General features: G+C 49.3%; 15 protein-coding genes, 3 long non-coding RNA genes and 2 other non-coding genes across 71 annotated transcripts in view; 11 read left to right on the forward strand and 9 right to left on the reverse strand.

Moving 5' to 3' along the window:
- Window positions 1-228: 228 nt before the first annotated feature.
- Gnl1 (G protein nucleolar 1) lies at window positions 229-9,214 on the reverse strand. The gene is made up of 12 exons (NM_212500.3): window positions 9,015-9,214; window positions 8,503-8,668; window positions 8,084-8,220; window positions 7,820-7,971; window positions 7,648-7,719; window positions 6,163-6,370; window positions 5,773-5,868; window positions 5,254-5,448; window positions 1,441-1,619; window positions 1,198-1,360; window positions 838-978; window positions 229-573 (listed from the first exon to the last, which is right to left on the reverse strand). The coding sequence occupies exons 1-12, from the start codon at window positions 9,085-9,087 to the stop codon at window positions 332-334; spliced, it is 1,824 nt and encodes a 607-aa protein (NP_997665.1). The 5' UTR covers window positions 9,088-9,214; the 3' UTR covers window positions 229-331.
- Window positions 9,215-9,966: 752 nt separating this feature from the next.
- On the forward strand, window positions 9,967-16,964 carry Prr3 (proline rich 3). Of its 5 annotated transcripts, none has more exons than NM_212544.2 (4): window positions 9,967-10,105; window positions 10,782-10,844; window positions 14,865-15,155; window positions 15,715-16,964. In NM_212544.2, exons 1-4 carry the CDS (start codon window positions 10,006-10,008, stop codon window positions 15,819-15,821), a joined length of 561 nt encoding a protein of 186 aa, NP_997709.1. In that variant the 5' UTR covers window positions 9,967-10,005; the 3' UTR covers window positions 15,822-16,964. The 5 variants fall into 5 exon arrangements, with proteins under 5 accessions (NP_997709.1, XP_006256005.1, XP_063135269.1 ...); XM_006255943.4 differs by having other exon boundaries at window positions 9,973-10,105; window positions 15,036-15,155; XM_063279198.1 differs by lacking the exon at window positions 9,967-10,105 and adding an exon at window positions 10,209-10,514 and having other exon boundaries at window positions 15,036-15,155.
- A 2,640-nt stretch (window positions 16,965-19,604) lies between these two features.
- On the forward strand, window positions 19,605-32,530 carry Abcf1 (ATP binding cassette subfamily F member 1). 2 transcript variants are annotated; one of them, NM_001109883.2, is made up of 24 exons: window positions 19,649-19,754; window positions 23,994-24,040; window positions 24,884-24,970; window positions 25,139-25,274; window positions 25,393-25,430; window positions 25,608-25,721; window positions 25,887-25,958; window positions 26,057-26,164; window positions 27,471-27,569; window positions 27,737-27,859; window positions 28,083-28,183; window positions 28,264-28,349; window positions 28,434-28,573; window positions 28,659-28,807; window positions 29,271-29,354; window positions 29,476-29,600; window positions 29,733-30,017; window positions 30,134-30,208; window positions 30,301-30,371; window positions 31,072-31,104; window positions 31,193-31,361; window positions 31,499-31,563; window positions 31,654-31,726; window positions 31,825-32,530. In NM_001109883.2, exons 1-24 carry the CDS (start codon window positions 19,682-19,684, stop codon window positions 31,989-31,991), a joined length of 2,520 nt encoding a protein of 839 aa, NP_001103353.1. In that variant the 5' UTR covers window positions 19,649-19,681; the 3' UTR covers window positions 31,992-32,530. The 2 variants fall into 2 exon arrangements, with proteins under 2 accessions (XP_017457272.1, NP_001103353.1); XM_017601783.3 differs by lacking the exon at window positions 23,994-24,040 and having other exon boundaries at window positions 19,605-19,754; window positions 31,825-32,527.
- On the forward strand, window positions 28,574-28,658 carry Mir877 (microRNA 877). The gene has a single exon (NR_032258.1). It is a non-coding gene; the product is annotated as a microRNA 877 (primary transcript).
- A 7,561-nt stretch (window positions 32,531-40,091) lies between the features above and the next one.
- On the reverse strand, window positions 40,092-54,708 carry Ppp1r10 (protein phosphatase 1, regulatory subunit 10). Of its 2 annotated transcripts, NM_022951.2 has the most exons (20): window positions 54,682-54,708; window positions 53,962-54,479; window positions 48,355-48,472; window positions 47,683-47,769; window positions 47,426-47,561; window positions 46,933-46,984; window positions 45,742-45,819; window positions 45,447-45,620; window positions 45,154-45,259; window positions 44,953-45,065; window positions 44,398-44,498; window positions 44,081-44,228; window positions 43,843-44,001; window positions 43,482-43,728; window positions 43,116-43,179; window positions 42,833-43,027; window positions 42,463-42,538; window positions 42,122-42,235; window positions 41,457-42,008; window positions 40,092-41,196 (listed from the first exon to the last, which is right to left on the reverse strand). In NM_022951.2, exons 3-20 carry the CDS (start codon window positions 48,459-48,461, stop codon window positions 41,087-41,089), a joined length of 2,619 nt encoding a protein of 872 aa, NP_075240.1. In that variant the 5' UTR covers window positions 48,462-48,472; window positions 53,962-54,479; window positions 54,682-54,708; the 3' UTR covers window positions 40,092-41,086. The 2 variants fall into 2 exon arrangements, with proteins under 2 accessions (NP_075240.1, XP_038954983.1); XM_039099055.2 differs by lacking the exons at window positions 53,962-54,479; window positions 54,682-54,708 and adding an exon at window positions 51,916-52,207.
- A 559-nt stretch (window positions 54,709-55,267) lies between these two features.
- On the forward strand, window positions 55,268-61,355 carry Mrps18b (mitochondrial ribosomal protein S18B). 2 transcript variants are annotated; one of them, NM_212534.2, is made up of 7 exons: window positions 55,296-55,398; window positions 56,579-56,684; window positions 56,779-56,876; window positions 56,983-57,051; window positions 58,975-59,041; window positions 60,164-60,223; window positions 60,795-61,355. In NM_212534.2, the coding sequence occupies exons 1-7, from the start codon at window positions 55,315-55,317 to the stop codon at window positions 61,082-61,084; spliced, it is 774 nt and encodes a 257-aa protein (NP_997699.2). In that variant the 5' UTR covers window positions 55,296-55,314; the 3' UTR covers window positions 61,085-61,355. The 2 variants fall into 2 exon arrangements, with proteins under 2 accessions (XP_038954404.1, NP_997699.2); XM_039098476.2 differs by lacking the exon at window positions 58,975-59,041 and having other exon boundaries at window positions 55,268-55,398; window positions 60,795-60,884.
- Window positions 61,356-61,688: 333 nt separating this feature from the next.
- On the forward strand, window positions 61,689-74,904 carry Atat1 (alpha tubulin acetyltransferase 1). 13 transcript variants are annotated; one of them, NM_212498.1, is made up of 13 exons: window positions 61,729-61,847; window positions 62,281-62,341; window positions 62,422-62,513; window positions 62,627-62,687; window positions 62,810-62,923; window positions 63,092-63,193; window positions 68,582-68,627; window positions 68,741-68,809; window positions 70,821-70,892; window positions 71,097-71,340; window positions 73,815-73,894; window positions 73,980-74,022; window positions 74,368-74,688. In NM_212498.1, exons 1-13 carry the CDS (start codon window positions 61,741-61,743, stop codon window positions 74,540-74,542), a joined length of 1,266 nt encoding a protein of 421 aa, NP_997663.1. In that variant the 5' UTR covers window positions 61,729-61,740; the 3' UTR covers window positions 74,543-74,688. The 13 variants fall into 13 exon arrangements, with proteins under 13 accessions (XP_063135276.1, XP_063135272.1, XP_063135273.1 ...); XM_063279202.1 differs by lacking the exons at window positions 73,815-73,894; window positions 74,368-74,688 and adding an exon at window positions 74,768-74,904 and having other exon boundaries at window positions 61,690-61,847; window positions 73,931-74,022; XM_063279203.1 differs by lacking the exons at window positions 73,980-74,022; window positions 74,368-74,688 and adding an exon at window positions 74,768-74,903 and having other exon boundaries at window positions 61,690-61,847.
- C20h6orf136 (similar to human chromosome 6 open reading frame 136) lies at window positions 74,857-79,046 on the forward strand. 5 transcript variants are annotated; one of them, XM_039098477.2, is made up of 6 exons: window positions 74,857-75,078; window positions 76,436-76,684; window positions 77,051-77,139; window positions 77,331-77,531; window positions 78,607-78,676; window positions 78,760-79,046. In XM_039098477.2, the coding sequence occupies exons 1-6, from the start codon at window positions 75,007-75,009 to the stop codon at window positions 78,871-78,873; spliced, it is 795 nt and encodes a 264-aa protein (XP_038954405.1). In that variant the 5' UTR covers window positions 74,857-75,006; the 3' UTR covers window positions 78,874-79,046. The 5 variants fall into 5 exon arrangements, with proteins under 5 accessions (XP_038954405.1, XP_038954407.1, XP_006255980.1 ...); XM_039098479.2 differs by having other exon boundaries at window positions 74,857-75,066; XM_006255918.4 differs by having other exon boundaries at window positions 74,934-75,066; window positions 76,295-76,684.
- A 47-nt stretch (window positions 79,047-79,093) lies between these two features.
- On the reverse strand, window positions 79,094-92,080 carry Dhx16 (DEAH-box helicase 16). Of its 7 annotated transcripts, NM_212496.2 has the most exons (20): window positions 91,700-92,041; window positions 90,106-90,347; window positions 89,835-90,000; window positions 89,567-89,623; window positions 88,806-89,060; window positions 88,495-88,698; window positions 88,219-88,413; window positions 87,527-87,637; window positions 87,302-87,417; window positions 85,873-86,083; window positions 85,600-85,698; window positions 85,341-85,493; window positions 83,924-84,064; window positions 83,607-83,769; window positions 83,394-83,512; window positions 83,182-83,249; window positions 82,031-82,193; window positions 81,791-81,952; window positions 80,510-80,683; window positions 79,094-79,309 (listed from the first exon to the last, which is right to left on the reverse strand). In NM_212496.2, exons 1-20 carry the CDS (start codon window positions 91,904-91,906, stop codon window positions 79,181-79,183), a joined length of 3,135 nt encoding a protein of 1,044 aa, NP_997661.1. In that variant the 5' UTR covers window positions 91,907-92,041; the 3' UTR covers window positions 79,094-79,180. The 7 variants fall into 7 exon arrangements, with proteins under 7 accessions (NP_997661.1, XP_038954412.1, XP_038954409.1 ...); XM_039098481.2 differs by lacking the exon at window positions 79,094-79,309 and having other exon boundaries at window positions 80,510-80,652; window positions 91,700-92,079; XM_039098480.2 differs by lacking the exons at window positions 79,094-79,309; window positions 80,510-80,683 and adding an exon at window positions 80,702-80,796 and having other exon boundaries at window positions 91,700-92,079.
- Window positions 92,081-94,659: 2,579 nt separating this feature from the next.
- On the reverse strand, window positions 94,660-104,619 carry Ppp1r18 (protein phosphatase 1, regulatory subunit 18). Its single transcript, NM_001126287.2, has 4 exons — window positions 104,575-104,619; window positions 102,005-103,575; window positions 96,476-96,683; window positions 94,660-95,467 (listed from the first exon to the last, which is right to left on the reverse strand). Exons 2-4 carry the CDS (start codon window positions 103,568-103,570, stop codon window positions 95,448-95,450), a joined length of 1,794 nt encoding a protein of 597 aa, NP_001119759.2. The 5' UTR covers window positions 103,571-103,575; window positions 104,575-104,619; the 3' UTR covers window positions 94,660-95,447.
- Mir6328 (microRNA 6328) lies at window positions 102,393-102,489 on the forward strand. Its single transcript, NR_106700.1, has one exon. It is a non-coding gene; the product is annotated as a microRNA 6328 (primary transcript).
- Window positions 104,620-105,415: 796 nt separating the features above from the next.
- Nrm (nurim) lies at window positions 105,416-110,015 on the reverse strand. 2 transcript variants are annotated; one of them, NM_212508.2, is made up of 4 exons: window positions 108,706-108,895; window positions 107,228-107,424; window positions 106,590-106,766; window positions 105,416-106,290 (listed from the first exon to the last, which is right to left on the reverse strand). In NM_212508.2, the coding sequence occupies exons 1-4, from the start codon at window positions 108,836-108,838 to the stop codon at window positions 106,009-106,011; spliced, it is 789 nt and encodes a 262-aa protein (NP_997673.1). In that variant the 5' UTR covers window positions 108,839-108,895; the 3' UTR covers window positions 105,416-106,008. The 2 variants fall into 2 exon arrangements, with proteins under 2 accessions (NP_997673.1, XP_038954728.1); XM_039098800.2 differs by lacking the exon at window positions 106,590-106,766 and having other exon boundaries at window positions 108,706-110,015.
- A 770-nt stretch (window positions 110,016-110,785) lies between these two features.
- On the reverse strand, window positions 110,786-127,250 carry Mdc1 (mediator of DNA damage checkpoint 1). Of its 4 annotated transcripts, none has more exons than XM_039098647.1 (17): window positions 126,749-126,987; window positions 124,463-124,600; window positions 123,456-123,836; window positions 123,299-123,374; window positions 121,352-122,673; window positions 121,175-121,240; window positions 120,947-121,036; window positions 119,760-119,987; window positions 119,131-119,174; window positions 117,836-118,364; window positions 116,888-117,058; window positions 116,687-116,781; window positions 116,486-116,608; window positions 116,212-116,394; window positions 115,823-115,948; window positions 115,598-115,708; window positions 110,786-112,787 (listed from the first exon to the last, which is right to left on the reverse strand). In XM_039098647.1, exons 1-17 carry the CDS (start codon window positions 126,765-126,767, stop codon window positions 112,629-112,631), a joined length of 3,861 nt encoding a protein of 1,286 aa, XP_038954575.1. In that variant the 5' UTR covers window positions 126,768-126,987; the 3' UTR covers window positions 110,786-112,628. The 4 variants fall into 4 exon arrangements, with proteins under 4 accessions (XP_038954575.1, XP_038954573.1, XP_038954571.1 ...); NM_001166275.1 differs by lacking the exon at window positions 126,749-126,987 and adding an exon at window positions 127,080-127,250 and having other exon boundaries at window positions 112,597-112,787; XM_039098645.2 differs by lacking the exon at window positions 126,749-126,987 and adding an exon at window positions 127,080-127,215 and having other exon boundaries at window positions 116,888-118,364.
- A 2,616-nt stretch (window positions 127,251-129,866) lies between these two features.
- On the forward strand, window positions 129,867-134,016 carry Tubb5 (tubulin, beta 5 class I). Its single transcript, NM_173102.2, has 4 exons — window positions 129,867-130,119; window positions 131,405-131,513; window positions 131,853-131,963; window positions 132,095-134,016. Exons 1-4 carry the CDS (start codon window positions 130,063-130,065, stop codon window positions 133,150-133,152), a joined length of 1,335 nt encoding a protein of 444 aa, NP_775125.1. The 5' UTR covers window positions 129,867-130,062; the 3' UTR covers window positions 133,153-134,016.
- Window positions 134,017-134,951: 935 nt separating this feature from the next.
- Flot1 (flotillin 1) lies at window positions 134,952-145,196 on the reverse strand. 4 transcript variants are annotated; one of them, NM_022701.2, is made up of 13 exons: window positions 144,897-145,061; window positions 144,544-144,594; window positions 144,223-144,298; window positions 144,042-144,132; window positions 143,703-143,846; window positions 143,451-143,570; window positions 142,882-142,977; window positions 142,516-142,668; window positions 137,906-138,087; window positions 137,766-137,811; window positions 137,204-137,341; window positions 136,891-137,055; window positions 134,952-135,224 (listed from the first exon to the last, which is right to left on the reverse strand). In NM_022701.2, the coding sequence occupies exons 2-13, from the start codon at window positions 144,584-144,586 to the stop codon at window positions 135,192-135,194; spliced, it is 1,287 nt and encodes a 428-aa protein (NP_073192.2). In that variant the 5' UTR covers window positions 144,587-144,594; window positions 144,897-145,061; the 3' UTR covers window positions 134,952-135,191. The 4 variants fall into 4 exon arrangements, with proteins under 4 accessions (NP_073192.2, XP_006256086.1, XP_063135569.1 ...); XM_006256024.5 differs by having other exon boundaries at window positions 134,954-135,224; window positions 144,544-144,600; window positions 144,897-145,196; XM_063279499.1 differs by lacking the exon at window positions 144,897-145,061 and having other exon boundaries at window positions 134,954-135,224; window positions 144,042-144,135; window positions 144,222-144,298; window positions 144,544-144,564.
- A 266-nt stretch (window positions 145,197-145,462) lies between these two features.
- Window positions 145,463-146,667, reverse strand: Ier3 (immediate early response 3). The gene is made up of 2 exons (NM_212505.2): window positions 146,426-146,667; window positions 145,463-146,318 (listed from the first exon to the last, which is right to left on the reverse strand). The coding sequence occupies exons 1-2, from the start codon at window positions 146,633-146,635 to the stop codon at window positions 146,046-146,048; spliced, it is 483 nt and encodes a 160-aa protein (NP_997670.1). The 5' UTR covers window positions 146,636-146,667; the 3' UTR covers window positions 145,463-146,045.
- A 23,763-nt stretch (window positions 146,668-170,430) lies between these two features.
- Window positions 170,431-189,178, forward strand: LOC102553505 (uncharacterized). Of its 4 annotated transcripts, none has more exons than XR_010060942.1 (4): window positions 170,431-170,983; window positions 171,139-179,577; window positions 185,413-185,562; window positions 189,037-189,178. It is a non-coding gene; the product is annotated as an uncharacterized LOC102553505 (long non-coding RNA). The 4 variants fall into 4 exon arrangements; XR_005497622.2 differs by lacking the exon at window positions 170,431-170,983 and adding an exon at window positions 179,932-180,010 and having other exon boundaries at window positions 178,170-179,577; XR_010060941.1 differs by lacking the exons at window positions 170,431-170,983; window positions 171,139-179,577 and adding an exon at window positions 179,599-180,010.
- A 37,098-nt stretch (window positions 189,179-226,276) lies between these two features.
- On the forward strand, window positions 226,277-243,065 carry LOC134483849 (uncharacterized). 2 transcript variants are annotated; one of them, XR_010060944.1, is made up of 3 exons: window positions 226,277-226,421; window positions 237,288-238,649; window positions 238,749-243,065. It is a non-coding gene; the product is annotated as an uncharacterized LOC134483849 (long non-coding RNA). The 2 variants fall into 2 exon arrangements; XR_010060943.1 differs by having other exon boundaries at window positions 237,288-243,065.
- Window positions 238,458-241,432, reverse strand: Cb707485 (hypothetical LOC100310783). The gene is made up of 3 exons (NR_029398.1): window positions 241,333-241,432; window positions 238,897-239,017; window positions 238,458-238,621 (listed from the first exon to the last, which is right to left on the reverse strand). It is a non-coding gene; the product is annotated as a hypothetical LOC100310783 (long non-coding RNA).
- A 16,493-nt stretch (window positions 243,066-259,558) lies between the features above and the next one.
- The window catches only part of Ddr1 (discoidin domain receptor tyrosine kinase 1), a 22,009-nt gene continuing 6,477 nt past the window's right edge, over window positions 259,559-275,090 (forward strand). For 2 of the 12 annotated variants that reach the window (XM_017601558.3, XM_063278982.1), the window contains exons 1-10: window positions 259,559-259,714; window positions 268,321-268,450; window positions 268,544-268,646; window positions 269,424-269,652; window positions 270,991-271,138; window positions 271,353-271,452; window positions 272,690-272,876; window positions 272,954-273,200; window positions 274,150-274,233; window positions 274,325-274,476. In XM_017601558.3, the coding sequence (XP_017457047.1) occupies window positions 268,363-268,450; window positions 268,544-268,646; window positions 269,424-269,652; window positions 270,991-271,138; window positions 271,353-271,452; window positions 272,690-272,876; window positions 272,954-273,200; window positions 274,150-274,233; window positions 274,325-274,476 (1,338 nt within the window). In that variant the 5' untranslated portion in view covers window positions 259,559-259,714; window positions 268,321-268,362. Of the gene's footprint in view, window positions 259,715-259,772; window positions 259,794-260,351; window positions 261,336-261,381; window positions 261,508-262,180; window positions 262,202-262,669; window positions 262,842-264,583; window positions 264,937-268,320; window positions 268,451-268,543; window positions 268,647-269,423; window positions 269,653-270,990; window positions 271,139-271,352; window positions 271,453-272,689; window positions 272,877-272,953; window positions 273,201-274,149; window positions 274,234-274,324; window positions 274,477-275,090 lie in introns of those variants that run through there. The other 10 variants (XM_039098462.2, XM_063278983.1, XM_017601556.3 and 7 more) reach the window with 10 other exon arrangements.

Raw genomic sequence — 275,090 nt, forward strand, 5'->3', positions numbered from 1 at the left:
GCCAAGCAACAGGGAACAGGACTCTTGAAGAACAGGAAAGGAGGGCTGATTGCAGGTGAGCCTGCTTTAGACTTCCTCTGTCCATGGGGATTCCTAAAGTGCTAAGTGAGAGAGTGGGCAGCAGTCTGAGAGCTCTGCTTCCCAGAGAATGAAGAAAAAAGGCAAAAAGCCTCCCCCAGCGGTCAGCCCCACCAACCGCTCTCACCTCAGGCCACCTGGGGACAAGGCTACAAAGCAGACAATCTTTATTCACAATCAGGGTGGCACAGGGAAGACACCTCCCGCTCAGCCCAGAATCAAAGCTCCCCAGGGCGTTTGGAACCCGGCAGGCTCAGCACTCACCCTCCCCTAGCAGGGCATATGGGTTTCGGGCTGCTAGGCAGGACCCAGTATCTGAAGTTGGGGTGTCTTCATCTCCTTCCCCCTCTTCATCTGCATCTCGGTCCTCCTCTCCTTCCTCCTCACAGGAGCTGCTCAGCTCCTCCTCTTCCTCCTCCTCTTCATCACCTGCCGGCCCCACCCTGCCCTGGGACAGCACCAGCTCTGCAGTCTCTGCGTGAGACTCCCAGGTGCCTGGGGAACAAACAAACGTCTGATCAAGAGCTGGAGTGCTCAAGTGCTGGCCCACACCCCTCACGGCCACCTATCTGCAGAGCCAACCAAGCTTCTCATGTGCGTCTTCAAGTCCCACAGCCACCTTGCTGAAGCCACAGCCACCCACATTTGCAGATAGTAAACTATCACCAGAACTGCCCAGAGTGACCCTCTGTCTGGCCTTGAGGTCTACCCCAAGGCTGGCCCCTCAGCAGGGACTGTGGAGAACACATGGGCTCTCACCTCTCTGTTCGCTATAGCCAGGAGGGTGGAAACACAGGCTGAGACGGCCATCCACTGCCAGGCGAAGGAGGCTGTTGGCTGCTCTGTACACATCGTTTCGAGCTGCCTTGGCCGTTTTATAGCCACGTTTCTCTGCCCAGGCTAAAGAGAAAAGAATAACAATAAGGGACGCCCGAATCCAGGCTCCAGTCCTGTCAGCCCCACACCCAGTCTTCCCAGTGTTCCAGACAGTCCAGGCAAGAGTTCTTGATGGTGGTAAAGAAACTTAGGGGCAAAACAGGCAACTCCTTCCTTGAGGCCAGACTCTGGGCGGAGGGGACAGAGTAGGCGAGAGACGGAAGGAGAAGCCAGGAAGCCCACCTTCGCAGACGTCCCAGGCACACCAGGGATGCTCGGCTGAAGGGTCCTCTGCCTCTGGGTGGCGCAGGTGCAGCAGGGCCTGCACCGGGATTCTGCAGGCCAGGTAGCCCACGGAAGTGTAGGGCTCCTGGATCTGGGCAATGGGGTAGATTCCAGCCAGAACCTGTAGAAACAGCACTCAGCACCTTGTGCAGGTCCACCCTCTGTCCTCCCCACCCTGCTCTAGCTCCCTCTACTACATACCTGCAGCTGTCTGGGCAGCAGAGAGGGGAAGATAAGGCCTGGACAGTCACAGAGCTTCACAGACGGGGTGAGAAAGTAAGTCTGAAAGTACCGGGTATGGCCTGGCGTTCTGGAGACACTCACCACCTTCCGCCCCACCAGCCCGTTGATCAGCGAGGACTTCCCCACATTGGGGAAACCTAGGAAGGCAATACAAGGAACTATGGGACAGCTCTTACCCTGGGCCAGAGGAGCTGAGTAGTGGTTGGGTCTGTCAGGAAAACAGCACTCAAGGAGCACCACAGCCGCCACACCAGACAGGCTCTGGTCATTCCCTGGCCTCTGCAGGGTCTGTTCCGCATTTTACAGGACAGAAACCTACCACCCACACTGGTCGCTATCTAGATGCCAGATCTGTACCTCATAATAACCATCCATCACCGACTGTCCAAAGAAAATGCCTGCTGGCTAACACCCCTCTTATGGCTATGCCACTTTCTTTCTGTCCGAGTACGACACCTGCACAGACCTCCTGTCCACTACTCAGGCCCTCAGAGCCTAAACTACTCACTGATGCACAGACCACACTGCTGCCTCACATCTCCTTGACCTGAGATGCATCCTCCAGGCTTACTTATCCCTTCATCCCAGTCAGTTCACCCTGACTCCAGTATGGTAACACTGTGGTGGTTGGAATGAGAATGGCCCCATAGCTGACATATTTGAATGCTTGCTCCTTAGCTGGTAGGAATGTTTTGGGATGGACTAGGGTAGTGGTTCTCAACCTTCCTAATGCTATGACCCTTTAATATAGTTCCTTATGTTGTGGTGACACCCTCCCCACAACCATAAAATTATTCTGTTGCTACTTCATAGCTGCACTTTTGCTACTGTTATGAAACATATTGTAATATCTCATATGCAGGATATCTGATGTGACCCCCCCAAAGGGGTCACGGCCCACAGGTTGAGAACCACTGGAATAGAAGGTATGGCCTTCTTGAAGAAGGTATGTACTAGGGTTAGGCTTTGAGGACCCAAAATTCCACACTAGACACCATCTCTGTATCTGTCTCTCTTATCTCTCTGTCCATCTGTCTGTCCCTCCCTTCCTCCCTCCCTCTTACTGTGCCTGCTGCCATGCTCCCCGCTATGATGGCCATGGAGTCTTCCTCGGGAACTGGAAACAAGCTCCTGATGAGGTACCTTCTTTTATAGGCTGCCTTAGTGGTGGTGTCTCTGCCTGATACTATGCAACACTCAGCCCTCTACCTTTCCTCTGATCTACCCCCAGGTGCAGGACCCAGCACTCTGGAAGTCCCAGACACTGCCCTTGAACTCCTAGTCCTGGCTTTCCTGCACCTCAGCCACCTGACAAAAGCCCAGCCCTCTGGCATGCAGCTGTTCACACAGCACCTGAGAGAAGATGCACAAGCTAGTCAAGTCCTTCCCAGCACACCAGGCTACCTCTTCTCCAGGGGTGGCAGAGGAGACAGCTCTCCTCAGACAAGCATATTTTTCTGCCATCAGAGTAAAACTCCTAGCCCAGTGTGATGACACATGGCTGTATTCCCAGCACTTCAAAGCAAAAGTTGAAGCAGAAGGAGAGCTCAGAGTTTGAGGACAGCCTAAACTGCATGGTGAAACTGTTTCAGAAACAACAGAAACCTCACACAAAACAAAAGCAAACCCACCACCCTGAAGACTTGGCTATGTGTGTCACCGTCTCCTGAGTTCACCTTGTGACTGAACACTCATAGTTTATTTATGTTTTATTATGTGCACTAGTGGTTTCACCTGCATGTGTCTGTGTGAGGTCAGATCCCCTGGAACTGAAGTCACAGATAGCTATGAGCTACCAGTGGTTGCTGGGACTTGAACCAAGGTCTTCCCTAAGAGCAGCCAGTGGTCTTAATCCCTGAGCCATCTCTCCAGTCCCAGTGACTAAAGACTTGACACAAATACACAGCAGCTTTGGAGATCCTAGTGCACTGGGCCAGACATGAGCACAGCACTTTCCTAGGAGGTGCACCTGCCCATCTCCTAATACAGAGCCTCATCCTAACTTGGTGAGTGCCCCTCCTGCTCCCTGGTCTCAAGACCCTCACGGGCATCCAGGCTAAGTCAGTGCCACCCTGCAACTTCTGCCTGCACTCCACCCAGTTGGAGCCATGCTGTTTATGGTGTCTTTTCTCTGCGTAGCTCTCTCCTCCTCTGGCTTCCAGAAGCTGTCAGCCCTACTTCATACGTGTGAGACTTCAGGCACTGTGTCCACTTCGCTTCCAGACTCTTCTTGGTTCCCATTCTCCTCCTTTGCCCAGACTAACTGCTGCTCTGCCTCAGCCCTCAGCTTTCTCTTCACTGACTTTGTCCTGTCCCATGGCGTTAAACACTCTGCATATTCCCCAGTGGCCCCTTAAACTGAAATCCCCACCTTCACATCATGTTTCTGTCCCAGCACTCCACACCTCCAACACCTCCCTCTGACAATTCTTGGGGTGGGGGGACTGGTTTTTCTTTTCTGAGATGGGTCACAACCTGTAGCCCAAGCTGGCCTAGAATTCACCACACAGTCCAGGCTAACCTCTCATAACCTTCAGGCCTTGGTCTCCCAAACTCTGGAAATACAGGGTGAGCACCATGCCCAATTCCTCTCAGCAGCTCTTGGCTGTCCTGTCTTCCCTTCCTGTCCATCTCCCACCACTCACTCCACTCATAAAGAACAGACTTCTAAATGAAACCAGATCCTGTCATTCCACTAAGATCCAAACTGCCAGAGCCAGAGGGGTGACTCGGGGTTAAGAGAAGTCTCAGGCCTTGCAGGACCCCAAGTCTGTTCCCAGGACCCACAGTGGCTTGCAACAGTCCACAACCCCAACTTCAGGGGATCTACTGCTCTCTCTGTCCTCGGCAGGAACCAGAGACATACATACATGCAGGGAAAACACACAGAAAAGAATCTAAAACAAAATAGAAGCCCACAAATATCTAAGATCCTAATTACTAAGGTCTCTTCTCACCTCTTGTACACAAGGTAAGGAAGGGTCTTAGACCTGGCGTCACAGTTGTCTCCTGTACTGCAGTGGTCCTCAACCTTCCTCGCACTGATACTGAGGCCCCAACCATACAATTGTTTTGTTGCTACTCTGTAAATGTAGTTTTGCTGCTATTATAAATTGTAGTGTAAGCCCCTAATGTAAAATGACACGTGACCCCTGTGAAAGGGTCATTGAACACCTCATAGTCCAATGAAGACCATTCTGGCCTTGAACTCACAGAGATTCTCCTGCCTCCGCTCCAAGTGCTGGCACTGAAAGTCAACACTACCACTGAGTTTGTGACAGTTCTTAACAAGATACTTCCTGACCACACTGGAAATGAAAAGGGCTCCAACCCAGAGGAAGCTGACACGTGCTGCTGTCCTGCTGAGACTTAAGGACCCCTGGACTAGGAACCAGTATCCACAACTGAGACCTGGGTATCTGTGGGTCAATCAGAGCCCTTGGCACTGCGGAAGTTTACAGTCGCTGCTGCCGCTACTGTCATGACTCGCCAGGCATTGAGGCTCTGCAGGCCACTGCTCACTCCATCAAGGACTGTGCATCAGCAACCTCACTCTCAAGTGACTCGACAGCTTACCGACTTGCAGAGTCGGCACAGCCAACGCGAGACAGAACTTAGCTGCCCTGCAGCAGGCACCCTTCTGTTCTCCAAGAACGACGACAAAGGCTGTTCTTTGAAGAGCCTAAGCCCAGACAGGCCTAGCCCCCTTCTCTACAGATAATGAAACACAGAGCCTGCGGCGGCCACTATGGCAGGCCGTTGTGTCCTTACCTACACAGCCGATGGTCACCACCCCATCCTTGTAGCGCTCCCTGGAGGGGCCCGTGGGCTCCATCGCTGAGTCAGTCTGCTGCTCTACCAGTACTGCTGGCCCGTCCTCCTCCTCCTCTTCCTCACCAGAGACATTACCCCACGAGGCCCCGGCCACGTCCCTAGCAATCTTCTCTCGCCAACTGCTCAAGTCCACTGTTTGAAGAAGAAAATGGGAGGGTTTCCCTCAGCCCCAGGCCATGGACCATTAATGCACAGCTGATGTCACCAGCATGCAAAAATCCCAGCGTGCCAATGTGTACTACAGCAGAACAGAGTTTCCCCGGCTTTCACAGGACCCCACTCTGGAGTCACAGGTCTCTCCATCAGAGCATCCAAGACACCCACTCCTGCCTCTCTCCTCCCCACCATCAGGGGGCAACTTAACCTACGACATTCCTAAGTATGTATACCACAGGGACATCCAGAAATGAGCCCTTGAGCTTCCCCTCCCAAAAGCCCCTTCCATGGACTACATACCTTTCCCCACAGTGATGGCTTCACAGGCTCTCAGCAACTGCTCTGGCCCCAGCGCCCGAGTCCATCCTCTGCCCCGTCTCCGACTCTTCTTCAAGACTGAGGTGAGAGGGTGAAGATGTGCCTCTCTTCTCTCTCCTGTGGCCCTCAGGCCCAAACCAGGTTCCCTTGCCAACCAATTCTCTGTCTCCCCTCTCTCTCTCTCCTTCTCTCCCTCCATCTCTCCCTCTCTCTTTCTCTCTCACACACACACACACCCCTCCTCTCTCTCTCCCTCTCTCTCCCCCACACACACACCACACACACACACACACACACACACACACACACACACACACACACACACATCCCACTGCTCATCTCACCCCGACACCCTCTCCACAGCTCACTCACCACTACCAGGCTCCTGTGGAGTCCGAGTGTCCCGAGGGAAAGAGGTGAACAGGACAATGTGGAGCTGGGGGTAGTGCTGGTGGAAATAATGCTTCCAGGCCACCACAAGAGCTGGCGGGGCCAGGTCCACCTTATTCAAGACCAGCACCAGAGCCAGCCCAAGTTCTCCGGTTACATACTCGTAAAGTGCTGGTGGGAAGTTCACAACCTGTGACAGAATTGGTAAGAGAACAAAGTGACAAGAAGCCACCCCAGAGTTTGCTGACCCCAGCTCCCCCTCACCAGGCACAGCTCTGGCTGAAATAGATTCTGTGGTGAAAATAGTAGCCCAGCCACACCGAGCAAGGAAGACAAAGCAGGTGTTAGTAATAACCTGGGCAAGTCTGAGGGGGCTTCCTGCAGGTCATGGTGAGAGAAACGAACGGGAAGTATGACAATACCTAGCACACTGAGGTGATGGCAGTCGGGAACAGGAATGGGGACTGGGTAAGAAGTAACACCTGCTTCTATGTGCCCACAACCCTGTAAGTCTAGACACATGCACCACTACATGCACAGGAGTGTGTGTCGGTGCATAGAAACATACACATGAACACTTGCAACTATATGTGCCCACGGCTGTGTAAGTACACAGGAACCCTTGTATGTGCAATTCAAATCTCCCCAACCTAAATGTCCCCCATAGACCTCCCTTTCTCCACTGGAGGACAAGTGAAATCAGGTGGTCAGGATTCACAGGGCTGTCTGGCAGCAGTCTACAAACCTTACCCACTAACCTAGTATCCCAGGTGGGGTCTGTGTCGATCATGTTGGGCTACAGAAGTGACAGACGAAAGGAAGGCACCTTTGGGCTGGGCCCAAGAAGCCCCCAGTTGACTCAGAACTCCCTGGAGCTCTGTACTGGGACTTTATATTGGTCTAGATCTGGTAGGCTGGGAAACGGGGTCAGCTGGCCAGCAGGGGAGTGGCAGGCTAGGATCAGAGATGAGTAAAATGCTCAGCTCCTCAGGCTGGGGGTGCAGCTCAGTGGTAAGAGCTCAGGCCTAGTACATGCAAGACGCAAGGCCCAGGGCTTCATCCTCGGCAGAGCAACAAAGCAAAAAGAGAAGGGAAAAGTAAATGACTTTCTGACTGAAGATTTTAGCAGGAGGTGTAAAAAGAAGAAAGAAAGGAGTCCAGCTGTAACCCCAGCACCAGGAAAGGATGGTACCAGGAGGATCCCTGGGGTTATTTGATGAGTAAGAGATCCCATCCCACCATACAAGGTGCCATCGCCTGAGGAACACATCCAAGGTTGACCTCTGTGGCTTCACAATTCCAAGCATACATTCTACAAGTGGAATGGCAAGAACTTGCAGATCTGGGCCTTGCACACCTCCCCCCCGCCCAAACAAACGTTTAAAGAGAGGACCCCTCTGTCTTCCGATTTCTGCCTTTCAACACTCCCACAGAATCTCTCCCTGCAAATCTTTCCAGGGTCCTCACCGGATGTCGGATGTCCGTAATGAGCAAGACGATGTCAGACATCTCTAACACACGCCACAGCTGCCTCCATGTCTGAAAAGATCAGAAGAGAGACTGCCTTCAGCCCTCCTCCTGCTGGAACCAGAACACTAAGATCACAGTGTGTCCACTCCAATCAACACGCTGCCATCACCTCCAAATTGTGCTCAAAGTAGCTGAGTTTCTCCGAAGTGTATGCCCCATGTATCTTCCCAAGGTATTCCTGGAAGCTCCGCTCCTCTTGGCTCATTAGTTGCTCCTTGGACATCTCATAACTCCAAGGAGGTCGCCGGGGGAAGTCCAGAACTGGGGAAAGACCGAACAAATGTGAGCACTTTTTTGGACCCCTCCTCGCCTCTCCTCTCTTCAGCCAGCGAGTTCCCCAAGCTGATGGCAAACACAAATAGCCCTCACTCACCTGAGCCAGGCTGATATACTTCCTGGATATCCAACTCCAGCATTTCAGCACTGACTGGCTGCAACACCTGCTCTCTGGCTGCTCTCTTTCTCCTCTCCACCTCTTCCCGGCTGTCCCGTTCAAAATGCAGCCGGTATCTAAGGGAAGAGGGACCGCGCATCTAGTGGAGTCCTGTCACAGGCTCCTTGTGCATCTCCTCTTCTGACTAGAAAACTTTGTAAAGCGTCCTTTCCTGGTTGTTCAGGTCTCCTTTAGCAAACTCTTGACAGCCCCTTTGGAAGGCAAGATTGTGGCCCATCCTGGAAGAACCACCTTCGCTTCCGGCCTCACTAGCTCCACTTCCAAGCCTTCAGCAGGAGCTTTCCCTAAGGCTGAGTGAGGGCAGGGAAACGTGGCCAGCGCCCTTCTCCTTTGCTCACCGGTTGGGGTCGTAGCCTCTGGGCCCCAGGCCCTGAGAAGGTTGCTGGTTGAGCCTGCGGATGTGATGGGTCACGGATTCCCCATCCGACGTGTCGGTCTGCTCCTCCCGCCGCTCCCGGCTCCCGCTGCGGCTGTTGGAACTGGAGCGAAGCCCATCTTGGAGCCCTGAGGGGAGGGGCCGGTGACGCCGGTGTAGACCGGTTCTTAGGGTACCTAAAGCCCCCCGAGCTGGTAGGACAAGCTCTTCTTCAGTCGCCCCAACTTCTGCAGAGGCTCCAACCACGCGCCCCAATCCCCTCCCCGATGGGCCTGGAGGTCGTCATAGCGCCCTGTAGCAGCAGCAGGATTTCCCATCCCCCACCCTCCTCCACCACCGCCTCGTCCCGCCTCTGCGGGAAACCCCCACCGTGGCAGCCCACGCGGGACCGCGAGAGCCCACTCACCCCCCGCCCGAGGTGCGGCGGCACAGCCCTCCTCCAGAGCTGCGCAGCGGCCCCGCCCCCTCCCTGACCTCGCTTCCGCTCCCGCTTGTCCTGCAGCTGCTTCTTCTTCTGCTTCACGCTGAAGGGCTTCTTCCTCGGCATGGCCCCGGAGCCCCGGTCCGCCCTCCGCCGAGCTCCCCGCCGCCGCAACTGACTCCCCCGGGCAGCCCCCGCCCGCGGCCCGGGGCCCTGGGGAGGCGGGGCCGCGGTGACGTCAGCGGCGGGCGGCGGGGAGCAGGGCGGCAGGGATGCAAGCGGCACGTGAGAGCCCGCGGCTTCGGGGTGCACGGTGCGGCGAGCTGGAGGCACGCGTGGGTGGCCCCGGCCGACTCCGTCACCGGCGCTACCAAGTGGCAGCCGCGGGAGGGGGGACGTGTGTCACTGCCGCCCGCCGCTCCCGCGAGCTGCCACTCACCTGGCGGGGGCCGGGCGTGGGGGCGAGGACACGCCCCACCGCGCCGCAGCCAGGGTGGGGAATGGCCCCCGGCCGGGGAACCGAGGCTGCGCGACTGCGCTGGCAGCTCCGTGGGCTGACCTGAGGCGACCGGACACAGTAAGAACGCCGAAGAGGCAGACTTACAGGCCACACGTGCGAGCGTGGGAGAGGAGAAAAAAAGCCAGCGGGACAAGGACTTTTGGAGAGAGGTCGGAGAGCACGCAGTTGTGGCTGTAGGTGTTGCCATAGTAACCGGGGGACCGGATGTGGCGATCTTAAGGTGCGACAGGCTTCACGCGTGCCGGGCAGAGGTCCGAAGCCTGTCCAGTGTCTCACTGCAGTGCGGTGGTGCTTTTCCACGTGGGGAGGAATTGCACAAGGGGAGCAGAGCTTTCCCTACGCGCGGCAGGGTGAGCGAGGCACCTTGCAGGAGCGAATCGCCAAAGCACATCCCCGACCTCCCGGAAGTGGCATGGCGGGAGCCTCGGTCACCGGGCCCACCGCTCACCCGGAAGCGGAAGGAAAGCTAGTGTGCCCCCTCCTCACTGCCCTCAAATCCTGCTGCAGCCATTGCCGCAGCCGCTATGCCGAAACGAAAGAAGCAGAACCAGCCGCAGCCGCCGCAGCATCTCGCACTGTCCGAGCGGGACGAGCCTGGAGACGAGGAGGACGAGCGCCCCATGGGTGAGGGGCAGGGCGTGCACACGCCTGTCAGCGGGCCGGGGGCTAGGCGAGAATGAAGTGCGGGGGAGGAGGCTCCAACGGAAGGAGGAAGAACGCACGCGTGGAGGTGGGGTGGGAGGGGAGGGCTCCTGGTAGAACCTGGATTGAGGACTTAGCTTGCTTGAACCCTCAACCTCAGTCTGGCTCCTAATCCTTTCTGGAGAAGGCAGGGGAGGTGGCGGCTAAACCTCTGGCTTGCGCAACCGCAGAATGGCGGGGGAGAGGGGCGGCAGCGATATTACAGATTGTGATGACCGGGAAGACAATTTGTGACCACACTTCCACTGGTTAGGTCAAAGTGCAGCCTTCTGTGAACTACTCCCCCGAGGGAAGGAGAGGAGAAAAAAACTATGATGGGCCAACAGTTAAGGTGAGGGATTGGGGTATGTGGAATCACTGGGCATGTTGTGGATGCAGCACTGTGAGGAAAGAGCTGTTAGAGACCTCTGTTACCCTCTGATGGAATCTCAAACAACTCTGCAGAGGGAAGGGCAGATGGACGGGGTGAGAGCTTGCGGCACTGCTGAATGGATTTATGACTTTACTGGGTAAAAACTGAGTGTTAAAGACCAAGTAAGGACGAGGCGATCAGTCCTTTGCACCGTTCTGACGACTGTGTTTTCATGTCTGCTCTTAGGACCACCCAGCCTTCTGGGCCCTCCCCCCATGGCTAACGGAAAGCCTGGTGATCCCAAGTCAGGTGAGGAGAAATTGGGCCGTGATTCGTGTTTTAAGCCCTGGAGAAGAGACGGAGGAAAATCAAAGACTTAAAAATCCAGGGATTGGGGTTGGGGATTTAGCTCAGTGGTAGAGTGCTTGCCTAGGAAGCGCAAGGCCCTGGGTTCGGTCCCCAGCTCCGAAAAAAAGAAAAAGGAAAGAAAAAAAAAAAATCCAGGGATTGTGTACCTAAGTGAGGAATCATATGTTAACCGTTTGGAAACAGTGTTGTCAAAATGTTACTTTCTTCCAGATTAACTCCTAGGTCTATCTCTAGTTTGTGTGTTTAGAAATAAACGATCAGGGTTGGGGATTAGCTCAGTGTAGGGCGCTTGCTAAGGCCCTGGGTTCGGTCCTCAACTCTGAAAAATAAAATAAACGATCTCTGTTTTAGAGGCTCTAAATGGAATACTACCAAGACCAAAACAAGAGGGCATAGCAAGATTTGGTAAAAAGCTGCAGTAGCTATGACATGGTGGTCTTCACAGAATATCAACATAAAGTTTTTTGGTTTTTTTTTTTGGGGGGGGGGGTTGGTTTTTTTTGTTTTTGTTTTTTTTGGTTCTTTTTTTTCCGGAGCTGGGGACCGAACCCAGGGCCTTGCGCTTGCTAGGCAAGCGCTCTACCACTGAGCTAAATCCCCAACCAAACATAAAGTTTTTAATACTTGAGAGACTGGTGGAAGATCAGGAGTTCCTGGCCAGCCTCACCTACATAGCAAATTTGAGACCAGCTAGCCTGGGCTACATGAGACCCTGTCTGAGAGGAATCAGAGGCCTCTAGACACATGAACATGGAATTCTGTGTAAAGGTGAAATCAAAGAAGTGGTTCTGAGTAAGCAGTGTTGTCTCAACTGGACATCCTTTGTGTAGAAGTAGGAACTTCATTAGAAATACTGATTTTGGGCTGGAGAGATGGCTCAGCGGTTAAGAGCACTGACTGCTCTTCCAGAGGTCCTGAGTTCAAATCCCAGCAACCACATGGTGGCTCACAACCATCTGTAATGAAATCTGATGACCTCTTCTGGTGTGTCTGAAGACAGCTACAGTGTACTTATATACAATAAATAAATAAACCTTTAAAAAAAAAAAAATACTGATTTTGGGGGTTGGGGATTTAGCTCAGTGGTTAGAGCGCTTGCCTAGGAAGCGCAAGGCCCTGGGTTCGGTCCCCAGCTCCGAAAAAGAACCAAAAAAAAAAACAAAAAAAAAAAAAAACTGATTTTTGTCATGGTAGTCATACCAGACAAACATGGGTTCTAAGCAGACTGTAAACATTCTTACAAAAAATAACGAGTCTCACAGCCTTAGACAGCATGGCACAGCCTAGCCATAGGGGCAGCAGGAAAGGTAAGAGTTCAGTGTTAGCCTGGCCTGTCTATGTAAGACACCCGTCTGTACTAGTAAAACTGGGAGGGGGGTGTGGTACTGGGGAGGTGGTCCAGTTGATTACTTACTTCAAAAGCATGTAAAAAACAGCTGGGCCCAACACCATGATAAGGCAGAGGTAGACAGACTAGGGCTTGCTGGCTAGTAAGTATGGCTGACTAAGAACATTCCAGGTCCAGTGAGACCCTGTCAGCCTCTGGCCTCTGTGGATACACACATGTATATTAGTTGTAAAGGCAGTATTTATAAGCGAATTACATCAAATATCTCCCTCTCCCTCTCCTCCCCCTCTCCCTCTCCTCTCGCCTCTCTCTCTGCCTCTACTACTCTCTTGACTCCCCTCCCCATGTCCTGAATAAACTCTATTCTATACTAAAAGAAAATTAAGACCAAGCACAGTAGCCTATGTCCACAATTTTGGAGGGTGAGGCAGGAGAATTATGGTATCATGAGGCTACATAGAGACCTATTTAAGAAAGCAAATAAGTCCAGCTCCACTTCTGGGTTTATAGTTACAAGAAATGAAAGCATAGTCTTTGGAGATTTGAGTTTTTGTTCGACTTTGTTGGGTTTTGGTTAATTTATTTATTTATTAGCAACAGGGCCTCGTTGTGTAGCCTTGGCTGTTGGGAACTCACGATACAGACCAGACCAGACTGGCATGCAGAGAGAATCTGCCTGCCTCTGCTTTCCAACTTCTTGGATTAGGCAACACCAGGCTTGTCTTTTTGGATTTGTTATGTAGCCCAGGGTGCCATCAATCTAACAAAATATATGCACTCAGTGGAATATTGTTTTGTCTTAAAAGGAAGAAAATGGCATTAGTGCCGCATCATGGGTGGGCCTGAGCACACTGTATTAAGAAAATGGGCACATGAGGGTAAACACATGAGCTGTCGGGAGTCAGACTCACAGAACAATCAGGGTGTGAGTTACTAGGGCTGTTAGAGATGTAAAGAAAGGGGTGGTTAGAGGTTTCTGTTTGGTCTCTGGTTTACAGTACAGGGCCCTGGGATTCTGTTTCCCAACAGTTACTTACAGTATTGAATCTTACACTTAATAGTTGAGGTGAGTCAGGCTGACAAGATGGCTCTACAGGTAAAAGTGCCTGCCCCCAAGCCTGACAACCTGACTTTAATCCTTGGCCCCAAGTAGTACAGGATCCAAACTCAACGACTTGTCTCTCTGTCACACATGCAGCACGATACCTGTACACACATCCCTAACACCCACATATGAGATCTAAAGTTTTAGAAATCTATTTCTTCAGGCTAAATATAAGTGGATTGCTGTTAGAGAGGACCCGAGGTTCATTTTCAGCGGCCCACGGTCTAGTGGAAGTAGGCAGCAGACAGGGCTAGTTCCAACACCCTTTTTTGGTCTGCAAGGACACCACACGCATGTGATATGTGAGCATACATATTCTTGTTTCTCACATACAACAAATGAACCGAATGAGAAAGGCTGACCCTTGGAATGCTTGGAAGCTGTAGCGCCCGCCACCTCTGAGGGGGCTGTATAAGTTGATACACCACTAAGATTAAAATTAAATTAAAAGTTAAGATTAAAATTGATTACACTGTTCTTACTGAGCAATTCCTCTGCCACATGTAGTCTGAACAGAAACTTATACTACACATAGAAATGTTCGTAGCGGGGCTGGGGATTTAGCTCAGTGGTAGAGCGCTTACCTAGGAAGCGCAAGGCCCTGGGTTCGGTCCCCAGCTGTGAAAAAAAGAAGCAAAAAAAAAAAAAAGAAATGTTCGTAGCATTGTTTATTGTGGCCACACACTTAATACCCACATGTCCATCCTCAGTAGAGCACATAAGTCCGTGTAATAGGATGCTATACTTTTTTTTTTTTTAAAGATTTATTCATTTATTATATATAAGTACACTGTAGCTGTCTTCAGATACACCAGAAGAGGGCATCAGATCTCTTTACAGATGGTTGTGAGCCACCATGTGGTTGCTGGGAATTGAACTCAGGACCTCTGGAAGAATAGTTGGGTGCTCTTAACCGCTGAGCCATCTCTCCAGCCTGGATACTATACTTTTAAATTTAAAAAATCATCTACTACTGGCCCAGACAAGTTGACTCTCATGATTATCAGAAGAGCCCAGAGTTAGAGCCAGGAAGATCCACAACCTGTCATGTTAGAAGTCAGGATGGTGGCAACTTTCCAGGAGAGGAAAGGCCATATAGAAGGATGGCTTTTCTGAGGCTGGAGATTTAGCTCAGTAATAAAGAGTAGTCAGTTGCCTAGTATATACAAGGTCCTAGGTTCAGTTCCCCACACCAGGGGCTAAAAAGCGCCAAGAAAGCGTATCTCTGTGTATGGGCAATAGAAACCCAGGGGAAGAGGTAGTAGTTGGTTTGCGTACTTAAAAGCGGTGTGTCAGGGGCTGGGGATTTAGCTCAGTGGTAGAGCGCTTACCTAGGAAGCACAAGGCCCTGGGTTCGGTCCCCAGCTCCGAAAAAAAGAACCAAAAAAAAAAAAAAAAAAAGCGGTGTGTCAGAGAGCTTTGCTGTATGTAGTGAGCAGGGGAGGGGCTTTTGTCAGGACTGAGGGGCTTCTGCCCAGCAATCACCTCCCTGTCTTTCTCTCTGTAGTTTTCCACAGGGGTCCTCCAGGATCAAGGGGACCAATGATTCCACCACTGCTGAGTCTCCCACCTCCTCCCCGGGGTAGAGGCCACATTCGGGGAGGCCTTGGTCCTCGGTCTAGCCCATACGGTCGTGGTTGGTGGGGTGTCAATACTGAACCTCCTTTTCCTGGGCCAGGCCATGGGGGTCCTTCTAGGGAAATCTTTTACCAAGAGCCAAGAAATCCAAGAAGGCTCAAAAGCTGGTCTCTTGTCAAGAACACCTACCCACCTAAGGACAGCCCCCCGATGATGGAAGGTAAGGCCCACTTTGTTATGTTTGTGCCGTGGCCTGTATACCAGCAGGCCTGGGAATCTTCTCCTTTAGGCTCTCACTGAGCAGCACTGAGAATTAATGCAGGGCCTTACCTGTATTGAGGAGTCCTCTAGCGCTGAACTACCAGCTTCTTAGCTGCCTCAAGAGGTACCAATAGCCCTGAACACTTTTCTTCCCTCAGAAAGACTGTCTTTCCAAAATACTTGGTGATCTGGGAGTCTTGCTCAGTGATTGAACAAGGTGTGCATCATGCCTGAGGCCCTGTGTTCTATCCCTAGCACCAAAAGTAGAAAGAAAAAGCCAAAATACTTGTAAACAGTATATGGTAGAAACCTTGGCTTTCTCTCTGCATTCTATACATTTTCTTTCTTAGGATTTTTAGGGCATCAAGTTGGAAGAGTTGTGTTTTATTAGGGGTGGGTGGACAAGTTGACCTCAAACTTGTGTCTTCTGTCTCGGCCTCTGAAGGCTGGGGCCATGGTGTGAGCCTCCTCACCCAGCTCTCAAAAGGTTTTAAGCTGCTGTTTTCCCTTATTCACAGACAAATCTGACCGCCCTGTCTGCCGACACTTTTCTAAGAAGGGCCACTGTCGATATGAAGACCATTGTGCCTTCTACCATCCAGGCGTCAACGGACCTCCTCTGTAAGACTGTGCCTTCCCACCCAGGCTGGAAGGAGCCCTCTGACCTAGTGGCCATGCATTCTCTGTGGCTCCATTATAGCTACTTGAAGGCTCTTCTGTCACCTTCAGGCAGTGGCACGTCCACCCCTTTCATCATCTCTCCCATTTGGGGTCCAGAGCTGTGACTGTCACTGGTGCACAGTACACACTGTCCTCTGATCCAGGCTGTAGAGACCTTCAGGACCCCATCTTGCTACCTTCCACTGCCTCCTGGATCTTCCCCTCTGCCAAATGACTGCTCCACAGGAAACCTTTGGTGCTGTTTCTTGTGCATTTGTCCACCTCTCCCTCAGTATTGCCCTCAGTTCCCAAGAACCCTGGAGCAGTCTCTTATCCTCTAGCTGCTTGTTTTAAGTCCTTTCACGTAAAACCCCAGTGTTTGCAGCTGCCAGGAAGTGCACTAGGTTTTCCGGCTTGAGGTTGAGTTTGAGTGACTGGTACAGACTTGCTCCCTAAACAGCCTCCACCTGCTTTTGGACGTCCTAGTTTCTGTCCGTAGCATGAGCCCCACCGCTAAGGCCTGTGGTCACTGTGCTTTGTGAAACTGTACGCCCCTTGTAGCCTTCCTCGGTGTCTGTGGCGTTTTTTGTGACTTCCCAACACTAGAGTAAGTTTTTCTGCCAAATCAAGTGAGGCTCTTGGTGCCCTCTAGAGTTCACCTACCTCCCAAAACGGGAGGATGTGAGACATCTTCAGACTGCCTCCCCGTCGTGCCCTCCTGTTCTGTGCCCTCTGGTATTCTGGGTCTGACACAGGCCAGTGATGTCTTGGAAAGCTTCCGACGGGCCTCCCAACACAGCTCCTGCCTGACCCGTTTTAGTTAGGCTGTCATTGTGAGGCCACCAGCCCTTTGATTTGACTTTGTGAATCTCCGCCTGTCTCTGGATGGAACCTGAACAGTACTGTCTGTCACCTCTCTGACCCTCTTACTTCCCTCACACTGGGTGTTTTCTGTGAAAACAGCAGTGAACATGTTGGGTTTTGAACAGGCCCTAAGGAAGTGGGTCAGGAGGTATGTGTGCAAGAGGAGAGAGAGCGCTAGAACTAAGAATGATTTTGTTTTCTTTTTAATTTTTTTTATATTAGTAATAAACACAGTGGAAACCGGTGTCTTCTCTCATTTCTCTGTTCCAGTCTTCTCTGCAGGTGCAGGGAAGCCTTCTCTGAGGCTTCTAGGGAGTCCATTCATTCCCTTAGTTCATCAGAAGCAAAGGTACACTCCGGAAGTGTTGCTGTGCGGAGAGCAGATCAGTGACACAGAGCTGAGGTCTGAAGGATGCACAGGAGGAGCAGTGAGGGGAGGAGTCTTGGCAGTGCCTGGCAACAGTGCCTGGAGCTGAGGTTTTTTGTATTTTTGTTTTCTGTCTGAACACAGAATCTGAAGAGTGGCTCACTTACCACTTATTTTGTGATATTTTTCCCTTGTAAATCAAAACGTGTAATTCACATGAACGCTGTAGGTGATATCTTTGTAATGACTTTGTCTCACTGTCAAAAGGTTGACCATGGGGCTGGGGATTTAGCTCAGTGGTAGAGCGCTTACCTAGGAAGTGCAAGGCCCTGGGTTCGGTCCCCAGCTCCGAAAAAAAGAACCAAAAAAAAAAAAAAAAAAAAAAAGGTTGACCATGGGGGACAGACTTAGAAATGGAGATTTCTAAAATACTTTTTTAGATTTATTTACTACTTTATGTTTGTAAATATTTTGCCTCCCTGTTTGTATGTGTAGAATGTGTGCCTGTTACCCATGGAGGTCAGAAGAATACATCAGAATCCCTGGGATTAGGGATACAGGTTGTTGTGAGCCACTGTGTGGGTGCTGGGAATTGAACCTGCGTTCTCTGTAAGAGTGACTTGTGCTCTTCTTACACACTGAGCCATGTCTCCAGCCCCAGAAACGGAGATTTTCTAAGACGACCCAGATAAGCTTCAACAGTAGCATAGGCTTGAGTATTGAAGTTGGAGAAAAGCGAATGTTTAGAAACAGTCAAAATGAAAGCATTTGGGGCCAGAGGGCTCTACTGTTAAAAAGTCATTTGCTCTGGAAGAGAACCTAAGTTTTGTACCCAGGACCCACAGCCACTTAGAGCAGCCTGTAACTCCAGTTCTTGGGGATTTGGAGCTCTCTTCTGTCCACTTGGGGCACCAGTCACATACCATTGCATATAAGCAAGCAAATGCGTAAAATTCATTTCATTTTAAAGACTCAAAAGATTGAGCTTGGAGGTACATCAACATCAGGACCCCAAGGGGCAGAGGTGCCAGCGAAAGAGGGAGGAGGAGCGGTGTACTAGGAAAAAAAAGTATGTGGAGAAATGGAGGGAAAGTGACCACCTATGTCAGATGTGCTAGGACACGGCTTGTGATCTGTTGATCCTGGAATGTGAATTGGGACAGAAGCATCATGGGAGCTAGGAATGTGCTTAGGATATTTGCCTAGTATGTGTGAAGCTGCCTTAGGTTCCACTCTTGGGCCATATAAATAAAACATGCATATTAACATGGTGTATGTAATCTCAAAATTCAGAAGGGAGACAAGAAAATAGGAAACTCAGTGTTACCTCTGGCCACTTAGAGGACTTGAGGCAAGACGAGACTACAAAAGGAAAAGAAAAGCATGACTGAGGGTGGGAGCTGACCTCCTGGTGAAAATGCCTCTTCCAAACTCCTATGCCTGTCATTCATTAGAGTTAAAAGCCAGCCATGTCTTGATTGAGGTTTAAAAAGCATATGCTTCTTGAGAGGCAGAGGCAGGTAGATCTCTGAATTCATGGCCAGCCTGGTCTACAGAATGGTTTCCAGGACAGCCAGGGCTACTCAGAGAAACCCTCCAGAAAAAATGCCTCCTCCTCCAGAAAAAAAAGTGGGGGAGATGTTTGTAAAAACTTACAACTGCTCACTGCTTACTGTTTTATGTGCAATTACAGTAGGTCAATTAACAGCAAAAATATCACACACCCAAAAAACTCCAGATTCCACTGCACAATAGCTTCTGGTTGTTGGGGTGGAGTTCCTTGGTTATATCTATCTGTACACCTGGGTATTAAGTGACATGTCAACCAAGGGCCAGTAAGATTACTTTTTCCTAAATCGACATGCTGTGGTGTCTTTAAGTACAGTTTACAGTATTAGTATTAGAAGAAGATTAGAAAGTAGTGGAGAATGATTGAAGATGTGTACTGTACTGTTCTAAATAAAGCGGCAGTCAGGCATCATAGTGCAGACCTGTAATCCCAGCTCTCCCAGAGGCAGAGGCAGAGGCGGCTGAATTCTAGGAGTTCCAGGCCAGCCCGGTCTACATTGAGAGTTTCAGGCCAGCCAAGGACTACACAGCGAGACCCTGGTTCAACGATAACAAAAAGGATTCAGAACAGGGTGTGGCTGACACACGCCTTTAAACTCAGCACTCCAGAGCCAAAGGCAAACGCATCTCTCAGCTGGAGGCCAACCTAGGCCACAGCGAGTTCCAGGCACCAGGTAGAGTGACACAATCAGATAAAAGATGTCTCAACTACTTCTGCCTACCTGGAAATTACATGTCATTCCTTGAGTGTCACCGCGTCGCAGCATCAGCTGCTCTGGCGTGGGGACCGTCATAACGCTCTACCCGCTCGGGGCAAGGAAGTGACGTCTCCAGCCACACCCCCAAGACAGCAGTACCGCCACGCCCCCTAACCCCAGGCGTCTGCGCACCAGATCCTCCGCGGGGCGGGACGGGGCGGGGTGGAGGGGGGGGTGTATATGGAGAGCCCGCCCATTGGCGGCCCCAAGCCGCCGGAAGCGGAAACAGCACCCGGCGCCTTCGGAGGACTCGTAACTGCCGCCGCGATGCCGAAGGGTCCCAAGCAGCAGCCGCCCGAGCCCGAGTGGATCGGGGACGGCGAAGGCACGAGCCCCGCGGGTGAGTGGGGAGGAGGCTGGAGCGGCCGGGCCGGCGGCGGACTCCATGGAGCGTGGGTCCTGCGCATGTGCGCCGGGGCAGAGGCCGCGTGCCCCGGGCCGTCCTAGAGCCCCGGGAGGCGGACCGGAGACGGGAAGAGCATATGGCACAGAAGGAGGGACGGCAGGACAGGAGCTAGAATTGTTAACTTCTTTCCTACCGGGGTGAGCGAACATGCCTCAAATCGTGTGGGGAGCTCCTAACTGCTCTTGCCTCCCGGAGAGAACCGCTCTTTCGTGGGCCCTAAAGAGAGACTCGGTCCCACTGGATTGCAGCAGGTGCTAGCTTTATGTTAAGGGCTAGGGGTCAGGGTTTACTTTAGTACTCGTGCGATGTGCTGTGGGCATGGAATAAAAGGACAAGAACTCTTAAGGTCACGTCAGTGGGGAGATAGTTTGGTTTGTTTTACTCGAGCATCCTTTTTAAAGACGGTCTCTCAGCCGAGCCTTGGGAGCACACGCCTTTGATCCCAGCACTTGAAAGCAGAGGAAGGCGGATCTCTTGTAGTCTGCCCGGTCTACAAGGTGTCGAGTTGTCTGACAGCCAGGGCTACACAGAGAAACCCTGCGTAGAAGAAGACAAGAAGAATACAGGATCACTCTACATAGACGTAGCTGTCTTGGAACTACTCAGTAGACGGTGCTACTCTCTAAGGCACAGAAATCTGCCTGCCTCTGCCTCCAAAGTTCTGGGATTAAAGGTGTGTGCCAGGATAGATTTAGGAACACCATTTACCAGGCTCTGGCAGTGACTTGTATAATGAAATAGTAAGGAAGTAAAAACTGAAGCATCGCTGACAATCAAGTGCCCGGGCCAGAACTAGAGACTGATTTGTTTGTTTTGGGGTTTTTTTGTGGTGGGTTCTCAATATGTAGCCTGACTAGTCTGGAACTCACTATGTAGGTCAGGCTGGCCTCGAACTCAAAGGGATCCATCTGCCTCTGCCAGTTTGAATGTTGGTGTTAGAGATGTGCACCGACATACCTAGCTGGATAAAAAAAAAATTTTTTTTTTTAGTATTTTTATTGTATGTGTATTGGTGCTTTGCCTTTGTACTGCATCCATGCAGTGCTTTTGGAAGCCAGAAAAGGACGTTGGGTATCCTGGAACTGCAGTTACAGAGGATTGTTAGCTAGGAGTGGAACCCAGATCCTCCAAAAGAGCAGCCAATGCTCTTAACTACTCAACCCTGAAAATATAGAAAAAAGAGAGTGTTAGTATTGGACAGTAAGGTGGAAAGCACTGTTGGCATGCCTTGTCAGAGGAGGGCATCTTCCCCTGAAGCTGGAGTTACAGCTGGTTGCAGACCACCACGTGAGTGCTCGGAATCAAGCCTGGGCCCTTTGAGAGAACAGCAGGTGCTCTAAAGTGCTGAGCCATCTCTCCAGCCTCTGTGTCGGCGTTTTCCTGAGAGAGGAGCACGCCTTGGAGCAAATGTGGACAGTAGACAACCCTGTAGTCAGTTCTCTTTCCAACTTTATGTGGCTCTGGGGATTGAACTTGAGTCCTGGGGCTTGAGCAACAAATGCCTTTACCTTCTGAGCCACCTTTCTAGCCCCAGTGTGTCTTGAAGGCTGAGTTGGAGGTTTGACAAGGACACATTGTTAACTTTCACTGGTGAGAGAAGAGACCTGTCCTAAAGACTTGAGTGTAGTTGAAGATAAGTTCTAGGGAGTGCAGACTGAGTTAGTTGTTTGTTTTTTAAGTGTTAAGTGACATCCAGACCAGATTGCTGGTCCTCCTGAGTGTTTAGGTTTTGCATGTATGTAGTAAGCGGCCTGAGGGATGGGTGCAAGTCTAAACATAACACACACACACTTTTGCTTCATGTATACCTTGTGAGCACAGTTTGGAGGCTTTCTGTTTTGTTTTAATACAAGGTCTAATGTACCCTAGGCTGGCTTTGAACTCAAGTACAGCTAGGGGATGGCCTCGAACGAGCCTAAGCCTTGAAGTGTTGGTATTACAGACTTGAGCCATAATGCCCAGCTCTGAAGTGTAGAATGACCTTGAATTGGCCCACATACTCGACATTGACTGTTTATTTTGAGACAAGGTTTTATTAAGCTGCCCAGGCAGGGCTCAAACTCAGTTCTCCCTCAGCCTCTGTGTTATTTAGATTACAAATACGGCCCCAGAGTGGTAAGCGTTTCTCTGACGTTCAGGACAGCTTCAGGAAAGTGCTAAAGGAGATTGGAAGAGGAGCAGAGAGCAGCACAGTAGCTCTGGTCCTGCTGACCCCGTAATGACACTGTCATACAACTGACGCCCAACTGACAGCCTCAGGGTCATGTGGATCAGTGCATCTGACAGAAGGAATTTAAGGAATGGAGGTATGAGGTCAGCCATGACAGACAGCTCAGGCCTTTAACTCTCTGAATTCAAAGCCAGCCTGATGTACGCAGTGAGCTGCACAGAGAAAACCTGCCCTGAAATTAAGCCAGACCTGTAATTCCAAGTATGCGAGGCTAAAGCAGGAGGGATTACAAGTTCAAGGCCAGCCTAGGCAACTTAGGGAGCCTGCCTCAAAAGGAAAGGAGGAGATAAAGGGCTGGGGGTTCATAAGGACTGTGTAGAATGTCCACAGGAGCTTGAGGGGAAAACACTGCCTGTGCCCTTTGTGGGCCCTACCTCCTGTCAGCTTTAGGACTGACTGTTGTGAAAAGCTTTTAACCTACTTACCTAGTGAGTACTAGGGTCAGGTTGAAAGGTTTTCTGGGTAAGGACAGACTGACGGCAGCAGAGGCTTATATGTCTGGGAGCTGCTCAAGGCCCTGGGAGTAGAGTCCACAGCCTAGGTTGGGGCATGAAGCAGGAAAAATGGGTAAGGATTGTGTTAGTCTATAAGACTATAATGTTGGGGGTGGGGATTTAGCTCAGTGGTAGAGCGCTTGCCTAGGAAGTGCAAGGCCCTGGGTTCGGTCCCCAGCTCCAAAAAAAAAAAAAAAAAAATGTTAAGATTGTTTTCATTATCTCCGGGGGTTTTTTGTTTGGTTTTGGTTTTTTGGCGTTTTTTTTTTTTTTTTTTGGTTTGCTTTGGTTTTGGTTTTTTCCAAAATAGATATTTAGTAAGAGACTATAGAACACAAGGAATTCTGGTCTAAGAATACTCCCAAGAGGATCCTAGTTCAATTCCTATAGCGAAACACTGTCTCTCTAGAACCCCCTTCCTCTCCACCCTTGGGTTCTGCTGTTGCCCCTCCCTTTGCCGCCAGCATAGGGACACTTTAATGCCCGCTAATTAGACTTTCCTCTGATGTCCTTACCCTTGCTCCACTCTAAATGGATGCACGACTTGAAGGTTTTAAGAGTTCATACCAGCAGACTTAACTGTCCCTTAACTGACTAAAAACCTTTCCCTACAACCTGACCATATCCCATTGGCCCACAGTGTCCCAGCTGTACCACAGTGGTTCCAGGTGAATGTTCTTTCTCACAGCTGGTCTGTAGAGAACACTAGCGCCCCCTGTTCCTACCGCTTCTTAGGCTTTACCAGATGCCACCTACAGGGACTGCATGGCACTAGGCTTGAGGCCAGCTTCTTCCTTCCCCACCAAAATGCCTTTTCTTCCCCTTGGAGAAGTTTGGGTTCTTTCTCTGAAAAGATCTGTCTTCCTACAAGCAGCGGAGGAAACCGCAGTCATTAGCTGTTTGCATCCCCACTGCAAGCACTTTCTGACACCTAGTGGCTGATTAATAAATAGGCATCTCTAGGGGCCAGAGAGGTGGCTCAGTGATACCCACATGGTGGCTTACCTGTCACTCCATTTAGACAAGATGGCAGGCACAGTACACATACACACATACAGACAAAGTACTCTCACTCTTGTAAAATAAGTACATCTAAAAAGTGTTTTAAATAAATAGGTGTTTGGAGCCAGGTGGTGGTGGTACATGTCTGCACTGGGAGGCGGAAATGGAGGTGGAGGCGGGGGCAGGCAGATCTCTGAGTTCTAGGCTATCCAGGTCTATCGAGCTAGTTCCAGGACAGCCAAGGCTACACAGTCTGAGATACCCAAAAAAAAAAAAAGGTAATGGGTGTGTAGGTGGACAGAGGGAAGAAGAAACAGTGATTCTGAAAGACCAGTTTGTGGTGGTTCAAAATAGCTTTCCTGGAAGAGCCAACTAAGCTCTGCAGGAAGCGCAGGCTGCTGGGCATTTGTACGAAGCTAATGTTATGATGTCTGTTTAACCTTCCAGACAAAGTAGTGAAGAAAGGCAAAAAAGACAAGAAGACCAAAAAGACGGTGAGAAATTGAGGGTTCAGGAAGAACAATGACCCTGGGTGTTCCCAGGCAGTGTGAATGGACATGGGAGACGGGAAGAGGGAGACCTTGCTAGAAGGGGGTGTGAGTCTGTCACTCGGGGTCAGGGGGCACATGGGCTTATACTGTGGCACTGGGTATCAAAGAATTAACAAAGTTAGAAATTTAAAGAGCAAAGCTGGAGAGATGGCTCAGCCGTTAAGAGCACTGACTGCTCTTCCTGAGATCCTGAGTTCAATTCCCAGCACCCACATGGTGGCTCACAACCATCTGTAATGGGACCCGATACCCTCACCCTCTTCTGGTGTGTCTGAAGTGACAGTGTATTCACATATATATATAAATAAATAAATAAATAAATAAATAAATAAATAAATGTTTTTTTAAAAAATTCCAAGAGCCAAGTTGTGGTGTGTACCTTTAATCTCAGCATTCACTCAGGAGGCAGGACAGGCATATCTGAGTTCTAGGTCAGCCAGGTCTACAGAGTAAGTTCTAGATCAGCCAGAGCTACACGGAGACCCTTTCTCAAGGGGGAAAAATTGAAAAGAGCAAAGACTGCTTTCATACAGTTCTGGAGGTTGAGAAGTATTCGTGGGCTCACAAGTGTGGAGGGGCAGACATTCTTATGTCATCCTGTATATGAACGTAAAAGCCAGTAGTTCATGGGAGCTTTTCCTATGGGCAGGAACCAGGCATGGAAAATTTAAAAACAAACAAACAAACAAAAACCCAAATAAAATGACCTGATGTTTTAAGAGAGGAAATGGGGCAAAGATGGCTGATAGCCTCTGAGCCCCTCACTTGCGCCTTACCCCTTTGTAGTTCTTTGAGGAACTGGCAGTGGAAGACAAGCAAGCCGGGGAAGAGGAGAAACTGCAGAAGGAGAAGGAGCAGCAGCAGCAGCAGCAGGTATCCCTGATGGGCCTCAAGTTCCAGGAATCATGGACCTCACAGCTCCTCTCAGCTGCCCTCAGCCCCTCACAGCTGCCCTCCGCCCCTCTCAGCCCCTCACAGCCGCCCTCAGCCCCTCTCAGCCACCCATAGCCCCTCTCAGCTTCTCTCATGCTATCGTTTCAGCAACAGAAGAAAAAGCGAGACACCAGGAAAGGTCGTCGGAAGAAGGATGTGGATGATGATGATGATGGTGATGAGAGAGTGCTCATGGAGCGCCTTAAGCAGCTGTCTGTGCCAGCCAGTGATGAGGAAGATGAGGGTAAGTGAACTGAGGGGCAAGGGCAGCTTCACTCCATGGTCGGTGGGGAGTGAGACCGAGCTGGCCAGTGGAGGAGCCAGGTGTCTTCTTGACCACTCCCCCTCCCCTGTCATTTCAGTACCTGTCCCCGTGCCCCGAGGACGGAAGAAGGCAAAGGTGAGCTATCAGAAGAGAAGCACAGGGGGTTGGGGATTTAGCTCAGTGGTAGAGCGCATTCAGTCCCCAGCTCTGAAAAAAAAAAGAAAGAAAGAAAAAGAAAAAAGAACAGAAGAGAAGCACAGACCCCCAAGGCAACCAGAGCCCCCCACTGACTTGTGCGACATTTTCCTGTAGGGCGGAAATGTTTTTGAAGCCCTGATTCAGGATGAAAGTGAGGAGGAAAAAGAAGAGGAGGAAGAAAAGCCTGTTCTCAAGCCTGCCAAGCCAGAGAAGAATCGCATCAATAAGGTAAGTGGTGGCTCTGCTGGTTGCGCCTCCTCGTGGGGATACCAGTTTCCCACTCACAAACCACCTCTCCTAAGTCTGTCCTGCTTATGCCGGAGAACTCATCTCTGAAGTCTTCTGCCACTTGGTGCTCTTCAGATTTAAACCCCCTGTCTGTGTGTCCTACAGGCCGTGGCTGAGGAGCCTCCTGGGCTCCGAAATAAAAAGGGAAAGGAGGAGAAATCGAAAGGGAAAGCCAAGGTGAGAGGGGGCGCTGCAGGTGGCAGGGGGCTGCAGGCTGTGCGCACAGCTCCTCTGGGAGCCAGCCCTTCATCCGGCCTGTCTTCTTGTTGTCTCAGAATAAACCGTCTGCTACAGACAGTGAAGGGGAAGATGATGAGGACATGACTAAAGAAAAGGAGCCTCCCAGGCCAGGGAAGGACAAAGACAAAAAGGGAGCTGAGCAGGTTTGTCACTGCCAAGGTAGGGTGGGGGCTCGCTGCTGACCAGAGCAAGAATCGCACACCCAGCATAGTGAGGACAAATGAAGGGCTGTCTGAGCCTGAAGCCAGCCTGATCTACCTACTAAGATAGATCCAGGACTGAGACCCTGCCTCAAGAAACGTACTACTGTAGTTTTAGCTTCCAGTGTCTGCCTGGTGTCTTACGCCTCTGCAGCACTGGGACAGTTTATCTCAGGAGCCACAGGAAGTCAGGGGTCCCGCAGGTCCCGCGGGTCCCGTTCGGTCCACTCACTGGAAGCCATGCCAGATGGAAGAGGCACCAAGCCAGATGGAAGAGGCACCAAGCCAGATGGAAGAGGCACCAAGCCAGATGGAAGAGGCACCAAGCCAGATGGAAGAGGCACCATGCCAGATGGAAGAGGCACCATGCCAGATGGAAGAGGCACCAAGCCAGATGGAAGAGGCACCAAGCCAGATGGAAGAGGCACCAAGCCAGATGGAAGAGGCACCATGCCAGATGGAAGAGGCAGGGCCTGGGGTTGATGGTGTCGGTGCTGGCTGTGCCAGTTCACTGGCACTGCGGTCTAGAACAGTCTTACCGTGTTTCTAGTCTTAAGAACGTACAGTCTTAAGTCTGTCCCTGTTGCTCAACACTTAAAGCATTTCTAGTCTTAGGTCTTGCCGACTAACTCAGGCTGGTGCACACTACACCATCTTTTTAGTTTGGTTTGCTTGGCGTGGCTTGGCGTGGCTTGGTTTGGTTTGGTTTGGTTTGGTTTGGATTTTTGCACATTAGTGACAGAAACTCATATGCTTCCCCTCAGTTACATCTACCGTCTTGGATGTTATAAGCTTTTCCTTTCGTTAGCTACTGCGTGTTTCACCCCAGTGGTTTCTGATGGCAGAGGTTGATTAAGGGCTACGTGCACACGACGAGATGGAGGCTTGGGATAAGCCATCTCCAGATTGGGTGGAGAAGACAGCTCCCTGCCCCAATGGATGCACAGCAGGAATCTGTCGTCGTCGTCGTCATTGTAGTTGTTGTTGTTGTTGTTCTGTGTTTGGTTTTGGTTTTGGTGTGGTTTTTCAAGACAAGATTTCTCATTCCAGCACTTGGACGTCAGAGGCAGGTGGATCTTTGTTAGTTTGAGACCAGCCTGGTCTACAAAGAGAAACATGGGGTGGAAGGTCGGGGACAAGAGCTTCTGTGTATTCCTGCCTGACTTGGAAGCCATTCTGTAGGCTTAAGAAGTCCTTAGTCCTTTTCTTGCTGCTGCTTTTGTTTGGTCATTGCCACTTGTTCTCACAGGGTTCAGAGGAAGAGAAAGAAGAGAAGGAGGGGGAGGTGAAGGCGAATGATCCCTATGCCCACCTTAGCAAAAAGGAAAAGAAAAAGCTGAAGAAACAGGTGAGCCATGGTTCTTGTGGGCTTTGTGGTTTGTAAGACCAGGCTATGAGAAGAGCTTTCAGGGCTGCTTGAAGTGGAGTAGTTGAAAGACAGAAGGACTTACATCCTTCAGTCATGACAATATGAAGCTACTATGTTGTAACATTGAATGTCCTTTCCCTCCTCAGATGGATTATGAACGCCAGGTGGAATCATTAAAGGCAGCTAATGCTGCAGAAAATGACTTCTCTGTGTCCCAGGCAGAGGTGTCTTCCCGCCAGGCAATGTTAGAAAATGCATCTGACATTAAGGTGAGGTCTAAGGGCCCTTGCCCCACTTAGCACTTCAGCAGAAGGCCTGTGAGGGATGAATGAGTAAAGAAAAGGTTCTGCCAGACCGAGCAAAGCCACAGTAGAGCCAATAGACACAGCAGGACCTGTGCTGCAGGGCACAGGGGGAAAGGGAAAACTTCTCATGTGCATGTGGGGTTTTTTCATGTGTTTGTCCTGTGTTCATCCATTCTGTTGGCTGCAGTTGGAAAAGTTCAGCATCTCGGCCCACGGCAAGGAGCTGTTTGTCAATGCTGACCTGTACATCGTGGCTGGCCGCCGCTATGGGCTGGTGGGGCCCAACGGGTAAGAAGATGGTACTGAGGGGAAGGAAGCAGGATGTGATGGCTCTGGGCGGCTGGGTTCTCATGGTTCTTGTTCTCCAGCAAGGGCAAGACCACACTTCTGAAGCACATTGCCAACCGTGCCCTGAGTATCCCCCCTAACATTGATGTGCTGCTGTGCGAGCAGGGTGAGGCTGGGAACTGATTGGGAAAGTGGGGAGGAGAATGGAGTAGCCACTGGCAGGACTGACATCTGCTTCCCCCTCCTGCAGAGGTGGTGGCTGATGAAACACCAGCCGTGCAAGCTGTTCTTCGTGCAGACACAAAGCGACTGAGGTTGCTAGAGGAGGAGAAACGGCTTCAGGGACAGCTGGAGCAGGGGGATGATACTGCCGCTGAGAAACTAGAAAAGGTAGAGGAGATGGCGCAGGGGACACAAGGTAGGCCTTGCGGGTCTGTGGGCCCTTGGACATGTGTCCTCTTCTCCCTCCTCCCAGGTATATGAGGAACTGCGAGCTACTGGGGCAGCAGCTGCAGAGGCCAAGGCACGGCGGATCCTGGCTGGCTTGGGCTTTGACCCTGAGATGCAGAATCGGCCCACACAGAAGTTCTCTGGGGGTTGGCGAATGCGTGTCTCCCTGGCCAGGTGGGCCTTGCCTCCAGTCTCCCAGCTTCTGACTTCCAATCCCTTTTTTCCCACTCTTCCAAGGCCTATGTAGTAAGCAGGTTTCAGGTCAGCCCTTTTTTTTTTTTTTTTTTTTTTTAATTTATTTATTTATATGAGTACTTTGTAGCTGTCTTCAGACACCAGAAGTGGGTATCAGACCCCATCACAGATGGTTGTGAGCCACCATGTGGTTGCTGGGATTTAAGCTCAGGACCTCTGGAGAGCAGTCGGTGCTTTTAACCGCTGAGCCATCTCCAGCCCCTTGAGGCCAACTTTAAACCTCCTTTGCTGAGTGCACTGTGAGGACTTGTGCCATTCTCCATCTTGACCCTATCTAGTAAACTCACTGAGTTCAAATCTCACCGAGCTCTGTCACCCAGAAGCCCTGGGCATGCTGAACAGGTGTCTCCCTTTCCTGACCTCACACTCCTCTCCTCCCTAGGGCACTGTTCATGGAACCCACACTGCTGATGCTGGACGAGCCTACCAATCACCTGGACCTCAATGCCGTCATCTGGCTCAATAAGTGCGCTCGCTGCCCATGGCCTCCATTCCACTCTTCCCCTGTTCCATGCTGTTACCTACTTCCTAGACTCCTCTTCTGCAGCCTCCCCATGTCACTCACACACACCCTCTTCCAACTGCAGCTACCTTCAGGGCTGGAGGAAGACACTGCTGATCGTCTCCCACGACCAGGGCTTTCTGGATGATGTCTGCACCGATATCATCCACCTGGACACTCAGCGGCTCCATTACTACAGGGGCAATTACAGTAAGCACGCTTCTCCCAGTGATGGAGCCCGAGTAGCCGGCCCTGGACATGGTGATGAGCTCTCTCTTCAACACCTCCATGAATGGCTTCTCTCTCTCCCCAACACCTCTGTCCCTGGTTGTTCCACCCCAGTGACCTTCAAGAAGATGTACCAGCAGAAGCAGAAGGAGCTGCTGAAGCAGTACGAGAAACAGGAGAAGAAGCTGAAGGAGCTGAAGGCTGGGGGCAAGTCCACCAAGCAAGCGGAAAAGCAAACAAAGGAAGTCCTGACTCGAAAACAGCAGAAATGCCGAAGGAAAAACCAGGATGAGGAGTCTCAGGATCCCCCTGAGCTTCTGAAGCGCCCCAGGGAGTACACTGTGCGATTCACCTTCCCAGACCCCCCACCTCTCAGCCCACCTGTCCTGGGGCTGCATGGTGAGTGGCCGCTTAGAGCCCTGAATACCCTCCACTCTGCCAAGCCTGCAGCCCTTTCCTGGGAGGCCACACATTTAGGGTGACTAGGAAAATTATAAATGGCTTGTTTTTCTCAGGTGTGACGTTTGGCTACGAGGGGCAGAAGCCACTCTTTAAGAACCTGGATTTCGGCATCGACATGGACTCCCGAAGTGAGTTGGTTGGCCATGGGTGACTTGGGATGTGGAGCATGAGTCTCAGGATTTAAGCTGTTCCTCTGACCACTGGTCCGGTCTCCTTCCAGTTTGCATTGTGGGTCCCAATGGTGTGGGGAAGAGCACACTACTCCTGTTGCTGACTGGCAAGCTGACACCGGTGAGTCCAGCATGGTGCCAGGGACAGTGTGTCCTTGTAGACTGATGAGAAGTGTGTAAGCTGGAGGGCACACGCAGAGATGGACTTCGGGGCTTTCTCAGGCGTCCACACTGTTTGCCAGCAGCATAGGGTGGAAGCTCTGCACCGCACACCTGGTGTAGACTTGTCCTTTGGGTTATAATTCACGCTGTGTCCTCAGGGCCCTGCTGAGTTACCCAGAGGGCCTCAGATTTGCTGTCCTCTTCACTTTCTTAGCTTCTTAAGTAGCTGAGATTTCAGGACTGTGCCACCCACCCAGCTTCATTTGCAGTAACTGTAAGGGAAACTGTTGTCCTCCATCCCCTTCCAGTCCCCTCCCCCTCAGTCCCCTCCCTCTTCAGGGTCCTCCATCCTCCTTCAGAGCCCCCAGTCCCTGAGTACCTATTTTTCCCTTTCTTTCACTTATGTATGCCCAACCCAGCCCTGATGTTTGTTTGTCTCTGAGAAACCCTGGTATTTGGTTCTCTTTGAAAACTTTGAGATTAGACCTAGTAGTGCCCACTCAATAAACTCTGCACAGGGGAGGCTGAGACAGGAGGATTGCTGTGAATTCAAAGCCAGCCTGAGCTGCAGAGTGAGGCTTTGTCCAAAAAAGAAAAGAGAAACTGAACTTTGGTGCCTCCCCCTCCCATCCTGCTCTCACCCTTGTTTTTCCTTGCAGACCAACGGGGAAATGAGGAAGAACCATCGGCTGGTAAGCTGGCCTTGGGAACTGGCGTGGAAGTCAGGCAGGAAGCAGGCAGGAGACTCTTGACTGACCGCCTCCCTGTGTTTTCGGGCAGAAAATCGGCTTCTTTAACCAGCAGTATGCAGAGCAGCTGCACATGGAGGAGACGCCCACCGAGTACCTGCAGCGGGGCTTCAACCTGCCCTATCAGGATGCCCGGAAGTGCTTGGGCCGCTTCGGCCTGGAGAGCCACGCCCACACCATCCAGATCTGCAAACTCTCGGGTACCGCCATTCTGGGGCTCTCTCTGGAAGCTGGAGGGAGTGCAGCGCAGATGGGGAGCCTGTGTCCCAAGTGCATCCATAGGGTTGCCCTTTTGCAGGCAGGGGCAGGCGTCTCAGTGTTGTTCCTTTTGTGGCAGGCGGGCAGAAAGCCCGAGTTGTGTTTGCGGAGCTGGCCTGTCGGGAGCCTGATGTCCTCATCTTGGTGAGTGGGCAGCCATAGAAGGGTTTGAGGGTTAGAGCTGTAAATGCAGCTGCTGCGGTGCTCTGCCATGGACCTCTTCCTTCTCCACAGGATGAACCAACCAATAACTTGGACATAGAGTCCATCGATGCCCTGGGAGAGGCCATCAACGAGTACAAGGGAGGTGAGTGCGCAGACAGAGCGGCAGCCAGAGTGTGCTGGGGCTCTCCTCCTCCACTCCTGACCCCCTTTCCTCATCTGTTCTTTCTTCTTCCTCCAAAGCTGTGATCGTTGTCAGCCATGATGCACGCCTCATCACAGAAACCAACTGCCAGTTGTGGGTCGTGGAGGAGCAGAGTGTCAGTCAAATTGATGGTGACTTTGATGACTACAAGCGAGAGGTGTTGGAGGCCCTGGGTGAAGTCATGGTCAACCGACCTCGGGATTGAGTTCTTCTGGAAGCCTGCTGTGACAAGCTCCTATGGCTGGAATCTAGGCCATCTCTTTATCCACCAAGAAGCCTGCTGTGTCTGCTGCCAGCTGCAGCCACATGGGCCAAGAAGGTGGCGTGTTGCCTTGATGTGTGTGAGAGCATCCTTCCATGTGAACTGTGTCCTTCTCACTGAAGGACTGTGTTCCCTTGAGGTAACTGAGCTGGCTTGCCCACACTGGCTTAGTCTCTATTCAGACAGGTGACCTTTGCTGTGGTGGGTTCCCCTCAGACCTAATTAAGGTGGCCTCTTGTCTCGAGACTTTTGCCACTCAGAACTGACCCTGGTCCCTCCTTTTGGAAGGGTACTACTGACTCGCTGACATAAACAGCCAGAACCTCAGGGCTGGAGGCAAGTGTCTGAGACCTGTACTGTCTCACCCAAGATCTGGTGCCTGTGATCCCTTGTCTCATGGGGACTTGAGGGCAGGAAAGGAAGCTCCTGAACTGAAGTCTCCTTTACAAGGGAGGAATAAAGGAGTGGGTGCTGATACATGTTCCTGTGTGGTGCTTCTTTGACTTTCGTGTCCCTCCTCTTCAGCCAGTGCTTGTCCTCCCTACCTCATGGTTGTGAAAGAGACCAGACCAGCCCTGTGAGTGAACCCTTTGACTCGTAAGACCTGCAGAGCATGCTGGAATAGTCACACGTAACTCCAGCACTCCAGGAAGTACAGGGGAGGACTTAAATGACTCTAGTGAGTTAAAAAGAGACCTTTGAAAATAGACAGAGCAGGGTTGGGGATTTAGCTCAGTGGTAGAGCGCTTGAAGTGCTTGCCTAGCAAGCGCAAGGCCCTGGGTTTGGTCCCCAGCTCCGAAAAAAAAAAAAAAAGAAAGAAAATAGAGCCCTTCTCCAGACCTGATATGGAGAGAAACACTTAGAGCTGAAGAGCTGATCAGTGCACAGCTGGTGGACTCGCTCATCCGCTCACTTAGATATGGGTGGAAATCACCCTCACAGAGGAAAAGCATGAAGATGGGACAGGAGACATCACCTAACATCCCTAGTTAAAACAGGGAGTCCTGAGGGGGACAGCATTGGTGGGCCCAGTGCTCTGTTACAGAACTGAGGTAATAGAACCAAAGGAGACAAGGGCAAGATGGGACAGACAGACAGATGGACAGAAACCGCTATGTGTGACTTGTTGAGGGGAAAGAATGGCATGTCATTTCAAAGGTGAATATGGATCCAGTTCGGGGAAATTATTTTCCATCCAAACTAAGTAACGTAGACAATGAAGCACAGATTCGTATCAGGAGAGTACAGTGAGCAGGCTCTTGAACATGCCCCCCTTTCTGAAGGGATTTGACAGCTGGTCACCATGGAGCACTGACCAGGTGGCTGTGCACCAATGTGTGTGCGACACTGCACCCTCTAAATGAGACAACGCAGAAATTTATGGAGTATTAGTTGGTGAATACCAAAAGCATGCCTGCGAAGCCTGGTGGATTGGGCCCAGCACTCCAAAGGCAGAGCCAGGCCGATCTCTGAGTTCAAAACCAACCTGGCCTACACATTGAGTTCCAAAACAGCTAAGGCTGCTCAGAGAAACCCTGTCTTAAAAAAAAACCTTAGACATGAAGAGTGTATGTGTGTGTGTCTAGTTGGACAGTCTAGCAAAGCCCAGCTGGCTTGGAACTCACTAAACACTTGAGGTTCTCCACCAGTCTGTTTCTCCCATGAACATACTATATTTGTAGAGTCACTACTAACATGTTCAACTGAACACAGACGGGATCTTGTCCCTCAAGAAAATAGTCATAACCTTTGATTTATGAGCTGAATTTTATTTAATGTTGATTTGAGACAGTCTTACTAAGTGAATCTGGCTACCCTGGGACTCCCTGTGTAAACCAGGCTGGCCTTCAACTCACAGATCTGCCTGGTTGCAGCAGCCCTGCCCCACTGCATTAGGATGCACAGCTATACAATTTAAACACCTGCAGCTAAGAAGTAACTTCCTTACAATGAGAATCATGGGAACCTTGTTTTTCGTAAAGTAGTCATCCTATAGTCCAGGCTAACCTCAGTAATTAGCTCCAGCCAGCCCATTGCACCACTTGAAGGTGGGCCTCAGAAGTGGCTCCAGGTGATTCACTCTTAAGGGTACATATTCTTAAAAATCAAAACTTTATGACCTAAAGGGATAGCACAGTGGTTAAGAGTCCTTGCTGCTCTTCCAGAGGATCTGCTTTCTCAGCATCTGTGCTGTGCAGCTCAGCACCTGCCTGTAGCTCCAGCTTTAGGGGGTCCAAGGGTAGGTACCAGCATTCACGCCTATAACTCCACGCGGATATACATAAATAAAAATACTTTGTCTGGGTCACTGTTCTACTGTGTAGTGACAGGTTTTTTTGTTTTTTTGTTTCTCTTTTTTTTTTTTTTTTTTTTTAAAACAGTTTCTTTTTTTTTTTTTTTTTTCGGAGCTGGGGACCGAACCCAGGGCCTTGCGCTTCCTAGGTAAGCGCTCTACCACTGAGCTAAATCCCCAGCCTGTTTCTCTTTTTTTGTTGTTTTGTTTGTTTGTTGTTTTGGAGTTCTTGGTTTCCTTAAAAAAACACAAATAGGGGGTGCTGGAGAGATAGCTCAATGGTTAAGAGCACTGACTGCTCTTCCAAAGGTCCTGAGTTCAAATCCCAGCAATCACATGTTGGCTCACATATATAATGAGATCTGATGCCCTCTTCTGGTGTGTTTGAAGACAGCTACAATGTACTTATATATAATAAATAAATCTTTAAAACACACACACACGGGCTGGGGATTTAGCTTAGTGGTAGAGCGCTTGCCTAGCAAGAGCAAGGCCCTGGGTTCGGTCCCCAGCTCCGAAAAACAGAAAAGTAAAACACACACACACACACACACACACAAAATAGGGCTGGAGAGATGGCTCAAAGTCTGCTCCTCCGGAGGTCCTGGGTTCAATTCCCAGCCACCACATGGTGGCTCCCAACCATCTATATGAGATCTGGTTCCCTCTTCTGGCCTGCAGGCAGAACACTAAAAAAAAATGAAAGTAAAATGTTTTCGTTTGAATCTCAGGTGTGGGGCTATGGGGCTGCTTTGCAGCAGCTGACTGTGATTTGCCTCGTACTCTTTTTTTTTTTTTTTTGGTTCTTTTTTTCGGAGCTGGGGACCGAACCCAGGGCCTTGCGCTTCCTAGGCAAGTGCTCTACCACTGAGCTAAATCCCCAGCCCTTGCCTCGTACTCTTAACAGGCGAGGGCATGATTTTGCCAACTGCAAGTAGTTTCTGCGATGGTATGACATTTGGAATTCTGGGAACTTTCCAGAGGGCGTATAAGTATGGGTTGTTGGTTGGTTGTCGAATAGTCGTATGCAAGGAAGAAACAACCAGAAGAAATTAAATATTCTGACGGCAAAGAGCAAACTTCTCCCAAGGAACTCAATGCCCCTAATCAGCAAGTAACTTAATGATAATATCACCCCCTCTCCAACTCCTGACTTTATTCAGGGGTCTCTCCTTTCCTCCCTATCCTAATGTTAGGGGGTCGAAAGGGTGGAAGGAAAACCCGCAGTAGCAAAAGACAGTTTATACAGTTTTAGGGAAGAGACACCATGACCTCAGCAACTCTTATAAAAGAAAGCATTTAACTGGGGCTGGCTTAAGAGTTTCAGAGTTTAGTTCATTTTGGCAGCAGGCGTGGTGAGCACAGTACTGGAGTTAAAAAAACTACACCTTAGTCCACAAGCAGCAGGAAAAGAGAAAGCCACTGGGCTTTTTTTTTTTTTTTTTTCTCGTAGCTGGGGACCAAACCCAAGGGCCTTGCGCTTGCTAGGCAAGCGCTCTACCACTGATCTAAATCCCCAGCCCCTGGCTTTTAAAACCCCAAAGTCCACTCCTGGTGACATACTCACTCCAATAAGGCCACACCCAAAAAACTTATGATCTTTTCAGATAGTTTTACTCCCTGGTGACTAAATTCAAATATATGAGCCTATGGGGACCATTCTTATTCAAGCCTCATCTTTAGAAACACACTTTTTCTTTCTTTCTTTCTTTTTTTTTTTTTTTTTTTTTTTTTTTTTGAGGCATGGTTTCTCTGTGTAGCCCTGTCTGTCTGTAACTCACTCTGTAGACCAGGCTGGCCTTGAACTCAGAGATCCTCCTGCCTCTCTCTGCCTCCAAGTGCTGGGCTTAAAGGCATTTGCTGCCATCACCACTTGGCCTAAAAACAAAAATGTGACTCAGTAGCACTGGAATATTTGTTACAAGGGCCAAGACTCAGTGGTGCTGATAGAGGAGTTTGTCCCCAGGCTCAGACTAGCAAGGGAAGACAGGCACTGCAGGCAGGCAAAAAGAAAAGGGGAAGGAGTCACCAGGAATGGGGATCTCAAAACTCTTGAGTAGGTTCAAAGTTGCAAAACAACCAACCAACTGGCAGGTTAGAGCATTCTAAGCAAGGCATGGCTGGTCTGGTAGGGGGCTTGAGCAGAGTCAAGGCACACAGGACTTCATGCTAGAGTTTTGGAGAGCCTGAATTGATCTAGTTTTCAATATATACATGTATATGTGTGTATATATATATTACATATGTATACACACACACACACATATAAATGTGTTTATTGGATGAGGGGTATACACATCCTGGTGTGTATACAGAAAAATCAGAGAACTTCCAAGAATCATTTCTCTCCTTCTGCCATGTGATCAATCTCAGGTCTCCGGGTCTGGCAGCAGTCACCTCTACCTCCTGAGCCCAACCTCACTGACCCTGGCTTTATTTTTATAATTGTTCTGGGTAAAGGGTGGGGATAGAGCTGGGACAGATCCCAGGAAGCTTTCTGTAAGGGAGAAGATGGAGATTCAGACATTTTCAAGTGAAAGGGGGTGGGGTAGGGGGGCAGGTGGAAGGCACTCACAGTGAGTGGGAACTCCTCAGAGCCTTGATACCTGAAAATATTTTTTTGGTCATGGTAAGGGGCGGGGGGTCAAAATGGGGTTTCTCTTTGTAGCCTTGGCTGTCTCAGAACTCATTCTGTAGACCAGTCTGACTTTATTGCTAGCTGTCCTGGGTAGAGACAGCAGACCTTGGTAATAACTTTTTTTCACTTCAGTTTAGGCTGGGTATGGTGGCCCACATCTTTAATCCCAGCACTTGGGAGGGGGCAGAGATAGGATCTCTGTAAGCTTGAGGCCAGGCTGTTCTACATAGTGGGCTCCAGAACAGCCAGGGTTACACAGAGAGATCCTGTCTTAGACAGACAGACGGATAACAAAAGCCACCCACATTATTTTCACTTTATTATGTATATGGGTATTTTACCTACATGCATGACTTGGCACCAATTGGGTGTCCACGGAGACCAGAAGAAGGTGGGTCCCCTGGAACTGGAGTTGGAGTTATAGACCATTGTGAGCCACTATGTGGGTGCTAGGGCTCAAACCCAGGTCCACTGGAAAAGCAGCAGCCAATGCCCTAGTTTGTTTGTTTGTTTGTTTGTTTGTTTGTTTGTTTAAACCTTGGATCATCCAGCTAGGGGCACGAAAGGCAGGCATATAGAATGAGGAGGCTTCAGAGTTGAAGGTGGAGTGGAGCATTTGGGTGAAGTTCCTAGGAAACCAGGATGTGGAGTCTTGGTTTTTGTAGCTGTGCTACAAAATTTAAGGGGGCTGGAGAGGCGGCTCAGCGGTTAAGAGCACTGACTGCTCTTCCAGAGATCCTGGGTTCAAATCCCAGCAACCACATGGCGGCTCACAAACCCCCCCACCCCTCCCCGTAATGGAATCCGATGCCCTCTTCTGGTGTGTCTGAAGACAGCGAGACAGTGAACTCATATACATAAAACAAATAACAAATCTTTAAAGAAGGGGTTTAATCAGATTACAGCCAGTCATGGTGAGGGGATCCAGGCATCTGGAGCTGGAGGCAGCTGGTCACATCATGTCTAACCAACCAACGAGGAATGAACGCAAGCTTGTGTTCAGCTGCGTTCATCTGGTCAGATAGTTCGTGCGTGCTTAGGGAATGCTGCCATCTGGTAGGTCAGCAGTCTTCCCATCTCAATAGAAGACAATCGCTCAGATACGCTCGTGGGGGCTCATCTCCCAGAGGTGGCTGACTGTTGCCATCAGTTCACACAGATGTGCCTCCTGTATCAGAAAGTCGTTGTACTGCTAGGCCCAGGGCAAAGTGAGACAAGTGGTGAGGAAGCACAGACAAGAGGAGGAGAAAGACAGGTTCTCGACTCGGTCAAGAAACCATCCCATTGCACCTGGAATACAGAGCGAGATCCAGGACAGCCTGAAGGAGAGGGTAGAGTAGATGTGCTCAGGCTGTCCTTCTAACAGGGAAAAAAGAAAAAAAGTCATGCTCACGTATATATAAATGTCCAACTCCAGGGGTTGGGGATTTGGCTCAGTGGTAGAGCGCTTGCCTAGCAAGCACAAAGCCCTGGGTTCGGTCCCCAGCTCCGAAAAAATAAAAAAAAAATGTCCAACTCCAGGCTCTGGTGTTTATAGTTACATGTATGGTCATACCCAGATTTGTTTTAATTTAAAGTTTTCTTGGGCTGGAGAGATGGCTCAGTGGTTAAGAGCACTGACTGCTCTAACAGAGGTCCTAAGTTCATTTCCCAGCAACCACATGGTGGCTCACAACCATCTGCAACGGGGATCTGGTGCCCTCTTCTGGTGTGTTTGAAGATGGCAACAGTGTACTCATAAATAAATAAATCTTAAAAAAATTTTTTTTTCTCATTTTTACTTATGTATCTGTATGTGAACATGCACACGGGGGTTAGGGGGAGGCGCAAAGGCCAAAGAGGGCTTCGGATTCTCTAGAGCTGGGGTTCCAGGCAGTTGTGAGCCACTTAATATGGGTGCTGAGACCTGAATGTAGTCCTGTGGAAGAGAAGCAGGCACTCGACTCTGGGTCAAGCCATCACTCCAGCCTCTTGACCTTAAAGTTAAAATGTAGGAAAGACATTGAGTTCTCTCTAATGGGGCTTGGGCTTCTTGGAGACAAGAAAAAAGTTGAAGCAATGGAGCCTTTAAGAAATACAAGGAAGGCTGTGACCGTGACCCTTGCAGGTGGGTTTGTTTCCCACAAGCTGGGCCAGTGTGTCTGTGAGGACTAAAGGTTGCTGCCCTATGTGGCCAGTGCTAGGAATAATAAACATTCAAGACACCCACAAACCCTAGATGGTTCTGGTGAACATCAAGCGATCAGGACCATCATCCTCTAGTTGCTTCCATCCCAGTTTCTCCTCCTTCCCCAAGTCTGTATCCCCCAAGGCCTTCTGCCTCCTTTCGAATCCTGCTTCATGAGCTAGACATCCTGGAGAACTTTTTCTTGTTCGAGACAGGTTCACACTGTGAACCCCTGACTTATTATTCTGCGTGGACGAGTATCCATGCATCACACCAAATATATGAAGATCAGAGGGGTCACTCTGGGCTTCTCTCGTGTGGAGCTCAGGCTTGGAGGAACAAACACTGGCCACCTTCATTCTTTTTAGATTTCATGTGCATGACTGCTTGGCCTACTTGTAAGTATGAACATCACACAAATGCCTGGTGCCTGTGGAGGTCATTAGAGGGTCGGATTGTTCTAGTGTTTCTATTACTGTAGTCAAACACCATGACTAAATGGAACTTGAAGAGGAAAGGATTGGTTTGGCTTAGACTTCCATATCTGGTTCAACACCTGAAGGAAGTCAGGGCAGGGACCTGGAGGCAGGAGCTGGTACAGAGGCCATGGAGGGGTGCTGCTTACTGGCTTGCTCCTCAGCCTGCTTTCTTATGGAACCCAGGGCTGCCAGCCCAGGGATGGCACCACCAATGGGGTGTCAATCTCTAGTTTAGAAAACTCCCTACTAATTGATCTTATAGAGGCATTTTCTCAATCGAGGCTTCCCTCCATCAGGTGACTCTAGCTTGTGTCAAGATGGCATAAAACTAGCTAGCACACCATTTCCTGAGAACTGGAGTTATCACAAGAAGTTGAACCCCACGCCTCTGCAATTGCTCTAAAGCCAAGCTAGCTCTGCGGCCCTAGCTTTCCTTTTATTAAAAGAAATCAAACACACCAGGGGTTAAATGAGCTGCTTCTCTTTCCACTGTTTATTATTAATGTACAAAATATACAAAACCAAAAGAAAAAACTCCTCAAATCCATTGGTTCTAACCCAAGACCCTGCACAAAACCAACCCACTGTTTTCATAGAAAACAACTGATGCCAAGACAGGGGGAGGAGAGGACTGGGAAGGGCCCCTCCTGCTGAGTCTACCCAGGAAGCCTCACTGACAGGGCTCCTTACGGGGTAAGGAGCCAGCCCACTCCCAAAGGCAGTGCATGTAGTGCGTCAGGCCCGGTATACCCGGCTAAAGTTAATGAAAGCTGGCCTCACGGAGTCTCGAAAATGGCTGTAGGCAAGAGTGGCCCAACACTACAGGCCACCCCTCTGCCAGATACAACTTCCACTGGACACAGATATGAATGTGCCATCACTGAACCTAGCAGACCCACGATGACCTGGGAAGTAACAGTTGCAGTCCTTCTTGAGAAAGGACTCAACAGTGACTGGCCCATGTGGGGCACAAGTGGGGGGTAGTTCCAGAACTCAGCTTCAGCCAGCTTGAGCCCTCAGTGCAGTGGGATATATGGTACCCCTCACCACCCCCTCACCCTGTGAAGATAATGAGCTTAGCTTGGACGGTTTCCTAAGTGCAGCTGACCAACTCAGTTCCGTGTGCATGTGGAGAGCAGAGGTCTCCAGGGTGGCCGGCTTCAGGTTCTCAGGCATCGGGGCTAATACTGGAAGGGGTTTGGGGCACAGGGCAAATCTCCTCACAAAGTGAAGCCAGCCGTCTCAGCAGTCCAGTCTCTCTCCTCTCCGCTCCAGACTGGAGGGAATATGTACATCAATGCACACCAGGAATCAGAAACCCCCAGAAACCCAACCAGGTGGGAACTGAGGGGGCCGGCTCCTCATCAGCTGGGGAAAAGGAAAGTGGGCCTCACAGAAGCCATAACCAAGTGGAAGGAGCAAAGCTGCAGTCCACAGGGGTGCGGGTAGGGCAGGCAGGCCTAGGGCAGTGGGGGCCCGTTGACCCCTGGGTGGTAGAAGGCACAGTTGTTCTCATAGCGGCAGTTGCCCTTCATCATGAAGTGTCGGCAGACAGGGCGGTTTGACATGTCTGTGGGACAATGGCACAAAGGTCAGAAACTGCTAAGGGGTCACCATCACCACCACCCTCCCACCCCGTCCTCAGACATCTATAGGACCGGGGGCTGATGTAAAGATGGGGGTGGTAACTGCCTTCCTTGTACACAGAGAGCCTCATCTCTCTCTGTAGGGAGATGGAGCTTCACCTTGTCCTTTGTACCTTCCCTCTGCTCTACAGATAAGGGTGAGGGACACTGAAATCTACACGTGGGACCCTGGGCATGCCCTTACCTCCTCCGTGACTGTGGCCTCCATCATGCCCTCGGTGGCCGCCTCCCCCATGGCCATCATGACCGCGGTGTTCATGAGGTGGTGGCCCTCGATGGTCGTGGCCTCGATGGCTAGGGACGTCATGTGGCCGGTGGCCATGGGGTCCCCCGTGTCCAGGGCCTTCATGAGACCGATGTCCACTGCCCATGCTCCCTCCAGGGCCCTCATGAGACCGATGTCCACTGCCCATGCTCCCTCCAGGGCCTTCATGGGGGCGGTGCCCACCACCTCCAACCATGCCACCTCCACCAGGACCCCCTCGGCCATTTGGGGGGCCTCCTCCAGAACGACCTCCTCTGGCTCCTCGGAATGGAGGGGGTGGTGGCGGTTCATTTCCTCCACGACCCCCTCGGCCTCTGTGGTATGGTCCAGGACCAGGTCCTGGACCCCCACGCATTGGGCCACCTCGCATGGGGTCACCTGGGCCATCCCAGAATGGATCACCTCCCCGAGAAGGTGGTGGGGGACCCAGGAGACGTGGACCCACTGGTCCACCAGGGCCTCCATGGGGACCTGTTAGAAGGGAAAAGAATCGGTTATCCATCATATTCTAGCACTACTGACTCCTGGGCTGACTCCTGGCTGTCGCCAGGCTGAAACGGCCCCACTGAAACCCTCTCACCTACCTGGCATGGGCCCTCCAGGACCAGGGGGGAAATGCTGCATACCCTTGGGGCCCCCAGGGCCTCCTGGTGGGAAGCCATTGGCTACAGGACCAGGACCTAGGAGCCCATGTGGCACTGTAAATCAAACAAGAGTAAAACCATCAGGAGGTAAATTCTGTATGTAAGGCATGGCTTCCCACTAGTGTGCCCAACTAACCTCAGACCAACCTGGCAGAGCTGTGTTCTCTGTCCCTTTCCCCTCCCAGTTCTTGCCCAGTGGCAACAGTGTCTGGAAAACTCTGCATCCCCCAACCCTGCTTAGACATCCTCCCCCAGCCCTAGTGGCTGGCTCTGAGGATTACCCAGCATCTGCTTCAGCTTGTCTGAGTAGTCTGGCTGTTTCAGCAGCTCCTCTGAAGGGTGGTTGTTTGGACTGCCCTGTGAGCAAGAAAAATGGCAGTTAAGGGAGTGTCAGCAAGAACTTAGCATGTAAATGGAAGGCAGGAACTGGGATAAGCCAGGCATGGGATACAGGCTGTCCCTGGCAAGCCTGGGCTACACAGTGAGACTTTTTCACAAATTGAAACCCAGCGCGCACGCGCGGCACTATAAATGAAAACAAAACAAAAAAACCCAAAAGACACATCCAAAACTAAAACCTAGGGTGAAGGAAGAGTCAGAGACTCTGAGGACAGTATGGGGAGGCTTGTGTGAGGAAAAGGACTCACATACCATTATGGAAGTGAGGATCTCCTGAACATTGATGCCACCGCCTCCAGGGCCCTGGGGGCTCTTCCCTGCTCCCATGCTCCCCATAAGATTGGCCAGAACTGGAGGCAGCTTGGAGCCTCCTGCTCCATCAGGTGAGCCACCAGACCCTCCAGGCTCCAGGGTCTCAACATACGGAGTCTCATCCATGGCGCACTCCTAGAAGAAACGAGCCAGGGTTGTAGAGAACAGCCTCCTCCATGAGCGCTTGCCGTCGCTTCCCACCACAACAGTGACAGCCACTCACCTCATCCAAGGGGATGAGTTTGGGAGGAATGGGTTCATACGGCTCAGGATCAGGCTCGTGAGGACTGTTTCCAACGCCGCGGGCGAGGGCAAAGGAGAGAACAGGAACCACAGTTACATTAATTCAGTCCCAAGACAGCTTTTTCTTTTGTTTTTGTTTTTTTGAGACAAGGTTTTTCTGTCTAATAGTCCTGACTGTCCTGGAACTTACTTTGTAGACCATGCTGGCTTTGAACTCACAAGAGACCTGCCTCCCTCCTGAATGAATTCTGGGATTAAAGTCATCCACCACTATGCCTGGCTGTCCAAGCTCTCTGTGGTGCCTCCCTGACTCCCCACCGCACAGGCACTGCACACCTCTCCTCACCTCTCCTTGTTCAGGAAGAGCTCCTGAAGGATGCCCTTCTCCCGCTCAGCCTGGATGTATCGCTCCTGGCTGTTGCTTCCAGGGATGACAAGAGGTGAGGGCAGAACCAGAGGCCTGGGACATACCCAGGGCACTTTCTCCTCCATATTGTCATGGCTTAGTCGCCGGGCTGTCTCAAAAGCATGTCGGTCCGACAGTATCTCACGCTTAGCAGCCTCCCCAAAGTCCTTGATCTTGTTCACATTCACTGCAGGGGAGGCAGAAGGCAAGAGGACAGGTAAGTGAGACTACCCACATTCAGACTCCAACCCCAGCACGCAGAGACTGCCGCACTCAGACTCATGCAGAGCTGGCAGTATACCTCGCTCAGTTTCATCCAGTTCGAAGTAGAAATACTCCCTCAGCTTGCCCTCCTCAGGCCACGTCACAGTTTTTCTCTTTCTGCCCTTTCGAGTCAGCTGGTTGGGATCTCCAGGGCTTTCCACAGGCTTTGCATCCAGAGCTCCTGGCTCCGAAGAGGCTGCAAGCAAGACAAGTTTCAGCCACAGACCCAGCCGCCGACACCGAGAGACGCCCCGAGCCCAAGCACAGTAGGTTACCTGCATCCATGAGCTCCGGGACTTCCACAGCGGGGACAGGGGTGCCAGGACGGTCTGTGTCCATGGGCTCAGCGGGGGCTGCAGGCTCTGGGGAGGAAGGTTTGGCTGTGCTTGGCTCAGTGCTTGTTTTCCCTTCAAAAGGGCTGGGCTGTCATGAGAGAGAAAGTAGCCAATGAGCTGACAAGACACCCAGGAGACAGACCATGATCCTAAATGCCCAATGGCCCCACCCTGCCTCACCCCAGAAGGAAGTCCTTGCTGTCACCCTCAACAGCTCCTAGCCTCTGTGCCCCATGTACCCTATCACAGAAACTCACCTTGGCAGCAGTAGGTGATAGAACCTTCTTCTTCTTCTTAATTTTGATGCCTGGGACAGGGGCGGAATTGAGAGCATCCAGAAAACCGAGGCCCTCCATGGCTACAGAAGGAAAGAGCAGTTAGAGGATCTCGGACCTCCTTCACAATCCTTTGCCAGCGACAGTCCACAGAAACACAAGCAGGCCAGGGGGCCCTGCCCAGTGACCAGGAAGCCAGGTTCACACAGGAGGAACCATCTTCCACTATGCCATCTTTCTTGTGGCAGAAAGCCATGACTATCACAACTAACGAATGCACAATTCACTACGCAAGCTGCTGACACCACCACAGAGGGTCCAGCCAGGAGGGAGACAGCTTGCTAAGCTCATCACTTGAGAGGGCATGGCTTCTTGCAACTTATCTAACGTGACTCTTATGGATGGGGACTTCTAGAGGTACAAAAGTCTAAGATGCCAAGACATCATAGGGAGAGCAAAGGAAGGGTGGTTCTCAAGGGCAAGTCTTCCCCCACCCAGAAGAGTTCCCTGTGCCAAGGGCACTCCAGGCCTACTCACGCTGTGGGGGGATGATCTTCACTTTAATTTCTTTGGTGGTATTGGGGGTTGTGTTGAGGGGCTTGTACTTCTTCTCTGCAGGCGGGGCAGCATCGCCTGGAGCAGCTGTGGCACTGCAAAGGAAAGGCAGTCAAAAATCTCCCAACTCCCACTTCTCTCCAAAGGCCCAGGCTCCTTGGAAACCTACACCAGTGCCCATACCTCTGCCGCTTGAGGGGGATGGGCTTCAGGTTGTACTTGTCTGACACAACCACAGTGCTGGAGTTCTTCTTCACAGGCACCAAAGATGGGGTGTCCAGCTCCAGTCCTGAGGAGAAACATGTTGACTGTGACTCTCACTGTTCCTTCCTGTTACCACCCCCTCCATGAATAAGTGCCCCAGCTCCTCCTTTACCCTCCTTCCCTTCTCAAGAGTTTGATATCGAAATCAAACTAGTAGCCAGAGGCACTGACTGTGCACTGGACTGGTCCTGCAAGCCAGCTAACCGCCTTACCAGTAGAACGGAACTTGGCATGACTGGGTGCCGTAGTTCTAAGTGACTTGGGCTTCTCCTTCTTCTTCTCTGGGGCTTCCTCAGCCCGGGTTTCAGCCTTCACTTCAGTCAAAGGCCGCTCAGGAAGCGTGGTTCGACTTTTCCCCTCTTCCTTCCTTTTCTTCTTATCTTTCTCTGTTATAGAAAAACAAAGCAGTTAAGAGTCTCATCTGGATAAACAGAGATCGTCACAGGTCAAAAACTAGCCTCAGGACTCCAAGGGCTACCTGGGTAAAGAGCCCTGGACCTTCCTTACCTGCAGGCTGGGTGCTACTCTGGGAGCGGATGACAGCCATCCAGTCACTGACAAGGACTGATGCCAATTTCCGGAGCTCTGAAGGTGAAAAATGGGAGCAATAATTTAGTATTTCCAATTAAAAAAACAACAATAATAACAACAACAACAAAACAACCCTTTATTCAAATAAGAAAAAAGTCTAGAGCCAGTTGGGGAGAGATGAGGGAGACAGTGAGCATCCTCTGCCCGGGATTAAGGGCAGTCATTAAGGGCACTCAAGACATCGTAAGATTATAAAATGTCAGTATCTCAAAGAACCAAACGTTGAGAATAAAACTAAAAAGGGTAGAAAGCTACCATGTAGTTTCCACTTAATGCTTAACTTCTTACCCAGCATGCAGAGTGCCCTGGTGTTTACTCCCCAGAAACATAAATACCCCTAAAGCCCAGTATTGTGATTTAAAGCAAAGTGGGTCCCTCGCCTTTAGGAATAGTTCTACACAGAGAAGAACTGCAGACTCCGTCAGAAGCTCCCTTGACATCAAAGGACTTGGCTGGCCATTTTCATTAAACAAAAGGATAAATCAACTTTTATCAGGACAGATAAGCCTTGTTGCTGGGTTTCAAAGCCCATGCCTCTAATTCCAGTACTCAAACAGACTGCTATGGGTTCAAGGTCAGGCCAGCTCTAAGGCCAGACCAGTTTGAGGCAAACCTGGTCTACAAAGTGAGTTGCAGGTCAGCCAGGGCTATACAAAGAGATGCCACATCAAATAAAGAAACAATGGCAAAGAGAACACTCCTACAGAAATGTTTCCTGATAGGCATATTCAATGTGAAAAAATGAGTGCATTTCATTTGGAATCGAGGCATATTCAATGTGAAAAAATGAGTGCATTTCATTTGGAATCGAGGCAGAGAGGGATCGATCAAAAGCTGGGCGTGGTGGCGCACACCTTCGGTTCCAGTATCCTGGGGACAGAGGCAAGTAAGCTCTGAGCTGAGACCAGCGTGGTCTGCATAGTGAGTCCCAGGACAGCCAGGGCTACATGGAGAAATTCATCTCTCAGAAAGACATAGAAAAAGGGAAGGAGGGAGGGTTAGAGGGAGGAATGAACAGGCAAAATGAAGGGACAGCCAGTAAAGGAGACGGCAACCCAGATCGATGTGCCCGTCGGAGCCCGGTGCAGGCAGGAGGTTGGCACCCACCTTCGTCCTCGCTTGACTTGCTGAGCTGCTTCACTAGCTTCGCTGTGTTGTTCTGGAAGAGGAGGAGGTGGTGAACAGAGGGAGCTCACTCAGCACCAACCATCCCATCTCTTGACTGCACTGCACTTCAACCTTCTCCAAAACCTGGAGGTACTTTTATCTTCTAAGAAAGGGTCTATCTTTGTAACCTGGGTGGCCTAGAACCCACTATGTAGGTTAAGGCAGGACTTGAACTCACAAAAGCCCACTAAAGGCATGCACCACTGGACTTCTTCCCATTTTAGAGATGAGAAACGGAGGTTCAGATATATGAAAAGTCCTATACCATATGCCTGATAACAGAGACAAACCCAGTCTCCCACTTTGAAATTCCCATTTTCCTCTGCTCTTCTACCTCAAATCCCAGACTGCTGCCACCCATCAGGCCTGAAGCAAGCTTCCCTTCATCTGGGTTAGCCCAGAGAGGAAAAGTGGGGGTGAAGCCTAAAGATACCTGCTTGAGGTGGTCCACAGTCAGTGGGAGGTGCTGCAGAGTCAGCAGAATCTGCTGTAGGAGAGGAATGTTGTTGGTCGTCTTTGAATACGTTAACCAACTGTTCAGAAGCTTGTAGCCGCCGACGTCAATAAACCTGTGGGCAGGTAGGAACAGAACATGGTAAGCCTTCCTTGGTTCTAGAACTAGCAAGTTCACATGCCCAGAAACCAGCCTGCCATCACAACCTCCCGTCCAGCCGCCTGTGCTACACTTACTTGACTAGCACCTCCGGCGCCCGGGTCTGCAGGATAATATTCAAGTACGTGCATCGACTCACCATCTTTCGTGCCTCCTTCATTAGACTGGAAGAGGAGTCAGTCAGTCATTAGTCAGTACTCAACTTTGAGTATTATTAGTATTCAAATGTCAGAGTCAAGAGTCTTATTAGCCCAGGCTAGCCTCCTTTCCTGAAAGCTAGGATGACAGGCACAAGTGGGCACCGTGCTGACTAATCTCCAGCAAAGACTCTAACCCTGGCAGTCCTGGAGCTCCCTGATGAATATTTTTAATCCACCAGGTGTCTAGGATTGTGGAATGAATCTAGAGTCATAAAAACCCAAGGGAGGATGGAAGGCACCCAAGCCACCTGGGAGAGCATCCCTCCTGTCTCAATGCAGAGGCAACCGCCTCCAGGGCAGTCTAATCTAAGACTGCTTTTGCAAGCGTTAAGGAACGCCCAAGGAAAATGACATTTTGGGTAGGCACAACATGACCCAAAAACAAGCCAAGGGTTGGTTTCTATGCTCCCTTGGTGTCACCCCATGAAGACGCTTGGGACTATGGATCAAATCCCCAGCTTCCAACATGGCCGGAAATCACTGCTCTCTGACCCAGTCTCACTGCATGTGCTCTCCTCTACGGTAAGAGACCTGAGGGCACAGACTCACCTGAAGATCTTGGCAATTCCATCCACACTCTTCACTTCTCCATCCCGAGTAAGGAAGCTATCTAGGCCCTTGAGAAGTTCTTTGGGGTCTATGGGTCCTGAACCCATGATGGTGGCTTCTGAGGTAAAAGAAAAAAAAAAACAAAAACCAACAGGATAAATGGGTGGCAAAGATAGGTCCACTAACTTATCCCTCTAATAAAACCCATTGGCCCAATTAAAACTCAGTGACAAATTTATGTTCAAGTGTACCATTTCCTAGATAAGAAAGATTAGATCTGTGCTCACAAAATAGCCTTGACAACTTAAGCTTGTGGTTAATGAAGACACCAACTTTGAGTTACACTTCAAGAATGTACCAAGGCTAAGACCCATGGTATGGCGCTCACTTCCTCATGCTAAGGTCCTGTCCCCAGTCAGCTGGTGGTAATTTTGGTGAGCTGGGCAGTTACAGCTTCCTAAGATAATTAGGACAACCCGAGGTATCTGGGTTAAAAATTTAACAATCAATCATCCTATCTCCAGAAGTCAATCCCTTTATCTTGGCTGTTTAAGATCATAATCACAGGTGGAAGAATGAGTCAGCTGAAGTGGTGGATGAGAAAACAGCCAGGCCCTGAGCAGAGCCCTTCCCTAGGGAACTGAGAGAAGCTGCCTGAAGAGGAGACAGGCAGGCTCTCATCAGCCCTGAATAAAGCTACTCACTGGACAAACACCAAACAAGCTTTTATTGTTCCAAAGTTCAAGAGAAAGTTAGCTTGTGGTTTCTGAAGCAAAGTTGCAAACCTGACCCTTTCCTGCCCTCAGGACTCCCCACTCTTCAAACTCCCAAGAAACCAGGAACCAAAAATAATGAAGGTAAAGCCAAGGAAAACGGGACACCACTTCAAACCAGGCTGGCACAGGAGTGAGTGCCATGAATAGGAAGCCACTTCTACAGTCGCAGAGAGAGAATCAGAGCTGCTCTGGTTCTGACTGGGGGTTTCAGTCATACTTCTATCAGCACTAGCCTCTGAGAAACAAAGACACAGGCCTCCTGAGCAGCTGAGATGACCAGGCCCGAGTGGGCAGGAAAGAGAGGGCCTCTACATCCTGCACATCACAGCAACAAGGCAGTCCCAAGGGTGAAAAAGTCTAAACAAAAATCACTGCATTTCCTACAGATAATAAGAGTCTTGCAATTCAAATCAGTTTTCCCCTCAGACAAGCCAGAAAAGATGTGCTAAAAAGGACTATTTAACGTGGGTAAAGAGGCTGTCAGACAAGAGTGATTCTCCAGATAAAACAAGATAAAAAAAAATTTAGAGTGTAAACAAAGAAAGTCAGCTTTAAAGGTGAACTTCCTAATAACCCAGGGCAGTAGCAAGAGCAGCAAAGAGGTACAGAGAAAGGAGGGGTGGCAGCAGTCTCTGCTCTGCAGTCTGATGCCTGTGGGATGAACATGGGGGAGAGATGCAGGCAAGAAATGCTAAGCACCGAGCAGACCTTGTTAACCGCTGCCACCCAATACCCTGGAACTGGAGGACAGAGGAGACATTCAACACTGGAAATGTTCACAAGCTAAGGGGAGGGCAAATCCACTGCTGTGAGGCTATCTGCACACAGAGAGAAATGCCCCTGTGTCCTCAGACAGTGATCTGTAGAAATTCCAGGTATACAACAGATATCTGGAAAAGGGATGGATGGGCCCAAGGTAAAGATACACACAAGCAATCTAGAGTAGGGAGTTTATATTCACATAAATCTAACAGAAGCCCAAATAAAAATGTATGCAATTTGACAAATCTTGAACATTGCCTCACCCCTCTGAAAACAGCGGATTGAAACCCAGATCTAAGCACACCTCTTTTGTGTATCTACCATGAACTAACAGGCCTGACTCTAATGCCCCTCACTCAGTGAGCAGACAAGGCAGAGGACAGCCTTTAGAGAACTGCACCAATGAGTACAGAGTGAGCATGTCTAGTGCCCTCTGCTGGAAATGGGACCTAGGTACTTAACATGCCCACTCATGTAAACACAAAGGCACAGTAGCCAAAGAAGCTGGGAGACAGGACAGACATTAAGATGCGTTTCCCACAACTGTGGATATTGGGAGGATGGTTGACCTCGTCTCCTCATAGTAAAATGTGCTCAGTGCCTTTTCTTCAGTATTGACTCCTTATTAGGAACCCTAGGTGCCTTACAACCTAGGCCATTTTCACAGGCACGATATAAGGTCTTCCAGTGGGAACAAAGGAAGAATCCATCATATGTGGTGAAGGCCCAATAATGCGATGACCCGGACGGGCAGGGACAGCGCTCAAGGGTTCCCCACTCCTGCTCTGGAGTTTGAAGTTGAGGGAACTTTCTGTAACCACAAAGAACTCAGGTCATGTTTTCTTTTCTTTTGGTTAACCAGCTGCTAATCTCCATGAAGGCCACAGACAAAAGGAGACAAGGGATCATCTCCTGTGACGTACCTCTACCTTCTAAGTGCTGGGGATGTCCTGCAGTTCTTACTAGACACTAAATTCCTACTCGACTTCAAAATGAATTTCAGGGTTGTTTGGTTTAAAATGGTGGGGAAACATTGATCCTGACTATTTACTAATCATCTATCACCACTGAATCCTGAATCAGTTCAGGACACAAGGTCCATGCAAGCCAGGCAGCTTTAAAAAGGTCTTCAAACAAGAGGGAAAAGAAGCCCTAGCTCTTCTTTGTTCTGACCTGGGCTGTCTTCCCTCAGTGTCTCAAGAGCTTCCTGCTATGACCCAACAGTGGGTGAACTGTCTCAGGTGGTTCTCAAGGTTCTATATCCTTGCATAATGAGGCCCTACTCTTGCCTCACCTTTATTTTGAAAATCTCTTAAACTCCTTAGGAAGAGTGTTTGGCTTTTAATAAAGATACAAAATTACATTCACCACCCTGTTCCTAGAAAGCTGGCAGCTCTGTAAGAATCAGATTCTCCAAGGTTCCCTAGAAGGCCTTGTTTTTCATCTCCCACATAAGGCCTTCTTTACTAATCCCCTGCTCACTAGAGATCAGGAACCCCAGTGGATGGAACATTCAGGTCCCAAGGTAGGTGTGCTGCAGAGGTACCTGGCAAACTGCTTAAAAGATAAAAAAGACGTGTGGTAAATAGACATGTGGAAGAGGCCCTCCCATTCAATCAGAAGTCCAAGCAATGAGAATCCACACCCAGCAGAAAATTAGCCCTGTTGCACCCAAGTCACTATAGGACAGCAGGACAAAAGGCTTACAAACTGCCTAGAAACTCCACACTTCAACGCAGGACTTTAAATAAAAAATGAAAAGTATATGAAGAAAATGTCAAAGACTTGACTTTGAAAAAGTTGGGGAAGAGCTAAGGAACCAGGCGCCCAGTACTGCCCTCACGGGCGTGGCTCTCAACATGCACCAACTGCCCCAGCACTCAGCAGGGAGGAAGAGGACATTCCTCTCCTCAACGCTTTAATGGAATTTCTTTTTAGGAAGCAAGGAAAAAGAAATTCAAAAAGGTGACTCTTTGGGAAAAAGAAAGGTTGTGAAATGTAATACCAGAAATGTTTTGCTTACCAGAAACCGTAGCTTGACTCCCCCTGCCTCGAGTTTACAACTGCAGCCTCCTTTCCTAAAGATTCACTTCTCATCCTAGTGCCAACATACAGGAACTAAGCAACTGCAGGTGATGGCACTGAGCACAAAGTTTATCCCCAAACTGAGAGGTGAGAATAAGGATGGTTTACAAGAGAGTCCTACAAGTACCCACCCTCCCCACCAGACTGACACAAAGCAACCAATATTCAGGAAGTACAAGGACCCATCCTGAGCAGCATGGCACACTGCAGCTCATCAGGCCCAATTGTCTACTCGTGTTACAAGCCCTGTGTCTTGCCCCAGTCTCTCAGAGCTAAAGCAGTCGGGGTTGGATTGGTTTTCACCCCTATCAACTGAAGCAGGGAATAGGTCCAAGCAGTTGTGATGAGAGGAAGGTGAAAATCAAGGCAATGGACTGTTAAACACAAAACCTAGAGCTACACAAGGACAAGGACAGCCTCCCTCCCTAGTGTTCATTAAGCTTTTATCCCTGTAAGATATTTCATAAAAGATAAAAGAAAACAAGAAAAAAACTATTCTCCCCAGCAGCAATCTGCAAGGGGAGAGAAGGCATCTGCTTGGGGGTGGAGTTTTCAGAGAGGAAGCAAGCTGATTACATCACCTTTCATAGTGGCTCCTCCCCCTTGACCAAGCTTCTAGGGAAGCCCTAAGCTGACTGGCAAAAGAGAAAAACAAAGGAGGGACGCCATTTTGTTATGGAGAGGATTCAAAACTTAAAAGCCGGCGGCCAGATCTGCCGGCAGCTTTACTTACACTATAAGGCACTAAGTAAACCAGAAGTCATCCCCCCGGCCACCACCCTCAACTTGACCTATCTTAATTAAGTCTAAGAGCCTACTACTGAAAATAAAACCAATTAATATACAATTTCTTGCGGGTTAAGAATATGAATTTGCACCTCAAATTCAATTTGCTACTACACCGACCACCCCAATCCTCCCTATAAAGGGCAAGGAGGAGGATTTGGACCCCTCAACAAATAGGACTGAGGTGGGGGGGGACACAGGAGAAAAATGGGTCAAGACACAACCTGCAACGCCGCTTGCAAGACAAAAGGACAAGGAAAAGTCGCCATATTTGAAGCAGGGAAGAAAAAAGTTCTTTTAACGACACAAATCTTCTAGAAAAGATAGCATTCAAATGCACTAATGGCTTTTAAAGTTATCTTCCTGAGTTCCACATTTCCCAACCTTTCCACCCTCTTAGCTGTATCCACCACCCACTAAAAAGTATCAAGTTAAAATGTTAATCATTTTGCCTTTAAATAACCTATGCAAGCTGAAACAATCACAAGACATTCTTTACCTCCCCAAATGTTATATTGTATGTACTTGTTACTATGATTATATTTTGCCCTAAATTTAAGTGTCTTGCAATCTTTATTCCTAGATTGCCACCTATTTTAACCACACAATATATCCCAAGCAAATTACATTAAAACTGAGAGGATTTAACAATCACTTTAAAGACATAGCCAGCTAATATTTCTCTCTGCCCATCTCCTTACCCTGCAATCTTTATGTACAGATTGCTTATTAATCTGGCAAATTGAAAGGCGTTCTGCTTGTCTCACACACAAAGAAGTGGGACTTCTGGGCCACAAGATCCACCATCTTTTGTATGTGAGCTCATTAACCCTTTTGAAGACTGCTAACCAGAGGAAGGTAACCATTCCTCCTTATAATAGCAAAGGCTTATGCTTTGGCAGTCTGGAAATTTGCTGGATTATCAAGGGTTAACCGTCAAAATCCTCACTGGCTGGCCCTCCCTTCACCCTCTCCTTGCCTGCTCCACAGCAGGGAAGAGGCAGGTGGTAGGGGAGAGAGAACAAAGACTGTTTAGACCCACAGGACCTTTAATGGAGATTTAAGAGACCCGATTGGTCCTTCTCCAGTACTCTACGTTTGTTCTATGGTCTCATTTCTTCCTCTCATTATTTTTGGTTTCACAACGGGAAACGTTGATTTCTTGTTCAAGGCTGGTTTTTGAAAATTCGACACTTACTATCCAATTTTTTTGCGACGTCAGCACCTCGGGCTCAGGGGGGAGGGGTAAAATTTTGGAGGAAAAAAAATAAAACAACCAACCAGGACCCAAACTCAGTTACTTGTGGGGCCTCATTGGATCAAAAAGTCTCTTAAAAAAGTAAAGACCAACTCAGTTTTCATTTTCCCCCCACCCAACTCCATTAGGGAGAGGGGGTCGTTGAAAAAAATTCTGAGTGGACTCCAAAAAGGAAATGCTGGATGAGTGAGATTGGGTGGGTTTGGGTAGGGAGGGTGGTTGATTATTTTTGAAGTTATGTGGTGACGGTCCTTCGGCCACAGATTTCAAGTCCCAAGCAGCGTGGGCTGGTGGGGTGGGCAAGATAGGTGGGGAGGGGCAGAAGACACAAGTGGTTGGGCTGGTGGCTGCTGTTTTCCCTTTCCCCCCTCTCTCAGGATCCTTTCAAGGGTTTAGATGTTGCTGAGGCTTGTTTGTTTTCCTGATGGCCGGCCTGTCTTTCTCCGAGAAAATTCAACCTGGGGTAAAAGGAACACAAAAGGAGAAAGATGTCATCAGTACGGGTCGCCTTTAAACGTTTCAAAATTCCTTGTTGTCCCAGGATGCAGCCGCATTAGGTAAAAATGCGGCTGCCCAGTAAATCCAAAAAACACCCCACTTCCCCGGCCAACCGCTCTCGGCAAAACGTTACCCTCAAAGCGACGGAGCACCCAAACTTACCTCTAAACGAACCCCAGAATGGCGGCCGCCCGCTCGGGCGGAGTCTTTTATACCCGGCCACCGCCCAACGCACCCTAACGTGATGGAGAACCGCCCTCGTCGTGACACATTGTGCGCGAGGGGAACGCTGATTGGCCACAGTAAAAGCCGGGTCGCCCGCGGATTGGACGTCCCTCCTCCACTTTCCTGGAGTCCCTTCCCTTAATCCCCTCTTCCGTCTCCTTCGGATCACCTCGGAGCCAGCGCGTGATCGCCGTGTCCGGCACCTCCCCTTCCTCTGCCCCCAACACTTCCGCCCGGGCAAACGTGTCTCACCCTCGGTTGGTCGAAACGACCGTACGCATGCGCACTGGGAGCACCTTAGTCAAAATCGCAATCAAAATTGCTTTCGTGTTAAACACTAACCATGGAATTTATGAGCCATCGTGACTGGTCCGGGAGAAATGCAATTTTGAACGCTAGTTCGATTGTGACGCAGTTTAAATTCGCGTCCCTCCGCGGACCCCGCCCTTTGACGCTTCCGTCCTTAGGCACGTGAGCTGCCGCCTTCCGCCTTGCGGGGCAGGTCCTTGGCCCCGCCCTAGTCCTTGTCCGGCGCATGCGCAGTCGTTCTTCCGGCAGGCCGTACGTTGGATGTGCGACAAGATGGCTGCCTCCTTGCGGCACACGCTGCTAAGGCTGTATCCTTCACTCTTACGAAGTTCCTATGTAGCTCAGGTAAAACGTGGAGGAATTTCTCTGCCGACCGGTGGTGTCGATACTTTCAACCTTTGCTGCATTACGATGAGTTAAGGGGCACGGGTCTTCCCATATGTTTACGTGTTAGATCTGCACCACCCTCTGTTCCCACGGCGCGCGATTTCTTATATTTTTGGTTGTGAGCCTAGCCTTTAACGGCTGAGCCATCTCTCCAGCCCACGGCGCGCGATTTCTAAATACTGAGCGTTCGGGTCAGAACCAGGGTTACGTGTCATCGTCTCCCCCCGACTACCATTAGGAAAAAGAACTAGGTGGTGGGGTTACCCCAGTGGAAATGAGCAATTCATAACTAGATCGTTAGTACCTGAAGTGGTACCCAGAAAGTGTTTTTGTAGCAAAGGGCCTATTTTAAGATTTTCCCCCCCGTTGTTCCGGAGACAGTCTAGGTTGATCTCATAGGTGCTCCCTGAGCTTTCTACCTCTGGTTCCCAGGTTATGGAATTAAAAGCAAGATACACCACTCCTACTCCACCTTTTCACACATCATTTTCTTATCAGAGCATGCGTGAGAGTCTAATTCTGCTCTCTAGATTGAGATTGCCCTTTAGCCTGAGGTACTCACCACCCTGGAGGTTCTTGGCAGGGCAGGGAGAAATAGGAAGGCTTGTCCGGACGCCACTCCCTAAAATGGGACTACAGAGTGGTGACAGAGGTTACCACCGAAGTAATGACAGGCTTGGTGGCTTTAAAGCTAGCGTTAGCACTCACATTTGTTTTGCCCTGTGGAATGTTGACGCAGCATTTTATGAAACTGGTCACCGAAGTGACTTTGGATTTTTCTCATCGATTTGAATCACCCCTGCTCCCCATGAATCTTACTTCCAAAGGTTTGGACATATTTTTTCCCAGTAGAACCAACTAATGCTCAAGCAAGCTCAGATCTTAGTATGCCAAGGTTTTTAAATCGTTACATCCCACTAACAACCTCTACCTTGCTGGCTTATCCTACAGGATCTGATTGGGGAGCCTAGGTAGAGTGGTTGTCAGTTTAACAACAACAGAATTGCTACTTTCTTATATCTTCTTGCCAAGTTATGCTGATATTTTTGTGCACACGCTCCAACTCTCCCCAAAGTATGATAAACCAAATAGTTGCAGCCTTTTCTTGGAACTCCTCCTCCTTTCACTCCCTTCATAGGTTCCCCTCCAGACTCTCTGCACCAGAAGCCCACCTGAAGATGCTTCATCCTCACTTCCCGTCTCCCCTTTTGAGAACGAACCTTGGAAATACCTGGATTCAGAAGGTACCCAAGTTTGGTGCAAAGGAGAGGAAGATGGGGCTAAAAGATCCCTTCCATTCTCGAATGCATAAGTAAACTCATCTGGTCTTTATTTCAGAATACCAGAACCGCTATGGCTCTCGCCCTGTTTGGGCTGACTACCGCCGCAACCACAAAGGTGGTGTGCCACCACAGCGGACCCGAAAGACATGCATTGTAAGTTTCTAAGGTTCTCATCTTGGTGGGGCATGAAGAGGAGGCCATATTGAAGATAGCATAATTCTTTTTTTCCCACCTCTCCCTCCCCCCCTCCCCCCCACAGCGTAAGGATAAAGTGGCTGGGAATCCTTGCCCCATCTGCCGGGATCACAAGTTGCATGTTGACTTTAGGGTAAGGAGAATCTTTTATCCAGAATTAGAATTTGTGGCCTCTTCACAGTGCTAAAGAGATTGTCTGAAGTGTCTCACAGTCTTCTGTATCCCTGTACCCACAGTCTTATTTTTCAGTGGTTTGTCAGTGTGAAAACACCCCTTTTGAGCTGGATTTGGTGGCACACGCTTTTAATCCCAAGTTCTCAGACAGCCAAGTCTAAAAGTAGACTTGGTTAACATATATCTATAACCCCATCCACACTGGCAGACTGAAGCAGAAGTGTGAGTTCCAAGTTCCAGGCCTTCTCATAAACCTACACTACGTATTACAGAAAGGGAGGAAAAGAAAGCTTATTTCTGCGGGGATGATGCTCATAAGTTAACTCAGGAGGTAGGATGAGACAGTCTAAGTAGCCCGAGTACCTTCAGACTTAGGCAGCTGAACTGAGACCACACCTAGGTCACAGGTTAATTTTTTTTTTTTTAAGAGTAGATTTATTAAGGAAAGACCTCCAAAGACAGGGAGAGTCCGAAGATCGTTTACAAGTGTTTCATCCTGTCTTGGTGGGCAGAGCTTCCTTCATTTCCCTCTTTCGAGATGGCATCCATTTATGTAGCCCACACTAGCCTCAGCTCACTGTCCAGTCTTGGCAGGCTGAGTTGTGAGAGCTCAGGTGCGCACCACCTTGCCTAGTTGTCCGTATTCTTTGTCCTCCCAGTGTCCAGTGAGATGCTGGGACCTGGGGCCAGAGGACTGAGGTACAGAGTACAGTAAGGTCCTCTCCCATCCCCTCCCCCCACAAAAGCAGCCTTTAAAAATGATGGGGCTTGCTTCTGAGTGAGTGCAGGAATTGTAAAGATGCTCAGAGGGGCCAAAGCTGGGTATACAGCGTGTCAGGGTGTAGACGAAGGTGCTCGTCCTTCAAGCACATCACAGAGGGCCACAATGCCTTCCCAGGCTGTGTGCCTGGCAGGTTACAGTGACTGGGCTGGGCACCATGGCAGGCGGGTGAAGAGTAACAACCAGTTCTGTAACTCCACGCATGGATTTGCTTTTTTCCCTGCTCACCTCCTGTGATTGGTGTGTTTGGTTGTCTTACGTAATTAGAACGATTGAACTGCTCGCAGTCTTACAGCCTATCGAATTACTTACTCATTACAGATTCATTCTTTCTGGGTGATTTCTGGACCTTGATGACCACCCCAATTTTTGCCCAAAAGTGGACTATTAGGAACATGGCTTCTCCATAACCCAGTGGCAGATACAGAATGTGTAGGTGAAATGAGTTGGTGAGAGAGACGTAGAGCAGTAAAGAGCAGCTATGAGAGTATTGTTGGTTTTGTTGTTGTTGTTTGGGGTTTTTTTTGAGACAAGGTCTTTCTCTGAAGCCCTGGCTATCCTGGAATTCACTCCACTCAAAAGCATAGGCCCACTTGCCTCTGCCTCCCTAGCACTGGTATTAAAGGTGTGTGCCGGGCTGGGGATTTAGCTCAGTGGTAGAGCGCTTACCTAGGAAGCACAAGGCCCTGGGTTCGGTCCCCAGCTCCGAAAAAAAGAACCAAAAAAAAAAAAAAAAAAAAAAAAAGGTGTGTGCCACCACACTCTAGCTCTTGGTGTTTGCTTTGCTGGGCTTTTCTTTTTCTTTCTTTCTTTTTTTTTTTTGGCGGGAGGGTGGGTTGGAGACCAGAACTCACTTTGTGCTCTTGCTGTCCTTGATCTCAAAGATAATTAATCTACTTTGGTTTTGCCTCCTAAATGCTGGACTTACACTAACAAGATGTAGCCAAGGCTAGCCTCAAACTCATCATTCTTCTGTGTTCCCCTTTTCATCAAGTTCTAATGGGGTGCACCACCACAACGGGCTGCGTTGGTGTAAGGTGTGCATGCTCAGCCTAAGAGGTCTTGACCACCCCCTCACACATTTGTCTATCTCTCCTACAGAATGTGAAACTCTTGGAACAGTTTGTTTGTGCCCACACGGGTATCATCTTCCATGCCCCATATACAGGTTAGCTTGGCACTCCTGTTCCTACCTGTATAGTTTTCCTTGGAGCACCCCCGGTTATGGTGTTGGGTGGTAGATGTTTGTTTGATGGTTCCTATAAATAGGATACTCCTTACGATAAAACTGTTAATGTGGACAAAAGACTAAAGTTTCAGAGCCTCCCTATAGGAGGAAGAGCTGTCTAAATGTACTTTAAAAGGTAAACCATGCCTTAAACCATGATTTTTAAGGTTAGCCTGGTCTGCATAGTGACTTCCAAGATAGCCAGAGCTTTGTAGACTCTGGCTCAACTTAAAAAAAAAAAAAAAATGAACAGCTTGCTTTTTGGTAAAGTTTTTCCACCTATCATTCTAAATGTATTTATTTATTATATATAAGTACACTGTCTCTGTCTTCAGACACACCAGAAGAGGGCATCAGATCTCATTACAGAGGGTTGTGAGCCACTGTGTGGTTGCTGGGAATTGAACTCAGGACCTCTGGAAGAGCAGTGCTCTTAACCACTGAGCCATCTCTCTGCGCCCCCCTCCCTTTATTTTATGTATAACTAAATTTTTCTAGTGCTGCTGGCACTTCAGTTTCCCAAATTTAAAACTAAGTTTAACAATTCGGGATTTTCTGTTTCTTGCCCTCAGTGGCATAGCCTGTGGCCCTGTCCAGTCTCTTATGTGGTGTACAACTGCTTCGAGCAACTGTAGCAGAGCTGAGGGTCATGCTCTATACACAGAGAGGACCTAGAGCAAGGGTAATCTGAGCTTACGTTTCTGTGAGGGACATGGCCCTGTAAGACATTCCTTTTGTTATCAGCCTCCAGAGTGGAGCTGGGAGTAACTATTGCTACTCCGTCACATTCCCTAATTTGAAATCACTTCTTATAAGATCTCTCTCTCTCTCTCTCTGGATTTTCCAAGTCAGCCTTTAGCCACACCTGTCATGGAGCCATCTTCTGGCCCATCTGTGGGCTCTGTTGTTCAGTGACATCTCTATAGTGGCTAGACATCCAGGCAGATAAAGGCCAGAGGCCTGAGCCATCAGGTGAAGCCAGGTTCTCCACTGTCAGCTGTCTCTGTGTAGAAAACCTACTGTTTTGTGGGACGCTGAGCAGGTTCACTCTTCTCTCTGTAGGGGTCTGTATGAAGCAGCACAAGAAGCTGACCCAGGCCATCCAGAAAGCCAGGGAGTATGGTAAGTGAGAGCAAGGCTGAGATTTTCGCTTATGTGCCCCGTGTCTGTGAGAAAGTACTCAGCACACTCCTAGAGCTTTGTCCAAGTTGGGTGAGTGACTGGACTCTGAAGTAACAGCTGCAAATTCCAGGCTACTAGGAGTACATATTGAGATGATCTTTCAAGAAACACAAGGAAGAACCATTGCTTTCTTCAGTCTGCTCTGTCTCCTGAATCTTGATCTTGACATGCTTGTGTCTTGTGTTTCTTTTCTTTTCTTTTTTTTTTTTTTTTTTTTTTCCGGAGCTGGGGACCAAACCCAGGGCCTTGCGCTTGCAACCCATGCTTGTGTTTCTTGATTCTGCCCTCTGTCACTTGCCCTGGCTTGCACAGTGCCTTTGCACAGATGAGTGAGTGCAGGGGAAGCCCATGCAGAAGCCCACGCAGTGCTCTGCCTGCTCTTTGTCTCCTTGGCAGGTTGTGCTACTGGACTGCTTGGTGGCTCTCATCGGTCCCTCCACTTGCAGTGCCTTTTTCTTGTCTGAGTCTGATCTGCCCTTCCTTATCCACCATTATTTCCTTTAACCCCTAGGTCTTCTCAGTTACTACGTTCCCCAGGTTGAGCCCCGAGATGCTGACCTTCGCACTGTACATGGAGCTGTCAGTGTGACTCCACCAGCCCCCACGTTGTTGTCGGGTGAACCTTGGTACCCGTGGTACAGCTGGCAACAGCCACCAGAGAGAGAGCTCTCTCGCCTTCGCCGGCTCTATCAAGGAAATCTCCTGGAAGCAAGTGGCCCCCCACCTGAGTCAATGCCTGAGATGCCCTCTACAGCACCAGCAGAAGCCTCCACTGAGCAGACCGGATCCCAGAGTGCTTAGAACTCGAGACTGCGGAAGTCAGACTTAGGGAGTGGTGTCTAGGGGTATGTGGTGGTGTGTGTTCTGGAAAGGGTTCTGTTTTGTGACAGTGGCAGACCCTAAAAGGAAATGACTGCTATGAAGAGGACAAGCACATTTGAAGTTGAGATGTATGTGGGTAACTCTGGAGAGGGCTTACATATGAACTGGAGACTTTGTGTGCGCTTGTACGTCCCTATTTTAAACCTCCTGGCCCGGCTTTTAGACAATAAAGCTGTGTCTCCTCACCTGTTCCTGACTTCATTTGGGCTGATTTTTCAAACATGGGTGTGAAGCCTGAGATGGGGTGCAGGTGTGGGGTGGAAGTTGGTCCACCTGCTAACGCCCACAACTCCATCAAGGAGGATGTGTGACTGGCTCTTAAAAGGTTCCTTCAGCTATTCACTTTAAGGGCAGGATACTTGGTTGCTATGGCACTGCAGGGGCACAGACCTGCAAAAGGAGAGCTGTTGCTAGAGAACAGCTGGTTTGGCAAAGAAAATGGGGTTTCCCAGGCTGCTGGACTCCACGGTGGGGGCGGGGCAAGCCCTCGGGGCGGGTCCTGGAAATAAAGACTTATCGGCCCTGGTAGCGGAAGTGACGTTTTGTGGGGCGTGTCCGATCCCGCACAATGGGCCATGGAGTTCCCGTTCGATGTGGATGCGCTGTTCCCGGAGCGGATCACCGTGCTGGACCAGCACCTGCGGCCTCCGGCCCGCCGACCCGGAACCACAACGCCGGCCCGGTGACATTTCAAACCCGACCCATGGCCCTTCTGTCCCGGTTCCTCTCCAAACCTGATCCAGGAACCACGCCCCCTTCTCACTGACTACTGGCCATTCCTTCTGCGGTCTTACATGGTTTTTGGTGACCTCTGACCCTGAATCTAGCTGGGTTAATCGGCCTACATCTGTAACCTTTCACCCTTTGGCCTAATGTAGCCTCAACAAGAGGCTATAGTTAACCCACCCTTCCTACCGCCTCACAGTAGCCTTAACATGGGAGCTGTAAAACCAAAGTTTGGGATCTGGAGGGGTGAGGTGGGAGGTGAGGAAGAGTTCCAAGCAAAGTCAGAGACCTTGTGGAGGAGCCTGGGTGGGAGCCAAGCAGGCTGCCAGGAATGACTTCCGGGATGCTGTAACCCAGCGAGTGTCTGATCAGCCCCCCTCTCTCTGTAGTGTGGATCTGCAGCAGCAAATCATGACTATTGTAGATGAGCTGGGCAAGGCTTCTGCCAAGGTACGGGGCACCTCTAGAAGGAGGAAAGGGAAACGGGTGGCAGATCAGGGGCCCTACAAAGTATGTTTTCATCTCTGCAGGCTCAGCACCTCCCTGCACCCATCACCAGCGCTTTGAGGATGCAGAGCAACCGACACGTTATTTATGTACTAAAGGACACCTCAGCCCGCCCGTGAGTCTTACTGTTATTCTTCCATGTGAATCAAACTCATCCTTCCTCCTTTCTTTTACTATCTCTCCCAGACAGTTGTCCCTGCCTGCCACATTATTTTCTCCATTCCACAGGGCAGGGAAAGGAGCCATTATTGGTTTCCTCAAAGTTGGATACAAGAAGCTCTTTGTACTGGTGAGTGTCCCTGCAAACTAGGCGTTTGTAAGCTTTGGTGCCAGAGAAGAAATGGGGGTTGGGGTCAGGGACGACAAAGATTCATGGCTCCTACTAAGTCCGTGTTGTTCTTGACCTCATAGGATGACCGTGAGGCTCACAATGAGGTAGAACCCCTTTGCATTCTGGACTTTTACATCCACGAGTCAGTGCAACGGCACGGCCATGGGAGAGAACTTTTCCAGTATATGTTACAGGTACCGGAAATAGATCTAAAAGGCTCTTCACCCCGAAGCTCAAAGAGGCCCTGCTCCATGCCCCACAATTGGTCCATTTTCCTCTGTATTCCCTTGCCAGGCTCCCAGTTGCCTGCTAGCATGCTCCTCCTACCGCCCCCTGCCCCCAAGCTTCCCCTTTTCCTGCAGAAAGAGCGAGTGGAACCACACCAACTTGCCATTGACCGACCATCACCGAAACTGCTCAAGTTCCTGAACAAGCACTACAACCTGGAGACCACAGTCCCACAGGTGAGAGGCTCTGCACAGAGGCAATGCCCCATCTCACCAAGCGTTCCTATCAGCTTGACTGATCCCTTTGTGGTGCCAGGGATCAGACCTGGGGCATGGGGCGCGCTGCGTGTGCACTCTGCCACATCTCTGCCCCCCCCCCCCTTTTTTAAAACAATGTTACATTTATTTACTTACTGAGTGCATTCTGGTTCATGTGTGGAGGTGAAAAACATGTGAGAATCAGTTTGGTCCTTCTACCAAATGGGTTCTGAGAGCTGAAGTAAGAGGTCAGCAAGGGCTAACCCTGGAGACATCTGGCTAGTGTAACCTTGGGGTTGTTTTGATGTTGTTTTAGACATACCTCATTTTATGTGTGTGAATGCTTTGCTCACATGAGTATATGTGCACCGTGCTCATGCCTGTGCGCACAGGTCAGAAGGGGGTGTCAGAACATTGGAACTGGAGTTACAGACTTTTATGAGCCACCAAGCATGTGGGTGCTGGGATTGGATCTTAGTCCTCAAGAACAACCAAGTGCTCTAAGTTTCTGAACCATCTCTCCAGCCTCTGTTTTTTTTTTTTTTTTCTTCAAATAAGCTCTCACTGGATCACCCTATCTGTCCCAGAGTCACCTTGAATACCAGCTTAGCCTCGAACACACAGAGTTCCACCTATTTCCATCCCCAGAGTGCTAGGATTAAAGGGATACAGCACCACCTCAGCTGTAGTTTTATGGGGACTTCATACCTGAACTCTATATTGACAGCATTCCTGTTCCTCTTTCTCCCCCTCCAATTACTCCTGTGTCCCCCTCTCCCAAACTACTGTCTCTTTATTGTTCCTATGTGTACATACACACAGGTATATAGATAGGCCCAGATGTAGATATAAAACCTACTGAATCCCTTTAGCTTTGCTTATATGCACCTATATAAACCTAGAGGTGCCTCCAGGGTTCCGCTGTGGGGTTTTTTTTTTGCCATTGTTTTGTTTTTGTTTTTTAAAGATTTATTTATGTGTATGAGTACTCTATCTGCACGTACACCTGTATGCCAGAAGAGGGCATCAGATCACAGCTTATACTTAGTCACCATGTGGTTGCTGGGAATTGAACTCAGGACCTCCGGAAGAGCAGTGCTCTTGACCCCTGAGCCACTGTGGGTTTTTGAAACAAGATCTCGATATATAGCTCAGGCTGGCCTTGAACTCACAGCGACACTCCATCTCCTCCTGAATCATGGGTATGTCTTGATGCTCAGCTGCTCTGTGTTTTAAAAGACTTGTGCTATATACACACCTAACCCCCCACCCTCCTCAAACTGATGATCTGCCTGCCTCAGCCTCCCAAGAAGTAGGATTAAGTGAGTCATGATGTCCAGAGTGATTTATGTTCACAGTTAAATCCCTTTCTCCTTACTGACTACGTAAGCATTCATCCTGTCTTTGGGGGCCTTTGTTTGCTCGCTTGCTTGCTGAGGCACAGTCTCATTCTGTAGCTCTGGCTTTTCCGATACTCGGCTGGCTTCAGACCCACAGAGATCTGCCTGCCGTGCTCAGAGTGCTAGGACCAAAGTTGAGCGCCACCCAGGGCAGCTCTGTTACTGTTCTGAGAGCCTTTCGTTGTGTAGTGCTATCTGGCCTCAGACACAGACATCCACCCACCTCTGCTCCACCACAGACAGTCTTAGGGGATTTGTGTGTGTGTGTGTGTGTGTGTGTGTGTGTGTGTGTGTGTGTGTGTGTGTGTTTTTAGAGAGGCTCTCATGCTGCAGACTAGCTCACCGGAAACTCCTGGTGTAGCCTAGGATAGCCTCACAGTAACCCAGCTACCCCAGACTCCTGACCACTAGGATTATCGTGCTTAGCTGTTTTTATTTCTTTTTACAGATTATTCTTTCTTTGTTCATACATATGTGAGTTTGCCTGCGTGAGTTTGTAGGTACCATTGAGTCTAGAGATGATGAGAACCAAACCTAGGTCCCCTGCAAGAGTAGTAAGGGCCCTTAATTTCTGAGTCACTTCATAGCCTGTTGACCTTTATGAAAGGCTGTTTCGGTTTTGTGGTGGTGGTGATGGTGATGATGGTGGTGATGGCAGTGGCGGTGGTTGTTTTTTTTTTTTTTTTTCTTGTTTTTTTTTTTTTCTTTTTTTCGGAGCTGGGGACCGAACCCAGGGCCTTGCGCTTGCTAGGCAAGCGTTCTACCACTGAGCTAAATCCCCAACCCCTCGGTGGTTGTTTTGAGACAGGGTCTCCCTGTATAGTAGCTTTGACTGTCCTGGAGCTAGCTTTGTAGAACATGTTGACCTTAAACCACAGAGGTCACCGTGCCTCGACCTCCAGAGTTCATCACCACACCCGAACCTGGGTTGTTTTCCTACTATGCCTTATTTTCATCCCCAAGCACAAGAGCTCCTCTCCACCTTCTTCTCACACAGGCCCATTCCTCATTAGTCATCATTTATGGGAGATCCAGAGTAATGGGGCATTCCAGGCCTTGGGGAGCTTGCTTGGTTTATCGTGGGACATGACTAATGCATTCAGCAGGTGTTTATTGTGTATCTGACACGGTTGTGGGCACGAGGAATACTATACACCACCAAACAAAAGAATCTATTTCTAAATGTGGAACCAGACCAACAATGTATTCTAGGGCCCCGCAAGGGTGGTGCATGCCTTTGATCCCAGCACCGGGAAGGCAGAACTCTGTGAGTTCATGGCCAGCCTGGTCTAAATATTGTTCCAGGACTTCCAGGACTCCCCGGAGAGGCCCTATCTCAAAACAAAACCAAAAATCAAACGAAGTATTCTATACTGTGGTAAGAGTTATGTGCTGGTAGGGGAGGGGCTTACAGGTGCAAGTCAGATACTGGCGGGGGCTCTCACCTGAGATGCTAGTTCATTTGTACAGCAGCATGAAGGAAGTCTGTGGAGGCACAGTGTCCCAGAGAGGAGCAGTGGCCAGTGAGAATATCTCACAGCAGTGTGACCAAAGGGAAGTAGTAGGTGAGAGCCAAAAGGAAGGGAGCACCTGGGCAGGGCCACAGAGTTCACCTGTCTCCTTCGCTTTGGTTGCTGTACCAGAAGCAAGCTGTAGAGGGAGCCAGAGGGGAGGTTCAGAAGATGAACAGGAAGGCGGAAGTTGATCAGGGCTAGACCCAGGGGCAGCAGTAGAGGTAGGAAGGGCATCGAAGGGTAAAACAAACAATATTTCCTTATAGACTAGATGTGGGAAAAATAAGAGTTATGATTGGACCAAAAACAATGGGAAGGATGATGTTGTATGATGTAGATAGATTGGCCTCGGGGAAAACATTAGGAGTCTTGTTCCAACTAGCTTGGAACTTACTGTGTAGTCCAGGCTGGCTTTGAACTCACAGAAATCCTCCTATCTCAGCCTCTTTAATTCAAAGGTTACAGGAATGAGTCACGATGCCCAGTATAGGAGTTGATTTTTAAGGTGGTCATGAGTTTGAGAGTAGCCTGGGCTACCTGAAATACTGAGTCAGCAAAAAAAAACACACCAAAACCCGGAGGGGGTGGGGGGGAAAGAGCAGTATTAATTTCAGTACTTCTGAAGTTGAGACAGGCAGATATCTCAGAGTTCAAGGTCAGTCTGGTCTACAAAATGAATTCCAGGGGTTGGGGATTTAGCTCAGTGGCAGAGCGCTTGCCTAGCAAGCGCAAGGCCCTGGGTTCGGTCCCCAGCTCCGAAAAAAAGAACCAAAAAAAAAAAAAAAATGAATTCCAGTCCAGAGAGGGATACAGACTGAGACCCTGTCTTTAATAAGAGTAGTAGAGAATGGTGGAAGGGACACATTCTTCACATTGGACAGGTTAGCCCAATTACATGGACAAGTGGAACAGCCAGCCTGTTAGTAGTCCCAGCAGATGTCCTGTAAAATATTAACATTATCCCGTGAGCTCTGTTTGAGATGTACATGTGTGCATGTATGAGTACCTGCATGTATGTATGTGCACCGTGTTTGTGTGTAGGATCTGCAGAGGTGGGAAGAGGGCACAGGATCCCCTGGAATACAGAGGGTTGTGAGCAGCCGTGTGGATGCTGGGAACAGAAGCTATGCGGAAGCGCAGTATCTCCTTAGCCCTTGACTTACTTCGCATCTGTGCTGTGCTTGTCACTCTGCTTATATGTTCGTGTTTTTCCAAGCACCATTTGTAGAAGGAACATTTGCTCATTCCCCGTTGACTGATCATGGCACCTTTGTTAAATCAGTTGGCCAAGGACACACAAGTTTATCTCTGCACCTTTAGTTCTGCGCTGTTGACTGACATCTGTCCTCTGCCACTTGCACACTGTGTGATTTGTGCGTTGTTAGCACTAGGATCCTTGCACCAAACTGCTTTGATTTCTGTGGTTCAGTAGTGAATTCTGAAAATAGGAAGTGTTAGACTTCAGCTCCATCCTCTTGACTGGCTGTTTGGTTTGTTTGTGTGAGACTGTCACCGTGTAGCCCTGGCTGACCTGGAAGCCATGTGCAGAGCAGCAGGCCGCCTCCTTGGCATGAGTCCCCACAGGCTGTCTTTGCAGTTTTTATAACTCCATGTGAACTTTAAGACCAGCTTGTTAGGGTCAGGGGTTTTTCGTGTTCTGTCCCCAAGAACAAACAGTCTGGCTTTTGTTCTTCCCGCTGTGGGCTTTGTTTCTTTTTCTCTACTTCTTTTATAAAGAGGGAGTGTGGTACAACAAGCCTTTAGTCTCAGCACTTGGGAGGCAGAGGCAGGCAGAGCTCTGTTGTAAGTTCAAGGCCAGCAGGTCTACAGGCAGAGCTACACAGAGAAACCCAATCTCAAATACAAATGTGTGTGTGTATGTGTGTGTGTATATATATATATTATATACATAATTATACATACACACGTGTGTGACACCACCACCTGCCTAGATTTATTTTATTAGCTTATTATTAGTATAAATATTTTGCCTGCGTGAATGTACATGCACTTTGGGATGCCTGGGTATCCATGAAGGTCAGAAAAAGGTGTTCGATTGTCTGGGACTGCAGTTGCAGATGGTCATGAGCTACCTCGTGGGTATTTGGAGTTAAACCAGAGTCTTCTGCAGGAGCAGCAAGGGTTCTTAAACTGCTGAACCATCTTGATCTTGGGGCAGGCAGAGTCTCACGTAGCCCAGGTGGCCTCCGGCTCTCTGTGTAGCTGGGGATGACCTTGAACCCATCGTCCTCCTGCCTTTCCCCTCCAAGTGCTGGATTTCAGGCATATGCCACTGAACCCGATGTGTGTGAGGCTGAGGATGGAACTCAGCACTTCACGGGTGGTAGGCAAGCCTTCTACTAGCTGAGCCACCCCTCTGGGCTTTCTGGCACAGGTTCTGGACCTACTGTGTGCTAAGACTGAACGTGGGCTTTGTTTGCTCCATCTTCCAGGTGAACAACTTCGTGATCTTCGAAGGCTTCTTTGCCCATCAACACCGTACGTTTCCTTACCTCGTGTCAGCCTAGTAGTCGTGGAAAGGGAAAGGAAAGAGGTGGGCTCTTGGTTCCACAGGCCCCCACTGAGGGCCACCACCTCTTCCTTCCTCACAGGGTCCCCCACTCCCTCTCTGAGGGCAACTCGACACTCTCGTGCTGCTGTGGTCGATCCTATACCCGCTGGTAAAGCCTGCAAGGACTGGGTGGAATTAAAGGGCAGCAAGGCCTAGTTCTCAGGAGGTTCCGGGGTGGTCAGTACTATCTGCTGGCAATTCAGAACACCCTAAAACCACTCACCCATCCGGCGGTGCTCTGTTTGCCTTGTCCCTGCTGGGAGCATTTTATACTGGGAAGAACTCAGGTCCTGCTGATGCTCAAGCTCACGCTCTAACCATACTGCCGCACTGCTCCACTCAAGAGCACACCCGGCCTTGTTCTCTGCAAGGGTTCTTATAAGCAAGCCCTCCAGAGCTTGGCTGACCACTGATATCAGCAGAGCCTCTGTGCTAGGTCAGCTCCCTCAAAACCATAGTCAAATTGCTGTGAATTTCTCAGGCTCTATCAGCCAGGGAGGGACAGTGAGCCCAGTGGTCCTTTCATTTCTATTCATGGGATAGTAATGGGAATAGTCAAGTCTATATACTTGTTTTAAAAGAAAATGCTCAAAATGTATAACATTTTTGCCTGGCACGGTGACACATGCCGTTGATTCCAGCACTCAAGAAGCCAAGGTAGGTGGACTCTGAGTTTGAAGCCAGCTTAGTCTGCACAGCAAGCATTATGCCAGCCAAGGTTACATGTGAGAGCTTGCTTTAAAAGAATTTTTTTTCAAAAATAATCAAACCTAATTTGATTAAAACTCACAGGATGGCCAGCACTTGAGAAAGGGAAATCCCTGAGTTTGACAAGGCCACTCTGGTCTACAGAGTTTCATTTTTGAAAAACCAAAAAAAAAAAAAAAAAAAAAAAAAAAGAGAGAGAGAGAGAGAGAGAGAGAGAGAGAGAGAGAGAGAAGAAAACCTCCCAGGCAGCCTGCAACCTTCCCTCCTCCCTCCCCAGTGCATCGTTAGGGAGAGAAGCATAGCCTTTACTAGCTATGTGTTGCTGGCTGGCACAGAATGGCTAGCATTAGGCTGGTTACCTTCCCGTTGGCCAAGAAAAGTAGTAACAGTGGCCCAAAGAACTCACTGCTCCTTAGTAGCATCAGCCTAGGCTCCCAGAGGCCGACCGCAGTGCCGAGGCTACCCTCTGGGATGGATGCTGGTCCACAGAGGGTTGACTGGGTTCTTCTGGTCTGTGATGGATAACCTGAGGGGAAGGGAGGAGACCCACCCTTGCTATACATTAGCTATACGTTAACTCCCATTTGCTGAAGCCCTTCTGTAGATTCTCTCTTCCCTTTTGGGAGGAAGGACTTGAGACAGGGTCTTTGTAGCTCTGACTGTCGTAGAACTCGATGTATACACCAGGGTGCCCTTGAACTCACAGAGGTCAGCCTGCCTCTTCTCTCAAGTGCTGGGATTGAAGGCCTGTGTCAGTATATGTGGCTCCTTATTCTTTAGAGACAGGGTCTCACTATGTAACTCTGTCCTCGAACTCGCTATGTTGACCAGGCCTGGCCCTATCTTTCCAGTGCAGAGACTAAAGGCATGTGCCACCCCTTTGAACTTCCTCATTCTCCAGTATCTTAAAGCCTAATTAAACCTCAGAATTTCCCTATCGTTTTGTACAGGAAGGAGAGGTTCTGCAACTCCTCTTCCCTCCCCTAAACAATCACCAATTAACCAAGGGCTTTGTCCATCTCGTCTAGAGGGACCCAGGGTCCTCACTGGCCCAGCTGGGACTATTCCACTGCCCCAGAACCCCGGGGGGGCCTGACAACACCCACGGACAGTAAGAGCTCGCCTCCCCTTGGCCATCCTTTCCTGCACCTCCCAGGCCCCGGTCTCCCCTGGATCTTTCTCCTGAAACTCTGTGTTTGGCCTACTCCTTCTGGCTCTCCCCAAAAATGCTCCAACACTCCCTCCAAACCCCTCTCGGTGTGCTGGCTTTGCCACAGCACAGCTTCCGTACTGGCACTCCCAGGAGGAGCTGTGGTGTCAGGGAGCAAAAGCTTGGGATTGTGGGAAAGTGGCAGGGAGGAGTGATGGACAGTGCATCTCCTAAAACTTCCTTGTGTCCCCACTACCACCAGCTCCGGCAAGGAAGCTGCCACCGAAAAGAGCAGAGGGAGACATTAAGCCATACTCCTCCAGTGACAGAGAATGTAAGGGACCCGAGGAGGGCAGCTGGGGACAGGGTGGTCAGGGGAGGGTAGGTGGGTGTAAGGACCCAGGGAGAGTTGCTAAGGGAAGGCAGTAACCAGGAGACAATAATAAAAGGCTACAGTTGCTTCCTGCCTAATCTTAATTGTGACTCCTCTTTCCCCTTTTCTTCTCTCTCCTACCCGATTTCTTCCTCCTCTTCTCAGTCCTGAAGGTGGCTGTGGAGCCTCCCTGGCCCCTGAACAGGGCCCCCCGGCGTGCCACACCTCCAGCACACCCACCTCCACGTTCTAGCAGCCTGGGCAACTCGCCGGATCGGGGTCCCCTTCGGCCCTTCGTGCCAGAGCAGGAGCTGCTTCGATCCCTGCGTCTCTGTCCCCCACACCCCACTGCACGCCTTCTGCTGGCCACTGACCCTGGAGGCAGCCCAGCCCAGCGCAGACGCACCAGGTAATAAGGCTTGCAAGGTTGGGAGCCTCGGGATGTTGAGAAGTTAGTGGTGAAGAATATGTCAGTGGTGTGTGAGTTCCCCACAAGTGTGAAACAATGAAATCTTTACCAAAACATAAATTTCTGCAGCACTGGTCTGGAAAGAATGGGGGAGCTGGGGGAGCTTTATATAGAGCCATGGACCAGGAGTATATTTTGAAGGTCATAGAGATTCACTGGAGGGGGCCTTGAGCCTCTCAAGACTCAGGGAATCTTGGTTAACATTTGCTGGGGTCAGATGTTGTCTCACAAATTGGGAGGCAGTGGGTTCCAAGGCCACAGCATGAATGCCAAGAGCCCTTCCAGGTAGGCAGGGAGTGGGTGTCTCCTTTAGTTCTCCTCCTAGCTTCCTCTTCACCTCTGACTTGTCTGTTTTTCTCTCTCCCCTACCTTCCCTCTCCCCTTCTCCTGATCATAACATCCCTCTACAGCTCCCTTCCCCGATCTGATGAGAGTCGATACTGACAGGAAACCTGGGAGGGCAGACGCGCTCCCTCCTACAACTTGCAACCCACTCCACATTTTTTTTCTTCCTCTTTCTTGAACGAATGGGTTGCCAGGGTTCTAAATAGCCTAATACTTTGTAGCTTTTCTTACCACAGAAGACACCCCTATACTCCCGACCTGTGCTATGATACTCTCCCACAGACAGGCTGTTCTGTTCCCAGATCTCTCGGCTAAATGGCTCCTACTGACTCCCTAGAGAAGCACACTCTGCTTATAGTCAGACTCCAGACCACCAGAGATCCCAGGGCCTCCTCTGCCAGGGAAACCTTTAAGGGGTGTCCTGCCAGTGGATTAAATCCCTCCACAGTGCCCACTAGTAGCTCTAATCCTGCATCTTCCTGCCAAACAAACCTGCCCCATTAGTCTGACAAGCTCTGCTTCAGAGCAGTTCGTGCTGGTAGGACGAGGGGGTGGCTTCTCCTCCCAAAGTTGCCAAACTCTTACCCTGCAAGTGTTATGTAGATATGTCAGGCTAAGGCTACTGGGGGCCTCTGCAGGAGACTAACAGACTCCACCCTTTGTTCAGATAAGCGGAGTCTGTCTCTGGGTACTAGATCCCCTGCAAACACTCCAGGACCACTTAGCTGGGTCTCTGAAGATAAGCCTGGTTCTTTAGATCCTGGAATCCCTGCTGTCCTCCCTGCCTCCCTAGTAAATAAACTTGTGAGAGTGTCTTGAGATGAGATGGGGACCACCCTTGTGCTGCCCCGCCTTCTTTTTCCTTCCTACCAAGAGCCTCCTTCCCTGCTTCCATGCCCAGGGTATAGAAGGACCCCTCTTCCTCCCACACCCACCCTCTAAATGCATTAGATCAGGTGCCTCACTGTGTCCCTAAGTCCTTGGGAGCAGGACCTCCCTCCTCCCTTACTCCTTCCTGACTCCTTTTCCCTCTCAGTGTTGTCTCAATAAAGTGTGGGTTCTTCTGTATTTTCTAAATTGACATTTTCAGCGAAAAACACCTTACGGTTTCAGCTTTGTTTGTGCTTCATGCTCTTCTTGGGGTTTCAGTAGTCTCTACCCTCTTAATCTTCAGTTGTGAGACCTGCAGCAGAGCTCAAAGCCCCCAGACCCCTTCTGAGTCTCTGCCTCTCCCCACATTTATTGCCAGTTCTATTCTAGAGTTGCAATGGCTCTGTGTAGACCTCTACTAATTTGGGAGCCTTAGGTCCCCTACACCCAATAACATCTATCTCCTTCCCTGGCCAGCTGTGATAAGGTGTGGATTTGTTGGGAGCTTGGGGCCCACTAGCCTCAGAACTGTTTCTGGGTCCCTCTCCTTTCTCCTACTCTCTGACCTCATGTCTGTACCACAAACCTCACAGTACTCTCTCAAGACAAGTCCTGCCTACTATCTATAATCCTCACAGGGTATGGGGCATGGTGGCTCATGCCTTTAATCCCAACCCTTGGGAGGCAGAGGTAGGCAGATCTTGATAAGAATTTGAAGATAACCTACATAGCAAGTTGCAGTCCAGCCAAGGCGACCAAGTGAAAGGCTGTCAATAATAATAATAGTAATAGTATTAATAATAACAGCAGCCCAACAAGGTTGATCATCTCTAAAGACTGCCCTTCCTTCTTGCTACTGTGGCCTGAGATTTCTTATATTTAAGAGAATCATATTAAGGGAATCAGACATTTGGACACCATGGTTCTACAAGCTCCTTTCTGCATGCCTCAGTATTTTTATGACAATCAAATGACATAATGAGATGACATCACACCCAGCCCAATTAGAATAAGGCAACACAGCAGGATGGTATAGCCCTCCCCTGTCTTTGCTAGGAACAACCTTAGACAAGAGCCCTGTGGGGTGGTAGCTGCTTCTCTTCACCTTTGTTCCCTGCTATTCCTCCTTTCTCCTCTGACCTCTCCATACCACCTTTCATCCTGAGCCTCTTCCCCTTCATCTCCCATTTCTTCTACAGGGAGACTCCCTGGGGGCTGGTAGCCCAAAGCTGCCACTACAGCCGCCATGGGGGATTCAATACCTCATTCCTGGGTACAGGTAAGTAGTCACTTTTCTTATTCTCCAATCGAATAGGTCACACACACACTACTACAGTCTCCCTAGATGCCTGGTATTTCCACAGGCAACCAAGAACGGAAGCAGGGGGAACAGGAAGCAGAGGATAGGTGAGGTCTACACCTCCCCCTTAACAGCTGCCAGCACCTTCTGACACTGCCTAACATTACTCTCAGATGCTTCCTCCTAAGTCTGTGTGAACTGGATACCAGTTTTCCCACACATCTTTCTACCTAACATTGGATAAACCTTCTTCCTTGTGGGTTGAACTCTGGTGCTTCCCTCTGCCGTGCTCTGAGTACTGAAGTTTGGACACAGTGTTAACTGTCCCAGCCTTCTAACCCAGCAGGTGTTCTGTACAGTAAAACCTGGCACAGCACGCACACCCTTGAAGAACTTCTAACCATAACTCCCTTTAGCAGCTCTAACACATGCTTCATCTCCCTGCCCATCAGGTCGGCCAGTGAGGATCAGGTCTTGTTACAGGATGGGTCTGGGGAGGAACCTACGCATACAGTTGCTCCAAGGGCCCAGGCTCCACCGGCCCAGTCCTGGATGGTGGGTGGGGACATACTGAACGCCAGGGTCATTCGAAACCTGCAGGAACGCCGCAACACCAGGCCTTGGTGACCACAACCAAAGCTTGGCCCTCATAATGGATGTACTCATTCATTCATTCATTCAACAGGCCTGTCAGCTTCAGATCCTTTGTATCTTATTTTTAACCAGAGCAATAAAAATATTTATTTGTTATCACTATAGCTACTGAAAAAAAAGTGACTTGTCATTACTTAAATTTACATGCCCCTCATTCTCATTAAACCACATTCAATCCTGCCTTCCCTCATTCGCCAGGCCTGACAAGAGACTGCGCAGGCGCCCTGGGAGCGTTCCGGCCCGCCGGGCGCAGGCGCACTTCCGCGTAGCGGCGTCTGGGCTGCTGCGGGACCGCTGTGCGCAGGCGCACGGTGTCTCCGTTTCCCTCCCTCAGTCCCGGCCCCCTCCCTCCTTTCCCCTTCACGAAGCCGGCTCCGGGGCGCGCTGCCCGGAGAGGAGACGGGACGCGGGAGGCGCCCTCTCACCCCCAGAACACCATGTACCGTCCGAGCCCGGGAGCCGCCCGGCGCCTCCGGCCCTGCCTCCGCGCCTACCAGGTGCGACCCCAGGTGAGGCGTCGGCGGGCGGCGGGCAGCGGAGGGTCGGGCGAAGACCCTCCTCAGAGCCGGGCGAGGGGCGGGGCGCCGGGCCGCGCAGGCGCAGAGGCACCCGCCGCCCCTTCCCACCCGTGCACTGCACGCGCCGGGGGCGCGGGGTCTGTGAGGGCTAGTGTCCCCAATGAGGTACGGGCAGCGGCGTCCCGTGTGAGGCGCGTCTCCACGCCCCTGCCCTACCGTTCGCTACCTGTGCCCGGAGGTGACTTGAAGGGCAGGGCGGAGAGGCCGGAACTGCGGGCCTGTGGTGCACCTGCAGAACGGTCCTGCTCGCAAGGCTTGTCCGCTGCACCCGGTACGGCGGGCGCACAGCCACGCCCCCGACGGGGAAGGCTCCTGGAGGGCTGGGCAAGGTCCCGTGGAACCCCTACCCCCGGGGTTCCTTGGGCGCCGGGGGGCTTGGAATCAATCAGGCTTGACCTCAGGTGACCTGCCATCCTTGCAGTAACAGCGTTAGTGACAGAGTTCACCCTATGGCAGTCGGCCCAATTGTCATTTGATGGGGCCGAAAATTATCATCTATATGTAATATATAATGATACTACCTTATGGGTGATGAAGCTTAATTTACATGCACCGTCCTGTATATAGGCCTCCTCTGTTTACAGGAAACCGAGGTTCAGGGAAAGTGCCAGAGGTTCCAATAGAGTCAACACAAAATTATTCATACCTTCACCTGGATCCTCTTTACCCTGGCACAACTGTTTCGGAGTCATGGATACAAGTTATAGATCACACCCTTTCTCCCATGGGGCAATAAACCAGTCCTTCATCATTCACGAGAGACATTCTTTGCAGAACTGTCTCAGTAATGATAGGATCGTAAATATAACGGTGCTTTCTAAATGGGGAAGGTGGCAGTGGTGCTGTTGTCCTCTGGCACCCTTTCCTCATGTCTTCATTGAAGGTAGAGATGAGCCCATCTCTTTCCTCTGGTAAACTCTCTTCTGCAGGTAGGAGCAGGTAGGATTTGAGGCTTAACAGCCCAGCTCAGATGAAGGAGCGTTTGCTGATTTTGTTTTGTTTTTTTTTGTTTGTTTGTTTGTTTGTTTTTAAAACTAGCTCTGTGTAGCCCTGGTTGGCCTGGAACCCATGAGCAGCCTTGTCCCAGCCCCTGGTACCACCATGCTTAGACATCTGATTTTTTTTCTTTCTGTTCTCTTTTCCCCAGGACCAGCTCTCTCCTCGGCCAATACCATTCCCACCCCTATGGCCCCACTCCACTCCACCGACTTCTCCATCTTTTCCCCTTCACAGGTCACTACCACCCCCACATCCTCCTACCAACCCTCTTCCACCACCTCTCTCTCAGGTCCAGGTTCTCAACTCATTGAGTACGGTTCTTCCTCTGAGAAAGAGGGAGGAGGGACCAGGACCGGACCTACACAGTGGTTGCCTGGATGGGCTTAGGAGCCTTTTTGAGGGACCTCCTTACCCCCATCCTGGGGCTGTGATACCTTTCCAAGCCCCTGGGACTTCCCACCCTTCCTCTACCACTCCATCAGGAGATCAGAGTATGGAGGAACACCTGGCTGTCATGCACGAGAGACTAAGACAAGAGGTGAGCAGCTCATCTATCTGTAGCAGGAAAATACGGAGACTAGTCCGTTAACTTGTCTTGGTAACATGAGACAGGCGTAGAGCTGTGCCATGAGATACCTTCCTGAGAAAAGGGTGTCCCTGTTTGAATTAAGGACGGTTAAATTGGAAATGACGTTTCACTTGGGGGGGAGGTTGCGAGTGGATGTTAGAAGACCCTAAAAATAGATAACGGAGGAGCCAAACTGGTGACACTCGGGAGGTTGAGGGAAGAGGATTCCAAGTTCAAGGCCACATTGGGCTACACACCCTGTCTCAAGTAAGTTACATATATCCTCAAACCAGATCTTCTTCCCCACTGAGTCCACTGCCGTCTTCTTCCACCTAGCTTCCCACCCTTTTCCTCCGCTCCCATGACTACACCATATACTCAATGGATGTGGAATTCATCAATGAGATCCTGAACGTTCGCACCAAGTGAGAGTTGGGACGAGGGAGGGAAAAGAGGACCCTTGCTAAATAAATACTTGGGCCTTGTTCCAGAGAAGGTTCCAGCTGCTTCTGAGACCATCCCTCCCAACACTCCCCCCACCCCACCCCACTCCCCCACACACCTTGGCATAAGCGGTTCTGCAGTCCTGACACTCCTGTCCCTTTGATTCTCACAGGGGCCGGACATTTTACGTTATGTCCCTGACCCTTTGCCGCTTCCTGGCTTGGAACTATTTTGCACAGTTCCGACTGGAGATCTTACAGCTGACCCGCCACCCTGAGAACTGGACCCTACAAGCCCGCTGGCGCCTGATAGGTCTGCCCGTACACATGCTGTTCCTGCGATTCTACAGGCGCGATAAGGAGGATCTTTACCGGTAAGAGGGGAGGGCCGGAACACAGTGGCCCTGTAGGAGGGAAGGGCCGGAACACAGTGACTTGCTTCCCAGCAGTCCTTTGCTTACCCTGATTTGGCTGTAGACTTCCCAAGGGTAGACGTTTTTAGTCTATTATGTCCGTGTGCATGTGGTAGTGCACCTTAGAGCAAATAAATGAGCATTCAGAAGAAAGCTTGTGAGCATGAGTCCTCTCCCGCACTGTGCATACTGGGGATTGAACTCAGGTCTTCAGGCTTTCCTGCAAGTACCTGTACACAACCATCTCAGTGGCCCAGCCGGCTTTCCATAAAATTAGTAGATTTTTGTGTCTATTAAGAAATTGTTCCTGACTTTGAGTTTCTTCTTATGTTCCTTGGACCTGACGGGTGACAAGTACTTAGTTATCGAACAAATAACTTACTGGAGGATCAGGAGTTAAAGGCCAGCCTAGGCTGCATGAAACCCACCTCAGGAACCAAATGAACAAAAACACTTGTGTCCTGAATTTAGCTCTAGGTAAAGTACATGGTTAAGTTTCTGGCTGGTACATCCCCCAAAACTGTTAGGCTCCAGCCTCTAACATTGTACTGGAGCATGTAAATGACTGATATCTGGGCTGGTGAGATGGTTCACCCAGTAAGGAAAAGTGCTTGCCCCCGAGCCCGACAACCTCCGTTCAGTACCTGGAACCCACGTGATGGAGGAGAGGACCGTTTGTTGTCTTTCGTGGAGACACAAGCACTTACCCACCCACAACAGTAAAACAGGTCGTGGTTCAACAAATTTGCTGCACAGCGGAACACATTTGAGGCCCTCTGTGCCAATGACACTATGATTGTGTTGCTCTTAATTCAGCCTGAGCATTAGGAGTTTTAAGTTCCCAGGTGGCTGGGTGCAGTGGTGTGGCTGACAGTCCTGTTGTTGAAGCTGAGAGTTGGAAGTCAGCCTGGGCTGGGTACTGAGATCCCATCGGATGACCTAATGGCACAGCAGACTTTAGGAACTCGTTTTAACAAGTACCTGAGTTAAGCTTTAAGACAGCTTACCTCTCTCAGAAAGCCTCTCCCTTTCGTAGGACCTTTGATGCCTTTTCCACCTTCTACCTGAATTCCAGTGGCCTCATTTGTCGCCATCACCTGGACAAGGTGAGTGCTGGGCCTGGGTTGGGAGGGTGAAGGATAGAGCATGTCCGTGTTCCTCCCCAGCCTTCATGAACCTGTCTCTGCAGCTGATGCCTTCACACTCACCATCAACGCCTGTGAAAAAGCTGCTTGTGGGAGCCCTGGTGGCCCTGGGGCTGTCAGAACCTGAGCCCAGCTTACATCTGTGCTCCAAGACCTGATCCAGACTTGGGTGAAGGCCGCACTGAAGACTGCTACGCACAAAAGGAGGTGGAGGTAGACAGGAATGTCGTGCCAGCTGCCGCCCTCCACTCTCCTTCCTTCTTCCCATCATGCTGTGTAAAGCTGCTGTGTAATTTAACTTGTAAATAATAAAGTTTAAGCAATGATATAAGGTGGATTTTCATGTCACTTTCTCTGGGTCCCAAAGTTCCCACACAGTTCATTCCAAAAATAATTTTATTTACTAGATATTAAATAAAGTATGGAAGGAAAAAAAGAGCTGTGAGGCACAGTCCATGTCACTGTCTAACCCAGCTCTTCTCGTGTCTTGCCAACTTTTTTGGGCATTTTCTTAGCATGGGGATCTTCTAGCTCCTTGGCCTTATAGTAGTGGGGAGCCACTTCCAAAAGCCAGCTGCTTTCGATCTCCAATACCTGTAAGAGGGAGGGAGCAGAAATCAGTAGGGCTCCTTTACTTCCAAAGGAAAAGATACTTGGCTGCTTCTCCATAACAGGACAGACTGACCTGGACATGTGCTTACCAGGGAAGTGAGCCGGAGAAAGACCCGCAAGGAGAAGCCTACCCCTCATCGCTTACTGTGCCTGCATGGACCCAGAACTTGGTGCACATTTTATTTATTCTAGAACCAAGGACCTCATGCTTGCTACACAAGCATTTCCTCAACTCTCCCTCTATTTAGTCCATACTTTAAAATTTTTATGTATATGGGTGTTTTGCCTGCACATATGTCTGTAAACTACGTCAGATCCCTGGAACTGGAGTTAAAGGCAGGTGGCCACCATGTGAATGCTGGGAGTTGAACCTGGGTTCTGTGGAAGAGCAACGACAGCCAGTGCTTTTGACTGAGGACTCATCTCTTGGTTCTGTGTATGTGTAAATGCATGAGTACAGTGCCTGCAGAGGCCACAAGAGGAAGACAGGATCGGGGCAGCTGCAGTAAGGGCAGCTCTGAACCGCCTACCGTGTGGGTGCTGGCAACTGACCCTGGGACCTCTGCAAGGACAGAGTGCTCTAAACCACTGAGCCATCTCTCCAGCCTCACACTTTTATTTTGAGAAAGTGTCATATGTTGCCCCCATAGACTCTGAATGTATGAGCCTCCTGCCTCACCTTGAGTACCACCTCAGACCTACATCAGCAAGCCCAGCTTCAACTTTTTTTTTTAAGATTTACTTATTATTTACTCTATATGTGTACACTGTAGCTGTTTTCAGACACACCAGAAGAGGGCACCAGATTTCATTACAGATGGTTGTGAGCCACCATGTGGTTGCTGGGAATTGAACTCAGGACGTCTAGAAAAATCAGCCAGTGCTCTTAACCTTTGAGCCATCCCTCCAGCTCCAGCTTCATATATTTACTAAATGATTTACAATTCTCAGATCTTGGAAGACAGCTGCTAGAAAAGATTTCTTATATTTACTTGCAATGGTGCCGAGGACTGCTGAGCTATATCCCAGACTTACATTAAATCTGAATTATATTTAATTACATCTGACCCTATCTTACACTAACAGACCTTGTTTCCATGCCAGTCCCGTTAATATGAATTGAGCCTAAGGTGCCAGCACATTGTCTCCCAGTCCCCACCACCTGAACAAGCAGCTCCTTACCTGTCTCATGAACTCCTTGGTGGTCAAGACAAGCTCATGGTAGAGCAGCCAGCGTGGCTGTTGTTCAAAGAGAGAGGAGTTGGGATGAATAAACACTGTCTGCTGCTGCTTCACTGTGCGGTAGCCACTCCGAGTCAGCCTTGCTGTGTGGTAAAAATAACCTGAAGTGATGGCCTAAGGATCAGGCAAGAAAACAGGTCAGGCACCACTCGGGGGCCTTATTCTTCCCACGTCTGAGATCAGGTTTCCGGAGAACTAATAAGGTGAGGAATCCGTGAAGAACTGTGCTATATAAGGAAGAATGGGCTTCAATAAATAATACCAGGAGAGAGCTCAGGCAGGGAAGCTGCTGTGAGCCCTCGGTAGTGGATTCAAGAAATACTAATCTGGAGGTGCGGTGATGTGAATGAATGAAGTGTGTTAACAGTTTCCTCTGAGTTTGAAACATACCACCTTGCTCTTTAAACTGGAAGGTAAACAACTCAAAACAGCTTCAGGAAGTTCCAGAAACTGACCAGATTCACTAGACCCCTTCTGGCCAGAGAAAGCAATAAATGTTTGTGTCTGTCCCCCTCAGACAAGCCAAACTGCAAAAATTCTTGAGCTCTGACTAGCTGCTTGGAAGAAACAGAAACCAATGAAAATAGCTAAAAGAGGTTTAGATCAACCAAGTCACTTGGAAAGGACACTATCCAACCTGTTGAAGAGCCTGAAGCTGTGCAATATGATCCAGGCTCCCAGCTTTTGTGAGCTGCCACTTATAATGGGGTGGGCTTTAGTGATGCTGTCTTTGAGGCATTTCTGCTCCTGTAAGTAACCCAGTAATCCCTCATCCATATTCCTGTAAGTTCAAACAAAACTCATTGGTTCATAAAGTCAGACTTCGGTGGTATTTGTACTTTGGTCTCTTGTGGGCTCCCTATCTGGGGTGAGAGATGTGTATAGCATCTCCCCAGGAAAAGTTTTGTTACACAACAAAGTGACTCCTGCAGGTTGTCCATTGCCTTATACATGCGCATATATATACATATGTATATTATATGTCTGTGTGTATGTATATGTGTATGTATATGTATATGTACATGAATGAAAGAAAAAACAGGATGCCAGGTGGTGGCAGCGCACAGGAAGTAGAGGCAGGTGGATCTCAAACTTTAAGGTCAGTCAGGCCTACAGAGTGGGTTCCAGGACAGCCAGGGCTACACAAAGAGTCCTTGTTTTGTAAAAAACAAAAAGAGACAAGAGGAAAAAAAAGAAATTAACAGTATCAAAAACACTGACCTTTCGCACACGAACGTAGTCACCTTGGCAGGAAGTCAAGCCAACTTCCACGCGCTCCAAGAGCCCCTCTAGTTGTTCCCGCACATCCCGGGCTCGGCGCATGGATCTGAACTGTACGAAATTTTCATAGCACCACTGGGAAGAGTAGCCGCTCTCTGCCCACTGTGGAGATTAAAGGCCTTAAGTACACAGCAGGACTCAAGTCCCCCAGACTTCCCAAATCTCCATGTGCCCAGTGACCTGCGTGTACACATTCAGCAGAACCAGGTGGTCCCCACCAGGGAGGAAGAAGTTGACACGGGCGTTGTCAGCATGGACAACCTTGTCCTTGGGCCGGTAGAAGATGGAATTGTTGACAGACAGCATAGCAGCCACGGTCAGGATCTCTTCTGAACAGCTATACCTTGAGCAGGGCAAGAAGAGGATGAAGTCACCAGGAAACACATGAGAGCAGACACAGAGATCCTGAACTCAAACACAGCAGAGGAACATCTTTTTTAAGACTTATTTTGGGGTTGGGGATTTAGCTCAGTGGTAGAGCACTTGCCTAGGAAGCACAAGGCCCTGGGTTCAGTCCTCAGCTCCGAAAAAAGACCAAAAAAAAAAAAAAGACTTATTTTGGGGTTGGGGATTTAGCTCAGTGGTAGAGGCTTGCCTAGCAAGCACAAGGCCCTGGGTTCAGTCCTCAGCTGGGGGTTGGGATGAGGGGGCGGGGGGGAGGGGAGACAAAAATAACAAAAAGACCAAAAAAAAGAAAAAACCAAAACCAAGGTAACTAAATGTTTGGCCTGTGTGCATGTCTGTGTGCCACATGCCTGTGGAAGTCAGAAGAGCTGGAGTTACATTATTGAGAACTGAACTCGGATGCACTGCAAGAGCAATTGGTGTTTCTAACCAATGACATCTTTTAAAGGTGGTCCCATACAGACCTATCTACAGCTCCTATTCTGAGGCCTTGGGAAGTCATGTTTCAGAGGTAGCAGCTTCCCAGCAGCCACCATACACAGGAGGTCTTTTGCTTCCATTCACGGTCCTGGGTTTTATTTTGTTAACTGGTTTGGTTTTGAGGCAGCGTCTCACCATGTAACCCTGGCTAGCCGAGACCTTAGGGGTCGTCTGCCTCTGCCTCTGTCTGTGCTATGACTGCTGGTCCCTGGGTTGTATCTACACTAATTAACCATTTGTGCCACCAACCATCACTATCAAGCACAGGACAGTGGTTCACGTGGGCCTCATAAGGGATGGTAAATCTTCTTAAATAATATTTATTAAAAACAAACAAACAAAACAGTAACAACATGATGAAGAGACAAGGAGAGAGAGGATACTTGAGACCGAGGAAGCACGGCCAGTTTGTGCCAGGAACTAGGTGGGTAGGTGGGAAGACTTACTTCTCAGAGGCCAAGATCATTTTAGACAACATAGGATCCACGGGCAGCTCTGCCATCTTTCGACCAGACTAAAAGGAAGAGGGAAAGGTGAGGTCAATTTCCCTGAGCTTCCTTCCACCACCACTCCAGGGGCCCTTGGCACCATCACCAAAGGGGTCCCTGGAGCCATCAGACTTTTTCCTTCACACTGTCCCAGCCCCGGTGCCGCTCACCGTAGTGAGCTCTCCAAGGTGGTTGAGGGCGCCAAGTGCATAAAGTTGTTCCAAAGCCAGCAGCAGGGTCTCATATGGTGGCGGGTCCAGAAAGTCAAAGTGCATCAGGTCGTGGATCCCTGGGGAAAGGAATAAAGAATGGGTGAGTCCTGCATAGCCTCAGTAACCCCAGTGGGACATGTCCCAGCTGGAGGACTCGGGCAGCCTGGTCACCTAAGCTCTTTAGCAGGAGCACCACATTGCCCAGGCTAGTCCTCTGGATCTCAGGAACTGTGGTCTCCTCCAGCTCATGCTGGTAGGCCCAGGCTGTATACAGGCGGAAGCACTTCCCTGCAGCCACTCGACCTGCGCGGCCGGCCCGCTGATTGGCTGAAGCCTAGAAAGGAAGGAGAGGTACAGGCATGGTCTGGGCGGTGTTACAGAAAAAGTATGCTAACTGATAATCCCCATCCTGAAGCCTACTTGGGAATCAAGCTTTCTCTGGGGACAGTGTGTCTCCCTCCCTCTACCTCAGGGAGACATAAGCTGACCTTGCTGCAGGGTGTGACGGTGAGCGACTCCATGCCTGTTCGAGGGTTGTAGCTCTTCTGCTTGCAGAACCCTGGATCCAGCACATAAATGATGCCTTCGATGGTGAGGGAAGTTTCTGCAATGTTTGTTGCCACAACCACCTAAGTGAGAGGACAGAGTTACCCTGGGACCCAGCCCACCTAGAAAGTCCAAGAAAGCAGGATACAGTGAGGGTAGGGCAAAGGAAGGCAGTGTTCAAGGGTCAGGAGAGGGGTGACAGGTGGGGCTAGCAGTCAGCAGGGGCACAGGAGAGAGGGAACACTGCCGAATATAGATAGGGTTGTTCTTCGGAAAGTGGAAAGTGTCCGCATCTCTCCTCACACATCACTTCTGACCACAGCTTACGCCCTACTCCCCACTCCTACCACACAGTGTGTCCACATCTCTCCTCACACATCACCTCTGACAGCAGCTTACTCCCCACTCCTACCACACAGTGTGTCCACATCTCTCCTCACACATCACCTCTGACAGCAGCCTACTCCCCACTCCTACCACACAGTGTGTCCACATCTCTCCTCACACATCACCTCTGACAGCAGCTTACTCCCCGCTCCTACTACACAGCATGCAGTGTCCCTTTAAACATGTGAACCTGTCACCTCACACCTCACACCTGTGCTTGTCCCTGCCCTCCAAGTGCTCTTCCTTCTGTGAGATGCTCTTCACCAGCTCTCCCCTCAGCAGAGCAGTCCTCTCCTCTCCTCTGCCCTTTATGGAGCAGCCTCCCACCACTAGAAAAAGCCCTTGTGCTCCTCCCCTTCTCAGACTTCCTGTGCTGCCCCGGATCTCTTCCCTGTAGTCAATACAAACTGAGGCAGCCTCACATGCCCGGTCTCGTCCCATCAGACTATAAGTCCTATTGGACACATCCGGATCCTCACCTCAGCCCCCTCCCCATGCAGCGTGTACTGGATCTTGACGCTGGGGCCTCACATGCTGGGTGAGTGCTTGACCACTCAAGCCCCAGCCCCAGACCCCCAGTACATAATTGTCTGGTGAGAGTCATATCTCTGCCTAAAACCCCTTGGTTGCCATTTGTCTGTCTGAAGTCTGAATGCTACAACAGCTCTGTCCTGGCCTTCGGCTGATTCAGCTTTGTCTGTAGCTGGAAACTCCCAAACTCACTCCTCAGACTTCACCTCAGCTCTCCTCTAGGACTTCCCCAGCCATTTTCCTCAAAGATCCACTTAAGTACATACATCCTGGCATACACTGAACTGAAAGTTTACTATCTAGGCTAATGCTGATTTCGTCTCTCTCCAGCTGGAAGGCCAGGGCTGCCCCTCAGCTGTGTCCAAACACCCAGGCAAACAACTTGGAACAAAGGGGACAGCATGTGCCTTGCTTGTGTGTGGTAAGGGTCCTCCCACTGACCTTCCGGGCCCCGGGGGGCGTGGGCTGGAAGATTCGAGCCTGCATGTCGGAGGGCAGGTTGGCGTAAATGGGCAACACCAGGAGCTCCCGGATCTTGGAGCCCAGTCTGCGGCAGCGGTCCTGGAGCATCTCGCAGGCAGCCTCAATCTCCTCCTGAATATGGAGCAGGATGGCAGGAGACCTGGAGTCAGTCATAGGACCCACACACCAGCCCCATCCTCCCCGAAACACTCCAACCACTTCCCACCACAGTACTCACCTGTCCCGTTAGGAACACCAGTATATCCCCAGGGGGCTGGGTCACATGGATCTGCAGCACAGACACCACACAGGCTTCCAGGTAGTCAGCCTCTGGGGCCTGGGAAGGAGGAAGACACAGGGTCACAGAAGGGCCACTTGCTCAGGCAGGCTCTTGTCCCTGCTCAATGCCCACCCCTCTCTGGGTGTCCATTAGACCCTTCCATTGGGACATCCTCCTAAGCCAGCCCCAGCTCCTCTGCCTCACACGGAAGCCCATCCTCCCGAGGGGCACCTTGGTATAGAAGATGTCAACTGGAAACCTGCGTCCAGGGATTCGGAAGACAGGGGCATCATCGAAGAAGGCAGAAAAACGAGCAGTGTCCAGTGTGGCCGAAGCCACCAGGACCTTGAGCTCAGGTCGGAATCTAGCAACATCTTTGATCAATCCAAAGAGAATGTCTGTGTGCAAGGTCCGCTCATGAGCTTCATCCACCATCACCACACTGGGGAGAAAGTGGGAGATTGGTGAGGGACAAGCGGCAGGGGCTTAGCAGTGCAGGGCTGGATCAAAGAGAGGGATGGAGGGACCTCAGGGGGAAAGGGGACTGAGTGGGAGGAGGCTAAGGAGAAGTCAAATGTTCCAATTACGTAATGTTGGCAGATGGTGAGCATGGTGGGGGGTTCTGTGATCTGCGGCCCATCCGGGCACTGGCCAAGAGAAGCAGTCAGGACGGGGCTAGTAACATGGCTCAGCGGTAAATGTGCTGGCCACCAAGCCTGCCGACCTCAGTTTGATCCCTCGAATGCACATGGTGAAAGTACAGAACTGACTCCTATAAGCTGTCTTCTGATCCCCTACATGTCCACACATACACACACACAAATATATACACACGTGCACACATACACACACACATATACACATACATATATACACACATATGCACATGTGCGCACATACATACATGTACACACATACACACATACATATATATACACAACTGCATACACACACATACACAAATGCACATACATATATATACATACACATACATACACACAAATACATACACATACGTGTACACATACACACACGTACATACATACATACATACAAACACAATTGTATACATACACATATACACATACATACATACATACACACATACATACATATATACACACCATAAGTACACACTCATACATACATACACACACACACATATACACACACACACACAATTCTTTTTCAAATATAAAAGAACAAAGAGGCAGGGAAGAGTCTAGATTCCTTTAACCTAGGATTAGAACAAGTCAGACATCTCTGGATCAGTCAAGAGACAGCTGTTCTCACTGGAAGAAGTGGAACTAAGAACTTAAAGCAAACAGTGCATGGCCTGGTGGCTCTTCTTGTACTCTCAGCAATGTGACCCACGAGACTGAGGCCAGCTAAGGTTAGATAGTAGATTCCGGGCTAGCCTGGGCTACAGAGAAACCCTGTCTCAAAACACTAAGAACAGATAAGGGCCACCTGGACCCATTAGAATAGAGAGAGATTAAAGGAAGCGAGAATCTCTGAGGGGGAGGTGGGGCATCTTGTGCAAAGCATACACACACACACACACACACACACACACACACACGCACACACACACACACACACGCACGCACACGCACGCACGCACACGCACACACACACGCACACACACACATGCACGCACCTGTAACTTGCGAGGTCAGGCTCAGAGAGGAACTCCCGGAGTAGCATTCCATCTGTCATGTAGCGGAGAACAGTTCGCTCTGATGTGCAGTCCTCAAACCGGATGCTGTAGCCCACCTGGTCACAGACAGTCAAGAGGTTGGAATGACCGATGACCAGACCTGAGGTGTGGGGCCATGCCAGCAACGTAAGAAGCTTCCCTCTCACGAATCCCCAAAGACCTCACCTCATTCCCAAGCTTCACCCCCATCTCCCGGGCCACTCGGGCTGCCACACTCATGGCCGCCACTCTCCGGGGCTGGGTGCAAGCAATCTTCATACCCTTCTTGGTGTAACCCTAAGAGGAGAGAAGGAGGGGTTACTCCTCTGTTAGACATGCTGTTGTGAGCCAGGCAGGGCAGGGAAAGGAGAACAGATGGGATGAAAGCCAGAGAAGGACAGACAGACAAGAGAGAAGCCAAGGGCCCCCGGGGATGCTAAGCCAGCCTGCAGACCTTGGCTTATAGGCAGGGCTCTGCTGGACTTGAACTGACCAGGGACAGATTGGCCGAGGCATACCCAGAAGCAATGGGAGACATGCGGTTAAACAGTAGGAAAACACCTTTTACTTTTAGTTCTCTGGCCCCTGCAGAGGGAAAGCAGGGCCGAGGTCGTGCGGGATGGAAGCCCAAGAGGTTCCAATCTATGATGCTCATCTCACTGCTCCCATGGGAGACCTGCACGTTCACAACTCGTACCAGGTATGGATGTGATGGCGGGGAGAACAAAATGGTAGAAAGAGTGGCCTCGTCAGTCTCAAAAGCCTCATGACTTAGCAGAAAGGACAGGAAAGGACATCTTTACCATCACACAAAGGGGGTCTCCCAGGACTGACTCAAGGGCTGAGTGGGCCCTAAGTGACATGCTGTAACGACTGACCTCCTCAAAGAGGTACTGTGGGATCTGTGTGGTCTTCCCTGACCCAGTCTCGCCCTCGATGATGAGGACCTGATGGTTGGCAATGGCGGTCAGGAGCTCCTCTCGGAAGGGGAACACTGGCAGGCTGCGGCGCACGGCCTGGATGGACTCCTTCTGCTGGGCCTGGGCTGACAGGGGCGGGCCTGATGACGGCTCCTGAGGAAAGGACAGAGGTGCTGAGGTCCCCACCACCTTGAGAGGCCCTCCTGTCATTACCCCGGACTTTCTCCCTCTCACCTCGTCGCCCTGGAGCTGAGCGGCACGGACGAACTCGATGGTCTCGTCCTCCTCCAGCACCAGCTGGTACTGGGGTTCCTGGGCAGCAGCGTCTCGGGCCCCAAACTTGAGGGATGCGGCGTCCAGACGGGCCTCCTCCCAGCGCCGCTGCTCCTCGCCCGGGGCCCCTGATTCCTCCTCGACGATGTCGGTGGCTCGAGCGGGCTACGGGGAGAGCAGCCGAGAAAGCTGAAGAAGACCCTCCCCACCACTGCTTCTACCAGTTATGAACAGGAGAGGGAAGGGAGCAGCCACCACACCGGTTCCCTCACCTGTCCTCGAGTCTCCTTGGGCATGTGGTAGCGATTAGTGGCCTCCAGCTTCTCCTGCTCGCCAGCCGCCCGGTACTCCCGAGCCAGGTCCCGCACACGCCGCTTGTACTTGAGCTCCCGGCGCTCATGGCGGCTCAGCTCCACGTCCCCAAACAGGACCTCCTCATCAGCCAGTTCTGCCTCCAGGTCCTCCAGCTTTTCCCGCTCCCGCTTTGCCAGGTATTCCCGACGAGACTTCTTACGGAGCTCAGGGACCTGGGTCAGGAAGGAACAGTCAAATCCTCATCCTACCAGTGCCACAACACTGTTCCCTGCATGTGGAGTGTGAAAAAAACTCCAAGGAGGAGGCGGGCGTGAGGCCTTCTAGCTGTTTGATATTTCATCAAGTCTCAAAGGTAGGGGAATTACTCCCAGACGCAATGACTGGATCCTGCCGAGGTGACAAGATTTGTAACGTTCTCCTTCTACAACCAAACCCCACTCTTTTCTGGTTCCTGTCAGGCAGTCCCCCTCCTCTAGAGACTGACCACCCAGACACATCTCACCATACTCCCTCTGCGACCCTTCCTGCTACAGCTAATCACTCCAATGGTCTTTCTCTTTGTCTCCAGATACTGCTTTTTTTTTTTTTTTTTTTTTTTTGGTTCTTTTTTTCGGAGCTGGGGACCGAACCCAGGGCCTTGCACTTCCTAGGCAAGCGCTCTACCACTGAGCTAAATCCCCAACCCCCAGATACTGCTTTCTTAACCTGGGGTTCTCACCATGGCTTTCCGGTCTTCCTCAGCCATCTTGAGGCGCTTCTGAGCCTCTTCATAAGCCTAGAAGAAATCATGTAGAGGGATGTGAGGCCAAGGATACCGTTCCTGTCAGGATGACAAGTGCCCTTCAGTGCCCCTCCTCTGTGAAGAACCTCTGTGGATCTCAACCGTGCAGGGAGGGCTTTAGCCAGAGAGCCCACAGGAGCCCTGGTGACAACTCTTGTCTTCCCAGAGAAAACTCTGCAGCCAAATCCAGGTTTACCCAACTCACCTTCTTATCTGACCGCTCCAGAACATTCCGGGTCCGGTCCTTGTCTCGTTGCCGAACCCGCTCTGCAAAGGCATCCCGTTCCTCCAAGTCCTGGAGACGCTCACGTTCTGTTCTCTCCCACTCATCCTCTGAGGCTGGCTTCTCCTCCGTGGGTGATTTACTGCCCCTGAACCCAGCCCAGTGCGTCATCAAAGTGGGGTATCGAGAGGGCTTAGCATCCCACAGCCAAAAGCATGCTCCAATCCCCCCTCTCTCCTTCCTTCTCACTTACCCTGTCTTCCTCTTCCCTGACTCAGAGGCTTCCTCCTCCTCCTCCTCCTCCTCCTGCTGTTTCTTCCTCAGGTGTTTCCGTCTCTTCCGCTTCTTCTGGAGGCTGCTCCCGTCCCTGGCCACTGCTTCCTCTCCGCTCTCGCTGTCCTCCAACAATTTATAAGATCGGTTCTTCTCCAGCAGGGCTCGGGCCTCTCGCTCAGCTGCACGAGCTGGCTTTTCAACCACGGCCTTCCGTGGCACCTGCCAGTAGATATGACAGCTCCTGACCTCCCCGGTACCCTCATTTGCCTACAAAGGGATTACTTTATCTTAAGCCTGTCTCCACCTTTCTCTTCTACATGGTTTGGTCCCATGGTCGCAGCTTCTGAACCTCCTTCCAGGAGCCTATTTAGCAAATGATTACTGAACACTACCCTGTGGTGGAGGGAAGAGGAGAAACACTCACAGGTTATGCTCTCACAGCCACACGCTGGCGGCGTATACACGAAACAGAACCTTTTCCTAATTTTAATGATTTACTTTTGTTTCTGTGTGCGTTGGCGTTCTGCCTGCAATATGTGCTGTGTGAGGGTGTTAGATCTCATGGAACCGGAGTTACGGTTGCAAGCTGCCATGTGAGCACTGGAAATTGAACCTGGGTTCACAGCTAGTGATCTTAATCCCTGAGCCATCTTTCCAGTCCCACGATAGAATTTTTTTTTTTTTAAAGAATTGGTTCTGAGCTTAAGTAGTTTATACTCTATAATCCATTTTCCTTTTTTTTTTTCTTTTTTCTTTTTTTCGGAGCTGGGGACCGAACCCAGGGCCTTGCCCTTGCTAGGCAAGCGCTCTACCGCTGAGCTAAGTCCCCAACCCCCCATTTTCCTTTTAAGATTTATTTTTCATTTATTTATGTGTACAGGTACTTGGACCTGGAGCTGAGATTACTGGTTGTGTGTCACTAGGCCTGGTTGCTAAGAACTGAACTCAAGTCTTCCAGATGCGCAACAAGCGTTTTGTTTTTGTCTGTCTGTCTTTCTGTGTGTCTTAAGGGTTTTTTTTTTTTTTTTTTTGGTTCTTTTTTTCGGAGCTGGGGACCGAACCCAGGGCCTTGCGATTCCTAGGTAAGCGCTCTACCACTGAGCTAAATCCCCAGCCCCGTCTTAAGGGTTCTTAACTGCTGAGCAGTCTCCATCCTATTTCTTAAATGCTAATTCTCATAGTTCTGTTCTTCCCAGTGACTCTTTCCCGGGGCTGGGGATTGAACCCAAGGCTTACAGTGTGCTAGACAAGCATTCTACCAACTGTGCTACATCCTTAGGTCTGGAGTTATGTACTGTAACTAACAAGCGCTCTAGCTTAAAAAATGTATGTAAATCCCTCTCTCTTGAGTCTTCTCCACAGACCTGTACGCCCAGCACCTAGCATGATACCTAAATAACAAAACCAAGGACGGTGGGTCTCTCTGTCATCCCAGTACTAGGGAGGCTCGCTGCAAGTTCGAAGCCAGCCTGTGTGCTATATCGAAAGTTGCAGGCACACTGCGTCTCAAAACAAAAGGATAAGCGTACGGGCCAATTTGGCTGTGAGTGGACTGCCCCGGCGGCACACACCTTGCTCCAGAGCTTCAGCGCGAAGTCCCGCGCCGGCCCGCCGAGGTCCAGGGTCTCTGTGTCACGCAAGCGCTGCACAAACTCCTCGGCGGAGGCGCAGCGCTGCGCCGTGCCGATCAGGAACTGCGCGACGTGCCGCTCGCTCAGCCCCAGCACCGAGTGCAGCTCCTCCTGCACCCACCGCTCCAGTCCCGCCGGCGTCGCCATGGCGACGCGTCTCGCTCTGGGCAAGCAACCGCGGAACGGCCAGGACTGCGGCGGGGCCAGAAGAGGCCTGAGGTGCCACGGCCTCGCACTGGCTGCGGTATAGACACCTCGTCCACAGTGCAAGATTGGGTAGTTCTACACCGTCTCCCAGGACCGCGAAACCCGGAAGGAATCGCATTCTTCCGGCCAGGGCTCGACGGTGGCTGGGCAGGTTCAAATTGCGCAGCCTCTTTCCTGATGCTTCTGGGAAGAGGCTTTCGTGCACAGCCTTGCCCGAGCTCTCTGTCGCCACCTAATGGTATGTGAGCCGGTGCTAATACAAGTCTGTGTTGACTAACTAGTTTCTACAGCCAGGGATAAAAGGAGTTCAAACCAGGTTTAGGAAAACAAGATATATAATAAGGGGCCGGAGAGACAGCTCAGCAAACTCGAGTTCGACTCCCAGCACTCAGATTCTTCACAAACAACCACTTGGGTTAGGACAAACAGTTCCAGGAAGATCTACCACCTCAGGCCTCTTCTGACACCTGTCTCTCTGAAGCTGGAGTTACTTGTGGTTGTGACCTGCCTGACACAGGTGCTGAGAATCAAACACGAGTCTTCTAAGAGAGCAGAAAGTGCTCTTAATCACTGAATCATACCTCCAGCCCTTCTATTTGAAGGGGCAGAGTGGAAGGTTATATATATAAACGTCTTACTTGCAAGTATGTATACCACTCTGAATCCGGGGGAGGGCATTAGATCTCCTGAAAATGTAGTTTTTGAGCCACCATGTGAGTGCTTGGAATTAAAACTAAGTTCTCTTAATTGTAGAGCATCTCTCCAGGCACCATTTAAAAAAAAAACAAAAACAAAAACAAAAACAAAAAAACACGGGGACTCATGTAGCATTAGCTGGCCTTACATGTACTACATAGCTAAAGATTACTTTGAACTCTTTTGTTTGTTTGTTTGTTTGTTTACATCCCCAATGCTGTCCCCTCCCAGTCCCGCTCCTGAAAGAATTCCTCCCCCTATTCGCCTCTGAGAGGGCAGCAATCCCCCAGTGTCCCCCCACCCTGGTGCAACCTTGAACTCTTGACCCTGTTGTTCCTACTTCCCAAGTGTTGGGATTATAGACATGTACCATCCACCCTCGACCGAAATGGGTAATTTATAGACAATCAAAAATAATGAAAGGCAGTGTAAGTAGATTTTATTTCACAGTGACAAGGAGCAAGAGGAATGGATTAGGTCAAAACATTCCACATTTTAAAAAGCAATCCTTGTGGATGTTGCTAACAGCTTAGTACATTCCTCCTGTTAATGGTTGGTTATGAGCTAACCCTTCCCCAGCACAGACGACCCGGGAGGAGCAAAAGGTACCAACTGATACTCAGTTTTCTGAGTTTCAGACAGTGGGCAGGCATGAATGTCTCAGGTCTCAGAAATGTGACGAACCACCTGACTAAGGACAGGACTTGAGTTCTGGAATAATTGATGGTTTTTGTTTCCTTCTCCACTTCCTATAAAGCCTGCGACTGGAGAGGAGATGGGAGGTAGTTATTTTAGGACCCACTGCCTGGTTAGATGCAAGCCTCTGAATAAAGTGTAACTTGGATATTCTTGTCTCGGCCGTTGGTATTTCGATTGATGACAGACAACATAAGTTATATCTGCTCAGGTCCAGGGACCTAAGTGGACAGGATGGTGCATGCTTGAAGTCATTCCTGTTTGGGTAATTGAGGCCAAATAATTCCAAGCAAGAGATCCCAAAGGGGACCGAAGAGATGGCTCAGTGGTTAAGAGCACTGACTGCTTTTCCAGAGGTCCCAAGTTCAATTCCCAGGAACCACATGGTGGCGCAAAACCATCTATAATGGGGTCTGATACCCTCTTCTGACTTGTCTGAAGAGAGTAACAGTATATTCACATTCCTAAGAAAATAAATAAATCTCAAAAAGAAAGAGAGAGAATCGAAAGGGTCATTCAGGGATGTCATCTTTCCTGTTGTTTTAGTATTGCATGTTTTGCTATAGTTGATATAACATATATATCGATATGTATCACATATATACGATTTTTATATATTTTATATGTTTGTTGAGACAGGATTTTCACTCTAGAGACCAGGCTGGTCTTAAACTCATAAATCTGCCTTTCTCTGCTTCCTCAGTGCTAGGATTTAAATAATTTGTTTTGTGAATGAATGTGCTGTTCACCTGTCTGTCTGTGCACCCTACGTGTGCCTGGTTCCCTTGAACAGGAGTTAGAGCGTTGTGAACCACACTATGTGTTTGCTGGGAGTGGAATCTGGGCCTCAGTAAGAACAAGTGCTCTTAACCACTGAGCCATCTCTCTGGCCCCTGTCCTGTCTTTTTAAAAGACTTCTTCCTTTTTTTTTTTTTTTAAAGCTGGATGTGGTGTTGTAATATTTTAATTCCTGCCCTCAGGAAACATAGGCAGAAAGATCTCTCTGTGAGTCCCACGCCATCCTGTTATACAAAGTAAGTTTCAAGCTATCCAAAAACCACACATTAAGACATGCTCTTGGGCTGGAGAGATGGTTCAGCGGTTAAAAGCACTGACTGCTCTTCCAGAGGTCCTGAGTTCAAATTCCAGCAACCACATCGTGGCTCACAACCGTCTATAATAATGAGATCTGATGCCCTCTTCTGGTGTGTCTGAAGACAGCTAGAGTGTATTCATATACATGAAATAAACAAAATCTTAAAAAAAAAAGAAGAAGAAACAAAGAAAAGGAAGACAGCAAGAGAGTTGAAAAGAGCTCCATTTTATTACGGAAAGTTACAAAAAACGAAACAAACCAGGCAGCTGACCAAGGAGCAATGGGGAGAAGCGAGGCGCCTCCTGAGCGCCCCCCACACTGCAATTCAATTCAATGTGAACCACGTGGAGGAACAGAATTAAATAATTTTCATGGGGTTCAGGATTAGGATCCCCAGCCTGCCCTCTTGGGGGAAACCGAGGCACAGTAATACTGAGCAAAGCTGAAGAAGGTTACACACCTTCCCAAGTCACTCACAATGAAACAAAGGGAAGGTGGAGGATCCCACAGGGGCTCCGCGGGTAGGCATGGCTTGTAAACCTGGGACTCTGCAGGTGGGATTGGGAGCTAGTGGGTATGTAAACCAGGCTGTGATCAAGAGGGAAGCTGTAAACAAAGGGGTAGTGACCTAGAAAAGGGGGTGTTCGTGGATGGAGCGGGATCCCCGGAGAGTGGCTGAGCTTTAAGGAAGGCTGTGAGGCTGGAGGTGCTCCATCTCAATTCCAGATAAATTCTGAATTCCAACCCAGGACTTGATGCTCACTCTTAGCTCACCGAGGATGCTCCGCCCACCGGGAACTTTGGGTTAGGGGTCAATTTAGGCTACCGGCTCCGCCCCAGGAACAGGATGGGAAAAGCAAGTCCGAATTCGCTCGCTTGTCGCCCTTCCCTGCCAGGCGGGCTCACTGCCATGTCTGTCGGCTCTGAATCATCCAAGCTCCAGAATCTTCAGGTGCGAGAAGGAGAGAGGTATATGCCCAAACTCGAAGATGGTCACCGCCGGCAGGACTCATCTGCAGGAAAAGAGGTAATCAATCCAGAGAAGCGGAGAGGGCCTCCGCCTCCCCACGCATCCCCAGAACCGAAGAGTGGCTGGTATAAGAGAAGTCTTTGTAACATGTTGGCTGTGGAACAGTGGTCATCATCACGGTTAACTGGATTCTGTGCTGAGCATCTTGTTTAATTTCACAATCGTCTCAGCAAAGGTGAAGTAATTTAATACCTAGCTATGTATACCTAGGTGCTTTACAAAAATCTACTCAAGTCTTCAAACAACTTCAAGAAGTACTTGCTTGGGGTTGGGGATTTAGCTCAGTGGTAGAGCGCTTGCCTAGGAAGCGCAAGGCCCTGGGTTCGGTCCCCAGCTCCGAAAAAAAGAACCAAAAAAAAAAAAAAAAAAAAAAAAAAAAGTACTTGCTATTATCAATTAAGGCGGGGTACACAACCTTTTTGTTTGTTCGTTTCAGATGGGGTCTCGATCTGTAATAGTCCAGGGTGCCCTGGAACTCACTGTGTAGACTAGGCGGATCTACCCCCGCTTTAGTGATAGGATTACAGGCATGAGTCACTTTTCTCAGCTCAAGGCAGCAATCTTATCGCTGAGCTACACACCCGGAGGCCCAGCACACAACTGTTAACTTTATTTTAAAGGATGATAAATGAAAACTGGGGATACCGATCGGCGGCAGAGCACCCGCCTAGCATGCTCTGGGATCTGGGAGTGCAGGCGCGCACGCCACACATAAGGTAAACGGAAACCGAGCTCGGATTGATTCAGGATCACAACTAAGTAACAGACGAGCTGGAATTCTGACTCCATGCCGCCTGACCCAACACGGGTATTTTTAACCAGATTAGAGATCTGGATAACGAGCGAGCTCTGGTTTTGAAATCTGGAGACTCCAAGTGTGCTGGCTTTCAGGAATCAGCAGATGTAGCAAATTGGACCAAGCTCCTTCAAAGTACCACAAAGCCATGAACACCAGGGGGCGCCCTACGCCAACCACGCCGCAGCCGCTTACCCACGATTAGGGCCTTGGTGCACAGCCCGCCCTGGAGCCCGGGCTGCAGAAGCAACTCCTCCTCTTCCTCCTCCTCGTCATCGTCAGGCTGCGTTGCTAAGGGGGCAGTGGGGGCCTCAGGCTCCGGGCCTAGATCCTCCAGTACCGAGCTCTCGGAAGGGTATTGGTATGTGGTCTCCAGTGCTGTCTCACTAAAGGAGATCTTGAGCTGAGAGTAGGAAGAGAGGGGAGAGGAGGCAAGTTCATCACTAGGGGATCCAGGGAGGGCTGAGAGACCAGAGGCAAGTGGAGCGGGGCTGGGCTTAGGTGCCCCGCAGACCTTCCCTTCCATCCATTTGGGGTTCGGCTTTCCTTTACATCTTGATTATTCCGTCTAATGGCATCATTCAAAACAACACTTAGAGGCTGGGAAGATGACTCAGTGGTTAAGAGCACTCGCTGCTCTTGCAGAGGACCTGTGTTCAGTTCCCAGCACTCACAACCATCTGTAACTGTAGTTCCGGGACCTCTGCAGGCTCCAGGCATACTTGCAGTGTACACGTACACAGGCTTGCAAAACACTGGCTGGGCTGTGAGAGCGATTGTAGCCAGGCCTCTCTGGAACCTTTGACCTTCACAGTGTGTTATGTCAGGTGTCTCTCTGCACCCCAGGTGTGGTGCCTCGAGGCAGCGATTTCAGCGTTCAAGAGGGCTGGAGAGATGGCTCAGCGGTTAAGAGCAGTGACTGCTCTTCCAGAGGTCCTGAGTTCAAATCCCAGCAACCACATAGTGGCTCACAACCATCTGTAATGGGATCTGATGTCCTCTTCTGGTGTGTCTGAAGACAGCAACAGTGTACTTATATAGAGTAAATAAATAAACTTGAAAAAAAATAATTTTTGAGAGAGAGAGAGAGAGAGAGAGAGAGAGAAGATGAGGCAGGAGGATTACACCAAATTCCAGGCTAGCCTTCCATGCAGATCAAACTCTGTCTAAAAAAAGAAAGGGGTGGGCTGGAGAGATGGCTCAGCGGTTAAGAGCACCCGATTACTCTTCCAGAGGTCCTGAGTTCAATTCCCAGCAACCACATGGTGGCTCACAACCATCTGTAAAGAGATCTGATGCCCTCTTCTGGTATCTGAAGACAGCTACAGTGTGTACTTATATATAATAAATGAATAAATCTTAAAAAAACAAAACAAAAAAAAAGAAAGGGGTGAGGAGTTGGAGAGATGGCTCAGTGGTTAAGAGCACTGGCTGCTCTTTCCAGAGGACCTGGGTTCAATTCTCAGCACCCACATGGCGACTCACAACTGTCTACAACGCCAGTTCCAGAGGCTCAGACACCCTCACCCAGGCAAAAACAGCAATGCACATGAAATACAAGAGAGTAAAAGCTGACATTCAGATGGAATCAGGTGACCAGTCTGGGGCTAGCCTGATCTACATAGAGACCTTGACTTTAAAAATAAGCACACACACACACACACACACACACACACACACCCCAAAAAAGAGACTTTGCCATGGCAACGAGGTAAGTAAGGCAGAATTCGGGTCTCTATCTTTCACTGCTGTGAGGCAGAGGTATTTAAAAACAAACAATCATGAAGTCAGATGGGCACTCCTGACTCAGGATTGGATGACAACGGAAAGGTTTAGACGAGCCAAGGGATGCCCAGCATACAGAAGAGTCCCTAAACATGCAACTGCTTGTGAACAGACAAGGAGAGAGAGCAAAGTCTGGGCAAACACTGTGTAGGGATGGAGAGGAGGCCACAGGGCACCCACAAAAGCAGGCCAGAGAGAGAGCCAGAAATCCCCCCTCCCCCAAACAGACTGTTTTCAGTGCCCTTCCCCTCTGCCCTCCCAAGGAGCTCTGGGACACAGTGGGATTAACTCTGCAATCCTAAGGGTTTAAGAAGACAAACAGAAGGGGATTCCTGGTGACCTGCCCAGGGCATCTGTGGCCCATCCTCCCAGAGTCTCCCTGTGATCTACAGCATGGCTTCCAGGGGCTGAATGAGAGCGGGGACAACTTGGTCCCTAAGGAAAGCAGGGTACCCAAGAACGTATGGACTCCTTGGGTCCAAATCCTGCGGTGGCTGCTGCTGCTGCTCTTCCTTCTCCAATTCCTCCAATTCCTCCTCCTCCTCTTCCTCCCCCTCCCCTCCTTCCTTCTTCCCCTCCTCCTCTTCTTCTTCCTCTCCCTCCTCCTCCTTTTTCTAAGACCGTGTTTTCTCTTTGTGTAGTCCTAGCTTCCTGGATCTGACTCAGTAGACCAGGCTGGCCTCTGGATTAAAGGTGCTAGGATTAAAGGCACGCACCACCAGCAGCACCCGGTATTCTGCAACGGTTCATTCATTTCACCTTGCTTTGAACAAAACCCAAGGCCTAACCAAATGCAACAGGGTGATTTGCTTCTGCCTCCAGGCCTCTGTGCTGACTGCTCCCTCTGCCTGAAAGGGGCCTCCAGAGCATCCTGTTCAGAAGCTGCCACATCTGCATCCCGCTCTATGTCCTGATCTTCCTACACGCACCCTTGTACCAATAATTACTCACCCGCTTCTAACCCACTACAGAGACCCCCCTCCCCTTAATATCTTGGGGGAGTCTGTAGTAAAACCTCTTCGTACAAAATGCCAGTGTGCTCAAGTCCCTTATATAAAATAGTATGGAACTGCATATGGCTTACACAGGTCCTCCCATGTACCTTCAGGTTTTTTAATTATTATTATAAACGTGATGTTTTGCCTGGACGTAAATGCACCATGTACATGCAGTACCCAAGAAGGCCAGAAGAGGGCATCAGATGCCCTGAAACTGGGGCGGAGGATTATGAGCGACTACACAGGTGCTAGGAACTGAACCCAGGTTCCCTGCAAGAGGAGCAAGTGTTCTTATGGCTGTGCCATCTCTCTTTAGTTCTAGGTTTTTAGTTTTTTTTGTTTTTCCTGAGACTAGAGATGACTAAGCAGACCAGGCTGGCTTTGAACTTGACATCCATGGTTGGAATTTCAAGTCTAAGCCACCAGCCTTGAGGGCCTTGAATATTTTTTTGGTCTGTGCTTGGTTGAAACCAAGAATAACCCGTGGTGCAGAAGGCCGAGTGTACCAACTACTCATATGCACAGTTGCCACACTTCAGAAGACAAGGGTCTGTCTGGACATCAGCTAAGATCCCAACAGGGAACCAGGGCTACGGAAAATGAAATCAAGGGGCGGCCACCGGATGGTTCCAACCGCAGTATCTGGAAAGGGACCCTTACTGGTTCTGTTGTTGACAGATTTAGCCAAATTTCTAGCCCTACAGTTTACCATTTGTTCTGTGAAGGATCTTATTCATTTTATCCACTCCATCTACTACAGTGTCTACTTCTGTGCCCCCCACTTTTGCTTCACACCCTCTCCCCACCCCACCCCCAGCTTCTGACCCGGCTTCTTAGGAATGCATAGCCCGAATTGGGGGGGCAGAGAGGGAAGTGACTCACTACATCCACTCATCAGCTTTATAAGGTCACCAGGGGGCCGGGGATGGAGGGGCAGGTCTCCAGCCAGAAAGGATACTGGGGAAGAGCACCAGCTACAGCCCCTCCCTGCCTCAGGACTGGGGTGGTGTCTCTCAGGAAGGCAGGTATACGTTTGATAGAAGTAGCCAGGAAAGGAACTGTTTAGAGAAAGGCGAGGGATGGTGGTAACGGTTGGGTTAGAGCCAGCGCAAAGCACAGTAATCCTTACTGAGGCTGTACAGAGAGCTGAGAGAGGTGCGGGTGTGGACTTAAGAGAGTGAGGAAGAGGTAGGTGGTCAGGTCTAGAGAGCAGTGCAGCCTCCTCCCCACCCCCACCCCAGTGTAGCTGCTTCCTGATTCTTTCACCACATCCTGAGCACAGTTCTTTGGGGCCTGGGCCCAGTGTTCCCACTCAGTGCCACCAGCCTTCCGGGCCCCCACCCCAGGCTTCCTGTTTGGAAGGTCTGCTTCCGCCCCTCCTACTGGATGACCCTAGGTACGGTCACCAGCACAGGTCCTGCTCTGCAATGGGTTCCTTGGCTTCCCCCAGATGGTTCCTAGGTTTGAGCCACAAAGCCTTGTGCCTCCCTTCTGTTCCTTCTCCAAAAGTCACAGGCCAGCCTCTGTAGGAAGTGACTTTTCTGAACAGCTCACCCCAAGAGAATTTCCTGTCCTCTGTCCTTTCTATCTGCCCAGCCCTGAGAAGAGAGAGCCAATAGCAGAGGCAAGGTAATAAAAGTCACGTTCAAGAATAGATAATGAAAACCGATACTTTGTACATGAATTAAAAACAACAAAAAGACGAACTGGGAGGAACCAAATGACTCTCGGGCTTAGCCTTGATCTTTGGTCCTCAGGGTCGCCTATTGACACAGAACACACACACACACACACACACACACACACACACACACACAAACACATTTAGATGAAAGAAGGGTGAGACAGGTTTGCCGGACCCTGGGAAGATGTGTGATGGGTGGAGGACCTTCTGATCTGAGACATCTGACTGTAGCACTGTCTCTGCCCAGAGATTTTTCACTTAGGAAAACTATTGGTAGATATTAGGAAGGCGTTGGGCCAGAGCCAGAGGGAATAGTTACCCTGTCCGGTGCTTCCTCATATGTCAGAATTTCAGTCTAACCTCTGACCCTCTGGTGGCCTCAGCTCCACCCCTGCCCCCAACTCTTACAGTGCTTGGACCATTGGTGGCTCTCAGTTCAGTGCAAATGAACTTCTCTCTTTTTTTCTACCCCAGGGGAGGGAGAGGCCAGGGAAGCAGGAACCGAGGGGAAAAAGCCCAGGCTGAGCCAGTTCTGTTGGGGGGGAGGGGAAGCCTAGAGAGGAAAGATGGGGGAAGGGACTGAGATATTTTGGAAGAGAAGGCTGTTCTTGTCCCCTGAGAGAAGGAAGCAGTGTCTAACATTTGCCCAGTTGGGGGGGAGGGGTAGGTGACCCTGAGGTCACCCACTTCAAATGGCCTCTTCTTGTGGGGAGTGGGGGCTGACTTGGGGTCTAAACTCCTCTCAGCTCCTCAGCCAGCTCTGTTCCATAGCCCCACCCCACCCCCGCCTCTGTTCTGGGATGTCCTCGTTTAGTTCTGGCCCTTCTTTCTTGGGGCCAGAGACCTTCATCCCAACTTCCCTGAACTTCTCCTTCTACATTCTCTGTCCCCCATCCCCCCGAGTTATTCTCACCACAGCTTCACGGGTGGGTTATCTCTTCTCTCTTACCATAAGGGTTTAACTGGGTCAAAACCCAAAGGAAGAAGAGGAGAGGGGACTGAGAGAGTGGGCAAAGAAAGAACTAGGGTGGACACACCCTGAAAGCGACACACCCCAACATAGCAGTTGAGTGAACGGAATCCTTGGGGCTCCAAAACGAATGGCAAAGGAAGGCCACCCGGAGGAAGGGTGTGTGCAGGGGGAGGAAGGGAGTTGGCAAGAATAAAAAGAATAGAAGAGGCACAGGCATATAAAAAAGTCATCCAGTCAGAACTAGAAAGAGACTTCTACCCAGTCAGGCGTGGTAGCTCTCTTACCTGTTTGTGATGTCTTTCAGGGGATCCCTTGACAAGGCAGCTGCGGCTGAGACGGAGGTAGCCCCCCAGCACCAAGATCTCCTCTGCAGTTGGGTACCGCTTCTTGCCAGATCCAGACCCTGCAGCATCAGCTGTGGCAGGGTTGACTGGAGGGGCTGGGCTGGCAGGGGGCACACACCTCCGTGGGTTGACAGTGAAGGTGTGTCCACTGCGTCGGGGGGCCCCCACCCCCGGTCCTGGTTTCACCCCATAGAACAGACGGCTCATGAGGGGATCCCCAGAGGGTTGGGGGGCAGTTGGGGCCGAGGGTGGGGGAGACAGAGGGGCTGGTGCTGGGGGCCGGGGTTCTGCCGCTTCCTCTTCCTGCTGTCTGGAGCCTTCCGTCCCAGAGTGCTCTGGTGGGAGGGGGGAGGGCCCAGAGCAGCGGTTCTGCTGGGCTCTCAGAGGCCTGCTCTGAGCCCCCGCCTCCTCCTTCTCAGCCTCCCCTCCAGCCTCCACAGCAGAAGGTCCCGGGTGCTTCTCTGAAGATGCTGGAGGATCTGCCTTATGAATTTGCGTCTCTATGTCCCAAGGTGTCCGTTCTCGAGCTTTCCCAGAGTTTAGGGTCCATTTCCAGCCTTCAGTGGGCCTCTGCTCGGCAGTCTCCACTTCTCTAGAGGTGGTGTCTTGAACCTCCTTTGTCACTGAAGGCTGGTCTGGGGCAATCCCTGAACCCAATTTCTCTTCCTCACTCCCACACTCCTCCAAGTAGTCTTTTCTCTCTTCACTTGACTTCAGCCTCCACTCCGTGGCCTCCAGCTGTACCAAGCTCTGTTTCTGGGCTTCTCTTGAGTCAAGATTCCATTTATGGGCCTCTGTCAGACTGGTCTTCTGGTCGCCAGACTCCCCAGGGCTCAGTCTGCTTTCCAATACCTCTTTTCTCTTGGGACTGTGATCTCCAGAACCTGCTAATCTCAGATTCTCCTCTGGAGTTTCTCCAGGGCTCAGCCTCCATTTCTGAGCCTCAGCTGGTCTGGAATCCAGGTCTCTGGCCTCTGCTGGGCTCTGCCTCCAGTCTCCAGTCTCCAAAGACCTCGAACTTGACTCTTGGGTTCCTCCTATCACCAGCTTCCTATCTCTGGCCTCCCTGGGACTTAGCCTCTCTTCTCTTGACTCTCTTCCCTTAGGGCTCTGATCTCTTAAATTACCAGGACTTGATCTCCGTTCTAGAGCCTCCAGAGGCCCAGCCTTCCTATCACCAAGCACCTCGTTTCGCTGCTGCTGCTGCTGCTGCTGCCGCTGTCGCTCCTGTTGGATGAATCGGTTCTGATGTACTGGCCCAATAGCCTCCAAAAGGACAGAAGATTCATCCGGGTCTGGAGGTCCAGCCTCTGCATTCCCAGGCACAGGGCTCCCCTCTCCAGGAGGTAGGCCCAACTTGGCTCTGCGTCGTTCCAGAATTCCCCGCTTCCAGGCTGGCATCTGGGATAAGCGATCCCGTTCTGCTTTCTCACGGCCACGAACCGCTGCCTCCTCCTGCCTCCGCCGGGCTAGCAACTGTAGCTTCCAATCTGGGATAGCGGTCATGGTCGCTGGAAGTGAAGGAGAGAGTATTGGGGGACGGGAACAGGAAGGGTGAGCTTCAGAGAAGCCCAGAGACTGAGAATGGGGGTGGGGGGAGGGAGGAAGTGATGAGGGAAGGAACTAAGAAGGGCAGAGAGGGACTGTAGAGTTAAGAATGAAAATAGAGGAAGGCCGTGAGAGGAAGGAGGGCAAAAGAGTCAGGAACTGAAAAAGTGAGGAGAAAAGCCGGGTGCCAAGTTGGGGGTGGGGATAATGGGAGAGGAAGAGTCGAGATTCCGGGCAGAGGCAGAGCCAGATTGGGGTTTGTGGGCACCAGACGGTCCCTGAGATATGAAAAGGGGAGGTAAGGAAAAGCAGGAGAGCGAGGAGCCGGAGGAGCCGGGGCCGAGAAGTGAGAGGGTTCAGTCGAGACTGCTTCCCCGGTACCCAGGGGAGATAAATGGGAAGAGAGAAGCAGCAGGCGAGGGGCGAAGAGGTCGGACGAGATGTGAGGAGGTGAGGCTAGATGAGGAGGACAGAGGTCCAGGGGAGAAGGGGAGACGGGGAAACGGGCAAGGGCGCCGGCGCCTCTGCGCGCGGGGCCTCGGCAGGTCCCGGCTGCCTTCCCAGCGGCGCTCGGCCCCGCCCCTCAGCCCGGCCCCTACCCCACTTGCCTATCCCGCCCCCGAGGCGGGTCAGGGGAAATACCCTCCTCGGGGACTTTTGGTACCCGAGCAAGTGTGGCAGCCTATGCATTCCCAGAACCCTGGCGTCCACCCGCGTCCAGTCCCTACAATCTCGCCGGCCTCTCCACCAGATGCGCCCCCAGAACACGGGCGCGACGAGGACCCGCATCGCGCCTCTGATGTCCCCCAACCAGGGACCCGGCTCTCAGGGGACCTTGACCCAGTGGGACGTGCACCCGAGAGGACTGAACGGACAATCTGTGCACAAAGGGGAGGCACTCCAAGGGAGATTTAGAGCCACGAGGCACTTCCCTTAAAGTGGGAGCCCTACAGTCAACTTACACGCCTTGGGGTCCCTAGGAGGAGGTGCAGTGGAGTCGGGCGTCGGGAGAGAGGAAGAGGAGGAGAGAGGCGAAGGGAGATCCGGAGGGAGGGAGGGAAACAGAGGAGGAGGGAAGGGGGAACCCAGGAGGAGGGACGGAGACGCAGACAGGGGGCCAGCCGGGGGCGGCGACCGCTTTGTCTACGGACAATGGGGCGAAGGAAGGGGGCGCAGGGAGGAGCCCGGCGAAGGGCGGGGCTTCGCTGCCCTCCTTCCCGCGTGGGACTCTGGTGGGACTTCTCTCCCGCCGTAGCAATCCCCTTTTTCTCGGTTGTCTGTCTCCTGAGACCTTCACCCGCTTCCTTCCTTGCAGCCCTAGAGAAGCGGGGTGTCCAGACCCCAGTGCTCCAATAGGCCGACCCGGGGCGGCGGCCCGTGACTCAGGCCCCCTAAGGGACATGGAGAGGAAGCGGCAGCTGCTTGGAGTCGGACCCGCCCTTCCCATCTCTAGCTGCTCCTCCCCACGCCTTTTCTTTCCCTGGCTAGTCTTTGTTACCGTGGCAGAGAAGGCGGCTGCCAGGCCCTGGGGTCTGAGGCGAATAGCTTTGGGAGTTCGCTCCCCTCCCAGAGAGTTATTCTGTCTCCCACGGGTTCCCTGATCTATACGCGGAGAGACTTTCATATTTGGAGGGAACAGGACTGGAGGACTGAGAGATGGGGCGGGTCCATGGGGTGTGGCCCCAGCCCAGGGATCCGTCCTAGAGTGCTTTGGCTATCGCCACAAAAACTTGGCCTAATCTTCCTCCCCCCCTCCCCCCAATTGGTCCTGCGGCTTGAGAGTCATGGACAGACAACTGGGTGTCATATGTATAAAATTTTAATTTTTCTGCAGCGCATGTCCTTTGGGAGAGGAGGGAGCCCCGAGTCAACCCGAGTTAAAAAAAAAAACAAAACAAAACAAAACAAAAAAACGGGAGATATCGCTGTAGAAGACAGCACCGCAGAGCTGATGAGGTGGAAAAACTAAGGCAGTGGTGGGGAGGAACCACAGCCGCAGTACAAAAGAGCCATTACCTACAAACTTTCAGATAGGCCCTGACATAGCTCCTCGAGGTGGAAACACGGAAGGGAATCCCTGAGGTGCAGAGCCAATAACAAGGGGATGGAGTGCTAAGGCTGACCCTGTGTGTGTGTGGAGGTCATGCTCTGAAGAGAAAAGGAGGCTCTTGAGTTTATTTCTTGGTTGGTTGGTGAGAAGCAGACTCTGAAGGCCAGTGGTGGAAACTGAATTTAGAGTCCAGGATCAGGACCCTAGAACTGAGTTCTCAAGCAAGAGAAGGGACAGCCCCTTCAAAGCATGACTTCCAACCTCTGGTCTGAAGCAGATGCAGCCTGGATGCTAAGGGATTTGATTTTTGAGGTGGAGAGGAAGTACAGGGCTTAGAACCAGCTCCTCACTCTGCTTCCCCATCCTGGGGTCTGGAGAGAAGCTGGAGTTTTCTTTGTAGCTGAGACCGAAGGTAGCGGAGATCTTGCTGGTCAAGCCCGTGAGCCAAGCCCAGGTAGAGAGTAAAGAGAAGAGCCAGCAGGAGGCGGTCCGTGCCCAAAGTGGGAACCACCCACAGCACAGTCAACAGTTCCACACACACTGGGTGTCGAAGGTGAGAAAAGAGTCTTAGAGCCCGAGGAGACTTCAGAGACAGAGGCTCGCCCAGTCCCAGCACATGGTAATAAACCTAGAAGACACATCATGGAAATGAGTCAAGCCTCCTTTCTCAGTTGCCTCTGTCCTCTTCCTGGCTGGCACCACCATCTTAGAAAATCAGGCCCAGGATCCCTTCTGAGACTCCACCCCAACACAGGTCTCTCTGGTCCGGGCAGCATCCTCAAGCCCAGGTGACCACAGTCACTGGCCTTTGAAGGCAGGCTGAAGGAAAACGATCATACAAGAAGGCAAGGGACAAGAGAAGTCAGAAGAGTACAGGAGGGAGAGACTTGCAGGCACAGGTCTCAGGTGGGGGTGTGGGAGCCTCACCTGTTTGAGGCCCATCAGTTCAGCGTAGTCAAAGACCAGAAGAATGCTGAAGATAAGGAGCCAGGAAACAACGTGGAGGACAAAGCAGAGGAGAGGCACCCAGGTGGCCCACGGTTCGGCCCGAGCCTCCCACAACACTGGGCCTCTGGGTGTAGCCTCCCAGTACCGCATCACCAACTGGGGAAAGATGAGAGACTGGGCATACCGGTGGTTTTCCTTGCCCCACCGTAACCTACGAGGGTCTTTCAGCCAGGTATAAACAGTAAATATTTACCATGTGGAGGGTTCTGGGTGGAGTACCAAGGACATGAGGACGACCCATCCCTTACACAGGATGGGATGGGGGAGGGGGGGTGGATAATCACCAAACTAGCCTATGCCAAACATCCAACGATAAGGACAACTGGAAGACAAGTGCTACTGTGGGACCTAGGGAGGTTGTAAGATAAGAACTGAAGAGGAATTTAGATCTGAAGCAACAAAATGTAAGGATGTTGCAAGGGTGACTCTCTGAGTGTGCTGGGGAATGTCAAGTATATACACCTTTGCTGATAGAGGGGAGAATACACCCAGGAGGAATGGAGAGGCTGAACCCTGCATGTTCGGTCCCTCCAGTCTCCCTTGGCCAGGCCTCGTACCTGCAAGGCCAGGGCGGTGCATGCCACATAGAGCGACCTCTGAAGGACGCCAAAGTACCGTGATGTCCACGCCTTCACTGCCTCAGTAGCCATGAGGCTGTGCTGGACCACAAACAGTAGCAGAAGACACAGATCCCAAGCCAAGGAGGCAAGGATGCTTCGGTCCTGCAGGGCAGCCAACCACCCATGACGAGCATCTGCGGGAGTTGGGGAGGAAAGGGACAAAAGGCCAGTTAAGATGGCTAGGACATTCTCCTATTCGCTTCTTTTGGAGCTCTATGCCATGCCCCTGATGCTTTCAAGATTGTGGCAAGGTCATTCCAGGTTCACTGTATTTTTTTTTTTTTCTTTTTTTCGGAGCTGGGGACCGAACCCAGGGCCTTCTGCTTGCTAGGCAAGCGCTCTACCACTGAGCTAAATCCCCAACCCCACTGTCTTCTTTCAATCTTTCCCTAGGCCTCGTTCTTAGGAGAATGCAGGTAGGGTCACCCTTAAAACCAAGGTGGGAGGGCTGGGGAGATGGCAAGTCATGTAATTGTGTGAACCAGAGGACCTGAATTCGAGCCTTAGCACCCCTACAAAAAGCCCAGCATGGAGTGGTGTTCCTGTAATCTTAGCGCTGAGAAGGCAGGGACAGAAGAATCTCCAGAGAGGCTTGACGGTTAGATTCTCAGCATCCACACAGCAGCTCACAATCATCTATAACCCCAGTTCCAGAGGATCCATTTAACCTCGCTGGTATGCCTCAGGTCCCCTTGAAAAACTGTCCAAAGAATACGTGGGAGGCAGAGGCATGTGGGCCTCTGAGTTCCAAGCCAGCTGGGGAGACTCAGTAAGACCCTGTCTAAAAAAAGAAGGTGGCTGGCTCCTGAGAAAAGACACTCAAGGTTGTTCTTCAGCTGCACTTGCACACAGGGGCACAAGCACACATTACACACACACACACACACACACACACACACACACACACACACACACGCAAGCGAGGAGGCTAGGGAAATCGCCTTTGGTATGGCTTTCTTGTTTGTTTGTTTGTTTGTTTGTTTTTTTCCGAGACAGGGTCTCTCTACATATATAGCCCTCAATCGATAGATCGGACCTTGAAATCAGTAGTGATAAGACCTTCAATCAAGAGATTCACTTGCCTCTGTGCCTCTGTGTAGGGTTAAAGGTGTGAGCTACCACAGCTAGCTGTCCGCGGTTTTCTAGCATTTCCCCTTTTTACCTTTCCCCTTTCCCCTTTCCCTGGCTCTCCTCTCAAAATCCTACCCCCACCCCCGCCCGTACTCCGCCAGTCTTCACTCCCGGCTTTCAGCATAGGACTAATCTTGGAGTTTCTGATTTAGCTTCTGCTCCCTTCCCGGCGGCGCCTCCCAGCTTTGGCGGTTTCCCTGTCATTTGTTTCCACGCCCCGCCCTCGCCACGCTGCTCCGGCTCCTCCTCTCCGCTTCAGCTCGCCCTGGATCCCTGCGGCTCACCCGGACCGCCAGACTCCGGGATCCCTCCAAGCAGCGGCCTCAGGGAGGTGAAGCGCACGAACTCCACTCCGGTGCCAAAGGCCAGGACGAAGGAGGCAAGGGCCGCAGGAACCAGCAGCAGCGCGGGGGCCATGGCGAGCAGCGCGGAGCCTGCGGAGGAGGCGGGCTCAAGGTTCCCGCGACTGCTGGCCCTGCCCACGTCCCGCCCCCGTGGGGGTGCTGGCCGCGGGGCGGGGACGGCGAGCGGCGCGTCACAGCGCGGAGCTTTGGAATCCCAGGCGTCGTCAGGGCAGCGGATCTGCAGCTACCCACGTGGGTCGAATCTCTGGGCGGTCAGTGTTCTCAAGGAAAGTGAAGACAGAGCCTCCCTTGCGTGGAAACATAAAGGACATCTTACTTTTTTAAGATAACGACTCCTTATCCTCCAGCCTCAGTCCCTGGTGTGCTGGGGTTACAAACCGCGCCACCGCGCCCAACATAGATTCTTGTATAGTGACCATTTTAGAGCTGGGTGTGGTGGCTCGTGCCTGTAATTCCAGTACTCGGAAGGGTGAGGCAGAAGTATCTGAAGTTAGCTTGGACTACATATGGAAACCGGTTCTGGAAAAGCCATAAAATATTAAAGGCCAGGAGGTGGTGGCGTGCCTTTAATTCCAGCAACTTGGGAGGCAGAGGCAGGCGGATCTCCAAGTTCCAGGCCAGCTCTATATAGTGAGTCCTAGGATTGCCAAGGCTAAACAGAAACCCTGTCTCTAAAACCAAAAGTAGGGGTTGGGGATTTAGCTCAGTGGTAGAGCGCTTGCCTAGCAAGCGCAAAAAGTGGAAAGCTCAGTCACCATAGCTATCCAAGTACTGGGTCCTCAGAGGACATGAGCTGATTCAGATTACAGATGGAGCAAGGTCAGGGGGGCTGTTTGTTCCCAAGACTTCTAAAGCTCTCATGCATTGTACAACACATACCCTCCCGACCCTCTCTGGTTAGTAAAAGTACTGAGTGGGCTGCGTCTGTGTGAATGGTTTGTGTGTGTGTGTGTGTGTGAATGTTTTTGAAGCTCTCTGCATACTGTTCTGCCCACTTAAATACATGCATACATACATTTTGCCTTTATAGGCATTGGTGTTTTGCCTACATGTATGTGTCAGATCTTCTGGAATAACCCAGTGCCTTCAATCACTGAGCTATCTCTCCAGCCCCCACTTCATATATTATATAATTTTTTTTTTTCGGAGCTGGGGACCGAACCCAGGGCCTTGCGTTTGCTAGGCAAGCGCTCTACCACTGAGCTAAACCCCCAACCTATATAATTTTTTTTTTTTTTTGGTTCTTTTTTTTTTTTTTTCCGGAGCTGGGGACCGAACCCAGGGCCTTGCGCTTCCTAGGTAAGCGCTCTACCACTGAGCTAAATCCCCAGCCCCTATAATTTTTTTAATGGTAGAATTTAGTCGGGGTAGTGGCACAAGCCTTAATGCATAATCTTATGTAGCTTAAGCTGGCTTTGAACTTGCTGTTGTGTAGCTGAGAATAGTCTTGAGTGGATCCTCCTGCCCCTGCCTCCAAGTGCTGGGATTACAGCCTAGTACCACAGCCTGGCTCCACTGATCTAGCAGCTCTGAAGTGGTCCCAGAAGAGATGGTAGGTGGGAAACAAGGAATTGACTAAGCTTTGTTGTTTCCCTTTAATCGGCTTCATCCTTAAGTCCTAATTCACGCCTTAGAGAGGCAGATGCCTAAGGCTCTGTCCATCCAGCCTAGCCTAATCAGGGTGCCCCATGTCCCAGTGAGATTCCCTAGCTCAAAGAAAAGGGAAGTAGCCTGAAGAAGGACATCCAAGGCTGACTTCTGGCCTCCACAGGCATCAAATGAACAAGGTCTGGGACTACTGCTTAGTGGGGAAGCATGTGGGCAGCACTTCAGGAAGCCTTAGATTCAACTCTCAGCACCTCAAAAAGGAAAACCTTAAAGATCAAGCATAGAGCTGGGGTGCAAATGAATGTAAAGTGATGAGTTGTAAAGAGACTGCCTGTCATGTGCAGGGCCTCATAGTTCCCTAAGCTTATACATAATTCACTGCAGCAAAGTATAAAGCAAGCAACTGTTTTTTATTGAAGTGAAGTCCACATAGCAAAAACCCTTTGATACAGTAGTATTTAATATTCTGCACTACGGACAATCACTTCCTCTTTCTGACCTCAAGTCTTCCAATTCCCTACAGCGGAACTCAAGACTCCTTTAACAGCTTCTGTGTAGTCAGAGCCTGGCAAGCACCAGTTTGCTCTTATCTTTGTGAATTCATACATTATGGGTACATTATGCAGGTGGGATCAAACCTGTCCTTGTGTCTCGCTCTTTCAGTCAGGGTGTCCGTGACCAAACACCCTCACATACTGCTTTCACTCCATGTCTGCACATGTCTCTCTGTGCACACAGTGTATTTACATGTTCGCTCTGCAGAACAAACATCTACAGTTTTTCTATATTTGGCTATGATGAAAAGGCTTTGCCTAGCATGCATAAAGCAAGCGCCAGGTTCAATCCCAAGCCCAACCAAAAAGAACATTAATCAAGTGCTTTTCCTTTAGAATCTTTTGTAGTTTAGACTGGCCTCCAATTTGCTATGTAGCCAAAGCTGACCTTGAACTTCTGATCCCACTTGCCTTTACCTTTACGCATATTTAAAAGTTTTCTTTGCTTACAGAACTTCTAAAGGGAGGCAGTACAGTATTGCTGGGTCATATGGTAATCAGACAGGCACAATGAGTACTGACTTACCTTAGCGATAACCAGAGAAAATTGTAAAAAACAAAAAAATATTTTTCCCTTCTCTTTCGAGACAGGGTTTACTTTGTTAAAAGCCCTGACTGTTCTAGAACTCACTCTGTAGACCAGGCTGGCCTTGAACTCAGAGAACTGCCTGCCTCTGCCTCCCAAGTGCTGGGATTAAAGGGATGCACTACCCTGCCCAGACTCTTTTTGTAGCCCAGGCTGAACTGGAACTTGTGACCTTCCTGCTTCAGCCTCCTGAGAACTGGGACAACAGGAGACACCCCATGCCTCGCTCTGTACCGACTTTAAAGGATTTCGGTACTGTTTACTGCAGAGGACAAGCCGGACACCTGTGGTATCCAAGAGTTCTACTGTCTCCACATCCTGGAAAGTGGCCAACTTTAAATTTAACAAATATAATTTACTCTAAATCAACAATAACAAATGAAGTGCGAGTTCAAACTCATCCTGTGTCTCCACACAGAAACTTGCCATCAAGAAGGCAGAGTGAGCACTGACCTACTGGAGATGACCAAAGCTAACTGCAAACGCTGCAGAGTAAGGGAAGCAAAACTAAAGCCCTTGCTAACCACACCCAAGAGCAGCCAGGGACTCCTGAGAGCTGGTTCACATGGAGTAAGAATCCTGGGAAGAAAAGGGGCAATGCTGACTTCCAAACAGGGTAGAACCAGGGTGCTGGGCCTGGTACAGTTGCATCAGAGCAGCTGCAGACTGCAGAGCACAGCTGGGCTAGGGCAGGTGCTCTGTACAGACTGCACCCCAGCTTGGGTGCCAACTAACAAATGGTCACCTTAGGAAACACTCCCCACGCCCCCCGCAAAGAACCCTTCCTAGGTCTTCTTCACATTCCCAAGGCAGTTATAGCCATAAAACACAATGCACCATAGGCCTTTGCGAAACCCTGAGGTTTGTTGTTTTCCTTTGTGTTTTGAGAGAGGGTCTCATTATGTACCTCTGGCTGGCCCAGAACTCACAAAAATGTAATTACTTCTGCCTCCCTAGTGTTAAGATTAAAGGTGCGGACAAACCACCTTGCCCTGTCTTAATGTGTACGTGCGTGTTCCTTTACCCACGTGTTTTCTATGACTGTTTGCTGGTCTGACAGGGTAGAGGTACATTTTTTTTTTTTTTTAGGTAGACTACATTTCCAAATTGGAGAGGACAAAGGCCTCTGGTGTGGCTTCCTGCTTCAGCACTCCAGTCAGGAGGAACTCAGGAGAGAGGAGGGGTAGCCCCAGGCGAGATGCAATAGCACATCGAGGTAGGTCTTCAGTGCACGTTATGACAACTCTGTGAAGCTGTGAGGAGAGCAAAGGAGGAACCTTGAAACAGATGCAGGACCCATTTAGCAGTCACAGAACACACACACACACACACACACACACACACACACACACACACACACACGGAGAGTCAACAGAACACACACACACACACACACACACACACACACACACACACACACACACACACACACACGGAGAGTCAATCAAACAGCTCCACCAACCTTCCCCTTTCCTTGAAAAAGGTTTCATATAACTAACCCAAGCTGGCCTAAAATTTACTATGTAGTTAAGGATGATCTTGAACTTCTGATCCTCTTGTCTCCACCCGCAGAATGCTGGGATCACAGGTTTGTGTTCTGTGCTTAGGCATCAAGCCCAGAGTTTTACAGATGCTAGGAAGCAGGCTGCCAACCATTCCCAGCCCCCACTGCAGCTTTCTATAATAATTTGCATGAGACACAGAATCTAGTGGGATAAGATAAAAAGTAATACAAACAAGGGAACACAGAAAAATTCTGACTGAGGGATACTCTCAGGGACAGCTGGCCTCCTCCCTGCTGGGAAGTCAATTCCTACAAAGGCAGGGGGTGGAGTGGGGCCAAGGGGCAGTATACAGTAAGAGAATCAGGAAATACAATAAATACATGGGCTTTATATGAACTTCAGCTTTTCGTTTTTAAGAAATGGAGGTTTGGGACTGGAAAGATGGCTCAGTGGTTAAGAGCACTGTCAGCTCTTCCAGAGGTCCTGAGTTCAATTCCCAGCAACCACATGTTGGCTCACGACCACCTGTAATGAGATCTGCTGCCCTCTTCTGGTGTGTCTGAAGATAGCTACAGTGTACTCACATATATGAAATAAATAATCTTAAAAAAACAACAACAAGGGGCTGGGGATTTAGCTCAGTGGTAGAGCGCTTACCTAGGAAGCGCAAGGCCCTGGGTTCGGTCCCCAGCTCCGAAAAAAAGAACCAAAAAAAAAAAAAAAAAAAGACACTGTTAAAAAAAAAAAAAAAAAAAACAACAATAAACAACAAAAATTTAGCCCTCTCAAAAAACAAAATAAAAACTAAAGAAAAAATAGTTCACCTATATTTAGGTTAAGACAGAGATTCTTTTTTTGTTTGGTTGGTTTTTTTTAAAAAATTTATTTATATGTAAGTACACTGTAGCTATCTTCAGACACACCAGTAGAGGGCATCAGATTTCATTACAGGTGGTTATGAGCCAACATGTGGTTGCTGGGATTTAAACTCAGGACCTCTAGAAGAGCAGTCAGTGCTCTTAACCACTGAGCCATCTCTCTAGCCCAAGACAGAGATTCTTAACCTGTGGGTCACAACCCCTTTATTTATTTATTTATTTATTTTTTAGAGCTGAGGACCAAACGCAGGGCCTTGTGGTTGCTAAGCAAGCGCTCTATCACAGAGCTAAATCCCCAACCCCAACCTGTGGGTTACAACCCCTTTAGGGGAGATAAACAACCCTTTTACAAGAATCGCCTAAAACCATTGAAAAATACAAAGATTTACACAACAGTTTATAATAGCAGCAAAACTACAGTTATAAAAGTGGCAACAAAAATAATTTTATGGTTTGTATCTTATCCCGCTAGATTCTGTGTCTCATGCAAATAATTATAAAAGCTGCAGAGGGGGCTGGGAATGGAGCTGGGTTGACAGCCTGCTTCCTAGCATCTGTAAAACTCTGGGCTTGATACCTAAGCACCTGTCATCACAACATAAGGACTGCATTAAAGGGGTGCCCGACTACAGAATTTAAAAAGAAAGAACAACAGAAAGGTAACATAACTGAAACTACTAACTATGGGTACAAAGCAAAATATATGTGTTTTTCACTGGAGTTTGATTCCTAGTACCTACATGGCAGCTCACAACAAGATGTAACTCCAGTCTCAGGGGATCCAATACCCTCCATTCTCTTCTGACTTTTAACAGCACCAAGTGCACAAACAGTGCAGACATCCATTCAGGCAAAGCATCCACACAGGCCAAATAAATGAGTCTTTGTCTTTGTTTTCTTTTGAGACATCGTCCTATGTAGTCCTGACTGTATATATAGACCAGGATGGCCTCAAATTCAAAGATCTTCCTGCCACTGCTTCCTGAGTGCTGGGATCACCACTACGGCCAGCTCAATAAATAAATCTTAATAAATCAATTACTTAAATAAATATGAGGTAACTATTATTGGAATAGAGTGAAAAAACGAATCTGTAAAGTATCAACACACATAAAAATTTATATATGTGTGTGTGTGTGTGTGTGTGTGTGTGACAAAGGCAGGTGCCCATGAAAGCCAAGCCAAAAGGGGATTTTGATTTCTCCAGCACCTCTTCTCTGTGTGTAAGTAGATTAAAAAATGTTGGGGTGAGGGTGGGTAAGAGAGTCATATGCAGTCCCGGCTGGTTTACATTGAGCATACACCTAGAACTTTTCTTCCTTATGCTATACGTGTGGCACCATATGTGGCTTGAACTTTAAAACAACAGAGCCTTTGAAAAGGGTTAAACTTGGGGGTTGGGGATTTAGCTCAGTGGTAGAGCGCTTGCCTAGCAAGCGCAAGGCCCTGAAGCGCAAGGCCCTGGGTTCAGTCCCCAGCTCCGAAAAAAAGAAAAAAAAAAAAAAAAAAAAAAGAAAAGGGTTAAACTTTAAAACAACAGAGTCCTTTGGCACCAGGATCTTTTCCTTTTTTCCCTCATTCTTGTTACTCTTTCCCTCCATCATTCCTCCAACCCTTTCTCATCCCCACTTCCTTTCCAGCTGTTCTCCCCCCACCCCCACCCGCTCCGGCTCATCATACCTTGTAGGAATGGGGCATGCTGGGCAGGACAGTGCCTCCACAGCAGCTGATGATCTCTCCCATCTGAGGTGGAGGTGGCTGCACTCCAGGGGTCACATGAATCTCATAGTCCTAAGAAAGGAATGGTGGAGACAGATGCCTGCAGTGACAGGCCAAAAGCCACTGGGAACCTGCTAGGGGTACAGGGGATAGGACTGCAACGTGGTGCAGAAGACAGCCTCTCACCTCCAGTAGTCTTCGTTCCCGAGCCCGGCTCAGGGAATCCCGAAGGCTGAAGCTAAAATTCTTCTCTTGTTCAGGATCAGTCACCAAGTAGTCATCAGGCGGCAAGAAGCAACCAGCCTTTCGGGACTAAGAGGAAGAACAGGCAGAACTGTTTTTTATCTGAAGAGAACTTACTGTGTCTTGTTTGTCCTTCCCATTCCTCAGGACTGACCCCAAGACTTCAAGCATGCAGGGCAAGTGCTCTACCACTGAGTCATCCCAGCCCTTACGGTATTTCCTCAAAGCAGCCCACTGCCTCACTAACACAATTCTACATCTCCTCCCTCCCACTCCTTCTTTGGAGGCTAAACGAGCAGTCCTTTCCAGCCACGCATCATCTTCTGGCTTACCTGATAGAGCCAGTTCAGGGACAGGATGGGAATTCCCTTCCCCACGGCACACAAGAACTTGACTGTCCTGCGGATGCGATCAGTAACCAAGTGGGAGGCCTCATTTACTGAGCTGGCCAGACTGCCTCCTAGAGCCAGCACTGCACGCTCTCCACGAGAATCCACCACTCCTGTGAACAGTACCTGGGGCAGGGGATGGGGTGCAAAGATGGTCACAGCAACCCATACTAGCAGCATAGCGCCCATCCACCAATCCTTGGCCCTTGTTTCCTACCTTGGGGGCTGCTGCTTCCTGGTTAGGCTTAGTTCGCCGGCTTCGAGTTGGGTTTCCCTGGGTTTCCCCCTCTGCAGGGTCCCTCTTTCTCTTGCCTGGTGTTGGAATTGCTGTCTCCTGAGGCTGAAAAACATCTCAGTGGGCATCTCTGAGCCCTGTAGCCCTTGCTCCTAGCTAGGGAGACCCCAGCTCTCCTCTTACCTCTTCCTTCACTTGTATTTCTCCAGGATCTTCTTCCTTGACGACTACAGTTTTCTGGGTGACTTGTCTTCGGGGACGTTTTTGATGGGGTGAATCTGTGGTAATGGAAGGCTTCTTTTGGATTCCAGAAGCCGTAGGAATGGGCTTCATTATGCATCGAGGGAATGGCAGACTCATCAGGAGTGGTTGTAATGAACTCACCTGCTTCTGATGCTCCTGAGCTTTGGCTGGCTGAAGACTGGGGTTCAGGTTCAGCGGGGGTAGAGTAAGACTTAGGACCAACAGGAGCTGTGCGGGAGCCCTGCTTCCCAGTAGCCCTTCGCCTCCTTTGGTGACTGGTTTGTGGAACTGGCTCCAGGGTAAGAGGCTGGGCTATGAGGACAGGAGGCTTGAGTTCAGGGGTAGTGGAAACTGGGGAAGCACTTACAGGTGAAGATTGTAGTGTTAAGCTCTGACCTGTCACCTTAGAGGTAACAAGGTGGTCTGTAGAGGTGGGAGGCTCAAAATCAGGTGCCACTGGCCCAACTGATTCCAAACCTTCAGTGGAGGGTTTATGTGTCCTTCCCCGAGTGACCAGAGCTGTGGGCTTGGGGGTAGGCTGTTTTTTAGAAGTGGAAGGCTGGAGTGCAGGGGTTGTGGAAACACTTGCTTCAGGAGTCCTGACAGACCTACGTGTCCTGCCCTGAGATGAGGGCTCAGGGGTATCAGACTGTTCTGAGGAAGTGGATGGATGGAATTCAGGGCCAGTTTGGACAACTGGTTCTGGGGTCCTGATAGACTTATTTGACCTACCCCGAGAGGCCCGAGATGTAAGGTTAGGGGTGACAGGCTGTTCTGCAGAGGTAAGAGGCTGCAGTTCAGGACCAGTGGGGACAATTGGTTCTGGGGTCTTGATAGAAGGCTTACTTGATCTACCCCGAGCGGCCCTGGTTTTAGGGATAACAGGCTGTTCTATGGAGGTGAGAGATTCAGAGCCAGTGGGGACAACTGATTCTGGGGTCCTGACAGAAGACTTAGGTGGCCTGCCCCGAGTGGTCCGAGATGTGGATTTAGGTACGACAGGTTGTTCTGTGGAGGTGGGAGGTTGGAGGTCAGGGCCAGTGGAAATAAGTGGTTGTGGGGTCTTGACGGAAGACCTACTTTGCCTACCCCGAGGATTGAGGTTTGAGGTGACAGATTGTTCTGCGGAGGTGAGAGGCTGGGCTTCGGGACCTGTGAGAACTGGTTCAGGCATATTAACAGAGGTACTATGTGCCCTGCCCTCAGTGACCTGAGAAGTGAGGTTTGGAATGCCAGGCTGTTCTGTGGAGGTGGAAGGCTGGAGCTCAGGGCCTGTAGGGACAATCAGTTCTGGGGTCCTGGTAGAGGACCTATTTGCCCTGCCCCGAGTGGGGCGAGATGTTGGCCTAGAAGCAGCAGGCTGGTTTGTGGGGCAGGTAGTATAAGGCTTAAGGGCAGCAGAGGAATGTGGGGAGGGGGTCATCCTGGAGGACCGCCGTGGCCTGACATTAGGCTTTGTGTGAAGAGTCTCAGGAAGGGCTAGCTCAGAAGAAGAAGTGGGAAACATAGGCTGAGGTGTAGATTGCTTTTGGCTCTGAGAGGTGAGGAGACTCTGAGGTGAAGCTGAAGCTTCAGGCACTGGAGAAAACAGGCGATGGTCTGAGGGCTCTGGGTCATCCTGAGGAGGAGAAGGAGAAGCAACTGACAAAAGGCACTAGGAGAGGCAGGCAAGAATCTTGAGTTTTTTCAGTATTTCTGAGGAAGTCATAGCTCATGTAACTCCACCGTCCTCCACTGATTCTTCTATCTTTACTTCCAAGGGCTGTTCACGTGTCAGGTTTGAGTCTACTTATGGTCACAGCACTCACGGGCATGTCTCTTTCTGTAACTTTTCTTAGGCTAGGAACTCCTTGGGGAAGGAAGCAATCTTATGGATACCTTATGGAAGATATCTTATGTGCACTGGTGAGTATGACAACTAAGACATGCCTGGGGCAAAGACGGACAAAACAGAGACCTCTGGGTCAAAAAAGGGAACTATGGGTGGCAGGACACAGGAATGGAAGCCAACTAATGAGTGATGAATAAGAAAACTGGGATCAGGGAGACAGGTCAGTAGGCAAGGCAAGCACCAAGATCTGAATTTCATTTCTAGAACCCAAAGTATAGTGGCATATGCTCAGAATCCCAATGCTAGGGAGGAGACAGGAGGATTCCTGGAACTTGCTGGCAGGCAGTCTAGTCTACTTTAGCATATTCTAAGCCAGTTTGAGAGATCCTGACCATCACCCTGCTAAAAGGCTGGGTAGTCCCTGAACAACAACACAAAGCTGTCACTTGGCTCCCTCATGCACCTCCCCCAAAAACACACCCTCACACACATGCACACATGGACATGTAGTGAACTGGCTGCCGGGGAAGTAGGGCACAAGAGAGCAGCTCACCCCGGAAGCCTTTCCATCTGGCATCATCTGGCAACTTAGGTGGCCTGGTCAGAGAGTAAAGCAAGAGTGGCTGAGCGCTGTGCAGCTGTAGGTCAGACCCTGACTGCCACAAGGACTACATCCCACTTGGCTGCCCCTGCCTCACACTTATCTCTCCGCTGCCTCCTGGGGCTCAGAGGGTCTCCCTTTCCTCCATCTCCTGGGCTCCCAGAGATTATTGGGGCTGATGCAAGACCCTCAAGATCCTTCACCCCAGCAGGCTTTGGTGTTAGACTGGCAGTTTGCCCTCTCTGTTCATGGCTCCCTTCCTCTGTCTCCCCTCTATCTGGGCTTACTTCTAAACTCCCATTCTCTCTCTGGTTCTGCTTTCTCTGCTTTTCTCTCTCTCTTCTGTGAGTCTTTGGACATCTCCATTTCTACCTCCAAACTCTCCCTCTTCTCTTCAGGGTCCTCGCCAGCCTCTTTTCTGACTGTCTTTAGCTAACACCTTCTTTGACTCTGTCCTCTGTCCCCTGAGTTAGTTCTTTTCCTATCATATCTTCTCTCTCACTGTTTGCTCTTCTTTCCGATTTCCCTCTCCAATGGCTCTCTCTCAGGGGTCACCCTTTCTGCCATTTCCTTTGGTATACCCATGGCTTTCTCCACAGTCTGCATCTCTCTGTCATCAATTCTCAACAGCTCTGTGTGATCTAGGCTGGTAGGGACCGGATGTTGGTGTCCTGGTGGTTCCCCAGGTAGAGATGGTTGAGATCCATGAGCTTCATGGGTGTCAATGGGCTCAGAGGTCTCTGTCTGTTCTCTCAGACAGAACGGCTGTGTAGCCAAGACTTCCCAAGGCACATCCAAGGTATCTGCACCTAAACAAGGATCAGAAAAAGGAGGTAAGTACATGGGTAAACAAAATCACTAAGGCTGAGAACTAGGGCAGACTCACAAACAGCTAAATGGGTTACAAAAGGAAATCTGGGAGTAGGGTAGTGGCTGTAATGTTGCTGCTATTCAGAAGATTATAACCTCATACACAGGCTCCCTCAGGAGGCTCATTTGAAAAACAAGGATTGGGGATGTGGTTTAGGAAAACACTCATCTTAGGAGAATACTCATTTGTCACAGGTAAAACCCTGGGTTCAAACTCTAAGGAGAATGTAGAGGGAAAACCAATTTGAGTCTTTGGGCCAACCTAAATCTCCTGAACTAGAATCAGGATAATCTAGGCAATCTCATTTTTATTTATTTTTTTAACATGTATTTTAAAATTTTCTATTCATACGTATATCATGTGTGTGGGTACACAGAGAGCGATGAATCTCCAGGAGTGGAGTCACCGGTGGTTGCCAGCTGCCTGACATGGGTGCTGAATTCTTGTCCTCTAGAACAACAATGGCCACTCTTAACCATTGAGCCATGCCCATGTTGTTGGATTTTGTTGTTGTTGTTTCTGAGACAAGTTCTCATTTAGTCAAGGCCTCAAACTTTCTATGCAGTCCAGGATGGCCCTGAGCTCCTGCCTCTGTCTCCCAAGTTCTGGGAGACAGTGTGTGTCCCCATGTCTGGTATAAGTTTCTTTTCCTGATGAAATGGAGAACATCAGTAAAATAGGGAAAGAATATGAAAGGCAGGGCTGGGAATACAGCTCAGTTGGGAGAGCTCATCCAGCATTCATGACGTCCTAGTCCATCCCTAGCTGATGACACACACCTATAATCCCGGCACTTGGAAGATCAGCATAGGTAAATCTAACAAGACAGCATATGAAGGATGTGGAGGGAAAAATAAGAAAGGATGCAAGGCTGGGGGTCCAGAGACTTCCGTGTACCTGGAGTCGGGAGGCTGAGATGGGAAGGTCCAGGCTCTTGGGGAAGGCATGGGAAGACTTGGGTAGGCTCATCTTCCAAACTCTGGACAGCTGTAGAAGAAAAGGTGGGCACAACGCAGCTGTCCCAGAATCCCATCCCCCTACTTGGCCACATCGCCTTTCAAGGACCACTGGTCTGATCGCCCAGCTCTCCCTGGCACTCCCATCCAAAGCACACAATGTCCTCACCTCCTGGGTGCTGGCTCTCCCCTTCCACAAAGCACTGGGTGGCTGAAAGGCACAGATCCTCAGGTTCTGGTGGGAAGAGATGAGAGACAAATAAAAATCAACTCATCCCGAAGACTCCTGCAGTTCTCTCCTAAGCCTTATTTAAGGGTCAAACGCAGAGCAGAGGGCAACACTTACCATCACAGCACTCTTTGGCATGCTTGGTCCCGCCCACATGTGCTTCTCTTTCCCTTCCTGTGGGGGTCTGGGCTCCCTCTCTCTGTGGCAGGGTAGGATCCCCTGAAGTATCTGTGCGTACCACCACCTGCTCCACGGGTGCTGCAGGTGACCTGCTCTGAGCCCCGACCTCAAGAGCACTTTTCTGTTCAGAAACAGCTGCAGCACACTCTGTCCCAGCATCTTCCGCTACTGGCTGCTGGCTCATTCTTATGTCTGCCACTGGTGAGGATGAGCCTTCCTGCACAGCTGTTTCCCGGGCTTCCTCAGGAGGCTGGGCTCCCTCTAGAGGCACCTGGTGTTTCTCCCCCAGGGTAACAGATGGCCCTGGGACTTCCTCCTCCACTTGTGCTCTGTTCTTGTCTACCAGAGCAGAGGAGGCCTTCTTTCCCTCTAGATGGCTGCCAGGGGAGCTCATATCCACATCCTCGTCTACATCATTGGGCCTACAGGGAGGCTGGCTCTCTGGCTGTGTGACAGTAAGAGTCTCATCTACATCCATGGGGCTGTCAGGGACAATCTCTCTCTTTCCCCCTGAGGATCCCTCCTCCACGTCAGTGTCACTGTCTCTCCCAGAGGCACTCTGGCTTCGTTCTACAAGGACCTGTGGTTGGGACTTGACCTCCTCTGTGCCTGGCTCTCCACTCCACAAAGCAATTCCTCTCTCCTTCAGACGGGCCAAGGTGAGTGCTGCCGAGACCTCTTCCTCCTCACCCCTCTCCTCCTCGTCTGTATCACTGTTGATCACCATGGCTGTGTGGCTTCTCTCTGGAGGGGCAGCCAGTGCAGTCTTGTCCTCCTCCACATCTGTGTCACTACCAGTTGGGCTGTCCTGCAGATGTGCCACACCACGTGCTCCTGGACCCCCTATACCAACCCCAAGCAGTACTTGGTTCTTCTTCACAGGGACCCTCTCTTCTTCTACGTCCGTATCACTATCCCCAGAACCAGAAGGCTGACGCTCTTCATCCGCTTCTGTGTCACTGTCTTCCCCAAGAGTGGGGCTCCCCTCCACAACTGACCCAACTGGAACCCCTGCACTGCCTGCCTCCTCCTTCATCTTTGTGTCCTTGAACTTGTCCTTGGTAGGCTGAGCCAGTGTGCCAGTTGTCACTCCATTCACTTCAGGCTGCTCAGGCTCCCCTGCGGCACCACTGTTGTCAGCTAAAGAAGATTCCTCTACTCCTGGTTGCTGACCTTGTGATTCATCTGTGTCACTTCCCAAACCAAAGGGTGAAGATGGCCCAGGGACACTTGGGCCTGGAGAAGAGCCCTCTTCATCACTGCAAAGAAAAAGGATCTATACAGTGTGTTTCCTGGCTAGAGACACCCGCTCAGCTGTGAGGACCGTAAAGCAGGCACTGCTGGTAGCTGTTTTCTCCTCCCCACTAAGTACATCAGCAGTACTCATCATGGTTTAATTCAGCTGAGGAAATAATTATGCGAAGGCCCTCAGCTCCACCTTTCAAGGTAATCATCTGCCAGGCAGTGGTGGCCCACGCCTTTAATCCCAGCACTTGGGAGGTAGAGGCAGGTGGATCTCTGAGTTGAAGCCCAGTTCTAGGATACCCAGGGCTACAAAGAGAAACCCTGTCTTAAAAAAATAAATAAAAATAAAAATAATAAAATAAATAAAGTATGTGCTTTGGCTAATAAAAAAAATAAAATAAAATAAAACCCCCCAAGACAAGACAAAACAGAAAACCAATCATCTCTTCAAGATTGACTCCTTGTTCAAAGGCTTAATTGTCTAAAAGCAGGTATGGCGGCTTAACCCTGCAATCTCAATACAGAGTCTGAACCTAGAGGATTACCACGAGTCTGAGACCAGCCTGGGCCACAGAGACTCTGTCTGAAAAATACAAAAACAAAAACAAATGATTCAGGTATCTGGACTTTGGTACCCACCTTTCTGGAACTACTGTTGCTGAAGGGGATGCTGTATTCCTTGATCCATTTGCCACAGACCTTCCAGAAGGAAAATCTGGCAAGAATAAGAAAGAATAAATTGAGTTTATATCAATATCCCTGTCTTTTCACACATATACCCAAGGCACAAACTTACCTCCTTCTTCCTCTGAATCCTCAGCCAACAAAACTCTGGAATTTTGGGATCTTCCCCGTATTCTGGGGGTCTTCTCTATAGTTAGAAGACTCCGAGGGACCAAGGGTGGTGGGACATTCAGGCGATGGTACTGGCAGGGAAAGTCTGCAAACAGAATTAATTCCTGGTCCCTCAGACGATGGCTCACTCCAGGAGCTAGGACCCTAGGAGGCTTTACGATTTGAGTGCCATTGAGGCTCCCACAATCCTGAAGGATAGGGGCTTTGTTCCAAGCTGAGATTTCAATCACTGCGTGCTGTTTGGAGATGGATGGAAAAGGCAGGGCCACAGAGCAGTCAGGGCTTCGACCAACTACATTCTTGCCAAGGTAGAGTGGGAAATCTGAGGATCAGAGAAAAGATATGAGTGTAAGGCCAGAGTCCTGCCCTGAAGATGTTCTGGTTAGATACGCTAACCATTAACAACCAACAACAAACCCTGAGGCAGGGCACGCCAGCACAGAAAAGCATTTATAATGTACCACTCATCAGCAATGTTCTATCTACTCACATTATTTTTGTTTTTTCCCAGCTGCTCAACTGTGAAAACAGAGCGCCCTCACGCATGCTAGCTAAGCAATCTCCCTCTGAGCCATGGCTATAGCTCTTGTTTTGTTTTTTGATTTAGGGTCTTCCATGTAGCCTAGGTTATTTTCAAATTCACTATGTGGCCTAGGTTACCCTCAAATTCTCGAGTCACCTCCTGAGTACAGGGATCAAGAGCAGTAAGCACTTTTAATCACTGAGCCATCTTTTTAGTCCCCACATTGTATTTTTATTTGAAGCTCTTCATTTTCTCTTGACAAAAGAAAATCACTCCTAGAAAATCCAGGTCACCAGCCTTGAACAGTCAACTCAGGTGGCCTCTTTGGCATCCTTTGTAGTACAGTTATTCATATCCCCTTTGAAACCTTCTAACTTCTTCTAATAAGACCCACATTCATACTTTAGCTCCCAATATCCCCTGACCTCGTTCTGGTCCATGGGTACCACTGAAGAATCGCAGCCGCCCTATAGGCTCCACACTATACCCCAAGGATCCACTGGATATTTCTGTCTCTTCCTCTTCTTCAGCATCCCAGTCAATCACCTGAGTGTTTTCCATATCTATAAAGGAAACACATTATCATTGCTCCTGTCAGAAAAAAAATAACTAGAGGTAAACCTGGGTAAATGTGGAAATGATCTCTCTCTCTCTCTCTCTCTCTCTCTCTCTCTCTCTCTCTCTCTGAGATTGGGCTTCTCTATGTAGCCCTGGTTGTCCTGGAACTCACTTTGTAGACCAGGCTGGCCTCAAACTCAGAGATCCCCTTGCCTCCGCCTCCCAAGTGCTGGGATTAAAGATGTACACAACCATGGGTGATGATTTTCCATCAGTCAGTCATGTAACAATATTGAGGGGTGGGAGAATATGTCAGTGAATAGAATGTTTGGCTAGCCTGTGTGAGACCACATGTTCAACACTTAGTACAACAGTGAGGAAAAAGTCTTTTTTAATAGACATATGTTGGCATCTATCTGTAGTCCCTGCATGTGAGATGATGAAGCAGGAAAATTAAGGACTGGGGACCTTACCAGACAGGATGATGTGCAGCTTTGATTATAGCAATGGAAAGGCAGAGGTAGGCAGGTCTCTATTTGGTCTACATAGCCAGTTCCAGGCCAGCCAGAATCACAGTGAGACCCCCTCCAAAACAGAACAAATAATATATATATATATATACATATCTATACTTTTGGCCAGGACACAAAGTATACTATTATACAGAAGGGGATATTTTATGTGACTTGATTGCTTGTTTTTAGATACTACAGACTGAATTCATAGAATGTATGTCCTGGATAGACACACCCCATTCAGCTATGAGGACCTTGAAAGCAGGCACTGCTGATAGCTGTTTTCTCATGACACACCAATACAAATGCTCTACCACAGAGCTATATCCCCAGCCCACAGATGGGTAAAAAAAAAAAGATACGCTGGATTGAGGTGGTGTATGCCCAAAGTATGGGAGCAGCTGAAGCAGTGTAATTGCTTGAGTCCAGGACTTCCGGGTTAGCATGGACAACACAGTAAGACCCCATTAAAAACAAAAATAAAAACAGCAAGGTGGTTCTCAGTGGTTAAGAGTACTGCTTGCTCTTCCAGAATACCTAGGTTCGGTTCTCAGGACCCACAGAGGGGCTCACAACAGTTCATAACTCAAATTCCAGGGTATCTGACACCCTCCTTGGAACCATGCACTCACCTGTGTGAGGTATGGGTTTTGAGAAACAGTGGTATGTGAAATATACTGTTTCTGGGGCTGGAAAGATGGCTCAGCAGTTAAGAGCACTGACTGCTCTTCCAGAGGTCCTGAGTTCAAATCCCAGCAACCACATGGCTCACAACCATCTGTAATAGGATCTGATGGGACAGTGTATTCACTTTAGAAGATAAATAAATAAAATAAATCTTTAGAAAATACTGTTTTCCTATCCTGTTTTTTTTTTTTTCTAACCTGACACACACAGAAGAAAACTAGTGAGGATCAAACTTAGAGTCTTACACATGTTCTAATTTGTAAAAGCCTTTTTACCACTCCCTAATTGATTTCACCATCCACTGTTGAGTACTGTCTTGTATCAGGCATAATAGCCAAATGAGACCAGGAGGTAATACCTCCAAAAATTCATTTGCTCAGAATAACACAGCATGTAAATAGAAATAAAGAGTCACAAAGCCCCTATTTTATGCACTCTCATCAGCAAACCTCAGCTTGAAGGGCAAAGAAGCAGAGAAGCTAACATATAATAAGGCGTTTATATGTTAAACACTATTTTAACACATTAGGTTGACTGACTCATTTATTCTTGGGAAGAAGTACCCTGTAAGGGTAGGGCTGTTTTTTTTTGTTTGTTTGTTTTTGTTGTTCTTTTTTTTTTTCAGATGAGAAACGACAACATAAGATGGGTTAAGGAACCTTTCTAAATCACCCCTAATGTTTTCTCGTATCTGCTAAGTTAACAGAATTAAACTAGATCCTTGGCAAGACCCTATGTCTTCGACATCTCTCTCCGGTGGAATTGCATCTAAATGCCCACCTCCCCTACTCTGGGATCCGTCTTATCTGCTCTACAGTAATTATGCACACCTGGTACGGTTCAGGTATTTGGGCATACATCCTCAAAATGAATCCTGCTCTCACGGCAGCTACACCGCCAGAGTTACTGAAATTAGAGACAGAAATTCAAAATTGCATGGGTGGGTTTTACCTATAAAGATGTCACACATGGAGAGACCGCTGACAGGGAAAGTAGTGTGTACCCCAAGAAGTAAACTCCGTCCTGTCAACCCAGTCGACGCCTACGACCCTTCGCTCCAATTGAAGGGCAACCATCTTTGATGCTCACGCTGGAGTTTGTTCCCTCGTGGCCTAATGTTTCCGTGTCATCAAATGGGCCAGGGCGCCAGTCAAGGATCAGCATAAAAAAAAATCTAAAACCGCAACCCAAATTACCTCCGCCCAGTGACACCTAAGGCACGCCCCTCCCGCCCTCAGGAGGAATCAAAGATGGTAACCGGGGCGCGGGCGGCCGAACTCACCGACTGAATCCGCGCGCGCGCCACCAGTAACGGCCGCTACCCGAGTGGCGGGAGTGCGAATCCCGGAAGAGAGTGGGTTGGCTGATTGGCTCCTGGAACTGTCTTTTACTACTGAAAGCGCGCCGATTGATTCAAAGCCCAAGTAGAAAGCCCCGCCCCCGCCTCGCCCCCTCACAGCTTAAAAGTGTGGCTACCGGCGGGAAACAGGCTGAAGGAAACGCCGACAATCAAGGGGTGTGGCCTGAGAACCCTGCGCCGCGATTGGGTAGCGCCCTGGACCAACGGAATGCTTCCCGCGCAGATTTCCAAACGCCTACCAGAGAGTCTGGCGCCAGTTGCTGGCGGCGGCTAGAAGGGCCCTATCATAGAAGTCATTCCAAGGCCAGAGCGCCCTTCTCGGTCATCCCAGAAATGGCGCCAGCTGACTCAGGAGAAATGAGGGGTTGCGGGCTGCAGTCGTGGCGGGAGTCTGCAGATTGGAAAACAGCCCGTAGGCGTGGCACTTTAGAACTCTCCATTGCAGAGGGATTTTATTTCCTTTTGATTGGGATTGCTTACTTCTCTTTTCTTCCACTTATATGTATGTATATATGAATGTATAAAATGACGGACATTTTGAGGGCATCTTCCTAAATGGAAGATCCTAAATAAAGCAAACTGTTTTGCTAGAACCGCAAAACTGTCGTCATCTTTCAAAAGAGGAGAAAGGCAAAATAAAATAATTTATTTCATTATAATAAAGCATGAACGTATTCCTGGAAGGTGGCTTGTATAGTTTAGAGTTCTCTCCCATTGGTTTTCTCAACATATCCACAATAAATCGCCAGACGTTTGAAGCTTTAAGTTGGATGGCTTACCCATGTTCCTACAGTAAATGAAACATTCAAGTAGCATAAAACACTCGCTTCCATTGTTAGCATAGCCAAAGTCGGAATACCGTATTTTTAATGATAAAAGGGTACTAATGCAACTTAAAAATGTTCTTTTATTTAAAAGATGACTTGAGCTATATGTTGATGCATGTCTTTGATTCATTTTCTTCTTTAAGCCAGAGAAGGGGGCTCACTATGTACCTCTGCCTAGAACTAACTTACAAGGTTAGCCTTGAACTCACAGGGATCCTCCTTCCTATCTGGGCCAACACACCTGGCTTACATGATTGTAGATACTGCTTACCAGACCCTTTCCTTTCCTTTGTTTTGTTTTTTTCTCTTTTTTAAAAGAGGCATTTATTTATGTGTATTAGTGGCTTGCTTGGATGTATTTTTGTGTACCACAAACCTGCAGAGTACAGAAGAGGATGTTGAGTCCCCTGGACCTGGAGTTATGGATGGTGGAGAGTTTCTATGTGGGCGATGGGAATTGAACCTGTTCTGAGAACAATAAATGCTCTTAATTGCTGAGCCATCTCTCTGGCCCCAAATATGTTTTGTGTCCAAGACAGGCTCTTGTTTTGTCGATCAGGTTAGCCTCCAAAGTGCAAGTATCTTTCTGCCTCCACCTCTCTATTGTTTGGGAGGTAGGGCAGGCACAATCTAATTTTTCCTTTCTATTTGTTCACTTAGAGATTAAACCTAAAGCTGTGCCTCAGGTTGTCCAGGTAGTCTCTAGGTAGCCCAAGCTGACCTTGAACTTCTCTTGCCTTCTAGTCAGGATTCTGGGATTAACCGTGTGAACCACTCCTGCTCTTATTCTAATGAATCATTTTGTATCTCCTTAAAGGTTTGAGGATACTTAGTATTTTTCAAAACCCTGGAAAGAAAAGCTTACGAGCTCTGACTTGGGCCCATTCAATTCCCATCTTCCCTCTCAGTTCCAGGACATTGCCACAGACTCACCTAATGAATAAAATCAACTAACTGGAAAACAAAACACAACAAAAAAACCAACAAAACAAAACAAAACAAAAAGAAACAAACAAAAGCCCTTGCAAGTGTCTGAGATGGAGGCACTATATAAAGACTAGCATTCTCTTAGTCTGTCCACTCCAGTCTATACTGACAAGATGACCAGGATGTCTTCAGTGTCTAAAGGCCCGAATCTCCCAGAGATTTTACACACACCTCCATTCTTTTGGGACATCAGCTCCATGCAGATTCTCCATGATCCTTGCAATTTTGTTTCTCTTTTGAAAACCCCTGAGACACCTCCCATGGAAACAGAAGGGCAATTCTTTCATTCCTGTCTTGGGATCACAAAGAACTAGACACTGTGTATCAGGGAAGGAGCACACAGTTCTCAGGATTTTCCGCTGAGCTGTGCAGTCTGGCCTTCCCAGACCTTCTGCGGTGGGCAGCTGGCAGGGCGTGCCCAACCCACCTTCCAACTCAGGCACCTCAGATCTCATCTAATTACTATATTTCCCCAAACCTCTTTTCGTACAAAATCCTCTCTCAGGAATAGAGGCTAGGAATCGAGAGGTCATTTTTCATGAAAAATAAAATAAAATCACACACACACACACACACACACACACACACACACACACACACACACACACACACACACACACACACACACACACACACACGCGATACCCCCTAATCCTCCCACAGTACCCACCCATCTTTAACTTCTTTTTGCAGCGTGGACAATAGAGAACTACAACTCCCAAAAAGGACTGCGCTCGCCACTGGCTCAGAGACCAATGGCCGTCTGGCACGTGATCCGCTGGTCTAATCAGCGACTGGTTGGGTAGGCTTTGTCTGCAACCCGAGGCGCCCGCCCATCTCCCGCCCCCGGCCGCGCGAACGCGCGCCCCGCCCTGCGCGCCTTCCCTCCTGCGCTCGCCGGCCTCTTCTGCCTCTTAGAACCTTCCTGCGGTCGTGCTCGCATCTCTCTGCAGCAGCCTCCGGGGCTACGTTCCATCCTATCAGTCTGAGACCAGCCCAGAAGAAAAAAACCAAAAATCCTTAATTATCTTCTTTTGCTCGGTACCTACATTGGGACCATCAAAAAAAGATTATTACAGTAAACCGTAGCCATGAGGGAAATCGTGCACATCCAGGCCGGACAGTGTGGCAACCAGATCGGTGCTAAGGTAAGAATTTTATAATTTTAGATGAAATATGTAAGGATGAGATATCTGTGTTAATCGTGAGCAATGCTAACGGGGCGTTTGCATTCTCCGCTCGTCAGATTTGGCCCCTCAAAGTTTTGTACGTATAAATATAACCCATATTTGTAGCTAGCGTTCTAATATTGAGAAAATGTTTTTCTTGGCACATCTTCGGAAAGCTATTAAGAGACGCTTTTGAGTTCGGGGAAAAGGAGAGGCTGGGGGACTCTAAAGAACTGGTATTAAAAGGGGTTTTCTAACGGTCCGAGGACAGGAGGGATGCGGAAACGATCCGAGACAAAGCCGAGGCGAGGTTTTCCCCTTGCGCCACCCCCACCCCGCCTGGAGGGCCCTACTGGAACAGAATGGAGGGGGAAGGGGCGAGGTTTGGCGGGCAGCTGCAGAGATGCCCCGGTGCGCATTACCTCAACAAAGGCTTGGATACTCCATAGAACCCGCCTTCCCAAGGCTTTTTTTAGATTATGATTCTATGTAGGGCACTACTTTTACTTTTCATTGCCCTTAAAAGAGGTCTTAGGGTGTGAGCGGACAGAAAGTGTGAGCTTTTCAAGTATGTGAGAGACTGTCGGGGAGATTAAGGAGAGAGAAAGAAGGAAGGGAATAAAGATCGGAGGCCATGGGGTTTTTAAAAATTTTCCCCCCGTTTGCGGGCAATTGCCCTGTAGCGGGGGAGGGGGAGGGAGGAAGTGCGGCCGCTACATTGCAGCCGAAGGGTGGGACCCTCTTGGGGGCGGGGCTGGAGCCCCTGGCGCGCAGGGACAATGCGGCCCGGGCCCGCGGGGGCGCACTGGCCCCGCCCCTCGAGCTAGGCCCCGCCCGCACTGCTCCCGCCTTTGTGGTTTGCTGGAGGAGCGGCCCGCCACCGCAGTCACGTGGAGCGCGTAAGGGGTGGGCGACTGCAGTGGCCGCACCTTTCTCCCCCAACCCTCTTTTGTGCTGGCCAGGAAGGGCGGTGCCTGGCTTCAGGAACCAAACCTAGGTGCTGAGCCAAGAAGGTGGGCGCCAATCCGCCCATGTAGATGCTTACAGTCCCCGGCCCTTTGAATCGCCAGTCATCCGTCCTATCCACTAAGGTTGTAACCTTCCGGGGCGTAGGCTCCTCGGTAGAGGGTTCCGCAAGCAGATAACGGAATTGCAGTGTCTGCACCACAGCTTCGTTTGAGCATGTCTGGAATCGAAATGAGGGGCGGGCGGCATCCCTTAGGACTTGAGCCATTGAGGCCTCACTGCTCTCTTCCTTATGCAGTTCTGGGAGGTGATAAGCGATGAACACGGCATCGACCCCACCGGCACCTACCACGGAGACAGCGACTTGCAGCTGGACCGAATCTCTGTGTACTACAATGAAGCTACAGGTGAGGGAAGAAATCCCGATTCTTCTGCGTGCCCCCCTATTGAGACAGGGACCCCATTCATCACTGGCCGCCCTGGAACTCACATAGATCGGTCTACCTTCCAAGTGTTGGGTTTAAAGGCAGCATCACCACCCTGTTTTCCCACACTTGGGTATCAGTTACCCCTCTGTGAGACTCCCATTTTTCCCCCCTTACACACACACCTTATGGGGCTGAAGGTTGGCTCTACTGCCACCAGGTGGTAGTGCCTGGAATGACAACTTTAGTGATATGTGGCTGATTTCTCCACCCCAAATTTGAGCTATTTCATCGCTGATCGAACATCTTGAATACTTGTAGGTGGCAAGTATGTCCCTCGAGCTATCTTAGTGGATCTAGAACCCGGGACTATGGACTCCGTTCGCTCAGGTCCTTTTGGCCAGATCTTCAGACCGGACAACTTTGTTTTTGGTGAGTTATGTGGAACGGATTCCCATGTGTCCCCCAGTGGGATTATTTCAAACGTTGAAAGATTAAGAAGTATTGTGTTTCTCTCATATGTGATTAGGCTTTTTAAATTTTTCCCCCTTATTACATTCCAGGTCAGTCTGGGGCAGGCAACAACTGGGCTAAGGGTCACTACACAGAGGGAGCTGAGCTGGTTGACTCTGTCTTGGATGTGGTGCGGAAGGAGGCGGAGAGCTGTGACTGCCTGCAAGGCTTTCAGCTGACCCATTCGCTGGGTGGAGGCACGGGCTCTGGCATGGGCACCCTGCTCATCAGCAAGATTCGAGAAGAATACCCCGACCGCATCATGAACACCTTTAGCGTGGTGCCCTCACCCAAAGTGTCTGACACCGTGGTTGAGCCCTACAACGCCACCCTGTCCGTCCACCAGTTGGTAGAGAACACAGATGAGACCTACTGCATTGACAACGAGGCCCTCTACGACATCTGCTTCCGTACCCTTAAGCTCACCACGCCAACCTACGGAGACCTGAACCATCTCGTCTCTGCCACCATGAGCGGTGTCACCACCTGCCTCCGTTTCCCGGGCCAGCTGAACGCCGACCTTCGGAAGCTGGCTGTCAACATGGTGCCCTTCCCGCGTCTCCACTTCTTTATGCCTGGCTTTGCCCCTCTCACCAGCCGTGGAAGCCAGCAGTACCGGGCCCTCACTGTGCCTGAACTCACCCAGCAGGTCTTCGACGCCAAGAACATGATGGCCGCCTGTGACCCACGCCACGGCCGGTACCTCACGGTTGCGGCTGTCTTCCGTGGACGGATGTCCATGAAGGAGGTAGATGAGCAAATGCTCAACGTGCAGAATAAGAATAGCAGCTACTTCGTGGAATGGATCCCCAACAACGTCAAGACGGCTGTCTGTGACATCCCACCGCGAGGCCTCAAGATGGCAGTCACCTTCATCGGAAACAGCACGGCCATCCAGGAGCTCTTCAAGCGCATCTCTGAGCAGTTTACGGCAATGTTCCGTCGGAAGGCTTTCCTCCACTGGTACACGGGTGAGGGCATGGACGAGATGGAGTTCACCGAAGCTGAGAGCAACATGAATGACCTCGTCTCTGAGTATCAGCAGTACCAGGACGCCACCGCAGAAGAGGAAGAGGATTTCGGAGAGGAGGCAGAAGAAGAGGCCTAAGGCGGAAGCCCTGCGTCACCTCAGGCTGCTTAGTTCCCTTAGCTTTTTTCCAACTGCCCTTTGTTTCTTTCTGCTGCCTCTGTCCTGTTTTTGTTCCGTTTTGTTTTCTCATTGGGGGGTAAACGGTGCCTGGCACGTGGCAGGCGCTCAATAAATATTTCTTTGTGGAATGTCTCCTTTCTCTTTCCGATCTGACATTCTGAGCGTTAACCCTGTGCTTCCTCCTGGTACCCATTTCTTTATTATGACTGTCCAGTTAATATTCTTCCAATATATTCTCCAGGAACCAGCGTTCGGCTCCAGACCCGGGGTAGAACCCAGCCCAGTTCTAAGAACTCAAGAGAGTAGCCACCATCTTAAAGCAAAGTAGCGGGTGGGGAAAAGGTGGGTAGAGGAGATGCTACTTAGGGGGTGGGATTTTCCAGTCAGGGCCATTTAGACACGGGAATCGCTGAGGCTTTCAGTCGATGGGGCTTTCTTTTTTCCCTGCTTCATCTCTCGGCCTCAGGAGAGGTATTAACAGTATTATCACCATTTATATCCTAGCTGTCCTGAGCCAAATCTGCCATTGGAGGTGTCTTCCCTGTGTTGGTTCTCCAAGGGACGTTGCATGGGGATTTGTGGGGGCAGGGCAGCAAGGCCTTGTTCTCTAAATGTCCAGAAACACTCTAATTACCATTTCCACCTGGGTGCCTCACACACTCCCCAGAGGGGAGGTAACATCTCTGCCCCATTTCCCTCCTGTTCCTTGGCTTGGTCATTCCCTACCTTTCTATTTTGTGTTAAACTTGGCTTTTTTTTTTTTTTTTTTTTCATATTGAAAAGATGACATTGCCCCGAGAGCCAAAAATAAATGGGAATTGGAAAAAAAAAAAAGGTGTGAGGCTGCGTGCTCATTCAGGGGCAGGTAAAGTTGCTGGTGGAGACAAGGGTCCCAGGTTGAATTATACTGTTCCTGAGGTCGTGTGGATGGATGTCACAAAACTTACAAAACCTTCTAAGCGAGCAGGCTATCCTAGAAGAACCAACCAAATCTTCGTTTTGAATTTCTGGTGTTAGGGTCTGAACATTGCCCTGGGTGCTATGTAAATGCTCTTATCGTTGAGCTGCATCCAATTAAGTGTCTAATCTGCTCAGGCTGCCTATAACTAGGTGATTCTCTTGCTCCTGCCTTTCCAATGGCTGAGGTTCTTTCAGGCCTGGGGACCACTGAGTGATACCCACAGCTCTCCAGGGGAAAAGGTATGTCTGATTGGACATAACCTCTAACTGACAGCACTCAGCAGAGGGTTGTGGGTTCAAAGCTACCCACAATCCTGAAAGCAGCCCCTCACGCCCATCGTCAACCCTCTAGCACAGTACATCCCACATCCCTCTGGGGTGATTTACCTGTAGTCAGACCATTCTAAGAGACTTGCTCAGGCTGTCTTCCATTTCCTTGTCAGTACCACAGGCTAAACCTACCACACCTACCGGCATTGGGTATAAGTAGTGGCTCTGGTTTTAATATGTAGAACAGGGTGTTTGAGGGGTACGCATGGATACCACACCATTTCCTATAGTGGAGTTGTACAGCCAGACTGACATCTGACCGGTATTGTCAGCCCAGCCAGAGGGTTGTATTTGCAAAGGCAACTTGTAGGGAAAAGACTGAGTCAGGTTCTTGCCACCCAGGCTAGCCTGGAACTTGTTTCTTCTGCTTTCAGCATGCTGCAAACTGATCTTTTAGCTGTCAGTACTTTAACAAGATCTTTGGGTCTTATCTTTCTGTCTCAGTGAGAAAGAAAAGTATAGCTACCCAGAGGGCTCAGTCTCGTTTAATCAGGAAGTTAAATAGTTGGGGTGAAGTAAGATAACCAAAGTCTTGGTGCAGGGCACTGGCAAATGGGCGGAGAGCAAGCCCTCCAAGGCAAGGCACAGACTATTTGGCAAGGAGAGATGTGCACCCTTGGCAGGGGGTCATGCTCAGGGAGGCCAACTGAGGCGCATGCAATGAGACCATTGGGCCACATGTCCAGGTACCATTGGGAACTGAGGGCTCACGCCGTCCTTAAAGGCTTGTTGTGATTCACCTAGAGGAAAAAGACATGACAGCGTGGGAATCCAGCATCTGCTCTCTGTAGCATCCATTTGGAGGGATGGCTTCTGGGAGGACATTGAAAAGGCTTGGGGGAGGTGGATCTCTGAATCCAAGGCCGATCTGATCTACACAGCAAGTTCCAGGTATCCATATAGTCACAGACCCATCACAGAAGAAGTCGGAGGGACTAGAACTTGTATACTCCTTAGCTCAAAGCCTAGTTGGGCTTCAAGGATATCCCAACAAACGCAGCTTGATGAAGTGTGCTTTTAAACTCACGTGGTTTTAATTTTAAGAAGGGGTCTCCGGGGATGGTGCTAAAGCGCTCTGGAGGCAGAGGCAGGCGGATCTATGAGTTCAAGGCTGGCCTGGTCGACAGAGTGAGTTCTGGGGCAGCCAGGACTAACCAAAGAAAGCCTGTCTCCACCCAAAAAGGCTCTTGCTCTCTTTCCCCTTTGCCCCTCCCCCCATGCTCATAGCTGGCCTCCTCTACCTCTGTCTGTCTGTCTGTCTGTCTCTGCCCCTACTACCCTCTTAACTACCCTCCCCATGCTCTGAATAAACTCTATTCTATACTTCAAAACAAAAAAGACAAGAGTCTCACTATATTGCCCCAGATAGCCACAGACTCAGTGCTGCGTTTCAAGCTTTATACACCCAGCTGCATGGGTTTGTTTGTTTGGGTTTTTGTGGTTTACACATCACTGCCATAAGTACTCTGCAAACAATTTCCTAACACCCCAGCAAGGAGGGCATTTTGTACCGTCAAGCCAATTTTGGGTTATTGGGGTTTTATCTATCTATCTATCTATCTATCTATCTATCTATCTATCTATCATCTATCTATCTATCTTTTTGAGACAGGGCTTCTCTGTATAGCCCTGACTGTCCTGGCACTTGCTCTTTGTCCAAGCTGGTCTCGAATTTAAGAGACCCCTCTGCCTCTGCCTCCCGAGTGCTGAGGCACCACCAGGGTCAGCACTTTAAGATAATTTTAAGATCAGGAAAACAGGCACAGATTGGCAACCTGTCGCAGGTGAGGCAAGGGGGATTTACATCGTTCTGACTTTTGCCATAACCCACTGGTGGGTAAACTCAAGGGAAGTAAGTAACGAGATACCGGGAAGGAGATAGCCACCAGCAGGTAGCACTGAATTCTTTGCTCTTCTGTGGTGCACAGGTACACTGGCTGCTGGGACTGGCCAGACTGACGCTCTGCTTCCCAGCCATGGGGAATCCATCATCTAGCATGTCGGAGGTAGTCCTTCTGTGTGTGCATGTGCAACTTGTGTGGGGGAGGCAAAGGCTAATTTGGCTGTCGTTCCTCAAAGCCCTGTATGTTTTCAGGGTCTCTCGCTGGCCTGGAACTAACCAAGCACGCACCTGATATGGGTGGCTTGGGCACCGAGAAAGTCACTGTCGGTGTCTTCCTGGGCTTCCGGATGCCCGTTAAGCACTCCGCCTACTGGGGTTGGGGATTTAGCTCAGGGGTTGGGGATTTAGCTCAGTGGTAGAGCGCTTACCTAGGAAGCGCAAGGCCCTGGGTTCGGTCCCCAGCTCCGAAAAAAAGAACCAAAAAAAAAAAAAAAAAGCACTCCGCCTACTGCATTGCGCGACTTAGATACTCAGTAACACACACACTCTGCACTCCCCCTCACCTGGGAGATGCTGACGCCTGTGAGTCTCTCCACACTCTCTGGCAGACGGCTTAAGATGTCCAGTACTTCCCCAGTAACTTTGGCGGCCCCCATGGTTCCGCTTCCGCTAGACACCAGCGTGATCTTATTGGCTGAGGTCAGGGGGCCACTGATCTCTTCTGCCACCTGGTAGGCAGAGATAGCTATGACCTCGCCATCCATCAGACTCGCCCCACAGCTGACCGCGACTCCCCACTTCGGTCGTGCCTTGTATTTGGCAACCCCTAACCACTTCACCTTACCCCTCCTCTCAGAGTCCCACCCATCTCCAGACCTGGGGCAGTTTCTCCAGCAGCATGTCCAGCTGGGCGGCCTCCTGGTACATCTGGAAGGCTTCTGCCTTCTTGGCCATTTGCTCAGCCTCAGCACGAGCGCGGGCCCCTACGGCAAAGGCCTCAGCTTCCCCTCGCATCTGTGGAGGGTACGGGGCAGGCAACTCATTAAGGATACCAAATTCTGAGGCCAATAAGTCTCAGAGGGTAAAGGTGCTTGCCAGTCAGGCCAACAACCTTACTTAAAATCTCCAGGGGGATCTGACCTCCACACTGGCAAGATGAACCACCCTGCCTCCTACATGGGGCGTGGGGAGAGGGGGAGAAGGAGGAGGAGAAGGGGGGAAGAAGGGAGGAGGTTAGCAACAGCGACAGCAACAACAGTTGTGAATGCCTTTAATCCCAGTAATTGGGAGGCAGAGGTAGATGGATCTCCCCGAGTTTGAAGCCATCTTGTTAACACAGTGAGTTCCAGGTCAGCCAGGACAAAAAACAAGCAATAGAGAACAAGAAACCCTGATAAGCCCTCCCCTCATGCCAATCAGAAGCCATGCCCCAACTCACCCGCACAGACTCAGCTTCAGCTTCTGCCTGCATGATCAGCTGGGCCCTGGGGACAGAAAGGGAAGCGGTTCATTGCCAGGGCGCTTTTTCTGACCATGAGCGTCAAGGGGCCAGAAAGGGGCTCAGGAAGGGGGCGTTACTTCTCTGCTTCCGCCAGGCGCTCCAGCCTGTAGCGCTCAGCCTCCGCTGGCTTGCGCACCCGGGCCTCCAGCTCCTTCTCGCGCCTTGCTATCTCCTGCTCCTGCACTGCCACCTGCTGGGCGCGCTCCACCACCTGCACCTGTACCCGCTGCTCCTCGATCTGCTGCTTCGTCTTGGCCACCTAGGGAGCAAAGGGGCACTTGAGTCAAGCAAGGCTGGGGAGTAGGTGGCCTGAGACAGAGAGAAAAACCGGCACTACCAGTGGGATACAACGTGGAAGAGACCCAGGAAGTCGCTTTCTGGTCAGCTCAGCTCACTGGGTAGTGGGATCCATTTCAAGTACAGAATCGAGCCAAGGCCTGGGAACCACCACCATGTGACTTCTCAGAGCAGCTAGCCTAAGGCCTTAGCGGCAGAATGGGTGAGGCTGCTACACGACCTCCCTGGGATGAGACAAAGGTTAACCCTCTCCAGTAGGAGGGTCCTGAGGGCAGTGAGCCCTTTGTGGTCATATTCTATTTCTGCAGTCCTGTTCGCACATCTCCGTTTCTCTTTGCTGCCACTCTGAAGAGTAACCCACCATCAACTCAAGCGCTCACAGCTCAGTAGTCAGTACTGCCTTTTACATCCTGACAGCAGATAGCTTTTTTTTTTTTAATCTTTTGCACACAGAATAATCGCAAAAAGGAAAGTAGACGTGTTGAAAGTGGCTTGTTTCCTCCCACCTCTTGCCTCAAACCCCTTGGTTTCCTTTCTGGAAGCAACTGCTATTACCAGCTTCCAGAGATCGTGTGTGTTCAAATTTCTCTTTTTCCCCATTATCATGATCGTTTGGCATTTCTTTTTTTTTCAAAGATTTATGTATTATATGAACATCAGATATCATTACAGATGGTTGTGAGCCACCCTGTGGCTGCTGGGAAATGAACTCAGGACCTCTGGAAGAGCAGTCAGTGCTCTTAACCACTGAGTCACCTCTCCAGGTCTAATCACCTGGCTTTTCTTTTTCTTTCTTTCTTTTTTTTTTTAAAGACTTATTTATTTATTATATATGAGTACACTATAGCTGTCTTCAGACACACCAGAAGAGGGCATCGGATCTCATTACAGATGGTGGTGAGCCACCATATGGTTGCTGGGATTTGAACTTAGGACCTCTGGGAGAGCACTCAGTGCTCTTAACCACTGAATCATCTTTCCAGCCCTCATCTGGCTTTTCAACACAGGGTTTCACTATGTAGCCCTGGCTGTCCTGGAACTCAACTGCACGCACACCAGACTGGTTTCAAATTCAGAGGCCAACTGCTTCCCTAGTGCTGAGATTAAAGACATGCGCCACCACCCATCTCTAAATATTTATTATTAATGTACTTTTTAAAAGATTTCTTTTTAATGCATTTATGAGTACGCTGTAGCTGTCAGACACACCATTACAGATGGTTGTGAGCCACCATGAGGTTGGTGGGAAATGAACTCAGGACCTCTGGAAGAGCAATAGCACTCCTCTTAATCTCTGAGCCATTTTTTTTTTCTTTTTTTTGGAGCTGGGGACCAAACCCAGGGCCTTGCACTTGCTAGGCAAGTGCTCTACCACTGAGCTAAATCCCCAACCCCCATTTTTTTTTTAAGTTGGGTGTTGTCACTCTGTAGAAAGGCTACCTTAAAAGTACAGCTGGCTTCAAACTTGATGTGATCTTGGACTAGCTAAGATGGCTTAGGGCATAAAGGCACCTGACTCCAAGTCTGACTACATGAGTTTGATCCTGGGGGGACCACATGGTAGGAAAGAGCTGGCTTGTCTTGTAGCAGCAGGTTGTCTCCGACCTGAACGTACATAAATATAATTAAATTAAACCTAACGGTGGCTGAAGAGAAAGCTCAGTGGTTAAGAGTGCCGGATGCTCTTGCAAAGGATGTGTGTTCATCACCCAGCACCTGCCTGGTGTCTTACAACCATTTTGTAACTCCAGTTCCAGGGGCATCTGATGCCCTCATCTGACCCCCACAGGCACCGGGCAAGAACCCATGTACACATACAGTGCACACATAAACATGTAGGCAAAACACTCATCACATGAATACATAACATAAAAGTACATCTTTTTTGTTTGTTTTTTTGAGTCAGGGTTTCTTTGTGTAGCCCTGGCCATTCTGGAATAGCTCTATAGATCAGGCTGGCTTCCAGCTCCTAGAGATCCTCCTGGCTCTGTCTCTCAAGTGCTGGGATTTAAAGGTGTGTGTTTCCACAGTGAATACCCAGCACTTGGAGGCAGAGGCAGGAAGATCTCTGAGTTCAACGAACAGCCTAGTCTATACTTTTTTTTTTTTCTTTTTTTCGGGGCTGGGGACCGAACCCAGGACCTTGCGCTTCCTAGGCAAATCCCCAACCCCATCTATACTTTTTAATCCCATAATCAATATATAATTTTGTTTAAGTTGTTTTTGTTTAAAGATACCTTATAAGCTAGGCATGGTGGTACATGCTTGTAATCTCAGTGGTAAAAAGGCTGAAACAGGAAGACTGCTACATGTTTGAGTCTAGCCTGGGCTACTGTGTGAGGACCCGGTCTCAAACAAGCAAGCAGGGCATGGTGGTGCACAGCTTTAATGCCAGCACTCGAGGGTAGAGGCAGGTGGATCTCTGTATTTGAGGCCAGCCTGGGCTACACAGTGAGTTTTAGGACAGCCAGGGCTACATAGTTGACACCCTGCCTCGAAGAACAAAAAGAAAACAAAAACAACTAATTGACAAACAAACAAAAAAACTAAAGAAATTTTATATTAAAACACACAGAGCTGATGCATCAGTGTGGAACAGAAGCTAATTGCATTTCAATTTGTGCCTGAACAGAGGAAACCTAACAATACCTAGTTTCTCTGTAAAACACTTCACAGCCTCCAGCGCTAAGGGACTCCACAAAGAAGCACATTATTGCTATCTGAATTGTTTTAGTGTGTGTGTGTGTGTGTGTGTGTGTGTGTGTGTGTGTGTGTGTGTGAGAGAGAGAGAGAGTGTGTGTGTGTGTGAGAGAGTGTGTGTGTGTGAGTGTGAGAGAGACAGACAGAGAGTGTGTGTGTGAGTGTGTGTGTGTGAGAGAGTGTGAGTGTGTGTGTGTGAGAGAGTGTGTGTGTGAGTGTGAGAGAGACAGAGACAGAGAGTGAGTGTGTGTGAGAGTGTGTGTGTGTGAGAGAGTGTGAGTGTGTGTGTGTGAGAGAGAGAGAGAGAGAGAGAGAGAGTGTGTGTGTGTGTGTGTGTGTGTGTGTGTGTTACCCTCAGTCCTGAGAGTCATTTCCAGCGAAACTGTGCAGACTGACTGCAACTGCAACAAGGGAGCACATCTGCGTTTGAGCTTATCTGGAGGCTGCATCAGCGAACTAGAACTCTTCAGCACTCTGGAGTCCAGCGCACACAGCAAACGCTGCAGGCACTGACCTGTGGTTTACCCTTCAATCCTGGTGAGCAGGCAGATCCTCAAATGTGTGACGCATGAGTGACAGGGGCCAGCTACCCCTTCTTGTAATGTGATTGTAATATAAAAGGCCGCCCACGGCTCACTTGCCGTCGTTCAAGGCTGTTTCCTTCCTCACCCTCTCTTTTGAGCACCAAAGTTTTGGGGTACCCTAGTCACCCTAGGTTTCTCTTATTCTCAAGAGATACAGACCCATACCCAGAACACAGCTTGATGAGTGGGGGACAGGGCAGCTCTTCGCTTTGGATTTTACCTGCAACCAGGTGCCTTTACAGAGAGGCACAGTCTACCTCTTGATCAATCACATTCATGGCCTGCCCGCCCTCCTTTCTGTCTGCCTGTCTGCCTGTCTGCCTGCCTGCTTGCCTGAATGTCTGCTTTGGGTTTTCAGCTGAATGCTCCAGTCTACATGTATGTGCAGATGTACACATGTATAGGCGTGCACACACATGTATGAATGTTTGTGTAACATACAAGGTCATTCCTCCTCAGGCACCATTTGCCGTATACTCTGAGTCTCTCGTTGGCCCGAGGTTCAATGATTATGCTACTCTGGTTGAGTAGTGACTCCCCCAAGACTCACCTGACTCTGCCTCCCAGTTTGGGGATTACAAGTGTGTGCCACTGAGCACTTTATCACCTGAGCTCTCTCTCCAGTCCCTGCTTGAGTGTCTGTCTGTCTGTCTGTCTTGGGTTTTTCAGCCTAATGCTCAAGTCTACATGTATGTGCAGATACAGCACATCCGCGTTTGAGCTTATCTGGAGGCTGCATCAGCTAACGAGAATTCCCGCTTTTATGTCCTTAATCATACTGAGGAAAAGGGTCAAAATTGGGGTACCCAGGGGGCTGGAGAGATGGCTCAGCGATTAAGAGCACTGACTGCTCTTCCATAGGTCCTGAGTTCAATCCCCAGCAACCTCACGGTGGCTCACAACCATCTGTAATGGGATCCGATGCCCTCTTCTGGGTGTGTCTGAAGACAGCTACAGTGTACTCACATACATAAAAATAAATACATCTTAAGAAAAAAAAAATTGGGGTACCAGAATCAGAGCAAAGATCACAGTGTCTCTTAATACAGATGGAAGAGAGAAAGAAAGGGGAAGGGTCATCGAGCAGCCTAGACACCTGTGCTTACCTGCAGCTGATAGGCCAGGTCTGCCTGTGCTCGCCGGGTGTTGACCTCAATGTCGTAGGTGGCTTTCTTCAGCTCATAGTCCCTCTGGGCCTTGGCCATCTCTATTTCACTGAGGCACTGTGCGGATACCTTCTCCTGCTTGGCCTTAGCCTCCTACGTCAGGGTAGTGAGGAAGGCCGAGGGTAAGGCCGAGGGTAAGTTTCGGCCAGACTGTCAATGACCACTCCCTGCTTGCTCTCCGCCACACCACCCCCTGCTGACCCAGCTTGGCCAACCACACTCAGCTGAACCCTGCAAACACCCTGTGCCCTTGTCCCCTGGGGGTCTAGCAAGCCAGCGGTGATAGAGAAGCCCCATCTCCCTCACCCGTATCCCCGCATCTCTCTTGGCCTCTGCTTCTCCAATCCGAGCATCTTTCTGCACTTGTGCTGTGCGAGCCTTCCCCAAAGAGTGTAAGTAATCCTGTGGAAGAGGGAAACCAGTTTCAGGAGGGTTTGCGAGATGGAATCAGGAAGCAGGAAGGATCAACTGTCTTGGCTTTTGTTTTGTGGTGTAGGGTGAGGCGAGGGCCCCCAGCACGCTAGGCTAGGTCAGTGCTCTACCACTGAATGGGTTCTGTTTATTGAAATATGGTCTATTATACAAGTCTGTCTTGGTATTTACCTTGTAGACCAGACTCCAACTCATAGAGTACCTGCCTCTGCCTCCTGAGTGCTGGGATTAAAGGCCTGCACCACCACACCAGGCTGTTTGTTTTGAGACAGGATCTCACCCTGTAGCTGGAGCTAGCCTGGAATTCATTATGTAGCCCAGGCGGGAATGGAACTCAATACGTAGCCCAGATCCCTCATGCTTTAGGCCCCCGCCCTGACCCCCACCCATGTTGGGATTTATAGGTTCCAGCCACCAAGTCCACCTCAACTGACTATTTTTACCTGGTCATCGTGAATGTCCTTCAAAGTGTAGCTAACCACACTGATACCCATGTTGACCAGGTCGGAGGAGGCCACCTTGAAAACCTGCTCTGAGAACTTCTGTCTGTCCTTATAGATCTCCTATAGAGGAAGAACGGTGGGAAGAGGGGAGTCAGATTCATCATCTGCCACAGGTGAGCTGGTCTGTCATGATCCTTGGGGACCACTCCTCCTGACACCCCACCCAGGTCTTCTCCTGTCCCCCAGTCCCACCTCCACAGTCATGTGGGCCATGATTGCCCTCTGGTGGCCTTCCAGCGTCTCCAGGGCAATGTGGGCGATCTCTGCCTCTGTCTTCCCCAGGAACATCTGGCAGGCAGCTGCCAGCATCTCCTTGTTTTGCCCCTGGATTTTCACCTGCAGCCGTATAGAGATAGAAAGGGGTGTGATGGGTGAAGCAAGGAGAGGAGGAGGAAGAGCTAGGAGTCTTGGGGGCAGTGGCTGAAAGTGAGACCAGCAGGAAGATGGAACTGAGAAGTCCACAGTCAGAGGTGCTTAATGGCCAGGAGAAAGGTGGGGTGGGCTTTGGGAGGAAGGCTCTGCGAGCCTCACCTGGGCAATGCCCGTGACTGAGATGGGGACCCCGTGGCGGGTATAAACCTTCTCACTCTTGACATTGAGGGTCAGTGTGTTGAGAGAGATCCTAGGGGGAAAATGGAGCAGACAGTAAGAGAAAAGAGTAGAGAAGAAAATGGGTGTCCCCCCCCCCCCAGAGTTCTGTTGCTCTATCTACCTTTGGATTTGTTGAATGCAGGGTAGGACAAACACTCGGCCTCCGGCCACCATGACTGGGGGGCTCCTGCAGAACCCTGTAAGGTGAGGGCATAATGTGACCGTGGCAGAGCAAAAGACAATGGGGAAAAGGGTGGACCACCCATAACAAGAATCTGGATGCTGAGGGGGTTAGCATTCGATGCCTTGGCTGGGAACCACAGGTGGTTTGTAGCCATCGCGGGCAGAACGTTGGGGCTGGGAAGCTCATGCGGGCAGGAAGGGGCAGAAGTCAGGTTTAAAGGGAACGGGGGGGGGGGTCACTGGGTGGGAGGAAACTTACCGGAGACCACCATGGCCTCATTTGGGCCACAAGTGAAAAACATAGTTGAGGCTGCAACTGGAGGGGAGAGAGAAGAAGCCTTTGCAGAGGGGAAGGGGCCCTGTGGCACCTCTTCCCCCTCCTATCAGGAGAACTGCCTCTGCCACCGCCCAGTCCCTTGAGCGCCCCTGTGACAGTCCTAAGATTCCCCAGGGACTTCTTCCTCCGTGCCAACAGATTCTCACTGCCTTCCCCTCACGGCGCCCCCTAGCCCCTCTGCCACACAAAGCTCTCCCGCGCCCAGGGGTCTGCAGCAGTTCCGCAGCCTCCAGGCTCGTCGGCGGCCCCAGGCTCCGCCTCCCATCCCCTCTCACCTTCCGGAATGCCGGTAAGCAACCCCACTGGGGTCTAGGGAAGCGCGGAGACCCGCAGAGCCCCAAAACTGGGTGGAGACTGCTTGAACACCCGGCTTAGTGGAAACTGCACTTGCGCCCCCGACCCGGCCGCACCCTGTTGCAGCAACAGACGCGACCCCGCCCCCTCCCAAGCCCTCGGCCCGCCCCTTTCCCGGCAGGCCCCGCTCGGGTCCGCAGCACAGTTCTCGGCAGCCTAGAGGGGATGCCAGACGTTCCCCCCCATTAACACCCCTCCCTGCTCCAAGCACTGGCCTGGTAGCCCCGCCCCCGCCCGAGGCCACGCCTTCCACTCGGGTTCCTGAATACCCGCCGCCTGCGGTGAGTAAGCTGGTTGCCACACCACTCTCTAACTGGGAAAACCGCAGACCCAGCAATGTATGACAGCATCCGGTGACCGGATATAGGTCTGTAACTCCAAGAAAAGAGTTCAGGACCCAAGAAAGAATACAGACAGGGGACCTTGTCACATCCTCCCGCCACTTCCCCACCCCCGCCTTAAAATGATACACTTTGAGAACCGCTGATAATAATGACAGGCAATCAAGTTTATTCGTGTTCACAGAACATACTAGGCGACCCCAGACAGCCGCCCTCTGACAATCCATGGACCCAAGACTTCCAGTCAGGAAGACATCAAAGGCCACAGACCGTATTCCCAAGGGTCTGCCAAAGTCTTACAACAGAGTCGAAGTGCTGGAAAATGGAGTGTTACCCCTAAACCTATGCCCCCCGACCAAGACTAAACTAATCCTCCCACAACTCTGTCTCACGGACCCTATAAATCGTAATAAATATCTGTGTCACAGCAAGGGGGCATATCTCGCACCCCTGCATAAGTTAGAATAAATATTACATACACCCCTCCTTCACCTAGGAGGATATACATAAATACATAAATATTAATTAGACACCGAGAAGACCTCCGTCCGTCACCAGTGAGCCTAGCCAGGACCCACGGTGCCTCGGGCTCGCCCCAAGAACCGGCATCTTGGCGGTAGTGTTCTGAGTTAGCGTTGCCTTATAAGTCCCAGTTTGGGATACGTTCTTGCGCACCAGGTACCCCTGGTGCCTCTTTGGGTTTTTTTTCCGGACTGTGACCCATCGCGTTTAGAATGCCGCCGGGTGTTGCTGGAGAAAAGCTTTGAGATCCAGAGCATAGTCCGAGGACTCCGAGGTCAGGTTCAAAGGCTCGAGGACAGGAGGCGCAGTAATGGGCACAGAGATGGGCTCAGGTGATATGGCGCTGGTAGCATCCTCCGGAGCCAGGGCCTGCGACACACCTTCTTCAGCCATCAAAATCTGGCAGAAGATGATGGCGAGCAGGAGAAAGAGGATCCTCTTGGCAATGTTGGGTTCCTCGGTTGGTAGCTGGCGCCGGACCTGAGCAGAGAAAAGAGGGAAACGTCAGAGCAAAGTCCCCGCATCTAGTTGTTCCCAAAGGTACCGGGGCGACTCGACCTCTTGCTGCCCACTCGGGCGATACTCACCACTCGAGGGTAGAGCACCCGTCGGCTGCGTTTTCGGTGCCCGCGAGAAGTGTTCGGACGCACGGCGGACGCTACCGCCCGCTCCGGGAGGGGGTCGAAGGTGAAAATCTCGGGACCGGAGCCCCGCCGGAGTTCCGGGCTGGTGGAGGGAGCTGGCGCCGGAGCCCTCAGGCCAGTCATGGTGTGGAGATGGTTGCGTGAGTGGCACATAATTCGCGCGCTGTACAGAGGGTACGGAGGAGTGCGGATCCCCGGTAAGGCACCACTACTTATAGAGCCGGGAAACTCCGCCCTTCGCAGCTAGGGAGCAGTTGGCTGCACAGGGCTGGAAATTCCAAGGAGGAAGCAAAATGTAGGCGGAGCCTTGGCTGCCCATTTTCTAGGTGCCCCAGTGCACGTTTTTTTTGTTTTTTTGATTTTTTCTTTTTGCCTGGGAGTTGTGAATGCGAGTGGGTGCAAATATTGGGAGTAAGCACATGTCGGGACATGTGGTAGCTAGAGAGGGGCTCCCAGACACGTAGCAGATGGTCCAGCCACCCTCCTTAGAGAAGCCCAGTAAGATCAAGGGACCACAGAAAACACATTCACACATACTTGAAGGTATGCATAGGAAACAATCCCAGAGGGGAAGTCACTGCACAAACTTCCAAAAAGATTAAGAACACACTAGAACCCACAGACCCAACTCTGCCTGCCTCCGTTCACGTGAAAACCATACACACATCACAGACGTTTCGACAGAGCACACACACAAAACGAGATGCAGCGATTACCCAGGGACACCCCAGAGAAGCTATTCAAAGGGATAGAGCGGAGACAGGAAGTCCGCAGTCCCCGCTTTTGCCCCTTGTTAGGTTGGTCGAATAATAAGATTATGCCAGTCGTATATAGTACCATTGGGAGACTGCACGGAAGTCAACGTTTTTGAGCACCTGTAACAATCCGAGTGAGAGTATTGTGGAAACCACCCAGCACAACGTGCAACTTCAGCCCTCTGCTCTACTGCTTGCCTTGAACCAGAGGAATTTGGAACCAGTCTAGGGAACACAGCAAGATCAGTTTCAAAAAACAAACAAACCCAAACCGTAACAAAGGAGGGGCTGGAGAGAGAGCTGGCACAGCTATTAAGAGCAGTTGCTGCTTCTGCAGAAGAGGTACCTGGAATCGGTTCCCAGAAATAGCAGCTCACATCTAGTCCCAAGAAATCTGATGCCCTTTTTCTTTTTTTAAGATTTATTTATTTATTTTATGTATGTCATTGTCACCAGAGACACCAGAAGAGGGCATAGGATTTCATTACAGATGGTCGTGAGCCACCATGTGGTGTCTGGGAATTGAACTCAGGACTTTTGGAAGAGCAGTCAGCGCTCTTAACCGCTGAGCCATCTCTCTAGCCCCTGATGCCCTTTTCTGATCTCTGTAGGCATCCGCATGCATGTGGTACACATACATACACGCAGACAAAAGACTCATGCATAATGTAAAAATGAGATGTATCTTAAAACAAATAAGACAATATAGATGAGATGGCTCAGCCTGGTGACTTGAGTTTGATCCCTGGCATCCACACCGTCAAAGAAGAGAACCGATTCTTAGAGAATCACCCCCCTGGGCTAGAGAGATGGCTCAGAGGTTAAGAGCACTGACTTTGGGGCTGGGGATTTAGCTCAGTGGTAGAGCGCTTACCTAGGAAGCGCAAGGCCCTGGGTTCGGTCCCCAGCTCCGAAAAAAAAAAAAAAAATTAAAAAAAAAAAAAAAAGAGCACTGACTTTCAGTTTTTCCAGAGGTCTTGGGTTCAAATCCCAGCAATCACATGGTGGCTCATAGGATCTAATGCCCTCTTCTGGTGTGTCTGAAGACAGCTACAGTGTACTCATATATAATAAATAAATCTTCTATAAAAAAAAGAAATGAAAGTTACCCCCTGACTTCCATGTGTGGTCTACATATGCCCACATGTACACACACCCATATAAGTAATAGAATTATATATGAACACATGTGCACCATTGAGAGCTCTGACCACGGGTGGAAAGCAAGCCCCGGATAAAGCCATCACTTTGGTCTGGAAGATTTTATCCCCTGGATTTAGGAGGGGACCATGACCAGATTCTTCTGTTGGTCCTAAGAAGACTATCGAAGGGGACCCTGAGAAGCTAGTGTTCACATCTGACTCATACATAGTCAGGGAGGCTTCAGTCCGGAGTGACATTTCAGATGACCTGTTAGGTGGTCTATGACACATTCAGATGGGAAGGGTGACTGTGAAAAAGAAAAAAAAAAAAAAAAACAGCAGAGGCTCAAAGCTGGAAAAGTACAGGATTCGTTTTGGGAAATATCAAGGAAAGCCACCTCACAGGAAGTTTCCCTATGCAAGAGTCAATGAAAGGTTAATGGTGGGAGAGGAGCTAGGCAGAGAGGAGTGCTCACAAGACAGATAGGCCGAAAACTTGGGTCTGGCCCCAGATCACAGAGCACAGGCCAAGAACAAGAGCAGTCTAAATTGGGATGAGGACTACGTCCTTGAGGTAGAGTATATGAGGGGCCACAAGCTACTGAAGGGGCCTCAGGCAGAGAGTAACAGCAACCTGACGGAAATGAGAACAGAGGGCTAGAGAGATGGCTCAGCAGTTAGAGCACTGACTGCTCTTCCAGAGATCCTGAGTTCAATTCCCAGCCACCACTTGGGTGGCTCACAACCATCTGTAATGGGATCTGATGTCCTCTTCTGGAGTGTCTTGTGTCTGAAGAAAGTGACAGAGTATTCAAATAAATCTTTAAAAAATGAGACTGGAGGAGACACTTCTAGTATTCTCTCTCTCTTTTTTTTTTTTTTTTTTTTTTTGTTCTTTTTTTCGGAGCTGGGGACCGAACCCAGGGCCTTGCGCTTCCTAGGCAAGCGCTCTACCACTGAGCTAAATCCCCAACCCCGCATTCTCTTTTTTAAAAATAAATCTCTCTCTCTTTTTAAAAAGATTTACTTGTTTTATGTATGTGAGTACACTGTTGCTGGGTCCTCCAAGCTTCTGAATGTCAATAAATCCCTCTAGACTTCTCACATAAACAAAGTCCTAAGAAAAGCTGGGAAGCTGGAGAGGTGGTTCAGAGGTTAAGAGCATCTCTGCTCCTGTAGAGGACCTGGCTTGGAATCCCACAGTGGCTCACGACCATCTGTAACTCCAGTTCCAGGGGGGCTCTAATGACTTCTTCCCATCGCCCCTAGAGCCAGATACACATGTGGGTGCACAGACAGGCATGCAGACAAAAAACAAAAAAAAACAAACAAAAAAAAAAAAACCAACAACAAAAAAAATGAATAAATTTAGTGTAAAAATGGGACTTTTTTTCCCCTTCTCTTTTTAACTGGGAACTGAAAATAGGGCCTCCTGTATGCTAGGCTAATGCTCTACCACTGAACTATATTCAACCCGAGAGTTTTGTTTTTATTTAGTTATTTATTTTTGATTTTTCAAGACAGGACTTCTTTATGTAGCCCTGGCGGTTCTGAACTCACAGAGATCCACCTGCCTCTGCCTCCTGAGTCCCTGAACTGAAGATGCGGGTCACCACCTCCTTCAGTTCAATTTGGAAATTTTAAAAATTATTATTACATTTATTTGAGGGGGGCGTGTGGCTCAACTTTTGGGAGTTAGGTCTCTCCTACCATGTGAGCTCTGGGATTGAACTCAGGTCATCAAGACTTGACAGCAAGTATTTTTTCCTATTGTGCCATCTTGTCAATCCTAGAAGAGCTCTTAGACACCAAATAGGAAACACAGGAGGGCATGTTTTCAACCAAGGATGCTCAGGAACACAAATAAAGCCTCACACTTGGGCTAGATAGATAGAGTTGCTTCCCCGCGCTGTAAGTGATTGTTTCCTGGGCTCATGAGTCCCATCTAAACACGGGAGACAATTTCCACATTTCATACACCTCTTCCTGTGGGCATAAACAAATATCCGTTTTCTCATATCCGCCTTGCGTTCTTGCCAGCATCCTCACATCGGCACCTGAGCCGAGACTACCACACACACCTACACTCACGCTCTCCTTCCTAAGAATTCACACACTACGCAGGGACCATCGAGAGAGCACAGCAGCTCAGCACAGCCGCTCAGCACAGTGTACACAGACCCTCATGCGCAGAGGGGAGGGGGTTGCTGAGGATGAAAGGAAACTGGTGGGAGAGAGCAGGAGGCTCCCAACGTTAGGAATGCATAACTTGTTTGTGATGGAAAATTTCCCCAGGGCTTGGGTCAGGGAGGGAAAACAAGAGACCTCAGGTTCAGGTTTCAGCACTAACTCCTACATCTGGAATCCTGACTTCCAGCTGGGCCCAGTTAGCCTCACTGTCCTTTCTTGTGGCCATACCAGAATGGGACCCGGCGATGACCCAGAGGATCCAGCTCCTTGCCATTCTTTCTCACGCAGTCTCACCCCCATTTCCCAGTGTCTCTGGGGACTGTGGGCTCGGCCACCCAGGAATCCAGGGAAAGATGGAATCAGTAAACCAGGAAGGGGATGTGGGAGTGGGGGCTGGGCGATGAGTTAAAACCGGGAAGTACCAGGGGCTGAGCCCGTCAGCTGTGCCGGTGCCCCGGGTTCTTATTCTGGAAAAACAGGCCCTTAGCTGCTGGAACACCGCCTCCGACACACACACACACACACACACACACACACACACACACACACACACACTCTCTCTCTCTCTCTCTCTCTCTCTCTCTCTCTCTCTCTCTCTCTCTCTCTCGCACACGCACAGAGCCCCACCTCCTCAACCCCAGCTCTCTTTCCCTTCCTCTTCCAGAGCAACGCGTTCCTTCTTTTCCTGCCTTTGACCTGGCATCTCAGTTCCCACCCTCCTTTTGTTTGTTTACTCTATAGAAGTAGGAAAAAAAAATCATCATTTTATCTATTTGTTTAGCCTTTTAATAATTTTTTTTTTTTGGTGCTGCGCCTAGTTGGGTTTTAAAACCAAGTTTTAGCTTAAAACAAAACACAAAACAAAACTTGTTTTGTATGGATGGATGTTTTTCCTGTGTTTGTCTGCGCAGCACAGAGGCCGGTAGGACTCCTGGGATGGGAATTACAGAAGGTCGTGAGCTGCAGCGGATCTAAGGAGAGTTCTTTGCTTCAGCCCCTTAATGCGTGGGTTTTAAACTATGTCTTCTGAAGAGCTGAACTTCACCCCCAGTGTTCATCCAGCTTTCTCCCTTCAGTACCTCGCCTTCGCTTCCTCAAAGCAGAAGTTGGAAAAACTCGGCTGTGGCTCAGGCTTCTCTGCCCGCCCGCAACCCCCTTTCCCCACGCTCTCACACATTGAACAGGGAAACAGTCGACATTTGAAAGTGTGTGACTCTGAGGGGTTGGGGATTTAGCTCAGTGGTAGAGCGCTTGCCTAGCAAGCGCAAGGCCCTGGGTTCGGTCCCCAGCTCTGAAAAAAAAAAAAAAAAAAAAAAAAAAGAACAAAAAAAGAAAGTGTGTGACTCTGAGAAAGGGGGGCAGGACAAAGGGATGCAGCCAGAGGTTTTGGGGGCTGAGAATGAAAGGCTCCTCATTTGCTGGGCACCTAACCATGTTGCTGACTGAAACACATTTCAGTTAGAAACCAAGGGAGAGGGTTGGAGAGATGGCTCAGCGGTTAAGAGCACTGACCGCTCTTCCAGAGATCCTGAGTTCAATTCCCAGCAACCACATGGTGGCTCACAACCATCTGTAATGGCTTCTGATGCCCTCTGAAGATAGCTACAGTGTACTCATATACATAAAAAATAAATAATTCTCTTTAAAGAGATTTTATTATTTATTAACCATGCAATGCTAATTTGTTTCCTCAATTGGCCAGTGGGTAGACTGGCCTCTCAGTTATGCAGAGATTAAATACAGGATTGTCCTCATCCCATGCTTCCTCACTATATATATATATATATATATATATATATATATATATATATATGAATGAAAGGAGGAATAGAGGCTCATTGAGAGACTGAGAGCCGGTGGGAAGGACAACCGGGAGGAGGGTGAGTCTGAGCAGAGCACACTATATATAACACCGTGATAAAGCAAAAACCCTTCCTTTTATACAGTGAGTGTACAGCAATTTAAAAATAACCAAGGGGCTGGCTCAGTGGTTAAGTGTACCGGCTGCTCTTCCAGAGGCCTCTAGCTCCAACTCCAGGGATCCGGTGGCCATTTCTGGCCTTCAAGGGCACGGTCCGTCACTCATGTGTTCATTCGCTCGCGCATATACACACCCCTATCCCCACAGCATAGACACATAATTAAAGATAAAAAGAATCTTAGGAAAAAAAAATAATAAATCGAGTCCGGTGTAACACAGTGACACATGCCTTCAATGCCAGCACCAGGGGACACAGAGGCAGGGGATCTCTGTGAGTTGGTACCAGCCTGCTTGGCACAGCAAGTCCCTGGACAAGCCAGGTCTACACAAAGGAAAAGAGAAAATAAAATACAATAAAAAGAACCGAGGAAGGAGGATAATGAAGGTGCCCCCCCCCCCAAAAAAAAGAGCCAGAATTAATAAACAAATAAATACTTAAGACAGCTTCTGGGCCTGCAGACCATGATACTTGGGTAGGAGCCATTGAGTCTGGGGAGGAGATTCTTTTGAGTCAAGATGGCCTCACAGGAAAGCAGCCTCCTAACAGTAAGATTGCTAGAGCTGCAATGTACAGTTTCTTTTCCATCCCCTTCCTGGGTTCTCTCAGGAAGCTTTGGCGATTCTTTGTTTATTACAGAGAAAGAAGAGATTTCTGCGTTCCTACTTCCTCTCCGGCCAACGCAAGCAATTTTACACGCCCTCCCTTGCTCCAGGGCATGCAGTTTAGCTGGAACAATTCTGGCCAGAGGCCTCCATTGATCCGAGTGGGGCAACGTGGTGTGTCTTAGGCAGTTAATAAATGACCCCTGAAGTGGATTGTTTAGCTTTGATCAGATCCTGGCAATTTTCCTATGACGCAAAAGCGGGGCAAATGTGCCTGCAGCTCTGGGCAAGTTGCAGAAGTAACAGGTCCGACCACCTGCCCTGCAGTGCAGCTCAGACTGGCTCGGCCCAGCTTGGTGCGGCTGTACCAACACAAGCTTCCTACACCTGCTTTCAGGCAGCAGCTAACAGGACTTCTCTTTGGCCAGATGTAATTCTGTGAAGACTGACTTGTCCACCTTCTTGGCTGCTGTTTCCAATTTTCCAAGGCCCAGAACTATTTTTTTTTTTAAGATAATCTCTCTGACTGATGAGATGGCACATGTGGCAAAGACACCTTCCATCAAGCCTAGAGGGCCTGAAATGACCTTAGTGCTATGCCCAGGACCCACACGGAAGGAGGAGAGGGCCAACTCCCACAAGTTGTCCTCTGATTTCCATTCACACACTGTGGCGTGATTGCCTACACACACACACACACACACACACACACACACACACACACACACAGAGAGAGAGAGAGAGAGAGAGAGAGAGAGAGAGAGAGAGAGAGCTCAGGTTGGCCTTGAACTCTCTAAGTAGCTGAGAAGGACCTTGAACTGACTGTACCTTTTGAATGCTAGCAGATTACAGGGTACTGGACACCAAACACAGGGCCCCTGTGTGCTAGGCAAGTATTCTACCAACTAGTACAATGGCCCCCCTACACCTTTCTGACCCAAGGTCTTGCTTTGTAGCTCAGGCTGGCTTCCAGTTCTTCTTGATCTCAGTCAAGAGACAAAAAAGCGATGATGCCCCCTCACTCATCCTATATCCCCCTGTCTGTGCCTCCTGAGTGCTAGCCAAGGGTTTGTCAGTCTGTTTAACTGAAAATTTAAATCCACCCTTCCGGGACCCCTGCCCCTCCCCCTCTCCTCCTCCCAGGGCCTTGTATTTGCACAAGCTAGGCAAGCACTTTACCCAGTGAGCCACATTGTAGCCCTCGAACCGGACTTCTAGGTTGATAGAGGCTGGAGACACAGGGTTACTTTTTGTTTGTTTGCTTGTTTGTTTTTGTGTCAATGTAGACTTGATCATATGGGAGTCGGTCTGCAGCTCCCTTCATGACTTCAGTGTTAGCAACCGGAGGGTATGATTGACCCTAGGGTTTCCTGTATTCTAGACAAGCACTCTACCAACTGGACAGCCACCCACCCCACCCTTTTACACACAAACAGAACGTAATTGCAGGGGGAAAGGTTCCATGGGTAAAGGTGTCCCTTTGTCATGACTTTTGTGGTACCCTGTATTTACTGATGACCAATCTATACAGTCGCAAAAGGCTTTAGATTGATTACAAGTCCTCCGTTGGACCTCCCCTTCTAAAGCCCCATGATTCAGCAGCGTGTTTTTTTTTTACAGGTCCCCAAAAGTCTGATGTGCCTCCCTCCCCCTTGAGAGCAGCACCTCAGGGCCTCTTCTTCAAAGGTTGGGAGGGAATGTCCCCTCCCAGAGAGTGCTCAGTGGAGGGCTGGCCAGATGCCATGGTGGGGGAGGATCGCGTGTTAGGTTAGGACTGGCTTGATCGGCTGCCAAGGGTGAGCCCTGCCATGGTATTCTGGGAAGAGTAGATGCCATGTGACTCAGAACCAAGTTAGGGAAAAAACAACCTCACTCAATCCCTGGCACCCTGCCGCCCCAGTATGGCTTTATCATGACCTCATAAAAGAGGAAGCTGGGCCAGCCAGACTAGAGCTCTGCTCTCCCTTCAGATTTTTGTCTCCACTGTCTCATAGATTCCCTAGAGTGTCTGAGCCTGGAGCTGCCGTCACCCTGGCTCCTGAGTAGTTCTGGCCTGCTGAAGACTTTCCCCCCACGTCAGACAACCAAGGAGTTAGAAATCCCACCCAGCACCGAAGGGAATGTGGGATGACGCACGCGCGCGTGTGTATTTGTGTGTGTGTGTGTGTGTGTCCCTTCTCTCGGTCACCACTGAGCTCCTTCCCTGAATGGCTCCCATTTGGAGTTGCTCCTGTCTGCTGAATATCTACAATAGATCAAGTGCTACCACCCCCGGAGTATAGGAGTGGTTGTACAGCTACATTTCCCCCACCACTTCTGAAAACAAGGACTCCCACATTCCTGGGCAGCTGAACCACCTTTGGAGTTGTTGAATCTCAGCTGGGACCAGACTATCTAATGTTTTTGGTATTCAGAACGAGAGACTTTCAGGAAATGGGGGTGGTGATGGGTCACAAAGAACCTTCCAAAATCCAGGTGTCCCTAGTGCCAACGTCTGGCGCTTGGCACTTTCACTGTCACGGCCCGGTTTCGGTTCTCAAACTGATGTAAGGATGAAGATGTGGCTTAGTGGCTAGCGGGCTTGCTGAGCGTGCTTGAGGCCTGAGGTCTGATTCCTCACAGAGTTAAACATACATATACTGTGGTGCAAGCCTATACCCTCATGATGTAGGAGAGGATAAGGAGTGTCGAGGTTCAGCCTTTTGCTTATATTGCGATGCTAAACGCTGGCCCCCAAGGGACGAGAGAATCCTCAAGTAGACCCAAGTGATGCCGTCACCTTGCCCCCCAAGTTATCCCTAATGGCCTGGGGCCTATACCTGGGCAGAGTTGAGATAGGCAGGGCTTGGGGTTCCCAGGCTGACCGAGCCAGCTCAGTTAGTCACCAGGGTCTGGAGGGAGGGAGTGAAGCTTAAAGACAGAAAAGACAACATTATAACATGACTCCAGCCAGTGTTGCAGCTGAAGTGGGTTTTTTTTTTTTTCCAGTCTGCTTCTATAGCATTCTAGGTGTGTACAAAGAATGTGGTCAGTCCTAAGGCTTAAACAAAGTAGTCAAGGAACAAACAGGGCATAACCAAAGTCCCATGATTACTGTATTCAGGGTCTTAACAAGACCCATCAAGACACACAGAACAGGGTTGGGGATTTAGCTCAGTGGTAGAGCGCTTGCCCAGGAAGCGCAAGGCCCTGGGTTCGGTCCCCAGCTCAAAAAAAAAAAAAAAAAAAAAAAAAAAAAAAAGACACACAGAACAGATTCCTCAGCTGTACTCATCTTCAGCCTACTTCCACATCCTGGCCCAATGTCAAATTCTTGCAAAAATCCTAGAAGGTGGCACCAAGAGCTCTCCACACCCGGTTTGGGCGTCTGAGAAGACCAGAGAGAGAAGATGGTGGAGAGAGAAGAAGATGCCATGGGCTAAGAATCTTAAAGTCATGGCCTCGAGGCTGGCCTATCGAAGTTAAGAACGACCCAGCTAGATCCTAATGAGTAATAACTTGGGGTTATCAATAGGAAAGTCGATTCTAATAGCATACAGGATAGATATCTGTCCAGCTCCAGTGCTGATTAGGGCTTTTCATAAATCTAAAGGTCATGTGTGCCTTCTCTCCGGGACCTGGATAATCAAAGGTGTCATGTGCATCTTCTATCCCAGAACTGAATAACCAAAGGTGGGGTCGAAGCCCCAGATTGAGATGAAATATATTCTGAGACCAAGGAGGATAGGGAGACCGAGGTCACCTGCATACATAGTGAGTTAGAAGCTTGTCAGGCTTTAACGCAAGACCCTGTCTCAGAAGACAGAAACAAGAGCTGAGAGTAATGGTGCGTGTTTGTATTCCCCCCCGCCCCCAGGCAGACTAAAGCTGCAGCTTCATTCTGAGTTCCGGGCCAACCTGATCTATCATTAGAGCCTTTGCCAGTCAGGGCGACACAGCAAGACATTGTCTCAATAAAAACAACAACAAAAACCCAAGGTCAGAAGTGTCTCAGTACTCAAAGGTCCTTGTCCCCAAACCTGAAAAACTGATTTCACCCCCAGGACTCACAGGATGTAAGGAAAGAATTGATTCTTATAAAGTTCTGTTCTCTCTCTCTCTCTCTCTCTCTCTCTCTCTCTCTCTCTCCCTCTCTCTCTCTCTCTCTCTCTCTCTTGCACTTGTGCACATGCCTCTATACATGCACACTAAATACATGCATTGTGGTAACAATGTCTAAGAAACCGTTGAGATGGCTCATCGGGTAAAGAATCTTAGCGCCAAGCCTCCCACAGCCTACATGGTAAAAGGGGAGACCTGACTCCCTCAAGTTGAATAACTAGATATTTTTCCTTTTTTTTTTCTTTTACTTTTCTCTTCCGTGTTATTTTTTTTTGCCTTAAAAACTTTTTTTTAAAAAAAGATGTATTTATTTTATTTTGTGTTGTCTGAGTGTCTTGCCAGTGTGTGTACCATACACATGCCCAGTACCCATAGAGGTCAGGAGACTCCATTAGCTCCTATAGAGTTAGGGATGGTTGTGAGCCATGGTGTGGGTGCCCAGTCCTCCAGCAGAGCAACAAGAGCTCTTAATCACTGAGTCATCTCTCTAGCCCTAATTTACTATTATTTTATTAATAGATTTATTTTCTCTGCCTATGAATGTTTTGCCTGTAGACATGTAAGTGCACCTCATACGTATATCCCTGGAGTCCCACGGAGGCTAGAAGAGGGTGTTGGATCCCCTAGAACACGAGTTACAGATGGTTGTGAGCCACCATATAGTTTCTGGGATTTGAACTCAGGACCTTGGCAAGAGCAGTGCTCTTAACCGCTAAGCCATCTCTCCAGCCCCTCTCCTGTCATTTATTTTTATCTTATGTGTCTATGTGCGTGTGGTATGTGCATCCTGTGCCTGATGCATGGAGGCTAGAGGAGGGTATTGGGGTCCCTGGAATGAAGTGACAAGTGGTTATGCGCAGACCTGGGGATACTGGGAAGCCGACCCTGGGTCCTCTGTCAGAGCAGCAAGGGCTCCTCCCCTCTGACGCTCTCTGCAGCCCCTATTTTTCTTCTTTTGCTCCTTTGTTTTGGTATTGGTGTGGGATCCAGAGCCTCACGCTTGCTTAGCGACCCATTGTACAACTGAGATGCAAGCCCAGCTACCGGGTGCATTTTTTTTAATTCTGGGAGAACCGCCAACCTCTTTTCCAGGTCTTACCCTACGCGCCTTAGGTTGGTCTCAGACCCCGGCGGCCTGAACCTGATGACAGGCAAGTCTGCAACTACCACGCCCAGCTTGCAAGACAGTTTTAAGGGGGTGGGGTTCAAATGCCTCTAAGTTAAGTCTCGTTTCAAATCTACAGTCAAAGCATTTTCTTTGTCAAGGAACAAATTCCCAACCTGGGTTACCTCAGGGGAAAGGAATGGGCTGGCACGTCACCAAAAGCTTCTTCAAGCCCGTACATTCTGAGAGGCTACACCAGCTTCAGCCCCTGGCCCCAGGCCTTTGTGACTGGCTCTGCAGCAGTCCTGGGGTGTATGCGAAACTAAAGAAACCCAGACTCTGCAGCATACACAGTGCCTTGTGTACAGGGTGCCAAGAGCTGAACTCAAATCTCAGCCAGCAGTTATTGTCCATGTCTTTGATGTACGCTTTCTTTTTTTTTTTTTTTTTTTTTTCTTTTTTCTTTTTTTCGGAGCTGGGGACCGAACCCAGGGCCTTGCGCTTGCTAGGCAAGCGCTCTACCACTGAGCTAAATCCCCAACCCCTGATGTACGCTTTCTTAAGACGGTATATTCACATTCTAGGTGTCAGGTTGAGCCCAGGTCTCCTTCCTTCTGACACATTGGCTGTGGCAGGGCGTGGTGAGAGAGGCTAGAGCAGGTCCAATTCCATGTTTGCACCCGTTTAAATTCCCAGTGAGCCTCTGAGAAGTTTAGGATGTCCTCAGCTGGCGGGTTAGGAGAGGACCCTGGAAACTCCACAGAGCTCGGCTGAGGCAAGCTCTATTTGGCTTTCCTTCCTGTCTGAGGCGCTCATCAGTCTCATACTGCTCATTGCTCTCACTCTTTGGTTTGCCGGCACATGCTACTCCGAAGGCCTAAGCTCAAAAGGTTGTGTTTATAAGTCCCTGGGCTACAGTCCCCTGGCTGGACATTCTGACCCAGTGCTAGGCTGCCAGAAGAGGCCACCTCCCTTAGCTTAGGTCCTGGTTTAGGGGATAAGTCAGACAGTGAGTCCGACCCAGCCCTGAAGACTTTCCTCCAACTTGTTTTCTCCAGAATTGGTGTGCACATGAGACCTTTGGAGGCCTCGAGGTCATCTCAGAGAACCATTTGCAGCCAGGTTCTTACCAGGGAGTAGCACAGGAAAGGTGAAGGCGGCAGAATCAGGAGTTCAAGGCCACCCTGGGCTACAGGAGACCCTAACCTTTAAAAAATGAACCCGTTTGTGTAAAGACAAAAATGTCAGTGCCAGTAATGGGCAATAAGTTTGTGTGGCTGCTATAGGACAGGGCAGAGACACAACATTCCCACCTTCACAGAAGGATGTGGTACTGACGCCAGGCAGAGAGGGCAGGAGGCACCCTCTGGGAAGACTGGGAAGACAGGACACCAATGACTTTCATTCTGTGTGCTGGGAAAGTGTTGCACGGAGCCACCATGCCTCATCTCTCAACCTTGGGGACACTTCTAAGAGTCAAGGTCCATCCCCCTCTCATCTGATTGTGTCATACCCTGCCCCTTCAGGAGTCTAGAAACCAGTTCCTAGGAAAAACTCTGAGGAAACATATTTCTGGTTACATCCATGACTTCTACAAAAAGGAACCCCAGAATGGGAAAGGGAACTGACCGCTGAGTTCCGCTCTCACTGGTCACAAAGAAAAACAAGATAGTCCTGTGTGCTCAGCAATCCTCCCGGCAGCCCTGCACGGCACTCCTGTGTGGTTGGAGACACACACAGCCACAGGCTGCACATTGCATGAATGCGGTGTGAACCTCATACTCACACTCGGCAGGATGACTGCCAAATGTCCCCCAACTAAGAGAGGTTGGAGGTGAAGGCAAAAAATGGGTCTTGGACTAAGTGTGGTACATGGTGCCTTTAAAGTTAGTACCGGGGAGGCAGAAACAGACAGATCTCTGTGAGTTCAAGGCCATACTGGTCTGTGTATGGAGCTCTAAGTCAGCTTGGGCTACATACATAATGAGACTATCTAAAAAAAAGAGTTTATAACCTAGTTAAGGGAAAATAAGAAATAAATGTATCTACACGAAAATACTTATGTATCTTGCTACGCATCCGTCTCACACACAATAACTAACACGATTTCATATATCAGACCTTAATGAGTACTTCTCTCCTCTTTTGATCGTGCAACAGAACTAGGCACGGTGACTCATGCCCATGAATCCCAAAAGCTGAGGCAGGGGAATTGCCACAAATACGAGATCAGCTTGTTCTACAGAGGGAAACCCGGCCCCACTCTCCCTATAAACCAAATCAAACAAAAAGACGGAGCTGATGACAGAGCTGGCTGAGCGGGATTGGAACACCTAGGCAGAAAAAGCAAGTGTCCCAGAATTTGCTTGGAGTGACCTTACCATGGGCCAGGGGTAGGGAAGTCTTGGATGAAGCACAGAGTCAGCAAGAGCATCGAGCTGTGCCAGCAGCCTGGATTTAACTCCCGGCTACCTTAAGGGAAACGAAACCTGCTCCTCTTTCCCTCATAGTGTTTAAGGAGATGGAGCTAAAGTGAGGACTGACAGTCCTTAGTGGCCTGTTTTCTCTCCATCCCCCACCGAATGATGGATCGGCCTGTTAAAAAACAAAGCCAGGCCTCCATGCGTCCACAGGATTGGAGACACAGTGATTTGGGCCCTCGGCCTTCACAGTGCATGAGCTGTTTTCATTTCATAACCCGATCTGGGATGAGTTTCCACTGGCCTGTGCCAGCACCTAGCCCAACACTGTTATATAATTCCAGTTCTGCCCTTGATTCCTGCTGTGAGGCACACATGAAGCCCAGCCCTGCCCATGTAGCAGGCTTGCCTGGCTTGGTACACACAACCACTTCCTTGTCAGTAGGGATGTGGAAATATTCTGAAGCATGTGACCTCAGCTTCCTCACGTTTTTCTAATGCTTTTACCCCCTCCTTCCTCATGTGTGAGCCCATGCAGGTCAGAGGTCAACTTCTGAGGCTGTTTTTGTTTGTTCGTTCATTCGTTCGTTTGTTTGTTAAAGGAGCTCTTGCAGAAGCCTGGAACTTACTAAGGAGATGAGCTTGGCTGGCCATGCTATCCCAGGCCTTAATGTGTCTTCACTTCCTCAGCACAGAGATTCCAAGGGTAACCCACATGCCCTGTTCTGGTTCTCCATTTTTGTTATTATTTTGAGACAAGCTCTTACCTGTAGCTCTAACTATAGACCATGCTAGCCTAGAACGCACAGAGATCCCCCTGCCGGTCCTCCCGAGTGCTGAGATGTAAAGATTCAATTAGCACAGCTGGCTAGATTGATTTTACTGTATTTAGGGAACTGGAGTTAAGCTCAGTGGTTAAGAGACCTGGCTGCTCTTCGAGAGGACCCAGGTTCAATTCCAAGCACCACGGTGACTCGCAATTGTCTAAAACTCTGATTCCAAGTAATCTGACAGCCTCTTCTGCTCTCTCAGGGACCCAGGCACACAGGTGGTGCACAGACACAGATTCAGGCAAAAACCATTCAAACAAAATAACAAAGTAATAAAAATATTTAAAAGATGTGATTAATGTGGGGTTGGGGATTTGGCTCAGTGGTAGAGCGCTTGCCTAGCAAGCACAAGGCCCTGGGTTCGGTCCCCAGCTCCAAAAAAAAAAAAAAAAAAAAAAAAAAAAAAAAAAAAAAAGAATAGAAGATGTGATTAATGTGAAAACATTGTTATTTTTATTTACACATATATGTGTGTTTGTGTGAGGGTATGCTACACACATGTGTGGATGCCCATGGAGGCCAGAAGAAGGGGTCAGGTTCCCCTGGAGATGGAGTTAGAGGAGATTGTGGCCCACCTGACATGGGAGTTAGGAATCCAGGTATCCAGGTCGGGTCCTTTGCAAGAACAGCAAACACTCACACCTGGTGAGCCATATCTCCAGATCCAAGCTTTGGCAATCTGGAGACAGAGTTTCATTCTGTAGCCCAGGCTGCACTGGAACTCACCGTGCACCTCATGCTGGCTTCTAATTTGCAGCAGTCCTCCCACAGCCCACCACATGTTCAGCCTAGTATTGACCATTTAAAGCCTTGGGAGAGGGGCTGGGGATTTAGCTCAGTGGTAGAGCACTTACCTAGGAAGCGCAAGGCCCTGGGTTCGGTCCCCAGCTCCGGAAAAAAAAAAAAAAAAAAAAAAGCCTTGGGAGACTCCGGTTAGCCGAGGTTAGGTCAGAGTGTAAAGAAGATGCCTCAGCTGGGTGTGGTTGCAAGGCCTGTAATTCTAGCCCTCTGGAGGCTGGTAGGAGGACTGGTATGAGTTCAGGTCCAGGTTGGGCTGCAGAATGAGACCTTTCTCAGAAAAACATCAGCAAACCAGTCATCACACACACTTGTAACTCTAGCACTCAGAAGTGGATGCAGGAGCTCTAGGCCAGCCTGGGGTAAGTAAGGCACTGCTTCCAAAAAGCAAAAACCAAAATAACAGAAAAGGACACATTAACTAATAATGGTTTTGAGACAGGGTCTCACGTAGCCCAGGCTAGCCTTGAACTCCTCCTCATCCTGTCTCTCTCCACTGCTGGTATTAAGACTTGCACCACCATAGCCAGCAATAATTTTTTTAATTAGCATTTTTAAAGTTTCTTATTTGGGGAGGATGGGGTTAGGGTTTCTCTGTGTATCTCTGACTGCCCTAGAATCCCCTCTGTAGACCAGGCTGGCCTCGAACTCACAGAGATCCACTTGCTTCTACCTCCCGAGTGCTAGGATCAAAGGTGTGCGCCATCCCTGTGGACAAATCTTCATTTTACTTTATTATTTATTTATGCGTATGTATGTGTGTATGTGTCCAAAGAGGTGAGAGAGGTCAGCTCTCTGAAGCTGGACCTCCAGGCAATTGTGAGTTGCCTGATGTGAGTCCTGGGAACTGAATTTGGTTCCTCTGTAAGAGCAATGCTTGGTCTTAATCACTGAGATATTTCTCCAGCCCATCTGTCTATCATCTACCTACGTACATATCTATCTATCTATCTATCTATCTATCTGTCTGTCTGTCTGTCTGTCTGCCTGCCTGCCTGCCTGCCTGCCTGCCTGCCTGCCTGCCTGCCTGCCTGCCTATCTATCTATCTATCTATCTATCTATCTATCTATCTATCTATCTATCTACCTATCTAGATGACTGTCTGTCTGTCTGTCATGAGACAAGCTGGCCTGGAACTCACTGTGACCGTGAATTCCATGATCCTCCTCTCTCTACCTCCCACTGGAATTGCAGGGATTTCACACAGGTAACTCCCACAGCAATTGTTACCAGAGAAGGAGAGAATGTGTGTAGGATGGTCAGATATGGAAAACACCCACAGCATTCCTATTTCCCCCAGTAATTTGTATTTTTACGTTGTTTTAATTATCCTTGTTAGGGGTAGTCAATGAATCGATCAGCTTTTTTTTTTTTTTTTTTTTTTTTTTAAACTGGGTATCTCTATGATGTAGCCCTGGCTGTCCTGAAACTCACTCTATAGACCAGGCTGGCCTTGAACTCAGAGAACCGACACCTCTATCTCTTGACCATGGGATTCAAGTCATGCTCCACCACCTCCTGAATGATTTGTTTTTTAACCTTTTATCTTTATGTGACTGTGTGTATACTTGTGTGAGCTTATGTGCTGCACATGAACTCAGGATCGTTTTTTTCCTTTTTTTTTTTTTTTTTTTTTTTTTTTTACAGAGCTGGGGACATGAACTCAGGATCGTAAGAAGGCATCAGATCCTCAGGACCTGCAGCTATAGGCAGTTATGAGCTACTACGTGGGTAGCTGGGAATTGAACCTGGGTCCTCTGGAAGAGCAGCCAGTGCTTTTAACCACCAAGCCATCTCTCCAGCCCTCTGCATTGGAGTTGTCCTAAGAAAATGAATGATTAAGCAAGTTGGACTTTACTTACTCTCAGTGCTGAACATAAGGATTGAGGGAGACCCTGTGTGGAAAGTGTTCGTTGGGAGGACTGTGTGCTAAGCTGTGTTACTTGTCCATCTTCTTCCAGCCTTTGCTGCTCACTGGTATATGCTGGAGCTGGCCGTGCCAGCTCCCCGGAGCCATGTGATACACCATGTTGACAGTTTAAGGTTATTTTAATTATTATTATTTTTGAAAGATTTACTTATTTTATGCATGTGAGTACACTGTAGCTGTCTTCAGACACACCAGAAGAAGGCATCAGATTCCATTACAGACGGTTGTGAGCCACCATGTGGTTGCTGGGAATTGAACTCAGGACCTCTGGGAGAGCAAGCCATCTCTCCAGCACATTTATTATTATTAATTATTATTATCAAAGATGTATTTATTTGTATGTGTATTCGTGAGTGTCTGTATGCAAGTACATCGCATACATGATTCGTGTCGAGGAGCCCAGAGTAAGGGGTTAAGTCCCTTGGGACGGGGGTTACAGCCAGTTGTGAACTGCTTCATTGCACTAGGAACCAAATCTCACTCCTCTGAAAAAGCAACATGACCTTTTAACCGTGGAGCCATCTCTCCTGCCCCATTATTACTATTTTGTTTTGTTTTTTACTATGTTTCTTTTTTTGAGTGTGGGCTCCCGAGGGCACGAGGAATGCACATGGATAACCATGCCATGAAGAGTTGACTTTTGGGGTTGGGGATTTAGCTCAATGGTAGAGCGCTTGCCTAGGAAGTGCAAGGCCCTGGGTTCAGTCCCCAGCTCCGAAAAAAAGAACAAAAAAAAAAAAAAGAGTTGACTTTTTCCTTCTACGGTGTGTTCCAGGAACCAAACTCAGGTTATCAGGTTTGCCCTGACCCTCGGAATCATCTTGCAACTGAGAGCTGACCTAGATAGAAGTGTTTACAGCGTAGAAATCAGAAGTGAAGAAAGTCAGAGCCCCTCCACCCTGATGCCAGGCGGACATTTTGCTCCTTTCTCTCCTTCAAAGATGTGAGCTGAAGGGTGGAGGGCAGTGTGCCAGATAGATGAGGTCTGGCTTTGAGTGGTACGGCTATAAACCCTAGCTATAAACTCATTTATTCCTGACAGAGACGTCCAGATAAAGGCAGTTGCTCTAGCTGCGGCCTCACTGTCCTTAGTGCCTGGCAGAATCTTTGTGAATCAAGATTGTGGAAAAACTGCTGATTTAAGTCAAAGGCCACCAGGACTGGATGGCCTCTGAACAATATGGGAGATTCCCTTCATTGGCAGGGATTTTCCTTCTCTGACCTTGTCTGGGGAATTCTAAGCTCCCACATGCGCCTCTACTTGAGAAATGTCATGTAGCCTCAATTAGGTTCCAGGATCACTTTTCTTTCTCCTGATAAAACCTGTTCAGCCAGCACCTAAGAATCCGGAAATGCTTCCTCATGCTAATGAGGCATTTCCGTGCCCTAAGCCCCCAGTCAATGACCTTTGCCCATCCTGGATGTACCTACCCAAGTCCCCCCAAACCTTATAAGCCTTGAATCACCCGAAGTAAAGTTGATCTGCCTCCTGACAGCTGGTCCCGCTGTGGTTGTTCACAGTACGGACTCACATGACTCTCTGCTCCCACTGCCCTCTTGGATCGAATCAGTCAACAATCCACGAGAACAGGGAGACCCACACAAGATGGCAGCTTGAGCTCCACCCTCCTGCCAGTAGGCGGAGCATGCTCCTAAAATCACTGACAGAAGAAACTCATGGCTGTGCATATTTCAAAGTGGCTGAAGTGAAGTCCTGAGCCCCATCTGGTTTCAGGTGAAGCCCTAGAGAGGACGGAATTGCAGATGGTCATGTGTCCTGGGGGAACTGGGAAGAGGAGGGTGGACCCTGGGGTGGCCTGGACGCCGGCCACCCCACCCACAAAGGAGCAGTACTTGGAAACCTGTAGGAAAGGCAAGTTGGGATGCCAGGAAGAAGGGGAGTTTGTACTATGGAGGGGCTGACTGGAATAGAGACCCGGAATACTAACCAATGAGGTTAAGTAAACAAGGTCGAGGTCCTGCTCTCTCTGAGGATCTGGAAAGCAGACAAAAGAATCTTTTATCTCTTGCCATTTGGTTGCTCCAGGCAGTGAACTTTTCTGAAGGGAGACAAATCAGAGGCATTTTAGAATTTTAATCCGACACACGTGTGTGCTGGACCTGAAAGGGGGGCGGGGGAAGAGACACAAGAAGTAGCAAGAGAAGGACGTTGTCTCCACGAGCTGGCGGGACATGATACTAGAAGCAATTGCTGGGAAACGGATTGAGGTAAATGACTGGCCTCATCATGAGCTCCAGGACCAAGGGCTCGAGGGCCAAGCTCGAGGACAAAGGAAAAGGAATATGACCTGGTAGGTGTTTGAGACTGGGTTACCGGGGAAGTACAGCCGCAGGCAGAGGCTTGGGTTCAAGGAATTTGCGGGAGGACACACTCAGGAGTGAGAGACCAAGAGAAATGGGATGGTAAAGAAGAAATAGCTAAGCTGGTGCACACTCAGGCTGCAAACTGCATCAGAGTTAGGGGTTAGGTTCGCCTTAGTGCAAGGGCCCTGTCTGTGTCTGTGTCTGTGTCTGTGCGCGCGCGCGCGCGCGCGCGCGCGCATGCGCAAACCCAAGAGGCATTGCCTAAGGTCTGTCGCGAGCGTGTCCCAGAGAGGCTGCTGAAGGCTGAGTGCACCAGCTGGGAACAGGATCTTGACCTAAATGGCCAGCCGTGCAGAGCATCGGTGTTGAGCATGTTGGAGCTGAGGCTATAAGGAAATAAACAATTGGCAACCAGGAGCCAGTGAGAACCTGGAAGCCCAAGGTTGGCCTGATGAATGGGATTAAACTCTCTTACGTCGGACTTGAGGCTAGTGGCACACAGGCGACATTATGAACAAGATTGGAGCTCTTAGAAGGTCACACAGATGGACGGTGGGTTGACAATTGACGTGCCTGGCGGGAGGTTGGGTGGGGGAAAAGGTTGGTGGGGGAAGAGCTTTAGTGTGGTAAGTGGCCCTTTGTTAGGACCGGAAGTCAAAGGTTGAAGGGCAGTGAGTAGGACGAAAGGTCGACGTGTTTTTGCTCAGAGTTGTTGTTGGCCTTTGTTGGCCTTTGAGAGAAGTCATGGCTGACTGGGTGAGAAGCCGCAGTGAGCTCACATTCCTGCTCACATCCCTAGGCTTGACATTCTGACAAACACGAACCTTAGGGCACTTTATTTTCTGCTCTTTTTTGGTACTGGAACTGCACCCTGGGCCTCATACATACTTTTGTGTTGACATATAGTCAGACTCTTTAAAAAATTTTTTTTAATATTCATTTTTATTTCTATTTTAGCTATGTGAATGTTTACCTGCAGATGTTTGTGGCTATCCGCATGCTGTGCCTGGAGAGGGCAGAGAAGAGCATCAGATTCCTTGGAACTGAGTCTACACTTGATCTTAACCAAAAGGCCGAGAAGCAATGAAACTGAGTCTAACATGTGGGTTCTGGGAACTGAACCCATACCCTCTGCAAGAGCCTCAAGGGCTCTTAACTGCTGAGCCATCTCTCCAGCCCATTTTTTTTAAAGTTTTGAGACAAGGTCTCACTAAGCTGCCCAGACTTGTCTTGAACTCACTCAGTAGCCCAGGCAGGCTTTGAACTTGTCTCCCTGCCTACACCTCCCAAGTTGCTTGAATTACAGCTCGGCTCGCTAGGGAGTCTTAAACTAAGATTCAAGATTACTCAATTGACCTAAAGTTACTTTATGTGCCACCAAGCAAACCACCCTCTTTCAGTGGCTTCAGGCTGGCTTTGCTCTGTTCATAGATCCTGTGGGCAAGGCACTAGAACAGAATAGTGGGGGGACAGGCTTGTCTCTGCAGTGAGCGCCTGGAATCACTCACAGCCTCCTCCACCCCTGTGTTGGGTATGGGATGCTGGCTATTGCTAGGGCACCTTCAGGTCTCCCAGAATAGTAACTGATCTCAACCAGGACTGGAAACTCAGGGAATATGCTGAAGGATGAGGAGTGTGGAGAAAGCTTGGCGGTGTTTTTTTGACAGCTCAGGTATTGCTGGTCTTAGAAGGACAGTGTCACGATAGAAATGGGTCTAGCGGGTTGGGGATTTAGCTCAGTGGTAGAGCACTTGTCTAGCAAGCGCAAGGCCCTGGGTTCGGTCCCCAGCTCCGAAAAAAAAAATGGGTCTAGCTTGTTCTGCTTCGTGTTTCACTTGCACACCGCTGGCTGGTGGCTAAGAGACCAGGCACAATCTTTCCCCCTCAGTGCTAGGGATCAAACCCAGGCCTCACGTATGCCGTGCAAACACTGCACCACTGAGCTACACTTAGGAATCCTGTTACACTTACGTTATGATATCGCTTTAAAATATTTATTTTTTTTAATGATGCTTATGTGAGCATGCCTGTGTTTGGGTATGTGAATGTGTGAGTGCAGGTGCCCAAAGAGGTTGCATGAGGGGTTGGAGTTTCAGATGGTTGTGAGCTGCCCAATGGAGGTGCTGGGAACAACTCCATCTTCTGCAAGAACACATGCTGTCTACTGCTGAGCTGTCTCTCTAGCCCCATTTTTTTCTTCTCAGCAGAAAGCAGAGGAAGGAGATTTATTTGTTACATACATACATTAGAAAGTGGGGCAAAGAAAGGAACCCAGTAAAACCCCACCTCTTCCAGTGACGCCACGCCTCTCTTGGAGACAGGGTCTCATATATCCCACACTGGCCTTGAACTTGCTAAATAATCCAGAATGACTTGAACAACTTGTTTGAGAGACGAGGTCCTGTCCTGGAACTTGCTATATAGAACAGATTGGCCTTGAACTCTGAGAGTTCAAGGCTCTGGTTCCTGAGTGCTAAAGATGAGTGTCTGACAGCAAGAGCTTTTCTTTTCCTTTTTTTCTTTAAATTTTTTATTTATGTATATGAGTACACCGTAACTGTCTTCAGACACACCAGAAGAGGGCATCGGACGCCATGACAGATGGTTGTAAGCCACCATGTGGTTGCTGGTAATTGAACTCAGGACCTCTGGGAGAGCAGTCAGTCCTCTTAACCACCGAGCCATCTCTCCAGCCCCTGTGTTTTTTCTTTTTGAACACTGGTTCTGTCCTTCCATTGTGGGTTCTGGGGTTCAGAATCAGTCAGGCATGGGGTTTTTACTCTTGGAATCAGGCTGACTTTCTTTCTCCTCTATTTATTAATTATTATATAGTAGTAGTAGTAGTATTACTATTGCTATTATTATTCTTCAGTTCACTATGGACACCAGGCTGGCCTCAAACTCACAGAGAGCCACCTGCCTCTGCCTCTGCCTCCTAGAGGGTGCTATGCCTGGCCCTTTAACAACCTCTTCCTCTTCCTCTTCCTCTTCAGCTCTTTATCACATCGATTTACTTCCCGTTGTATGTGAAGGTCAACGTGTAGATGGAGGTCAGAGAGAAACTGTATCCAACCCAAGCCTTCAGACTAGGTGACAAGTGACTTTGCCCACCGAACCATCTTTCTGGCCCGATAACATCACCTTTATATACCCGGAACACTTTCCTCACACGCCATTGGTCAGAATGGACTCCCACAGTGGAGTGTCAGTCCCATGCCAAGGAGAGCTGCTTTAGGGGAGCAGGGGGCCATCTCTGGAAAATGCAGTAGCATCCCCTTACCTTAGGCTACATTTCATGGCATCCAGTGTATGTCTAAGATTGGTTCCCGGAGCTGGAGGGGTGGCTCAGCGGTTAGAGCACTGACTGCTCTTCCAGAGGTTCTGAGTTCAAATCCCAGCAACCACATGGTGGCTCACAACCATCTGTAATGAGATCTGATGCCCTCTTCTGGTGTGTCTGGAAAAAAAAACAGCTATAGTGTACTCATATAACTAAAATAAATAAATCTTAAAAAAAAAAAAAAGATTGGTTCCCAATCCACCATAAGCTACATTTCTTTTTTTATTTTTATTTATTTATTTATTTTATTATATATGAGTACACTGGGGTTGGGGACTTAGCTCAGTGGTAGAGCGCTTGCCTAGGAAGCGCAAGGCCCTGGGTTCGGTCCTCAGCTCCGAAAAAAAAGAAGCAAAAAAAAAAAAAATATATATATATATATATATATATATATATATATATATATATGAGTACACTGTAGCTATCTTCAGACACACCAGAAGAGGGCATCAGATCTCATTACAGATGGTTCTAAGCCACCATGTGGTTGCTGGGATTTGAACTCAGGACCTTGGAAGAGCAGTCAGTGCTCTTAACCACTGAGCCATCTCTCCAGCCCCCTAAGCTACATTTCTTTTTTTTTTTTTCTGGAGCTGGGGACCGAACCCAGGGCCTTGCGCTTCCTAGGTAAGCGCTCTACCACTGAGCTAAATCCCCAGCCCCGCTACATTTCTTAATTACAATGCATGTATCTGTGATTAAAATTGAATTCATAAATTAGGCACAATTTTGCCCATTCATCATAAGTGTAATAAATAGCACAATCATGGTAATACTGTCCTAGAAAACCATGTGACATGGCCTCTTGAAGTAGCTCACTGTGTAGCACGCATCCTGGCTTCTGTGGTGACCTGATAAATCGAGGTGCTAAATCGTAGGCATCGAGAGGTAGTACTGAGCTGCCACCGGCCCTTTGAACGTTCGTCAGGAGGCTCCTCTGCCTGGGGGCATTGTGGATCACGAGACCATGACAGTGCAGGGTGAGTAGAGTATACAGGATGGATACACTGGAGGGGGGGGATGATTCACTTCCTGGGAGGGGCTGAGCAGGACAGCAGTGGATTTCGTCATGCAGCTTGAAGCAGCAGAACTTAGGAACTGTTTAACTCTGTAATTTTCCATTTATTATTTGCAGGGATAACAGAAGCCACCACAAGAAGCCATCACAGACAGGGGATTATTTAGATGGCTGTGGAAGGAAGGATCTTCTTTGGCCCAACATTTTCTTTTTCCCATGTACTGTGTCATTTGATCTAAACCAGCTCTCAGGAGGGTTTCATTCAAGTAACAGGCTCAGGAGGGAGAGTGGTTTGGGCCAGATTCAGGTCCCAGCGTTCAGCTGTGTTAGCCCCCCTGGGTCTCTAGCTGCATGCCCATCTTACTAACAGAACACTACCTTCAATATGGACTGCTCCTTCATTCCCACATCAGAACAGGACCACCGCAGGGTAGAGGGGTCCTTGGGACCCCTTTTGACTAATCTTGCATTTTAGAGGCATGGTGACTTATTTTACTTGTTCAAAACATTTTATTATCATTTTATGTGCATGGCTGTCTTGACTCCGTGTCTGTCTGTGTGCCGCCCGAGTGCCTGGTGCCAGCAGAGGTCAAGAGAAGGCGTTGGGATCTCTTATAACTCCAGTTAGGTGGCTGTGATCAATGGGGTACTGGGAACTGACACTGGTCTTCTAAAGGAGATGCCAATGCTCTTAATCAGTGAGCCACCTCTCCAGCCAAAGCATCAAGGGGATTTAAAATGAATATTTTGGGGGAGCTGGGAAAGCAAATACTAACTATATAATGTAGTGAGGGTTTTGCTGCTGTGAGCAGACACTGTGACCAAGGCAAGTCTTATCATTAAGGACACCATTTAATTGGGGCTGGCTTACAGGTTCAGAGGTTCAGTCCATTATCATCAAGGTGGGAGCATGGCAGCATCCAGGCAGGCATGGTGCAGGAGAAGCTGAGGAGGAACTGAGAGTTCTACATCTTGTTCTGAAGGCAAATAGGAGAAGACTGGCTTCCAGGGAGCTAGGATGAGGGTCTTAGAGCCCACACTCACAGGGACACACCTACTCCAACAAGGCCATACTTTCTGATAGTGTCAATCCCTGGGCCAAGCATATTCTATCTATATTTTTTTAAATGAAGACTTTATATGATTTCCTAGAACAGAGCTGAGTTCAGTTTCTTAATTGGAAAAAAGTCAGGATGAAGCCGCCCTCTGTTCGTTCCCATCTCAGGGTCCTGGTTGATGAGTGAGGGGCACAAGATAGGAAGTGGGCAGTAATGGGATCTTGCTAGGGATAGTTGAAGTAGAGCCATAGGACCCAGACCTGGGCAGAGAGAAGGCAAACCAAAAGAGAGGTGGCTGGAGCAGCTCCTGGGGGTCCAACTCAGACGGAGGAAGGAGATTCAATTCTTCCCACTCCCTAAGTTACATCTCAACCCCCAAACAGCTCAATTCCTTCAGGAGAGAAATCCTGCTAAGGACAGCGGTGGGGTGGGCGCTATGCCAACCAGGAGCAGGCCAGGACAGATCTTGGGGCTTGCACCATGCCTCAATCTCTAAATCTTGCTGGTGCCTTTCTCCCTCCCCAGCCTGTCTTTGACAGTATCTCTTTAGAAATGTCCCCAGGCAAGCAACTTCTTTCGGAGATTATAGATCAGGAAAGTTCTGAAACCACAACTTCCACTTCTCATGTGTGGGCTGGTGGCACAGGGCTTTCTAGTCCTGTGATGTACCAAGGAGGGCCACCTCTCGCTTGATCCCTGTTCCAGATATCCCCTGCTGCACCAACCCCACAGAGTCTTCTTGAGTATTTCATTCTTTTCTTTATTTTTTTTAAAAGTTTATTTATTTAATGTATACAAGTACACTATAGCTGTCTTCAGACATACTAGAAGAGGGCATCGGATCCCATTACAGATGGTTGTGAGCCACCATGTGGTTGCTGGGAATTGAACTCAGAACCTCTGGAAGAGCAGTCAGTGCTCTTAACCGCTGAGCCATCTCTCCAACCCTCTTTTCTTTATTTTGATTGTATATGTTTGCTTCAGGGATTCACTGCCTGGGGAGATGTTAACAAACACTGGCCTCTTTACCAAAGAGGCACCAAACCAAAAGTACCATTTCACCAACGTCCAACTTGGAGACCCGATGAGTTTATTGGGATTACTTAAGAGCCCAGGTGAGGGATTACTTACAGGAGCAAGAGTTACCCCCCAAACAGCCATAGTGCTGGATCTTACCCTAGAATAGGTGGCAACTTCCCCATGGCTGTACTGATGCAGTCCTGTCTTAGGTCTGGTCTTAGCTGCCTTCCTGGGCTCCTGGTACTTGGGACACTCTTGAAAAACTAGTAAACGGATGGGCACCGCCATGGTTATGTTGGTAAAGACTGAGTACCTTGGGGTACACACATAAAAACCAGGTCTTGGTGGTAAGAAGGTCAGGGTACAGGGTTGGGGATTTAGCTCAGTGGTAGAGCACTTGCCTAGCAAGCACAAGGCCCTGGGTTTGGTCCTCAGCTCAGAAAAAAAAAAAAGGTCAGGGTACTTGAGAGGCCCTCCCCACTACGATTTAAAATAAAATAAATATATATTTTAGAAGGGCCTCTGTTCTGAAACTTGCTGTGCAGCCTGGGTGGACTTGAACTTGTGGCTATTCTCCTGTCTCAGCCTCCAGGGTGCTAATAGGCAAGTGCGACCATGCCTGGTGTGGATGGACTTTCTCCCCTCTGTTGAAGGCATCACTTCTTCCTTGAAGTCCTTGATGAAAGCTCACTGTGTCTCCAATGTCTCCCGCCATTGGATTCACCTCCCTTGGCCTTGGATGCCTCCACAGTACCGTGCCTGACTCACCCTTGTTTCTTTGTTCAGGCCTGGCCAATATGCTCCAGGGTTTCCCCGCCCCCCTCCCCCCCAGAAATTACTCAACAGTTACGTCATCAATCACTGGACCGTGCGCTGTCCTCCAACACACTTCTTCTATCGTTTTGTTTAAACTAACAATATTTCCCCAATAACGAGTGTTTATCGTGGAAAATTTAGATGCAAAAACGTATACAAAGAAAAAAACACCCATCGGTTCTCGAAACCAAATCTCGCTAGTGTTTCTTTTAGGATTCTCTCCGTTGCCCCTTGCTCCGGGTCTTCACGCATGTCTGTGAGTCCTTCTGCTGCTTTATTTTGACAAGATCTCACCATGTAGCCCAGGCTGGCTTGAAAGCCACATTCCAGTCTTAATCTCCTGTTTGCCTGTTGGGCCCGGGGCACCATGCTGGATGCTAGTTTTTACCCCCTCCCCTTCTTCTTAAAATCCCTCCTTCACCCCTACCACCCACTCTGTGAGTGAATCTCATCCTGTCTGTTGTGAAGCTGATTCTCTCTTGGTTCTTTTTTTTTTTTTTTTTTTTTTCGGAGCTGGGGACCGAACCCAGGGCCTTGTGCTTCCTAGGCAAGCGCTCTACCACTGAGCTAAATCCCCAGCCGTGAAGCTGATTCTCTGGGAAACCTTTCCTCCCCCACATTGGGCTCCTGTGACACATTCAGGACCCAGTACTTTTCCCTATCGAACTAACCACAGCTAGAAATAAATGGTCACTTGTGTTCCTCTTGTTTGATATGTATCCTAGATACACAGTTCGATGCGCAGGTTAAGACTGGCCTTTCTTGTTTATTTGTGTGTGTGTGTGTGTGTGTGTGTGTGTGTGTGTGTGTGTGTGTGTCTAGCCTCTGATGTATGATTCTCCTGCGTCAGCCTCATGCACGCTGAGACGTCAGATCCGTGCTACCAGCCTAGCATCTTCTTGTTTATTCTGATGGTCTCACTGGCCAGCACAATGTCCAGCATACAGAAAACGTACTAACACACCCCACCAGGGCACTGTCCTAGAATAAACATGTGTTCAGTCACTTACTCTTTATAAGAGCAATGTGAAGATTGACGATGTAGATCGGTTGGTAGAGTACCTGTCTGACATACAGTAAGTAGCCCTGGGTTCAGTCTCCAGCACTGTATAAACTGGGTGTCATGGCACATGGTTGAAATCCCAGCACTCGGGAGGTAGATGCACAAGAATTGGAGGTTCAAGGCCGTCCTCATCCACAAGGTGAGTTCAAAGCCAGCGTGGGCCACACGAGACCTTGTCCTTAAAAAAAGTGATTACTTGTTCCTCTTGCAGAGGACCCCAGTTTGGTTCTCAGAGTCTATACGGTGGCTGACAACCCTCTGAACTGTAGTTCCGGGGGATCTGATTCCCTCTTCTGACTTTTGTGGGCATCAGGCACACATCAGGTACACATTATACATACGTGAAGACAAAACATTTATGTACGTAAGAATAAATAATTGTTTTCAAAGGATCAATCCGTGAGTAGAGATGACTCAACAGTTAAGAGTACATCCTGATTTCTCAGAGGATCCAAGTTTGATTTCTGCCTCCCATATCAGGCCATTTACAGTGGCCTATAAAGGCAGTTCTAGGAGATAGATGCTCTCTTCCACGCGCAAACACGTGTGTGTGCGCACACAGACACATACAGACTCACATAAACACACAGTTAAAGGGAATTTATTCGACAAACAAAGCTAATTGATTAGGGTGCAACTGACATGGTCTCAGAGACAGGACACTGAGCTAGAGGTTCCATAAGATTTCTATACATCTTTCAAGTATATTAGGTTATATTTATTGGCAGAATCCTGGAGAAGTGACACCGCACCCCCCCCCTTTTAAGGTAATGTATCTTAGGCTGGAGAGATGGCTCAGAGGTTAAGAGCACTGACTGCTCTTTCAAAGGTCCTGAGTTCAAATCCCACAACCATATGGTGGCTTACAAGCATCTGTAATGGAATCCAAGGCTCTCTTCTGGTGTGTCTGAAGACAGCTACAGTGTATTTATACATAATAAATAAATCTTAAAAAATAGCAATGTATTTTAATGTGTATGTATGTATACCTATGTGAACTTATGTGGTGTCCTCAGAGACCAGAGAGGGTGTCAAATCCACTGGAAATGGAGTTACAGGTAGATGTGGACCACCTGAAAGAGATACTGGGAACCAAACCCAGGTCTTCTGCAAAAGCAATATGTCCTTTTAACTGCTAGGCCATCTAACTAAAGATTTTGCCCTTGCTAATGAATTAACCTCACAGAATCTGGGATTAAGGGAGTAGGGAAGACTTTGAGATAATAGGACATCGATGCAAAGGCAGGTAGGAAATTTAGCCAGAAGAGAACGCAGAATACTGGGGATATGGAAGGGGCTTTCATCCTGGAATCTTGTTGAAGCCTTTTGCCAGTTGCGAGCCAAAAATGCCAACAAGGGCTAGCAGAGTAACTCAGTGGCTGAAGGATTTTGTAACCAACCCTCACGACTGGAGTGGACTAGAACGCACATAGTGGAAAGTGAGAACTGACTCCTACAAGTTGTCCTCTGACCTCACCTCCACAAGCAACGCCTCCCCCACAGAAAGTAAATACATGTAATAAAAAAAGTTACAGAAAAAAAAAAAAGAATTCCATAACAATTAACATCTGCAATGGAAGTTGCCAACATAGAGATGATGTTTCTTTTACACCAAGATGTTTCAAGTAAGAATGTTAAAATAGCAATGAATCAGGCTGGAGGACTCAGCATATATGGCTTGATTATTGCCTTCCTCCCCTCCTGGAATTTCACAGACAAGACTGTAACTTTGTTTCTTTGTGTCTAAGCTTTTTTTTGGGGGGGGGATAAAGGTTAGTGATTTCTGTTTACAGTGGAGATATCCTAACTTCCTGCATGCCCCTGACCTAAGATGTGACCTTATTATCTACACAGCAGTCCTGTAAATTCCACACAAGACTCACTTAGCAACCCTTTGAAGAGCTCACCAAAATCATTCACACAGGGGTTGGGAGTGGAGATTTCTTGGTAGAGTACCTGCTTAGCATGCCCTAGTGTCAATGCCCAGAACCCCATAGGTGCTTGCCCATCATTCCAAAGCTTGGGAAGTAGAGGCAAGTGGACCAGCACTTCAAGGTCATTCTGGGGCTACCTAGCAAGTCTGAGGCTAGCCTGGGCTACTGGAGATGCTGTCTTAAATGATGACAACACAAACCTAGCACCCAGGGTTCTTTCCATCTGTTCTACCTTAGGAACCTTTGCTGTTCCCTTCTGCCTCTGCCCATTTTGAGAACCTTCACATCTTTTTGTTTTGTTTTGTTTTTTATTTTGTTTTTAGACAGGTTCTCACTATGTAACCGTAGGTGGTCTGGAACTCACAGAGATCCACCTGCCTCTGCCTCCTGAGTGCCACTATCCCTGGTAATTCTCACATCTTTTGATGTCCCCTGTAGAAAAAGATCTCTCTGGCTTGCACGTCTTTTTCCTCACGTCCACATCCTTCATCACCTCCAGCCTGGATGCCACCTTCACCTCCCACCTTTGCTATCTGCCTGTCTCACACTACTCTGGTCCCTTCTCCTCTTTGAAGCCAGGGTAAGTCATCCACAGCCTTTCCGTGGCTTAAAACTCTGATGGCTTCCCACAGGTTTTGCCAAAATACATTCCATGGGACTGGAGAGACTGCTCAGTGGCTGCCCTTGTGGAGGACCTGGGTTTGGTTCCCATGAGTGTTCACGACTCTCTCTTTTATCCCCCATTTATTTATTTATTTACTCACTTTTCATCCTGATAGCAGCCCCCCTCTCTCCTTTCAGTGCCCCCCTCACACAGCCCCTCCCCTTCACCTCTGAGAAAGAGGAGGTCCCCACCTGGTTACCATCCCACCCTGGTACCTCAAGTCACTGCAGGACTAGGCACATCCTCTCTCACTGAGGCCAGATGAAGCAGTCCTGTTAGGGGACTAGGATCCAGGGGCAGGCAACACATTCAGAGTGAGCCTCGTTCTAGTTGCTGGGGGATCTGCATGAAGACCAGACCACACTTCTGCAACTCTCTTTAAAGATTTATTTATTTATTTGTTTGTTTATTTATTATAAGTACACTGTAGCTGTCTTCAGACACACCAGAAGAGGGCATGAGCTCCCATTACGGATGGCTGTGAGCCACCATGTGGTTGCTGGGAATTGAACTCAGGACCTCTGGAAGGGCAGTGGATGCTCTTAACCGCTGCGCCATCTCTCCAGCCCATCTTTATCTATTTTTAAAATAATTTTAATTAATTGATTTACTATTATTTATGTGTATGAGCGTTTCCCTACATTCTAAATCTATGCATCACATATATGCCTGGTTCCCCATGGATGCCTCAAGAGGACTTTAGAACCCCTGGAACTGGAGTTGCAGATGATTGTGATCCCCAGGCTTAGTAGTAGATCACACACATCCTTCTTGTGCAATCATGCTTTCTCACGATTGCTCATGCCTAGGCAAGTTGGGCATGGTGGCACCCATATCTCTGGTTCCAACACTGGGCTGGCATAGGCTGGGTTCTAAGCCATCCTGATATACATAGTGAGTTCTAGGCCAGCCGGGGCCACACAGTGAGACCCTGTCTGAAAAGACCAAAGCGACATACTTGGAGGACTGTGGGTCAGGGGTCACTGGAGGGTTGTATGGATAGTGGGAACACAGCCCCACCCTTACCCTGCCACACCCCACCCACCCTGTGCATCTCTCTACCTCTTGAAATCTCCTTATGATAAACCAGCAGACACAATCATTTTCCTGAACGCTGTGAGCTATGCTCACTAGGTAACTGAACATGAGAAAGGGAATTATGGGGATTTCCATTTGCAACATAGTTAAAACAACTTTGGACTTTGGACTGGGTAGTTCTATGTCCACTTGACACAAGCTAGAGTCCCCTGAGAGGAGGGACCCTCAACTTAGAAAATGTCTCCTTAAGATCTGTGCATTTCTTTTTTTTTTATTTTTTATTAACGAGTATTTCTTATATACATTTCGAGTGTTATTCCCTTTCCCGGTTTCTGGGCAAACATCCTCCTCCCCCCTCCCGATCTGTGCATTTCTTAATTAGCGATTGGTAGGGGAGGGCCCAGCCTATTGGGAATGATGTCATCCCTGGGCTGGTGGTCCAGGGTTCTATAAGAAAGCTGGTTGAGCAAGCCCTGGGAGCAAGCCACTAAGCGGCGCCCCTCTATGGTTTTTGCATCAGCTGCTGCCTCCAGGTCCCTGCCCTGAGTCCCCTCAGTGATGGGCTGTTATCTGGACGTGTAAGGTGAAAGAAACACTTTCCTCCCCAAGTTGCCTTGGTCGTGGTGTTCCGTCACTGTGGAAGGACTTTGGAACTTTGGGCCTGAAAGAACACTGAGTGTTCAAAGCTTGGTGAACTATTTTGCGGGAGCTCGGAAGGATGGAGTTTTGAGAGAAATACACACAACAGCGGCCTGGTTTGTGACGTCTCAGAGGGAAGCGAAGACTCCGCGGGGCTAGCTGTGTGAAGAGTGGGTGGTGTCTGATCAGCAGGAGCTGAAGAATCAGTTGAGATTAACAAGAGACCAAAATCACTAAAGTAAAACCTTTGCTTTGCCTGGACGATGAGTGCTGGTTAGCTGAGGATGAAGACTCAGCTGTGATTAAGAGACCAGCATCGCTGAGGTGAAATCTTCCGGGAAATGTTTCTGCAGGGTCAGCCACAGAAACGATGCTCCTGGGGTAGTCAAGGTTGCAGTTTGTACAGGCAGCTTTTGACGGTTTGCATGTGCTCTGCACTATTAGAAGGTGTGGCCCTGTTACAGTGGGTGTGGCCTTGTTGGAGAGGGCGTGGCCCTGTTGAAGTAGGTGTGCCCTTTTGGAGTAGGTGTGTCGCTGTGGGTGTGGCCTTGTTGGAGTGGGTGTGGCCTTGTTGAAGTAGGTGTGTCTCTGCGGGTGTGGGCTTTAAGACCCTTATCCCAGCTGCCTGGAAGCCAGTATTCTGCTAGCAGCCTTTGAATGAAGTTGTACAACTTTCAGCTCCTCCTGCACCATGCCTGCTTGAATGCTGTCATGTTACCACCTTGATGATAATGGACTGAACCTCGGCTCGGAACCCGTAAGCCAGCCCCAATTATACGTTATCCTTATAAAACTTGCCTTGGTCATGGTGTCTGTTCACAGCAGTGAAACCCTAACTAAGACACAGCTGAACTTAGTAATGAAGACTCACCCAGGTGACACTGGTTTTGAAGGCATGAAAGGGTCATGGAGAGCAGCTGAGGCTTGGCGCTGTGTGGCAGGGCTAGAGTCCTTGACAAGCACCCAAGAGAGGCTATTGGTGAAAGTGCAGCTCGGTTGCAGAAGGGACTCCAGCAGTCCTGGAGATGCCAGTAATCATGGGATGATCAAAAACAGCAGCAGGGGCTGGGGATTTAGCTCAGTGGTAGAGCGCTTACCTAGGAAGCGCAAGGCTCTGGGTTCGGTCCCCAGCTCCGGAAAAAAAAAAGAATCTCGATTTAAAAAAAAAAAAAAAAAAAAAAAAACAGCAGCAGTGGTGGAGTGGAGCCAACAAGAGCCTAGAGGACAAGCTGTGTGTACCGCAGCGGTAAGAGCTGGAGAAATGACCCCAAGTTCTTAAAGGAGCCCAAAAGGAATCTGAGTGAATCCCAGATGATTAGACATCGAGTTAGTTACACTTTTGAAGTTTATTCAGATATACTTCATTCAGATTGTGACTGTGTCTTGGTTCTTCCCTCTTGAAGAAAGGATTTAGCTTATTTTTGGTTTGATAGTAGCCCACAGTTGAGAGACTTTGAATTTAAAGACTCTGAATTTCAATTTTTTTTTTTTTTGGTTCTTTTTTTTCGGAGCTGGGGACCGAACCCAGGGCCTTGCGCTTCCTAGGTAAGCGCTCTACCACTGAGCTAAATCCCCAGCCCCTCAATTTTTTTAAAAGTAGGATTTTATTTTTGTTTTATGAACATTACCTATGTCTGTGTGAGGGTGTCGGATACCCTGGAACTGGAGTTACAGACAATTGTGAGCTGTCTTATAGGTGTTGGGAAGTGAGCCGGGGTCCTCTGGAAGAGCAGCCAGTGTTCTTTTTTTTTTTTTTTTTCTTTTCTTTTCTTTTTCATAGCTGGGGACCGAACCCAGGGCCTTGCACTTGCTAGGCAAGTGCTCTACCACTGAGCTAAATCCCCAACCCCACAGCCAGTGTTCTTAACTGCTGAGCCATCTCATTTTTAAGTGTTTAGTGTTTGAATTTTTAAAAACTGTGGGACTTTAAAATTTTGGAGTGTTCATATACTAATGTTGATAGTGTGTAATAATAAGAAAAAGAAAGGTTATAGCTTAATGATGTATATAAATGCTAGGGGCCCTGAGAGGTGGTGTGGGGTTTTGGTTGGTTGATGTTTGTTGTGGTTTGTTAAGTGGTTGTGTGCAAAGAATGGGGGGAGGAGGAGGAGGAGGAGGAGGAGGAAGAGGAGGAGGAAGAGAATGAGATATCCTGATATCAAAGATTAAACTTTCTCCAAGGAGCTCGACAACCCTAGTCAACAGGAAGTAGTCTAATGATAAAAAAAACCAAACCACACCCTTTCCCCTTTATCCTTTTTTCTCTTCTATCTAGTGTTCAAGGGTGGAGAAGGGTGGAAGAATGAAGAACCCACAAAATAGCTCAAATCCAGCTATAGATGTCTTTGTGTGACAGGGTTTGAGTTAGCTTTATGTCAATCTGACACAAGTTAGAGTTATCTGAAGGGAGGGAACCTCAATAGAGAAAAAGCCTTCATGAGATCCGGCTGTAAGATATTTTCTGAATTAGTGATTGATAGGGAAGCCCCCCCCCCATTGTGGGTGGGGTCACCCCTGGGCTGGTGGTCCTGGTTTCTATAAGAAAACATGCTGAACAGGTCACAGTGAGCAAGTCAGTAAGCAGCACTCCTTCAAGCCCTCTGTGTCAGCTCCTGCTTCCCTCAGTGATAGACCATTAAGTGGGAATATAAGGTGAAATAAACCTTTTCCTTCCCAAGTTGCCTTGGTCTTCTTCCCAGCAAGAGTGACCCTCACTAGGATAGGCTTTAGCAGGTATCTAAAGTGAGGCTCGGTCAGTGAGCTGTTTCACCAGGTAAAGCCACTTGCTGTCAAGTCCGGTCACCTGACTTTGGCAACCTGACCAAGGCAACTCTTCTAAAGGACAAATTTAATTGGGGCTGGCTTACAGGTTCAGAGGTTCAGTCCATTATCATCAAATCGGGAGCATGGCAGCATCCAGGCAGGCACGGTGCTGGAGGAGCTGAGAGTTCTACATCTCCCTTTGAAGGCTGCTAGGAGAAGACTCACTTCCAGGCAGCTAGGATGAGGGTCTTAAAGTCCACACCTACAGTGACACACCTACTCCAACAGGGCCACACCTTCTAATAGTGCCACTCCCTTGGCCGAGCATATACAAACCATCATAGTCAGGCAGCCTAGCTGACACCACAAACTCTGGGTTCAGTAACCAACTAAGTCTCAAAACAAGGTACAAAGCAATGGGGGAACAACACCAAAGGTCAAATTCTTGCTTCCTCATGTCCTTATGGGTGAGTGACCTGCATGCACACACACACACACACACACACACACACACACATGCACACACACATACAGAGAGAGAGAGAGAGAGAGAGAGAGAGAGAGAGAGAGAGAAAAGAGATCACATTCGCAGAAACACAAACCTGAAATCACTAAGGTAATGGCATCCTGTTCTCACTCCATTCTGCGTTTGCTTAGACCTCAACCCTCCTGTCCCCAATAGTCACACCTGCCTTGGCGACACATCTGAGATGTCCATGGGTCCATGGCCTGGGCGGTGGTCTAAGTGTACTAAGTAAATAGTAGACTAGTTATGTCTAAAACAAGAGCTATGTTCTGCCGGGAGTGAACGTTTCAAGGTTGCACCGCTAACTTTGATGTATTTTTCTGGGTTTTACTTTTACAAACTGTATCCCTAAACTCTGACACCAAGAGACTTTTCAGAGGGCTCGAGCTCACTCTAGGTCAGGTTGTCCACTGGCTGAATCAGCAAGGTTGTTAACTATCTCCCATGAATCATGACAAGACAGTAGCAACAGCAAAGATTAAACCTACAGACCGATAAAACCCAAACCAGCTTTCCAGGCAATGATATAGACTGCTGACTTCCCAACACAGTCTTTGGTGGCCTTTCTTTTTCCTTTCTTGTGTCTATCTCCTCTTCCTCTGTCCTCCTCCGTCCTCCTCCCCTCCTCCTCTTTCTCCTTATCTTCCTCCTCTCCCTGTTTCTCATTCTCTTCTTCTCCTCCTGCTCTGCATCCCCCGTCTGTTTCTTCTCTAATTCCTCTTCCTCCTCCTCTCCTTCCTTTCTGCTTCCCTCTCTCCTTTCCTTCTGCTCCTCCTTTTTTCCTCCTCTTCTACTCTGCTTGTCTACCTTCTCCTTCTTTCCTCCCTTCCTCCTTTTTCTCCTCTCCCACCTCTTTCTCATCTTTCTCCTCTTGTTCCTCTCCTTCCTCCTCTTCCTCTCCCTCCTCTTTTTTTCCTCTTCTACTCTTCTTCCTTTCCCTCCTCTTTTTCTCCTCTTCTACTCTTCTTCCTCCTTTTCTCCTCCCATTCCCCCTTCTCCTTTCCTCTTTCTTTTCCTCCCCCGACACCACCACACCACCACCTCCTCCTCCTCCTCCTCCTCCTCCTCCTCCTCCCCCTCCCCCTCCCCCTCCTCCTCCTCCTCCTCCTCCTCCTCCTCCTCCTCCTCCTCCTCCTCCTCCTGGTGGTAGGACTTCCTTTGTTTACTGCTACAGTCTCCTGGAGAGGCCCAGGTTGACCTTGAACTTGCAGTCTGCCTACTTTATTCTCCAAAATGCTGGATGCAAGATGGTTTTTGTTTGTTTGTGCCTTTCTTGGTTTCACAGATGCTTCTTGTAGGTCATCAGAAACAGCCGTGTATGGCGGTATGACTGAAACCCCAGCAGTAGGAGGTGGGAAAGGCAGGGAACCACTGCCAACCCAGGGCCAGTCACATAGTGAGCTCCAGGCCAGTTATAGCAACATAGTAGCACTGTGACAGACACCGGAAACAGCTGTGGTGGAAAGAAAGCCTAGCTTTAGCCAGAGCCCACAGTCGTTGGCAGGGAGTAAGCAGAGCTAGCCACATAGACTCTTTTATTTGCTGTGGGCCTGGCCTTTGTGTATGACACAGAAGAGGTGGGTTCTGCCAGACACTGAGCTCCAGCTAAAGCCAGACTGCTTGTGACAGCAACAGGACATTACTACTCCCAGTAGCCTCGAGCTGTCTGGCCTTCACAGGCATGGGTATGTGTTATGTCTTCATCTTGGTGACAAAAAATCCCTGACAAAGGCTTGAGGAAAGGCTGGTTTGTGGTTTTAGAGGGCACAGTAACCCATCACGGTGGCAAGGGAATGAGAGTTCACGGTGGAGAAATCTGACCATGAGGTGAAGATGAGAAACCAAGGCGGGAAGTACAGATGACTCTAACCCCCTAAAATCCCTGCCAGCCATGTCCCATGTCCTAAAGGCTGAGTAAGCCCCAGCTTGAGGGATTCCCCTGACTTAACATACTGTGCACTGGGATTATAGCTGTCTATGTGTCACTGTACCCTGGCTTTTTTTCTTTTTAACCATCAAGTAGGTTTTATGATAAAAACCGGTTTTCAGAATTTAAGATGATGATGGGGCATAGTCACATGACGTTGTTAGTCCCAGCACTTGAGAAGCAGAAGCAGGTAGACTTTTTTTTAATATTTTTTATTTTTAATTGTATGTGTGTATGTGTATTTTCTTTTTTTAAAAAGGAATTATTTATTTATTTTTTTCGTTTTTTCAGAGCTGGGGACTGAACCCAGGGCCTTCTGCTTGCTAGGCAAGCGCTCTACCACTGAGCTAAATCCCCAACCCAGGAATTATTTATTTTATGTATATAAGTACACTGAAGATATCCTCAAACACACTAGAGATCCCATTACAGATGGTTGTGAGCCACCATGCAGTTGCTGGGAATTGAACTCAGGACCTTTAGAAGAGCAGTTAGTGCTCTTTTTCTCTCTTTTTTTTTTCCTTTTCTTTCTTTCTTTTCTTTTTTTTTTTTTTTCTTTTTTCGGAGCTGGGGACCAAACCCAGGGCCTTGCGCTTGCTAGGCAAGTGCTCTACCACTGAGCTAAATCCTCAACCCTGCAGTCAGTGCTCTTAACCACTGAGCCGTCTCTCCAGCCCTGCAGATAGACGTCTAAGACTTGAAAGACAGCCAAAGCTACATTGAGACCCTATCTCATACCTAACAAGGAAAGAAAGGAAAATTAAAGTGAAAACTGGGCACGGTGGTGTGTGCTCATAATCCAAGCATTTGGGAAGCTGAAGCAGGAGAAGCCTTATAAGCCAGAAGCCATCCTAGAGTTCCCAGAGAGTCGCCATCTCAAAACAAAAAACAACGTAAACGGCAGCAATAAACTCATCAGATCACTCACTTCTTTCCACTCTAGGACAGCTGGGGATAACAGGAAGAACCTGTAACCCAGGCCTGAGCTGAGAAGGACAGGGTGAGGGAGAGACAGGGATACTTCCCAGCTGCCTGTCCTTGTGTCCTGAGGATATCTGGAGAGGAGACCAGGCTCTGTATCCTGATGATAAAGGTCAGACCCATTGCTAGAAGGTTCTTTTACTCTGTCAAAGAGTTCAATGCCTATGCAGCAAACACTGTTTTCTCATTGCTGAGTTTTGAGAGTTCTTTGTGTTTTTCCTTCTACTTAATTTTTAAATTCTCTGAACAGGATCTTTTGCACAGGGTAAATGCTTGTTTGCCTTTTGCTGCTTAATTTTTTTTATTGGCACGTAACGGAGGCGCACCAAAGCGTGTGAATCTTAAGTGTGCAGCTGGTGAGGTCTTTCCTAGTATGATAGCATCCAGAGGCTTCTCTCCTTCCTCTTTCCAATCAATACGCAGCACCCATTTCCTCCCCTGACCAAACAGCCACAGTTTCTGCTTCTCTCACCACAGATTGGTTATGCCTGGAAGGTTTCTTTCTTTCTTTTTCCATCTTTTGAGACGGGGATTTGTTGTGAAGACCTAGTTAGCCTTGAACTCAACAGGAGAGCTGCCTGTTTCTGCTTCCTAAGTATTCAGATTAATTTCTTTCTTTTCTTTTTTCTTTTTTTTTTCCGGAGCTGAGGACCGGGGCCTTGCGCTTGCTAGGCAAGCGCTCTACCACTGAGCTAAATCCCCAACCCCTTTTCTCTTCTTTCTCTTCTTTTTTTTTTTTTTTTTTGAAGGGGCCAGGAAAAAGGGTTGAGACAAGGTTTCCTATGTGGCTCAGGCTGGCCTTGAACTCATAATCCTTTTGCCTCAGCCTCCCAACCTGGAAAGGTCTCTATTAAATGTCTTGGGAGCTGCCAACCTTCCCATCTCTTGGAGGAAGCACAGACTCCTCTCAGCACCAGCAGAGGCTGGTGAGAAAAGGGGTGGGGGTGGGGTGTTCCTGAGTGCCAGTGAGCCAACCTCACAGCAGGTTCAAAGAAGGATCGAGCTTCAAACTCCAGTGAAGTGGGTGGGGCAGTTCTCAGAATCAAGAGACAGGGATTCCGCCTACGGTTCGTCTAACGGTTGCTGACTGTTAAACAAACCACACAGCTCTGGATCTTGGCCACCAAATTTGTAAACAGAAAACAATCACATCTGCATAAGCTGGGCATTCTCACAGGCATGGTCCCTGATACTTAGGAGGCATCAGGAGGCTCAGGTGTTCAATCCCGGCCTTGACTACAGAGAGAGTCTTTGAGGCCGGCCTGATCTGTACAGCAAGTTCCAGCCTAGCCAGAGTGACACAGCGAAATTCCGACCCAAACAAACAAAATACAAAGAAAAGGGAAAGAGGAGGGGAAGAAGGATCGACAAAGTTTGTGAGGGAGGAGAAAAGTGAGCCAATGAGAGCAGGTCGACAGACAACTGAGGCAGATGGAAATGATCCTGTTTGGCTGTTCACCACAGGAAAGTGATCTGTCATGCTGGGGCAGCAAAACCCACGCTTGGCTATCAGCTTGTGGCTGTCTATTTCCCAGTCTCCCACCCACCAGCCTTGGGGCCTGAAGAGAGGGAGTCTTCAAGGATAAAGGGACAAAGAACTCAGCCTCCCCCACACCCCCAGAGAGTTAGAAGGGATATCTGGATAACTGGGAGTCAGTCAGAACAGGGTTCAGGAAGAGGAAGAGAGCTGAGAGGCAACAGGAGCTCAAGGCAGAAGCAAGGGGCATCAAGTGAAGCCACAGAGGACTCAGATCCTGATGCAGACTCTAGGACTCAGGGCATGCCCGGGACTCGGGACCTCCTGCAGATTCCAGTATGTTTAGATGCTGGTCTTCCTGTGGATGGGCTAGCAGAGATCTGAGATGTCAACATGAAGAAAATAACCTGTTCAGATGCTAGTTAAATTCTGCTGTCTGCTGTGTAGACAGTGCAGGGCGGTTGGGGCGGGGTGTCTCTGAATTAGGCTGAGTGTCATACACATGGTATGCAAAGAGATAAGGTAGCCTCTGGAGAATGCACTAGTCTGAGTTTACCGAATCTGCTGCAGGCCAGACATCATTTTATGTGGCTGGTCTGTCTTGTCTCTTCTTCCTTCTCTAACTCTTTTCCCTTCTTCTCCAAGTTCACTTTATCTCTGTGGGGTCTCAAGTGTCCCAGGTGAGACTTGAACTTGAGCTTCTGTTTCCCTGCCTCTACCTTTCATGCGGAAAGATGGACACCACCATATCAGGCAATATTTGGGAGTTTGTTTTGAGACAGGATCTTACTGTTTAGCCTAGGCTGGTTTTGAAGAAGCAATTCTCCTGCCTTAACCTCCCTGGTACTGGGATTATTGGTATGTGTGCCATTGTGCTTGGATAACTCTCTGAATTGTCTTCCTTAGTGGTTCTTCCAAATAATTGTATTAGTCAGACATGATGGCATTCACCTTCCCTAATGCTTGGAAGTCTGGGAAGGGAGAAAACCACTAGAGCCCCTAAGCAGGAGACCAACCTTGGTAACCCCATCCCAATACAGAAACAAAAAATGAAAATGAACCAACTGTACTAATTCTGCTCTGCTGGGCTCTGCCTCCTAAGTACTAGGATCAAAGGCATGTGCTACCAAGCCTGGCACAGATAGGCTTGGAGTTTTGATTTCTCTATAAAAGAATGTTTTCATTTTAATCCCATGTGTGGGTCATGGAGCTGCTTCAGACTGTCTGCAGCATCTGCCTGTAGAATGATTTGCCTCTTTCTCTAGCAGGGGTGTGGTTTTGCCAGCTGTGGTTAGTTTCTGGGAATGTGTGACATTTGGAATCATGGGGACTTTTCAGAGGGTCTATAAATGCTAGGGCCTGAAGAGATGGTGTGGGCTGATGGTTGCAGTGGGTTAAGAAGGGTGTGCACAGAAGATAGAAGACATTAGATAACCTGGTAGCAAAAATCAAACTTGCCCCAAGGAACTCAATGCTCCTAATTACCAGGAAGTGTAGTGTAAGGATAATGCTGACCCCTTTTCTCTCTATTCTTTTCTCTCTCCTATCTAGTGTTAGGGGGTTGAAAGGATGAAAGAAAGGGGGTGGAGAAGGGTGGAAGAAAGAACCCACAAGAAGCCAATCCCTTTGTTTGTGGGGCAGACACCAGAGGTTGATATTAAGTATCTTTTTCCACCAGTCTACTTTACTTTTTGAAACAATGTCTCTCATCCAGTCTAGAACTCCCTGCTTATCTAGACAGACTAGCTAATGGACTTCAGAGACCCCCTCTGTCTCAGCCTCCCCAGCAGGGAGGCATAGATATATACTCTTACATCCAGCTTTATGTGGATGGCGGGGATCTGAACTCAGGTCCTTATGCTTCTGGGGCAAGCACTTTATTCACTGAGCTACTTCTCCAGTTCAAGCTGGCTCTGAATTCATGATATTCTTGTCTCTACTTCTTGCGCATCTGCCTGTTGGTGTGTGCTGCAACACTGGCTCAATATAATCATTTGATAACCGGATGTGGAAGTCATATAACTGAGCCGGCTATGGGCAGGCTCCCTCTTCACATGGAGCAGGCTGCCTGACTCTGGAGCAGCACCATCCTCTCTCCTGCCTCCTCAGGTCCAGCTTCTCTGAAGAACACAGAACTCTGCACTACCATCTACTCCAGGCTACGAAAGCATTCACACAGATGATGACACTCCAGCCTTGCAACTGGGAGGAGGGCATGATTACTAATAGTAAAAAAAAAATATTATCAAAAGAAGTGTAGTGATTTGTCAAAGGTCAAAGGTCAGATCCTGGTGGAAGAACTCTTCTTCAGACTTACATCCTCTGACTCTGCATCCAGGGTTCAGGCTTGCAACATTAGTCAGCTGACGCAACCAGCCTTGAACTCCACTCGTGGCATCGGGCCCGAGGTCAAGGCCAGAACTAGTTCCCCAGACTGCAAGCTGCCTTCTGTCTAGGAAACACTTTTCTGGACTCAGAGAGAGGGGAGGGGGCAAAAGGGAGAGGGCCATAGAGAAGTAAGGGATTGGCATCAATTTCCTTTTATTGAGCAACGGTTTCCGCCATCTGGACAGGTGACGTCAGCTGTCTGGATTTCAGCCATGGTTCTGTGGTTCAGGCGCCCAGGAAATAGACTTCCGGTTAGAAGGGCTCTGACCTAGGGGAGGAGCCTTGCAACTTGGAAAGACAGAAATCACTCCAGGGAAAGTTTCACTGCAGGGCAAATCAGGTTCAGTGGCCAAGAGGAGCTCAGTGGGTCCTTGGTGAGGGGGCAGGAAACTCAGCAAGAGAGGAATCATGTCTTTATCACAGTCGATTTTCGTGACTCAAGTACAGTGGGAGTGGGTGGGGGAAAGGTAAGCAAAGTCAAGGAAAAAGACACACAAACTGAAGGTAAACACAGGCCAAGAATAGAAGCCTGATCCTGACCCTGGAAATCTTTGGAGGGACACTAAATCCTCAACAGAGTGGAGCTGGGCTCCTGAATAACTTCACTTTTGGAATTTCAAAAGTGAACCTCTTAAAAAGACAACTAAACGACAGATGCATTAATTAAGCTGAAAGCTAAGCTCTGCCCTCTCCCCTCTTTGGTCTCCACAGTCCCCAGGTCAGGTTCCTGAACCTACTTCCTCACCCTGACCCTTCCAGTTTTATCTCTTGTGGTCCTCACAGTGATGGCCAGAGGGAAGAAATAGATGCCTTTACTTACTTACCTTTTTTTTTCCTTCTTTCTTGAGACAAAGAGTTGCTCTGTAGTCCAAACTAGCCTCAAGCTCACACCAATCCTCCTGCCTCAGCTTCCTAAGTGACATTACAGGTGTCAGCATCATTCCAGCCTATGCATAGGCAAGCATACAGTGGAGCAGCATTAAACCTGTCCTCCCCGTGTGCAACCCTCAGCAGACTCCCCTGAGCTATTATAGCTCCCCACTCAGGACCCTAAACACGCCCAGAGCCCTGCCCCTGGGCAACATCCAGGCTCTTTAAGTTAAAAAATTATCTATTTTTATTTTATACATCTGGGTGTTTTCTTGCTTGCATATATGTGTGTGTGTGTGTGTGTGCGCGCGCGCGTGCCATTGTAACCATTGTAGGTTGTAGCCATTGCCAGGACTGACTTTAGAACATTTTTATTATCCTCAAAAGGCCACATAGAGAATTAGGGCTGGCTGCCGCCGCCTCCCTGTATCAACAAAGAAGGTGTCCTGCAGTAAAGGCTGTTGAGAAGAAAAGAAAAAAAAAAAAAAAAAGCCACATAGAGAGCCTTGTGGGATGGCACATGCATGCAATCCCAGTACTTGGGAAGCTGAGGCAGGAGGATTGTTCTGAGTTGGAGGCCAGGCTGATGTACATAAACAAAAAGGACTATATAGAGTCACGGGAACTTTTTCACAAGTCTTTTCTTCTCCAGCCCCAGGCAACCAACCCCATTGGTCTCAACCTGTTTTGCATGACTGTTTAAGATTTGTCTCAACAGGTCTGAGTATTCAGGGTGTTTCAGGGTTCATCCGTGTTAGAGTGTGCGTCCTTTCGCTCTCCCGCTCAACACGCTCACCATGTGGCTCTACCATGTCTTCACCCGCCCATCCCTCTAGCCATTAATTTTGGGTGGTGGTTCATCTTCACAGTAACTTGACTGGGTTAAAATGATCGTGAGAACACATCTCTGGGTGTTTCCAGGAAGGGCTCAGTGAGGAGGAAATACAGCCTGCAAGTGAAGAGCACCATCCCATGGGCCGGTCCCACACCAAAAGAATGAGAAATCGAGCAGATCGGTGGAATTCCTCTCTGCTTCATGACTATGCACTGACACAACATGACCAAGCACTTCAGGCCCTCGCCACCCTGCCTTGTCTGACATGATGGGCTGTGTGGTACCACGTTTTAGCTAATGTGAGGAACACTCACTGCTCTGGGCCATCCTACAGTCTTTGAGTGAAACATGTTTGCTTGTCGTGGGAGGAGGAACAGGTTTTCTAGGTCACATGTTTGCTCTAGGTGCAGCCTTTAGAGAAAATCCCGGTTTTCAGAGTTTACTACTTAATATTCCCACTAGCAATGGGGACCATTCAACTTCCCCAGCCTGTCCTCCCACCCCTCACCCTCTGGTCTCAGAATGTAGGCCAGGCTGGCCTGTCACTTGTGATCTTTCCTACCTCAGTCTCCCACGTATCTGGACAGTAGGCACCGGCCATAATGCTTAGCTTCTCTTTTTGTGGATTGATATATTTGAGCCGGGTGTGGTGACATACAACTGTTATCCCAGTCCTTGAGAGATAGAGGCAGGAGGAGAAATAGTTCAAGGTCAAACTTAGCTACATAGTGAAGTCCAGTCTAGTCTTGGCTCCATGAAATCCAGTCTCAAAAATAAATAGAGGTATTTGTATCTCTCATTGATTTGTAAGGAAGGATCCTTTCTTTCTTTGTTTCTTTTTTTCTTCCTTTGTTTCTTTGCTTCTTCCCCCCCCCCCCACCCCTGGGGCTGGGGACAGAACCCAGGACCTTGCGCTTCCTAGGCAAGCGCTCTATCACTGAGCCAAATCCCCAACCCCTATCTTTGCTTCTTTCTTACCTTTTTTGTTTGTTTCTTTCTTGCTTGCTTTCTTATTTAATGTCTTTTGAGTGTTTGCCTGTGAGTATGTCCAGGCACCGCAGGCATTCAGTACCCACAGAGCCTGAAAGAGGGCTGGCATGACCTATGGTTGGGAACCTCCAAGTAGGTGCTGGGAAACAAACCCAGGTCTTCTGCAAAAGCAGCAAGAGTGTTTGAGTACTAAGCTTGTCCTAGCCCCAAGGCTGGGCTTCATCTGTGGTGTGATGAAGGGGTCTAAGCCTTTCCTTCATATGTGCCTATCTGGTTGTCTCAGCATTAATATGCTTGTTTTGTTTTGTGTATTCTTTTGAGACAGAACATTGCTCTGTAGCTCTGTGTGGCCTAGAACTCTCAGCTTAGGCTGGCCTCAAACTTGCAGTGATCCTCCTGCCTCTGACTCCCAAATGCTGGAATCACAGGTGCGAGGTATCTTTTAAGGATCATCTCTAAGCTAACCTTTAACATAACAAACTTTTCGTCTCTGTTTTTTTCTTACACTGTCTCCCCAGTTGCTCAGGGTTATACACACGAACTATGTTCAGTAAATACAGAGTGCTGGAGACCCAGCCAAGTAAAACAGCTATGCGGGTCAGGCAGCTGGAAAGTGTCACATATGGCTCAAACTCAGCTCTCTCGTTTTCTTTTTTTTTTTTTTTTTGGTTCTTTTTTTTTCCGGAGCTGGGGACCGAACCCAGGGCCTTGCGCTTCCTAGGCAAGCGCTCTACCACGGAGCTAAATCCCCAACCCCAGCTCTCTCGTTTTCTATTGATAAGGTTGCATGTAGCCCAGGCTGGCCTTAAACTCCTTATGTATCTGAAGATGTTTTTGAACTAATGATCCTCCTGCCTGTACCGCCCAGGTGCTGGCATTACAGATGTGTACCACTATTCCTGTCTTAGGGTTTCACTGCTGCGAACAGACACCAGGACCAAGGTAACTCTTCTAAGGACATTTAATTGGGGCTGGTTTACAGGTTCAGAGGCCCAGTCCATTATCATCAAGGCAGAGACATGGCAGCATCCAAGCAGGCACGGTGCAGGCAGAGCGGGAGAGTTCTACATCTCCATCTGAAGGCTGCTAGCAGAAGACTGGCTTCCAGGCAGCTAGGGCGAGTGTCTTAAAACCCACACCCACAGGGCCATACCTTCTAATAGTACCACTCCCTGGGCCAAGCCCAGGGATATACAAACCATCACAATGTCCATTTTATGTGGTACTGACAATTGAACCCAGGGTTTCCTACATTCTAATCGACCACTCTACCCACTAAGTTTCAGTCTCCTTCCTCATTTATTTTCATTAAAATCTCTTGTACTTCAAAGTTTCTGATGCTTTCTTAGGTTACCAAAAACCCTTTGCCACAAGACTGGATCTCTCCCCAAACCCTGTCCTCCGTCTCTTGATGTCTCTCAGGGCAGAGATTCCCTTTTGGTGAGCAACAAAACTGCCGTCCTTTCTGACTCCTCCTCCCCCATGCCAGCCTGTGAGATGAAGCTTCCTTGTATGGTATCCTGTTGCTGGAAGGTTCTGTTAGATGTCTGACCAGAGCTCGATGTTCTACAGAGTCTGCCATAAATCCCCGTGTCAGGCCTTGGTTTGCTGCTGTGGTGTTCAAGGTATGCAGATAGCTTTGAGTACTTGTCCAGGCACGAGCTGAGGCCTTGGGTAAGCTGATACCCTGCTTCTGCCTGTGGCATAGTGTCCGTTTTTGGACACAGTTTCTCACTCTGTGTCTCTGAGAAGAATGAAGCCAGGCCACATCAACTGCAGCTGTAAAAATTCTGAGCAGCTGGGCCTGGTGGATATACCTGTAATTTCAGCACTGGGGATATGGAGGCAGGAGGATGGCTCCAGGGCTATGTGTGTGTATGTGTTTGAGCTTATGTGTGTTCATGGGTAAGTGTGTGAGTGTGTGTGTATGTGTTTGGGCTTATGTGTGTTTGTGGGTGAGTGTGTGTGCTTGGGCTTGTGTGTGTTTGTGGGTGAGTGTGTGTGTGTTTGTGGGTGAGTGTGTGTGTGTATGTGTTCATGGGTGAGTGTGGTGTGAATGTGTGTGTATGTTTGTACTTGCATGTGTTTGTGCATAAGTGTGTGAATGTGTACGTGTGTGTGTGTGTTTGGGCTTGTGTGTGTGTGTGTGTTTACGCTTGTGTGTGTTTGTGGATGAGTATGTGTGTGTGTGTATGTATGTGAATGTTTGTGGGTAAGTGTGTATGTGCGTTTGGGCTTGCATGTGCGTGTGTGCATGTGTTTCCAGGATCAAGCGGGGAGGAGTTGGGTCTTGCCTCTCACGGTGTGGGCAGGGAAGACTGAACTGAAGTCATCCGACTGTGTGCCAATGCCTCCACCTGCTGAGTCATGGAGCCAGGGGCGGGGGGTGGGGGGGTTTCATGAATTCTATTTTATAATGAGGGTGAGGAACAACCTTGGGAGAAAAAAGGTTTTAGGAAAGTGAAAAGCAGGTGAGGCAGCACTTGCCTTTAATCCCAGCACTCAGGTGGCAGGGGCAGGAGGGTCTTTAAATTCCAGGCCAACCTGGTCTACATTGTAAGCAAGTTCCAGGCCTCCTGGAGCTAACCCCCCCCACCCCGCCATCTTGGAGGTCAACCCTTTGTATTAGACTTTTAGAGAGTGGCTGCTTACACTCCAGGGATTTAGGCGAGGCTGGGAGCTCACTGCACCTGAGCTGTCTTCAAGTCACCTTCAGAGCACTCCTAGGGGTGTTTCATCAGCCCAATTTGGCAGAGGAGGCAACTGGAATTTGCCTAAAGTTACAGATATTTAAGCTTGAACTTCCTGTATCCTCAAAGTTCACACTGTGTGTGTGTGTGTGTGTGTGTGTGTGAGTGTGAGTATGTGTAGATTGGTGGTCAGAAGTCAGCTCAGGCGTTGTTCCTCAGGAGCAGCGGTACAGGGTCTCTCCTTGGCACCTGAGGCACACAGATTAGATAAGGCTGCCTGACCGGCAAGCCCAAGGGAACTTCTGCCTCTTATCTTCCCAGCACTGGGTTTAAAGTTTACAATGCTCACCCTATCTGTTTATGTGGGTGCTGGGGATTGAACTGTGGTCCCCATGTTTGTGTGGCAAGCACTTTACTAGGAGTGCACCAGCTCCCCAGCCTGAAGTTCACACTCTTCCTAAGGCCCAGCATTCTAGCAGGATAGCCCCTTCCCTCCAGTCACTTCCAGAGGGTTTGTTACTTATTTTGTCAAGAGGGAGCCAGCTCAGACTAGCTGGTGAGTGGACTGTTTATCCAATAGGGGTTGGTAACCTCTGTGAACGAAAGATCTCTGTCTTCCCCCACAACGTCATGGGTTTTTCTCTGTAAGAACTCTTAACAGAGCCTTGACCCTTTGACCCAGATGAGCATAGGAGGACAGGACCCACACCTGTGGTCCCACACTGCTATAGGATAGGCACATCTGCTAGGAAGGGAGGAAGTGTATACACAGGGAGGGGACACAGGCTGTAAAACACTGGCTATTTACTTAGGAACAAAGTGCCAGAGCTTTTAGTCATGGGAACTTCCAGGGGGAGGCATTCAACCTTTTTATTAGGGTCTATCATTCAGAAGTGGTTGGGGAAGAGATATTCTGGAAGCAACTAGAAAGGGGGCCTGTATTGGGGGGTGCACAACACAGGCAGGGGTGATGTCCTCTTCGGAGGAATGACTATAGACCAAAGTCTCTATGCAGAACCACACTCAAGGTCCTTTTTGCCTGCCAGGTAGTACCCGTGCTGTGACAGGACCCCCATCCCCACCCCTTCCCCTTCTTCCCCCACCCAGATCACCAGAGGCTACAGGATCTGTGGAGAGCAGAACCCAGAGAGCTTTCAACCTTGAGTTGTCAGTGGTTGGGGAGTGCAAGTGAGCAACTCCTGGGTCAGTTTGGATGCTGTGGAGAAGCAAAGGCCTCCCTTTGGGGATGGGGGGCAGGGAGGGAGCATCTTCATGTGTAGGGCAAGCCAGGCTTACACTGTGACAGGGCCCCAGTGGTTCTCCAGACCTTCGCTTGCTTCAATTAAAAAAACAAATCCAGCTTTCTAACAAATATACACTATTTAACATGTAAGTGTTCTCTCTGCGTGTGAATGTGTGGGTGCTGTGTGCATAGAAGGTCAGGGGACAACTTCTGGAGCTTGGTTCTCCCCCTTCACCATGGGAGGGTGCAGGGGTTGAACTCAGCTGCCTGACTTGACAGCAGGCACTTCTACCTAAGTGGTCCTGGCTTTTGTTCTGAGACAGGGTCTCATTATGTAGCTCAGGCTGGCCTAGAACTTTTGGGCGATTCTCCAAGCCTCTGCCTTCTGAGTGCTGAGATCACAGGTGCACTGTCACCGTGCCTACCAGGCTCTCCCTGGCTCTATGCACACCTAAGTATCCAGTTCCTCAAGGCTCCAGAGAAGGAAGTGAAGGATTAAACAGCAGCTAAGCAGGTGACATGGTTCACAGGTCACCTCCTTTATTGTCAACCCACAGGAGTGACAGGGACTGCCGCTCCTTGCTCTTTGCAGACAGCTCCCAGCCTCCTCTCCCAACCCCCCATACGGACCAGGGTAGATGTGACCCTAGAGGGGCTCCCAGCCTACAACCTCAGTGCCCTCCTCCCCAGATCTTTCTGAACTTATTCAGAGATGTGCGACCTCAGCATGCAGTGTATGCATAAAAGCCACACTACCTCCAGGTCACCCCCACACAATAGGTAGAGTGGGGTGCAGTCACTCACTGCAGGGTTGCTGACTCTCTTGAGATGGTTTTCAGGTGGCCGCCCTATTGGATGAGGGTGCCAGAGCTGTGAGGTTGCTGTGACATTTAGGATTAATTGGTTCTGTCTGCAGGGTGGTACTGCCTTCTCCGTGGTATGGCCTTGGGCAGAGGTGGGCAGAGGTGGGGAAGAAAGTATGCCGTGCCCCTGTGTTAATCTACTCTGCCGGGCAGAAGCAGATAAGGAGCCCCGGTGTCTGCACTCCACCCCTGTAACACCCACCAACCCCTCCCTTCTGTTACCCAACTAAGGCTGACTAACTTTTTCTAGGGTACCAGGTGCTACAATGAGACACTGAACACAATACGTCAATGGAGCCCGTTGAAGGTCACAGGAGGATGGGGGCGGGGGGACCTTTGAAACCCAGAATGTGCTACCAAAGACAGTGAAGGGCCTGTAAGGAGCTCCAAGTTTCATCTGGGTGACAAGCATCGACTGTTAAAGATGACATCATCCAGGTAACTAGAGGAACAAGGGCCCAGCATCTAAAGGACCAGGACCATGGGTGTTTTAGCGGTGCCAATAGCTGGCATGGGGCAGGCCCTGCTATGTTCAGCTGAAGGGAGGAAGGAATCTAAGAAGCTAAGTGTGCGTGCGTGTGTGTGCACACATGTACGAAAGAGAGTGTGTGTGCATGTATGTGTATGTGCATTGTGTGTGAGAGTGTATGTGTGTCTGTGTGTTTGTGTGAGTGTGTAAGAGTGCGTGTGTGAGAGTGTGTGTATGGGGTAACTGTATTTGTATGAGTGTGTTTGTATGAGTGGATGTGACTGAATCTTCATATGAATGTTGTATATATGTGTGTGTGTACATGTATAATGTAGGCTGGAGAGATGGCTCAGTGGTTAAGAGCACTGACAGCCCTTCCAGAGGTTCTGAGTTCAATTCCCAGCAGCCACATGGTGGCTCGCAACCATCTGTGATGGGATCTGATGCCCTCTTCTGGTGTATCTGAAGACAGTGACAGTAAGTGTACTCACATACATTAAATAAATAAATAAATAAATAAATAAATAAATAAATAAATAAATGTTTTTAAAGGTGTATAATGTGTTGTTGTAGTTAAATTTATTTTAGTTTAATTTGTGTGTACAAGTGGTTTATCTGAAGGTATGTATGTGTGCCACACTCATGCAGTGCCAGAGGAGGCCAGAAGAGGGCGCTGGATCCCTAGAACTGGAGCTATAGATGTTTGTGAGTTACCTTGTAGGGGCTGGGAATTGAACCCAGGTCCTGTGCAAGAATTTTGTTTGTTTTGTAACAGGGTCTCTATGTAGTCCTGATTGTCCTAAATTTACTGTATAGATCAGGCTGGCCTCAAACTCAGAGAGATCCAGCTGCCTTTGCCTCCCAAGTGCTGGGACTAAAGCTATGAGTCCCCACACCCAGTGCAACAAATGCCATCTCTCTGGGCCCCAGGCGTGCTGTGGTTGAATGTCCCCTCCATGCTCAAGTGAAGCTAAACAAACCCTTTGTGTCCTTTGTGACCCGTGTATAATGAGGGTGATTAAGGAGACATGCTTCATTAGAGTAACGACCAGCTCAGACACAGTCTCCTCACAGGATTTGACTGGGAGTCACCACTTCCTGGGTACTATTCTCCCTTCCGCAAACCTCCGCTCTCTTGGAATGCGCAATGCTGTTTCCTGTTACAGCAGGAAGAAGAAGCCACGAACAGAACTGAGCACGTGGCCAGCGGCTGAGCGCCTGCCTCTTGTGAGCAAGACCCTGGGGGAAATGCCTAGACCTTGGAAGAAATAGAAAGCAAGGGTTCATTCCCGTGTTCAGAACACTAGAGTCAGTAACAATAGCCACTGTCACTTGTCTTTATCAGATCCGTACCCCAAACGACTTTGATAGGAAAGACACCTTTGTCCAGAGAGTTCAGACTCCTCCAGCCCTGAAGCCCATTTCTACCCTTTCGGATGCTAGGTCCTGAAATGCAGGAGCAAGAGAGGTTGACGCCTACAGATTCACAGGTCATGCTCCGGGAAGAAAAGCTGACCTCAGCTCAACCTTCCTAAGAGCCTGGGAGAGCACTTAACTCTCCAGGCTTTCTGGTTTTTTTCCTGACTGTGTTTATGCTGTTTCCTGTTTGTGTTTCCTGACCACAGGTTAACCTCCGTCCCTCCTTTCACTCGAGCTCCGAGCTCCGAGCTCCGCATCTTACTCTGAGGAATGTTTGAACTCGGTAGGAATAGTTCCTGAAAGCAGTTTTTCAAGCCTCTTTACAAATGTCCATGGGATGAGGGAGCTTGGGCCTCCATCAAGGACAAGATTCTCTTTAGTTTACACTAATTCACGATCCCTAAGGACCCCTGTCTTCTCTGGTTTCCCTATGCCCGGGTTACAGTTTTAGCAACGGCTGTGTTAACACAAAACAATGTTACTGTTCTTGGAGATAGTTTACTCTAGGCCAAATACAAGCGACCATGGTCCAGGACACGGGTTCAGGTTCAGGTGACAAGAAATGATGCAGGGTTGGGGATTTGGCTCAGTGGCAGAGCGCTTGCCTAGGAAGCGCAAGGCCCTGGGTTCGGTCCCCAGCTCCGAAAAAAAAAAGAACCAAAAAAACAAAAAACAAAAAAAAAAAAAAAAAAAAGAAATGATGCATCCTGTGAGGAACAGATTTTTGAACTTCAGTAGTCACAGAATAAAAGAAAGGCATTTAGGGAATGCTTTGGTCACATTTGGTGGGGGCACCTGGTAGGTGGGTTACAGCAGAGTTGGGGAGTCTCTGCTGTGGCTGATCTCAGATACCAGAAGAGATCCATGGCACACTTAACTTGGCCAGTGGTCTGCTAGGCTTAATGGTACATTCTGGAAGATTCACCCGCTAAGCCTCCGGGTGTTAGGACAGATACAGGGATGGTAGTTAATGACTTTTAAGGACACTAGAGAGGGACCAAAGGTCATCTTGGCTGTGGGTTTGCAGCAGTTCAGCTCTAGGGAGTCTGTGTTCTGGTCAGTAGGTCAGCCCACACTGTCTTCAGGCAGGCTGAACTTCAGAGACCTGTAGGTCACAGCATTTGGGGGTGTAGGTTCCACAGAGAAGCAAAGTATTTTTTTAAGGTTTGTTTATTTTAATCTTTTACTGTATGTGTATGAATGTTTGTCCTGCATGCTTGTCTTGCACTATCTATGCACCTGATGCCTGCAGAAGCTAAGGGGGCTTTGGATCCCTTGGGATGGAGTTCCAGACTGTTGTGAGCCAGTGTACGGGCTGCGGGGACCGAACTCAAGTCCTCTTCAGAAGCAGCCAGTGCTCTTAACAATGGAGCCATTTCTCCAGCCATCGAAGCAAAGGCTTTTAAAAAATTGTCCCTCAGGCTGGAGAGATGGCTCAGTGGTTAAGAGCACTGGCTGCTCTTCCAGAGGTCCTGAGTTCAATTTCCAGCAACCACATGGTGGCTCACAACCATCTGTAATGGAATCTGATGCCCTCTTCTGGTGTGTCTGAAGACAGCGGCAGTGTACTTATATAATACATAAGTGAATCTTTTTTTTTTCAGATTTATTCATTTATTATATATAAGTACACTGTAGCTGTCTTCAGATACACCAGAAGAGGGCATCGGATCTCTTTACAGACGGTTGTGAGCCACCATGTGGTTGCTGGGAATTGAACTCAGGACCTCTGGAAGAGCAGTCGGGTACTCCTAACCGCTGAACCATCTCTCCAGCCCCAGTGAATCTTTTTAAAAAAGTTGTTTCTCAGCTGAGTGAGGTGTTACAGGCCTGTATATACCAGCCTGGGAGAAGAGGTAGAAAGACTGAGTTGAAGTTCAATCCGGGGTACACAATAGGACACTGTCAAAAATTTTTAAAACTGGTGTGGTTTCACATGAATTTAGTCCCAGCACTTGAGAGGCAAAGGCAGGTAGGTCTCTGTGAGTGATTTCAAGGGCAGCCAGGATGACCCAGTGAGACTCTGTCTCAAAAGGAAAACAAAGGAGGGCATAAGAATCCTTACTTGGGTGCGTCTCCTTGCTACGGATATCTAGTACAGTAAGTACATGGCTCTGGAAATTTGACATTTCTGTTTGCCTCAGCGTCTCTGAAGACCTCAGTGGAGCCATTAGTAGTGTCCAGGTAGAAACAGAACTTCCTGGCTGGACATGCTTGAGAGATTTGACCGTTCAGCTCCTCAAAGCAGGTGTTCCGGCCTCCTGGGTGCTGGGATCACAGAGCTCAGGACTTAGGTGACCCTGGGCCTCAGTATCGCTTCACTGACTCCCGGAAGTAATTGTAGATGTGGTTGCTTGTGGCTGTTGAGGTAAGATCTGTTGCTAACTATAGACGCAGGTCGTGTGTGTGTGTGTGTGTGTGTGTGTGTGTGTGTGTGTGTGTGTGTGTGTGTGTAGGTCAGAGGACAACTTGCAGGAGTCAGTTCTTTCCTTGTGGGTCCCAGGGTTTTGGTCTTGGAAGCCAGAACCTTTACCCTCCGAACCACTGGGCTGGAACAGAGGTGGAGGTAAGGCTTCCTCTCTAGGCTGTAATCCTGGCTACCCAGGAGGCTGAGAGGATTGGTTGAGGCCAGCCTGGGAAACAAGACAAAACTGCCAGTGTCCCCGTATACCCTTAATCCCAGCAGGCAGATGGCTGTGAGCTTCAGGCCAGCTTAGATCACACAGCAAGACCCTGGCACCTTTCCTACCTACACACTGTGTAGCTAAGGATGACCTTGAACCCCTGGTTCTCTCACTTGTACTTCCTGAGTGCTAAGGATAGTAATGTTTGGCACCAGGCATAGTTTATTCTGTGTGTATGTGGGTGGGGGTGGGTGGGGATCAAACCTAGGCCTTTGGGCAAGTTAAGAAAATATTCTACCAACTGAGAAAGACTCCCAGCTTGGTTTTTTGAGACAGGCTCTCCCCTGGTAGTCTGTGCTGGCCTTGAACTCTTGGTGATTCTCCTGCGTCAGCCTCCTGTAATGCTGGGGTTATAGGTACAGACTACCCTGTCAGCTCCAGTCTCCACTTCTCTTGCAGCTTCCTAATCTGAATTCTGCCAACCCTGTCTCTAAGGTATTGCCATGTAGCACAGTCCCCAGTCCTCCAACTGACCTCATGGTCAGCTGCAAACTCTATCCAGAGGCAGGAGCAGATAGAGACTTGGTGCTTACCCTCCTGAGCCACATCAGAGGTGCCCCGTGTGCCACTGCACAATGACCAGATAAGCTGTTATGTCTCTAGGGCCTGTAAGATGGTCACATGGACATTCTGTAACTTCTCTTCTCACTTGTACCGTGTGCCCTTTCTGTACGGGAAGTCACTTCAGACATACCAGTGTATTTGGTATCCTCAGTAATCACAATTTGATCCCATTATCAGGCTGCCCTTGAACTCTGAAACTCAGAGATCTGCCTCCTTGGTAACCGGGGGAGCATAGAAGGCCCCACTGTTGTGGATATGGTGAGGTGGAAGGGAAGGCGGTGCCTCTGTGGGCCCACGCTGAGGCATTCCTTTTCCCTGAGGCGCCAGCCATACGATTATATAGTGTCGAATAGGGCATGGGAAGGGGAGTTGAAGGGAGTAGAGACAGAAGGGCAGAGAGAGAGAGAGAGAGAGAGAGAGAGAGAGAGAGAGAGAGAGAGGAGAGAGAGAGAGAGGCCTGCTAGGATCAGTTAGAGAGAGGGGAGAGGGGAATGGAGAGAGAAGGGACAGAGAAGGTAAGAGAATGAGTCCCTTTTAAAGTGAGTCAGGCATACCTGGCAAGAGCCAGGCCATTGTAGGGCAGAGCCTAGGAGGAAAACTAACACCCACAGATATGGATCCTTGCCAGTGTTTATTTTGTTTTGAAGACAGGGTCCCGTTGTATAGCTGTGAACGGCCTGGGGACTCGCTATGCAGAGCAGGCTGGCTTCGAACTTGCAGAGATCCACCTGCCTCTGACTCAGAGCACTGGGATGAACAATGAGCACCACCGGATCTGGCCTTTGCCAGAGATCTTTTTAAGGAGAAGGAATGCGACTTTGACAGGATATGCATCTATAGCCGCAATCGTTATTGTCACTCCGCCAGTGGGCTACATCTTTTGCATCCCTGCCAACGATGGATGTCCTAGAGGGCTGGTCTCCACTGCTCTGCTGGTCCCTCATGCTGGCAGACTGCCTTCTTTCCGGTTTGAAAGACAGGAGCGCATACCATAGCATTTTACGGGCTTCCTGTTAAAGACAAAATTTAACTTTTTTTTTTTTTTTGCATTTCATTATGGGAACATTAGTTTGTGTCCCGATTCTTCAAAGCTGGACGTGTGTCGGGAACGTTAGCCATTTGTCTGTGACGCCTGCTGTATTCATCTCACTGTGATTGTGGAATGCTTCTAGGTTTCTGTGTTTCTATGGAGGATTGATATGGTGGTGCAGCTGGCACTGATTTCAGCTTGTGTATGAGAGGCAAGGGCTTTACCCTGAGCTATGCCCCTTGAATGTCACCTGATTTTGTTTCTAAAATCTTAGGTGAAAGGAGGCTGGAAGGACAGTTCAGGGATCAGGAACATGTTTTGTTCTTAAAAGGGATTCATGTTTGGTTCCTTTCTATGCCAAGTGGCTCATAACTTCCTGTACCCCCAACTCAAGGGAATCTATATCCCTAGCCTCCTCAGGCACCTCCACAAACATACGTGTACACACATACACAATGAAGAAAAAAATTGATGATGTTTTCGAGGGTCTCTCTGTGCAGCCCCAGCTGTCCTGGAACTCACTCTGTAGACCAGGCTGGCCTCAAATTCACGGAGATCTATCTGCCTGCCTCTGTCTCCTGAGTGCTGGGATTAAAGGCAGACACCGCCACTGCCCGGCCAACATTTCCTATGTGCAGGACGGTGAGATGGCTTTGTCAGGTATGAAATCCTGAGTGCCCTGTCCGGGTCTCACATAGAAGAACGAGAGAGCCGATTGCTGCAACCGATCCTTTGACTTTGGAAATCGTTCCCCTCCCCCAAACTTATCAGGGTTAAAGCTATAGCTTAGTGGTAGATCACTTGCCCACCAAGGGCCCTTGGTTCAAATTCAAATCCCCAGTACCGTAAAACAAGCCAGCAAATACAACCAGCGTCTCAGCGTTCCCCCCTCAAGGCTGACTTCCAACTATGGCTGTGAAAAATCTCTCCAGGTCAAGTGAGAGTCGCTTCTTACCAAGAAACAACTCTTTTGTATATACTACAATAAGCTAATTAAACTTTATCTTTTTCCATCAGCATCCCGGACCAAGTTTGACTTGTGACTCTTTCCCTCCTCCCCTCGACTTTATTTTTTTTTTTTCCTGGATGAGATCTTCTTGTCCTCGCTGGGCAGAAACTGGACATGGGTCAAAATCAACAGGAGTGGGGTGGGGGGAAAAATAATCAGCAGGCATCTGATCCCTTGCACTTGGTTCCATGTTGCTGTTTTTCTTTCCTGGACTCTCTGTGTTTTCTGCTTAGTGTTTTTCCAGCAGTTCAAAAGCGTTCCGACCTTCTGGGCGTGAGGAAGACACTGAAGATCCGTCCAGGGAGTGACTCAAGCTGGGGCAGACCCTGAAACCCAGAGTCTCCTCTGTTGATAGGATGAGTTGGGGGATTTCTAGAAGAAGGAGGTTTAAAGTCTCTCTCTCTCTCTCTCTCTCTCTCTCTCTCTCTCTCTCTTCCTTCTTCCCTCCTTCCCTGAGCCCTTACCCCCCGTACCTGGCTTCAAACTTGGTGCGTAGCTGAGGTGATCTTTTAACTCCTGATTTTCCTGCCTCTAGTCCTCGGATGCTGGGATTCTAGGCATGAACCATCACTACCCATTTTATGCGATGCCAGAGATTGAACCCAGGGACTTGTATATGCTAGATGAGCCATGTACTCAGCCTGAGTTTACAAAAAAGTACATCAAAAACCAGACATAGTAGGCTGGAGAGATGGCTCAGTGGTTAAGGGCACTGACTGCTCCTTCAGAGGTTCTGAGTTCAATTCCCAGCAACCACATGGTGGCTCACGACCATCTGTAATGGGATCTGATGCCCTCTTCTGGTGTGTCTGAAGTCAGCTACAGTGTACTTCTAATCTCAGCATGGGGAATTAGAGGCAGGAGAAATAGCAGTTCAAGGTCTTTCTCCGGTACATGTAAGTTTAAAGCTAGACTGCAATCTGAGAGCTCATCTCAAAAAAATAAAATAAAATAGCAACTAACCACCAAATAGTAAATCATCTATTCTTATCTGTTGGCTGGCTAGGGTTATTTCCAGAAAGGAATAGATGTGCAGAGTTAAAGCCAATTGGAACATGGTGTTAGAGTCTGAAGGACATGGAATTCCAGGCCATGTTGCAACTCCCACAGCGGCCCAATCTTCTGACCTCTGACCTCACTCCGATGACAGCTCAGATGTGGGCATTAAGGTTGTTTCTGACTCACGGTGACCACCCTGGGCTGTAGGGACCCACAGCCAGGGAGGGGCTCTTAATGGATATCTTTATTCTGTTGCCAGCGCAGTGCCTGGAACACAGTGGCATTCTGCAGATATCTGTTGGGTGACTGAACAGAAGTGTGGGGTAGGATTGTGGGTTAGAGATAAAGGCTATAGTACAGAGGTTTGAGTGAAGGCTGTGACGTGTGGTTAAGTCATGAGCACTGAAGGTGCTTGGCAGATGGCTGGGAGGCACCTTGGCTGCTGATTGTCCAGAAATGGGAGGGACGTCTAAAGAAATGGTTTCGGGGTTGGGGATTTAGCTCAGTGGCAGGGCGCTTACCTAGCAAGCACAAGGCCCTGAGTTTGGTCCCCAGCTCCGGAAAAAAAAAAAAAAAAAAAAGAAAAGAAAAAGAAATGGTTTCGAAGTTTAGCATCTCAGCCTTGGTAAAGTACATTTACTTTAAGCTGCTCAGGACACTGGATACTCTTCTAATATTGTTGCTGTAGTAGAACACCAATACTTACAAAAAGAAACTTAGGGGAGAAAGGGTTTGTTTTAGTTATACATTTCAGGTTACTGCCTATCATTGTGGGGAAGTCAAAGCAGGGACTTTAACACATCACATCTACAATCCATAGTAGATACACAAATGCATGCATGTTTATATGTAGTCACATTGTATCTACAGTAAATAGTATAGAAATACAAATGCATATAGGCTACTGAGTTGTCACATTGTATCTACAGTAAATAGTAGAGAAACACAAATGCATCCATGCCAACATGGTTGCCTGCTTGTGCTCAACTCTTTCCTTTCACTCCTATGTAATACAGAAATCTCTGCCTAGGGAATGTTGTCACCCTCTGTGGGCTGATTTTTCCCACATCACTTAAGTCTCCCAGTCGGCACTCCTTCACTGAGATTCTTTCCCCTGGTGATTCTAGGTCATGTCTGGTTGGCAAGTAAAGCTAACCATCACAGATTTATATTCAGGGTGGGGTATCATAGAATAACTTTCTGCTTTTTATCTCTTACCAGGAGGATTTCTGAACATTTAGTCTCACTAGCCTGGACCAAGCTCAGCAGCTATGTGTGTGAATCTTCTTTCTTCCTATGTATCTGAATGTTTCCATCCCATAGTCGAACTTACATTCAGCATTCCAAACTAGAAACTATAGACATGTGAAAGACTTTATTGGGGCTCTTTAAAAATATATTTGTTTTGTGTGTCTTTCAGAAGTAATTCTTGTTAGGCGGTGGTGTTTGCCTTTAATCTTGGAATTTGGGAGGCAGAGGTAGGAGGCGTCGGAGATCAAGGCCAGCATGGTCATCAGAGTAAGTTCTAGGACAGCCAGGGTTACACAAAGAACCCTTGCCTGAAAAACCTAAAATAATAGGATTTATTTTTATTCAATGTGCATGGGTGTTTTGCCTGCATGTGTGTCTATGCACCATGTTCATGCAATGCCCTTGGAAGCCAGAAGATCAGATCCCCTGGAATTGGGGCTACAGGTGGATATGAGCCACCATGTGGGTGCTGGGAATTGAATCCAGTCCTCTGGAAGAGCAGCTAGTGCTCCTAACTACTGAGCTACCTCACTATAGTTTTAAATGTATGTGTGTATGTGTACTGGAGCCCTAACGCATATCCTTTAGAAGAGCAGCATGTGCTGAGCTCTCTCTCTCCAGCCCCTATTTGGGGGACTTACAAGGTATAGGTCAGGAAATACAGATCCACATGGTACCCCACTGATGTCAGAAGAAGCAGGCAAGGCAAGAGGTGACACGGGGTGAGCACTGTTGGTTTATTATGAGACAGTAAAAATCCCCATGTGGGTAAACGTCCACTGGAGCAGAGAACAGGTGCTGTGTGGGGCCACAAGAAGATAAAGAGTGTGACAGTAAAGTCTCCATAAAACCCTAGGACCCTCTAACAGGCATCCTGAGTCACTCTGCAACGTGTGATTCTCTGTTCTAGACTTTCTCAGTAAGAAGATCACCTATGCTTACATTCCTAGGCACCTGGAATCTTGTGCAAGTCCCTTGAACCTACCCACTCTGTTCCGGAAAGTTCTTTCAGTGTTGTTTGCCTTCAACAAACAAGCTAATTGTGAAGGAGGTGTTGTTAGGTGACAAAACTTTTCCTGGGAAGACTCAAAATACAAGTCTACTTACCCCAGGTCCCAAAGTCCAATGGAGTAGAGATGACTCAAAGACAAGCTGTATTACCAAAGCTCACCCCAGCATGGGTGATGAAGGAACTCTGGGCACCACAAGAGTGGCAGACAAGGCAGGTTTGTCCTTCCTCCCCCATTCCCTGTTAGATTACATTCCTAAAGCTAGCCACCAAGGTCTATTCCCTTATTTGGCCACTTCTTCCTCCTGAGTCTGAGTATCAAGATCTAGCTATCAAAGCATTGAAGTCCTGCATCAAAACCCCCCTCTGGTTCACCTAATTAACATATCTAATTAAAACTAAACACCTCGTTCTAACATGGTGTTTCTTCTTTTACTTTATAAATTGCCATTTGCCTAAGGGCCACAACTGTGTCCTAGAGCAAATAAATCTCCTTTGTCCCAAGAACCTGATCTTGGGGTGTCTTATCCTGAATACCAGTCCTTTTAGGTGACAATTCAAAAAAGCTGGGAATCTAGGGTGCATGGCCAGCTCAATGGGTTGAAGAGGATTCTTTCTAACTGACTCCATTGGTTTAGCTTTTAGGTTTCTGTTTCTTCCAGGCAGCTGGTCAGATATGGAGTCCTCTTCACAGCTTGGCTTGTCGGGGGTGGAGTGGGGGGACTCTCAGTTTTTATTACTTACTTTGGCAGAGAGGGGGACGGGCCTAGTGAATCTGGTCCGTTTCAGGGACTTCCTGAAAGACATTTTGAATGATTTACCTTCATGATTAAAGATAGAATGTTTCAATCTCAGAGGAAACTTATTTAACTGGTATTCAAAGAGGCATCCCATTTGGGGAGTAGGGTGTACCTGAAGAGCTTTTCTGGGCATCCTCAGGGGAGAAAGGAAACAGAAGGTAGCCTAAAACTGTGGCTGTGCAGGGAGGGGACACACACTCTGGTACCAAGAGTTGGTTCAGCCCCCACTTTGGTGAGCTTACCTCAGGAATTATCAAGGGTCACCAAAGCCACAGAAGACAGTGGCTTCCAATTTCATTGTTCTGTTCCCAAGAATAAAGAAACAAAGGGTAAGCAGAGAGGTGTGGCATTACCAAGAAACACAAAGAAGACTCTCAAGAGTGAAAGGGGCTTGCGCAAGGCCCTGGGTTCGGTCCCCAGCTCCGGAAAAAAAAAAAGAGTGAAAGGGGCTCTATGGGAAGAATATTGGTTTGCTGCTGTGCCCGATGCATTTCAGGGGTCTTACATCAGCACCTGGATGAGGTAATTTTTATTGAGAAACATCACTTTTGAGCACATCACAGGCTGAGCCAGGAAGTGGTCCACATACCTTATAAATGCTTCCTGGCTCCAGCCAGAAAAGTGATCCTCTCATTATTCTGGTTAGAGGAGGGTTCATAGGTGCTACTGAAGCACTCGTTATCCACCATGGCCCTCTCTGCCTACAGGAAGCTGGTGTCTCACAGTGATTGGGTTAAGAACTAACTGCCTAGAGAGGTGTATCCTGGGCAGAGACTGTAGTATGGACAGTTGGTCTCTGACAGGAAATCTGTTTTCTCCTCCAGAGTCGGTCTGTGCCATCTCCTGGTAACCAAGTGTGCATTCTATTCCCCTCCCAGCACAGCTGAGCTTTCTTGATTGGACTCTAATGGTTCAAGCTTTTACTGAAACTGAGTTGACCCCTGCTCCAGTGTCCCGTTGTAGGACAGGGGGTGGGGGGTGAGAGGAAAGAGGGAAAAGGTGAATGGAAGTACTTCCTGGGTCAGGGTCCCGGACTTCCTGCAGCAGTAGCCAATTAGGGCCCGAGTTACTTGACCATGGGAAGGCAAAGCCTGAGGAGCCCATGTCTCTCCCTCCAGGTATTTGCAGCCTTACTTTTTGGTGCACCCCCACCCGTTGTTTACCAGCAGCTACTCCACCTCCCACCCTGTCAGAAGTCTTCCAGTTTCACTTTCTTTTTCCCCTGCTTCTCCTCACTCACTCCAAATATCTCCAATCTCATCTCAGACATCAACATTCTCCCATCCATATTTTTTCTTCTTTTCTTCATACTAACATCTCTGTCCCTGTCTCTCCCCCACCTCCTTCCAGGATTCCACTATGTGATCAAGGCTGGCTTTAAACTGGAATGGAATCCCCAGCCCCGTGAGCCTCCTCAGTGTTGGGGTCACAGTCACATGCCACAGCGCCCAGCTTTTCTTTGGGGTGCGGCCTTCATCCATACTCTCACCTAGGTCCTTGCTCTCCTCTCCGTTGGGACAGCTTATGTTTTAATGTATTTTATTATTATTGTGTGAATGTGAACATGCATGCAGGTGCTTGAGGAGGCCAGAAGAGCATCGGATCCCCTGGAGCCGAAGTTACAGTCAGTCAGGTGTTGGAATCATATTTGAGTCTTCTGCAAGGGGAGCACACACGCTACCCTTTGCCTTAGTTAGGATTTCCACTGCTGTGAAGAGACACCATGACCAAGGCAACTCTTCTAAAGGACAACATTTAATCGGGGCTGGCTTACAGTTTCAGAAGTTCAGTCCATTATTATCAGGGCAGGAAGCATGGTAGTGTGCAGACAGACATGATGCTGGAGAAGCTGAGAGTTCTACATCCTGGTTCAAAGGCAGCTAGGAAAAGACTGTCTTCAGGCTGCTAGGAGGAGAGTCTAAACGCCCCACCTGCAAACTGACAAACTTCCTCCAAGAAGGCCACACCCACTCCAGCAAAACCACACCCACTCCAACAAGGCCACGCCTCCTAATAGTGCCACTCCTTGGGCCAAGCATATTCAAACCACCACACCCTGAACTATCTCTTCAGCCCTTCCAACAGCAGAGCTGGAGAGATGACTCAGAGGTGACGCACACTCATTGGCTGCTCTTCCAGAGGACCCAGGTTCAATTCCCAGTACACAGATGGTGTCTCCCAACTCCTTAACTCCAGTTCCAGGGCATCTAACACCACCTCCTCCTGGTCTCCACAGACTCTGTAAGCAAGAGGCGCACAGCCACACATGCAGAGGAAACACCCATACACATAATTTTTGTAAATAAAAGTCCAGAATACTGGTGGCTTGTCCTCAGGGAGCCCAGTATTCACTGCTGCTAATGAGAGAAGCTGGGATGCTTGTCCCTCAGATAAGGGTCCCCTCTACTATATAAGGGAAGTCGGGGGCTAGAGAGATGACTCAATGGTTAAGAGTCCTGGCTATGCTTCCAGAGGTCCTGAGTTCAAATCCCAGCAACCACATGGTGGCTCACAACCATCTGTCATGGGATCTGATGCCCTCTTCTGGTGTGTCTGAAGACAGTGACAGTGTACTCATATATAATAAATAAATACATCTTTAAAAAATAAATAAGGAAAGTCGGAATTACCTCTTAGCTTAAAGAGTTGTTTCTTCTTCTTCTTCTTCTTCTTCTTCTTCTTCTTCTTCTTCTTCTTCTTCTTCTTCTTCTTCTTCTTCTTCCCCCTCCTCCCCCTCCTCCTCCTCTTCCTCCTTCTCCTCCTCCTCCTCCTCCTCCTCCTCCTCCTCCTCCTCCTCCTCCTCCTCCTCCTCCTCCTCTTCTTCTTCTTCTTTTCCGGAGCTGGGGACCGAACCCAGGGCCTTGTGCTTGCTAGATAAGCGCTCTACCACTGAGCTAAGTCCCCAACCCTTAAAGAGTTTTTTTAATCTTTTTTTTTTCTCTATAAGACAAAGTTCATTTTTCTACTGGTCTCCCATCCCTTTATCCAAAGGTGCATGCCTGGAAGCTCCACTCACTAGAGGCCCTGTGTCAAATATCAGATCACAAAAGGGTTGAGTGACCTCTGGCCTCCATACACACGTGCACAGGCATCTGCACACACATGTGTGCCCACAATCAGGAACACATCCACACGCCCACACAAACCACACACATATACACACAGGAAGTGGGGATAGGGGTGGGGAGGATGCTAGACCTACTGTCCTCTCCAGCCCCATCCCTCTCCCCACCCCCTTGACCTCCCTGAAGGTTCCCTCTTTGCTCAGTATCACACAGGGAGTTACTGCTCACAGAACCTGTGTGGGTGGGTGTGGGTGGGGGGATCACATAAACTTCCTTGAACTCCATCAACCTCTGGTTACTTAAGTCCACTTTTCCCGTTTATTTGTTGGGTTTCCAAGGTGTCATTTGCATATAATTCAGGAACTGTGGGTAGTAAGAGTCCCCTACACTTGCCAACTGGCCTATTTTTAGGAAGCGCAATTGTTTCTGAAACATTTGGAGGCTTCAGATGGACAGGCTCCCCTGCTGTGTGCAAGTCCTGAAACCCCCCCTTCCCCCCCCCACACACAATGTGGACCTGTCCCCGTACATCACAGGAAGGCCACAGGGGGGGGGGGAAGACTCCCCACACCCCTTCCTCCTCTTTTCCAAACCCCATGTCCCTAACTGAAAATGCTTTCATGTTTCAAATGTGTCCCAACAGATAACCCGGGCCACCAGGAGGGTTGGGTCAGTACCATCCTGCCCACGAACTCCAACAAAGTCTGGTAAACAGGGCTGAATGCTAACCAGTGTGGTTAGGCCATGGGCTGCCTGCCCATAGGAAGGAAGAAGCCCCTCTTTCTAACTCACATAAAATCGTGAAAGGAGTTCCTTGTTGTCAAGCTTCTGCGTGTGCGTGTGTGTGTGTGTGTGTGTGTGTGTGTGTGTGTGTGTGTGTGTGAGTTGCCTGTACCAGCAGGAATTCTCTTTGTGTGTTGCTGTCTCTGTCTCTCTAGAGCCTCACACATGACAGGCCAGGGCTCAACCACTTAGCTACACCCTGCAGCCCAGTAGAGTATGAGGGTCCCTCCTGTAATCCTCACAGTCTGGAAAGTAGAGACAGAATCACCACTGTTAGCATTCTGTCTAAGCTCTGCCCCCAGAGTTACCTGGCAACAGCCAGGTATGCCTGACACATAGTAAAAGGGGCTGCTTGCCCCCTCCCCACTTTGTCCCTTCTCTCCTCATTCCTCTCCCCCTCCCTGCTCTCCACGTGCTCATGGATGGCCTCTACTCCTCTCCTTCTCTACTCTTCTCTCCTCTTTCCCTTTCTCTGCCCTACCACCCTCTTAACTCCCCTCCCCATGCCCTGAATAAACTCTATTCTATACTATATGTGGCTGGTCCCTCAGGGGGAAGGGATGTCTCAGCATGGGCCTGCCAAGGCACCCTCTTTCCCCAGACCTCCATAGAACATAATCCCCCTGCCCCATCCATTAATAACCACCAAAAGTCAATGTATTATTTTTATTTTTTATTATCTATTGGGTTTGGTTGGGGTGTTTTTGAGATTAAAGTCTCTTGTAGCTTAGGCTAACTTAAAACTTGACTGCCCGATCCTCCACAGGCAGACATGGTGCTGGAGTGGAGCCGAGAGTCACCTATCTGGATCAGCAAGTGGCAAGAAGGGAGAGAGAGAGAGAGACAGAGACAGAGAGAGAGAGAGAGACAGAGAGAGAGAGACAGAGACAGAGAGAGAGAGGAAGAGAGAGAGAGAGAGAGACAGAGACAGAGAGAGAGGCAGAGAGAGAGAGACAGAGAGCACGAGCGAGCCACCGGCCCTGGCTGGAACCTCAGTGACACACTTCCTCCACTAAGGCCATACATTCTAATCCTTTCAAATAGTGCCACTCCTCGTGACCCTGTGTGAGCATTTTCGTTCAAACTTCGACACCACATAGAACGCGCGAGTGCGTGCGTGTGTGCGTGCGTGGGTGTGATATTCAGAGTGTGAGGCATCTTCAGCAGAAGAGTCTTACTCGCTAGTTCTGATGGGCAACCAAGAGCCGAGACAGCAGCCTAAGTTGTAATGGGGGCCCCTGAGGGCTCCCTAATCAACAATCCATAGAAAAGTATTCCATACGGGGAAGTGGCATTTTTGACTTAAGAACATACAGCCGTGAGGTCATCAGGCACAGGTGTCTCTGTCCAAACTATTTGCTTTACTTTTCAGCGAACTTATAAAGTAGGTTTCTATGCTGCCGCTTCATACACCCTTCCCCTATTCTCCCACACCTTCATCCTATTCCAGGTTAAAACTTTCCACCCTGTACCCCCATCTGCATGTCACCCATGTTACCTAATTTGTTTCACAGTGTAACTCATGGTAGGCCCCAGTCACTGTGTCCCCTCGGGGACAGTCATCATATTGAATGTCGTTTGCAGATTTGTAGACCATAGGAAGAACTCAGGCTGGCATTACGGAGGAATGGGTTGAGTCCCTGCTATCTTGTCTCATGACCCGAGGCGGTGAAACAACCCACTCTTTCCCTATCATTCATTTGCTGACGCCCACAGGAACAGAACAAGCCAGTGCCTGTGGCTGCTCTTCCAGGGAGGTTTGTGGTTTCTCAGTAACCTCCTCAATCTCGCTTGGCTGCTCATCTTGACATACTCTGGCAGAGTGGTCTATTCCACCTCTCAGGACATGCAGTCATTCTCTCTCCCGGAAATGCTACTTCCTTGGGCCTCTTGTACCTGAGGTGGTCCGGAAGTGGAGGTTATCATGGAGTGTGGCTCCTGAGACCGGCCATCTTGGACCCAGACCCGCCATCTTGGACCCGCGGCGCACGCACAAAGCAGCGTGAAGACGTCAAACAAAGGATGGGACCCTTGGCAACTCTTTCCAGGAGCTTCACCGACCTGATGCCTATTCTGTCTGTCTTTCATGACCCAAACTGTTCTTGAACTCGCTTTGTACCCGAACTTGGCCTTGAACTCCTGATCCTCCTGCTTTCCCCTCCGAATGCTGGGATTACAAGTATGCTCTTGCTTCTGGCTTTGCCTTGAGATTTTGTTACTCAAAAGAAGTCAAGTACGGGAGCTGGAGAGACAGCGTAGGAGCTAAGAACACTTGTTGCTCTCGAAGAGGAACAGGCTCTATTCCCAGCACATCTTGTAGCTCTGGGTCTGTAACTAGTTCCAGGGGATCTGATGCCCTGCTCCGGTCTTTGCAGGTGTGGTTTGCATATGGTACGCGTATGCGCGCGCGCGTGCGCGCGCACACACACACACACACACACACACACACACACACACACACACAGAGGCAAAACATTAAAAAAAATCAAGTACAGGTTTACTTGGAGCAGAAGTGAGCAGATGTACACACAGTGTTGGATCTGCCCTTGTTTCTCAGGCTGCTCCCCCCCAAATCACTTCCCGGTTCCAAAATGCACACCCACCAGACACCCACGTCGCTTCCTTCCTTCTGTCTCTCTCTCTCTCAAGCCCTGTATCTTCTCACGGGGAAATTACAAAGCACTGTGGGACTCTTGTCTTTCTTAGTTGGAGGATTTAACTCCTGCATAGCATAGTGGGTTAAGAACCCTAGCTCTGTGCAGCCCGGTAACTCCAGCACTTAGAAAGCTCCGGCAGGAGGAGTGTTTTAAAGTCTGAGTCCAGACTAAACTTCACAATGAGACCCTCTGTCGACAAAACAAAACCAACAAACCCATCAAACAAACAAAAAAAACCCCAACCCCACACTCTCTTACCAGTGCCTCTTTATCACTGTTCAGTGCTCTGTCAAGGCTTTCAGGGTCTGCCCTGGTTAGTTTTTTCTCAACCTGACACAAGCTAGTGTCCTTGGAGAAGAGAAACCTCAGCTGAGAACCTCAGTCAGATGGCCTGTCTTGACTAAGGACTGCTGTAGAAAGGCCCAACCTTTGGGACTTTGGGAAGGTGGCCCTGAGCTCTGTCAGGAAAGAGCAGGCCAGCAAGCAGGGTCCCTCTAAGGTACCTGCTTTCAGTTCTGCTTCTAGGTTTCAGCCTTGGCTTCCCTTAAGGGGCTGTGACTCAGGATATATAAGCCAAATATAAAAAAAACCCTTTCCTTTCCAAGTCCCTTATATCATAGCAGTGGAAAGCAAACTAAGATAGGGGTTCTTCACAGTAGAAGGAGAATCTCCCCTGCCAACTTCACATCAGGAGGCCATGACTCAGATTCCTTTCCTGGACGTTCAGGCCCCCTTTTTAACAAAGGCCTATCTATGATGCATCGGCCTGTGGATTAAAGCGTACCCAGTAGAGCATTTACAACACACACACACACACACACACACACACACACACACACACACACACACACCCCGGGTGTCACAGGTGGTCAGCCTGACCTGGCATTGTTAGTTTAATTGTGAAGTCACTTGTGCCATTGTTCTTGCCCAGGACACTTGTGCCATTGTTCTTGCCCAGGGTCTCCACACCTGCTGGAAGAATGTTAGCAGGGAGAAACTCCTGAACTCTTTGTTTCCATCTCCTGCAGCCCTGGCTTGCCTCAAAATCAATCTGTAGCCCAGGATGACCTTGAAGGTATCATCTTGCCCCAGCCTCATAAATTCTGGGGTTGCAGGTGTTCACCACCATGATGACACAATGCTGGAGGCAGAGCCTAGGGCTTCCTGAAGGCTAGGCAAACACTTCACCAATTGGGCCATACCCTGGTTCCTCTTTCCTGGGCAACAATAAGCAAGAGACGGACATTGCTTTTGTGATCACTGGGAGTTTATAGGGGTTAACTGTGTGTCAGCATTTTTCCGTGGTTCTCTCTGCCTGTAGACTTGGGTTGACTTGGGTTGGGTGTGAATAAGTGTTGGTCCCATCAACCTTTGGAGAGAGGGGTCTAGCTGAGAATAGACTTACTCTTTTCTTTCTTTTTTTTTAAAGATAGATTTATTTATTTATTTATTTATTATCTATGAGTACACTGTGGCTGTCTTCAGACACACCAGAAGAGGGAATCAGATCCCATGACAGATGGTTGTGAGCCACCATGTGGTTGCTGGGATTTGAACTCAGGTCCTCTGGAAGAGCAGTCAGTGCTCTAACCACTGAGCCATCTCGCCAGCTCCAAAAATATGGTCTTAATCGTTACCTTGCCCTTCTGAATTTCAAGACGAGCAGTTATTTGTGACATTTTCACCGTGGTTGATATTTTAGGTCATGATGAGTTTCATCAGGGATTGGAGCTTCTCTGCTATTTGACGTGGTGATGGTTTGCATTTAAGATTTCGGGAAAATCCAGGAGGACATCTGCACACAACCAAGAATCAAGTTTCATTGCTGCTGCTAGTTCAAAGTTCTTATTTTTCATCAATGAATCATAATGAGAGCACCGTTATCAGACACTGCGGAACAAAGCGGGGTGGGGAGAGAAAGAAGACATCCATTGTATAGCACATTTAGGGAACTCATACATGTCTTCGATTATCATTCTTCTCTTCTGTTGATAAAAAAAAATTCAGAACCAGGTATGAAACATAGAGACAGAAAGATGAGGACCTCAGGGCTAGCCTTACCTACATAGCAAGTCCTGGGTCAGGCTGGAATAGGTGAGGCTGTCTTTAAAATAAAAATCAGCCAGTAGTTTGCCGTGGAGTCTGAGTATCAGCATGCCTGCTGCTTTGATGAAATGATCATTTGACAAATCATCCCTCACCTTTTTTTTTTCTTTTTGAGACAACGTGTCCTGATAAGGATTGATTTTCCTCCTGATCACCAGTTTGCACTGCCACCCCAGTGGTGTGTGACACACAGGTATCAAAATCAAGTCCTAGAAGATTGTAAGAACTCTTCCCCTTGGGCTGGAGAGATGGCTCAGTGGTTAAGAGTGCTGGCTGTTCTTCCAGAGGTCCTGAGTTCAAATCCCAGCAACCACATAATGGCTCACAACCATCTGTCATGGGATCTGATGCCCTCTTCTGGTGTACCTGAAAATAGCTACAGTGTACTCATATAAGTAAAATAATAAGTCTTTAAAAGAAAAAAAGAAAGAAAGAAAGAAAGAAAGAAAAGAAACCCAAGTCCTATCCTTGCCTCAGAATCTATCACCAGAGTTGTTCTGGTCTCAGCCAACATCCACCACTAGGTGGCAGTGTCTGTGTTTTTGGGAAAAAGCCAACACCACCCAGGCCAGGGATGATGGGTCACCCACAGAGGTGTTAGCAAGTTCAAGACTATCCTGGGCTACAAAAGACCCTGCATCAAAAAAAAATTTTTTTTAAGATTTATTTATTTCATGTATGTGGATACACTGCTCTTAACCACTGAGCCATCTCCCCAGCCTCCCATCCCTGACAGAATCTCTCTTTGCAGCCCTGGCTGGCCTGGAACTTGCTATATAGACCATGCTAACTTCAAACTCACAGAAAGCCTGCCTCTGCCCCCCAAGTGCTGGGTATTAAAGGTGTGTGCCCCCATTTTCCTGACTTCAAAATTTAAAAAAAAATGTAAAAGGCCTGTATATAATGCCAGTGAAATAAGAGATCCAGGGTGCTTGATACGTTTTCTCAGCTCCTGGTAGTCAGAAACCAATGTAAAACATCTTTCCTTTAATCTCAATTATTCCAACATACTAAAGGTCTTTTTTTTTTTTTTTTTGGTTCTTTTTTTTTTCGGAGTTGGGGACCGAACCCAGGGCCTTGCGCTTCCTAGGTAAGTGCTCTACCACTGAGCTGAATCCCCAGCCCCACTAAAGGTCTTATATCGAAAAAAAATCATAATTTGCCCTATTTGGTTTGTAATTGCAACTTGTGAAGGATACTTTGAAACATGATTTGAAGCTCATTGAAACATAGAGGCTGATTGTGCTTTTCTTTCTTTCTTTTTTATTTTAAAGATTTATTCATTTATTATATATAAGTACACTGTAGCTGTCGTCAGATACACCAGAAGCGGGCATACAGATGGCTGGGAGCCACCATGTGGTTGCTGGGAATTGAACTCAGGACCTCTGGAAGAGCAGTCGGTGCTCTTAACCGCTGAGCCATCGCTCCAGCCCTTCTTTTTTTTTTTTTTTTTTTTTTTTTAGTACATACCCCCATGCCTCTCTAACAGCCTCATTTTGGGTAGACGTCGTCCTTCTTAGGGAGCTGGTAGAGATGGGTTCTCAGGGCCACCAACCCCCGTGATATATTGAAGCCATGATGACAGTGGAACAAAGTGTAGCAGAGTTTTCCCTGAGGCCTGTGGAGGATCAGGGAGCCCTGGTGATTTAGTCTTTCCCGACGCTGCCTTGTAATGATGACATCCTGCTTTGAAGAAGCAAATCTGTGAGAGGCCCGTGTGGGTGGCCTTGAAGGACCCAGCAAGGGAACAGGGTCTGGGAATTCATGCTCTGGACGAATCTGGTGGCTCACAAGAGTGATCTCAGGAGTTGGGAGATGGGGGCTGTAGGATTAAGAGTTCAAAGCCAGCCATGGCTATGCAGTAAGTGCGGGGCCAGCCTGGGATACGTGAGACCCTATCTCAAACAAACCAAAGCCAACATTCAACCTCACTAACTTCAGCCTGGGACGCCCAAGACCTGTCACGCCGTGACAAATGCCTCATCCCCAGAACCTTGAGGCAGTAGTTGAGATGTCCTATTGCATCTTGAAGCAAAAGAACCAAATATTATGTTAGTAATACTCCCCTGCCCCCACCCCTGACTTGGTCTCTCCCTAACTTCCCAGAGTATTCCCACCGGTTCAGAATTTGGCCTCGGCTCTAAGAAAAGTTCTATTATCTTTTTGTTTATCTTTCTAAATCTTTGGTGACGTTCTTCCAGAAGCCTCTTGCAAACCATTCTTCCCTCGCCATTATATCCCGCTTATTTCGATTGCTTCTTGAAATGTGTCCTTAGGTCACCTCAGGAGCCCTTCCGTTCCCTGGAAACCAACAGCATTCAGAGACAATGACTTTCCGGAGCTCTAGCTGCTGATCTGAGCTTGTGGTAGCCTTGGCGCCTATCCCAGCCCTAAGGTGGGGACCATGCACCCCTACACTGGCCCTGGGGCAGGGACCACTGGGGACCATGCTCAGCCTTGCCCGAGATTACTCATTAAAATCCAACTGAAATATTTAATTTGAGGAGAGGTGACAGATTCGTACCAGTGCAAGTCATTAAATAACATAGAGATACAATCCCTTGAGACGCACCTCCCCCGTCAAGCAGGTCTAGGCCTGGGAATGAAAGGTTTGGCTAAGACCCACCTGCCCAAGGGACTCTCTTTTAGAAGACCTGTAAAAGTAAGTCTTGTCGCCTTTCATCACCTGTAATGAGGAAACTCTGAATAACTTCCCTAGGGACCCACTGAGTCAGAGGCTCACATAGTTAGGCAAGGAGTGGGTGTGGCTCAGGTGACTTTTCTTGGCTTCAGAGCCAAACCTCAGCTATTTATGTACCTGTAAGGTAAATCCCCCATATTCCGAGTCCTGCTAACCCTCTAGGTTCTCTCTCACACAAGCAGGGACAGGCTGGTTAGCTGTCTGAGCCTGAGTCGGAAGGAGCAAACTCCAAGGATACTCTCAGTTCCCACACAGGAAAGGAGTTAGCTGGCCTCTCTCAGGGAAACACTGAACTCACAGACCCGTGGGCCCCACCTAGGCCTGGAGACTCCCAGAGCCAGCTGGATATGAGGATGGGAGTTTGGAGAGAGGTGGGGCTGCAGGGATGGCTTAGGTGTTCCATGGTGCTTCCTGCTCTTGTAGAAGACCAGAGTTGGTTTCTGAGCTGCCTGGATCTGACAATCTTCCACCAGCCTTGTTGGGGAAAGGGGGTGAACCGGGAAAGGGATAACATTTGAAATGTAAATATTGGGGCTGGGGATTTAGCTCAGTGGTAGAGCCCTTACCTAGGAAGCGCAAGGCCCTGGGTTCGGTCCCCAGCTCCGAAAAAAAGAACCCCCCCCAAAAAAAAGAAATGTAAATATATAAAATATCCAATAAAAAAAGTAAAAGTTGCTGTTTGGCGGTGGTGCCTACCTTTACTCCCAGCACTTAGGAGGCAGAGGCAGAGAAACCCTGTCTTGAAAAAAGAGAAGTTTTATTCTTTTAAGTTGTGTGTGTTCGTGTACGTGTGTGTGTGTTTTTGTATGTGTGTGTGTGTCTGTGTGTGTGTGTGTGTACATGTCACCCATAGAGGCCAAAGGCATCAGCTAGCCCTGGAACTGACTGAAGTTACAGATGGTTGTCAGCTGCCCCACATGGATTCTGGGACCCAAACCTTTAACCTTTAGAATAAAAAAAAAGCAGGGGCTGGGGATTTAGCTCAGTGGTAGAGCGCTTACCTAGGAAGCGCAAGGCCCTGGGTTCGGTCCCCAGCTCCGAAAAAAGAACCAAAAAAAAAAAAAAAAAAAAGCAACCCATGCTCTTCACCACTGAGCCACTGAGCTCTCCAGCTCTAAGAGGCATTTTTGAGACAGACTGGGAGAGAGGGAGAGGGGAAAGGAGAAGAAAGGGGGGTGGGGGATGAGAACCTTGGGAGGACTGCTGAACGGATTTGAAAGCGAGATCGTGTAAACGGGAATGCACTGTGACGGTAGGAGATGCCAGGTGGGCAGGCAGATCATGGACTGGGGACGAAGCCAGCACTTAGGGGTGTGTGCAAAACAAGATGCTTGTGGGACCCAGGGAGGCACTGCCCGCCGGGAAGGTTAACGGGTTGGAGAGGAAGTAATCGTAGAAATGAAGAGAGCAGAGAGAGACGTAAACAGAGATTCACATAGACAGACAGACAGACAGACAGAAAGACAGACTGACTGACCGTGAATCCCAGTGAACTGCAGTAGTTTGTGATGTTCAGTAAGCTTCCAAAAGGACTGTCGTTACTGCAGTAGGAGAGAGGGATGGGGTGATGTAATTCAGTGGGGTTGAAGGTGGACTCAGGCATGCCGGAGAGGAAAAAGGAGTAGGAGTATGGCAGACACCAGCACGTGCTGCGCAATCTTATGGGCGACCAAGAAGAGTCAGTGGACAGCTCTCCACTCTGGGCACTTCCAGGTCCACCAGGCCGCAGATTCCCGGCCCTTCCCCTGCTTGCAACTCTTCTGGTTGAGGGTCAGGAAGGAAGTGCCCAGCTCTGTAGGGCAGTGCTGCTCCAAGCTCTCTGTAGCCTGCATCGCTCTGGGTGAGAGGCAGGTTAAAGGAATGTGTAAAAGCAAAACAAACAAACAAACAAACAAAACAAAACCTGTTCTGCTTTTTTTTTCTTTTCTTTTTTTTCTTTTTTCTATTTTTCGGAGCTGGGGAACGAACCCAGGGCCTTGCATTTGCTAGGCAAGCGCTCTACCACTGAGCTAAATCCCCAACCCACTCTGTTCTGCTTTTTTAAGAGTAGAAAGGAAGGGGTTGGGGATTTGGCTCAGTGGTAGAGCGCTTGCCTAGCAAACGCAAGGCCCTGGGTTCGGTCCCCAGCTCCGAAAAAAAGAATAGAAAAAAAAAAAAAAGAGTAGAAAGGAGGGCTGGAGAGATGGCTCAGTGGTTAAGAGCACTGACTGCTCTTCCAGAGGTTCTGAGTTCAATTCCCAGCAACCACATGGTGGCTCACAACCATCTGTAATGGGATCCGATGCCCCCTTCTGGTGTGTCTGAAGTCAGCGACAGTGTACTCACATACATGAAATAAATCTTTTTAAAAAAATTATATTAAAAAAAAAGGAGTAGGAAAGAGAAGAAGCAGCCAAACAAGAATGCTTAGAATCTGAGGAGAAGGAAATGGGTGGATTTTAAGACCCAAAAAGGGCTGGGCAAACGGGATGTTGGCTCTGTGAGTAATACGTTTGCCATGTAGCAGTGAGGGCATGGATAATGAGTTCAGACTCCCAGCATCTCTGTGAAAGCTGTACCTATAACCCAGCGTGCTGGGTGTGCACTGGACATGGGCAGATCTTGAGCGCTTGCTGGGCTGACAATCTAGCAACGACAGTAAGCTCTATGTACACCCAGAGACTCTGCCCCAAAACAGAAGGCGGAGGGCTGATAAGGTGGCTCATTAGGTGAAGGCGTGTGCTGCCAAACCTGATGGCCTGAGCTCCCTAGGACCTACATGTTCGAAGCAGAGAACCCATCCCTGTGACTTATCCTCCACACACATGTACGCTCACACTGAAAAATCAATAAAAATTAACACACACACACACACACACACACACACACACACACACACATGCACGCACACACACAAACCAAGTTGGAAAATGATGAAGGGAGAGAGTCTGGACCTCAGCCTCTTGTTTCCATGTGTACACGTGTGGGCTTGTTTGAACATACATATATTCACACAAGGGCAGGGAAAAGTAATTAGCCTGAAACAAGAGAGACTCTCTGAGGTTTAGGCTGAAGACTGCGATGAGTTTAGTGTGGTTAGGGAGGCATCAAAGAGGCCTGATGTCCTCTTTGCACAGCCAATGGCCCCTGGGTTTCATTCTTATTGCTGTGATAAAACACACTAACGAAAGGGTGTTTGGAGAAAGGGTATTTTTAATCCACAGTTCCAGGTTGCAGTCCATCACAGCAGGGAAGTCACTGAGGCGGGAGCTGGAGAGAAGTGGTCACATCACATCCAGAGGTAGGATCCCCTGCTTAGGGGATGGTGTGCCCATAGTGGGCAGAGACACCCAGGATTCCCTAAGTAGGAAACAGTATGCCCACAGTGGGCAAAGATAGTCCAGAATCACAGCCTAGGGAATGATATAGCCCCTAATGGGCAGAGACAGCCCAGGATCCCCTGACTAGGGAACAGTGTGCCCATAGTGGGCAAGGATAGCCAAGGATCACAGCCTAGGGAATGATATAACCCATAGTGGGCAGAGACAGCCCAGGATCCTCTGACTGGGATCCTCTGACTGGGATCCTCTATGGGAACGGTGTAGCCCATAGTGGGCAGGTCTTCTCGCCTCATAATAAGATCATCTCTGTCAAACACGCCCACCAGGCAGCCTGACCTAAGCAATCCCTCACTTAAGCTCCTCCCAGGTGACTCTATCTTGTGTCCAGTTGTCAGGTAATGCTAACCACCTCAGGATGTCACCCCCCCTACCCTTGGGAAGGTTAAGCAGGGATCTTGGAGGGATCTTTAAGGTGGGAAGGGTACTCTCTGCCCCATTCTGAGTGAAGCTTTAGCACAGCTGTCAACAGGAGAGAAACCTAGAAATCCAGCACATGAGGACTCAGGGAAAGGGAAGACTCACCTCCCTCCTGTTGGGATTTAAGAATCCGACCAACTTAATAGTTTTTTCACACTACCATCCACACACATTCAGGGTGTGTCTACGGGACTCACGCAGGCTTGTATTGATGAGCTTGAGCTAGCCTGGGCTACATGAGACACCCTTGGCACAAAAAAAAAAAAAAAAAAGGAACAAGACTGAGGTGGGAACACCTGCTTCTCAGAAATGCCACTGAATCCACCCCCAGTTCCTCCTGGTTGTGGTGGGTTCGTTCTCACCCTTTTGCTTCATAGAGATGGAGTTGGGGTGTCATGGAAAGTGTGCTGTTTAGAGGCACACAAACAGGGGTTATCTTGGAAGAGGGAACCTCCACTGAGAAAATGATCCCACCAGATTAGCCTGTGGGTAAACCCACAATGCAGTTTCTAGCCTGAAGTGGGCGGTTTTATCCCAGGTCTTTAGTTGAATAAGAAAGTAGGCTGAGCAAACCACCCGGAGCAAGAGAGCAAGTCAGTCAACAGCGTTCCTCCCTGGTCTCAGCTTCGGTTTCTGCTTTCAGTTCCTGGTCCTGCCTCCCTCCGTGATGGACTCCGTGATGGTCCATCAGATAGACCTGTGCGATAAAATAAACCCTTTCCCCATGTTGCTTTTGGTCGCGGTGTTTATTACAGCAAATCTAAACCGAGAGAGCAGACCAGTAGAGACAGATAGAACCCTTGATCTCCCACACTGCCTCATCCTATTCATTGAGAGGCCTTGAGGATAGGGCACGAAATAATGCTGTGATTTGTCCTTGATGAGATCCTAGCGCCCCCTGGCGGCCACATGTTTTGTTTTGCTACTATGCAATCCAGGCTGCTCTCTGGAACCTTGCCCTGTGTCTCCCAAGCACTGGGACAGGTTCACGCTTGCATATTTTGGTTTCAGGATTCACAGAACTCTATTTTGGATCTCTTCTGAAGATTTTTGCCACAGTCATGCTGAGGCTGCAGACCCGTGTTTGTGACAGTCATCTTTTTTTTTAATATTTTATTTATTTATTATATCTGAGTACACTGTAGCTGTCTTCAGCCACAGCAGAAGAGGGCATCAGATCTCATTACAGATGGTTGTGAGCCACCATGTGGTTGCTGGGATTTGAACTCAGGACCTCAAGTGCTCTTAACCACTGAGCCATCTCTCCAGCCCGACAGTCATCTTCTGTTTGCTGTATAGGACTATTCTCCAAGCCAAGCCTGCCGTCTTGGAGAGCTCAGCTGTTGACTATTGCAGAAGGAGCATCCCAGCTGAGCTTGTGCATTGCTTATAGAGAGTGGGGTCAGGAGACCCTCACCGGGGTATCCAGCTGCCTTAATTGCTCATGGTCTGGGGGAGGGACTACAGTCTATACGCCAGGGAAAACTGGGTGTCAGGGATCCATTTTGTGACTGGATGTGGAGAAGCGTTCATTCCCGGTGGGTGAAGGTTTTCCTTTCCCACATTCCCGTAAGTAACCCCTCACCTGCGCTATGTAAGGAAGCACATTGATTCCCCACTGTGAACCCTGGTGGAATTGTGTTTGTCCTTCGGACCTTGGAGGAAGGGCGGACCTTAGGAAGTCAGTGTTCTGCTCTTGCCAGCCTCTGGTTGTCTCCTGCCTCTCCACAATTCATCAGTGATTGCTGGTAGTGACTAGTGACACTTGGTTAATTCTGGTTTGGACAGCTGTGGACATTTTTTTTTCCTGGGGTTGTATGGCAATCAATGTTGGGTCACCCTTTTCTAAGTGGGGGGGGGGGCTCAGTCTCTCATCTGTTTTAATGATGTGTCTGTTTCTGTCTGTGTAGCATACTTATGTGAGTGCCAGCAGCACTAGATTCATGAGAGGCCATGGGACTTCTGGGGCTGGAGTTACAGGCTGTAGTGAGCAGCCACTGTGAGTGCTAGAAACCGATCTGATTCTCTGAAAGGGCAGCAGGTGCTCTGAAATGCTAAGCCATCCTCAGGCCCCTTTCTTTTGAAAATCAGGGTCTCATGTAGCCCAGGATCTAGCTTGGATTAGTGGTTCTCAAATCCTTCTAGTGTTATGACTCTTTAATACAAATCCCCATGTTATGGTGGACCCCCACACACCATAAAATTACTTTCATTGCTACTTCATAACTAATTTTGCTACTGTTAAGAATCTTAATGTAAGGGACCGGAGAGATGGCTCGGCGGTTAAGAGTACTGACTGCTCTTCCAGAGGTCCTGAGTTCAAATCCCAGCAACCACATGGTGGCTCACAACCATCTGTAATGGGATCTGATGCCCTCTTCTGGGGTGTCTGAAGACAGCTACAATGTACTCATCTATAATAAATAAATAAATCTTAAAAAAAAACTTAATGGTAAGTATCTGGGGGGGTTCGGTCGTCTTAGGTGATCCCTGGGAAAGGGGCTGTGGCCCACAGGTTGAGAACAACTGGCTTAGATGATCTTAAACTCTAGCTCTCCTGCCTCCAAATGTTGGGGTTACAAGCCCTTGAGTGCTGTTATTGCAGGTGTGGGCCGTTGTGTCTGCTTAATAAAGTGCTAGGGTATAGAACCCAGGGTTCCACCCGTGGTAGGTACCAACCATGAGTCAACTATGCTACAGCCCCAGTCCCTTCTTTTATTTTTATTTTTAGAGACAGGGTTTCTCTCTGTAGCCTTGTCTGTCCTGGAACTCAACTCTGTAGACCAGGCTCTCCTTGATCTCAGAGAACCACCTGCCTCAGCTTCCGGAGCTCTGGGATTAAAGGTGTGAGCCACCACCCGGCCCCTGCTTTAATTTTTTGGTAACCAATTTCGTTCATGTCAAGGCCAAGCTCCTTCACTTTCCCCACTCAGGGATCCAGACAGGAACATGGCCAATGCCTGGAACGCTTCCTAGTGTAGAGAGTGCTCGATGCTGACCTGAGGAGGAAAGGAAGTGATTCTAAAACAACCCTTTAGGACTTCCCGCCCTGCGCAGTCCGTACAGAGCGAACGTGCGGTCCTAATGTATTGTGGCCGCCAGAGGGCAGAACTGAGTCAAGGAGAGAAGCGCAGGAGATGGCCGCTCAGAAACAAAAGCCTAAAGAAACTGACTAGAGATCGCTGAAGGCCGCCAGAGAAGCACATTCCAGCGCGAATTCTCAGTGCCTTGGCATTTCAGTGTGGTTTTCTATCCATCCCAGTACAGTGGTGAGCGTTCGCAACCCTTTCTTTGGTGGGTGTTATGATGCATGCCTGGGATTCCAGAAGCTGGCAGGCCAAGGATTGCCTTAGTGAGTTCGAGCTTTTGAAGAGCTGACTCAGTGGTTAAGAGCATGTACTGTTCTTTCAGAGGACCCGCCTTTGGTTTCCAGAGCGCCCACTTTCAGCACCTCACAATCACTGGTGACTCCAGCTCTAGGGGGCCTGGATGATGCTCTGACCTCCGCGGCACCTGCACTCACGTGCATAGACACACATACAGACACATACACAGAGTCAAACATAATAAAAATAGTTTAAGGGCTGGAGAGATGGCTCAGCGGTTAGAGCACTGACTGCTCTTCCAGAGGTCCTGAGTTCAATTCCCAGCAACCACATGGTGGCTCACAACCATCTGTAATGGGATCTGATGCCCTCTTCTGGTGTGTCTGAAGACAGCTACAGTGTACTTATATATAATAATAAATCCTTTAAAAAATTAAAAAAATAGTTTAAAAGGAAAATGAAAGGCTGGAGAGCCTGGGGTGGTGTCATACCTCCTACACACACACACACACACACACACACACACACACACACACACACCCCGCCCAGCACTTGGGAGAAAGAAGCAAGTGGGGCTCTTTCTGGAAGGGCAGTCTGGTCTGTATAGCAAGTTCCTGGCCAACCAAATCTGAATCCATAGTGAAACTCTGTCTCAAAACAAAAGCAGGGTGGGCGGGCGTGGGTGGGACGGGTGGTTGGTGTATCGGGCTAGAGGTAAATCTCAGTGATAAAAACAACCTTTGTTTAGCACAGATTAGGCCCTGGGTTCAACCTCCAGCATTGCTAATAAGACATGTTAGAGGCCCACGAGGGGGTTCAGCAAGTAAAGACACTTACTCGACACCAAACCTGATGATCTGAGTTTAATCCTAGAATCCACATGGTGGATAGAGAATCGACTCCTGAACATCGTCCCCTGACTTCCACACTTGAGCTGTGTCCCATGCTGTAAAGAAGGTGTCCGCTCCCCTAAAGCTGGAGTTACAGGTGACTGTAAGCCATCAGACACCGGTGCTGGGAACTGACCTTGTGTCTTCTGGAAGAACAGCGTATGCTCTTAACCTCTTGAGCCATCGCTCCAACACCTAAAGCTTTTAAAATTAAATAACCAGCCTTCTGTGAGGCTCACCATTTTGAAGACAAGGCCCTCACTGTTCAAGTATAAAAAAGCCCCCGGAGGGAGGTGAAGAACAAGCTATTTCTGACTGATTTTCAGTGAGCTGACTGGGGCCCTTTGGCTCTAGTCCGCTAGGAATTATGGGTAGGCAGGAGGAAACTCTTCCAGAACTGGCAATCCCAGCTGTTGGGTGCCTAAGGCTTAGAGCCTGTTGCTCCAGGCTCTAGAAGCCAGAACCTGTGGCTGCAAAGCCTTGGGCCAGAGGTTTGCGGCTCTGCGCTGCAACCCTTGATGCCTGGCAGCCTTCACACTCCTCTGCTTCCTGCTGCAGCTGCGGGTGCCGCAACTTTGTGTTTGTTTCCGGAGACAGAGTTTCTCTGTGTAGCCCTAGCTGTCTTGGCTCTGCCACCAGGCTGGCTTCAAACTCAGAGATCCTCCTGCCTCTGCCTCCAGAGTGCTGGGATTAAAGGAGTGCACCACTCCTGCCCCACTTGGTGCCACAACTCTCGAAACAGACTCAGGGCCGGGACCTCAGCTGGATAGGAGCGGGAGTTGTAGCTCTGGTGGTTGGTATCGCCTTTCTTGGACCTCAACAGCTGCTAGCATTTGTAACCTGTGGGCCTTGGTGCTGGGACCCGCGATCCTTTAAGCTTGTCAGCTCCTGGATCTCTTCCAGCGATGGAAGCCGACAGGTTCTCTGGTTCTTCATAGTCTGCTTACGTTCAGCCTTGGCTCCCCACTCTCTCTCACTTCCTCTTTCCCTCCATGGCCCCTCCCCCCCAGCCCCTCATTATCCATGCAGCTCATCCCTATCTGCTGGAGAAGTGGCCACTGCCTCCTCTACGCCTGCTACTGTTGCTCCTCACCAGATGCAAGAAATGAGTTGAAAGTTGGGGATGGTTAACAAAAGGCAGTTTGGATGGCTGCTTGTTGGCTAATCCGTCAGTCAAGGTAGGGAGACACCTGGGAAGGATACAACAGCTGTCACTCAGGGAGTCAAATCACCCCACTTTAAAAAAAATCACATTTCCTCCCATCTATTTCATTTTGCCTGTGTGGAGGTGAAGGGACCAGCGAGCTCTCACCTTTCACCAGGTGGCTCCCAGGATCTGAATTTGGATTATCAGGCATTGTGGCAAGTACCTTTACCCAGGACATCTGGATGCCCTCGAGGGCTATTTAAATAGTGCTTAAATTGCCTTAAGAATGCTTAAGTGCCCCAAGCATAGATAGGTCACTAATCTGTCCTAAATAGTACCTTTCTTTCCTGTGAACTTCTCTCTATTAAATCCTGAATTGTGTGAAAGGGCAACGTGCCCAGTTTAAACTGCCGGCTATCTTACGGGAATCTAAGGTGTGAAGTTGACTCCCGAGTGTTAGCCAGGCCCCTTCTGCTCATACAAATATGGCATCTGTCAGGTGTGGGTTATGTCCAGAAGAGGACTTAAGGAAAAAAAGATGTCCAGTTTTGTTTTGTGCTTCTCTGGGGCTGAGGATGTACCTCAGGTGATAAGTCCTTGTTTGGTTTCCATCCCACCCTGACACCACATGAGCAGGGTGTGGTGACACTTGTCTTTAACCTTAGCTCTCCGACGTGGAGGCAGGACGAGCAGAAGTTCAAGTCCGTCCTTGGGTCCGTGGCAAGTCTGAGACCAGCCCAATGTACAGGAGACCCTATCTAAACACATATCACACAATAAAAGATTTCTTGCCTTTCTCAGATCTTCCTTCTGTTATGGGGAGCCCACCAGAGATGGCCTCTCAGACATAGTTTATAGCCAAGTGAAATACCACGCTCAGGTATTCAGGGACCGAGGTGTGGCCCTAAATGTTCATAACACGAGGGTTTTTTTTTTTTTAAAGATTTATTTATTTATTTTATGTACAGCATTCTGCCTGCATATAGTGACTGCAGGCCAGAAGAGGGCACCAGGTCTCATCACAGACGGTTGTGAGCCACCATGTGGTTGCTGGGAATTGAACTCACGACCTCTGGAAGAGCAGTCAGTGCTCTTAACCGCTGAGCCATCTCTCCAGCCCAACACGAGGATTTTGAAGGCAGAAACCACATCCTGGTATCTCACTCAGGGGTGTGGGGCATGTGGTGTGTGTGTGTCTGTGTGTGTGTGTGTGTGTGAGAGAGAGAGAGAGAGAGGGAGAGAGAGGGAGAGAGAGAGAGAGAGAGAGAGAGAGTGTGTGTGTGTGTGTGTGTGTGTGAGAGAGAGACAGGGAGAGAGAGAGAGAGAGAGAGGGAGAGGTGGGGGGAGGGCTCACAGCTGCTTCAAGTAAGCAATTTGTCAGAATCTCAGATAAAGCAGTTAGCAGGAGGGGGAGGTTTGCACAAGCAGACAATTTAACAGAAGCTACAATAAGTTAACCAGAACATCCTGACCTTGGGTTCCGGGAATAGTTTGGGAACTTTCCACGGGATTCTCCATCAAGGTGATCAGATTCTAGTTAAACCTTGAAATGGTCTCAGCAAGAATACAAGATGGAGGGGTTGGGGATTTGGCTCAGTGGTTAGAGCGCTTGCCTAGCGAGCGCAAGGCCCTGGGTTCGGTCCTCAGCTCCAAAAAAAAAACAAAAAACAAAAAACAAAAAAACAAGATGGAGGAACCCCTGCCCTAACACATTTTCTTCTTCTTCATCCTTTGCTCCTTGTGCAGATACTGAACCCACCGCCTCACATAACTGAAGCACGTGCTTTACCGCTGAACTGTGTTCCCCAGAGTCAAACTATCTCATTTTGGTTTTTAGCCCCACAAAGACAAGCTGGAAATCAGCAGGGTCTCTTTGGAGCTTAGAGGGGAAACATCTGTTGTACATGGGCATGGACGGAAACACAGCTCTTGGAGACGGAATTTGATTAAAATTGTTAATTGTGGCGGAGAGATGGCTCAGTGGTTAAGAGCACTGACTGCTCTTCCAGAGGTCCTGAGTTTGAAAGACCTCCTGGCGCGGGGAGACCCTCACTCAAGTCTCGGGATGACATGATCCCCTCAAGAACTCATGTAAGACTGTCCTTGCTATAATTTACATGAGGTATATTGATAGAAACCAGTGCACTGGGGTCGAGACTCGTATCCCACGCAGGGGCAGAGGAGATCGACCCCGAGTGGCTGGGAGAAGAGGTATTTAAAGGAAGAAACCACAAAAACCACCACCTAAGGGGGTAGGGATGGCATCATTGGAAAATGTCAAGAATACCAGTGAAAAATCACAAGGAGGAGCTTCCTGTTTCTCAAGATTGTTTAACTTTATGGTCAGCTAGTTCCTGGGAGAGAGTTGCCGAACCAGCTGGTGTAATTGCAGTTGCAGGGCCCGACAGGCAGTTCTGAGCCACCACCTGGGTGCTGGGAATGTAACCAGGGTCCTCTGAAGAGCGGCCAGTTCTCTTAACTGCTGAGTCATCTTGTCCGGTTCCTCGTTTGTGGCTTTGGCATCCTAAGATATCTTTAGAACAGCGCACATTGCCTCCCCAGTATTTTGGTTTTGCCTTGACTCTCGGAAGGAAGGAGCAAGCTAGATCCTGGTGTGGGGGGCTTCAATCCTTCCCCATGGTCCTTAATTTCTCGTCTTTATCTTTTACGTCATGCATATGGGTGTACTGTGGCGTGTGCTCTATGGTGTGTATGTCTGTGCCTTACTCTCATGCTCTGGCCCCAGGGGCTGGAGGAGGCCTTTGTTTTCTCCCGTACATCCTGGATCCTACTGTTACCTCAGTCTTCCCTTCACCATGAAAGAGACCCGATGCTGAGAAAGGAACCGCGTCTCTAAAATCAAACTACAAAGTGATAGAAAAGAAAGACTAGAAGATGAAAACCAGATGTGCATTGGGAACCAAGGCAGAGGAATAATACCACAAGTACCATGATGTCAAAGAAGCTAGGCATACAGAATGATACTAGAATGTAAGCTAGGCATACAGAATGGTATGTCTTACAAAGAATGATACTATGTCTCAAAAAGAAGAGGGGCTAGAGAAATGGATAGCCCAGCAGTTAAGAGCACTTCTTGCTCCTGTAGAGGACCCAGGTTCCATTTCTAGAACCTGTAAGGTGGTTCATAACCACTCATCCTTCAGTTCCAGGGGATACACACCAGTCACACACATGATGCACATAAGTCTGTGCAGGAAAACACTCATGCACATAAAAACCTAGAATGATTTAAGAAGAAAAAGTTAAGCCTTTCTTGCCCCTCTAATCACATTCCCACATCCACAGTAGGGAGCGTGTTCTACACTCATCTGGGAGCCTTCTGAAGGGCTGGTGCCTGGCCTGTGCCCCTCCCATACTCAGGTGAAGTCACCTGGCCCAGACCACCACTCACTCAGGAGGCAGCCTGGGGCATCTCTCTGGGGCAACTGTTTGGGGATGCTCCGTGTCTGGACCACATTTTCTTCGTTTCATGATTGCCTCATATTGGCTCTGGTGAGGGAGACCTGAACTAACTCTCATTCTCTGTGTGTGTGTGTCTCTCTCTGTCTATGTATCTCTGTCTCTGTCTATCTCTCTTTCTGTCTTTCTCTTTCTGTCTCTGTCTGTCTCTCTTTCTGTCTCTGTCTCTCTGTCTCTCTCTGTCTCTCTGTCTCTGTCTCTGTCTCTCTCTGTGTGTGTGTGTGTGTGTGTGTGTGTGTGTGTGTGTGTGTGTATGTACACACACATGTACCAAATGAAGAAGACTCAGAAGCCAGATGCTCTGGGGAAAGCCTGCTGGCTAGGAGAGGCAAAGAAAGCACCCAGTTGACCTTCCTACTCAACAGATGTCCCAGAAGGAAAAACTCCCTCTCCTCCACGCTGTCTTAAATACCCTTCAACTCAGACTGCCCTGGTTCTTCTGTTCACTCCCTATCAGCTGGTTTGCTCATTCCACCTCATTGACTTTGTTTAGCTCTCGTTTAATGAAATCTCTGTGGTAAAGGTGCCTGGGTCTGAGCCACTTCACAACAAGCAGGTTGTTTTTTTTTTTCCAGTTCACAATCTCGGGGTTCACAGTGTGATCAAATATCCTGTAACTGGAGGGCTAAAGACCAGGCATCATTCAGTAGAGCTGCTCCCTGGCTCTCTCTGAGCTTCACTTCAGTGAGAGTGGAGACATAGTTGCAGTTAGGTTTCCTCAAGGTCTCTGTGGAGTATTTAAGCAGCTGGGTTGCTGCAAAGGGAGGAGAGATTGGCTGACAGTGAGAGGCAGTTGGGCACGCAGCCATTCACAGAAAGCACTTGCAGGGCGTTTCCGATAAAGACTTGCCCCAAACTCCACACGAGACTCGCTGATATCAGAGTTGGGTGTGGGGATAGATGCCTGAGATCCCAGTCCTTGGAAAGTAGAGACCCATAAGAACCTAGTGAGTCTGAAGCCGGCCTGCACTTCCTGAGATACTGTTTCAAAACAAGACTCCGAATCACTCAACAATAGAACTAGTAATTTTTTCCATGTATTCATTCATTCATTCATTCATTCATTCATTCATTGGGGAAGTGGCCAGGGTGCCACTGTGTCTGGGAGGTCAGAGGACAACTTTCGGAAGTTGGTTCTTGATTTCCTCCATGTGGACCCTGGGCCGGGGCTCAAATGCCTTTATAAGCTGAGCCACATGGCAGCCCAGCTTCTCCTTCCTTGTCTTCTTCCTTGTTGTCTTCCTCATCCTCTTCCTCTTCCTCCTCCTCCTCTTCCTTTTCTTCTGGAAAAAGTCAGTGCATTTAACCCCTGAGCCATCTCTCCAGCCCTCCTCTCTCTTTCTTTCTTTCTTTCTTTTTCTTTCTTTCTTTCTTTCTTTCTTTCTTTCTTTCTTTCTTTCTTCTTCTTCTTCTTCTTCTTCTTCTTCTTCTTCTTCTTCTTCTTCTTCTTCTTCTTCTTCTTCTTCTTCTTCTTCTTCCTCTTTTTTCTTTTTTCTCTTTTTCAGAGCTGGGGACCGAACCCAGGGCCTTGCGCTTGCTAGGCAAAGTGCTCTACCACTGAGCTAAATCCCCAACCCCTCTTCTTTTTTTTAAATTCCAGAATCACTTGCTTTGAAATGAACATGATACCTAGTTATCTTTTCCAGCTGAATAACATCTTTCTGGTCATTCTTTTTTGTCTCTAAGGCTGCATCTGCCTCCAGCCTTCACATTTTGCAGACAACTTTCTTAGCTGCTACTTTCTGCCTACATTGCAACCCTGGTTTCCAGATGCTCTTTCCATCTCTGCTCTCCTGCTTCCTCCTCTCTCTTTCCTGTCTCCTGACTGTGCAGTTGCTGGCCCCAGGGGTAGGTGTCCAGGGGGTTTTGTATGGCAACTGGGACTCATGGCCTAGGATGACCCTTGGGAATGATCCAGAGAGCTAAAGGCCAAGGGAAGTGAATCCCAGGTGCAGCTGAATTCCCCAGTGGGAACTCGTGGTCTCCCCCAGGCCTGTCCCAGGCAGGGAGCTATTTGTAATTTTCTTTTCCGGAGAGATAGTGAAAGAGAAACATGGAGAGGCAAATCCTAGCTCCTGATATATTATTTACTTATTTATCTTGAGATAAGGTCTCACATACCCTAGCCTGGCCTTCAACTCACTTTGTAGACTAAGATGACCTTGAGGTTTTTTTTTAAAGGTTTATTTTTATTTATATGAGTACACTGTCACTGTCTTCAGACACACCAGAAGAAGGCATCGGATCCCATTACAGATGGTTGTGAGCCACCATGTGGTTGCTGGGAATTGAACTCAGGATCTCTGGAAGAGCAGTCAGTGCTCTTACCACTGAGCCATCTCTCCAGCCCCCGACCTTGAGTTTTTGATCCTTCTGTTTCTACTTCCCTGGTGCTGGGATGACAGGAGTTCATCACCCTCCTTAGTTTGTATGTTGCTAGGACTTGAACTCCAGTTGCTAGGCTTTTGCTGCAAGCACCTTTACCTGCTGAGCCATTTGCCAGGCCCAGCTTGGCTGACTTTTGTTTACTGTTTTTTAAAAAAAGATTTATTTATTTAATGTAAGTGAATACACTGTCACTGTCTTCAGACACACCAGAAGAGGGCATCAGATCACATTACAGATGTAAGCCACCATGTAGTTGCTGGGATTTGAACTCAGGACCTCTGGAAGGGTAGCCAGTGCTCTTTTTTTTTTTTTAAAGATTTATTTATTATTTATAAGTACACTGTAGCTGTCTTCAGGCACACCAGAAGAGGGCATCAGATCTCATTACAGGTGGTTGTGAGCCACCATGTGGTTGCTGGGATTTGAACTCAGGACCTCTGGAAGAGCAATCAGTGCTCTTAACCAAAGAGCCATCTCTCCAACCCCCGCTCTTTTTTTTTTTTAATTTATTTTATTTCACATGCATTGGTGTTTTGCCTGCATGTATGTCTGAGTGTAAGGATGTCAAATCTTGGAGTTACAGACAGTTGTGAGCTGTCATGTGGTTGCTGGGATTTGAACTCAGGACCCCTGGAAGAGCAGTCAGTGCTTTTAACCACTGAGCCACCTCTCCAGCTCAATAAATAAATCTTTTTGCTTGTTTGTTTTTTTCAGGAAGTGACTTTTGTAACAAGTCTTTTTAAAAGAAAATTCATTTACTTATTTTATGTATATAAGTAGCTGTCTTCAAACTAAATGAATCTTAAAAACAAAACAAAACAAAAACAAAACCTCAGACATTCACCTGCCTCTGCTCAACCCCAACACACAGTTGTTGTGTGCCACTGTTGTCCGACTGAGTGTTTCTTTAATATTGTGTCTCGGGCTGGAGAGATGGCTCAGCCGTTAAAGGCTAGGCTCACAACCAACAAAAAATATAATATTGTGTCTCTCAGTGCCATATCTTGGAAGCTGCTGGACTTACTTCTCTGGCTCAGCAGCAGGGTGAGGTCTCTGCACGGGTGTTAATTTACTGTAGCTTTAAGCACTTTAACAGCCTCCAATCACATTCACCAGGCTCAAGTGGAAGGCCTGGTAGCAGTGACTGAAACTGAGAACCAAGGAGGGTATGTTGCCCCCCTTCCAACCTGGAGAGCGCATTTGAGGAGCTCTGATCCCAAGGGTTGTGCCAAGGCTAGTCCCGGAGGGTCCCCAGATCTCATGTGTTAAGGTAGGAACCTTTTCTCCCTCAAAACCAGGGTGTCCCCTGGCTACTATGTAGCAGAGTTCTAAAAGTCCAGTGAATACATTGTTCAATGTTGCAAATCTTCCTTGACTTAGTCAAAACTGCTTCCAGCAGAGGTGGAGCCCAAGAGCTGCCCGGCCTGGATGCCTCTTCTGACAGATCACAAGTATTTCTCAGCGGCACAGGCAGGGTACTCTGAACAGAACACTGAATAGGCAGTGGGCCCTCCTTTGTAATATGCAGCAGGTTTGTCCTAACCATGGAAAACACATTCTAAGATTCCCCAAGTATGAACGAAAATTCCTAAAAAGAATCAATCGGGTTGAGGATTTAGCTCAGTGGTAGAGTGCTTGCCTAGCAAGCGCAAGGCCTTGGTTCGGTCCCCAGCCCCGAAAGAAAAAAAAAAGAATCAATCGGAGTCTGGCTGTGAACAAAAGGGCTCCTGGGTTTCTGTGTCTCCAAAGACTGAAGGACAGAGCGGGGTTTCAGTGCTGGTGGAGATTGGAATTTTGTAGGTTCATAGGCTAGTTATTTTATTAGGGCTAGTTTTAGCTTCCAGAATAGCCATTCCTTAGCCCACTCTGTATCTGAACAAACTGCCCATGATAAGAAACAAAAACCTCTTGGAAGCTAGCTCAGCAGAACACTAGCTCCCGCCAATCCCAGAGCGTCATCAGATAGCATCCTGGTCTATAAAGTTTCCATGCGTCTGTCTCTCTGGTGTGCCCACCAATGCATTTTAAGCTTGCCTTGATAAAATCTTGATAGATAAAAGAGAACGCATAGCCAGAGGCAGGGACATTTGGGAGAGCCTGAGCCTGTGAGGAGAGGGGAGAGCCAGGAGGATAGATGAAGATGCTAGGTAACCAAAATGGCTGGATTATATAGGGAAAGGCAGCTGGGGGAAGGGCAACTCAGCCCCTGGGTTAGAGAAATTTAGAGTAGGGAACAGAATATGCCAGCCATATCCTGTAACAGGAACTGAGGGATGCTGGGAGAACCTGCCAGCCAGGTCTGCTTGGATATGCTAGGTAGGCACCTCAGCTATTTGTTTGAGAACTAGCCCTCTGTTCTGTAAAACTATAAACATGTTGGAACATGGAATTTGGGTGTAACATAAATTTGCGCTCCTGGGTCACGGTCAGCCATACGTGTCCAGGGTAAGCTCTCTTTTATTGTCTTTCAGATGAAAGCCGTAGTCTTCATGTTGACACAAGAGACTTCTGAAGACAGAATAACAGCCTGTGGGGGGGTTGGGGATTTAGCTCAGTGGTAGAGTGCTTGCCTAGGAAGCGCAAGGCCCTGGGTTGGGTCCCCAGCTGGGGGGGGGGCAGCCTGTGGGGATGCTACATGTTGGCCTGATATATATATATATAGATAGATAGATATAGATATATATGGTAATTAATTTTTAATTATGTGTGTGGGTTCTGAATATAGGTGCCTCAAGGAGGCCAGAGGTGTCAGGTCACTTAAAACTTATGGGCTGCTCAGTGGGTTCTGGGAACCAAAATCAGGTCCTCTGCAAGAGCAGGATGTATGCATATATTTTTTAACCTTTAACTGCCAAACCGTCTCTGCAGCCTCTAGTCTTTTATTTTTATTTTATTTTTTTAAAGAAAGGGCTTCAGGGAGTTGGAGAGATGGCTCAGCGGTAAAGAGCACTGACTCTTCTTCCAGAGGTCCTGAGTTCAATTCCCAGCAACCGCATGGCGGCTCACAACCATCTGCAATGGGGATCCTCTTCTGGTGAGTCTGAAGATAGCAACGGTGTACTCACATATATAAAATAAATAAATCTTTAAAAGAAAGAAAGGAAGGAAGGAAGAAATGGTTTCGTGTTACCCAAGCTAGCCTTGAACTCCTTCTGCTTCTAACTCTCAAATGTTAAGATTAGAGGCACGTGTCATCATCTCTTGCTTAATTGATGATCTAGGTACAATAAGAAATTAACAGCAGCTCATGATAGAACAATTATAACAGTATCCAGTATAGGAGTCATTTAGAACTATGACTGTTTGTTCCTGGAATTCTCCACTCGGTGTTTTGTGGTGTGGCTGACGCAGCGCGTTTGAAAATGTTGAGACTGAAGTTTTAGATAAAGGGTAGCTACTGTATGGAGACTGAGGCCCCTTGCGGAGGGACAGGAGGGTGAGTCAGGGAAAGGAGCAGTAACCCTGTGGTCCTGGCTTCCTTTGCAGTGCAGAACCTTCGGTCGTGCAGCTGGGGTGGAGCCCTGTGGACAGTCTTCTTAGAGTTACTTTAGACAAGCCGCATAGCCAGACTGTCTCCAGGGCCACCCGTGCAAGTTTGTTCCAGAGGCCAGTTCTTCCTGGAACTGGGTGTCAGCTAGGGACAGAGAATGCCGGGAGTGAAACTTGGCGGCTGAAGGGAAGAAAAGCTTCCAGTCCCGCAGATCTCAGATTGCACGGCTGCGTTGGGCGGGGCTTGCAGTTCAGAAAGATGCCACCAGGGGACGCCCTTCCCACACCTCACACCTAGAGGGCGCGCGCACGTATGTATGTGTGCTCTGCAAATGGCTTTTCTGTGATTACAACGTCATGCTTCAGCTTTCCTAAGTGACCTATTCGACTCAGTCTTCTGCAGCAGCTTGGGTCTGTCGCACTTCTGAGTTACAAGTGCCTCTAGTTACGCAACCATAACAACCCTTGACAATGTGCTGGGGAGGAGGGGTAACTTTTCAAATGCCATTTGACTGTCATTTGCTGTCAGGGTTCTTCTCATTTGCTGTCAGGGACTTCTCATTTGCTGTCAGGGGTCACAGTATAGAGGTTGAAGAGGATCCAGCAGAGGGACGAGAGGGGTGCGGGTGCTGACTCATGAGCCCCAGCTTCTAGATGAATTCCACCACTCTCCAGAAGCTACCATCGTGGTATTAAGAGGTCCAAGGCTAGCCGGGCTGTAAGCAGGTGATCTCTGAGGACAGCCTGATCTACAAAGCAAGATCCAGGACAGCCAAGGTTACACAGAGAAACCCTGTCTGGACCTCCCCAATCTCCCCCTACCCCTCCATCCCCTAAAAGATCCAGGGCTACAGAAAATTCTCCTTACTTCGCCAGGTGTCATAGAGAACAGGGGGACCTGCCCACCCAGCCCAGGTAAGCAGAGGACATAAGGGGCAGACAGTAAAGTGAACCCTAAGGTGAACAGCACCCGAGGGCCTAGCCCAGTTTTTGTTTGAATCGCATAAAGAATGTCATGTAATACCATAGTCACCGTGCCTCTATGCAAAGACCGGTACTGAGATGACATGCAGGATGCTGTGTGGTGTCTGTGAGGGGGACTGCGAGCCTGGATGGCAGTCAGCACGTGAATTCTGAGTCAGGGGCTGGATGGAAGACACAGAGGGTAAGTCTCTGGTCAGCAAGCCAGAGGCAGGAGGCACAACTTACGTTCTGCCAGGCGTTCACCGTCAATGCAATAGCTTGGCTGTGACCTGGAGACCTGAGGATCGCGGACGCCCGGGATCCCTGGGTAGAACCAATGTCTCTCACCCAGCTACTCTCTTTTCCCTTTGTAAAGATTTTTAGACTTGGGCTGGAGGCTCAGTGGTTAAGAGCACTAACTGCTCTTCCAGAGGTCCTGAGTTCGAATCCCAGCAACCACATGGTGGCTCACAACCATCTGTAATGGGATCTGATGCCCTCTCCTTGTCTGAAGACAGCTACTCATATATATATAAAATAAATAAATCTTTTTAAAAATTTAAATTTTGGGGGTTGGGGATTTAGCTCAGTGGTAGAGCGCTTGCCTAGCAAGCACAAGGCCCTGGGTTCGGTCCCCAGCTCCAAAAAAAAGAAAAGAAAAAAATTTAAATTTTATTTTATGTATATGAGTGTTTTTCTTGAATGTATGTGTACCACGTGCGTGCCTGGTGCCCAGGGAAGGAAGGTTTTAGAGGTCTCTGTCATCAAAAGGAAAATTATTGCAGATAGAGAATCCTTAAGTTAGCTTTGCTGTTGTTTGACAAGGTCCCAAACTCACTGTACGGTCCCAAACTGATTTAGAATCCCAGGCTGGTCTTGAGTTCTCAGTGCATGGGCTAACTCCAAAGCAGCCCCGATAGGAATGGGAAAATTGATTAAAACCTGCTTGAGTCGGGTGGCTGATGCCTTCAATCCCAGAATTCAGTGGGCTGAGGCAGGTGGATCTCTGTGAGTTCCACACCAGTCGTCACACCTGGCCCTGTACAGGTTTTTAGCAGCTGAGCCATCTCCCAGGTGCCTGGTTTTGCTTTGTTTAAGGATTAGTCTCATATGGTTTAGCAAGGCTTTGAGCTTTGCATCCCCCTCCCCCCAACCTTAGCCTCCACCTCGGCCTTGTTCTGACATGCGCACACTTAAGCCCTGTGTTTTGTATTTTGTTTTAATACCAGAAAAGGGCATCAGATCTCCTGGAGCTCTGGATAGTTGTGAGCTGTCCCGTGGGTGTCGAGAACTAAACTCAGGTCCTTCAGACCAGCAGCCTGTGCTCTAAGCTGCTCCCACCCCTGCACTTTCAAGAGTACGTGGCCAAGAACTGTCAGTGTCAAAGGCCCGAGGGGAGTGGAACTGGCACCTAACTCCAAATCCTTTCTGTAGTAGCTGGTGAGGAATTTTTAACCCCACCCCCCAGACCTCCCGACTCCCGCACTGTCCCCCATCTCCCCCTACCCCCCTATCCCTCTCTCCCCGGACCTCGGCCGCCACTTTCTCCCTATCCCTCTACCATCCCACGACATTCAGCAGAGAGCTGATCACAGCAGCATATTGATTTCCTGTTTGCAAGAGGCCTTCTGGGAAGTGGAGGGAATTAGACCGCTTCTCGTTTGTGCTTGACAGCTTCCCTGGCGTTGTTGTTTTGTTTTTTGATACAGAGTCTCAGAATCTAGTCCCGGCAGGCCTTGACCTCACAGCGATCCTTCTGGCTGGCTGGTCAAAAAAAAAAGACCCAGGACACAGAATAGGGTATAGGAGAAACTGTTCACAGACTCTCATGCTGTCAAACGGGTACCTTCACGAAGGGTCGCATGACGCCCGGGAATGTGGATCATGTCTGAAATCCCAGAACTCTGGAGTTGAGGCAAGAGGATTGCTGTGAGCTCCAGCCCCCCATTCCTCCCCCTCTACCCTATCCCGGGCCACATAGTAAGACACAGACACGGTCCCAAAATGAAAGACTGAAAGAAATTCAAGGTTGCATAAAGCAGGCATTAGTTCCTGGCTCTGTCTCCTCCAGGCTCCCCAAGTTCCACTGAGCCGGGCAGCCATCTTTTCACCGGTCCTCAGCCTGTGTGTGGTCCCCATCAGCCCCAGGAGTTCTGCCCCAGGCCAATCCATTCAGAGCTCAAATGTTCTTGCTGCCAAAATCCCAAGGTCTCCTGGTGCCATGGACTTCCTCTGCTTGTCTACGTGAGGCTATTTGTAGACTCAGGAGGCCGTGCCCCGACAAGGCTCTTCCAGGCACTCTGTGCCCCAGCATGGCTCCACCAGGCACTCACTACCTCCCACCTGGCTCTGTGGCGAGCCTCCCCTTAGGTCTTACTGGGCCCGTGAGCTGACCTGAGTTATGGAACTAGGGTTATAGTTCCATGATCTCTTGGCTTCCCAAACTAAAGACTCTTCCTCTCCAGCTTCCCTCAAAGGCCCCGGGCTCTCCGCATACCTCATAGCACATGATCCTCACAAGACATTCCAAGCTCTATCGACAGAAGCCTGTGTGGAACTTCTGAACTCTGGCCTCCTAGACCAAGGGAGTCCAAAGTTCTTTCTTTTAGCTTGGTAGTGAGGTTGGGCAAAGAAAAGAAAATCGTAAATAAACTTCACTCACTTGGCCTCCCACAAGTCTGTGTTCTGATGTCAGCTGCTGCTGCTGCCGGGCAGCCACTGTTGGTGGCTGTAGCGGTGGCCCGAAGGGGGTGACCTCAGCTCTGAACTGAAGGTTTCACTGTGAAAGGTCTTGAGGGCATTTTCTTTCTCTCGTTTTTGTCTGAACAAAGTCTCACATAGGTAGCACAGGCTGACCCTGAATTGTTCATCTTCCTGACTCTACTCCTCACGTGCTATGATTATTCCTATGGCCCACCATGCTTGACTAGGACATAAAAAAAAAGGGGGGGGGTTGGTTTTTTTTTTGGTGCCGGGGGACCAAACTCTGGGCCTCGTGCTAAGCAAATGTTCCTTCAGTTTTACTCCAGGCTACAAGCTGTTGTAACTTCTCTCTTTCTTTCTTTCTTTCTTTCTTTCTTTCTTTCTTTCTTCTTTTCTTTCTTTTTCTTTTTCTTTTTTCTTTTTTTTTTTTTTTTGGATACAGGGTCTCATTAGGTACCTCAGGCTGACTTTCAACTCCAGGTCTCAAATAACCCTCCTGCCTCAGTTTCCCAAGAGGCTGGAAATATAAGCATGCACCATAGCACTTGGCCTAAGGGCAGCTTTAGAAAATAATTTATGTTGAGTCACGTATATACCTGGCTGACTGAGTGTACGTTTGAGCTCTCAGGGTCCAGAAGAGAGCCTCAGCCCCGTGTGAATCTGGAGTGAACCCATTAGGAGCTGGTCTGGGGGAGGGGGGAGGGGAAGGCCCTGGGAACTGAACTCCTCTGGTCCTCTGCTAGAGCAGTACAGACCTGCCTCCAGCCCCACAAAGCACTTTTTTTATGTGGATCCATGAGGGAAGGAAAAAAAAAAAGAAGAGATAAAGAATGTGACGGTGAAACAGAGGAAAAAAAAAAAACCTAGTGACTGCGGGGGCGGGAGCGGGGGCGGGGGTGATGCAGTGAGGGGAAAAAGAGAGAAGAAAGGTGTGAGAGGCGGAGGTTGTGGTGGCTGCCCAGCCCTGCTTGGAGGAGGCTGGTGTTTCCAGTCCCTGGGGGCACGTGGAGGCTGGAAGTGGCCTTCCATCCATCTCCTTCTCCCAGCGAGATGCTGACATCGGTCTCTGGCGCCTTCCCATCTATGCGGAGTGTGGATGTGTGTGTTGCTCATTCCTCAGGAGCAGCTGGGGACTGAGATAACTCCCTCCAAGGAATGTAGAGAATTTGGGGGTGCTGCGGGAAGAGAAAGAGCTAGTGAGAAGGCCTCTCAGAGCTGTCAGCAGGACCTGGACAGGATCCATCTCTGAAGTAGCAGGGCTGGAGGGCTGGAGGAGGAGGGATGGCAGTCTTAGAGAAAGATCTCTGGGATACTTGTATGTGCTCACGTCTGCAGGGACCCTGCCTCAAAAAGATAGGAAGTAGGGGCTGGGGAGATGGCTCAGGAGGTCCTAAATTCAAATCCCAGCAACCACGGGGTGGCTCACAACCATCTGTAATGGGATCTGATGCCCTCTTCTGGCACACAAGTGTACATGCAGATAGAGCGCTCATACATAAAATAAGTCAAAAGAAGAAAAAAAAAAGAGTGGAAAATCGATGCTGGAGCCACAACTGCTGTTCAATTGGAAACTCAGTGCCCCTGGGCCTTCGTGGTGATTTCTTGTTTCTCACCTCTCAGCTAAGCAGGGACTCTCATGTTCTCCTTATCCTTCAAGGATAGCAGCACCAGCACCCAGGCCGGTTTCTATCCCCTGAGCTGCCCCTTCTGGGGTATCTGATGGCCGGAAGCCCACCTGGCCTAGCCTCTCTATTCAGCCTGCCAACTCCTTTGGCAAGAGTTCCTCATAGACACCTCGGGCCTGTGATCCACAGCTGTTGTTCAGACTGTGGCCTTGTAACTTGAAACTATGAATGCTGGTCTTAAGAAACATTTGTCAACTGGTGGGGGGGGGGGGGATGTTTGTCCACTGTTGTGGTCCGAATCAGGCATGTTCTAATGAGCTCACGGCTTTGGTCCCCAGTATAGCAGGAAGTGGGAAAGCAGGAAGTGAAGCCTTTGGGGAGGTAACTATATCATCACGAAGTCCAGACCTCATCACAAGGATTAACCCACTTATTTGCCTATGTATTTTGATTGTGTGTTTTCTGTTTTCTGAGACAAGGTTGCTCTGTGAAGCCCTGGCTGTCCTGGAACTCGCTCTGTAGACCAGGCTGGCCTCGAACTCAGAGATCCGCCTCCCTCTGCCTCCTGAGTGCCGGGATTAAAGTCAGGGGTCACCACAACTGGTATTATGATTTTTTAGACATGGATCTCATATATAGAAGGCTACATACCATAGCTGTGGGACAACCTTGAATTCCCAGTCCTCCTGCCTCTAGCTCCCGAGGGCTGGAAAATAGGTGTGTGCCATCTTGTCTGCGGTTTGGTTTTTGATGTGGTTTTTAAACAGCAACTCTGATATGTAGTTCATGCTGGTCTGGAACGCATCATATAAGCCAGGATGGCCTTCAACTCAGGAAGACTCCCTGCCTCGGCCACCTCAGCAGTGGTCTCACAGGCACCCCCTTACTTTTTTCTGAACTAGGACTTCACACATGTTTGGAAGGCTGTCTGCCCATGAGTAAGCCCCCAGTGTTATTTATTTATTTCCTGGTGCCCCTTCTGCTCTTTCTAGTTTATTTATGTTATGAACGACTGACCATCTTTTATTTATGTCATACATGCTTTTGCACACATTTCACAGTGTGTGGTGAGGTTCACAAGACAACTTTTGGGGGTTAGCGCTTTCTTTCCACCGTGTAGTTCCCAGGGATTGAACTCAGGCCATAAGGCGTGGTGGCAAGCCCCTTCAGCCCTTGAGCCATCTCTCTGATCTCTCTGGTTCATGCTCTTCCTGTTTTTAAAAAACTGTACTTTAAGAAGAGCGTTGAGAAGTACCCAGTGCTGAGCTCAGTCTCTAAACAAAGTTTGGCCTTCACACAGAGGATGTGAAGAAGAGTCCTGCCTCCCAGGGGTCAGAGTCTCCAGGGTCCACATGGCTGAGGACACCTTTGCTGCACAATGACTTCCCATGTTTACCCTCACGCACAACGCCCTTGGCGACCATGCTGCAGTCAGGCAAACCCGAGAAAATGCTCCTCAGAGGAGTGTCTCATGACCACCGAGTTCAGTCTGAAGACATGGACTTGGTCACCCAGTCTGAAGCGGTTGACCAACGTCTCCTCATCTCCCACAGGTTTGACTCACCAGAAGCAGTGTGGAATCCCTGCGGCCAAGACATGATAAACAATCGGAACTACTGTCTTGATACATTAGCCACTGGGTTAGCCAAACTTAAGAGCTAAACTCTAGGGGCTGGAGAGGTGGCTCAGTGGTTAAGAGCACTGACTGCCCTTCCAGAGGTCCTGAGTTCAATTCCCAGCAACCACATGGTGGCTCACAACCATCTGTAGTGGGATCTGATGCCCTCTTCTGCTACATCTGAAGACAGCAACTGTGTCTCACATACATAAAATAAATAAATAAATCTCAAAAAAAAAAAAAGTCTTGGATTAAGATCAATCACATTGGGAAAATTGATTCCCTTACCTGATTGGCACATGAAGTTCTCTCGTCAGCCACTGCAGCCTCATACTTGCATATCGGGCTTCGGGAACTTCTCCCTTGAATTTAATACCACGGACAGGAGCAGGACTGCTTTAAAATGATCAGTCCATCTTGTTGTGGACATGAGAGCTGCCTCCCGCACCTTGAAGATCAGCTGGCACCCCTGCTCAACTCTGTAATGACACTCACCAACTCGTGAAAAGCCCTGTGGTTCTCCATCAACTAGGTCAAAAACAGCCATTGAAGAAGCCTTGGATTGCCAGGCAATAGTGGTGCATACCTTTAAGCCCACCACTCAGGAGGCAGAGGATGGATTCGAAGCCAGCCTGGTCTACTGAGTGAGTGCCAGGGCTGCGGGGAGAAACTCTGTCTCAAAAAACAAACAAATGGGGCTGGAGAGGTGGCTCAGTGGTTCATTTATGTAACCCCAAAGGGGTTAAACATCTAAGTCATGTGGGTCATGCCTCAGATCTTTTTTTATCACCTGTGTTAGGTTAGTCTTTACTGTAAAAGCATCTTTTTTTCTCCCGGTGTAATCCTCATCTCCGAGGCTCACTACTTTTGTCCGATAACCTAGGCCTCGTCCTGGAAACTTCTAGCCTCCATCCAACTCACCCTTTCTTGTTCTTTCTGAACTCTTCTGGTTGGTCTCTCTCTCTCTCTCTCTCTCTCTCTCTCTCTCTCTCTCTCTTTCTCTCTGACTTTTCTGAATTGTTCTGCTTGGCCCCACACTGACTTTGGTAATATGTTCTAATCTTCTTGCTCTTCATTCCCTGGCTTGTTCTGTTTTCATGTGTGTCTAACTTGTTCTCCCTCTGCAACCTGTCTCTGTAAAACTCGCCCAGTAATGTTGCCTCCTCCTTTTCTGTGGTGTTCTTGTAAGAGTTGGGCATACCCTATCTCCAACTCATTCTGACAAATCTTTCTCTGATTCATCACTTTGTCTGCCACTCAATTGGACATCATTTTTAACATGGGTGTTCCCTTCTACAAACTAGCTTTACCTTGTAGCAGGAGTTTTGCCTACACCGCTTTGAGTTCCCTGCTGGCCATACCTGCTCAGGAGCTATTTCAGATCCACGGATAAAAGTCACACACACACACACACACACACACACACACACACACTCTCTCTCTCTCTCTCTCTCTCTCTCACTCACTCTCACACACACTCAGACACACCATTCACACACACACTCACACTCACACATACTCAGACACACTCACACTCACTCACATTCACATACTTACACACACTCTCACACTCACACACACTCACACACACTCACATACACACACTCACACACACTCACTATTCACACATACTCAGACACACTCAGACACACTCAGACACACATTCACACACACACTCACACACTCACACTCAGTCACACACTCACACTCACACACACTCACACACACTCACACACATACTCACAGACACACACACATACTCAGACACACTCACACTCACACACACTCACTCAGACACACACAGACACACTCACACACACTCACACACACTCACACACACTCACACTCAGACACACACAGACACACTCACACACACATTCACACACTCACACTCACACACACTCAGACACACACTCACACTCACACACACTCAGACACACTCACAGACACATACACACACATACTCAGACACACTCACACACTCACACTCAGACACACCACACACACACTCACACACACATTCACACTCAGGCACACACAGACACACACTCACACACTCACACACACTCAGTCACACACTCACACACACTCACACTCACACACACTCAGACACACCATTCACACACACGCTCACACTCACACATACTCAGACACACTCACACTCACACACTCACACTCACACATACTCAGACACACTCACACACACACTCACACACTCTCACACTCACATACACATTCACACACACACACACACTCACACACACACACACTCATTTTTAAACTGGCTTATTGGCTCTGTGGCTGGGCTCTTCTAAGCCTTCTGAGCTCTTACCTTCCCTCCTAGCTCAACCCCTCTAAATCTGCCCATAATTTAGTTGCCCGGTCACCTTCTGTGAAGCACATTGGTTTTGATGCTGAAGATGCTGTTAGGCCATTTTCCTCTCCTGCCTGGCACTCTGAGTCCGTTCCCTCTCTTTCCCCCAAGTATCTAGGGTCTCATCCTCTCTCTAGCCTGTGAGAACCTGGAAGTCCCGCCTCTTCCTTTTGCCTCAGCCATTGGCCACTGGCATCTTTATTGATAGATCAAAACCAATTCAGGGCGAGGACCTTCAGCGTCAGTAAACACAGATGCCCAGCCAAAGCATCAGAACCATCCCTTTACATTACCTTGATTGGTTGGGACTGAAAGTGTGCACTAAGGGCGTATCTGTATTCCAGCCAGGGGGATTAAAGGTATGTGCTAAGGTTGAGCCACACCGCAACTAGAAACGGGTTTCTTCAGCAAATAGCACAGCCTCAGGGTTCACGGCATGATCAAATATCCAGCATTAACTAACATAGTCATTTCCTTCTTGAATTGATATGCCCAGGGGTTGGAAAAACCGTACCAGACAAAGACCATGCATCAAGGGTTGAAGTGTGGCACACTAATGTGACTGACAGGTAGAGAAACCTGGTCACTGGGATCACAGTCTGGCAAGATAGCTTCTCCCAAGAGCACAGCAAAAGATGCAGCACAAATCCCAAAGGGATTTCAGAACATGAATTCAGAGCTGTAAATCAGATGTCGAAGTTTGCCTCCCGTTATGCGACAACATTTCTAGATGGTAACTAAAATTCACTCAAACTGTGCTAAGAGAGCTACTGTTGATTCAGACAGCATGAGACCATCAATCCAGTGTCTCCCCAACCGCTCTTTCCTTTTTCCTCCCCTGGGAGATTTATTAGATTTTGCAAGACAAAGAAATAACAACACAGCTTAAATATTCTATGGCATGATGAAAGGATGATTTGATATAGTTTGAAGCGGAAAGAAAAAAAGGGCATGTTTTCAGTTTACAAAGTCTCTCTTCTTGAAGATGAGTGTAGTCTGAAATTTAGAAGTGGGATATCATCTTACTCTGCAAATGGAGATAATTAGTAACAATTAGGTAATAGATGGGACAGAATGTAGCAAAAGGGCACATAAGTCACAAAGAGAATATAAAGCTACTTTTTCCTTGTTTCAACTCTGACATAGTTTTGTTTTCCATGTGGCAGATCTGTGAGTTCAGCTCTCTGGGTGTTGGACTAGCCAGTTGCCTTGACCTTGACGTTGACTTCGCCATCCTGCCCTCTCCAGTGGCTCAAAAATGGATCGAATACCACCATGCCCAGCTGGACTAACTCATTTATTAATTCATAACTTAATAGTCGTAGAAATGACTTTCCTTTTTGCTTTTTTGTTTTATCATATCAACACAAAGTTGATTAAAACCCTTAAAGATTCTGTTGTCTTCCAAACTAGGGAAGCTGAGGCAGGTGGAGAGTCGTGAGTTCCAGGCCATCTGGGCTGCAGAGTAAGACAATATCTCAATACATTTTGTTGTTAAAGACACAGTATCTCTACATGGCCCAGACTGGCCTCTAAATCTCCATCTTCTTGCCTCCCCGTGCTGGATACAGGTGTTTGATACTTGTACAACGCCACATAGAGCTGTGCAACATGATTTCACAGCAAGTGGATGAAGGCTTCGACCCAGAAAACTGGTAGCTATTAACTACCTGTCTGTGACCTTGCTGATCTTTTAGTTCACTGTAAGCTGTAGTGTTTGAATACCAAAGGATGCTGTTCACTTATAATTCCCGGCCTTTAGCCCAGCGTGGTTGTGCACACTTCTATCCCAGAACTTGGAAGGTGGAGACTGAGGACTAGGTGTTCAAGGTCATTCTCAGTGATGTAGCAATTTGGAGGACAGTATTTAACTACATTGTGGGAACTGGACAGATGGCTCAGTAGTTAAGAGCACTACAGAGAGCTCCATGTGTTGTGTGGACAGTGTCTGGGGAGGCCAGGTGAGGGTGTTTGACCCCCTGGAACTGGAGATACAGGCAATTTCGAGCTGCCCTAGGTAGGCGCTTGGAACCCAGCTCCGGGTCCTCTGTAAGAGCAGCAAGCACCTTAACCACTAAATCATCTCTCCAGTCCTTTATGTGAATCTTTTACCTCCTGGATAGAGACTCAAGAACTATTTTTGTTTTCTTTTGTTTGTATTAGATCTTTTGAGACAGGAGACACACTATGTAGTCCTTCTTCATGGTCTTAACTTTCTGTGTAGATCAAGACCGGTGCTCTTCCTGCCATACCTCCCGAGTGGTGAGACTACAGGTGTGTGTGTCACCACATCCAGGGAAGCCCTAGACATCCTGAAAGGAAGAGGCCCTGTTGGTAGATGGCTTGCTTAGTGGCTGGGGTGCTGGGTTTCATCTCTAGCACTGCAGAAATGAGGTAATAAGACTTCTTTTTTTTAAAAGATTTATTTTATTTATATGAGTACACTGTAGCTTTTTTCAGACACACCAGAAGAGGGCATCAGATCCCATTACAGATGGTTGTGAGCCACCATGTGGTTCCTGGGAATTGATCTCAGGACCTCTGGAAGAGCAGTCAGTGCTCTTAACCACTGAGCCATCTCTCCAGCCCAGAAGAAGACTTCTTAGGTCTGCTATGCTCCCACCAACTCCTTTAAAGCAACATTGTGGAAAAGAAAGACACTTTCTGGGGTTGGGGATTTAGCTCAGTGGTAGAGCACTTGCCTAGCAAGTGGAAGGCCCTGGGTTTGGTCCCCAGCTCCGAAAAAAAAGAAAAAAGAAAAAAAAAAGACACTTTCTTTGCTCTGTTCTTTGTAGTTATCAAAGGAGAACTCCCAGTTCCAGGCAGGTGTGGCTACTGAGACCCAAGAATAGTTGCTGATGAAGTCAACACCTGTTGCTTATTCTGAGCTTGCTCTGTATTGCGGAGGACTAAGGTGAGTATTTTATTCAAGCCTTAAAATCACTCTTAGTTTATGGTCTGAAGCACGGTGGTTTGGAGATGACGAACTAGCTACATTTAACACAAGATCCCACAGAAAAGAAAATGGAGAACTTCCTAGTCTGCGTAGAAAACCGATGGCAGTAATTTTCAAACATACAGAACTCCCAGGGGATGCTGAATGAACCTTTCTGTTGAAACCTAAGACTTTAATCACTGCCCCAACATGGTCAGATTTTTTTTTTTTTAATCTTCCCACCTGAACTTGGTCTGATTCTATCTGCCCCTTCTCTCTCTCTCTCTCTCTCTCTCTCTCTCTCTCTCTCTCTCTTTCTCTTTCTTTTTTTTCGGAGCTGGGGACCGAACCCAGGGGCTTGCGCTTGCTAGACAAGTGCCCTACCACTGAGCTAAATCCCCAACCCCTCTTTTTTTTTTTTTTTTTTTTTTTTTTTTGCTGAAGTTTTTTGTTTTGTTTTGAGAGACCGTCCTGCTTCACCTTCCCTCGTCCCGAGACTACAGGTGTTAGACTCTACCACTGGCTTGTTAGATGCCTTCTTAGACAAATTCTAGCCACCATAGAATGTCATCCCTATGGTCTTTGCTGTGACCTTCAGTCCTTACTGTGTCCTTGAAAACTGACAGCACAGATCCAAAGCACAGCTCGACATAAGACATTAAGAAAAGGTTTAAAGCAACACAGGGAAGCTGAAGAGACGACCCCGTGCGTAAAGGGGCTTGCTGCCTCGCCTGACAACCTGAAGTCAATCCACAGGACACAGCAGTAGGAGAGACCAGACTCCAGAAAGTTGCCTTTTGACCTCCACAAGTAAGCTACACATACAGACGCACCGCCACACACAAATAGATAAATATCACTTCAAAATCGAGTAAAAATATTATAAATAAAAGCCAACTGCTATATTCTAACCAGAGTTGGCAGTTCATACTTGTAATCCTCAGTATTTGAGATGCTGAGGCAGGAGGATGACCACGTGTTAGAGGCCAATCTAGGCTCTGTAGCCGTACGTCCTCCACAGTGCAGAGGGAATATAAATTCTCCAATGATCACTCCATGCCCCGTTATTTCCCCTAACTAAGGTTTTTGGCAAGAATTAGTGTGGAGGGGCTGGGGATTTAGCTCAGTGGTAGAGCACTTACCTAGGAAGTGCAAGGCCCTGGGTTCGGTCCCCAGCTCCGAGAAAAAAAAAAAAAAAAGAATTAGTGTGGAAAAAATAAGAAGGTTGGTATTTGTGATGGTTTGCATATGCTTAACCCAGGGGGTGGCACTATTAGAAGGTGTGGCCCTGTTGGAGTAGGCACGGCACTGCGGCTGTGGGCTTTAAGACCCTCCTCCTGGCTGTCTGGAAGCCAGTATTCTACTAGCAGATGAAGATGTAGAACTCTCAGCTCCTCCTGCACCATGCCTGCCTGGATGCTGCCATGCTCCCACCTTGATCATAATGGACTGAACCTCTGAACCTGTGAGCCAGCCCCAGTTAAATGTTGTCCTTTATAAGACTTGCCTTGGTCTCGGTGTCTGTTCACAGCAATAAAACCCTAAGACAGTTTTCAAGGTTATAGATTTTGGCAAAAATAAGAATATAGCTTATGCCTCTTGCTCATTAGGAAATATCCACTGACCACAAAGTACTCTAGACATCTTGTAGAAACAAAACAAAACAAAAAACAAATCCTGGGAGAGCTGGGTACTCCCCAGCCTGGTTCCTGATCCGAGCAGCATTGGGTTGGAACGGTGTCTCCTCAAAAGTTGTCAGCCGCATCGAGCAAAGCCAGGCCCGGGAAGATGACCTACTGTGTAAGTTCATCCACCGGGAATTCTAGAAAATGCAAAACTAGTCTTCAGGGACAGGAAGCAGGTCGGTGGTTACTTGGGAATGGAGGTCAGGAGGCAGGTAGACATATGCACACTGTTGGTGAGGTTTTGTGGCTCCACACGGGACACAATGAGTCAAAGGCCTCAGGCTCTCCCTTGTTTTCTTCCTTGTTGCTTCTCTTTGAGGGGGGCCCCAAGGGGTCTGGCTTGGACTTGAACTTGCAGCTCAGGATGATCTTGGTTATAGACACACACCACCGCACCTGCTACTGCACAAGCTTTGCGGTTCCGCAGTTTATCATCCAATGCTTACCTCTCAATAAAGTTGTTTCCGTTGGCTTTGTGGAGCACAAGCATGTAACCCCAGCATCAGGGGAGGGAGGCAAACGCAGAAGGATTGCCTCAAGTTCCAGGTGAGGCAGGGATATATAGCAAGATCTTGCCACTAACAGGACAGAAAAACACATTCAAAGGAAGACCCTGGCTAGAAAGACAACCGGTATGCCCCAGCGGTGTGGCCCCCACTGCTCGAGGCCCAGCTCTTAAGAATAAAGTACTTTCAGCTGGAAGCAACAGACCTGAAAACTGACAGCCACAGCTCAGAGGTTAAGAGCACTGACCTTCTTCCAGAGGTCCTGAGTTCAATTCCCAGGAACCACATGGTGACTTACAACCATCTGTTTTTTCTTTTCTTTTTTTTTTTTTTTCTTCAGAGGTGGGGACCGAACCCAGGGCCTTGCGCTTGCTAGACAAGTGCTCTACCACTGAGCTAAATCCCCAACCCTCACAACCCTCACAACCCTCACAACCATCTGTAATGGGATCTGATGCCCTCTTCTGGTGTGTCTGAAGACAGTGACAGTGTACTTACATATAATAAATAAATCTTAAAAAAGAAAGAAAAAAGAAAAAGCTCCAACAAACTGCCCAGGCCTGCTGTTGACGGAAGCTTTTATTTCTTTGATACATTGTCTCACTGTATAGTCTGAAGCTTTTATTTCTTTGATACATTGTCTCACTGTATAGTCTGAAGCTTTTATTTCTTTGATACATGGTCTCACTATGTAACCCTGGCTGTCCTGGGACTCACTATGTAGACCAGGCTAGCCTCAAGCTCACACGGGCCCTCATGGCTCTTGCCTCCTAAAGGAGCTTTATTTGGATTTAAGGCCTTTTTCATTTTCTTTGCCCCATTTACAGAACAGCTGCCCCTAGTGGGGTCTGGAGCAGGTGGTGACTTCCTACTTTGAGATTTGTGACAGAAGCTACCACTGTCCCTGGGAACTCTCCTCCTTTTTCTTCTCTTCCTTCGTTGTTGAAGTAGCCCAAGCTGGCTTTACACTTACTAGGTAGCTAAGGCTGCCCTTAAACTCCTAATCAATCTGCTTCCATCTTCCAAGTGCTGGGACCTCAGGGACACTTGGTCTCACCCTGCCTCAATTTGTATGTGTGGGCATATAGCAACTCTACCTATACCCGGAGGGATCTGGGAGCCCTCGGATCTCCCAAGTCTGCACCAGGCAGGCAGCAAGTTTGCTCAGTGTCCCTGTGTTGTCGGTCAAAGGACCATACATGGCTTCTGCACTTCTCTGCTTAGGATGGAGGCAGGTAAGAAGCAACGTGCAAGGTTGTCCGGGATCCTCTTCAGGATAGCCGCACAGTCCACAAGGTAAACACGGTCTGCGCGTACGTGCAGTCTGGGACCAACACAGCACACACGCCTAAGCAACGACAAAAGGCATGGCGGGCGAGATTTGAGGTCAAAGGCTCGGGCAGCGGACCAAGTTCATTGCGCTTGGATGCGGTTTCTGCTTGGGTGAGTTTTTGCAAAGCCTGGTCACCCTCAAGCAGATTGGCCCTGACAGCCTGCCTCACTACAGAAGCTTCCCAGCCCCCTCCAGCTTGGCTCCCAGTGCTCCTCTCTTCCCTCAGGGGATTAACTCTTACTGTGCAAAAAGTGACAATGATGTCCAGAGATGTGTAGGGTGGTTCTTTCCTTACCCACGAAGAGGAGAAGGCTAAATTAAAAAATCGGGAGTTTAAGGCATTTTTTTTTAAATCATCGTAAGTTCAAGCCAGTCTCACCCACCTAAGACTTAAAAAGAAAAACCCAAGTAGCTAGGCAGCTCATCACTGCAATCCCAACATCTAGGAGGCTCAGGTAAGAGGATTGTCTCAAGTTCCGGGCCAGCCTGGGACACAAAGTAAGCCCTTGTGCCTTGAAAAATCAAAGCCAGAGAAATAAATGTATACTCAAAACAAAAACATATGGGATTCCTGACACCCCTGCCTCTAACCCTCTTTCTCTCCACATAGTTATCTGGCCATGCAAGCCTTGGATCCATTGTCTTAAAGGTCTCGGAGCCCTCTGCATAATACCTGACCTCTTTGGCACATACAGGCAGACAAGTGTTCTGAGGAAAGGTGTTTCAACCTTAGAAAGATTCTTAGGAATACGCTCTTCAAGACAAGTAAGCCTTCCCCTTGCCCTCACTAGAGACATATCTGCTGCCTTGACCCTCACTACACACTACAGACATGTCAACTGCCCTGGCCCTCACTGCACACTAAGGACACGTCAGCTGCCCTGGCCCTCACTGCAGAGCACTTCTGAAATGTCTTGTGCTTCTAGATATGGCTGTGGGGATGTGATGTTTGCAGCTAAGGCATCTGGTCCGTGTCTGGAATGAATCTCCCCATGTAAAGCAAAGAGAAAAATCCACTGCGACCCAGTGACATCAAACCAAGTCAGAACCTTCTGCCTTTTTGGATAAGTGTCCTTTCACATGTACAGCCACAGCTTTCTTTCTTGTTTGTTCAGACAAGGTTTCTCTGTGTAGCCCTGGCTGTTCTGACTTTAGACACACCAGAAGAGGTCACTGGATCCCACTACAGATGGTCATGAGCCACCATGTGGTTGCTGGGATTTGAACTCAGGACCTCTGGAAGAGCAGTCAGTGTCCTTAACCACTGAGCTGTCTCTCCAGCTTTGCCCTGGCTGTTTGGGAAAGGCTAGGGCTGTAGCCAAGCTAGTCTGGAACTCAGATCTGCCTGGATCTGCCTTCCAAGTGCTGGGATTAAAGGCATTCGCCATTGTGCTCTGACCGATCGTGACTTTTTAAAAACAAGTTCCTTATCTTGTTCCTTTCCTTCTATTTAAAAGTCATGTCCTTTAAAAATATGTACACATAGCTTGCCTCAGTGTGCTTGCTTAGCACACAAAAGCACTACTGTGCCTGGCCTAGACAGTCCTGGACTATGGACCCAGAGCCTTTAGCCCGGGCAAGTACTCTACCAAGTGAGATACATCTGAAGCCCTTCATTTTAATTCTTGGTCTACCCTTTAATCTGGCTTGGTATCCCCCGCTTCTCCATTCTGCCCTAGGGTCCAATTTTCTTGAGCTTGGTCTTGAGGTCTATGGTGTGTGTGTGTGTGTGTGTGTGTGTGTGTGTGTGTGTGTTTGTTTGGTATATGTGTGTGTGGTGTGTGTGTGTGTGTGTTTGGTATATGTGTGTGTGGTGTGTGTGTGGGGTGTGTGTGTGTGTGTGTGTGTGTTTGTGTGTGTTGGTGGGCAGGGGAGGACATGTCACCACCAGGTCTTCGGCCTTCACCAGGGATCCCAGCAGTTTTGCCCTAGAGTCACCTAGGTCCCAAGTTTATGTTAGTCCTGCAGGAAGGAGACTCTAGGACAGCACAGATGCATGAACAGACACTTTAGGGAAGAAGAGTCATTTTAAGGAACCTGACTGAAACAGTGTTTTTTAATCATGCGTGCAAAATCAGCTTAGCTATGAGTTCTGAATACCTTAAAGCAATTAAACCATGACAAAGCCTCCCGGAACAGAGCGGCGGTTAACACAAACCAAAGGCGTTGTTTTCCTGAAATGGAGTTTGTAGCTGCAACACCAATTCCACCCAATGCTAGGTTCTTTTGAAAAGGGAACAGTGTTGCACCTCGTGCCCAGTTATGACTCAGCGCTTCCCCGGCTCAGGTCTATCCAAATTGCCAAGAAATGTTAGTACCGGCCTTGCGACTTTCACGTGGTATAAAAGCAACACACGTGCGGGTGACGTCATTTATACACGACCCAAACATGTTTTCCATAATCCTGAAAAGGAAAACGTGCAGTGAATAAATTTCACAAAGCTCTGTGGGAGTACTGAGCCGGGGCTGGGAATCATTGGGCTTGACTTCCAGTGTGGAACTGGAGCTGCAGATGGCTGTGAGCCGGCAGATGCTAGAAACTGAACCCATGTGCCCTACAAGAGCAGCCGGCGCCCCTAACCACTGGGCCATCCATCCCCCAGCCCCTCATCGGCCATTTTCAGATCTCTGTCCACAAACAAGAAAGGCAGGGAAGGGTGCTAGTGTTCTTCCTGAGAGACGAAGGAAAGAGTGGACAGCAGCATTTTTTTTTTTCCTAAAAACTATTTCTTTTTGTCTCGGTGGTGTCTGTATGTGTGAATGCCCACGGAGGCCCGAAGGTGTTGGATCTCAGGGAATGGAATTACAGGGGTTTGTGAGTTGCCTAACATGGGCACTAAGACCCAAACTCAAGTGTTCTGGAAGAGCAACGTTTGCTCCTAAATGCTGTGCCGTCCCCCCCTGCCTCCAGCCTTGGAGACAGGACCTCGTATGTCTCCAAAAATTTCTCAAACTCAACTGTGAGGCTGGCATGATAGCTCAGTGGTTAAGCACTTGTCCTGGACCTGTGAGGACCAGAGTTCAGGCATCCAGAACCCACATAAATACTGGGTGGGGATGGGGATGGTGGGGATGGTGGGCGGCCTGTAATCCCAGCCTAGGAAGGCACACACAGTGAACCCTTAGAGCAAGTGGACCCCTAGAATTCATGGGGTAGCTTAGGCAGGCTTTGATCTGTTGATCCTGGCTCCCAAATAGCTAGGATCACAATGCCTGCACCGCCCATGTCTGTCTGTCTATCTGTCTGTCTGAGTTCTTTCTAGGTTCTCTTTAGTGATAAGGCTTTGCATCACCAGTCTCTGTCTGTCTGTCTGTCTGTCTGTCTGTCTGAGTTCTCTTGGTTCTCTCTGGGTGATGAGAGGCCTGCAGCACCACACCTGGTAAGAGCAGGCATATTTTAAAATTCTCCATCACAGTAGGGAATGGTGGTACACAGACAGGGAAGGCAGAGGCAGTCAGATGCCTTTGAGTTCTGGCCCAGCCTGGTCTGTATTGTGAGGTCCAGGATAGCCAAGACTACATAGAGAGACCCTAACTCCCAGTCACAGCACTGCTGTGTGGATCAAACTAGAAAGTCTGGAAGGACCCAGAGGGCAGCTTGGCACATCACAGGCAGGTAGCTGATCCTAATGGGCCACTTAGCAAATGACAGCTGGAAAGAAAATGACATGTAAACATCTTGGCAGGGAGGGACCCCCCACAGTCATCCTTTCTGACCCATCCCCTGGTATTTGTGGCATGGGGCTCTCCCCCACACTCTTGCTCTGCCAGCTTCTAAACCCTCCCCACTCCCGCCCTCCCAACCCCCCACCATCCTGCCTTTCACTTTTTTCAGCCTGTGTTCCACCTTGGTCACCTGCGCAGCAGCGCCCCCCGGTGGCTTTCTTGTTCATTGCTGCCACTGGGAAACCCATGGAAGACAGATGAAATAAATCTGTATCAATAAGGTTTACCAAGTGCCGTGAACGAGGTTCAAGAGTGCTTATAGGAAGACCTGCTAGATCCCCACCGCCAGTTTTGGAAAAGTGAGGTGGAAGAATCTAGAAGCTCTGGGTGGGAAGTGTCAACTTGCCTTGGATTTAGGGCAAGTTCCAACATCTCTGGACCTGGTTGGTTGTTTTTATGAGGAGCCCTGCCCGCTCTCCTCCGAGGGCTGGAGGAGAGACACACAACAAAGATGGCTGGAGAAAAGACCTACCACGTGTATGCTTTTCCACCGGCCGCCACTATTTACCCATTGCGTTGCTGGTTGGTGTGGGAGATGAGCCGTCAGGGCTGCGTGGACAGGACAAAGCTGAGACTAACCATTTTCTTCCCTCCACCATTGCTCGGAATTTTGCATCTCTGAGAAATTGTCAGGCTCCGCTTTAGGGTGTAAGGGTGGGGGTAAGGGTGGTAGTGGTGTTAAAAACCCAACCCTAGGACTGGAGAGATGGCTCAGTGGTTAAGAACACTGACTGTTCTTCCAGAGGTCCTGAGTTCAAATCCCAGCAACCACATGGTGGCTTACAGCCATCTGTAATGGAATTCGATGCCTTCTTCTGGTGTGTCTGAAGAACAGCTACAGTGTGCTCATATATAATAAATAAATCTTAAAAAAAAAAAAAAAACCCGGGGCTGGGGATTTAGCTCAGTGGTAGAGCGCTTACCTAGGAAGCGCAAGGCCCTGGGTTCGATCCCCAGCTCCGAAAAAAAGAACCAAAAAAAAAAAAAAAAAACCCAACCCTAATCCTGTCATTTTCCAGCTCAAAGCCCCAAGGCCCTTCCTCCTCATCTTCACAACAGGCCAAGAGAGTCCAAGCTGTTTTGCATCGGTTCCTTCCTGGAACCATTTGCAAATCTTAACCTCACCTAGATCTACTTGAAGTTTGCTCTTAGGGGAGACTTTGCTCGGTCTCCTCCCACCCGACCGAGGAGGGAGTGTCTAAACTCTCTGCTGTCTCCCACAGCTCCTTCCAGCTCAATCTGCTGCATGCAGAGCCTGTCTTTTGTGGTACAGATTCTCTTGTCTGTGAGGGAGGCGCTCGAAGAGAGCATAGTCCTCCCAAACCTCTCAGGGTTCTATCAGAGTCCTGCCTCGTGCAAAGTCTTAATAACTCTCTGTGAAATGGATTAGGGGGCAGGACTCAGAGATCCGCACTGACACATTAGAAAGCCACAAGGGAAGCCGATATTAGCTAGCAGCGCTACCCACCCACACAAACTCCAAGGCCCCTCATCCTTGTGGGAGGGAACTGGACCGCGGAGACTCAGCCAAGGGAAGGCAGATGGGATGCGAGTCAACATTTCAGTCCTTTAAGAGGGCGGGGCCTGGCTTCAGCTGCCCCGACCCCACCCCCAACACCATCAATCAACGTCCTTTGAAAGCTTTGGGGTTCAGAGTTTTCAAACTGCAGAGTGGAGAGTGTCCTTTAAAGATGCTTTTTTACCCCCTTCTGTGCCTGAAAAACCCAGAGGTGCCTTTTGGCTTCAGGTGCCTCGGTGAGCCATCGCTACATGTGGGGAAGCTCACAGTTTTATACTGTAGAGAAAGCCAGTTTAAAAAGTGAGATTCTTCTCAGGGAGCAAAATCAAAGTCTTGGGAAAGGGAGTGCATTATTTGGGACTCAGAAGGAGGTCCCCAAAGGGCCACTCTCAGCTCCAAACCCCTCTGCTTCCAACTTTAGTCCACATAGCCCACCTCGTCCTCTGTTGGGCAAGATGAACTCAGCTCTAAGTTCTTGGCGGCAGCCAGCGAACGCTGCTTTCGACCGGACCTCCTCAGCGGCCTTTGTCTGGGGGTCTCTTTGTCTGGGGGTCTCTTTGTCTGGGGGTCTCTTTGTTTGGGAGACCCCTTTGGTCCCGTTCCACAGTTCTTAGCCTCCCCTCCCTTTCTCTGGGTTAGGCTGTCCCCTCCCTCTCTGCGGGGGCTGAGAGGCTCAGAGAGGGGAGTAGAGCTGGGTTGCCATGGTCACCTTGAAGCCAGCCGCAGCTGGCCAGGGCAGCTGCTCTTGGGCCCCCGAGGCTGGAGCTTGGACAAAGCCGGGAGGCTTCATCGGCCTCAGACCTGGATCCCCAAAGGCTTGTGCCTAGGGAGACTGAAACTCGAGAGAATCTGGAGGTGAGCGGAAGTTAGAGCTCACCTGGGAGAGAGCCGGAGCAGGCCTTGGGGCTGGGTTACCTTTGTGGGGAGGAACCAGGTAGGCCTTGGTGGGAGGGGAGAAGGATGGAGGCCCTATGTGGGAACAGGTTGACCAGAGTGAGGGCGGGGCCTTGGTGGCCTTTAGCCTGGTGACAGGTTTAATTCTATCTTCCGCCTTTCTCTCTGTCTTGAAGTTGTCCTTCCTTCCTAAGTCTGCCCCCACACCCCAGTAACTTTTTCTTTCTTTCAGTCTCCGTGCCTCCATGCCTCAGTCCATACCTTCATAATCAATTTCGTTCCAACCGCCTCTCTCTGTTTTGTTTTGTTTTGTTTTGTTTTGTTCTTTTCCCGTTACCTACCTTCTCAGCTTTTGCTCTCCTTCCGTGTTGGGTCAGCTTCCCTGCCCAAACTTCCCTCTCTTACAGAGTCCCTGTATCCCTCCCACACTTACTTGGGCACCATCTCCCTTCATAACTCTCCTCCCACCTCTGCGTCCCAGACGTTTGTCCCCCTCCCACGTTGTTCTGTCTCTATGTGACCATCAACCTCCCTCCTGGGGGGTGCACCGTCCTCCATTCTTTCCCCAGACTATGCCCAGCTAATCGGCCTCATTTTTTTTCTTTTTTCTGTCCCGGATTTAAGTCATCTCTTCCTTTTCTATCACACCCCAGGCCTCATTTTCCCATTTGAACTCGGTGGCTTTAAAGTATGACCTATGGCCAGGGTCTCTTCCAGCTCCTTACCCTGCCCCCACCAGAGGTTTCCCACTCTCCCCAGCTGCTGACCCAACCTGCTCCCCTAGAGGAAGCTGCATCTCAGGGCCAGGAACTGGAGCTAGTGTGTGTTGGGGGTGGTGAGGGTGGGTCCATGTGGTCCAGTCTCCTTTCACTGGTTCTGTCCTGCTTCCCTGCAATGGCCGGGTGGTCTGCAGGCCTTGGGTCTGAGCTCTTATTTCTCCTACGTGCCTCTCCTCACATCCCTCCCCCACCCCCGGCCGTTTTTGCCTTTTCTTCCCCGGACTTGCAGAAAAGGGTCCAGCATGGTTAGAGTGTGCATGAGGGAGAAGTAGAGAGACCTTCCCTGGTTCTAGGGTACAATGGGGGGCCCCGGAGAGGAGCAGCGGGCTGAGGAGCCACAGATGACTGGGATTTCCCTCTCTGGCCCCTGGGAATCTGGGCTCCAAGCAGCACATTCCAGCCGGCTCCAGCTCCTTTTCTGCTGTCACTTGACTCCGCTGGGCCCCAGCCCTGCGTCCCTCCTACTCCTCCAGCCCTGGTCTGGGACGAGGTGGGCATCACCGACTAGGAATGTTTCCTGGGAGAATGAGAAAGGGTCAAAGGCTTCAAGACTCTAGTTTCTTCCACACCTTTCATGGACCTTTCATGGGGCTGTTTGAGTCTGGGCCGTGGAATGTCCCACAGGGTGTGAGGAGCTGAAGCTTCGCTCGTCCGGGTCTTCCCCAGAGCGGCCCTCCTGGGAGGAGGGGCTGTCACCAGCGCAGGTGAGGTTACTGGGAAACCTTGGCCCCACCCCCCAGCCAGCCTCCACGCCCCGGCCAGCCTCTGCAGGACCCAGATTTCCCATCGCTGTCTGCAGAGGGGTAGGTGATTTGGGGGGTGGTCCCCTAAGGTCTCGGTGGAAAGGTCTCAGGCATTTCTCCCAGTGACCATGGGAGCTATTAGCAGGTCCTTCAGCAGCTGGAGCGTCCCTGGGTTTATAAACTGGAGACCAAGCCTGTCTTGGCTTCTCCGTAGGGGCAGCTTATCTTCCTGGTAGGTTTTTGTGTACTTGTCTAGCTTGGACTTCGTGTTTTTCTTGGGACTCTCTGGAAATGCTTTTGGGTGTGAGTTTTGAATCAGTTGAGATGTGTTTCAACCAGGTTGTGAGACTGGAGACTTTACTGTGGCCTGACATTATCGGGGGGCTTGGTAGGTTTGGGGGGGTTTGGAGAGAGGTAGGACTGACAGGTGGTGCTGAATGGAGACGGAACACCTCTCGCACAAGCTCTGTGGTCGTTCTTTCCTGCCTCCATGGCTCAGCAGCTCTCTCCTTTCATTGTCTCTTTGTACCCCTGGGCCTTGCGTTCCTGTCTTATTTTTCAGGGCGCCTATCTATCTTCCTCCTCCACCCCCACCTCGACTTGGCTCCATTTTGCGCCTCTCTTTGCCAGAAGCCACTCTGCGGCTTCCACCAGGGACCGAGCTGGCTGGGACTGAGGGAGGCTTGCCTGAGAAAGACTCCAGAGCTAGCCTGGATGGAGCAGGGATCCCAGGGGGAACCCAGAGCTTGGGGGCTTGGGGGTTTGGATCTCAGGGCTCCTGAGAAGACAGGAGGGAGCTGCCGAGCTAGGGAGAGGTTCTGAAAGAACAGAAAAAAGTTGGGAACTAAAAGAGTGTGACCGGCTCTCAGACTCCGGGCGCGCGCGGGCAAAGGGAGCAATAATCTAGGTTGGGATTCGCAGGAGAGGTGTGTGTCAAACGGTGACAAATGGGGTGGGGTGTGAACCAAGAGGGTCTGACTAGACAGGTGAGTCCGGCTCCCTTCCCCCAGCCGGCCTCCAGCTCTCGCTCCGGTGCTGGGCTTGTGGGAACCCGCTCCTTCCTTCGTGCCCTGGGGCTGCCTCTCCGCGCTTCTCTCCCTCTCTCCAGGAACCGAGCCCAGAAAAAGGGGAGGAGGGAAGGCGCCAACTCCCCCCATCCCCGGGCCTTAGGGGGGCTGCAGTTAGGCCCCTGATGGTGCTGCTGTACCCCAGCATCGGGGCGGCGGGGGATGGGCGTGCGGATCACCTAGGGGAGGCTACGCACCGGGGGGCAAACGCGGGGCGGGCACGGCACCAGGAGAGGAGCGAGGGGCGGCGCCGGGCGTGGGAGCGCGGGCGCCGGGGCGGGAGTACCGGCGGGGGACGGGCGCGGGGAGGCGGCGCCTGGGCGCGATCCGGCCCCGCGCTGGCTCCTCTCCCCGGAACAGGCCCCCGACAGCTGCTCGCGGGAGCCGCCTCCCGACACCCGAGCCCCGCCGGCGCCTGAGCTCCCCTCTCGCGCCCCGCCACCGAGGAGGCCCCGAGCCGGGGCCGGACGCCTGGGTCGGCCCGGGAGAGCCAGGAGAGGTAGGGACCAAGGCGGGGACGTGCAAGAGGCAGGGGGCGCGGGTTGGGAAACTCCAGTTAAGCTCGCTGCCTCGGGATTTTGACTCCTCATCCAAAGCAGAGGGCCCCGACTTTCCGAGAAAGTATTTCAAAAAGAGAGAGAAGACCTCTCTTTTCTTGGGCGAAGGGAGAACCGAGCCCCAAGAGGACAGGTGCGCATATGTAGCCCACTGAGTCATCCTCTCGCCCCCACCCCCCACCCCGGGTGCCATGCTTACGGACATGCTCGGTTAAGCTGCCCAGGCCAGAGGGAGCCAGCCTGACGCCCAACCTACCAGACCAGCCACGCTCGGTGTTTGCCGGGTTGTGCCAAGAGACAGGTCACCGCCCAATGAGCAAAGCTCCCAGGGTCCCTTTCTGGCTGGGCATTCCTTTTCAGTACCCCCCCCCCTCCCAGCCACCGCCCGGTTGACCTACGACTGACTGGTTGAGAAGGATGGAGGTGTGTCCAGACCCATGTGGCATTATAGGGACAGGTCGCATACAGTAGAATGCTTGAGAAAGTGGAGGAATAGCCCTTGTTTTTCTTGCTGTTCTTCCCATCCGAGTCCCACCTGTCCCCACCTGCCCTTGGCTTCCCTCTGGCTCAGTCGCCCTGGATGTTTGGGGGGGGGGTGCCTCAGTTCTCTGGGGATCTTGTACCTCAGGGCCTGCGTGTGTCTCACATTGTCTTCTGATCACAGGAGCTTGAGTCTGCCGTTTAGTAATTCGCCACATGGTGAGATCTGACTTTATAGATTACCTCAGGGTGTGTGGCACACATACCTGTAATCAGTCTCTGGGAGATGAGATCAAGAACTGAAGGTCAGCCTTCCTTGGCATCGTAGTTGAACTTGAGACCTTGTCTCAAGAGACCAACCATCCTGCTGTAGGAGTACATGTCTTTAGTCCCAACCCTCGGGTGGCAGAGGCAGGAGCATCTTTGAGTTCCAGGCCAGCCAGGGCTACATAGTGAGACAACAAAACCCAAACAATTAACTCCCCCTTCCCCAACCCCACACACACACAAATCAACACAAAGTAATCAAATGCACACACAGAAGATGCCGAGATCTGTATGGAGTGAATAGGAATTGTGTGTGAGCAGGTCTTGGTGGGACACAGGCCAGTAGGATATACGGGGGTCAGAAGGTAAAAAGGAAAGGGGAAATGTATGTGAGAGGCTGTTAGACGCTAGAGGTGTGTGAGCACAGTACATTGAGTGTTTACTGTGGGTTTAAGTCTTACTCCACCCCTGTGGGTATGTATGTGTCTAGAGCTGGGATTGGGAGATGGGTTTAGGAGAGGAGAAGGAAGGGCCCCAGGCAAAGCGTCCTGATGCTTGGTTTGTAATTGGTTGAAGAAGGGCCAGGTGCAGGAGGGCCATTGAGGTGGTTCTCCCGAGCCTGTCTGATTGATTGTGGGATTCAAGACCTAGGGGACGAGGAGAAAGGGGTTGCCCCAGACCTTGTCAGCAAGTCTCTGCAGATCCTGCACTTGGCCCTGCGCCCTGCTCTCAAGCCTGCTCTATTTACCTCTGGCTTTGTGTTCTGCTCTGTCTTCCCCCCTCCTCCCTTCCACGCCTCCTGTCCCTGCCTGGCTTTGTATCTCAGCCCCAGGCTCCTCTCAGCACTGTCTGTCTCTGATGAGTCATCTGGGATAGGCATGAAGGTTACTCAGGGGAACAAGGGCCCTGCTGTTTCTAGTGGTGGGGGTGGAGAGTAGCACCCAGGAACTCCCTGCCAGACTTTCCAGTCCCAACGGCTTGCCCCTCTGCACTGCAGGGCTGTATCCCCAAGGGACTGGTGGTGATGCCTCTTGGGTTCTAGGCTCTCCCTCTAGCCACCCAGTCAGCTCCCCTCAGCTGCTGCTTCAGTGATGGGGTTTTTCAGCTGCCTCCTCTTACATTCCTGCCCTAGAGCATTGTGGGAGCAGCTGGAGGAGGACAAAGGGCTGGGGGAGTCTACCCCCAACTCCTCCTACCTCCTGGGGTGACCCAGCCTCCCTATAGTTTAAGCCTGCCCTCACCTCCAAGGCAACTCAGTCCTCTCAGCCCTGGGCTCTTCTGCTACCTTGGGTAAGTTGGAACTTGGAGTGAGGAGATGTTAGAGGCAGGGCAAGGGGAACTGAGGGGACCTGGTGGCAGGGGTGTGAGAGGGGCAGTGTCCCAAAGGATTCCAGGACCTTCAGAATTCAGGCATTGCCAGGTGTTCTGAGGACAGAGGCCAGCAGACCTCTGCATTTATATGGAGACTTCATCTGGGGTGGTTTTGGGGAGGGTAAACTGCCTGCACCCCAGAGGCAACAGAGAAAACATCTCAATCTTCAGGGAAACAGCAAGCCAAGTTCTGAGAAGACGTCCAGCCGCTGGTCTAGCTACCACAGAGGTTCACCCATAGAGGAGAGCAAGATTGGCGATGATGGAGTCTTGTCCTTAGGTTGTAGGTTTTGAGGGCTGAGGGGCCCCGGCTTAGCTGATGCTTCATTCTCTTGTGTTTTCCTCAGTAAACCAACTAAACTTCTAGGACGTCTTTATGTTTTGGAAACCAGAGTGGGTTTTTATATTGGTTTAGTATGTCACATGGCTGTACATAAACGCATGGTACTGCCCCCACGAGTTTTCATAGAACTAACAGTTATCGTCTGTCTTTCTCTGTCTGCATGTGCTCCACCCTCTCTTGCCCTCCCTGTTTGTGTTCCGTGGCACGGTCCCCCAGATGTGCCCATGAGAGTGTGAGCAAACAGGGGTTTGTTTACACTTTGCTTTCACGGGCGGAATAGTTCCCGGACTTCCGAGTCTGGCTCTTTGTCTTCAGCAGTGGTATGACCAACACGTGCCAAGTCAGAGTCATGTAAAAGCAATTACTTGTGTATTTTCATTTTATGTTTATGAGTGTTTTGTGTAGTGTGTGTGTGTGTGTGTGTGTGTGTGTGTGTGTGCATGCACATGTACCTGTGCCTGGCACCCATGGAGCTTAGATGAAGTCATTGTATTCCCTAGAATTGGAGGTATGGATGGTTGTGAGCCACAGTGTGGATGCTAGGAACTGAACCTGGATTTTTCTCCTTTGTTTCTTTTTTTTTTTTTAATTTATTTATTTAATGTATGTGAGTACACTGTAGCTGACTTTAGACACACCAGAAGAGGGCATCAGATCCCATTACAGATGGTCGTGAGCCACCATGTGGTTGCTGGGATTTGAACTCAGGACCTCTGGAAGAGTAGTCAGTGCTCTTGACCACTGAACCATCTCTCCAGTCCCCCCACCCCCTTCTTCTTTTCCTGTTGTTGGCTTTGGGTTTTTGGATACCATGTATCCCAGGCTGTTTCAAACCTTTTTTTTTTTTTTTTAATGAAAGAATTTTTTTGTTGTTGTTGTTTAAAATTTATTTCTTATATGTAAGTACACTGTAGCTGTCTTCAGACACACCAGAAGACGGCATTGGATCTCATTACAGATGGCTGTGAGCCACCATGTGGTTGCTGGGAATTGAACTCAGGACCTTTGGAAGAGCAGCCAGTGCTCTTAACCACTGAGCCATCTCTCCAGCCCTGTTTCAAACTTTAGAATGGGGCTGTGGCTGACCTTGAACACCTCTGAAGTGTTAGAATTACTAGTGTATGCCACCATACCCCACCTTTCTTTCAAATTTATGCATTATTATTATTAATTTTATATGTATGAGCATTTGCCTTACATGATGTCTGTGCCACACAAGCACACATTGTGGCCCTTGGAGGCCAGACGAGAGCATGGGATCCTCTAGGACCTGAGTTACAGATAGCCATGAACAGCCATGTTAGTGCTGGGAACCTAACTGGGGTCCTCTGGAAGAGCAGCCAGTGCTCTTAACCACTGAGCCATCTCGTGTGTGTGTGTGTGTGTGTGTGTGTGTGTGTGTGTCTGTGTGTGTGTCTGTGTGTGTGTGTCTGTGTCTGTGTGTCTGTGTCTGTGTACACATTTGTGTGTAGGTCAGAGAATGGCTTTCGAGAGCCAATTCTTGCCGGTAGTGGTGGCACACATCCTTTATCCCAGCACTTGGGAGGCAGAAGCAGCTGGATCTCTCAAGGCCAGTCTAGTCCACACAGCTCCAGGACAGCTCGGATGGACTGTGTAAAGAGACCATGTCTCAAAAACAAACAAATAAAAAAAGAGTTGATTTTCACCTTTAACGCTGATTCTCTCCTCCCACCCCTGAGTCCCAGGGATAGAACTCGGGTTGTCAACCTTAGAGCCGCCTCTCTGGCACTGTACTGTTTTCTTTTCATAGCTACCTAGAAGCTTTCCACCCCAGCCCGCCTGGTGGCTTCCCTTTTATCCTTGTCCCCACGAAGCTATAACCTTTAAAAATACTTTGTCGGAGCTGGAGAGATGGCTCAGTGGTTAAGAGCACTGTCTGCTCTTGCAGAGGACCCAGCACCCATTTGGCGCACAACCATCAGTAACTCAAGTTCTAGGAGTTCTGGCTCCCTCTTCTGGCCGCCTCAGGTACTGCATGCATGTGATGCACCAGCAACAGGAAACCATTAATGTTATTTTTTATATGCATTGGTGTTTTGCTCACATGTATGTATGTATGAGGGTGTTGGGTCTCCTGGAACTAGAGTTACAAGTTGTGAGCCGCCATGTGGGTGCTGGGAATTGAGCCGGGGTGCTGGGGAAGAACAGTTAATGCTCTTAACCTCTGGCCCATCTCTCCAGCACCAGTTATAAAAAAAGCTTAAAAAAAATACTTTGTCAAGGTCAGCAGTTGGGATATTGAAGATATTGAACTGCCAAGTTCAAGACCAGCCTGGGCTACTTAGTAAGTCTGAGATCAGCTTGGGCTTCACATTAAGGGCTGTCTCAAGGAAAAAAAATTCCTATGTCAGCTTGATTTGTATTTTTCTCATACTAAGTAACTTGACTATTTTTTTTTCTTTAAATCTCTATTTTAAACAAGTTGGCTTTGTTCTTCTGTGCAGTGCGTATTCAAAGTCTTAGGCCATTTCTATATTGGATCGTTTATAGTACTTATTATGTTTAGTATAACTTGTTAAGCCCTTTCTTTGCCTGTTCTGTGCGTTGTCTGCAGTCTTTTGAAGCCATTGTTTTGTTTTTATTTACTTTTTGTTTTTATTTTATTGGTTGAAGGGGGTGGGTGTGGAAGGCCTTTAGGCATGTCATTTAACAAACGGATCTCTATCTGGTTTCTCTGTGCGTTAAATATGGACCGTAACATATACCTTGCAGAGTGGCCGAGGATAAAGTTACGCTGTCTTGTTTGAGGACTCAGCCGGTCGGTGCCTGGTGTGTAGAAGGCAGTCTAAAAGTAGAGCCATTCTCCAAACACTGACTTCTTATTTTTATTTTTGGCCATTTTACTGTTCTTATCCCCAAAGCAGACCTCCTGTCTGTCCCTTGCTGTTGGCTGTACCATGATTCCTTGGTGAGCTGACTCTCCTCTTTGTCCCCTGCAGAGATGCTGTCCCCTCCTCCATAGGCCAGAGGGATCAGGAGCGATGGGGACAGGGACCCTCTCATCTCTCCTGCTGCTGCTACTCTTGGTGACAATTGGAGATGCTGACATGAAGGGACATTTTGACCCAGGTGAGGAGACTGAATCTTGGGGTCCTGAGGAATAGAGCTTGGAAGTCAGAAAGTTGGGGGGGCTCTGACTCATCCTGTGCCTGTGTCCTTCAGCCAAGTGCCGCTATGCCCTGGGCATGCAGGACCGCACCATTCCAGACAGCGATATCTCTGTGTCCAGCTCCTGGTCGGACTCTACCGCCGCCCGCCACAGCAGGTACCTGACACTGAGGGTCACCTTGAGGGAGCTCTTTAATGCACCCTCTGTGCCCTTCTAGCCCCTTTTTTGAGAAGGCCCAGGCCACTGAGACATAAACAGCATGGTGGAAGCAGGTTTTTTTTCTTTTTTTTTCTTTTTTCTTTTTTTTTTTTTTTTTTTTTTTTTGGAGCTGGGGACTGAACCCAGGGCCTTGCGCTTGCTAGGCAAGCACTCTACCACTGAGCTAAATCCTCAACCCCTAGCAGGTTTTAAATAGACCCAACATCCAGGCTGGCAATGGGGCTTGGTTAGGGTACTCACCAAGTATGAAGCTCTATATTCAATTCCCAGTACCCCAAAAATGAGTGGGATAGCTATAATACTATCACTCAGGGTTTGAAGTTCAAGGTTACGCAATGAGGTCAACCTGAGCTACAAAGTTATACAGTGAGAACAACCTGAGCTACAAGGTTACACAGTGAGATCAACCTGAGCTACAAGGTTACACAGTGAGGCCAGCCTGAGCTACAAAGTTACACAGTGAGGTCAGCCTGAGCTACAAGGTTACATAGTGAGGCCAACCTGAGCTACACAGTTACATAGTGAGGCCAGCCTGAGGTACAAAGTTACACAGTAAGGCCAGCCTGAGCTACAAAGTTACACAGTGAGGCCAGCCTGAGCTACAAAGTTACACAGTGAGGCCAGCCTGAGCTACAAGGTTACTCAGTGAGGCCAGCTTGAGCTATAAGTGACATCTGGGGTGCAGTGCCTCTCTGACCTCCTTCGTTCTCCCAGGCTGGAAAGCAGTGATGGAGATGGGGCTTGGTGCCCTGCAGGGCCTGTGTTCCCCAAAGAAGAGGAGTACCTGCAGGTGGACCTTCGTAGGCTACACCTGGTGGCTCTGGTGGGCACCCAGGGCCGCCATGCTGGGGGTCTGGGCAAAGAGTTCTCCCGAAGCTACCGGTTGCGTTACTCCCGAGATGGCCGACGATGGATGGACTGGAAAGACAGATGGGGTCAGGAGGTGAGGCTGGGAAGGAGAGGCGCCTGGGAACAAAAGCCTTCTTGCCATACTCCATACAGCATCCGTCACTGCCCGAGCTCCAGCATCTCCAGCTCCAAACTCACAACCTGGCTGCCCCTTATCTTCCTGTAAAGTTCTCAAACTTACCCCTGACCTCTCCAGATGGCCTCATTTCCCACTCCTACCCCAGATCAGTTCCTTTTTCTTGTTCTCAACTAGGGGAAACTTACTTCCCCATTCCCATATTTAGCAACACTCAGACCACAACTGAGACGTATCAGGGGCTTCTACTCTCCCAGATCCTCTCTGTACCCACCTTTGTGGCGTCTCCTCCCCTTCCACACCCAGCTTTAAGCTGCCCTTTCATCCAGCTGAGATGAAGTCAACCATTCTGCATGCTCTCCTGCATAGCAAACCTTTTCCTCCAGGCTACAAACAGCACACATTAGCTAAAGTAATCAGACTGCCACACCCCGCTGTCTGCCCAGCACTGGCTTTGACAGGATCAGAAGAAACAAAACCCCCAATTGCGGAGTGCAATGCCCTTCAGTTAGTCTGGTTCCAGCAGTAGGGGATCTTTCACCCTCCTCTGGTTTCTGTAGGCCCTGCATTTGAGTGCACAAATCTACACACATGGACAGACAGTTGGCCGTACTGCTTTTATCGGTGATCGTGGAACAAGCCAAGGTCCCTCCCCACAGTCAGGGCCCATATACCTGCTGTTCTCTAGGCGTGGCAAGCCCTTCACTCAGACACGGGCAGGCCCCCTCTTCCTCCATCTAGTTCTCCCTGGAGATATCACCTCCTGCAGATCTCCCTCCGAACCCCCACCTCACTGCACCACCCCACACACTGTCTCTTGTTCCTCACAGCTGTCCTGTGGGGTGGGGTGGGGGGCTGACTTCATCACTGAGATCATGTCTGGTCCAGAGTGGGCATTCAGTCAGCTGTTGAGTGAACAGAGGGAGTGGGGTGAAGCAGGTGAGGGTGCTGAGACAGGATTTTGGGTGCTGAGAGTCTGGGTAAGGGTATGGTACAGTGGCATGTTCAGCTTAGAGACACATAGAACCAGGTGGGGGTCAGGGGGTGGGAGCTGAGGTACAACTGAGGTCAGACCTCTAGAGCTTTGAGAGTCACCAGTGGTCACTGCTACAGAATGCTCTTTTTAAAATACCCAGCTGCACTCCACAGTACTGTGTGCTCAGTGACCCTCGTAGGTACAGTACTGTGTGTGCTCAGTGGCCCTCGTAGGCTAAGCCAGGGAGCAGCTGAAAGCTGGGAGGTTGGCTCTGACCTAGAGCCCTACCCACCCATCCACATTTTTTCCCTGTCTCACAGGTGATTTCGGGTAACGAGGATCCTGGGGGAGTGGTGCTGAAGGATCTCGGGCCCCCCATGGTGGCCCGGCTGGTCCGTTTCTACCCCAGGGCTGACCGGGTCATGAGTGTCTGTCTTCGGGTGGAGCTCTATGGCTGCCTCTGGCGGGGTGAGTAGGTCAGCTTCTTGAAAATCCTTTCCAGTCCCGGAAGCATAGGCTAGAGGGTGGGAAGAAGGGCATCAGAGAGCCTTTCCTGACTGGAAGGTGTCAGGGAGAGAGAGGGGAAAGGGGACTAGACAGCCTAGCCTTCTCTACACTAGTAAGAAAGGGCTGAAATCACTTAGGCCTGGTGCCTCTAACTCCCCTCTTTCCACCCTCCCAGACGGACTCTTGTCCTATACAGCCCCCGTGGGGCAGACCATGCAATTATCTGAGATGGTGTATCTCAATGATTCCACTTACGATGGATATACTGCTGGAGGGTAAGAGAGATGGCCCTGCAGAACATGGAGCCTGGGATGGGAGAAGGGGGCGTGTGTGTGTGTGTGTGTGTGTGTGTGTGTGTGTTCGCAGGTGCGTGAATGCATATGCATGTATATGTATGTACATGTGTGCATGTGTGTGTATGTATGTACATGGGCATGCATGTGTGTATTACCTATGTGCACGAGCACGTGCATATGCACGTATGTGTATATGCTTCTATGTGCATATATACACTCGTATGTGTATGCGTGTGTGCTCACATATGTGTACATGTGTGTACATGTATGCATGTGTGTGCATATGCGTGTATGTCTATGTGCATACATGGATATGTGAGTGTGTGCATGCTCATGCATGCATGTGTATGTGCATGTCTGCATGCACATGCATGTGTGCATGTGTTTGTGTGCATGTGTGTTCATGCATATGCGTGTATGTGTATGCATGCATGTGTATGTGTGTGAGTTCATGCATATGCGTGTATGTGCATGTGTATATGTGCATGTTGTGTATGTGCATGTTTATGTGCATGTTTATGTGCATGTTTGTGTGCATTTGCACGTGAGGTGAGGTAGAGCAGGGAGTGGCCTGGTCAGTGAAATGGAAGAACTGGGGAGGAGAATGCCAGTTAGGTAGGACAGGCCAGGACCAAAGGATACAGAGCTGACCACTAGCCCAAAGGACACTTTGTGGGAAGTAGAAAGAGCTACCCCACGGTCAGACAAGGACCACCTTGTGAGAAAACCTGCAGGACGTCCAGAGCTCTGTAATCCTAGTCCTTGGGAGGAAGAGGCATAGCAGCAGGAATGTCAGCTCCTCTTTGTTACGCAGTGACTTCTAGGCCAGCCCGGACTCCTTAAGACACTGTCTAAAAACCAAACGAGGCTCCACCCCAGCTGAGAATATCTGTTGGGGATGGTCACAATGAATACACCGCAGACCAAACCGTGCACCTTAGTGATGGCACTTCAACCGTGTGCAACCCACAGAGTCTCCTGTGGTAGTTTGGGCTATAGTGCACAGGGAGGAGAACCTTGCATGGCACTGGGGTGGGCTGGGAAGGAAGAGTCAGTGAGAATCGGGCTTCCAGGCCGCTACTGGGTGTGTGTGTGTGTGTGTGTGTGTGTGTGTGTGTGTGTGTGTGTGTGCGCGCGCGCGCGCGCGCGCGCGCAGAAAACACGGGTGGTCCCTACCATCTTCCCTCAACGTTCCCTTCCCCTTCCCTCCGTTCAGGCTGCAGTACGGTGGTCTGGGCCAACTGGCAGACGGCGTGGTGGGGCTGGATGATTTCAGGCAGAGCCAGGAGCTGCGGGTTTGGCCAGGCTATGACTATGTGGGATGGAGCAACCATAGCTTCCCCAGCGGCTACGTGGAGATGGAGTTTGAGTTTGACCGGCTGAGGTCTTTCCAGACCATGCAGGTGAGTGAGCTCCGTTCTCTGGGAGGGAGCTCTTGGGTTTTCCTGGCCTTGACTCAGTGTTTTCCTCTTAACCTCAGGTCCACTGTAACAACATGCACACTCTGGGAGCCCGCCTCCCAGGCGGGGTGGAATGCCGGTTTAAAAGGGGTCCGGCCATGGCCTGGGAAGGAGAGCCTGTACGCCATGCCCTGGGGGGTAGCCTTGGAGACCCCAGAGCCAGGGCCATCTCGGTGCCCCTGGGTGGTCACGTGGGCCGCTTCCTGCAGTGCAGATTCCTCTTTGCAGGACCCTGGTTACTCTTCAGTGAGATCTCTTTCATCTCGGGTAAGCCCCCAGTGTGTGCCAGCCTTAGCCCCTTAGGTTTCCCTGTCATCAGACAGTTAATCCTGTGGCGTCCTGATATTCTGTCACCCCCGAGATTCTCAAACTAAGGTGGAATAATCAGACCCCGGTTCTTTTGTAGAGTCTTTGTTTTGTTTTGTTTTGGGTTTTTTGTTTGTTTGTTTTTGGTGTTTTACAGACTTTTTTATTTTATTCTGTTTTTGAGACAAGGTCTCACTTTACGGTCCTGGCTGCCCTGTAACTCACAGAATTAGGCCTGCCTCTGCCTTCAAGTGCTGGGATTAAAAGCATGCGCCACCACATCCAGGCAGATTATTCTTAAATATAATTTAAAATTTAAAAATGGGGCTGGAGAAATGGCTCAGTGATCAAGAGCACCGACTGCTCTTCCAGAAGTCTTGAGTTCAAATCCCAGCAACCACAACCATCCGTAATAAGATTTGATGCCCTCTTCTGGTGTGTCTGAAGACAGCTACAGTGTACTTATATATAATAAGTAAATCTTTAAAAAATAAAATTTAAAAACGATTCTGTTACCTAACTTGGGCCAGCCTAAAATAAATTTCAACGATTTCCTGTGCCTCAGCCTCCTAAGCCATTAGGATTATTGGCGTGTACGGTCCCTTTTCACCAAATCTCTCTGTGTTTCCTGTATAAGTTCCCCCATTCCCGATTCATCCTGAGTGAGGGAAGTCTGTTTAAGCCTGAAAGACTTCTGTTCTGCCTAGATGAGGAACAGCCTCTTTTCTAAGCCTGCGGGGCCCCGCCCCAATTTATCCACTTCCGGTTGGCCAGGGACTCCCCAGATGCGGTACCTGTGAGGTTGCTCTGGGTAATCACTAACCACCTGCCCTCCTTAGTTCGCCAGGTCTCACACAGCTGTGTCCCCTCTGGTCCTCACTCCCTCTTGACTTTTCTTCCTTCTCCCCAGATGTGGTGAACGACTCGTCTGACACCTTCCCACCAGCCCCCTGGTGGCCGCCTGGCCCGCCTCCCACCAACTTCAGCAGCTTGGGTGAGCAGTCTTTGACCTCAGCTCCTCCTGGGTCTTCCCCTCCGGTGGGGTAGGCCACCCCGCTGTGGTGCTGACCTTTCTCTTCTATCAGAGCTGGAGCCCCGGGGTCAACAGCCTGTGGCCAAGGCGGAGGGGAGCCCAACTGCCATCCTCATTGGCTGCCTGGTGGCCATCATCCTTCTCCTCCTCCTTATCATTGCCCTGATGCTCTGGAGGCTGCACTGGCGCCGGCTGCTCAGCAAGGTGAGCAGGGATGTGTGTGTGTGTGTGTGTGTGTGTGTGTGTGTGAGTGTGCACACATGTGTGTACATGGGAGTGACATGTGTCAGTGTATGTTTATGTGCATGTGTGTGCGCATTGTGTGAGTTGTGTAGGACTGTGTATACAAGTGTGAAAGTGCATGTGTGTGAGTGTGTGCATGTACATGTGTGCATGTGTTTGAGTGTGTATAAGACTGTACACGAGTGTGAAAGTATATGTGAGTGGCTGCTCAGCAAAGTGGGCAGGGCAGTGTGTGTATGAGTAAGTGTGTGTGTGTGCATGTGCATGAGTGTGTGTATGACTGTGTACAAGTGTGAGAGTGCATGTGTGTCGTATGTATGTGAGTGTGTGAGAATGTGTGTGAGTATTGAATATATGAGTATGTATGCATGCATATTGAGTGCATGTGTGAGTGTGTGCATGTGTGTATGTAAGTGCAGTGTTTTTGTGTGTGCATTTGTGTATGTGTACATGTGTGTATACAAGTGTGTGTGAATGTGGATGAGTGTTGTATGTATGAGTATATTTGTTTGGATGTGTGTGTGAGTGAATGTGGGTGAGTGTTTTATGTTTGAGTGTATGAGTGTGTGTGTTTG

Source organism: Rattus norvegicus, chromosome 20, assembly GCF_036323735.1.
Source record: "Rattus norvegicus strain BN/NHsdMcwi chromosome 20, GRCr8, whole genome shotgun sequence".
In the NCBI taxonomy this organism is placed as follows: Eukaryota; Metazoa; Chordata; class Mammalia; order Rodentia; family Muridae; genus Rattus; species Rattus norvegicus.

Coding starts and splice junctions, on each gene's coding strand:
- Tubb5 (NM_173102.2), top strand. CDS start 130,063: ATGAGGGAAATCGTGCACATCCAGGCCGGACAGTGTGGCAACCAGATC. Junction 130,120..131,404: donor GCAACCAGATCGGTGCTAAG/GTAAGAATTTTA, acceptor TTCCTTATGCAG/TTCTGGGAGGTGATAAGCGA. Junction 131,964..132,094: donor ACCGGACAACTTTGTTTTTG/GTGAGTTATGTG, acceptor ATTACATTCCAG/GTCAGTCTGGGGCAGGCAAC.
- Mdc1 (XM_039098643.2), bottom strand. Junction 122,674..123,298: donor GCAACAGTAGTTCCAGAAAG/GTGGGTACCAAA, acceptor TTTTCTTTGCAG/TGATGAAGAGGGCTCTTCTC. Junction 119,175..119,759: donor GACTGTGGAGAAAGCCATGG/GTATACCAAAGG, acceptor CTCTCTGACCAG/GCCACCTAAGTTGCCAGATG.
- Flot1 (NM_022701.2), bottom strand. CDS start 144,586: ATGTTTTTCACTTGTGGCCCAAATGAGGCCATGGTGGTCTCCG. Junction 144,299..144,543: donor TGAGGCCATGGTGGTCTCCG/GTAAGTTTCCTC, acceptor CTCACCTTACAG/GGTTCTGCAGGAGCCCCCCA. Junction 142,978..143,450: donor AGGACATTCACGATGACCAG/GTAAAAATAGTC, acceptor CCTCTTCCACAG/GATTACTTACACTCTTTGGG.
- C20h6orf136 (NM_213610.3), top strand. CDS start 75,007: ATGTACCGTCCGAGCCCGGGAGCCGCCCGGCGCCTCCGGCCCTGCCTC. Junction 76,685..77,050: donor ACGAGAGACTAAGACAAGAG/GTGAGCAGCTCA, acceptor TCTTCCACCTAG/CTTCCCACCCTTTTCCTCCG. Junction 77,532..78,606: donor GATAAGGAGGATCTTTACCG/GTAAGAGGGGAG, acceptor TCCCTTTCGTAG/GACCTTTGATGCCTTTTCCA.
- Gnl1 (NM_212500.3), bottom strand. CDS start 9,087: ATGCCGAGGAAGAAGCCCTTCAGCGTGAAGCAGAAGAAGAAGCAGCTG. Junction 8,221..8,502: donor AGAGGCTACGACCCCAACCG/GTGAGCAAAGGA, acceptor CTCTTCCCTTAG/ATACCGGCTGCATTTTGAAC. Junction 5,869..6,162: donor TCCACAGGAGCCTGGTAGTG/GTGAGTGAGCTG, acceptor CTCTCACCTCAG/TCTTGAAGAAGAGTCGGAGA.
- Ppp1r18 (NM_001126287.2), bottom strand. CDS start 103,570: ATGACCGCTATCCCAGATTGGAAGCTACAGTTGCTAGCCCGGCGGAGG. Junction 96,684..102,004: donor CTGAAAGACATCACAAACAG/GTAAGAGAGCTA, acceptor TCCTACTCTCAG/CTCAAGATCTCCTTTAGTGA. Junction 95,468..96,475: donor CACCAAGGCCCTAATCGTGG/GTAAGCGGCTGC, acceptor CTTTTCCTGCAG/ATGAGTCCTGCCGGCGGTGA.
- Prr3 (NM_212544.2), top strand. CDS start 10,006: ATGCCGAAACGAAAGAAGCAGAACCAGCCGCAGCCGCCGCAGCATCTC. Junction 10,106..10,781: donor GGAGGACGAGCGCCCCATGG/GTGAGGGGCAGG, acceptor GTCTGCTCTTAG/GACCACCCAGCCTTCTGGGC. Junction 10,845..14,864: donor GCCTGGTGATCCCAAGTCAG/GTGAGGAGAAAT, acceptor TTCTCTCTGTAG/TTTTCCACAGGGGTCCTCCA.
- Ier3 (NM_212505.2), bottom strand. CDS start 146,635: ATGTGCCACTCACGCAACCATCTCCACACCATGACTGGCCTGAGGGCT. Junction 146,319..146,425: donor GGGTGCTCTACCCTCGAGTG/GTGAGTATCGCC, acceptor TTCTCTGCTCAG/GTCCGGCGCCAGCTACCAAC.
- Ppp1r10 (NM_022951.2), bottom strand. CDS start 48,461: ATGGGTTCAGGACCCATAGACCCCAAAGAACTTCTCAAGGGCCTAGAT. Junction 44,002..44,080: donor CCCGGAGCTCATGGATGCAG/GTAACCTACTGT, acceptor TCTTGCTTGCAG/CCTCTTCGGAGCCAGGAGCT. Junction 42,539..42,832: donor AGATCCTCACTTCCATAATG/GTATGTGAGTCC, acceptor TCTTGCTCACAG/GGCAGTCCAAACAACCACCC.
- Dhx16 (NM_212496.2), bottom strand. CDS start 91,906: ATGGCGACGCCGGCGGGACTGGAGCGGTGGGTGCAGGAGGAGCTGCAC. Junction 83,513..83,606: donor GCTCCTGCTAAAGAGCTTAG/GTGACCAGGCTG, acceptor TCCTTTCCCCAG/GGATCCACGACCTGATGCAC. Junction 79,310..80,509: donor CCAAGGAGTTCATGAGACAG/GTAAGGAGCTGC, acceptor TCCCTCTTACAG/GTATTGGAGATCGAAAGCAG.
- Mrps18b (NM_212534.2), top strand. CDS start 55,315: ATGTGCGACAAGATGGCTGCCTCCTTGCGGCACACGCTGCTAAGGCTG. Junction 55,399..56,578: donor GAAGTTCCTATGTAGCTCAG/GTAAAACGTGGA, acceptor CTCCCTTCATAG/GTTCCCCTCCAGACTCTCTG. Junction 56,877..56,982: donor GGACCCGAAAGACATGCATT/GTAAGTTTCTAA, acceptor TCCCCCCCACAG/CGTAAGGATAAAGTGGCTGG.
- Abcf1 (NM_001109883.2), top strand. CDS start 19,682: ATGCCGAAGGGTCCCAAGCAGCAGCCGCCCGAGCCCGAGTGGATCGGG. Junction 27,860..28,082: donor AAAATGCATCTGACATTAAG/GTGAGGTCTAAG, acceptor TGTTGGCTGCAG/TTGGAAAAGTTCAGCATCTC. Junction 29,355..29,475: donor GCCGTCATCTGGCTCAATAA/GTGCGCTCGCTG, acceptor TTCCAACTGCAG/CTACCTTCAGGGCTGGAGGA.
- Nrm (NM_212508.2), bottom strand. CDS start 108,838: ATGGCCCCCGCGCTGCTGCTGGTTCCTGCGGCCCTTGCCTCCTTCGTC. Junction 107,425..108,705: donor CCCGGAGTCTGGCGGTCCGG/GTGAGCCGCAGG, acceptor CAACTCCCGCAG/ATGCTCGTCATGGGTGGTTG. Junction 106,291..106,589: donor AACTGATGGGCCTCAAACAG/GTGAGGCTCCCA, acceptor TGTGTCTTCTAG/GTTTATTACCATGTGCTGGG.
- Atat1 (NM_212498.1), top strand. CDS start 61,741: ATGGAGTTCCCGTTCGATGTGGATGCGCTGTTCCCGGAGCGGATCACC. Junction 68,810..70,820: donor GGTCGATCCTATACCCGCTG/GTAAAGCCTGCA, acceptor CACTACCACCAG/CTCCGGCAAGGAAGCTGCCA. Junction 70,893..71,096: donor CTCCTCCAGTGACAGAGAAT/GTAAGGGACCCG, acceptor TCCTCTTCTCAG/TCCTGAAGGTGGCTGTGGAG.